This window comes from Esox lucius, chromosome 7, assembly GCF_011004845.1.
Source record: "Esox lucius isolate fEsoLuc1 chromosome 7, fEsoLuc1.pri, whole genome shotgun sequence".
NCBI classification, from domain to species: domain Eukaryota; kingdom Metazoa; phylum Chordata; class Actinopteri; order Esociformes; family Esocidae; genus Esox; species Esox lucius.
Genome location: NC_047575.1, coordinates 40,551,714 through 40,756,635, shown reverse-complemented (window position 1 = coordinate 40,756,635; position 204,922 = coordinate 40,551,714). Strand labels below are relative to the sequence as shown.

General features: G+C 42.7%; 4 protein-coding genes and 1 long non-coding RNA gene across 23 annotated transcripts in view; 2 read left to right on the top strand and 3 right to left on the bottom strand.

Annotated features, from left to right (window-relative positions):
- The window catches only part of LOC105011176 (stAR-related lipid transfer protein 13), a 67,375-nt gene extending 59,455 nt beyond the window's left edge, over positions 1-7,920 (top strand). For 2 of the 3 annotated variants that reach the window (XM_029120876.2, XM_029120873.2), the window contains 5 exons: positions 2,875-2,989; positions 3,399-3,650; positions 4,420-4,637; positions 5,329-5,505; positions 5,999-6,116. In XM_029120876.2, coding sequence (XP_028976709.2) covers positions 2,875-2,989; positions 3,399-3,650; positions 4,420-4,637; positions 5,329-5,505; positions 5,999-6,116 — 880 coding nt within the window. Of the gene's footprint in view, positions 1-2,874; positions 2,990-3,398; positions 3,651-4,419; positions 4,638-5,328; positions 5,506-5,998 lie in introns of all 3 variants that reach the window. The other variant, XM_029120874.2, reaches the window with a different exon arrangement.
- A 17,352-nt stretch (positions 7,921-25,272) lies between these two features.
- On the top strand, positions 25,273-151,286 carry nbeaa (neurobeachin a). 15 transcript variants are annotated; one of them, XM_029120733.2, is made up of 63 exons: positions 25,273-25,894; positions 70,826-70,936; positions 71,769-71,889; positions 73,704-73,804; positions 74,428-74,523; positions 74,681-74,802; positions 84,190-84,316; positions 85,004-85,123; positions 86,846-86,992; positions 89,754-89,810; positions 90,930-91,070; positions 91,747-91,880; positions 93,050-93,158; positions 93,564-93,716; positions 96,083-96,251; positions 100,068-100,147; positions 101,904-101,966; positions 102,910-103,007; positions 103,128-103,220; positions 106,268-106,382; positions 106,500-106,581; positions 107,182-107,305; positions 107,554-107,746; positions 109,024-109,743; positions 110,178-110,606; positions 111,449-111,666; positions 113,019-113,172; positions 113,816-113,839; positions 116,146-116,326; positions 116,605-116,738; positions 117,461-117,526; positions 118,434-118,602; positions 118,954-119,327; positions 119,490-119,626; positions 121,932-122,086; positions 123,976-124,102; positions 126,172-126,291; positions 129,217-129,350; positions 129,961-130,022; positions 132,444-132,508; positions 132,620-132,728; positions 133,346-133,512; positions 134,070-134,194; positions 134,407-134,559; positions 134,662-134,694; positions 135,210-135,346; positions 135,783-135,900; positions 136,194-136,296; positions 136,394-136,509; positions 137,369-137,481; positions 137,646-137,786; positions 140,149-140,268; positions 140,630-140,782; positions 140,888-141,055; positions 142,545-142,634; positions 144,993-145,170; positions 146,492-146,563; positions 146,656-146,811; positions 147,764-147,934; positions 148,077-148,178; positions 148,321-148,517; positions 148,645-148,796; positions 149,471-151,286. In XM_029120733.2, exons 1-63 carry the CDS (start codon positions 25,616-25,618, stop codon positions 149,559-149,561), a joined length of 9,069 nt encoding a protein of 3,022 aa, XP_028976566.2. In that variant the 5' UTR covers positions 25,273-25,615; the 3' UTR covers positions 149,562-151,286. The 15 variants fall into 15 exon arrangements, with proteins under 15 accessions (XP_028976566.2, XP_028976563.2, XP_028976565.2 ...); XM_029120730.2 differs by having other exon boundaries at positions 25,274-25,894; positions 106,274-106,382; positions 144,978-145,170; XM_029120732.2 differs by having other exon boundaries at positions 25,274-25,894; positions 113,816-113,824; positions 144,978-145,170.
- Positions 127,224-127,489, bottom strand: LOC117594763. Its single transcript, XR_004576000.1, has 3 exons — positions 127,468-127,489; positions 127,284-127,344; positions 127,224-127,242 (listed from the first exon to the last, which is right to left on the bottom strand). It is a non-coding gene; the product is annotated as an uncharacterized LOC117594763 (long non-coding RNA).
- A 3,843-nt stretch (positions 151,287-155,129) lies between the features above and the next one.
- On the bottom strand, positions 155,130-172,121 carry LOC105011178 (serine-rich and transmembrane domain-containing protein 1). 2 transcript variants are annotated; one of them, XM_010871021.4, is made up of 2 exons: positions 171,564-172,121; positions 155,130-156,642 (listed from the first exon to the last, which is right to left on the bottom strand). In XM_010871021.4, the coding sequence occupies exon 2, from the start codon at positions 156,617-156,619 to the stop codon at positions 156,272-156,274; it is 348 nt and encodes a 115-aa protein (XP_010869323.1). In that variant the 5' UTR covers positions 156,620-156,642; positions 171,564-172,121; the 3' UTR covers positions 155,130-156,271. The 2 variants fall into 2 exon arrangements, with proteins under 2 accessions (XP_010869323.1, XP_034148940.1); XM_034293049.1 differs by lacking the exon at positions 171,564-172,121 and adding an exon at positions 161,758-161,790.
- Positions 172,122-172,923: 802 nt separating this feature from the next.
- Positions 172,924-195,394, bottom strand: LOC105011179 (sterile alpha motif domain-containing protein 9-like). 2 transcript variants are annotated; one of them, XM_034293493.1, is made up of 11 exons: positions 195,325-195,394; positions 183,999-187,257; positions 183,852-183,889; positions 183,122-183,186; positions 182,775-182,989; positions 182,365-182,615; positions 179,011-179,136; positions 178,531-178,660; positions 178,411-178,440; positions 178,011-178,293; positions 172,924-173,335 (listed from the first exon to the last, which is right to left on the bottom strand). In XM_034293493.1, the coding sequence occupies exons 2-11, from the start codon at positions 186,880-186,882 to the stop codon at positions 173,323-173,325; spliced, it is 4,035 nt and encodes a 1,344-aa protein (XP_034149384.1). In that variant the 5' UTR covers positions 186,883-187,257; positions 195,325-195,394; the 3' UTR covers positions 172,924-173,322. The 2 variants fall into 2 exon arrangements, with proteins under 2 accessions (XP_034149384.1, XP_034149385.1); XM_034293494.1 differs by having other exon boundaries at positions 172,924-173,332.
- Between the last annotated feature and the right edge of the window lie 9,528 nt (positions 195,395-204,922).

The following is a 204,922-nucleotide window of genomic DNA, read 5'->3' as shown; positions in this document are numbered from 1 at the left end:
ATACACTCACAAACCTGTCCCCTCGGTATGTACACACACAAACCTGTCCCCTAAGTACATACACTCACAAACCTGTCCCCTCGGTACGTACACACACAAACCTGTCCCCTCGGTACGTACACACACAAACCTGTCCCCTAGTTACAGACACACACAAACCTGTCCCCTAAGTACATACACACACAAACCTGTCCCCTAAGTACATACACACACAAACCTGTCCCCTAGGTACACACACACACAAACCTGTCCCCTCGGTACATACACACACAAACCTGTCCCCTCGGTACGTACACACACAAACCTGTCCCCTCGGTACGTACACACACAAACCTGTCCCCTCGGTATGTACACACACAAACCTGTCCCCTCGGTACATACACACACAAACCTGTCCCCTTGGTATGTACACACACAAACCTGTCCCCTCGGTATGTACACACACAAACCTGTCCCCTAAGTAATAATGATAATAATAATATGTTTTATTTGTATTGCACTTTACACATGAAGGACACATCTCAAAGTGCTACATGTGCACAGATAAAACACTAAAACATAAGAACAGTCGAAAACAGTATAAAAACAAAATTATATTAAGAAAATGCAATAGAAAGTAAGTAAGTAAGTCTTCAGTTTATTTTTAAAAACCTCTAAAGACTGTGGCGACCTCAGGTGGTTGGGGATGGAATTCCACAGTCGAGGCGCAGCCGCCTGGAAGGCCCCATCTCCCATAGTGTGGAGTTTGGACTTGGGGGACCTGGAGTGTGTGGCTGTCAGAGGAACGGAGATGTCGGGTTGAATTATGCCTTTTGATAAGTTCTCTGAGGTATAATGGTGCACTGCCGTAGACACACTGATAGGTAAGGAGACATATCTTATACTCAATCCTGAGCCTAACAGGAAGCCAGTGGAGTTTATAGAGGATGGGTGTGATGTGCTCAGTTTTCCACACCCTCATCAGGACCCTGGCAGCGCAATTCCGGATGTACTGCAGTCTCTGAAGGCTCCTGCCAGGGATCCCGATGAGGAGTGCGTTGCAGTAGTCAAGTCTGGAGGAGACAAACCTGTCTCCTAGTTACATACACACATAAACCTGTCCCCTATGTACATTCACACAAACCTATCCCCTAGTTACATACACACACAAACCTGTCCCCTAGGTACATACACACACAAACCAGTCCCCTAGGTACATACACACACAAACCAGTCCCCTAGGTACATACACACACAAACCTGTCCCCTAGGTACATACACACACAAACCAGTCCCCTAGGTACATACACACACAAACCTGTCCCCTAGGTACATACACACACAAACCTGTCCCCTAAGTACGTGTTACACACAAACCAGTCTCCTAGGTACATACACACACAAACCTTTCCCCTAGGTACATACACACACAAACCTGTCCCCTAAGTACGTGTTACACACAAACCAGTCCCCTAGGTACATACACACACACATTTGTCCCCTAGGTACATACAGTGGGGAGAAAAAGTACTTGATACACTGCCGATTTTTCAGGTTTTCCTACTTACAAAGCATATAGAGGTCTGATTTTTATCATAGGTACACTTCAACTGTCAGAGATGGAATCTAAAACAAAAATCCTGAAAATCACATTGTATGATTTTTAAATAATTTATTTGCATTTTATTGGATGATATTAGTATTTGATACATCAGAAAAGCAGAACTTAATATTTGGTACAGAAACCTTTGTTTGCTATTACAGAGATCATACGTTTCCTGTAGTTCTTGACCAGGTTTGCACACACTGCAGCAGGGATTTTGGCCCACTCCTCCATACAGACCATCTCCATATCCTTCAGGTTTTGGGGCTGTCGCTGGGCAATATGGACTTTCAGCTCCCTCCAAAGATTTTCTGTTGGGTTCAGGTCTGGACACTGGCTAGGCAACTCCAGGACCTTGAGATGCTTCTTACGGAGCCACTCCTTAGTTGCCCTGGCTGTGTGTTTCGGGTCGTTGTCATGCTGGAAGACCCAACCACGGAAACGTTACTCAGTTTAACACAATGCTTAATGGTTTCTAGTGACATATTCCTGGCTAATAAGCTTTTAAAACGGCAATAGTCATACAGTTAAGAGATGCTATTTGTGGTGTCGAAAAATTTAATCAGAAACGTTACTCAGTTTAACACAATGGTTAATGGTGTCTAATGAAATATTCAAAAGTGACGTTAATGCGTAACAACATTTTATAATGTCAAGAGGCTATACTGACACCCTGTCAATGTATTGCTCTGTGGTGTAGTGGTTGCAGATATTGACTTACACGTGGGTGACCTGGGTTCAAAGCCTGGGAGTGAAACAACAATCCATGCTTTTTATTGCTGGCCGGCTGAACTTGCCTGGTTTCTTGTTTCTAAACTACCACCAACCCAATGCATAACCCAAAACACCTAAACCAACAGAGACACAGTCATTGGTTTGGAGTTTTTTTGTTTGATGTTTGGGTCATTGTTTGGGACTGTAAGTGAATAGTGTTTTGTTGTTTCTCATGTTTGCTGATTTCTCTGAACGCCAGACAAAGTAAGTGTTGAAGCAGCAGCTACGTTTTCTGCCATTCAGAGAAATCACCAAATGCATAACAACAAACTTAACACCTAACCCTGTACCCAATTGTTACTTTATCCTGAACCTGACAAACGGAATCTATCATCATTGGGACTGGCTGAATGTCCCCAACGGGTTACATTTTCCTGTTTAACTATCCCCATGGGGAGTGCCCACAAGGATATTAAACCTCCTGGCCTTACAGTTGTAACAGATTTTCCTTTGGGCCCAGGACATCAGGACTGTTCCCATCTGCAACCATCCCACCAACGTCTCCCCTCCTCCTGTAGGTCCATCCAGAAGAAGTACACCACGGGTCGACCCGACCAGAAGGACCTGAGTGAGAACCTCGCTGCCACCCAGGGGCTGTCTCACATGATCACTGAGTGTCAACAGCTGTTTGAGGTGAGGAACATCGGGGGGCCAAGCCTCTGAGAACCGCCTCCTTCAGGAGCTTCTAATTAAAGCCGAGTGTCTAACGGTGCTGGGCTGACATTTAAAGGTTACTCCTCTGACGTTTGCCAAGGTCGCTGTTTGGGTAAACACCAAGGATGTGGGCTCACGCATATATTACCTTCAGAAGTCAAAGGCGGTGCACTGTCCGTTTGGGACGCTAATTAACAAATCCAATCAGAAGATTGTGTATGCAGTACATCTGCGTATGCAGAAACAGACTCATTCAGATTTATTATAAGCTCATTGCTGTTTTGACTTATCAGATTAGCTCTTTTCTGAATAATTAAGTCAAAGTTCAAAATTGTACCTTCAACTGTACCAGCAATTCACTTCATAGCTGACGTTCGCTCCTGTTCAGATCCCAGAGGAGATGGTGAACCAGTCCCGCAACACGTACATGGAGGCCGAGCTGCTGGCGCCCCCTCTGGATGGACTGTGTAAATCACACGACGACGCCATGGAGGAGGAAGACGAAGAGGAGGAAGAGGAAGGCTCCTACCACTCTCACGTGGAGGGGCTGGTGCAGAGTCTGCTGAAAGAGGCCAGAGAGCGGACCAAAACCTGGGTGTCCCGGGCCACCTTGGACCACACTGAACTGGCCTGTAAGAAGGTGTGTAATCTAGTTTAGTATGGCCTGTAAGAAGGAGTGTTATTTACTATAATCTGGCCTGTAAAAGGATTGTAATTCAGTATAATCTGGCCTGTAAGAAGGTGTGTAATCTAGTTTAGTATGGCCTGTAAGAAGGAGTGTTATTTACTGTAATCTGGCCTGTAAAAAGGTGTGTAATCTAGTTTAGTATGGCCTGTAAGAAGGAGTGTTATTTACTGTAATCTGGCCTGTAAAAAGGTTTGTAATTCAGTATAATCTGGCCTGTGTGTAAACTAATATATTTTGTTTCCCGCTCACTGAGAATCACCATGGTGTTAAACTGTAAGGGAGCATCAAAAACTCACAAAACCATGGACATAGGAATTTATTTTTATTATTTTGTTGCCAAGGAAAGGTGAACCAGTTTTCGTGCTTCACCCTGGTCCGCCTCTGGTGTTTACACCGCCCAGAGTCATCTCATAATATATTACACATATATTTGAACACATTCCAACACCTGTGCATGTGGGTATGTCAATCCATCTCTCTCCTTCTCCTCCCTCTTTCTCCTTCCTCCTCACTCTCCCACCTCCTCTCCCTCTCTCTCTCCTTCCATCCTCCCCTCATCTCTTTCTCTCCTTCCTCCTCTCTTCTCTCTCTCTCTCCTTCCTCCACTCCTCCCTCTCTCTCTCCTCTCCTTTCTTTTTCTCCTTCCTCATCTCCCTCCTTCCTCCTCTTGTGTCCCTCCTTCGTCCTCTCCCCTGTCCCTCTTTCTCTCTCCCTGTCTCAGGTGGGGGACGGTAACCCCTTGCGACGGTGGCGGGTCAGTCTGGAGGTGTGTGCCTTGCCCGGCGAGGTGTTGGAGAGGCTGCTAAGGCAGCGCCCCCTGTGGCAAACAAATGTACTGCAGGAGAAGGTTCTGGAAACCCTGGACAGACAGACGGACATCTACCAGTACAGTCTGAGGAGCATGGCCCCGCACCCCAACACGGACTATGTCGTTCTGAGGTAAGTAAGCCCACACACACACACACACACACACAAACACATAGAGATGAAATCACTAATGACAATTTTGCTCTAACAAGTTTCTTCGGTGTGGCAGTCAGCACTCCCTGTGTCACTATCTTTTCTTCTCACTGTCTTAGTATTCTATTTTTACCTCACTTCAGCTTCCATTTCCCTCTCTCTCTTCACATCTCTCTTCTCATCCTCTCTTCAACCATCCCTGTGTCAAGCGTAGCTGCATTTATAAAGGTGGACTTCTTTTTTACGTAGTGTATCAAGGGTTTTATGTAATCTGCATAACCTCACCCACTTAGTTACTTCAGATTATGCCAGAGAGGTACCTCTGGCTCGCTGGGTGTTTGTCTAACGTTCATTATATGGAGTCATTCAGTTCGATTTGGGAGCCTTAAAGCTGTAATGTTTTGGTGGGTTTCAGTTTTCTGATCCTCTCTCCCCCTTTGTCTCCCTCCCCCCTCTCCCCTAATTTCTCCCCCACCGACTCTCACCCCCTATCTCCTCCATCTGTCTCCCCTCTGTGTCCCCACTCTCCCCCTCTCACTCTCTCCTCCTCTGTCTCTCTCTCCCCCTCTCTCATCCTCTGTTTCTCTCCCCCACTGTTTACCCCCCCACCCCCCCGCCTCTCTCCTCCTCTGTCTCACTCCCCCTCTGTCTCACCCCCCCCCCCCCCCAGGTCATGGCGTAGTGATGTGTCCAAGGGCAGCAGTGTGTTGGTGTGTGTGTCTGTGGACCATGAGGACAGCACCTCCACGGCTGCCGTCAGGGGGGTGGTTTTGGAGTCCCAGTACCTCCTAGAGCCCTCCGGCACGGGCAGGACCAGACTCACACACATCTGCAGGGTGGACCTCAAGTACGCCCTGGTTTCTGTGTGTCCTCTCTGTGTGTGTGTGTGTGTGTCTGTCTGTGTGTGTGTGTGTCTGTGTTTGTGTGTGTGTGTCTTTGTATGTGTCTGTTGTTATGTGTCTATGTGTCTGTGTTTGTGTGTCCGTCTGTCTGTCTCTCTGTCTGTTATCTGTCTGTCTGTCTGTCTCTCTGTCTGTCTGTCTATCAGTATGTCTCTCTGTCTGTCCGTTTGTCTGTCTGTCTATCAGTCTGTCTCTCTGTCGGTTTGTCTCTCTGTCTGTCTCTCTGTCTGTCCATCTGTCTGTCTGTTGGTGTGTCTGCAGGTGCAAACATGAAGGTGTTTAACATACTCTTTCATAAGAGGTGTCTTCAGATATTTCTGTTTACCTTGGCAACCCACATGGTGTTGCTATGCTCTACCGTTTGACCATAGCACAACACACCCTGGTACCTGGTATCTACACTAACCCATGACGTGTGTGTGTCATTGCTGTGTCCAGGGGCAGGTCTCCTGACTGGTACAACAAAGCATTCGGTCAGCTGTGTGTCGCTGAAGCCCAGAGGATCCGCTCATCCTTCCATCCTCCAGATTCCCCAGGCCCTGAGACCAAGATCTGAACCCGGGGTCCATGGCCTGAGGCTGGCCTACAATGCCTGGAGGCATGGCCTCATGGACCAGAGGAACCGAAAGAAGCTACTGAACACAGATAAACAGGACAGATAGAACCAGGGCATCTTCAAATCATGGCTCTATATTCGTGGACCAGGAACCTGGAATATAACAGCTGGAGTCATAAACATATAACCTGTAACATAAGGGCTAGACATATTGACCTGCAATCCTGGAACATAAGGGCCATGAATTTAGAAACTGAGAACTGTGAAAACAAGGAAGTAATTGACATATATAGTGGATTTTGGAACCGAAGCTCTAAAATTTGCGATTGGCAGAGCCATAATCTGGAACCAGCCACTTAGAACCAGGGATCAAGCACAGGCAATCTAGAATTGGGAAACAGGAAAATCAAACAATCTAGAACTTGGAACCGGGGATGTGGAAAAATCTAGAACTTGGAACCAGGGATATAGATGCAGTAAAAAGGTCATTGGACCACAGACCACTTGACTGATCTTAACAATATGTATATTCATCCAATCCATCATGATTTATTTATTATTACAGACCCAATATAAGGTTACTCACGGTCGATTTGGATCTATTTGACTGTTTTTTCATTGCATAACATTTAGTTCTTCTAAGGAAATTGTTCCTTTAAGATTTAGAAGTGACTTCTAAATGTTATCTCAGAAATGAGTGGCCGTAGTAGACCAGGTTGTTTCTAGCTGTAATGCCATTGTTTCGAGACAATGACATGAACACAAATTGAGATCATCACTCACACATGTGCACCCTACTCCGATTTGTACTACAACATAATGTGAAATATACAAAATGCTCCTAATGGTATGATGAGGGGATTCACAAGTTCATTTACCAGGGCATTGCCAAAGTTCATCAAAGTTCCATTTACCTTTTTTACTGCAGTTTGGGACTACCTGGAACTTGAAACCAGGGATATGAAACATTCTAGAACCTGGAACCAGGGAAGGGGGACAATCTAGAACTTGGAACTAGGGATTTGGGACAATCTAGACCATGGAACCGGGGATTTGGAACAATCTAGGACTTGGAACCGGGGATTAGGGACAATCTAGGACTTGGAACCGGGGATTAGGGACAATCTAGGACTTGGAACCGGGGATTAGGGACAATCTAGGACTTGGAACCGGGGATTAGGGACAATCTAGGACTTGGAACCGGGGATTTGGGACAATCTAGAGCATGGAACCGGGGATTAGGGTCAATCCTGATGAACCTGGTTCCTTTACATGTTTGTTGCTGCTCTTATCATTAGCATCACTGTCCTCTGAAACTACTATAATTATATTATTGATATTATTCATATCATCAGTTTTTTGTGTTAATTATATTATAAGTTGTATTATTAATGTTATTTTATTATCATGGCATCATTGTTGTTATATAATCATTATTTTGTAATCCTATACAATGTCTAGGACATTTATCCATTTCACTGCTTCTGGGAAGCATGTCTGTCTTACTGTGTGTGTGTGTGTGTGTGTGTGTGTGTGTGTGTGTGTGTCTGTGTATCTGTGTGAGTGGGCCTGTGCTTGTGCAATTGTTTGTTTATGTGTGTGTTTTTTGATTGTGTTTGTACACACAGTGTAAATCTGTGTTGCTTCCAATACATACAGCTGATTGGTCATCAGGACTTCCCTATCATAGGGATATGAGGTGCTCTGATTGGTCATCAGGACCTCCCCATAACAGTAAGATGAGATGCTCTGATTTTGTCATCAGGACTTCCCCTATCATAGTGATATGAGATGCTCTGATTGGTCATCAGGACCTCCCCATAACAGAAAGATGAGATGCTCTGGTTGGTCATCAGGACCTCCCTATCATAGTGATATGAGATGCTCTGGTTGGTCATCAGGACCTCCCTATCATAGTGATATGAGATGCTCTTCTTGGCCATCAGGACCTCCCTATCATAGTGATATGAGATGCTCTTCTTGGCCATCAGGACCTCCCTATCATAGTGATATGAGATGCTCTTCTTGGCCATCAGGACCTCCCTATCATAGTGATATGAGATGCTCTGGTTGGCCATCAGGACCTCCCTATCATAGTGATATGAGATGCTGTGATTGGCCATCAGGACTTCCCTATCATAGTGTTATGAGATGCTGTGATTGGCCATCAGGACCATGCTATCATAGTGAGATGATAAATGAGATCACATATAAACACCGGCAGTTGGGCTCAATTCCTAGTAAATTCCAGTCATTTCAGGAAGTCAACAAAAAAAATCTAATTTGGAACCGGAATGTAAATACAGTTCTCTTTCTAAATTGACCAGGATTAAATGGATTTGGCCCAGACCCTGGTGATTGTGCCATGGGTCACCAAACTGTTTGCTGTACCGTACCATGGGAAGGCAATCGGTTAGAAGGCTGTGGGGTTGCTGTGGCGCCACTAAGCTGTAACAGTGCTAAAGTGTTGCCATGGTGTCGACAAACTCCATGAGTGCTGTCAGTGGGGGCAGTGTACTGTGGGGAAAAAAATTCTGGGTCCAGACAGAGCTGAAGTGATCCAAGGAGAGAGGACCATAGAGTGGCTGACAACTTAGCCTGGGTCCCACATTGTTGTATTGTGTTCACAATTACTTCCTGTGGTGATACAGTGGTGCACTTCCTTGTTTGAGCTTGGGGGAATGGTGCAACCTGATCTGGGACCAGGCTAAGTTAGGCACATGACAACAGGGTGAAATATACAACCAGGCTATTTGTTTCCTCAGCAGAGAATAAAACCTTTGAAAATACCTCTGTATTCCTGAGTTTTCTTTGTCTCTCTGTGTGTCTCTCACCTGCAATCTGACAAACTCTGCATTCCCTCCATGGCCTTTAGGTGGTGCTGTTTACCTAAAGTAGTGGGTCTGTCTTGGTTTTATTTATTTGAAAGTTATGATTTGAAATAATAATAGTGGAGTATATTCCATTGTTTGTTCCCCTAAAAATCTAAATCACATCTTTATTTAATATATTGCTTTCCATTATGAACTGTGTTTAAAAAGCGATTGGCGTGGACAGCTTGAGATGACATGACGTCAACACGAAAATACTGGTCTCCAAGTTCACAGTTCACTAAAAAGGTCATCATTTTACATTTACTGGCATTTAAGTAGACGGTGAGTTGTCTGAGAAAGATATATTCCTTGTTTTCATCTAAAGCGTGCCATATTTATATGTAATTGCTTCATGACATTTAAAAGTAATTCCATGAGCTGACATCAGCCCTGTTAACTGCTAATGCAGTAACTTGGCTAACTTTATTCCTACACATCCCTGATGAGACCCTGCTCTGCGTTGTAACCTTTATAGCCAATAAAATTCATTTTAATTACAAAAATAATAATTTACTTTTACATTTTATGAGGGTGAGAGAACTTTATGTCTCGCCACAATTAAAATGATGTGGGAAGGAAAACATTTATATCAGTCTTCATGGGTTAGCACCATGTTCTTCGATGGAACGAAAAACGAAAAATTATGAAGGCAATTTTCCTGATACTGTGTATAATGATAAATGCCTCTTTGCTGTTAAAAACTGGTTACCAGCACAATTAGAGCAGAAAAGGGGATGTAATACCATACGTGTTGTGAAATGGTCTCATGTAGCACAGCTACCAGCTAATCAGCATTCAGGATTCAAAGCACCCATCCTATATTGTTAAATAATATATATATATATATATATGTATATTTCCTTTGGGCAGTATAGTTTCCATACCTATTGTTTTATAACAAAGTCACTAGAATAAGAGTTCTTTTGAGAGGAAGCCCTTGTTGAAGCATCTCAGGAAAATCACTGTTGTGTGTGTGTGTGTGTGTGTGTGTGTGTGTTTGTGTTTTAGTAAACCTCACTGGGATTGTTAAATCCAGGCTGTCCACTAAATTAGTGCATTAATAATCACACTGATTAAGGACGATTACCTTGTGTGCATTTGTGAGGGTGTATTTATATCTGTGTGCATGTACATACTAAAATCTTTTGTGTGTGTGTGTGGGGGGGGGTGGGGGGTGGGGGGGGGGGGGGGGGATTTTATGGGTAAATGCGCGCGTGTGTGTGGGGGTGTATTTATATCTGTGTGCATGTACATACTAAAATCTTTTGTGTGTGTGTGTGTGTGTGTGTGGGGGGGATTTTATGGGTAAATGCGCACATGTGTGTGGGGGTGTATTTATATCTGTGTGCATGTACATACTAAAATCTTTTGTGTGGGGGTGTGTGTGTGTGCGTGTGTGTTCTAGACTACATTCATCACCATGGGATACTATTAGATAATACCCTGCCGCACAACGTTATCAATGATTAGTTACTCACACACACACACACATTTTACCACACACACACTTGTTTTACTACCAACACACACACACAGACTTGTTTTACCACACACACTCACGCACACACACACACTTGTTTTACCATAAACACACTGACACACACACACACACGTTTTACAGTTTTTTACAATCAATTTGTTTAGATTTAACTTTATTGTCATTGAACAAGAACCAGTACAGTACAACAACATGCAGTTAGCATCTAACCAGTAGTACAAATAGAAGAGGGCAGAAAATGTACAAGTATTACAGTTTTTCCCGATTGCTAACAAGCATCTGTACTGAAACCACAATTGTAAAATTCTTCACACCGTCTGAATTTCTAACACGCATCTTCGCCAAACAGTTAATATCACCTCCAACACTCACTAAAACCACCAAAACACTTCATACATAACACTATGTCAAAATAAGCTTGTTCAACCAAAACACTGGCAACAATTCTCCCTCAGAAACATACATTGTCACTCATAACACACTGACCTAAAAAACACTAACAACAGGGATCATTATATAAATGACGATCTTTAACTTGTAAGTTTTTTTTAAATGATTTTTCACATAAATTAGTATTTGATTATAGAATAAGAAAAAACACTTCACTTTTTTGACTCTGCTAAAGTATATGGAACAAGAATGAATCACAAATGCGGCAATTAGAAGAAATATCCTTTATTCTTTCTAAATCTTTGCACATAGTAAATTCTAATATTATTTTTATCCAGAGCTGCAATAATAACAAACAAACATCAACAAGTATAATCATTAGCCTCTCTGTATTGTAGGGGCCAATGAGTGCTTAATGTAACAGCAAACCATCATTGGACAGTGCTGCACACATTGTCATGTTAGCTCCTCTCTGGCCTGGGACATCCACGGCGGCTCTCTGACCAATCACATTTCATCCTCTGCTGCGGTTTTTTTGGAAGCCAGCCGTTTGACTGGCTTCCATCTCCAATACTCTCTGAAAAAACAGTAAATTCATAGTTTTACAGTATAGTAGTTTTACAGTACTTTACCTTATGTGTAGATGTGTATATATCCTGTTTGGTTATTGAACAGACATCTTACCTGGATGCATTGATACTGGAGTTCTTTCACACGTTCACCGTTTCTCTCAAGGTGTACAATGTACAACACTTGGGTAGGTGTTCAGCTGAAATCGCAAACAGCCGTGTTTGGAATGATTAAATATCCTGCCAAAATCTTTTTTATATTTCAATCTGGTTTCTGCAGAAATGTACAACAGTTGCCATCATTCTGTTTTGAATGTGTTTTTAACAGTTCTAGGAACAGTGTGTAACCATTTGAAAAAAACATGTGCTGCGAATATATTGTTTTGCAGGTGGTGGAGTTTGAATGAGAAAAGAGTTCTTGGATTTTGCATAATGTGTTTATTGAATGCAATTTCTTTGAAGGCAATGAAAAATGATTCACAGTTTGGTCCACATCTGTTTTGCTGACTGTGTTAAGAGTTTTGATAACATGACTTCAGTGCTGAACGATGCTTGTTAGCAATAGGCAAAAACTGTAATGTTCCTCTGGTATTTCATGATAAATTACTTATTTAAACCAATGATTATGGAAGTGCAAGGTTTGTTTAAAGATGAGATGTTTTGAAAATTGGATAGCCTGTGTTACAATTGATGACCGTTTTCAGTTTTGTGAGTTGTGTATTTAATTAGTGCCAAAGTGATTGTATAAAAAAATTGCCATACACACACTCACACACAAGGACAAATGATGAGACAAATTATGAGTTCGACGAGAGTTGAGAAGTAAGAATTACAAGTAGCTTTCTCATGCATTATGTGTGTCACCTGCTCTTCCCATTCTGGCATTCAAGCTCAATGCCTTGACACCCATCTTATATAGCAAGTCCCAGTCATGTGACATGGTTTGTAGGTCACGTGACACTGTCCGTTTTGGTGGTGAGATTGAACCAGCCACCACATGCAGGTTCAACAAGAGTCTAGTTCTTTCTCAGAACAATGATAGGCGATAGGCCTAGGCCTACCCTTTTCAGACATTAATTGTTTAGAGGATTAGGCGACTATTTGTTAGATTCTTGTAACATGGCGCTGCCTTCAAGATGAAACATATGGAATTCATCACGTTATTTGAGGAGAAAAGGGGTGTCCTCAGAAAATCTGAGTTAGGGCTGCTAGCATAATATCCTGGTGCTAGAAGAACGGTAATGAATCCTCGAATGGCCATCACAGCATAACACTACTGCAGATTTAGTGTGTGCGCGAAAAGCTACGGATATCCTGATTTTTATATACAATAATGTCAATACCCTTTTCGAGAAATTACCATTTATTTTTCAACAATGTTTTGAAGCAATAAAAACATGAATAAAACACAAATAACAGAATAGGTTAACACATCCTTAGATTTCGGGTTATGTGCTGATAGAAAGTCAGGTTCTGGAGAATCAAGAATTATTGGATTCATTGGAATGACTGAATATCTGACAGACATTTAGATTGTAATGTAGAGATCTATCATATTAAAGTAGAACGTTTTAGGAGCCCTTTCCAAAGGTCCTGTACGTAACCCATGAGGTAAAATGCTAATTTAGTTTTTGGACGGCTATGTAAACTGTAACATTGATTCATCCTGCAAAAAGTGCTCCATTTGTTATAGGCTATTCTTATATATCCTCTAAGGCCTCTTAATATGAAAGTAATCAGATTACGTTACTGAGTTTGAGTCATCAAAAAGATTACAAATGTAGACAGGTAACTTGTAAATGTAGACAGGTAAAAAATAACGTACCCAACCCTGAGTAGGACAGCATTGAACTAAGTATCTTGAGGGGGGCTGATTAGGTCAACCTTGAACAGTTGTGTTTGTGTCTGTGTGTGTGTATGGGTCTGTGTGGGTGGGTGTGTGTGTGTGTGTGTGTGTCTGTCTGTCTTTCTTTGTGTGTGAGTGTGCCTGTGTGCGTATATGTGTGTCTGTGTGTGTGTGTGTGACACACACACGCAACAATGCAGTATGTGACAGGGAAAAGCTCTTAGAGGAGAGAAAGAGATGGAGAGAGCAAGAGAAAGAGATTAAGAAACAGTGTTAGAGAGGGATTGAGAGAAAAAGGGACAGCGGGAGAGAGAGCGAGAGATAATGGGAGAGAGAAAGCCAGAGAAAGAGGAAAGAGAGTGAGACAAAGTGAGAGAAAAAGAGACGATAGAGAGGAGAAATAGGTGAAGGAGTGTGAGATGAAGATAGAAAGGTGATAAAGAGGTGGACCTGACAGAGTGGATAACATGCTTAATATTTCCTCATTGTGGTGTCTACCGTTAGGTCCAGAAATAATTGGACACTGACACAGGTTTTGTTATTTTGACTGTTTACCAAAATATATTCAAGTTACCTTTAAATAATGAATATGGACTTACAGTGCAGGGTTTAATTTGAGGGTATTCACATTCACATTGGAGGAAGGGCTTAGGAATTACAACTCTTTAATATGTGGCCCCCTCTTTTCAAGGGACCAAAAGTAATTGGACAATTGGCTCAAAAGCTGTTTCTTGGACAGGTGTGGGTGATTCCTTCGTTATTTTTCATCAATTAAACAGGTAAAAGGTCTGGAGTTGTGGTGTGGCATTTGCATTTGGAAGCTTTTACTGTGAACCCACAACATGCAGTCGAAGGAGCTCTTAATGCAAGTGAAACAGGCCGTTCTTAGGCTGCAAAAACCAGAAAAAGAACCAGCAAGCCTAGTTCAGCCGGCCCGCAATTGAAAGTTGCTGCCCTTACTGGTTTCAAACCCAGGTCTCCCAAATGAGTGGCTGTGTCTTTAACCAATACACCATGGTGCTATGTGTTTGCCAACTGTTGGTATAGTAACTTGACATTAGATCATTTTGTCACGCATTAACATCACGCCAAGTTTGAATATTTCGCTAGACACCATTAAGCATTGTGTTAAACTGACGAACGCTTCTTATTAAGTTTACCTCCACCACAAATAGCATCTAAGAAATGTATGGCTTTTGCCACTGGCTGTTTTAACCGCTTATTAGCCAGTAATAGGCTTACTAGTATCTAAAATACTATTTGAATTTAACACAGCTAAATCTTTTTCATGGCACAAAAACATTTGGGAGATGATAACTGACTTTTTCGTCAAGTGAAATGACGAGAGAATCGTGGAAACCCCTACTCTTTTACTGGCCAAGGGGTTTTTATCAAGCCTGTATTACCCCAAAAATCATGCACGAATGCTTACTTTGAAAACAGTTATATTTTAGGCTTACTGTAACATAGCTACTGAAGGTTGTAGCCAGCAACGTTTTTGTCTATCCTGACCCAAAAAGCATACATGAATGCGTACTTCGAAAATCCACCAGAAATAATCACAACATAACCATGAAGAGTTTTATTTTAGGCTTGTAGTGTTGTAGTGTTTATCTATCCGGAACAAATCCAAATGCATAATTTGCTTTGACAAGATTTGAATGCAGGATCTATTGGTGTCAGGTCTGCGTCTCTAAGCACTACCCTATTTAACAAGAGTCAGTCAGTCAGTCAGTCACAAAACTTAAGGCAGAAGGACCCATGAACAAACAACAATCTCGACAAAGTATTACAAATGAACACTTTAATATTGTGTTAATTTGTCCAATTACATTTGAGCCCCTGAAAGAAGGGACTGGTTGCAATTCCTAAACCTTTCATACAATATTTTTATTCAACCCCTTGAATTAAATCTGAAAGTCTGCACTTTAATTACATCTTGGTTGTTTTATTTCAAATCCATTGTGGTGGTGTACAGAGGTAAAATTATGAAAATTGTCTTATGTCCTTTTTGCAATCAGAAGCCAGTTTATTTAGTGCACCCATCCTGTATCCAGTTTATCTAGTGCACCCATCCTGTATCCAGTTTATCTAGTGCACCCATCCTGTATCCAGTTTATTTAGTGCACCCATCCTGTATCCAGTTTATTTAGTGCACCCATCCTGTATCCAGTTTATTTAGTGCACCCATCCTGTATCCAGTTTATTTAGTTTACCCATCCTGTATCCAGTTTATTTAGTGCACCCATCCTGTATCCAGTTTATTTAGTGTACCCATCCTGTATCCAGTTGGATCCCCTTTACCTCAGAACAGCCGTGGATTCTACAGTATTTCCCACCTTTTCCACTCGGTATGGGGAAACCTAACGTGCCACATCATCACCTGGCCTGTCTCGTAGACAACTGTCCACGTTGGCATTTAACCAAACCATGGTGTAAGTCAGGCCTGCCAGTGCTACATCCTGTTTTCAGCAGATGCGGGGAGGAGTGGTCATTGGCTTTGTAGCCTGTCCGTGACATCACTGCATGGTAATTGGCCAGTCCACTGGCCCACCGGTTGGCTGGCGCATTTCCTCCCCCGTTCGGCTTCAGTGACTCCACGCACACATCAGTGTTGCTGTCTGCAGGACTGCCAGGCATTACTGTCTAACTATTCTTGCCAGTCCCCAGCATGGCACCGGACAAGCACACTGGGCATTGTGTTCAGTGTTGCTCGTGTGTCACCTGCTCTTCCCATTCTGGCATTCAAGCTCAATGCCTTGACGGCCATCTTATATAGCAAGTCCCAGTCATGTGACATGGTTTGTAGGTCACGTGACACTGTCCGTTTTGGTGGTGAGATTGAACCAGCCACCATGTGCAGGTTCAACAAGAGTCTAGTGAAACGGTTTTGATTGTGTGTGAAAGTGCCATAATGCATGAGAAAGCTATTTTTCATCATATTGATATTTTTACAAATGATGAAATAAATAATGTAAACCTCCCATTTTGCCCTGGATGTGTAATATGTTGTTTATATGCGCATAGTCAATAAGTAGAAGCATTATCATACTTTAGTTAGCCATTAAATTCCAAGGTTGAAAGAGAGTGGTTTTGATGAACTGGGGAATATGAGGTACATTCACCACAAGTTTGGGGTCTGGGGACTTTAGGAAAATAGGAAATATAGTAATTTACGTGGCTAGAAATAATTATTGTTATGGAAATAATAATTATGTCCTTCAAACTTTGCTTTTGTCAAAGTAGCCCCCATTTGCAGCAATTACAGCCTTGCAGACCTTTGGAATTCTAGTAGTCAATTTGTTGAGGTAATTGGAAGAGATTTCACCTGAAGCACCTCCCACAAGTTGTGTTGGCTTGATGGGCACATTTTAAGTACTATACGACCATTATAGATGGAATACCAGCTGACTGCTTCTTCCTAAATAGTTCTTAATTAGTTTGGAGTTGTACTTTGGGACATTGTTCTGTTGTAGGAGGAAACTGTCTCCAAACAAGTGCTGTCCACACAGGCTAATCTATGCTTTTTATTGGCCAGTCTGAAATATGGCTTTATCTTTGCAACTCTGCCTAGAAGGCCAGCATCCCGGAGTCGCCCTATCAATGATGACATTGAGACTGGTGTATTGCGGGTACTATTTAATGAAAATGCCAGTTGAGGACCTGTGAGGTGTCTGTTTCTCCAACTAGACACTCTATCTCAATCCTGTTCCCGGAGAGCTTCCATCCTGTAGGTTTTCACTCCAAGCCAAATTATGCACACCAGATTCTAATAATGAGCTGTATGAAAAGCTAAATCAGGTTAGTCACACACGGGGTTAGAGAGAAAACCTACCAGATGGTAGATCTCCTGGAAAAGGGTCAAACATCCCCGCTCTATTGTATTTGTCCTCTTGCTCAGTTGTGCACTGGGGCCTCCCACTCCTCAATAGTGCTGTTCTGTGAAGGGAGTAGTACACAGCATTGTACGGGGTCTTCGGTTTCTTGGCAATTTCTTGCACTGAATAGCAGTCATTTGTCAGAACATGAATTGACTCATGAGTAGGGAGTATGTCTCAGTATTCATAAATGTATCTAGAAAATCTGTATATATTCATCACAACTCACAAATAAAAATAGGATTTGTAAATGTGAAAAAATATTTTGTAAATAAAAACATTATCTGTAAATATGTGAACATATTTCACAAATATAAATAACATTTGTGAATATGTAGAAATAAATTTAAAATAAAACACAAATTTATAAAACATTTACAACTGTTGCTTAACATTTACAAGTGTCGACTTACATTTACAAATCTTAAATTTATTTACGGATCTGAATTTTATATTTACACATTTTTTAGAACATTTTCCTTTGGTCAACAATGTCTTGTGTGCGTGGTTTCAGTCAGAGGGCTCACTTGGTGGGACTTATGGAATATCCGGACTGGATCTTGGTAGATTGGTGTCTATAGGTAACTAGGACACGTTTTTCCTTAAATGTGAGTATTATGTTTTTTTGTATAATAATATTTGACTGCATCACCAATTGGTAATACAATGCCAAGCGTGCTTTCAACTTCAGGCAACTAACTTAAGCACATTTAGTTATGTCAGCCTACATCTGATAAGCTGCTTTTTTCTGGATGGAATCTCCATGTTAAAACCATTCCATTTGTTAACTTCCACGGACTAACAAGACGAAACCAAACAATTCTCACCCTAATAAAGTTACCTAAATCCAAACAATGAATTTTTTTTCTCCCCACAGTGGCTCTATTTAGGTCAGACTGTGATGGCCACTCCAGAACCTTCACCTTTTTCTGCTGTAACCACTGGAGGGTCAACTTGGCCTTGTGCTTAGGGTCATTTTCGTGTCGTAAAGAGCGTCCCATGCCCAGCTTTCGTGCAGAAGAATGCAAATTATCTGCCAGTATTTTCTGATAACATGATGCATTCATCTTGCCAACTATTTTCACAAGATTCCCTGTGCCTTTAGAGCTCACACACCCTCAAACCACCATGCTTCACAGTGGGGATGGCATTCTGTTCTTTATAGACCTTGTTAACCCCTCTCCAAGAAACATAGTGCTTATGGTTGTGACCATAAAGCTCTATTTAAATCTCGTCACTCCAAATTACAGTGTGCCAGACGTGTCAAGGCATATTGTAACCAGGCTTTTTTGTGGCATTGGCGCAGTAAAGGCTTCTTTCTGGACCATGCAGATCATTTTTGTTCACGTATCATCGCATTGTGCTCCATGAAACAACCACACCGTAGAGAGTGTTGCAGTGTGGGTATTGTAGTCCACATCATTCACAATAGATTTTACGTGTTGGTTGCCAGCTTATTATGACTACGAAATCCTGAGGAATTTTGCAACTCCTGTGGTTGTCTTGTACTTGCATTATTTAACAAATTTGGATAATGTAGTTTTGTTTAAAATATTTGTGTACACAATAAAACACAATCAGATGCTTTTCATATGAAAACATGCAATTATTAAGGCATAAAACATGGTTCAATCTCGTTTTGTAGAACACTATTCTAAACATTACATACTCTAATGTTACATTTGCAATCTAATGTTACATTTGCTTTCATTACCACTAAAGCTTTCAGTCAAATCACCACTGCAAAACATGCTTGAAAACGGAGGCTCTCCAGGCTGCTGTCACATGCAGCATGGTGAGGTATTACTGCGGCTCAGAGCTTCTCCTGACCCTGTCCTTAAACATTCTGTCTGTGCATGTCTGAGTGTGTCTGACGAGCGTGCGCATATGTGTGTGAGAGAGAATCAGCCTCCAGGCCCCTGCTGTCTAGACGTCGGTCCGTGGAGATTCAGAGTGTGTGTTAGTGTGTGTGTGTCTATTCAGATAGAGGGCATCTTGTCCATCCATTCTGTCAGCCGGGCTGCATCGACCTGACTCAAGGTAGCTGTTTCAGACATAGACAAAGACCTTCTCATTCTCTCTCACACAGTAGAGTGTGAGTAAGATCTCTGTGTGGAACAGGAAGTAAACAATTTCCCAGAACCCATCTGTGAGACCCTGAAACGACCCTCCGGCAGGCATTCCAAATAATACCCTATTCTTTATTTATGAATGCACCATGGAACACTACTTAAAGGGGAGGGCATCATTTGGGACCGAACCCCACTGGATCAGATTGTCGGAATGCCTTTCCGGCCACAGGGTGGTGCAGAGGTCCAGGTCACTGCCCCACAGTTCAGCTGCATCGCTGAGGCCCTGGGTTGGAATCTTCCAATCTTCAGTGTCTTGATCTTCGACTCTCCGCAACTCGCTGCGGAGCTGTTGCGACAGGGCAGGGCGGCTATCACGAATTTGACGCCACGACAAACAGGTAGGGGAGAACTGTTGGTAAAATCTGAGGAATTAATAAATAAATAAAAGGATGTTTATCGGTAAACACATTACACGCCTGTTACTGTGTTCTTTTTTTGTCAACCGACCGCACATACACTTCACGGCCGGCTGCCAGCGAACTCCCATTACCTTTCAGACCCAGCACTTTCATACTCCACTTTTCCTTCAGAGCTGATTACCTGGCCGGCGTTCCAAAGGGCAACCTGTTCCCTCTGTAGGGTACTAGTTTTAACCAGGGCCCATAGAACGTAGCAGTGAAGTAGCGCACTGTGTAGGGAATAGGGCGCCGTTTTGGACACATGCTCATTGAAGGTCTTCCCAATACCTCAGGCCAACATCACACCCACTCATACCCAGTCTCAGCATCAGGCTAAACAACCATCTGCCCTCACAAACGGCTATACCCTGACTGGTGTAGGAGCGGGGGGGGGGGTGAGGAAAAAGACAGGAGGGCTGGCGGCCATTGAAAAAAGAGAGAGACGATGAAGCAAAGGTAAACAGGAGGGAGGCAAATAGAGAGGCAGAGAGAGAGAATCAAGGAAGAGATTTTGAGAGACAGACAGCAAGAGAAGAAAAAGAGAAGAGAAAAGAAGAGAAAGAACGAAAGAAAGAGGGGGAAATTATTTGTGAGGAAGAAATAATTATAGAGAGATAAAAAAGAGGAAAGTGAGAAACAGAGTGAGAAAAGAGAAGAGACAGAGAAGAGAGAGAAGAGAGACAAAAGAGAGAAGTTGTGAGAAAGGGAGAAAAGGAGAAGAATGACAGAATTTCAGTCAGTCAGTCTCAGTTAATGGAGCTGTAAGAACTCTGTGTTGTTGCTGTTCAAATCTTTGTGGGATCCTGAAAAAGCTGCAGAAAGATGCCTTTGTGTTTGAACAAAGAATGTTTGTGTGTGGGCACGTGTATGTGTGTGTGTGTGTGTGTTGGGGTTGCATCCAATGCAAGTGTTATTGTGTGGTGTGTTTGTTGCTGGGTGCATTTGGAGGTGACCCCCTCTTTCTACCTCCTATCTCTATCTACCTCCCCTATCTACCACCTCTATCTACTTCCTCTATCGCCTCTCTCTCTCTCTACCTCCCCAATCTACCACCTCTATCTACTTCCTCTATCTACGTCCTTTCTCTATCTACGTCCTCTCTCTATCTACGTCCTCTCTCTATCTACGTCCTCTCTCTAACTACGTCCTCTCTGACTCAACTCTCTATCTACCTCCTCTCTCTACCTCCTCTAATTCCTCCTCTTTGTCCTCTCCTGTCTTTCCTTTCTCTGCATGTGTCTGTTATATATTTTACACACGTATACGTATGTTTTTTGTTGTTGGTTGAAACACTCCAGCCAGTCACCTGCCTTTGATTCATATATTTTGTCCTTGTTTGATGGCAGAGCTCATTAGAGCACTTACAAATGTTTGTTTTGCACCAAATTACCTTAAAAGTGATTCTCAATAAATATGCAGAAATCGTCTGTATTTTATTTTCGATACAGTGGTATTGGTGAGAAAACAATGTCTGCATGTTCTCTTCCTTGGTGTGTTGAATGTGGGTGTGTGTGTGTGTGTTTGTGTGGGTGGGTGGGTGGCTGTGTGTGAGATACATGTTCTGTGATGGACAGCCAGAGCCAATCGAAGCAGAGTGCTATTATAACAGCAACGGGCGGAGAGAGAGATGGGGGAGGGGTACTTAGCTAAAAGGTTCCACACATTCTCCAATACACGGAGGGAACAGAACCAGCAGAGGGCTGCTAGTTGCATCGGGAATGCTATGAAGGGACGGAGGGATGAAAGGAGGAGAGGACTAAAGGAAGACGAGAGAGAGAACAAGAGAAGATGGCAGGATGAGAGAGGAGGATGAGAAGGAGACGTTAGCGATTACAGGATAAGAAAAAAGGAAAAGGAGAGGTTGGGGATGACAGGATGACAGGATGAGAGAGAAGGAGAGGGAAAAGTTTCAAATAAGGGGAAAAAGGAAGAGGATCTTAGGGTGGAGAGGATTAAATAAAGGATAGGGAGGACTGACGGAGGGGGAGAGAAACATAGAATTGTGGTTAGACAGTTTGGGGCTCGTAAATTAATGAACAGTTTTGTTATGTCTGGGACTCAGACACACAAACTCTCACACACACACACACACACACACACTCACACACAACGTATTCTAGACCCCCTGAACTCTATTTCAACCACGTAGGAGCTGCTCCCAAAATACCCCCGTCAGTCTGGGATGTGTCCCAGTTTGTCTGCCTCCTCCTGCCGCTTGTGCCCTTTGCCTTTCCTTGGCTGTCTAATGCTGCATCTCCATCACACTTCTGACACAAAACTCTGATTCAGCCGCTCCGATGATGAACCCCACATCCCCGGCCTGAGCCTCCGTGTCATATTGCCGATTATCGGAGACAGAGCTCACTAGTTAAAAACCTGGCGACTATTGGATCAAACGTGCAAAACATTATTGTGACGCAGTATTAAAGAGACAGGTGGGCTGGTCAAAGCACTGCTGTAATTAGGAGAGATTTCTTTGGGATTCGAATACCCGTTCAGGGTCACGGGCCACACAAACCAGACAAGCTCATTGCCTGGTTGCATTTTTTTTTTTTTTAAGAAACAATGAACTCGCTGAAGGAACTTGGAGACCCGGGTTCAATCCCGTGTTCACCCCTCTCTCCCCCTTTGATTCCTGTTTTGAATAAAAGCCTTAACGCAAATAAAAAAGCAGAGTGTGTCCATTCACCTTTAAAACTGAATAATGGCCAAACCTAAACGTAGTGTTCTGGCACAATCTGAAACGTACATAAATTAAATGGCATACATGTACAGCACCATCCGCAAATACTGGCACCCATTTAAATTGAGCAAAAGGTTTTTGTCTTTCATTCTAAATATTTACAAAAATGTAACCTGTAATTGAAGTAAAATTACTGAAAAAAATAAATGTGAAATAAATGAAATTAATATTTTAAAACCTAACTGAAATATAATCCTATTCATAATTTACGTTTTTATGTTCACTTGAGTGATTAGGAGCACTTAAGTGGTAAGCCATGAATTCATGTTTCACTGGGGTATAAATATGAGTTGACACAAAGGCAAAATTCCCATAGTCACCCATAACAATGCGAAAGACCAGAAAATACAGGAATGATATGCGACTAAAGGTTTTTGAGCTGCAAAAATCAGGAAATGGCTATATAAAAATAGCTCAACAGTTGAAAATGCTTTTTTCACCTATCAGGGCAATAATTAAGCATGCACCTTGCTAACCACAAGTTGTTTGGAAGGGGTTTCTGTAACAAAGCCTTTCCTGTCATCAAACAACAAACTCAAGGTCCTGAGTTTTTCCAAATGTTACTGGAATTTTCAGTGGTACCAGGTTCTATGGTCAGATGAGACCAAAATGGTGTTTTTTGGAAACAGTCAAGGTTTTTCCATAGCAATCTCAATCCCCTAAACCTAAACCCCAGAAAAGACCTTTGGGACAAACTGAAGAAGAGGAACCAGAAGTGTGGACCTCAGAATCTGAAGGATCTGGTGAGATTCTGCATGGAGCATCAATGATCATGAGGAAGGTGAGGGATCAGCCCAGAACGACACGGCAGGACCTGGTCAATGACCTGAAGAGAGCTGGGACCACAGTCTCAAAGAAAACCATTAGTAACACACTACACCGTCATGGATTAAAATCCTGCAGCGCACGCAAGGTCCCCCTGCTCAAGCCAGCGCATGTCCAGGCCCATCTGAAGTTTGCCAATGACCATCTGTATGATCCAGAGGAGGAATGGGAGAAGGTCATGTGGTCTGATGAGACAAAAATGTAGCTTTTTGGTCTAAACTCCACTCGCCGTGTTTGGAGGAAGAAGAAGGATGAGTACAACCCCAAGAACACCATCCCAACCGTGAAGCATGGAGGTGGAAACAACTACTGAGGGCCCTCACACAACCTGATAAGCTGTGGAGCAAAGAAACTTAAGAGGGGACACTATTAGGCCATGTAAGGTTAGGATGTAGAATACACGTATGTGATTGGAAGACAGCCAGATATTGGAGAGGATGTGCTGGGGCATAAATACTGTGTCCACTTTGTAATCATTGGAGAGAGATTGAAATGAGAAATGGAAGTTCAACATCATAGACTCATGCTGAATAAAGATGGCTCTCCCCTGACTTCCAGTTGCATTTATTTTGTTCATGGATCAAACTTGGACAGAATCTAACATTTGGGAATGCTTTTCTGCAAAGGAGACAGGACGACTGCATCGTATTGAGGGGAGGATGGATGGGGCCATGTATCGTGAGATTTTGGCCAACAACCTCCTTCCTTCAGTAAGAGCATTGAAGATGGGTCGTGGATGGGTCTTCCAGCATGAGAACGACCTGAAACACACAGCCAGGGCAACTAAGGAGTGGCTCCTTAAGAAGCATCTCAAGGTCCTGGAGTGGCCTAGCCAGTCTCCAGACCTGAACCCAACAGAAAATCTTTGGAGGGAGCTAAAAGTCCATATTGCCCAGCGACAGCCCCAAAACCTGAAGGATCTGGAGAAGGTCTGTATGGAGGAGTGGGCCAAAATCCCTGCTGCAGTGTGTGCAAACCTGATCAAGGAAACATATGATCTCTGTAATTGCAAAGAAAGGTTTCTTTACCAAATATTAAGTTCTGCTCTTCTGATGTATCAAATACTTATGTCATGCAATAAAATGCTAATTAATTACTTATAAATCATACAATGTGATTTCCTGGATTTATTTTTTGGATTCCGTCACTCACAGTTGAAGAGGAACTATGCTAAAAATTACAGACCTCTACATGCTTTGTAAGTGGCGAAACTTGCTAAATCGGCAGTGTATCAAACACTTGTTCTCCCCACTGTAATTCTGGCACACACATTGAGAAAAATATTTTTTTATGATAAGAATGTATTTTTTCTTTCAATTGTTTTACTTGAATTAAAGGTTGGATTTTTGTTAATATTTTTATTGAAAGATTTAGAACATAATGATTTGTTTTGCTCATATTTACCAAGGGTGACAATATTAGTGGAGGGCTCTCTATTGTGTTCATGGATTATCTTTTTTTAGGCCACACTTTACTTTGAGAGGCCCAAATTCCATCTCTAAATATTCTATAGATAGTACTATCAACAAACTATGTGATGATAAACAACTGCTTGGTTAGGCTAAGGTTATAGTTAGGTTTAGAATAAGGTTCAGGGTTCCGGTTAGTAGACCTTGGTTTTATAACATAGCTCTTTAATAAAATATAGATCCTAGCATTTTACTACTCCTCTTTGACTATGTAGATTTTTTAGACTTGTACGTTATCTTGTATAGCCAACACTTTGAAAGCATTTTAATCTGTCATTTGTGAACGTTTCCTGATCGTATATTGCATAAGGTTTTACAATTTGCTCGTGACATTGTAATGCCTTTATAACGGCTATGGCAACTAAAAGCTTACGGAATATATATGCACAAGTATGTACGTTTGATCGCATGCGCTGCCTCCAGCGCAGCCTTCTGATCACGTCAGGGCGCATGCGTGGCCAGCGTGCAGTACCGCAGACAGGGGGCGTCAACATGGCATCCTGACGACAAACGCACTCACTGCAGCCTGCCAGAGAGAGAGAGAGAGAGAATCAGACAGGGTTAGAGGGAGAGAGAAGGCGACTCAACCAACAGGGTACCATTCTGCCGAGCGTCGAAATAACACGTCTTTTATTCATGCATTATTTCGCACCGTCGGGAGGATAGGGTCGGATTCAAAGAAGAGGGAAGGATCATACGCCGTTTTTTTTTAATATTCCATATAATTCCCCTTTCCCAGACCTCTTCATATTTGATGTTTTTGTGCAGCGGAACGATAGGCGATTGAGGTCCAAGCAGGTGTGTGAGAAGTGAGAAAGGAGAGAGAGAGACCCCTGCGGCCGCTCCTCTCTCCATCCTCTCCCGTCTCCAGAGGGGAAATGTCGAGCGAGAAACCGGCTTCTGCACCTCAACAGTCGGATCCAGACCGAGCCGCTCATCCCCAGGGCCCCGGCCAGCCCCAGGTCGTTACGGGCGCTGGCTCGGCTCCCGTAGGGGACAGGATGGTCTCAGGATCCGGATCCATGGTGCTCCCGGCAGGGGTGATCAACCCCGCGGTGCCGATCAGGAATATCCAAATGAAATTCGCGGTGCTTGTCGGCCTAATTCGGGTTGGAGAGGTTAGCAACCGGGACATCGTCGAAACGGTTCTCAACCTGGTAAGTAGAGACCGCTATATAGCCTAGCCTATAGGCTAGCAACACCGCTAGGCTTTGCATTTAGTCCTGTAGCTTGGCATCTCTAGGCTATCTGGAATCACTGCACTGAGTAATGATGTGCAATAGTTCTATAACTCACTCTAGCCCATAATGGGAGCGGGAGCACAAGCTCCTGTTTTATTTACGACAGCTTCTTTCTCCTGTCCACCCATGTTGTGGTGGCTAAGGCTTTTGGGGATGATGTCATGTGTTTGCTCACTGGATGGACGAGGGTTGCTTTTCTATCATGCAGCTGAGATTTTAAGACAGCAAGAGAGGGAGAGAGAGAGAGAGAGAGATAGATGCGAGAGGGAATTGAATGTGATTTGTAAAGGCTAGAAGCTAAAAAAAAAAGTCATGTGATCTGACCCCTGGTACGGAGCGGAGGGTAGTTGGTCTATACATCCATTAATGATAATATGCCCGATTATCTCTGTGATGCGGCCTATGGTAATTTATCCTGTGGCGACATTTGGAAATATGTGGCCGGAATACCCTTGGTCAAGATCGGTGTGTGTACGCGTGTGACGTGCCTGTGTGTGCGTGCGTGTGTGTGTCTATATCCAATTTCAGCCGAGCCCAAATGAACACGTTACTTGACCCATCCAAGAGCCAATGAAACATAATACAAAATTGATACCTCTGTCATCTGCAGTCACACTCTCGCGCGGAACCATTAAGGCTACATTGTTTCTGCACCCTGGGTCCCACTCGCTGTATTTCTGCAATGATTCCCGTTCCTCGTCACGCAGCGGAGGAAAACAGCTATATATCGTTTATAGGCTTTGAAAACAATTCGGTGCAGGCTGCAGCTTCTGCATCGTCGGCTACGGGATTGAACAAAGGCCGGAGCGTTGTGCTAGGCATTGTTGTCGCCAAACGTAGCCTAAAAGCTAGCCCATGCGTGTCTCAAAAAGAATTTAGCGCGTGCATCGGCTATAGTTTGTTTTGAACAGAGGATATATCTTATTTTAGGCCAAAAAGGGTGTATTTAGGCATGTTTATTAAATGTAGATTTTTGTAATAAACTTCGCTCCATCTGATTGACTATGTACACCTGTTTCTTTGTGGATGTGCTAAGCTATCGGAGATTCCTGTCCAGGCCATCAGCCTACCGTTATGTTTGAACTGAGTAATCAAGCCACGCGCTTTAGCGGATGGGGTATTAAAAACTAAGCAGGGAATTAGATTGGTGACTTCTGTTTCAAAACAGGCCATTTTCATTGTATATCACAGATGATTTGGTGTGGTGTAGCTTAGGTCAGGGAAATCTGGAATGTGCGTGTGTGTCAGGGGGTGTTTTAAGCTAATATGTCATGTGTTTTGTAATGGTCTATTTTCCCGAACAGTGTGGTCTGTTTGCAGTCTGTTTCGAGTTGGCTAAATGCTTCCTGCCTACGATAAAAGCGACAATGCTGAAGGCATGATCACGTAGTCTAAATCAGGAATCGTATTGTTTCTCTTTTCGAATTGTGAGGCCGTTTTGATGAGACACGTTTGGTAGCAAGGCCCAAATCCTGTATTGATTATTTGCATCGCCTAGTGTTTAATCCCCCTCCTCATCCCATCCGCCCTTTTCTCCTTTCCTCCTACCTAAGATTAAGTTTTCATCCTTCATTCTCAATGATACTAGCTAATAGGCTACATCCGTCGGTTGTAAGATTTAGCGTGTAATGTAATGGATGAGGAGAGAAGTCTGTCTGCCAGGACCATGCATTTAAAAGCAGGTGGAGAGGGGGGTGAAGGGGGTGGGGGGAGTTAATGAAAGCTGCTGTGGAAGTCAAGCGGATGCAGCATCATTCAGGCAGCCAGACGTCAGCCATTTAGCCATGTCCCCACCTAGCCATCCCACCCAGCCATGTCCCCACCTAGCCATCCCACCCAGCCATGTCCCCACCTAGCCATCCCACCCAGCCATGTCCCCACCTAGCCATCCCACCCAGCCATGTCCCCACCCAGCCATCCCACCCACCCATGTCCCCACCCAGCCATCCCACCCAGCCATGTCCCCACCTAGCCATCCCACCCATCCATGTCCCCACCTAGCCATCCCACCCAGCCATGTCCCCACCTAGCCATCCCACCCAGCCATGTCCCCACCTAGCCATCCCACCCAGCCATGTCCCCACCTAGCCATCCCACCCAGCCATGTCCCCACCCAGCCATCCCACCCAGCCATGTCCCCACCTAGCCATCCCACCCAGCCATGTCCCCACCTACACTTCTGGGATCAGTATACAAGTTACGCGGATGCTAGTTCCTTTACCACGTAATTCACAAATTGAGCCAGCTACTTTGACACCACATGGGAAACACACAGGCATCTGTTCTTACTCTTCTGAGATAAAGACACATCATTCAGCCTCTTCAGCTTAGTTATGAACAGGGCATTGGACCCATCGGTCAGCCTCTTCAGCCTGGTTATGAACAGGGCATTGGACCCATCGGTCAGCCTCTTCATCCTGGTTGTCCATAAGCAGGTTGTTGACTGTTTCCTCTGCAGCCAACCTGTGCTGAAATTCTATAGCCTTAATTAAAAGAGCTTGTGGTCTGAGAGCCCAGACAGGGACCCTCTGTGGTGGTTTGTTGGCCCAACACGGTCCTCTGAGGCTGGGTAGTTGATCCATTATTCAGCCTGGTCAGTGGAGAACCGCAGCAAGACTCTCAGCACACCACAGATGTATTGATGGAGGGACAGAGGGAAGGAAAGGATAGAAGGAGAGATGGAGGGAGAGATAAAGGGAGAGGGGGAAAGAGAGATGAGAGAGGTATGGAGAAATGGAGGTTGAGTAGGAGTGAGGGTGAAACCTAGGCCTCTACAGTTAGTCTCAGTTCTTAAAGTTGAATACTTCAGGAAACACAGATTATTCCTGGGCCTCGGTAAAGGCCTCCATATGTTAACCTAGCACAATGCATTCGCTTGAATGCTTCAGACAGAATGCAGAGGGGTTGAATGCTTCAGATTGATTACAACTTGATGAATGCTTCAGATAGAATGCAGAGGGGTTGAATGCTTCAGATTGATTACAACGGGATGAATTCTTCAGATAGAATGCAGAGGGGTTGAATGCTTCAGATTGATTACAACGGGATGAATGCTTCAGATAGAATGCAGAGGGGTTGAATGCTTCAGATTGATTACAACAGGAGGAATGCTTCAGATAGAATGCAGAGGGGTTGAATGCTTCAGATTGATTACAACAGGAGGAATGCTTCAGATAGAATGCAGAGGGGTTGAATGCTTCAGATTGATTACAACAGGAGGAATGCTTCAGATAGAATGCAGAGGGGTTGAATGCTTCAGATTGATTACGGCGGGATGAATGCTTCAGATAGTGCATGGGAGTGTTGGTGCTGGTGTCACCATTTCTAACAGTCCTGACTGTATTTCACAGTACAGCTGTCTGTGTGTTTCAGTGTGTGTGTGTGTGTGTGTGTGGGTGTCTGTGTGTGTTTCAGTGTGTGTGTGTTGTGTTGCGTTTGAGTGCAGCATTCCTCTCTCAAGGTCATAGTGTGGTTGAAAATGACCAGTGCTGTAGTTGAGAGTCGCTTCGTATCAGCTGTCCACTTCTTCATGTTCTCCTCTGTCTTCTTCCCTGACTTCTCACTCTCTACTGTCTCCTTTATTCTTTCACTCAACTGTTTCTGTTCTCCCTCTCACTCTTAAGAGACTTTTAGAAGGCAGATGCTAAAATAGCAGTGCAGCATGCACACACAGGTGTTGACACGCACATACATATACACACAAATACACGTGTTAACAAACACACATAAACGTGTTGATACACACACATTGACACACACATACACGTATAAACACAGACATCAACGTGTTGACACACACACATTAACACACACACACACACACACACAGGTTCCCACATTTACACACTCAATAATAGACCTGATGGGTAAAATAACCCTGGAGCTGCTGTCAGCATCCACATTGTCTAGGTTACCACATTGCTATTACATCTGTCTGTCTGCCTATATCTATCTATCTGTCTATATCTGTCTGTCTATCTATCTATCTTATTTAGCTTATCTATCTATCCATCTATCCATCTTATCTATCTATCTATCTATCTATCTATCTATCTATCTATCTATCTATCTATCTATCTATCTATCTATCTATCTATCTATCTATCTATCTATCTATCTATCTTTCTATCTATCTATCCATCTTATCTATCTTATCTATCTATCCATCTATCCATCTTATCTTTTTTATCCATCTTATCTATCTTATCTATCTATTCTATCTATCCATCTATCTTATCTATCTATCTAATCTATCTAATCTCTTAATTCTCTCTCCAACATGGAGTCATTCCAACTCAGACATGACCGTGAGAAATCTAAATGTCATTTATGAATGGATGAACAGAGTGCACGTCTGCATTCATAAGACTGTGCTCCATCTATCATCTATGTTCATTTTCAGTCTCAGGTTACTTATAACACATTATAACGCTGTCATAACGGGAGTGGAAAAGTACATTATTCATGAGGCTTTATGTAATGTATTACCAGGAACGTGGACTGAATTGAAATGGAACGCGGGGAAAACGGGAATGTACATCTATATTTATATTTCCACAGTAATGCTCTTGAAAGAGAGTGAGGGCCGACGGCATTAAAGATGTTGACAAGGAAACCTGTTAGTCAATTCCTATGGATGTGTACTGTCTATTTTCAGCGGAGATATTCGAATTTCATACATGGATATTTGAACTTTCATATTACTGGTACATGAGAGCCCTCGTTGTATATTCAGGTGGTGAAAGGCTAGGCAGTGTAGCGTTTATATTGCCATCTGTCAGAAACACGTTGTTTGAGTTGATCCTTCAGAGACACTGTGTCTGGTTTACAGTGATTCACTAAGAGGAGGAACATCTCCAGTTGTAACTGGGAGCTGGTGATATAAAATCTAATGGCATTGTCTCTCTCCCTCTCTGTCTGACTCTGTCTGTCTCTGTCTCTCTCTCTTCATCTTTCACTCTCTCACTCTCCCTCTCAATTCCAAAACCTATTCAATAGGTGTTTTATTGGCATAAATGGATGGTTTCCACTATTGCCAAAGCAAACATGTTTAGGTAGCAATAGTGATACAGTAAATGAATACATAATGAAAATGTATAAGCACAATCAAAATAAAGAAATGCCTGAACCAAATAAAAAATATATGTAGATAAATAAATGAATAATAATTATCAAATATTTACATTGTGGGAAATATTGTCTCTCTTGTAATGGCAAGCCATTTTTTTATGCCGTGGTTAGGGTCTGTACATTGTTAGTAGATTTCTTTTTTATTTCTTTTTATATTCTTTGGTGTATACAAAGTGGTGTGCTAACTTGATGTGCTTGGTGTGCTAACTTTTTACCAAATTCTCTACTGACCATTTGGTTACACTGAAGTTTTTGATGACATTCTCATTTTGCCAATGGTTAGTGTATGCATTTTGGGTAGAGATTTTAATTTGTTTAGAGTTTTATTACTGAAGGCCTAATGTTTGGATTTGGCTGATGCTTCTGGGCCGACTGCTTTAAGTGTCTCTCTCTCTGAGTTGTTGTGTATGTACATAAATGCCTTTTGATGATAATATTCTGGATCACATTGTTAGGTGAGTGCAAATTCTAGTGACTATTTTCTCAGTCATTTCTGTAAACACCCAGCAAATTGTTTTACAAAATTACAGGTGTAAAATCTCAAATGTTTTTCTCTATATCTCTTCCCATCTGACCAGTCTCTCTCCCTTTCCCTTTCTCTCTCCCTCTCCTGTCTCTCTCCCTTTCTTTTTCTCTCTCCCTGTCTCTCCTGTCTCTCCCTGTCTCTCCTGTCTCTCCTGTCTCTCCTTGTCTCTCCCTATCTATGTCTCTGCCTCTGTCTTCTCTCTCCTTGTTTCTCCCTGTTTACCTGTCTCTCTTGGTCTTTGGTCTCTCTCCCTGTCTTCCTGTCTGTCCATGTCTCCCTGTCTCTCCGTCTCTCCTGTCTTTCCTGTCTCTCTCCCTGTCTCTCCCTGTCTCTCCTGTCTCTCCCTGTCTCTCCTGTCTCTCTCCCTGTCTCTCCTGTCTCTCCCTGTCTTCCTCTCTCTCTCCCTGTCTCTCCTGTCTCTCCCTGTCTCTCCTGTCTCTCCCTGTCTTCCTGTCTCTCCCTGTCTCTCTGTCTCTGTTTGAGTGTGTGTCTGTGTGAGTCATGTGTTGGGATATTAATTGATTGGTTGGTGTTGTCAGCTTGCTGTATTGATGTTTTTTTTAACCTTTGTACTGTTGTCTTAGTTTAAGAGGTAACCCACCTAAACAAACAATCCGGGAAAACACAATTCTGATTCTGTCAGTGGATTACCCCTTTAAGTACTTTGAAACTCATTCTCAGCAAGAAAGGTGATTTATAACTGTGATTGATTTCAACGGGGAACTTTATTCTTGAATGTAATAGTTGATTGGTGGTAGAAATATGGTAAAATGTTGTGTGATACCAAGTTACAGGGTTTCCACAACACACTATAACTACTCCACCACTCCTCTCTCTCTTTCTATCTGTACATAATTGTATCTTTTTTCCTCTTGGTCTGTCTACTGCTTTCTCATTTCCTCTCCCTTCATTCCTCCCTCTGTCTCCCCCTCTGTCTCTCTCCCTGACAGGGCTTGTCTCATTATTTCTGGCCACGTGTTCCAGAATCATCAAGGTCACAATACTGTGGTACCCTTTTACAGTCAGCACAATGGATACAGCCAACACAAACACACACACACACACACGCGCACGAACATACACACACAAACACAGACACATACACTGAGTCAGCACTAATGTGTCTTAAAGGTGGACAGTATCAAGCCCTCTATTGGTTGAAACTCTCTATTGAAAAGCTGCACAGAAAGAGAGCGGGTGAAGAGGGGAAAGAAAGATGGTGCAGTCTGCGATTTGGACAGTGGCAGAACAGGATCCGGTAGTACCAGACCACTAACAGGAACCTGTAGAACCAGACCACTTACAGGAACCTGTGGAACCCGACCACTAACAGGTACCTGTAAAACCAGACCACTAACAGGAACCTGTAGAACACGACCACTAACAGGTACCCGTATAACCAGACCACTAACAGGAACCGGTAGTACCAGACCACTAACAGGAACCTGTAGAACAAGACCACTAACAGGAACCTGTAAAACCAGACCACTAACAGGTACTTGTAAAACCAGACCACTAACAGGAACCAGTAGTACCAGACCACTAACAGGAACCTGTAGAACCCGACCACTAACAGGTACCTGTAAAACCAGACCACTAACAGGAACCTGTAGAACACGACCACTAACAGGTACCTGTAGAACCAGACCACTAACAGGAACCGGTAGTACCAGACCACTAACAGGAACCTGTAGAACAAGACCACTAACAGGAACCTGTAAAACCAGACCACTAACAGGTACTTGTAAAACCAGACCACTAACAGGAACCAGTAGTACCACACCACTAACAGGAACCTGTAGAACCCGACCACTAACAGGTACCTGTAGAACCCAACCACTAACAGGAACCGGTAGAACCAGACTGCTAACAGGAACCTGTAAAACCAGACCACTAACAGGTACTTGTAAAACCAGACCACTAACAGGAACCAGTAGTACCACACCACTAACAGGAACCTGTAGAACCCGACCACTAACAGGTACCTGTAGAACCCGACCACTAACAGGAACCGGTAGAACCAGACTGCTAACAGGAACCTGTAGAACCAGACTGCTAACAGGAACCTGTAGAACAAGACCACTAACAGGAACCTGTAAAACCAGACCACTAACAGGTACTTGTAAAACCAGACCACTAACAGGAACCTGTAGAACTCGACCACAAACAAGTACCTGTAGAACCTGACCACTAACAGGAACCGGTAGTACCAGACCACTAACAGGAACCGGTAGTACCAGACCACTAACAGGAACCGGTAGAACTAGACCACTAACAGGAACCTGACCAATGGGCTGAGCGCTTCTGTTTAGAAGGGTGGATATCTTGTCTCTCTCAGCGTCTGACCCAATTAGTGTATTTTTAGTCGTGTGTCTGGCTTCACTGTATGGAACAAACCCACGGCTCACGCAATATTAGAGCTCACACAGTTCATCTATCAGAGATGGATGGAGGGATGGAGGTAGGAATGAAGGGATAGAGGGATGGAGGTAGAGGTAGAGGTAAGGATGGAGTGATGAAGAGCGGGACGGAGGGATGGAAGGATGGAAGGATGAAGGGCAGGAGGTAGGGATGAAGGGATGGAAGGATGAAGAGCAGGATGAAGGGATGGAGGGATGAAAGGATGAAGAACAGGTGGGAGGGATGAAGGGATGGAGGGATGAAGAGCGGATGGGAGGGAACTCTATTGCCCCCTCAAGGTTCATGCCGGTGTGTTTTGTTGTATGTTGGAGCTCTGTCCAGCTCTGTCAGGTCCCAGTAATTACCCACTGGATCACTGTTCGATAAGTGTGTGTGCGCATGCGTGTGTCTGTGTGTGTGTGTGATAAGTGACCTCCTTATATAAGGCTGCGCTCTCTCTCTCACACACACACACACACACAGCGGGACTGGCTGGAGCTTCAAGGTCAGCACTGACTGCCTTATTTATCACACAGCTGTGTTATGCTGGGTCAGTTCGTGTGTGTGTGTGTGTGTGTGGTGTAAGTGTGCAAGAGACAGAAATGAACTGCTGTGGGCCAGAAGTTTGTTCTGAAAGAGAGAAAGATTGGTGCGAAATACAGAGAAAGAGCGCAGAAAGAGAGAGATGGAAGAGAAACTGAGAGAGAGAGAGAGAGAGAGAGAGAGAATGGTGCACTGCAGACAGAGAGTGACAAATTAAAATGTACATTATCTCTGTGTGTGCGTGTGTCTGCGTGGTTGTGCATGTGTGTGTCTGTGTGTGTAAGTGTGTGTGTGTGATTGTTTACTTTAGTGTGTGTGTGTGTATTCTTCAGTGCGTGTGTGTGTGTGTATACTGTACTTCAGTGCGTGTGTGTGTATACTGTACTTCAGTGCATGTGTGTGTGTATACTGTACTTCAGTGCATGTGTATTCTTCCGTGCGTGTGTGTATTCTTCAGTGCGTGTGTGTGTATTCTTCAGTGCGTGGGTCCTTTACCTGAGTTCAGGGACTAACCACGGGGTCTGACGAGCTCGGGACCTGTGTGGAGAGGCCCGGAGCAGAGCGAGACCTTTTTGGGTCAATATAAAAATAAAAACTAAGGAACAAAAGCAAATAAACTATAAATAATAGCTTACAATATCTATAATCAGCTATTATAGACAACCAGAACACACTGGATTCTCTGATCACATTGAAAGAGCTATGGGATGTCATCCAAACCCTCAAACCCACAAATGTTGTGTTATTGGGATAGTTGACAAGAATATCAAATTCACCTACCTCAAATTAAGACTGGCCATCCCCGAACTCTTCAACGTTATCCTCGGTTCTGGCATCTACCCCAGTATTTGGAAGCAAAGTCTAATCAACTCTTTCCACTGGGAATCTGCATTAAGGGCAACCTTGAGAATCCTTTGCTGTATCATAAACAGCGGTGTCCAGCATTTGCTGAGAGAGAACATATAATACTTGGCTTCTTACAAACATATTATTGCATGACAACATGCACACTGTCATTTACTGGATCCTTATTCACAAAGAAACAAAGCAAAAGCAAGGTCTCTTTGTGGTTTGTGCTGATTTAAAAAAAAAAATTTGATTCACTTTGGCATGAGACCGTGCTGTACGAATGGACTGGGTTAAAACATACAATGTAATAAAGCCCATGTTATAAGTGTGCAGTTTGGCAACAATCTTGATAACAAATTTAGAGTCAATTGTTACCCTTTATGGCTGTGAGGTCTGGGTTCCACTTACCAACCAAGACTTTGTTGAACGGAATGGAGATAAACGCAATGGAGACTCTGCATGCAGAACTTTCCAGAAGTGCTGTCAGAGTTCAACACAAACTAATAATACATGCAGAGCCGATTGATACGATAACCACTAATCCTCAATATCCCCCAAACCCCACAGAGCCCCAGGAGAGCAAAACAACCGGTTAGACCTGATCAAATGACACACTGGAAGGAATTGACCAAAATAAAGCTAAGTTGCCACGGGAAAGGCCAACACAGGGAAAGGCCAACACAGGGAAAGGCCAAAACAGGGAAAGGCCAACACAGGGAAAGGCCAACACAGGGAAAGGCCAACACAGGGAAAGGCCAAAACAGGGAAAGGCCAAAACCGGGAAAGGCCAAAACAGGGAAAGGCCAACACAGGGAAAGGCCAAAACAGGGAAAGGCCAACACAGGGAAAGGCCAACACAGGGAAAGGCCAACACAGGGAAAGGCCAAAACAGGGAAAGGCCAAAACAGGGAAAGGCCAAGACAGGGAAAGGCAAACACAGGGAAAGGCCAAAACAGGGAAAGGCCAAGACAGGGAAAGGCCAACACAGGGAAAGACCAACACAGGGAAAGGCCAACACAACAATCCTGTCCGTGAAGCCCATATCCCTTCATTTATCGGCCTTGTCATTCTGACTCTGAACCATTTCACATCATTGGACATATAACGTTCAGGATGCCTGGATATTTGTCAAACACACGTGTAACATCAACTTAATATTGTATATATGTTCATTTTAATTTTAGCTTTTGTAATGTATAATGGGATTTTTTATTATTATTGTTTTTCCATTTTCTTTGGTAGTGTAAACAAATGTTTCCCTTGCTAACTAAGGCTTTTAAATTGAAGTTGAATTGGTAGAGGGAGAGAGACAAAGAGCGATACACAAAGAGGGAAAGCACTAAAAAACACACTTTCTTCCTCTGATTTCTTTCTTATGGTCTCTGGCAGTTTTTCTTATGGACCTATTGGTGTCCAGATCCAATTGACAGACCCTAGAACTGACCGTGCAGAACCTAGACACTCAGTTCAATGTCTTTTAATCTCTCTCATGGTTCTATACAAGTCTTCAAGTTGTAAAAACAAATGGATATTTTGGGTTCTGACTTGGCACAACAGTTTAGTTAAATGAGGTTTATATTTCAATAATGTATGATTCAGCATAATACATTTATAGTATCAGAAATGTCTGTGGCAACTTTAAATTGTCCCTCTGGGAGAATCTTTACTGATCAGGTTTTGTTGCATGCTATTTTTCTCAGTGACCTTGAGTATATCTGAGCTATAATTAGCTTTGTTACATGCTTTTTTCCCCTCAGTAAACCTTGAATATATCCCAGTTATAATTAGCTTTGTCACTTACTCTTTATTTCAGTGACCTTGAATACTTGTAAGCTATAATTATATTTAAGCTGCTTCAAATTATTACCTTTAAGCTACTTCAGCTCGAATACTGTTCTCAGTTCTATTGCAGACAAGCTAGCTTGTGTTTCCGGACTGTCCAGATCTCTGGCCTCTCTGAATACTGTACTGTGGAGAGTTATTTTCAGGGTGACTATGAGCCCCAAGCATTGAGCAGAAACCAACCCAAAGCCAACGTCTTTTGGAAACCTACAGCCCTTGCTTCCGGGAAAACATCATTGCCCGCCCTGATGGCGTTTGATTGGTTCTGCAGAGCATGGCATTTTGTTTGAGTCTTCAGCATCCACCCTACTCCTAGCAATGAATCAAGGGCTTATGACCCATGCCTCTAGAGTGAAATGTTGAAACTGACTCGCAAGTCTACAGACAAGCGTGCCCTTTACATGAGAATGAGCGTGAAGAATCGATGTAATACCTGGTTCACTCCTTATTCATCTGAATGTCCAGAACAGCCTGAGTGCAAAGGGAATGAATTCTGGAAAAACTGGAAAATCTCCCCGGATGTGCACTCTGTCCTAACAGATTAATTTAACTTTGCCCCAAATACATATTAAAATGCTTTCTTTGATGCTTTTAATCACCAATTCATTTTAGCTGGGAATCTTTTTGAAAACACGGTCAGCCTACTCCTTGAGCGATAAAAGTAACCTTTTGAATAATCACCAAAATAAACAGTGGCTTTTCTTTCGGAAACACTGTTGACGCAGACATCAGCTGGAGCCACCCAAATGCATTCAGGACTGATTGTACTTACAGCTTCTCCACTTAATTGTGTCTCAATAAGTCATATTTTAAATTTAACACAGGTATCAGGGTATCTGTTGAACCTGTTCATGTCATACCACATCATGAACTGTGATAGGCGAGTCACCTCCGCAGTTAAATTACCTCTCTAAATGACCTTGTCTAGCTAAAGTACCACTGGTGAATGTTCCGCTACGCAATCCTTTAGATTTTTTCTGTGGGATGTTGTGTTGAAAGAACTTGAGCATCAACATCGGGTAATGTCACAGAAAAAACCGCCTGGTCTGTCTTTTGATAGTACAGAATACATTGCCAAGGCTACGTTTATGTTCGTGCAAAGCTGAGGTCCGTCCTACCAATCTTAGACCTGCGAGGTCATTCATAGGGTCACCGCTAACAGTCCCCTCAGCTAATTCCATGTAGTTCGTCGTGAAGCCCTCCGCGCTGTCATCAGTGCCTCCTACGACACTCACCACTGCTGTCACGGATTCTGTGGTGTCGTTGATTGCACGTTGTTTCGTTGATTGTATTTATGTGTAACTACGTGTTGTCCTTCAATTTGCTTTGTCTTTGGCCGAATCGTCTTTGTAATTGAGAATTGATTGCCAGTCTGTTTACCGGGTTAAATTAAGGCAGTGATGAATAAATAAACAACAAATCAAAGTATATAATAGTAATCTACGGACAATAAGGTGTGTATAATTTGGACAGATAGGTAGAGACCATTTCACACTCCACTTTTCCAGATTTTTCTTCTCTCCTCCAGCGCAGAGCTCAGATTTCCGGATTTCCAGGCTTTGTCAGGATAAGCCTTGTTGGAGCTGTGATGTGGGGCATGACAGATCTCTGAGAAATGAGAGAAAAAAGGAGAGAGCAGATCTGGTTTTCTCCCAGAGATGTCTTTATTCCCCTCCTCCATGCCCTTCCTTTTTTTATATCGTCTTAGCGGATCACTCTCCCAATCTCTCTCTATCTCTCCCACTTCTCTCTCTCTATCCCTCTAAACCAATCCTCTCTCTCTATCCCTCTCTCCCAAACCTTTCTCTCACTCCCACTCTCCCTCCCTCACCCATGCTCTCCTCTCCTTCTATAACTCTATCCCTCTCTCTTTTATCCTCTATATTCCTCTCTATCTAACCCTCTTTCTCTCTGTCTCTCTCAATTCTTAGTTTTTATGACCAAGCTGAGATGATACCTATTGTGTATGGAGTAATGGAGAGTTATCTGTGCTACTGTGTGTGTTCAGTAATGTCTGTATTTGTGTGTGTTCAGTAATGTCTGTGTATATGTGTGTTCAGTAATGTCTTTCTGTAGGGCTGCAACAACTAACTAATCGATAAAAATATCTCCAGCGTTGATAACAACAATTGTCAACATACAATTCATGAAAATACATATTTTTTTCTATCTAATTAATCGATTAATCAAAGTAGTTATCGACAGATTAATTGAGTACAGTAATGTTGGTGTGTGTGTTCAGTAATGTTTATGTGTTTGTACAGTAATGTCTGTGTATGTGTTCAGTAATGTTTATGTGTTTGTACAGTAATGTCTGTGTGTGTGTGTTCAGTAATGCTTATGTGTTTGTACAGTAATGTCTGTGTGTGTGTTCAGTAATGTTTATGTGTTTGTACAGTAATGTCTGTGTGTGTGTGTTCAGTAATGCTTATGTGTTTGTACAGTAATGTCTGTGTGTGTGTTCAGTAATGTTTATGTGTTTGTACAGTAATGTCGGTGTGTGTGTTCAGTAATGTTTATGTGTTTGTACAGTAATGTCTGTGTGTGTGTGTTCAGTAATGTTTATGTGTTTGTACAGTAATGTCTGTGTGTGTGTTCAGTAATGTTTATGTGTTTGTACAGTAATGTCTGTGTGTGTGTTCAGTAATGCTTATGTGTTTGTACAGTAATGTCTGTGTGTGTGTTCAGTAATGTTTATGTGTTTGTACAGTAATGTCTGTGTGTGTGTTCAGTAATGTTTATGTGTTTGTACAGTAATGTCGGTGTGTGTGTTCAGTAATGTTTATGTGTTTGTACAGTAATGTCTGTGTGTGTGTGTTCAGTAATGTTTATGTGTTTGTACAGTAATGTCTGTGTGTGTGTTCAGTAATGTTTATGTGTTTGTACAGTAATGTCTGTGTGTGTGTGTTCAGTAATGTTTATGTGTTTGTACAGTAATGTCTGTGTGTATGTGTTCAGTAATGTTTATGTGTTTGTACAGTAATGTCTGTGTGTATGTGTTCAGTAATGTCTTTGTGTGTGTTAAGTAATTTGTGTGATGCTTTGTTAATCACTAATGACGTGTCTACTCTTACGTAATGACTGTCTGTCTTCTGACCATTAGGACACAACCATGCTCTCACCCACTGACACTGAACGAGAGGGGGAGGAGAGGGGGTGGTGACAGACGGGAGGGGGGAGGGAGAAGGACCTGAAAAAAGATATTTGTTGCATAATTTAAAGCTCAAGCACATTGTGAGAGACCTAAAAAACCCAAAGTGCGTAGACGTGAGTGTGTGTGTGTGTGTGTGTATGTGAATGTGTGTTTGTAAGACTGTGTCTAAATAAGTGAGTCTGTGTGTGTTATTGGGCTCCAGTACACTGCTCTGATACAGTTAACACACTGGCTGTTGACTTTGATCCCCTCGTCTTTCTCTCATATCTCTTTCTGTCCCCAACTATTTCTTTCTGTCTACTTACTCCACTCATGAATCCAACTCTCTCGTACCTTCTCTCTCTTTCGGTCTCCAACACTGTCAATGTTCTGTTTAATACTGAGGGCTTTATTGGCTTCAGAAACATTAAATTGCTAAAGAAAAATAATCTGTAATTATAAGTGAAAACAAAAAGAATGATGGTACCAATGGATCCAGAGACAGAACACTCCAGACCACCGATCCTCTTTCCACTTTAAATGTGTGTGTACTTCGGACAGATGTGACGTGTCTGCTACTGGCCCTGACAATGTCACAACGTAAAACCGTTGATATTAACAGGTAGTACGACAGTAATGAGAATACAAATGACTAAAATGTATTCGTTAGCAAGCCACAATGTATGGCCTGGGAAACAAAATTGCACATTGGTCTGCTACTTGTAGTTTAGCATTTACACCAACTGTCCCTTGTATTGATGCAGGCATTTTTGTTTTTTCATCCAATAATTTTTCTTCAATTTGTCTGTTTTCATATTATTTACAATGACTGGTCATCATTTAGGATACGCCTCTCTCTGGTGAGAGCATTTCTCTCCGTATCTCTCTCTATCTCTTCACATCTCCAACCCCTTCTCTTTCTTCTTTTTCTCTCTCCCGTTTCTGTCACTCTCTCTTTCTGTTTGTTCCTCCCATCTCTACTTTGCTTCACTTGGGATGGTGTGTCTGCAAGTGTGCATCTGTCGTCTTTATACACATAATCATTCTCTTTTTCTGTCAACGTGTCTTTTTGTTTCTCAGTCAAAGCGTGTGTGCTTGTGTCTGTGTGTGTGTGTGTCTGTGTGTTTGTGTGTGTGTGGCCAGTACAAGAACCATGGTGATGAAAGGGTGTGTTTTCTCATTATCTAACAAGATCTCACAGTGTCAAGTCAGATGTTGACATTTGTCCAGGAAAGCTGCATGTCTATTTGGGAAGAGAAACCAAACATCTGAATGTAAGCTTAAATTGGAACTGACAACATTTGAACTACTTTGCAGATGTGAATCAAACAATAATAATTTATAAAAAATTCTAAATGTAACAAAGCCAGCTTTATATATAGTTAAAAAAATAGGTTCTATTTGGCTCAACATTTCATGGCGTAGATTAAGGCAGTGCCGGCCAAGTACATAGTAGTTTTTTGAATAAGTAATATTTATTTATAGTAAGTATGAGGGAGTGTGAGAGCGATAACACCAAATGTAACACACCTGCTCCCCATTCACACCTGAGACCTTGTAACACTAATGAGTCACATGACACCAGGGAGGGAAAATGGCTAATTGGGCCCAATTTGGACATTTTCACTTAGGGGTGTATTCACTTTTATTGCCAGCGGTTTAGACATTAATGGCTGTGTGTTGAGTTATTTTTGGGGGGACAGCAAATGTACACTGTTATACAAGCTGTACACTCACTACTTTACATTGTAGCGAAGTGTCATTTCTTCAGTGTGGTCACATGAAAAGATATAATATGTGTACTCACTTTTGTGAGATACTGTAGCATGTACACCCACTTCACCAGAAAGGTTAATATTTACTTTTAGCGTTAGATATTAGGGTTAGGGTTAAAGTTAAGCATTAACATTATGGCTAGATATTAATTTAAAATGGTTTAAATAAAGGTCAAGGTCTGGGAAAAGCTTAAAAAGCCCATCCACAAATCCCTGTACATGATACCCTAATGGACTGCCAGTTGTAAAATCACGTTTCACCCACCTGGAGGAACGTCTAATCTAGAAGTACATTTGCTGTGATCCGACTGCATTGTCCGTGTTCCAACTGTGAGAGCACACACACACACACACACACATACAAACACAGACTACCTTCACTCTGCAAGACTGGTGCAATTCATGATATTCATGTTGGCCTTCTTATGGAACACTCTGCCCTGTACCAGAAGAGGGACGCTATTTTTCAATCACAGCTACAGAAAAGCTAATCTCTAACATTTCCGAACAAAGCCCCCATCTACAGAGAGTTGAACCTAGAGAAGAGCATCTTAAGCCATCTGTTCTCTGGGCTCTGTTCACAAACCCAAGCAGACATCAAAGATGCCCAGGAGATGAAAAACAAAAACAACAGTTTGACTCAATATAAAGAACGAAACGAAAAAATAGAGACAATTTGAGAAACTACCTGGCCCTTAACACAATATCTGACCATATGACTGACCCAAAATTGACAAAAGCCTTGATCATTGTGCCCTTTGTGAGTATTGGGACAGTGAATTTTTCTTTTCCTTATGTTTTGTTTGTTTAAATTCCAAAAGTTTGGATTTCAAATGAATGAATTAGTATGAAGTGAACATCCCGAAGACAGGATGTTCAGGCCGTTTTCGTTAGCCTGGTTACATTTTCACCCCGAAGACAGGATGTTCAGGCCGTCTTCGTTAGCCTGGTTACATTTTCACCCCGAAGACAAGTTGTTCAGGCCGTCTTCATTAGCCTGGTTACATTTTCACCCCGAAGACAGGATGTTCAGGCCGTCTTTGTTAGCCTGGTTACATTTTCACCCCGAAGACAGAATGTTCAGGCCGTCTTCATTAGCCTGGTTACATTTTCCCCCTGAAGACAGGATGTTCAGGCCGTCTTCATTAGCCTGGTTACATTTTCACCCCGAAGACAGAATGTTCAGGCCGTCTTCGTTAGCCTGGTTACATTTTCACCCCGAAGACAGGATGTTCAGGCCGTCTTCGTTAGCCTGGTTACATTTTCACCCCGAAGACAGGTTGTTCAGGCAGTCTTTGTAGCCTGGTTACATTTTCACCCCGAAGACAGGATGTTCAGGCCGTCTTCGTTAGCCTGGTTACATTTTCACCCCGAAGACAGGATGTTCAGGCCGTCTTCGTTAGCCTGGTTACATTTTCCCCCTGAAGACAGGTTGTTCAGGTCGTCTTCGTTAGCCTGGTTACATTTTCACCCCGAAGACAGGATGTTCAGGCCGTCTTCGTTACCCTGGTTACATTTTCCCCCTGAAGACAGGTTGTTCAGGCCGTTCTCTTTTGGGGAGAGAATCCCCTCTCTACAGTCACACTGTAAATCGCTTTTGTCCAGTTCGAGTAGACTTCACTGAAGTCTCTTTGGTTGGCTATGCTAACAGTTCATGTTGTGGAAACACTTTTTTTCCCTTTTCTGCACAATTTGGCCAGCAGCCAATCATTTTGCAGACTTTTCTTTATTTTAGTCGGTCAGAAGCCGGCTATATCCGGCTAACAGAAGTCCTAGTATGACTGTGTATGTTCGGGTGTGTGCATCTGTATCATTGTGTGTCTGTCTGTGTGGGTCAGAGGTCAGGGCAAACCAGTCTGCAGAGAGCACTTAGAAGAATGTTATTTTTGCTTTAATAGAGGAGGGGAGGAGGGGCTTCTTGCTTTGTTTGTACTCGATGATGAGCAGCCCGGTCTGCCTGGTCGTGACTCACAGCCTCCCTCTACCTCCAGCCTGGAGCTCTTATTCCAGGAAAGAGCATTGTGCTGAAATAGAACTTAGAAAAACACACACACACACACACATACACACAGACACAAAGCCCTTCTCACACCACACACACTCTGAAACAGTCCAGTGTTATTAATTAATTTACTAAAGATGTATTAAAGAGACACAAATGGAAAACAATGTATGTTCCCAAACCTTAACCGAACCCTTACCTTAACCCCAATAACCTATTATTTATACCTAGACTTAGACCTAATGCCTAACCCTAAACCTAACCTACTGAAAATGTTTCCTTTAAGCCAGAAAGTCTAATTTTCCTAGTGGGAAATTCCCCAGAATGTTTCTTTTATATTCTATATATGCTTTACTTTTAGTGCCCTGAAGGTAAATCATGCCCACACACACAACCCCCCCCCCCCCCAACACCCACACACTTACAGAATGCTTGCATCTGAAGCTTGGCACATGATCTAGATGGTTTCATTAGTCGTGATGATGATGGTGACAGAATCAAACATCAAAACATGATACTGAATGCTCCTCCATGTCCCCAGTATGTCTGGAGGTGGCTTCAGACTGTCACCAGGGACAACAGTAATAAGAATTATCGTCCAGTGACTCACTGCTGGCTATTACATTTTGGATGGGGAATATACAGAAAAACCGAGAGCTGCAGGGTTGTTATGTCTCATATGCATTTACTATGTATTAAACTATGTATTTACACTGATCTTAACCCCACAAACAGGCCCCAAACAGACAACAGAAACACCAGACACAGACAACCAAGACACCACAGACAGAACACAAAGAGAGAACAGACAGATGAAGCACACCACATACAGACCACAAACAGACAACAGACACACCACAGACATACCATAGACAGACAGACAAACAGACACCCGCACAGACCACAGTGTTCCACAGACGCACCACAGACAAACGCACAAACAGCAGAAAGAGAGAAGAATAGGAATCAGGACAAAGAGAGAAGAGAGAGAGAAGGGAGGAGAGAGAAGAGAGGAGGGAGGAGAGGAAGGGATGAGAGAGAAGGGAGGAGAGGAAAGGATGAGAGAGAAGAGAGAAGAGGGAGGAGAGGAAAGGATGAGAGAGAAGAGAGAGGAGGGAGGAGAGGAAAGGATGAAGAGAGAAGAGAGAAGAGAGAGGAGGGAGGAGAGGAAGGGATGAGAGAAGAGAGAGGAGGGAGGAGAGGAAGGGATGAGAGAGAAGAGAAAGGAGGGAGGAGAGGAAAGGATGAGAGAGAAGAGAGAGAAGAGTCAGGAGAGGAAAGGATGAGAGAGAAGAGAGAGGAGGGAGGAGAGGAAAGGATGAGAAAGAAGAGAGAGGAGGGAGGAGAGGAAGGGATGAAGAGAGAATAGAGAGGAGGGAGGAGAGGAAGGGATGAGAGAGAAGAGAGAGGAGAGTCAGGAGTGGAAAGGATGAGAGAGGAGAGAGGAGGGAGGAGAGGAAGGGATGAGAGAGAAGAGAGAGGAGGGAGGAGAGGAGGGAGGAGAGAGCGGAATGAGGGAAGAGAGAGGAAGGACTGCAGAGAGACGTGAAAGAGGAGGGAAGAGGAGAGAGGAAAGAGGGAGGTGATTTGATCCTTTGTTGCCATGGTGGATGTCTGTAGTCAGCACCCTGCTTGGTACTTCTGTCGTCATGGACTGGCTGGGTTGGGGGTAGGGGGTCTCACTCTGTGTGTGTGTGTGTGTGTGTGTGTGTGTGTGTGTGTGTGCATGTGTGTTTGTTTGTGTTTCTGGGTGCCAGGGCTACTTGATATTTGGAAGAAAAAAAAAACTTTGTGCTGTTGCAACCTTTTGAGAGGAAACCATTTTTACAGTGGTTTTCTTGGCTCTCTATGTGTCTGTGTGTATGTGTTTATGTGTGAGTGTGTGTGTACCTGACATCTTATTGCTTCCTGTCAGCTTATGATTCACTTGATATGACATCTGAAATTAGAACCCTTCAGAAATCAAAGCTGGGGTTGCTTCAAAGCCTTCAGGTTTGTGTGTGTGTGTGTGTTTCTGACTGAACAATATCACAGGGCCAACAATGAAAATAGTTGCCTACTGGGTTCATCCCGGGTGATCCCAGAGCAGGACATAGCCTGAGCTATACAATGTAAACCCGATGTTCTGTCATTACTCAAAACTGTCCAGGGAACTGTAGTGTTCGTTTCAAATTTAAAACATTTCAGTAAAAGTCAGTATCACATAAACATTTACAGAATCAAGAAATACATTTTCTCCTAGCCCACCTTTTCGGGGCGAGGGACCATCTAACATCAGGTTGAAAATGAGGAAAATGCTCCTTTGAAGGACACAGGGGTTGTTGAGACCGCTGTGGCAGCCACACCCCTCTACTGGGGTACAGGAAGTGATGGCCAAACAAGGCTTCATTACCCTTCTTCTAAATTGTCTTTTTCAAAATAAAAGCCATGATTGAAATGTATAAGGCAATATAGTTAACAATCTAGTCTGTACATTTTATGTTTAATGTCTGTTCCAATACTGTTGTTGTCTGTTCTTGTTTACAGACCGGATTGTTAACTATATTGCCTCATAAATTTAAATTATGGCTTTTATTTTGACAAAGAAAATCTGAGTGCTGCCAGCATAATATCCTGCTGCTAAAGTAACAGTAATAATTGCCTTGTTTGGCCATCACTAGGTACAGGTGCATACTCCTATAAATCAACTGTTTGCGCCAACTTAAATTAGCCCCAAATGGCCTTGTGGAATCTTGTTAATGGTTTTAGTTACCATGTTTTTTTCTCATTAACTAGGAATGTAGTTTGAAGTGTCTGTTCCCACCTGCTGTAACAGTGATGTCATTATTAACCTGCTCCATACCACTTAAAAATGTATGTTTTTGTGTGCAGGGTGCTCTATTAGCATAACAACTAGCATGAAGACAGACAGGAAGGACGGTTAGCTGTTGCTAGCATTTACTGTTTTAAGAGACTTTTGAGTGTAATTTGGTTACCTGGAGGCCATGACAAGGACATGTAATTAACATCATCTGGACGGGAGCTTTACTCCAGTTATTATTTTTTCTTTTTAAACATTATGTATGTTGCTGTTGCTTGAAATCAGGCTCAACTGCACTGACTTCAGCAGGGAGGGATTATTTCCTTATCCCGCCTGTTGTGAATTTCATTGAATAGGTCAGTTTGCCGTGAGGACCTACAGCATGCAGTCTGCCTCAAAGCCCAGAAGACAAAGGCTGCCCTCACCACTGCCTGACTGAAAAACACAAAGAGACAGTGGGGGGGGGGGGGGGGGGTGCAGAAAAACCAAGAGACATGATAAACAGGTTTTGCAAAGGCAACCACAAAGAGAAATGACCTGTCTTCTGTGAAAACACTCCCTCTCCCTCTCCTCTAATTACTCTGCCCAGGGGTGAGGAGAATCAAAGAGGAAAATCCTCAACTACTTCCCCTTCCTCTCTCTTTCAGGGTTTCTATACCTGCCTTTTTTACATTATGTTTTTCTCACAATTAAAATTCACATTGGCATCGATTAGCATTTCTAGATGGGCATCTTTCCCCTCCTCTTTTCCTCCCTTCTTTCTCCCTCTCTCCATCCCTCCCTATCTCCTCCCATTGACCCCCTTCATCCCTCCGTCCATCTCCGGGGGTAATGCAGTGAGATGTGGACCGTGGCTCTAGTTGTCTCACAGCTATTTATCTCTGGCTGGCTCACTGTGTGTGCTTGTGTGTCAGTGTTAGTGTACGTGTTAGTGCATGTGTGTGTGGTGTTCCTTCAGCTCTGACCAGCTCACTGAGCATCACAGTGGATCCAGGCAAAATGGCTGGCTAGATTGTGTGTTTGGGCGTGTGTGTGTGTTAGTGTGTGTCGTGTGTGTGTTTGTTAGTGTGTGCGGTGTGTGTGTGTGTTCCAGGCTGCAGGGTCATTCACTTTCTAAAGTTTCATCTGCATACTGAAAGCCCTGATGGATATGATTGCAATAATAATGGACTACATTACTGCTTTCCGTCGACGCTCAAAGCCCTGAGCGCTGTGCACAATACCCTGGATGGATGGAACTCACAGAAATAACCCAGGGAAAAAGTTCTGCGGGTCCAGTGTGTGCGTGCCTTAGAACATTGCACAGTGTATGAAGGCGAGGGAACACATTAACATATTGCCTTTTTGTAATTAAGCAGGCACACTTTTCCCCAACAACTCACCGGAGCCATTACATCGGTCGACGACACAATGGTAGATGTGTCCCTTCCTATGAACTGGGAATCTCCTGTTAACGGCCCAACTCGCCGTTCTGCCACACCACGCGTAGAACCAAAGAAACTGTGATCCGAACCGATAAACACAGTTAGGCGTTAGGCTTCTGTCATCAACATTGACTAAGGTAAAGGATTCCAGCTGCTCTACTGAGTTCTGATGATCCAGCCCAGTGAAAACAACAACGTTCTGACTTTGAGATGGTGCTTCAGTCATCCACCGGAAGGAAGGAAAGGAAAAGGGAAGGAAGGAAGGAAGGAAAGAACTCCTGTGATGTTCTTCATAGTTTCGCTACGTCTATAGTGGTGGATCCACGTATTCATGTATAAATGGGTTGTAATGGTGCCAGAAGTTGTTGGGATTTGTTAGAGACAGCCGGGACCAGTGAGTTTGCAAGATCCGCCTTGCCAGAATGTGAGCTGACTAACATCTAAGACGGCATAATTATTGTCCGTCACAATGGCTGGTCCTTTTGCAGGAAATCCAATTGATGTCGGACGTTGAATAGTACGAATATTGAAAGTATTTCTTCCTGGACGTGATCATTTTTATTTAATCATATATCAGACCAATACTCATACTGTGCTCAACCGATTTCCCCAGTGTGGTTTTGCTATGCCTGCAAACAAACACTGTGTTGCTTAGCGATTTGTCCCGCGGCTGGAAGTGATCTGAACGACGTGGCCGATGCTAAGTGCTTTGGAAAGGCGTCGAGTCTGTCTTTAGAGCCTGTCTTGTAATAAAGCCATTTTTTACAGTCTTTACTCCGTTCCATTGTCGCCAAGCTGTCCGCATGCTAAGTAGGACTTGGAAAGAATTTCACGGACAGCAGGCTGCAGTTGATTTATATGATTTATTGCCTGATTCATGCCGCAGATTTCCCAAACGTCATCGGTGGGCTATGTTTGGGACACCACTCAGAGACCCACTGGATCAAATGAAGGAGGCCACGACACTGGAATGTTAAATATTTTCACTGCATAATCCTACATGTGCAGTAGCAACGGGACATTATTTTCTAGCCTACACATCAGCCATTCAACTGAATTATCTTCATCAGTCTGTGGGCGGAGACCACTGGTTGGGTTTTCTCAAGGCCCGGAGTCTGCTCACAATCTGTTTACTGTTAAATATCCCAGACAGATAACATGCTCAGCTGCCTGCAGGATGATCTTATTTTTAAAAGTTTTAATCTCCCATCATTTCCCAGTAATCTTAGAGCATGTCTTTACCTGCGCTGTCATGGAATACGTGCATTAAATACATTATTACTTGTACTCAGTCTTTTGAGTAAGCCTTCCCTATCAATTATTGCTTTAGGTTATGCTACGTTCAGATCATTCAGAATTTGTTAAACCTTCTTTAGGGGGTCTCTAGGGGAGCCTACATTTTTAGTTTGGGTGAATGTGTGTTTGACGATAACAGTTAAAGACTGGGATGATAGCGGAGGAATCACTTTTTTTCAAACCTGGATCACGCACGGCTATTTCTCCACTTTTCTTTAGCTGTTTGTGTGTTTCTTGTTTTACTTTTCCAATCTCTTAGCTTTCTCCCTCTATTTTGTCATGCGCACGTGTACCTATTTGTGTGGCGGGGGGGGGGGGGTGTTTTGCTACTGAATAAAAACCATTGTCATGTGAGGCATTTAGGGGAGAGAGAGCGATGGAGGGAGGGGGAGAGAGTAAGAGGGATGGAGAAAAGAGCGATATTAGCCTTTGTTTATTGCCCAATAGCTTGTGATGTAGCTTAGCGCTAAATCCGTTGCTAAGCCTCTTTGACCAATCAGGTGCTAGACAGTTTTAACTGCCAAAGACATGATGTCATCATCCTGTCTGAGGTCACTCTGTTTCAGTCTGTCTCCATGCGCCCCGTCTTCATGCCCTCTTCACCCAGAACCCACATCGGGTTCTCCGCGGTGGCGGGGGGCCCCTTAAGCTGGGACTTTTCAGGGCCATTCCCGAATAACCAGACTGTCAGGGCCAAAAGCCTGCAGCCCCACCAGTCCTTCAGGACGCCGGGAGCTTTGAGGGATGTGCTGCGTCTGACTAGATTCTCGGGTCTTGTACAGGTCTCCCTCAAGGGTCGAAAAGCATTTGATGAGTCTAATTTCATGTCGAAACAGTGTGTGCATTTAGCATCTAGCTGCTTCAGGCTTGAGGGGGAGATCTCACCTGAGGAAGGAGGAGCCCTGGTGTCAGAAACTCCACCTGATGTGATCTGATCTGTTCCCTCTCTCTCTCCCTGTCTCCCTCTCGCTGTTTGAGCTCAGGAGCTGTCTGTGGTACTGAAATGCAGATCCTCTATCTGGTTCTGCCTGACACCGACACACAATGTCCCTCTCTTCTTCTGTTTCTCTGTTCTTTTTCTCCTCTCTCTCTTTGTCTCTCATTTCCTTCATTCTTGCCACTCTTGCACTTTTTCGTTTGTGTTTCTTATTTTTCTTTCTCTTTTTGTATCTGTTAATTTCTCTCGCTTTCTATTTCTCTGTTTCACATTCACATGCCTGTTCCCTCTACACATTTGTTGTACTTTCTCACTTTTCTTTTGTCTGTACTCCTTTCATCTGTCGCATGTTTCAGACACCTCATCTCTCTCGCTCTCTCTCGCTCTCTCTCGCTCTCTCTCGCTCTCTCTCGCTCTCTCTCGCTCTCGCACTCTCTCGCTCTCGCTCTCTCTCGCTCTCGCTCTCTCTCGCTCTCGCTCTCTCTCGCTCTCTCTCTCTCTTTCTCTTTGTCTTTCCTTGTCTGCCTTCTCTTTCAATTTAAAGGGCTTTATTGGCATGGAAAACATTTGTTTACTTTGCCAAAATCAAGTGGAAAATTACAAAGAAAAAACAATTATAAATAATAAAAGGGGAAGAAAACAACTAGAATTCTTAGTAAACGTTATAGACAAAAGTATAAATGAAAGTTTGCACCATATCGGAACAAATAGTTCAAATGTGAAGGACAAGGAAATAGTGATTTATTTACAACACGTTGTTAGTGTTCTACCTGTTGTCATGACAACGGGTCAAAAATCTGCCAGCTGTGGTTGGCTGCATATTGCTGCGTAGACTGAAATAGTCCACGCGTCATAATCCCTATTAAATCTAGCTGCAAAACGCTATATTGGCTTGTTCTTTTTACATTTTACCCATTTGTGTTTTGTGTAGACCATCTCGCCATTTTGATCATCGTTTAAATCTTGTCAGAACATGGTGATGAATGTCAACATATTTGCTTAAATTACCTCTATAAACGTGTACAGGCTAATTAGCTACATAGCATACCTAATGTAAGACTACAATTCCCTAAAGTAAACTTCTCTATGTCATAACCTTAGTTAACGTTGACCAGCACCATAACAATATACAAGAAAAAAAAAACACTGAACTGATATATTATCAATAAACATCCAGGATGCTACCTTGGAAACCACTATAATTCCTAATGCTGTCATTATTTACATTCTGAATATCATTTTCTGTTTACAAATTTAGCTTGTGTTGTATGACCAGATAATATTAGTGGTTTGGGATATTGTGCTAAATTGCCAAGCTCGTAAATTTGGCCATGCAGCCACACTGGCTATTTTTGAGCTGCACAACATCAAATGTACATGTGTCAAAAGAACTCCCTTAGAAGAAACTTGATATCACCACGCAACATCAGATGTACCTGTCAAAAGAACTCCCTAAGATGAACCTTGACTTTACCACACAACATCAGATGTAAATGTGTCAAAATAACTTCCTTAAATGAACCTTGACTTCACCACAAAGATTCCAGGCACGCAACTCTGATTCTCCTGGGTCTATGTAGGTCTGTTTGGTTGGGTCTGTGTTCTCCTGGGTCTCTGTGGGTCTGTTTGTTTGGGTCTGTGTTCCTCTGGGTCTCTGTGGGTCTGTTGGATTGGGTCTGTGTTGTTCTACAGGGTTTTTGTGGGTCTGTTTGGTTGGGTCTGTGTTGTTCTCCTGGGTCTCTGTGGGTCTGTTTCGTTGGTTCTGTGTTCTTCTCCTGGGTCTTTGCAGGTTTGTTTCATTGGGTCTGTCTTGTTCTCCTGGGTCTCTGAGGGTCTGTTTTGTTGGGTCTGTGTTGTTCTCCTGGGACTCTGTGTGTCTGTTTCGTTGGGTCTGGGTTGTTCTCCTGGGTCTCTGAGGGTCTGTTTTGTTGGGTCTGTATTGTTCTACTGGGTCTCTGTGGGTCTGTTTGGTTGGGTCTGACTATGTTGTGTGAATTAGTTATGCACGTTTCTCAATAGTGAGTTCACTTTCTCAAAACTCATCATACAGTTTTGAGCAAATCAGTTTTCCTTATAACTAATCAAACATTTCACGTATGTCTCAAAATCAACAAATTTTACTATAACACTGGGAAACGTTATTTCCCAAAACTATTACTTTGTCACAAATAACACAATCACCTAAAAAATCACCAACAACAGGTAGCATTACGAGATGTATCATAAATGAACCAAGAGCCCTATAAAAAACAAAAAGGACACCTTACTGTATAGCCTGTACTGTCGTGAATGCTACAGGAATGAATAAGAAATACTCCAACCTGCTGTCTGCATTCTATATGCTTAATAAAATATATAAAAATCACAGTAAAATACACAAAATGAAACTACAGTAATTAATGTACTATAACACAAAAATGTGTACACAAGTGTGTATATATGCATAGGATATCTATTGATCAAAACAGATATATATACAATATGCAATGCTAGTCAACCCTGTGGCCTTATGTCCTTTTGCTATACACCTGGGAAATGATCTCTTTGCGTGCCTGATCAATAGCGGGCATTACTCTGCAGATACTGTATCTCCAGGCATCCAACATTCATGGCACTCAGAAGGGACATTTGATCATGTGGACGTAGTTGATGTTTACATTGAAAAAAAACATTCCAGAAAGGTTCTCTTTTGTTTAGATGGACATTAAACTGATTTAAAATCTAAATCAGTGAGTCTACTCACTAGTCAGGTTGAACTTCCTAGCAAATTATTATTACATATACATTTTAAAGGGAATTCTACTGTCGTTGTCCCATATATGTAACTAGTGAGACTGCATTGGACAGTTCACTATGCAAAAAAAAATATTTTACTATATCAATCTCAGCACGTTTCCATAACACACATTACCTGTTTCATCTGCCTGACTCACAAAGTAAGATATTGAATGCACAAGTAGCGGACGACTGCATAAGCAAAAGAAAAATATTTCTAACTCTCCTCAGTGAAGCCTATTTCCCATGGGTATGCTATGCATCATGTGGCCCTTTACAAAACAAACAAATAACCAAAATTCGTGTGTGTCTGATTGACCATCGAAAAACAGTCCAGTAAACAGTCCAGTTCAGGAACAAGGTCCTATTGCAAAATTTGAGTTTGTCTTTTTTTTTCATTTTATAAAGGTCAGATTCCGATGTTTGTAATGATATATAATACAATACTATTTGATAAAGTAATGGGAAAAGTTGATCATCTGCTGTACCTAGTTCTGAGAAAAAAGGCTTGAAAGATCTTCACACTTGCCAGAGAGCTGGTCTTTGTTTATGCGCATTCAGCGTATCTTCTTAGTCCTTAACCCCACCCAGCTATTTCAGTATTCCAATGGGGACACTCTGGCCTTGTGCTAAACTGGTCTGCTTGGTCTCTAATAAACACACACTATATCCAACCAAATAAAACGAAATGTGTTTTTTCACATGGACTTGATACAGGTAGAAATATTACAGTGAAAGGTAAAGTGGCTTAGCAGCATAAATCCTAATAAATAGTAGCAGTAATGTAAGTGCAGATAGTTTGAGAGTCCTAGTGAACAGCCACTGAGCCGTTCAGCAGTCTTACTGTACTGACGGACTGGGTTGTCCACATCACACATTAGCAAGGGGATCTTCAGGTGCAACTTGTGCTTGCCAGTTCTCATTTGGGTGAGGGGCAATGTGTATTATGGGGTATTCGAGTGGGTGGTTGGAAAGGTTTACCACTGAGGGACAGCTAGGGAAATGAGTGCAGGGGAACGTAACCTTGGTGATAAATCGATATAAGTATAATCTCCATATTGTTAGTAAATAAATGTTATTGTAAATGACCATATGTGGGAAGCAAAAGTTGCTACTCCTTTCGTCACGAGCCTAACATTAAAATGACATGTGTTTCTGGATCCATCCAAACGGGTCAGAAACCCAGAACTCAGGTATGCCAACAATGGCATGTGTCCCTGGGACCACCCAGACTGTTCAGAGACCCAGAACTCAGGGATGTCTGGTCACTTCTACTTACGTATGTGTGTGTGTGAATATCAGTAGCCTTACAAGCTCCAGTGTGAAGATGAACGAGGAGGCCGTAGTAACTTATATTCCAAAGTAATACAATGTATTCCAACCAAGAACTAAAATGACAATACAAAACAGTTACATACCAACACAATTCTACGTCATCCCAACTAGTCTAAAAGTCTAAGTATACCATGAGACACACTATAGGACAAAGGTGTGCTAGGAGTTTCTGTTAATTATAGACCTCTAAATCTGACTAGAACACAATGTGTTGGGAGGACTCTTTAACGATGACAAACTCCTAAATATGACTACAACACAATGGACAAACACAAGGACAAACTCAAATAACTGTTTGGAGTCAGACATATCTAAAACACTCCCCCTAAAACACTCCCCCAAATAGTCATTAGCATTACTTTACCTTGGCAAACACAATGAACACAAAGAACAGGAACTGTCCCACTTAATCAATGCAAAATTAATGAATGGAGGTGGCGTTGCTGCCAGTTGTTGTCTGTGACGCAACAAGGACAATACTTTCTACAATGTTCTTGTGAAGTTTGATCCATAACTCGTGCCGTACAATAAAGCATATCAGCCTATTCAGCCCTTTATAGGGAACAGGGGAAATCCAAACAGTACAGATAAATGTCCACAATATCATGCATTTAGTTACACTCCAGTTTGCTCAGAGTTTCACACCTCTCCAGATGGCCCACACCTGGTGTTCCAGATCTTTGGAGAAGCAAATGTTATGCAGGACCCCTGATTAACATCACCAGGGGTCTGATGGAGACTTGGTGGGGCCAGATCTTTAGAGAAACAAATGTTATGCAGGACCCCTGATTAACATCACCAGGGGTCTGTTGGAGACTTGGTGGGGCCAGATCTTTAGAGAAGCAAATGTTATGCAGGACCCCTGATTAACATCCCCAAGGGTGTTTTTGAGACTTGGTGGGGCCAGATGCACCTCTTCGTTGAATACACTTCCACTCTTCCTCAACAGATATTTCTCATTACACAAGAAATGTACCAATCTCCTTGTAGGACTGGTGGAGAAAAGTCAGATGTTTTCTGCTGATGCAGAAAGAAATTCAAGATAAAAATACCATTCAGGACAAAGATTAGGCGTACCCAGTTAACTGTTAACACGATTAGTGAATGGCTCACTTTTTTTAGACAAATTCTGGTCGCTGCTTCAGGTAAGACCATTAAAATGAGAGCCTTTAAACTGTGATAGGCGACCAATAATAACATTCAAATCGCCTGGTCAGAGAGCCATGGGGAGAGAAGTTTTGTCCTGCACCAGGTCCAGGACTGTTTAGGCTGATACGATCCCCCCACTACCCCTCCTTCCCTCTTTCTCTCTTCCTCCCTCTCGCCCTCCTTCTCTCCCTCACTCTCTCCCACTCTCTCTCTTCCTCCCTCTTTCCTTTTCTGGGTTTAATAGTCATGTGAAAAGGTTAGTACACCCCCTGGAGAGCTGTCTTATTTATACATTTTTGGACACAAGTATTCAAGCTACATTCCATGCTCATTTTTGCCGCGTAAGTGGAGCCGGCCAAGAAGAGCGAATTTCTCTTACTGAGTGAGTGGGTGACTGGCTGGCTGACTGTGTACTGGTTAGAGAAGCGGTCCTGCAAACTATAGGTCCCGCGTTCGTATCTCCTCACAGTCAAAACTTTGTATGCGTTATGAATTATTCCATGTAGACGGAAACTTTGCTGGCTATTACCTTCAGTATTATATTAAGCCTGAAATCATACAGTTTACAGTTATATTGCGACATGTTTCTGGCATGGAAAAGTTCATCTTCAGTCAATTGCTCAATTCTCATGACTATTGCAAGGAAGTTAGTAGATACTAGTAGGCCTATTACTGGCTAATAAGATGTTAAAATGGCCAGTGGCAAAAGCCATACAGTTCATAGATGCTATTTGTGGTGAATGTAAACGTAATAAGAAACGTTAGTCAGTTTAACACCATGCTTAACGCTGCCTAGCGTGTTTTGATGCGTGTGGGGCCGTCCCGTAGTGGTTAGAGACAGTGCCTCTCATGTGGCAGTCCTGAGTTTGAATCTCGTGAGAACAAAGACTTCCGGCCACAATTCCGGCCACGATTAGGGTAAGCCTAAACTTACACGGTTTGCGGTTATACAGTATTGCGACTATTTCTGGTAGATTCCACGATTCCCTCATCTTTTCACTTGATGAAAAAGTTATCGTCACCTTTATTGATAGTTATTTGGTATCAATGTAATTCACGAATGAAAGAAAAAAGTACGTTGTTATGCCATGAAATGAAATAGATTTGGCAGTGTAAAGTTCAGTCCCGCTAGCAATTGCTCAATTCTTATGACTATTCCAGTCAGTAGATACTGGTAAAGCCTATTACTGGCTAATACGCTGTTAAAACGGCCAGTGGCAAACGCCATACAGTTCATAGACGCATGTGGTGGAGATCAAATTTGTAAGAAATTCAATAGGTGGTGTTGCCCCCTTTGGCTGAATTACCCAAAATAGCTGTTTCTTTTAACTGTCTCTCAGTCTCTTACATGGACTGGGGGTCCACTCATCTTTACAGTACTGCTTCAAATGTGTAATGATCTCGGTTTACTTGTATACACAGCCCACTTCAAGTAGCCCAGAATTTCGATTTGAGTTCTGGGCTTTGACTCAGCCATTCAATAACACCTCCATTCATTTTAAAGCTGATCTGTTGTAGCTTAACTTGAGTGTTTTGGATATTTGTCCTGTTCCAATATCCATGTTAAGGTCGGCTTTGGCATGTTGACAAATTGCCTCACATTTCTCTCATTTTTAATGTTTCATTATACGGCATGAATAGTGTTTTAAAAATATGCAAATAAAAATTGTAGCAATCTCTTTCAATTCAAATAAAATGGGCTTTATCGGCATGGGAAAAGGTATTCTTACTGGCAAAGCAAGTCTATCTCTCTCTCTCTCTCTCTTTCTCTCTCTCTTTCTCTCTCCCACACACACACATTGGGTTTAATTCAAATGGGCTTTTTCAGCTTTGAAAACATTTGCTTACATTGCCAAAGCAAGTGTCTCTTTTCTCTCACTTATTAAGTGTTTAATCACAGATGTCATTTCTTGATGGCCCTCTCCTCATACAAAGGACTGAATAGCACTGGTTCAGGAGAATGGCCTCTCAGGCCTTTGATGTCACAGGATGATGATGCAACCCTGAATGGGCTGATTGTCCCTGTGAGACCTCAAGCTGGCTGTGTCGGTGTGCGTGCGCGCGCGTGTGTGTGCACGTGCGTGTGCGTGCCTTTTCCGTGTGTAGCCACCACATCCAACCCTGTGACACCTCTAGTATAATGTCATTCTGGTGCGGTGGCATAGCTTTGTCTCTGTTTAGTTGGTGACTTCAACCAGTCAACAAGCAAAGCATGTGCACGTAATCCCCTGAGGTAATCGAGGTCCAGGAACTAAACACAACCTTTTGGCTGTCTAGGGATTATGTTCATTGTACTGTATCGGGATTGGAAATATGCTTAAGTCCTCAACAGACTATCCATTGTTAAAGCAGTTTTTAAATGCTAAATAATAATAATTTTACCTAAATTAATTATTGTGTATGTGTTCCTAAATTAATTATTGTGTAATGCAGCGATGTTTTCCTTCCCTACTTGGCTTTCTGTATCCATTCTTAGGTTATAGACAGTGCAGCTTTAACAGATAGTGTCCTTGTGCTTGCAGTGATTGCAGTCGTGGGTAAAAACAAAAGTGAATGTAGGCGGGTCAGTGGGAAATTACCTTTAATAACCGTCCAGTCTGCTGCTGCATGGAGTGAGTCACAACCCGGCACCAGGATGGTCTCTGATTGGTCTTTTTGTCGGACCGCGTAAGCAGAGTCAGCCAAGAAGAGCGAATGCCTCTTACTGAGTGAGTGGTTAGAGACGAGGACCTGCAACCAATAGGTCCGTATGGTTCGTATGTCGTGGTTCATATATCGTTGCCGTTAGAGGATTTGTTCTGGATAGACAATAGCTTTGCTGGCTACAACCTTCAGTAGCTGCGTTAAGTAAGCCTGTTACTGGCTAATAAACTGTTAAAACAGCCAGTGGCAAAAGCCATAGATGCTATTTGTGGTAGAGGTAAACTTCATAAGAAACGTTAGTTTAACATAATGCTTCATGGTGTCTAGCGAAATATTAAAACTTGGTATGATGTTAATGCAGGACAAAATAGAGTTTTGAGATGCGATACCAACACTTGGCAAACGTATAGCACCCTGGCGTAGCGGTTAAAGACCCTCATGTGGAAGACCCGACTTCGAATCCAGTAAGGGCAACAACCTATAGGCTTTTAATTTCAGACCGGCTGAGCTAGGCTTGCCTGGTTCCTTTTCTGGTTCAAACAATCACAGAGATCCATCTTCTCCCGAGCAGCTCTGACTGTTCAAAACGCCTGTTAGTGAAACAATTTCACCACACTGGGATACGTGTGAACGATTCCAACAATTTCATTCACATCTCAGCCGATGCCCTGTATGAAATACAGCGCTGGAAGCTTTTTCATACTTTTCACCCTGGCCCTCTGCGGGATTCATTGTTGTGGTCGGACCAGCCGGAACCCAGTCAGAACTGTCCGTTCCCAGTCAGACCTGTCGGGTCCCAGTCAGACCTGTCCATTCCCAGTCAGACCTGTTGGGTCCCAGTCAGGCCTGCCGGGTCCCAGTCAGACCTGTCCGTTCCCAGTCAGACCTGTCCGTTCCCAGTCAGACCTGTCGGGTCCCAGTCAGACCTGTCCATTCCCAGTCAGACCTGTTGGGTCCCAGTCAGGCCTGCCGGGTCCCAGTCAGACCTGTCCGTTCCCAGTCAGACCTGTCCGTTCCCAGTCAGACCTGTCGGGTCCCAGTCAGACCTGTCGGGTCCCAGTCAGACCTGCCGGGTCCCAGTCAGACCTGTCGGGTCCCAGTCAGACCTGTCCGTTCCCAGTCAGACCTGTCGGGTCCCAGTCAGACCTGCCGGGTCCCAGTCAGACCTGCCAGGTCCCAGTCAGACCTGTCGGGTCCTAGTCAGACCTGTCGGGTCCCAGTTGAGATCGCTCTGAAAGAGGCGACAGAAGTGTTACCTCCTTCGATCCAGACTTCACGTGCCGCCAATGTAAGTGAACAGTTGTTTTCGTTCGTTCAGTGCTCCTGCTCGTTCATTACGAGATTCGCCTTTGTTTCAGCTCAGTGTGTTAATAGGTGGGTGACGTAACCTCGTACCCTCACAAGAGCCCCGACATCTCATTTTCAGTCTGCTTTTCATTACATACGCTCGCTCATAACACATTCTGGTTCAGCGTTTTTACCACACACATTTTGGAGGACTAATAACACCATGGTCACAGACCCAAAGTGTCACTCCGGTGACATTAGAACGGAATGTGCTGTGCTTGACTGAGAGAGAAGAGTGGAGTATTTAGTGAAAACCATTTTGCCTGAGGCTGCCCATCGGCCTTGCATTCTAAGTGGGTACTGGATTCCAACCTTGGGATTCATCCAAAATGGGACCCTATCCCCTACTTAATCCACTACTTTGGACCAGGGGCCCTTAGGAGTGTTTTTGTGTGTGTGTGCGGTGTGACACACACACACACACACTCTTGTTCTCGATCATGTCATCCTCTGGCCTGCTAAATCACACAATCGTACCAGACACCAGGTTGTGGCGAATGGGTGATATCATTTCCTTAGCAACAGCTTGACGACCCTAGTTCCCGCCTGCTACAAACTGCTTGAATATCACTTGTTTAAGCACATTATCTCTACGTATTGTGAAGTTGAATCGATGTCTGATAAACACTGTGGGTGCCTGTGTCTGGTCCTGACCTGCGATAGGTGAATGAGACGGGGCTCACTTGACAGCGGTTTTAGGAAAGATTTAAGTTATCAGTAGGGTTTAGGTTATCAGAATGATTTAAGTTATCAGTAGGGTTTAGGTTATCAGAATGATTTAAGTTATTAGTAGGGTTTAGGTTATCAGTAGGGTTTAGGTTATCAGTAGGGTTTAGGTTACTGTATCAGTAATAAATCAGTGTTATAGAAATCAACAAATGCCTGGTAATCATTTTAAGATGGTGAAGGAAGTTTATAAAACCTATTAGATCAACTTTCCAACCAAATGTCACCCCCATTTCCATGTTTAAATTGTGTGCTGTGCCCGCCCACAGGGTGGAAGCCAGCCAGTGACCTGTCTTTTGCTACCAGGGCTTCGATGAATGGGGCTTCAGGAGACTGGGACTACAGCAAAAACACTTGTAGACAACGGCGGAACACTTGGTAGGCAATGGTTGTCAAGCGGTTGCCAAAACAAACATTGTCAAGCTGTTACTAGGGGAAGTGAGGTCACAGGTGCCCTGCGGGGGAGGTTGGCAGGGCCAACCCCTCTGGGTTCCTAACCATGGAGCAGGCGGAATGTGTGTCTGTCTGTGTGTGTGTGTGTGGGGGGGGGGGGGGGGGTATGTGTGTTTAAGCCTCTCTACCCTGGGGCTTTGTGTGTGTGTATGTGTGTGTGACGGGGGAGGCTCGTGTGTGCTCGTCGGTGCAGAAGTGATGGTGTTAACATAGCCTGTTGTCCCTTTTGTCAGTGGTCCTGTGTCTTTGTATTGTGTGTGTGTGTGTGTGTGTGTGTTTTGGTGTAGTGATGAATATTAAGAGGGGGATTTACAAGAGTTAGTGGGCAGTTTACAAGTTTGACTTTGTGTTTTTATGTTTGTGTGTGTGTGCGTGAGTGTGTGTCTGTGTGTGTGTGTCTGTGTGTTTACATTTTTTTGTTTCTTTGATACTATTCACATGCCATACTATGCCATATAACCATATACCATGTGAACACTGGTAATGTCTTCCAACATGGAGCAGGACAGACTGTAAGTCTGAGGAGTAAATGAAAGCCACTGGACAGGGTCAAAACTACAAACTGAACTGCTGTGAACAATCACGACTACATCTTTGTTGATAAAGCAGGCTTCTGCCTGAACAACCGACAGCGCAGTATTACTGGCCAATGAACAACTGTCCATGTGCCTGGACAGCGTGGGGGAAACATATTCCTGTGTGTATCTATATCTGAAGATGGGGTGGAAGGACATCAGCCCCTTCTTGGGTCTTACAATGCTGTGTCTGCACACCTCATTGAGTTCCTCCCTGTTATTGTGTGTGATGATGTTAGGTTCCACCATTCAGAGGTGATTCAGGAATGGTTTTGGGCCAATCCCTGATTCCTGAGCTTAGACCTGCCCCATAATGTCTTTTCATTATGGAGGTGGAAGGTCTATGAGGGTCATCCCCATGAGCCTGTCACCCTCCAACAGCTCATAGATAAGACATGTGATGACATCACTGGTGACCAATGTCACATTTGTAAAAAGGTATATTGGAGACCAATGTCACGTTTGTAAAAGGTATATTGGAGACCAATGTCACGTTTGTAAAAGGTATATTGGAGACCAATGTCACGTTTGTAAAAGGTATATTGGAGACCAATGTCACGTTTGTAAAAGGTATATTGGAGACCAATGTCACGTTTGTAAAAGGTATATTGGAGACCAATGTCACGTTTGTAAAAGGTATATTGGAGACCAATGTCACGTTTGTAAAAGGTATATTGGAGACCAATGTCACGTTTGTAAAAGGTATATTGGAGACCAATGTCACGTTTGTAAAAGGTATATTGGAGACCAATGTCACGTTTGTAAAAGGTATATTGGAGACCAATGTCACGTTTGTAAAAGGTATATTGGAGACCAATGTCACGTTTGTAAAAGGTATATTGGAGACCAATGTCACGTTTGTAAAAGGTATATTGGAGACCAATGTCACGTTTGTAAAAGGTATATTGGAGACCAATGTCACGTTTGTAAAAGGTATATTGGAGACCAATGTCACGTTTGTAAAAGGTATATTGGAGACCAATGTCACGTTTGTAAAAGGTATATTGGAGACCAATGTCACGTTTGTAAAAGGTATATTGGAGACCAATGTCACGTTTGTAAAAGGTATATTGGAGACCAATGTCACGTTTGTAAAAGGTATATTGGAGACCAATGTCACGTTTGTAAAAGGTATATTGGAGACCAATGTCACGTTTGTAAAAGGTATATTGGAGACCAATGTCACGTTTGTAAAAGGTATATTGGAGACCAATGTCACGTTTGTAAAAGGTATATTGGAGACCAATGTCACGTTTGTAAAAGGTATATTGGAGACCAATGTCACGTTTGTAAAAGGTATATTGGAGACCAATGTCACGTTTGTAAAAGGTATATTGGAGACCAATGTCACGTTTGTAAAAGGTATATTGGAGACCAATGTCACGTTTGTAAAAGGTATATTGGAGACCAATGTCACGTTTGTAAAAGGTATATTGGAGACCAATGTCACGTTTGTAAAAGGTATATTGGAGACCAATGTCACGTTTGTAAAAGGTATATTGGAGACCAATGTCACGTTTGTAAAAGGTATATTGGAGACCAATGTCACGTTTGTAAAAGGTATATTGGAGACCAATGTCACGTTTGTAAAAGGTAAATTTGTGACCAATATCACTAATTGTAAAAGATGTCTTCATTGATCACACTTTAGAAAGAAATAATTTTCAGCTTTCTGGCTTCTGTTAAGCATCTATTTCCCCTCCTCGTCCCTTGGTCACTGTCCTTACTCTCCCCTCTTTTCACTCGCTCTTTCTCAGCCTCTCACACTTCCCCTATACATTTCCGGTCCTCTCTCTCTCTTGCTCTCTTTCTTTCTTTTTGCATAGATCTTTGTCTCTTTCTTTCTCCTTCTCCATCTCTCTTTCCCTTTAATGTTACCATTGTTTGCATCATCTTCTGTGTTGCGCTGTCAAATCCGAATTAGTGCACACGCTTGCGTGTGTGTGTGTGCGTGTGTGTGTGTATCTGCATCAAACAGACATAAGCTGATCTAGATGTTTTCTATCGTGTGTTGCCAAGGCAACAGTGTGTTATAAAGATGTATTGGACCATCAATTATTGGGACATGATGTGTATCTGTATCTCAGCGTCCATCTTCAATCACATGACTTCCTGCTATAACGGCACCCTATTGGATGACCACATCAAGTACAGATCTCCAAAACAAAAACCATACGTCATTATTTTTTAGATATTCTGTAGACATGACTGATATCCTTCGTACTCTGTGAACTGTGAGCTCGCTTGGAACATAGACACCATTTTGCTGACCTTCCGAGTCTGAGATATTTTATGATATATCTGCCTCAAGCGTTCTTTAAATTGTATGTTAGCATTAAATTGTATGTTAGCATTGTGTGAAAGATAAGTAAACCTTACCTACAGTACACTTAAACTGGTATGCAAAATGTTGAAGTGCAGTAAGGCTTATAACGAAGGACTTTCATTCTAAAAGCTAAAGTTAACCTTTTACACTTGAAGCATTATGTGAAGTTAACAGAACGGCTCACAAAATTGCTCAGTACGACAGATAAAATATAAAACCACTCACAAAATTACAGGAAGGTTGCAGGTAACCCCGTGGAATTTAAATGGGATTGAATGCTGGAGGAATTCTGAAATAACACGTTCATACATAGTGGGATTTAAATGTTTTATCAACGTCAGTGGAATGTTGAGGAAACCATAAGCCTTCTGAGCACCGGGGTAATTGGTTCATCTCAGAGGACAGAAAGGGAAAACTCAATACCGCTAGAATTAATTCTCTCTTTCTCTCTCTCCCCTCTCATTCCACCCCCCGTTCACGGGCATGGTTTAATCTGTACTAATGGGCTCAGAGAACACTGGATCAATTCACCGAGGGAGAGAGGGGGAGGGAGAGAGGGAGGGTGATGGAGAGGGGGCAGAGGGGGAGGACAGAAGGGGGAGAGGAGGAAAAGAGAAAAAGGGAGGGAACAAGAGACGGAGGGTGAAAGAGGGAGGGTGAGAGAGGGAGGGAGAGAGGGATGAAATGGATTGATCAGAAATAAAAGAAGGATTGTAGCAGATAGTTTTAGATATATACAAACAGATACACAGACAAGAAGGCAGACAGAGAAACACACAGACACCAATAAGCAAATATAATCTAATGTTATGTGTAATGTAATTGTCATCGTGTGAATGATCATGTGCTAACAGTAAAGGACATAAACAGATCGAAAGAAGAGAGACCGGTGATGTCACAATACTACATCACCCGTAAGGGATAAAAAAAATAATAAAAAAAAGTAAATACCTGAAATACGAATAAACATCCTGACACTTGTTTTGCCAAGGACATACTAGCTGTAGACCGGCCCTTTAAATGAGCAGCAGTGGCAGTGTGCCGTGCTGTTATCGATGACTAAGCCTTCCATGAACGTTAGCTCAGGCTAATGGCTGCTACAGCCAATGTAGCGTGAGATAGCACTGGACACCCTTGGTCTCCTGTGAATGTGTGTGTGTGTGTGTTTGTGTGTGTAGTGTGTAAAGGCAAACCACATTTTCCTTGTCTGTATCATGTAGATCCTTGATGTTTTACTGATAGAAGCAGCTCTATACAATGGCTCTGTGGTACATTGTATGAATCCAAATCACAGAGCATCACAGGCTTGTGAAACGCTGTTACCACTGCCAGGTGGTAGGTGGTGCTAATCCTGGAACCCTGGAATCTCTCAACTGTGATTGGCCGTGAGTCTGAGTACATTTCAAAGGAAAAGACATTAGTGTCTTACCTGGGATTGGAAGTTGTCTCAAACTGCCTCCATACATACCAGGCAGTGTTGAACAGTCAATACTCTGGTACTTGGCAGGTGTTTTAGTAACACAGTATCTCATGCTTTTCACTTTTAATTATAGGTTAATCATATACAGGGTGTATGATTCTGAACATTTACTATCTCTAATTTTCAACCCTTTGGCAGGAGGAGAGGCACCCTGAGCCGGGGGTTGACTATGGGAGGACAGAGGGGGACGGGTTGACTGTGGGGGGACGGGGGACGGGAGGTGTTGACTATGGGAGACAGTGGGGTAGGTGTTTAACTATCAAGGGACAGAGGGGGAGGTGTTTAAATTGTGTTGCACACACTGAGCATTTTCAAAACACTGTGTGTTGAAAAAAGTAACTTTCTCATCAAAATGGAAGATTCATGCAAGAAACCAAAAATGACCTTATTTTACATAACGTTTGATCCTGGCCGCACAAAAATGTTAAATGTATTTATATATAGAAGGGGGAATGAAAAAGGGGGAATATGGTGGATGGAAAATCAGGGTCGAGCGCTAACTTTTTTTCTTGGTCTGAAATCAACTGGCCCGGACTTCATTCACTATAATTATTATAATAAAATATAATTGTAAAATATAATATAAATATAATTGTATTTTACAGATATATAGTATGTAAATATCATATCAGAATATGGATTTATACCACAGATTTGCATGTGATATGAGACATGAGAGCTGATGCAAGCAATTGCTGTTTACATAAATATGATGCAACCCACATCATTGCATTTCAATAAATGGTTATCAAAATATGAGCTACTATAAATATCATTATCGTCTTTTCATGAAGGTGATTGCTTAATTGATGGGAATTGAGTTAATTGAGTTAATATATTTATGGTAGCATATATATGGCTCAATAGCCTACAGTATGTGCAGTAGTTGGTTGACTGGCTTGTGTGTCACTGCTAGCAAGTGCTTAGGCAGGTATAGTTAACATGACGCTTACTGTTGAGAAGCCCTGAACCCCTCACTGACTTAACTGACGTCACCTGGTAGGTGATTGAGTGCAAGAGGCTGCAAGGGCTCAAAATACAATAAATAGTAATGGGACAGAACTTTAGACATTATCACGTTACCCTGACAATGCTGAAACATGTTGCACACTATTGTGGGTTTGGGACTTTCTATAAAGCGGGTTTGCCGGGATTTCTCTCTCGCTTCCGGGCTTTCCCTGGTAACCCTTGTGTTTCACATCACAACACTATGACCTGTGGACAATTCCCTCAGGCAAAATCGGAAATGCGGACTTGCAGAAAAGGGTCCATAAAGGGCTCCAAATATTTTCGATTCCTTAATAAACCACCACAGCTTTTGTCAGGAACCCACAACATGAATGACGGTAAATGTGTCCCTTGCCATTATCGTTTTCGACCCATGGAACCAGTTCTTCCCACGAAAACAAAAATTATCACATTTGCTTTGCCTTGTACGATATCATATTTGGGTTCTGCAGACGAGCCATTGAATATTATTGGTAAAAAGACGATACCGGTTCTATACCACACCTAGAGGGGAGATTTTAATTAGATTAGATTCAACTGGTGCATCCACAGGTGCATTTTAATTAGATTAGATTAAACTTTATTGTCATTGAAAAGTGCAAGTACAGTACAACGAAATGCAGTTAGCATCTATCCAGAAGTGCAAATAGAAGAGGGCAGAAAATGTATTAAGTATATGTACAGTTGTGCTCATAGGTTTGCATTTGGACAATTTGGGGATCTCTTGATACCAAGCAACGGTCAGGTAGACCAAGAAAGATTTCAGCCAAAATTGCCAGAAGAATTGTTCAGGATACAAACAAAAACCCACAGGTAACCTCAGGAGAAATACAGGCTGCCCTGGAAAAAAACAGTGTTGTTGTTTCAAGGAGCACAATACGATGATACTTGAACAAAAATTAGCTGCATGGTCGAGTTGCCAGAAAGAAGCCTTTACTGCACCAATGCCACAGAAAAGCCTGGTTACAATATGCCTGACAACACCTTAACACGTCTCACAGCTTCTGGTACACTGTAATTTGGAGTGACGAGACCAAAATAGAGCTTTATGGTCACAACCATAAGTGCTATGTTTGGAGAGGGATCAACAAGGCTTATAGTGAAGAGAATACCATCCCCACTGTGAGGCATGGTGGTGGCTCACTGATGTTTTGGGGGTGTGTGAGCTCTATAGGCACTGGGAATCTTGTGAAAATTGATGGCAATATGAATGCAACATGTTATCAGAAAATACTGGCAGACAGTTTGCATTCTTCTGCACGAAAGCTGCACATGGAACGCTCTTGGACTTTCCAGCATGAGGCAAAGTTGACCCTCCAGTGGTTACACCAGAAAAAGGTGAAGGTTCTGGAGTGGCCATCACAGTCTCCTGACCTTAATATCATGGAGCCACTCTGGGGAGATCTCAAACGTGCAGTTCATGCAAGACAACCATCGACTTTGCATGACCTGGATACATTTTGCCATGATGAATGGGCAAGAATTCAGGGCCTCATAGACAACTATTTCAAAAGACTGCACATGGTCATTGATGCTAAAGGGGGAAATACACAGTATTAGGGTCTAAGGGTATACAGACTTTTGAACAGGGGTCAGTTAATTTTTTTCTTTGTTGCCAAATTTTGTTTTATAATTGTGCCATTCTGTTATGACCTACATTTGAATGTGAATTCCATAAGGAAAATAAGACATGTTTTGCCTGCTCACTCATATTTTCTTTACAAATGTTACATACAGCTCCAGAAAAAATTAAGAGACCACTGCACCTTTTTCTTTCCTTTCCCAAAATATGTAAAAGGAAAGTTTTGAGTGAAGAACCGGAGTGTTCAATTTGCAGTGGTCTCTTAATTTTAAACCTTCTGTTCCTCACTCAAAAACTTCCTTTTCCACTTTTTTGGAAAAGAAAGAAAAAAGGTGCTGTGGTCTCTTAATTTATCCCGGTGCTGTATTACCAATTCTCCAAGGGTATGCAAACATTTGAGCACAACTGTATATTACAAGTGGAATGTATAGATGTGCAATGAATGCAAATGCAGTACAAATGGCAATACTAAATGTGCAATTAAGGCAAATAGAGGAGGGCAGAACATGTACAAGCATTAAGTATAGTGTATGTTACTTGTGGGATAATAGTTGTGTGGGTACCAATTGAGCCAGTGACTGTCTTTGTCTTCTGGCCCGACGTTAGGTCTTACTGGCCCTGGGCCAGCAGGCCCCCGTTAATGTTGAACCCTGGAAAATCATTCGGATCTGGGGTGGTTGGTGAGCCCTTGCTCCATTCTCCCTGTACAATCATGGGTCCTTGTGTTCCCTCTTTTATAGTTGACAGAACGAGGAGAACTGGGTGGACATTTTGGTTAATTGGGTTTGCACCGTTGAAGTATGTTGCAAATGCAGCTCTGCGTTTTGTCTGGTAACTCATGTATTCTCATAAATGGCACAAGTGTTTTCTCAATGACAATCGTGCTCACACAGAGTTGTGCGTAGTGCTTGGCAACATGAGTGAACTGGAATTGCAAATTGAGTTGGAGCGAGTAAAATGTGTGCTTGGTTCCACAGAAATGGTTCGTGAACCACGTGATGGTGAGCCCACCTAAATGGTTTCCAAACCTCTCCTCGGGGAACCATTGTTGTTTCATGGACTTTAACTCTTTCACAGCTAGCACTCCCTTGTCCACTAGTCAACAACTCCCCTAACTAGGTGGAACCCAGATGTGAGGTTTGAGAACTGCAGAGTTTGTGGGCTATTATCAAAAATGACAGGAATGTTATTTCCTAATAAGGGAAGCTTTCTGCTAAAGGAAAGGTAGCATGTCGTGTTCTGTTTCACCATGAGTTTCATATTGTGTGTGTGTGTGTGTGTGTGTGTGCATGTGTGCGTGTGTGTGTGTGTTTGGGATGCTGTTGAGGTGGCCGTGGTGGTTTCTGTTTTTCTTCTCTTCTTCTCAAGTAGAGATGAAGAGGGAGGCGGAGAGTGATGTAAGGAGAGAGGAAGATTTAGAGAGAGACAGGGCGCAATAGAGACAATGATGTAGGGGGAGTCAGAGTGATGTAAGGAGAGAGGAAGATTTAGAGAGAGACAGGGCGCAATAGAGACAATGATGTAGGGGGAGTCAGAGTGATGTAAGGAGAGAGGAAGATTTAGAGAGAGACAGGGCGCAATAGAGACAATGATGTAGGGGGAGTCAGAGTGATGTAAGGAGAGAGGAAGATTTAGAGAGAGACAGGGCGCAATAGAGACAATGATGTAGGGGGAGTCAGAGTGATGTAAGGAGAGAGGAAGATTTAGAGAGAGACAGGGCGCAATAGAGACAATGATGTAGGGGGAGTCAGAGTGATGTAAGGAGAGAGGAAGATTTAGAGAGAGACAGGGCGCAATAGAGACAATGATGTAGGGGGAGTCAGAGTGATGTAAGGAGAGAGGAAGATTTAGAGAGAGACAGGGCGCAATAGAGACAATGATGTAGGGGGAGTCAGAGTGATGTAAGGAGAGACAGAAAGAAATGGAGAGCAGCGTTAGGCTTTACATTGTGGGAGTGAGAGAGTGGAAAACGGAGTGAGAAAGGAGTGAGGCGTTGTGCATCTGTTGTCCTGGTGGGATGCAGCGTTGGCGGGTCCATTCAGACAGTCAACAGCCTGCAGACAAACATGCAACAATGACACCCTGTTCCCTACAGAACACACTACTGCTGACCAGCGGGCCTGGGTCAGGGAACAGTACAGGGCCTGGGTCAGGGAACAGTACAGGGCCTGGGTCAGGGAACAGTACAGGGCCTGGGTCAGGGAACAGTACAGGGCCTGGGTCAGGGAACAGTACAGGGCCTGGGTCAGGGAACAGTACAGGGCCTGGGTCAGGGAACAGTACAGGGCCTGGGTCAGGGAACAGTACAGGGCCTGGGTCAGGGAACAGTACAGGGCCTGGGTCAGGGAACAGTACAGGGCCTGGGTCAGGGAACAGTACAGGGCCTGGGTCAGGGAACAGTACAGGGCCTGGGTCAGGGAACAGTACAGGGCACTTGACAGGGAGGACGGCACCATTTCTGACTCAGGACCTGTACCTCTGTCCTCCCCTCTCCTCCCCTCTCCTCCTCTCTCCTCCTCTCTACTCCCCTCTACTCTACTGAACACTAAATCATTTATTTTCTTTTTTCTTCCCCTCATTTTCCCTCAAATCCTTCTTTACCTCTCTCTCCCTCTCTGTCCCTCTCTGTCCCTCTCTGTCCCTCTCTCTCCCTCTCTGTCCCTCTCTCTCCCTCTCTGTCCCTCTCTGTCCCTCTCTCTCCCTCTCTGTCCCTATCTGTCCCTCTCTCTCCCTCTCTGTCCCTCTCTCTCCCTCTCTGTCCCTCTATGTCCCTCTGTCCCTCCTGCTCTAGCTGGTGGGTGGAGAGTTTGACCTGGAGATGAACTTCATCATCCAGGACAATGAGAGTATTGGCTGTATGGTCGACCTGCTGTCTCACTGCCAAGTCACGTGTCAAGCTGAGGTAAGAAACACCACCATTCAAAATGACCACATACTTCTTTTAATATCCAGTTCACAAAGAGGTTTATACTATTCCTTTCTCGTTTTGGAACTGGGATTTAGGGAAATAATTCAGCAAATTCAATCAATAATTTAAGAGCAGCTGTTCCTGACAAATGACCCTTCTTGGGGCCTCTCAGATGGAAAGCATCTGTCCAGTATCCGGACGTTTTGACATCTGTCATTCTGTCAGTGCTCCCGGGGTGCCCAATCTGGGAGGGGTTGGGCTACAAGGTCAAAGTTACATTTTTATTGGACCCCGTGTCCACTAGGTGGTGTCTATGGTGTCTCATGGAGGACAAACCTCGGTAGAAACCATGGTGCATGACTGCCTGCTTTCCTTTGTCAGGTACGTGCTATGATTGATAGGGCAGCTAAGTGGGGAAAGATAGAGGAGTGAGGTTTTGCTGGGAGAGCAGCAGACCGTGTCCAAACCCTCGCTGCACATGTGACCGGAGGTATTGGACTGTCGGATGACACCATGACACTGAGGTTTAAATAGAGCCAGTCGCTTCCATTTCAGAGCTGCTTTTCTATGTGTTTCTAGTGTATTAGAAAACCCTAAAATAGGCTGACTTCAGATACATACAGTAAAATGCACCTGGATGAGATTCTGTACAATAACCAAACAGATTTTAGAATAGTGGTTGAAAATATTACTAAAACATGCTGAGTTCTGTAGTGGGGGGTGGGGCTCTGAACCCACAGTCATGGCCCAGAAAACCATTCCAGACTAACAGGCTGTGTGTGTGCGTGTGTGTACGTGCGCGCGTGTGTGTGTGTGGCATCTCCAGGTGTGGAGCATGTTCACAGCCATCCTGAGGAAGAGTGTGAGAAACCTCCAGACCAGCACAGAGGTTGGCCTCATCCAGCAGGTCCTGACCCGGATGAGCTCAGTGGATGACATGATCGCAGGTAGGCCACTACAAACTCTTTACTGTGTCGTCCTTGAGTGCCCCCTGCTCCCCTGAACGTGTTACTGGTGTACGTGTGTGTACGTGTGTGTGACCGTGTGTGTACGTGTGTGTGTCTGTGTGTGTCCGTGTGTGTGTCCGTGTGTGTGTCCGTGTGTGTGTCCGTGTGTGTGTACGTGTGTGTGTCCGTGTGTGTGTCCGTGTGATGGAGGTCTCTATTCATTTACAGAGGTAATATGGGAAATGGCTTGTGTAAGCACATTCTCTCTGGCTGTGGTCCTTACACTACACACACACACACACACACACACACACACACACACACACACACACACACACCATTTGATGTATTGACAGGCTGGTTCACTTGGGTTCCATGCAGACAGTGCTGTTAGGATCAAGGTCATCGAACAGGCAGGCAGACAGAGAGACAGACAGAAAGACAGACAAATACACAGACACTTCAACAGACATGTACACAGACAGACATGTACACAGAGAGATAGACAAACAAGCTGAGACACAGACAGACAGAGACAGACAGTCAGAGACAGACAGTCAGAGACAGACAGTCATAGACAGACAGTCATAGACAGACAGTCAGAGACAGAGCTATATAGTGTCGCTGTTAACAGGTAAAGGGGTTTTGATTGGTAATGACCTCAGGGGTGAAAATAGATTGAAATTATTTTCCTGTACATGAGCTCCGAAAAACTGTGATGGGCCTATTTATTGAAGATATATCTTTTCATTTCTGAAATGTACTATCTCTTCACACGGTTTTGCAGAACCAGTGACACATTTTCATTTTATTGTGAAACACATCACTTCAAATGCTCTGTAGGCCACATGCACATATCCAGTCACTTTAAAATAATTCCATCAACTAGCAGTGCACAAGCCATTTGATGAATGGAAAAGGACATCCGCAAGAAAATCACCAAAAAGTAATTTGGGGTTTGTGGGGTTTTAAACCGGAATTAACTTTAGGTGGCTGTTCCACTGCTGCCCTTGAAGTCGATGGCTTTGCAGTGTGCCACTGTGTTGTAATCACAAAGATGAATGCACACTGCCTTTCGGACACCCTCCCTTTAAATCCAGTTACTTTTGATGCAGGCTGATGTTTAATGACAATATAAAGTGTGGAATATGACAGTTTTAAGTCCTTGATCAAATTATTGTGATTAGCTATTCTTTTAATGGACTGTTTGCAAATATTTATTTTCGAGAGATATAATGTTTGCATTTGAAAAGAACATACATCGGGCTTCATGTGGAAACAATCAACACCCACGCCCTTCACTAAAATCCACTAACCGTCATCAAAACATCTACCTGTGCTTATGATAGCTAGAATATTCTGCAGCCTTTTGTTACTGATGCTAACTAGCTACAGCTTTCTGCAGTCTTTTGTTAATGATACTAACTCACCACTGCATTCTGCAGTATTTTGGTATTGATGCTAAGTAGCTACAGCATTCTGCTGCCTTTTGGTAACAATGCTAACTAGCTTCAGCATCCTACACTCTTTTGGTGGTCAAAGTCTTAGCCGCGTACAGCAAACACTGCCATACTGTCGGCCATTCAAAAAAACTTAGCAACAACTATGTCTGCCAAACACTGTGTCATCATCAGCACACTGTCGCTGTCTCACCTCCCTCTCTCTCTTCCCACTATTTTTCATCTCCTGTCTTTTTCCACTGTCTTCTGTCTCCTCTCCCTCTGTCCACTCTTTTCTGTTTCCTCTCTTTTTCTACTCTCTTCTCTCTCCTCTCTCTCCTCCTTCCTCTCCATTCTCTCTCCGTCTGTCTACAGATCTCTTGGTAGATATGCTGGGCGTGATGGCAAGCTACAGTATAACAGTGAAGGAGCTCAAGCTTCTCTTCAGCATGCTGAGAGGAGACAACGGTGTCTGGGTGAGTAAAACACTGGGGTACTGGGTGTGGAGGCTGAATGGGAGAGGCAAAATAAGGAGGCAGGATGGGGGAGGCGCGGTGTCTGGTTTTGTAAACCTGGGGGAGTCTCCCTCTGTCTCCACCTCATCCCTCTACTGCTCCATCTACCATCATCCCCTTTAATCTCCCTCTGTCTCCACCTCATCCCTCTACTGCTCCATCTACATCATCCCCTTTAATCTCCCTCTGTCCACCTCATCCCTCTACTGCTCCTTCAACCATCCCTCCCCTCCCTCTCTCCTCTCTGGGGACAGGTTCGTTAGGGGTTGTGGTGGTATTGATCATGTGTTACCCAGAGCGGTCAGAGGTGATGGTCTTATTGATCCAGTAGAGTTGTGATGTCACACTGTGGTTGCCTCCCACTCTCCCTCAGTGTCTCTGATCATTAAGAATGTCACCACTTTGTGATTAACCAAACACCTCCTCCCCTTCCTCTGCCCATGGCTACATCCCTTTCTCTTTCCCACTGCTTTGTCTCCTCCATCACTCCTCCCCGTCTCTCATATCTCTCCTTTCCCTCTCTCCTCTCTCCTGCCTGTTTCACCCCTCTGTCTTGTCTGTTTCATCCCTCTCTCCTACTCCAGCCAAGACATGCCATCAAGTTGTTGTCGGTGTTGAACCAGATGCCTCAGAGGCACGGTCCGGACACCTTCTTCAACTTCCCCGGTCGCAGTGCAGCGGTAAGATAGGTGCACACACGCACACGCACATACGCACAATCAGATGTTTTTTTTTTCATTGTACCTTGATACATTTGTGTCTATGACGGTGATTTGTTGCCACTGTGTTGTGTCCTTGATGTGATTCGCTGATGTGGTGCTCTGTCCCCTCCCCTAGGCCATCGCGTTGCCTCCCATTGCTAAGTGGCCTTACCAGAACGGTTTCACCTTGAACACCTGGTTCAGACAGGATCCCCTCAACAACATCAACGTAGACAAGGACAAACCCTACCTCTACTGGTGGGTACTACCACCGGACCTCATCCTATCCCCGACCTGACCTCATCTTAACCCTGACCTGACCTCATCCTAACCTCAACCGGACATCATCCTAACCTCAACCGGACATCATCCTATCCCCGACCTGACCTCATACTATCCCCGACGTGACCTCATCTTAACCCTGACCTCATCCTAACCTCAACCGGACATCATCCTAACCTCAACCGGACATCATCCTAACATTAACCTGACCTCAACTTAACAATGACCAGACCTCATCCTAACCCTGACCTGACTTCTTCCTAAACCCAACCTGACTGCCCAAACCTAACCAATACAGAATATATAACTAACCTAATTTTAAACCCATGAACCTCAACCCAATCAATCCTATCGTAGCGTATCTGTGGACAATGCCTTGTCAGAACAGATTTTCAGGTTTTACTGTCTGTGTGTGTTCTCACATGTACACATGATCGTTGATCACACACACAGAAACACCAAGCCAATTGCTCTTCAGCTCCGTACCAATTTAGATCAACCATAAATTCTTCTTCTCTGATTCTGATAAAAGCGGTTTTGACGTTTTATTGGCTTTTGAGATTTGGTCTAGTAGAACCAGTCATATGTTCCCCTAAACACATGTTGTTTAACTGTAATAGAGTAGAAGTTAGATTATTTTGGTGTCAGAATGTTATCATAGTGTTGATATTTAATCACAGTTTTAGTAGTTTTATAGTGTTGGTATTTAATCACTGTTTAGTGGTAGTATGGTGTAAATTGAATTAGTGTTTTAGTAGTAGCAGAGTGGGGATACTTAATGACAGTGTTGAGAGTAGTATGGTGTTGCTATTGAATGACTGTTTTAATAGATGGCTGTTGATATTTTATGACTGTTGAGTAGTAATATAGTGTTGATATTTAATGACAGTGTTAAGAGTTAGTACAGGTGCTGGTCATAAAATTAGAATATTATCAAAAAGTTGATTTATTTCAGTAATTCCATTCAAAAAGTGAAACTTTTATATTATATTTATTCATTACATGACTGATATATTTCAAATGTTTATTTATTTTAATTGTGATGATTATAACTGACAACTAAGGAAAATCCCAAATTCAGTATCTCTGAAAATTTGAATATTACTTAAGACCAATACAAAAAATAGAAATAGAAATGTTGGCCAACTGAAAAGTATGAACATGAAAAGTATGAGCATGTACAGCACTCAATACTTAGTTGGGGCTCCTTTTGCCTGAATTACTGCAGCAATGTGGCGTGGCATGGATTTGATCAGTCTGTGGCACTGCTCAGGTGTTATGAGAGCCCAGGTTGCTTTGATAGTGGCCTTCAGCTCTTCTGCATTGTTGGGGCTGGCGCATCGCATCTTCCTCTTCACAATACCCAATAGATTTTCTATAGGGTTAATGTCAGACGAGTTTGCTGGCCAATTAAGAACAGGGATACCATGGTCCATAAACCAGGTACTGGTAGCTTTGGCACTGTGTGCAGGTGCCAAGTCCTGTTGGAAAATGAAATCTGCATCTCCATAAAGTTGGTCAGCAGCAGGAAGCATGAAGTGCTCTAAAACCTGGTAGATGGCTGCGTTGACCTTGGACCTCAGAAAACACAGTGGACCAACACCAGCAGATGACCTGGCACCCCAAACCATCACTGACTGTGGAAACTTTACACTGGACTTCAAGCAACGTGGATTCTGTGCTTCTCCTCTCTTCCTCCAGACTCTGGGACCTTGATTTCCAAAGGAAATGCAAAATTAACTTTCATCAGAGAACATAACTTTGGACCACTCAGCAGCAGTCCAGTCCTTTTTGTCTTTAGCCCAGGCAAGACTCTTCTGACGCTGTGTCTTGTTCAAGAGTGGCTTGATCAAGGAATGCGACAGCTGAAACCCATGTCTTGCATATGTCTGTGCGTGGTGGTTCTTGAAGCACTGACTCCAGCTGCAGTCCACTCTTTGTGAATCTCCCCCACATTTTTGAATGGTTTTGTTTCACAATCCTCTCCAGGGTGCTGTTATGCCTATTGCTTGTACACTTTTTTCTACCACATCTTTTCCTTCCCTTCGCCTCTGTATTAATGTGCTTGGACACAGAGCTCTGTGAACAGCCAGCCTCTTTAGCAATTACCTTTTGTGTCTTGCCCTCCTTGTGCAAGGTGTCAATGGTCGTCTTTTGGACAGCTGTCAAGTCAGCAGTCTTCCCCATGATTGTATAGCCTACAGAACTTGATTAAGAGACCATTTAAAGGCATTTGCAGGTGTTTTGAGTTAATTAGCTGATTAGAGTGTGGCACCAGGTGTCTTCAATATTGAACCTTTTCACAATATTCTAATTTTCTGAGGTACTGCATTTGGGGTTTTCATTAGTTGTCAATTATAATAATCAAAATTAAAAGAAATAAACATTTGAAATATATCAGTCTGTGTGTAATGAATGAATATAATATATATATATATATATATATATATATATATATATATATATATATATATATATATATATATATATATATATATAATATATATATATATATATATATATATAATATATATATATATATATATATATATATATATATATATATATATATATATATATATATATATTTGTAGACTGGGTTTGTTATGTTTGTAGGCAATAAATGTGTCTCTAATGCAGACATGGGACCAAGTCACAAGTGAGTCTCAAGTTTTAACCTTCCAGTCTCAAGTCAATTCCCAAGTAATAATGGGGAAGTCTCAAGTCATGTTCCAAGTTTCACAGCTCCGATCGAGTCAAGTCACAAGTCCCTCATTCATCAGTGGTTAAGAAAAGTTGTGTTTTATGATGATCATATCTTTTGTTGTTGTTGAGTTTTTGAATTAGCTGATTGGAACCTAATATTATTCAGTAGGTTTCATTTATGTAATTATATGTTGTCAATTGTCTTCATGTGTTTAGATTATATGTATATGTATGTACATATGTTTTATCGGTAAGCCTATTTAAGGATGTTAAAAACAAAACAACAATTCTAGGGAGAGCCATTGCATTCTAATAAACTCGAGGATATGACCAGAAATTCTTAGCTAAAGAAATGAGGAGATCCTAAAGAAATAAGAAAGGAGATTAGAATTTCATCAGTTAATGAGAATTGAGATACATACTGTATAACCCTCCATGAATCAGACAGTTGCTAAACTAATCACCAGGAAATTCCTTGAATAGAATTTGGTTTCCCATCTCCTCATTTCGCCAATGTTATTTTAACAGTATCTTATTCTGACATTAACACGTTAGCTAGCTAGATGGGCACAGCCTGCCGTAATGTAATTTGTACCAGTTTTTGTAGGATTTCAGGACCTGAGTCTCACAAAGTTTGACGTTGTGGCGCATCAGTCATTTTAGTTTTACAGGTTTTGCACACTGCTGTCATTTTCCTCCTCACCTCGACATAGTCCTCAATTCCAAATATAACTATTTCCAGAACCCATCCAGATGCCATAACAGCGCGTTCTCAATCACGTCCGAATTGAAGACCTAACGTTGACAGCTGAACGCTGGGTCTAGTTTGAGTGACTTTGAAAAAAGTTAAACTGGAGTCAAACTTATTTCCCGCCCACCCTCACTCAATGGATGTGTGTTGAAATCATTGAACACTAGGTCTCTTAGTGTTGGCCAGCGTGAGCAGACAGAGATAAGAGAAGATGCGGGGAAGGTGCTGGGAAAAGAAAAGTCCCTCGAGTCATACAGCTCAAGTCCAAGTTAAGCCACAAGTCATAGGCATCAAGTCAAAGTCAAGTTGCAAATGTTTTCTCTTTTTACCAAGTAAAGTCTCAAGTCGCAAAATACAGTTTGGTCCAGAAATAATAGGACACTGACACAAGTTTTGTTATTTTGGCTGTTTACCAAAATATATTCAAGTTACAGTTAAATAATGAATATGGGCTTAAAGTGCATTCTCTCTGCTTTAATTTGAGGGTATTCACAAATTGGAGGAAGCGCATAGGAATTACTGCTTAATTAGACAATTACCTCAAAAGCTGTTGGACAGGTGTGGGCTATTCCTTCATTATTTCTTAATTAATTATGCAGGTAAAAGTTCTGGAGTTGATTCCAGGTGTGGCATTCACATCTGGAAGCTGTTGCTGTGATCCCACAACATGCTGTCGAAGGAGCTCTCAATGCAAGTTAAAAAGGCCATTCTTTGTCTGCAAAAAATTAAATCCATCAGACAGATAGCAGGTACATTAGGAGTGGCCAAATCAACAGTTCGGTACATTCTGAGAAACACACTGGTTAGCTCTGCAACACAAAAAGGCCTGGATGTCCACAAAAGACAGCAATGTTGGATGATTGTAAGACCTTTTTCATGGTAAAGCAAAACCGATTCACAACATCCAGCCAAGTGAAGAACACTCTCCAAGAGGTAGACATATCTTTATCCAAGACTTCACAAGAGCAAATACAGAGGGTTCACCACAAGGTACATAAGCCTCAAGAACAGAAAGGCAACATTTTACTTTGCGAAAAAAACATTTAAGAAAAGCCAGCCCAGTTCTTGAACAGCATTCTTAAACTAAGATCAACAGATTAAACTAAGATCAACCTGTGCCAGAATGATGGGAAGAAAAAAAGTTTAGAGAAGGCTTGGAGCGGCTCATGATCCGAAGCATACCAAATCATCTGTAAAACGGTGGAGGCAGTGTGATGACATGGGCATGCATGTCACTAATGTTTATTTTTATGATGTGACAGAAGACAGAAGCAGCCGGATTAATTCTGAAGGGGTATATTGTCTGCTCAGATTTAGCCAAATTCAGCGAACTTGATTGGGTGGCACTTTACCTACTGTATATCTCAAGAATTACATTTCCTGGAAACTATTGTAAAAACCGTGATTATGTTCTATGCCATCATATCTAGTGCGATTATGTCGGTCAAGAACTTTTTATATCAATCCACATTTTAAATGGCCACACGCAGCGCTCTCCATACAGGTTTTCGTATTGTATTATTCTTTTAAATACAACTGATTTGGCTTGAGTGGGGATTTTGAGTGGGGATGGTCTACATAAATTGCCTTATTTGGATAGGCAAAATCCTACAAAACTATTGGATTATTACCATACACTTTGATTTATTTTTCTAAATATATAACGTTCATGACCAACGTAATGATAACTAGATATTTTGGCATAGAACATAATCGCGGTTTTTACAGTAGTTCCCAGGGAACGTAATTCTTGAGATATATGGTACAGATTTATTTTACAGATGGACAATGACCCTAAACATACTGGGAAAGCAGCCCGGGAGTTTTTAAGGCAAAGAACTGGAATATTCTGCAATGGTCAAGTCAATCACCTGATCTCAACCCCATCGAGCATGCATTTCATTTTCACTTGCTGAAGACAAAACCTAAGGCAGAAAGACCCACAAACAAACAACAACTGAAGATGGCTGCAGTAAAGGCCTGGCAAAGCATCAGAAAGGAGAAATCCCAACGTTTGTTGATGTCCATGCATTCCGGACTTCAAGGAGTCATTGCCTGCAAAGTTTTCTCGACAAAGTATTAAAACTGAACATTTTTATTTATGATTGCGGTAATTTGTCCAATTACATTTGAGCCCCTGAAATAAGGGGACTATATGACAATTTTTGCAATTCCTAAACATTTCATACAATATTTTTGTTCAATCCCTTGAATTAAAGCTGAAAGTCTGCACTTCAATTTAATTTCGGTTGTTTCATTTCAAATCCACTTTGGTGGCGTACAGAGCCAAAATTATGTTGATTTGTGTCTATGTCTAACTGTATGTGACTCAAGTCCACATTTCTGCTCTAAAGTGAATGGATTCAATCATGAAATAAGTGAATGAACTTGGGATTCATAAATAATAAATAATACAGAAGGGAATAATGAGAGAATGAAAACCATCTGGATAGATGGTACAACAACACTAGTTAAATGGATGAACGACTGTATTTGCTGTTAAATGTCAGATAAGTTCATTAATGAATGGGCATTTGTTCTGGCCAGACTTCTGGGGTCCTCATGGTGAGTGAATGTCTTTGGCAGTCGTTAGCCATGGTAATGCTTCATTAGCTATGACCTTTCATTTTGTTACAACTGCTTTGCTTCTTTTCATTTTGTTCCCCTTCCCTCCTCTTCTCTCTTTACATCTACTCCAATCTCTCTCACTTGCTCTCTTTCTTCTTTTTCTCTTTCCTACATATTCTGTCTGCCATTTCTTCCAATGTGTTGTTCTTTGGTTCTTTCCGCCACATGACTCAAAATGTTGGCCTCATGGTTTAGCATTTTTGTTTTGTGTTAATTTCAGAGGTATTTGGCAAAAAAAATTGGACGGTCAGACAGTTCCCCCAACTAAAATGCAAATCTTTCCTGAATATTGTAAGTGTGGACCTGATAAACAGAGAGAAAATAACGTCTTGTGTTGCGTTCAAATATTGCTGATCTGGTGTCTGTTGTTCTGCAGCCCTGGCGGGGATATGTAGAACCTGTCAGTGCAGTTCTCTGATGACAGCATTCTGAAAGACTGGAACACTCACCGAGAGACTAAGATCACCTCTGACCTGCACCCCTGACCTGCACCCCTGACCCACATCAGCCTTAGGCAGCCTGAACACCTGCAATATAATGGACCAACTAGCCTACAGTGCTTTGCCAGAAAGACGCTAAAGGCTACCTTCCCCCTTCGGGAGGAACTAACGTGTTGTCAAAATGGATCTTAAACAAACTGGCCATACCGGGATGTGGAACTGAGATATACAGTGGATATAAAAAGTCTACAAACCCCTTTTAAATGCTAGGTGCCCTTGATGTAAAAGAATGAGACCAAGATAAATCATGTCAGAACTTTTTCCACCTTTAATGTGATCTGTAATGTGAACAATTCAATTGAAAAACAAACTGAAATCTTTGAGGGGAAACATTTTAAAACTCACAATAACCTGGTTGCACAAGTGTGCACACCCTATAACTAATACTTTGTTGAAGCACCTACGGTTTTATTATAACACTCAGTCTTTTTGGGTAGGAGTCTATTAGCATGGCACATCTTGATGTGGCAATACTTGCCCACTCTTCTTTGCAAAAGCGCTCCAAATCTGTCAGATTGCGAGGACATCTCCTGTGCACAGCCCTCTTCAGATCACCCCACGGATGTTCAATTGGATTCAGGTCTGGGTTCTGGCTGGGCCATTCCAAAATGTTAATCTTCTTCTGATGAAGCCATGCTTTTGTGGATTTGGATGTGTTCTTTAGGTCATTTTCATGCTGAAAGGTGAACTTCCTCTTCATCTTCAGCTTTCTAACGGACGCCTGAAGGTTTTGTGCCGAAATTGCCTGGTATTTGGAACTGTTCATAATTCCCTCCACCTTGACTAAGGCCTTGGTTCCAGCTGAAGACAGACAGCCGCAAAGCATGATGATGCCACCACAATGCTCCACTATGGGTATGGTGTTCTTTGGGTGATGTGCAATGTTGTTTTTGCGCCAAACTATGGCCAAAAAGTTCAACCTTGGTTTCATCAGACCATAACAAATTTTCCCACGTGCTTTTGGCAGACTTGATGTTTGTTTTTTTAAACTTCAGCCGGGTTTGGATGTTTTTCTTTGTAAGAAAAGGCTTCCGTCTTGCCCCTCTACCCCATAGCCCATTCATGTGAAGAATACGTGAGATTGTTGTCACATGTAGCATACCGCCACTACTTGCCAGAAATTCCTGCAGTTCCTTTAATGTTGATCTAGGCCTCTTGGAAGCGTCCCTGGCCAGTTTTCTTCTCTGTTGTGCCATATATTCTCCACTTGATGATGACTGTCTTCACTGTGTTCCATGGTATATGTAATGTTTGGAAATTATTTTGTACCCTTCTCCTGTTCACATTATAGGTCACATTAAAAGTGGAAAAAGTTCTGACATGATTAATTCTTTTACATCACAAAAACCTGGCATTTTCACAGGGGTGTGTAGACATTTTATATCCACTGTACAGGCTAACACCGATCCTTAATCCGAGCTGGCCCCTGGATGTGTTCAATATAGAGTAGTGTTTCTAATCACTACTCTATAGATTCAGTGAAGAATTATAAGTGTGTTTAAAGGGGCATGTGCAATATTTTTAATTTCTATTTGAATACATATAAGCAAACATTTCCAGTGCACATCTACACTATAAAATGTACCAGAGTGACTGACATATTCCCCATTTAAACTTTCTCTGGTCAGTTTCCATTGATCAATAATCTCCTCAAACTAATTTAGGACACTTGCAGTACTATTCTTCCAAACCTAATCCAACCCGGACTAGTTTGTACTATACCAGTCAGTACTATTCTTCCCACCCTATAATACCCTGGACTAGTTTGTACTACACATTTTTAAACATGTAAAATCTTAATCTTGGTAAAAGCTTCTATTATACTATTCACGTTGATCCGTGTTCCGTATCCCAGCATTACCTGCTCCAGATGACATCATCACAGGGGATGAGCCCTGGCCGCACTCTATGGTGAGAGAGAGCTTGTAATCCCGTCTCCCTGGTAACCACCCGTTGTCATAGTGACAGCTGAGCTCTCTGGGAGTCGAAAGAGCACTGCTGTGTGGGAACAGAGAGAAGGAAGGAGGGGGGAAAGAGGGAAGGGGGGAGAGAGAGTGTTGGGAGGGAGGGGCGGTATGGGAGGTATGAGAGAGGGAGTAAACGGTGAAGGAGGACAGAGAGAGGAGAGAGGGAAAGTGGAAGGTGAGTGGGAGAAAGATGGAGGAAACAGATAGACAGAGGGAGGCCATGCTGCGTCTTGACTGAAAAACAATGTAGCCTAAACCCAGCCAGCTCTGGTACACCAGCTCCTGGTCTGATGTGGGCCTCCATAACCAGAGTTGGCTGGGTTAAGGCTATATGGTCCTGATTGATAACCCAGGGCCATATAGCATTAACCCAGCCAGCTCTGTTAATCCAGTCCCTGGTCTGGCGTTGGTCTCTATACTACACTGCCCCTGGAAACGGAGATAACATAGCTACGCACTTGGAATGCCACGCTCTACAGAGAAATTAGAACTGTTTGAAGTGTGCTTTAAAGTCCACACGGGGGACTGGGGCTAAAAATGTTGTTGGCCTTTTTAAGACGTGACCTCATGTGTGGTCTGAATGCTTTGGGGGAGGAGAATGTGTTTTATGTTTTCGGTGTAAATTGATTACACAAAGGGACTTGGTTTGAGCTCAGCTGCGTGCTGATATTACATCAAGTGTCATGGGGTTTATCATGAATTTAATGTTTGTGTCTACCCTCCACTCCTCTCTCACTCCTCGCTCTCCCTTCCTCTTTCTCTCCTCCCCTCCTTTCTACACTCCTCCTTTCTCTCTCTCCCCTCTCCCTAGCTTTAGGACCAGTAAAGGTATTGGGTACTCTGCCCACTTTGTGGGGAACTGTCTAATTGTGACGTCACTGAAGTCCAAGGGAAAAGGTTTCCAACACTGTGTGAAGTATGACTTTCAACCACGCAAGGTAACACACACATACACACACACACCTTTTGATATCAAATGGCACACTATTCCCTATATTGTGAACTACATCAGACCACCCTATTCCATATATAGTGAACTACATCAGACCACCCTATTCCCTATATAGTGAACTACATCAGACCACCCTATTCCCTATATAGTGAACTACATCTGACCACCCTATTCCCTATATAGTGAACTACATCAGACCACCCTATTCCCTATATAGTGAACTTCATCAGGCCACCCTATTCCCTATATAGTGAACTACATCAGGCCACCCTATTTCCTATATAGTGAACTACATCAGGCCACCCTATTCCCTATATAGTGAACTACATCAGGCCACCCTATTTCCTATATAGTGAAATACATCAGGCCACCCTATTCCCCTATATAGTGAACTACATCAGACCCTATATAGTGAACTTCACATGGAACCATATCCTTGTTATCTAGACCTCATCCCCTTCACCCAAAACCTTGTCCTTGTTATTTCAACTTCATCCCCTTCACACACATCCTTCTTGTCATCTATCCTCTAAAATTGCTTTTGGTTACAGTGCTCATAATATTTCTCACAACCTCTGTGGTAAACTGTACGTTCTAACGCAAAGACATACCTGCTCACACACACACACACACACACACTCCCTCTCATCCTGTGTTTGCCTGTGTGTTTCAGTGGTACATGATCAGCATCGTACACATCTACAACCGCTGGAGGAACAGTGAGATACGTTGCTATGTCAATGGTCAGCTGGTCTCCTACGGCGACATGGCCTGGCACGTCAACACTAATGACGTAAGAACTCCCGGACCCCTTTTTTCCTATAACCACGACAACAGTGCCTTTCCGGTCATGTGTGAAGACGGGGACAGGATGTGACACGTGTCTCTGGGTTTCACTTCTCTGTCCTTCCTCCAGTGGTACACAAATACCCTTTGCTGGTCCAATCCAATGTTTTTTACATTTCCATTAATAGTAAAGTGTACACTTCAGGAGAAAGGAATGGTTGCTGTCTACTAGGGATCTTCAGCTTGAGTAGGTTTCTCGGTACAGGAGGATATCTAGCCAACTCAGCCATGACAGTGCAGCCATGACAGATTAGAAGGATCAAGGGTTTGTATTGGAACAGCAGCTCCTTCCTGAATTAGCTCTACTCCTTGGTTGGCTGTACGGGCCCAGGGATCGTTTGATGCTCCTGAGCTGGTTGATTAGTGATGCCTGAGAGAAGCTGACAACACCTGACAACAGTGATGTGTGTATTGTGTGTGTGTTTGTGTATGCGAGTGTGTTTGGGTTTGTGTACACCTGTGCCAGTTCTGACAACAGAAAGCAACACGTGTTTTGATGTTATCTGAACAAATGCCCTCCCTCTCTTTAGAAACCGATTTGTCACAGCAAGGATGCAGAGGAGTAAACCAGAGGAGCGTTTGATAGAATATAAGAGAGAAAAAGAGAGGTAGAAGAGGGAGACAGAGAGAGAGAATACATTCCTCCTTCCTGTTGAGGAATGGATGGTCCATCATTGGGCCACAGAGGAACCAGAGACTGAGCTGTCTTCCTCATTACCCTTGATATTAGTAGTAATAGTACTGTTTCTTAATATTAGTAGTAGTAGTACTGTTTCTTTAAATTAGTAGTAATAGTACTGTTTCTTATGGAGGGTTTTGGTGACTGTATTTATTGTTATCATTACCCTTAATATTAGTAGTAGTAGTACTGTTTCTTAATATTAGTAGTATTAGTACTGTTTCTTAATATTTGTAGAGGTAGTACTGTTTCTTAATATTAGTAGTAGTACTGTTTCTTTATATTCCTAATAATGATACTGTTTCTTATGGCGGGTTTTGGTGACTGTATTTATTATTATCATTACCCTTAATATTAGTAGTAATAGTACTGTTTCTTAATATTAGTAGTAGTAGTAGTACTGTTTCTTAATATTAGTAGTAGTAGTAGTACTGTTTCTTAATATTTGTAGTAGTAGTAGTACTGTTTCTTAGTATTAGTAGTAGTAATACTGTTTATTATGGAGATTTTTGGAGACTGTCCTTATTATTATCATTAAACTTAATATTAGTAGTAGTAGTAGTAGTAGTAGTGTTTCTTATGGAGGGTTTTGGTGACTCTTTTTTATTATCATTACCCGTAATATTAGTAGTAGTAGTACTGTTTCTTAATATTAGTAGACGTAGTACTGTTTCTTTGTATTAGTAGTAATAGTACTCTTTTTAGTATTATTAATATTATCAGTCTTGGTGTTATTACTTAAATGTTGTAGATAACTTGTAGATAACAACACTTTTCCACCTATGTTCACTCTTTGTTACCCATGTCAGTAGATTGATTTATACTGGATAAAGAAATGAATAAAGGGAGATAGACAGGGTCAGAAAAGAGGTGAATCAGCTTGTGTTAACAGTTGGTCTATAATAAAGACCGTTGGATGAACAGATCTGATGTTGTCAGCCGGACACGGGGGCCAGGTACTCACGATGCCCCCCTCTGTCGCCCAAACAGAGCTATGACAAGTGTTTCCTGGGTTCGTCTGAGACTGCGGATGCTAACCGCGTGTTCTGTGGTCAGCTGGGAGCGATCTACGTTTTCAGTGAGGCTCTGAACCCCGCTCAGATCTTCGCCATACACCAACTGGGTCCTGGCTACAAGGTAGGCCAAGCCGTGCTACATTACACACACACAGTCACTGACTGACACGCTCATGCATGCACACACACACACGGATGGTGTTCCATGTCACTGATTGCAGATTGATTTTCAAAACTGAATTTTTTGTGTGTGTGTGTGCAAAAGGGGTAGAGGGTAGATGTTTTAGGGAGAGACAGACCTTATCAGTCTGTTTTCATGTTCTCTGTGTTCTACAGACAGACCGTATCAGTCTGTCTTCATGTTCTCTGTGTTCTACAGACAAACCGTATCAGTCTGTCTTCATGTTCTCTGTGTTCTACAGACAGACCGTATCAGTCTGTCTCCATGTCCTCTGTGTTCTACAGACATACCGTATCAATCCGTCTTCATGTTCTCTGTGTTCTACACACAAACCGTATCAGTCCGTCTTCATGTTCTCTCTATTCTACAGACAGACCTTATCAGTCTGTCTTCATGTTCTCTGTGTTCTACAGACATAACGTATCAGTCTGTCACCATGTTCCCCGTGTTCTGGAGACACGACAGTCCTTATTTGTTAGTTGTAAACTCAAAGACTGGGAATCCCTCAGTAGATGTGTGTGTTTTTAATTGCAAGGACGTGTGTGTGTGTGAGATTGATCTGTGTGAGCTTCATCAAAGCGAGGCTCTTTGTCATTGAGGGGCAGAGGGTCGTTTTGCTCTCCTGCGCTGGTGACGCTTTACTCTAGAGTACCACTTGTATAGTTTGGGTGTGTGTGTCCAGACACTTGTGTAGTTTGTGTGTGTGGGTGTCTAGACACTTGTACCATTGTCTTGTCTCGTGAGAGGGGTAAGAGGCCTTTCACAGACCTTATTAAAAGAGAATAATTCAACACAAAACAGCCTACATTGATATGATAATGTCAGATAATCATTCTCTTTGAAGTGATTATTCTCTCCGTCTGACCTTTCCACTACTTTACGTCTTATTACATGCTAATAAGCCATTAAAGTGTACAGTCAAGAGAACTGGAATGTCTTTCATTCATTGAATCTGTTTGCAGTGGTTTGTTTTGCTCTGTTCAAGATGAACACACATTTTGTTGGAGAACACTATGATGGGTTGGGAGAGTCGAGCTGCAGCTCAAAGGTCACGTCAACGTAGAGAGATGAGGCGTATCATTCACCGTTGAAAACTCAATATTTCATTATAGAACTTAAAAAGTAAAAAGTAAAGTGTGAATAAGGCCATTATTTAAACAGTCTGGTACGTCTCTAAACTAGTAATACTACAATTATTAGAAGGCTCATGCTGTCTAGAGACAGCTAGCCCAATTCAAACCCATACTGTATGCACACACACACACACACATACACACACACACACGCACACACACACAAACACACACACGCACACACACATAAACACACACACGCACACACACACACACATAAACACACACACGCACACACACACACACACACACGCACACACACACATAAACAGACAAATTGGTCTTTTGAACTGTCATGTCGCTTCACTTTTGTCATCAGTCAGCAACTACTCGGAAACTAAGGAAAGGACTTAAATATCAGTGACTAAGGAAGTAAAAAACATTGTAACTAAGAAAGTGAATGCCTGTACCTTCAGAAGTAAGAATGATAGTAACTTTGTCAGTAACATTTCATCCATTAATTAAGGTAGGAAGAACATCAGTCAGTTATTGAGGAAGTAAGAATTTTCAGTCAGTTACTGAGGAAGTAAGCACATCATTCAGTTACTGAGGAAGTAAGAACATCAGTCTGTTGCTGAGGTAGTAAAAACATCAGATAGGTATTGAGGAAGTAAGAATATCAGTCAGTTACTGAGGATGTAAGAACATCAGTCAGTTACTGAGGAAGTAAGAATTTGCAGTCAGTTACTGAGGAAGTAAGAACATCAGATAGTTATTGAGGAAGTAAGAACATCAGTCAGTTACTGATGAAATAAGAACATCAGATAGTTACTGAGGAAGTAAGAACATCAGTCAGTTACTGAGGAAGTAAGAACATCAGTCAGTTACTGAGGAAGTAAGAACATCAGTCAGTTACTGAGGAAGTAAGAACATCAGTCAGTACCTGAGGAAGCATTAAGAACGCTAGTAAGGTTTGTCTGTGCTTCTTCTGTCTGTTTTTCACTCTGAGGTCTTCAGGGATTTTCACACACAATATGTACACAGTACTCAGCTCATGATCTACCAGATGAAAGGCTTTAGAGTAGTCCTGGGCCTCCAGGGCTGTGACAAGCCTGGGGCATTCCTGAGCAGCACGGCTGACTGAGGCACCTGGGGAGACCGTCACTGGGAGGAGATAGAGCCCGCTGTCCTGGAGAGGCAGCAGGGGGGGTCTTAGCAGCTGTTTTATATTTTGTGTGTTTGTGTGCTTGTGTCTATGTGGTTTCCTCCAAAACTGTTCTCCCTGCTATTGTTAGATGCATTTGTAGTGCTGGCTGTCTTTTGCACACATCCACAAACACATCCACAAACAAACGCGAGCACACAGACACAAACCCTCAGACACATGCAGAAGTGCACACACTCCATTATATTTAATTCCATTATTCATGAATGGTTTTCTTCCTGTCTCTTGGTTTTTTTCTTTAGTCGGGTCATATTGTGTTACGCTGTGTTAGAGGCCTGTCAGGGAGCGTACCATACTGTCATAGAGTTTACAACCTGGAATCAACTCTCTGTCTGTCCCCCCCTTTTCTCTTCTACAACCTCCTCTTCCTACTCCCTCACTCCTCTCCTCTGCTCCCATGTAGAGTACCTTTAAGTTTAAGTCGGAGAGTGACATCCACTTGGCAGAGCACCATAAACAGGTAGGATGCTGTTGTTTTTACCTGGCTAGCCACTGTAACACTAACACAATTACGTTTTTGAGAAAATTACATTTACGCTGGATTACCAAACCCCCGAGGACTTGCACATTTCATGTTACAATATGGAAATAAAATAAATTCAAATGTGATACATTTATATGATGTAAATGTCGGGGAAAAAAACCATTACATTTAAATAACAAGTAAAAAACTTAACATATTAATTGCGTAGGTATTCAGCCCGTTTTCTATGACACACCATAAAGCTGTAGGGCAGCCAATTGCCATGAAATGTGACACAATCAGGTGAACCCACATTTGTGAAATGAGACTGCCGCATGATCTCAGATTAATTCATCTGAATGAGCTGTCGTGGAAGGGGTTCCACGGCCATTATTGTAGAAACTACCCACATTATCTATTACCTTGATGCTCCAAAAGGAGTTATTGGGAGAAAGCCACTTAAAACCGGTCACATCAAATCCTGTTTGGATTATATCCCAAGGCAGGTGGCAGACGAATACGTAACTTTGTGGCCTGAAGTAAAAGTAATATGTGTTTTATGCATTTAACCACATTTTTATTTTGCCTTTATTTGAGTGTGACTGACATGAAAAGGCACCTGGCAGAAATAGCGGCAGTCAATAGTTCCAAACGATAACAATATGAAAACAGAAAGAACCCCATACAATAACAACATGAAAACAGAAAGAACCCCACCCCCACCCCATTACTTGATTGATGTAGCAGTGTCATGCTGTGGGGGTGCTTTTCTACTCAGAGGGCATGATGGATGGAGCCACGAATCCTGAATATCCTGTAGGGAAACCTGCATCTGTCTGCAGGATAATGTGGGCTGGGGATGAGGAAGGCCTTTCCTCGTGGGAATAAGGGAATGATCCAGAACACTCAGCCTAGGCCATAATGCAATGGTGTAAGATCGACAAACAATGGGTCATGGAATGGCTCAGGCAAAGCCACCGGCAACTGATAAGTTAACTTCTGTTATATGGCGGAACCTCGCTGTGGTTCACAGTCAGTCTGGAAAAATGTGTCTGCTAGATGAAATGTCCTATGCGTGTGTGTGTATGTGTGTGTGCGTGCGTGTGTGTGCTGCAGGTCCTATATGACGGGAAGCTAGCCAGCTCCATCTGCTTCACCTACAACGCCAAGGCCACCGACGCCCAACTCTGTCTCGAGTCGTCGCCCAGAGAGAACCCGTCCATTTTCGTACATTCTCCACACGCCCTCATGCTACAGGTCATTGTGTTTGTGTGTGTGTGTATGTGTAGTACAATGTGTGTGTAATATATTGTGTGTGTGTGTGTAGTACAGTGTGTAGTACAATGTGTGTGTAATATATTGTGTGTGTGTGTGTAGTACAGTGTGTGTCTGAAGAGCTTTGTCTGAAACAACTCATACTGTATATTTCTCACCTAACCTCTTTCTCACCCTCTTTATCCCACTCTCTCCCCCCCTTGTCGGTCTCTTTCCCTCGCTCCCCCCTCAGTCTGTCTCTCTTCCTCTATCTGTCTGTCACCTCATCTGTCTTTCTCCACTGTCTGTCTCTCTCAACCCCTCTGTCTGTCTCTCTTCCCCCTCTGTCTGTCTATCCCCCCCGCTGTCTGTCTCTCCTCTCCCTCTGTCTGTCTTTCTCACCCTCTCTATCCCGCTGTCTCTCTCCTCCTCTTCCCCTCTCTGTCTCTCTCCCCCACCCACATCTGTCTGTCACTGTCTGTCTCTGTCTGTCTTGGTACAATCTCCACATGCACCAGCATGGTCTCATAGTCTTCTGCATCCAGTGAAATATGTTGTTTCCTAACATGTGTGTCCTAACATGTGTGTCCTAACATGTGTGTCCTAACATGTGTGTCCTAATGTGTGTCGGTGTATTCTAATATGGTGTGTGTGTGTGTGTGTTGTCTGTCTTGTACAGGATGTGAAGGCCATAGTGACCCACTCCATCCACAGTGCCATCCACTCTATAGGAGGCATCCAGGTCTTGTTCCCGCTCTTCTCCCAGCTGGACTACAGACAACTGACCGACAGCTCTGTGGACACCACTGTCTGGTGAGTCATTTAGACAACTGACCAACAGCTCTGTGGACACCACTGTCTGGTGAGTCAGACCACTGACTGACAACTCTATGAACACCATCGTCAGGTGTGTCGTTTAGACAACTGACCAACAGCTGTTAGAGCTGGCAGCAAGCAACCCTTTTTTTTTCCATTTTTAGGTTAATTTAATCTCTCCACACTGTGTAATCTGGGCATTAACAATTACAATGTGAATGTACGTTTAATTGGAAGTGCATGTGCCTAAGAATGGGAACAACAGAAACATCTCTGTTTAGATTATCTCTCTGTAGGTTGCACTCTGATAACCACAGGAATGTTTACATTGATCATTTGGCATAAGGGGTTACTGTCTTGGAAACCTGATCTTTGCTAGGTAGACACACCCTTCAATGTATATATCAGCTTGTAACCAACATTACAGTGAGATGAGATTGAGTGAGATGAGATAGAGGTTGTGTAAGGAAGACCAGGTCCGTAACCTCATGAATACGACTTTCTAATGCTGCAATAAATAATTGAATTACTCACTCCCTTGACAAACGGGTATGCGATAATTATTACAACCACTATACGAAATGGCTGATTTCTAACAACACTGATGGACAATGTACGCACTGTCTGTCTGTCTTCTACTATTCTCAATGGAGGAGGCTTTGTGGTGTGTGTGTGTGTGTGTGTGTGTGTGTGTGTCTGAGTCTAACCCCTGGTGTGTCATTAGTAAGGCTGTGGAAAGAAGAGGGGCTGTGGGTGCTACATATTTAATGGCTCAGCAATGCAGTGTGCTAGATAGCTGAAGTTGTACTTAAGCATTTAGGCACAAGGGCGTGTGGTATATGACCAATATACCACAGCTAACAACTGTTCTCAGGCACCTGATTTATAATAAACTATACTTTACATTAGTTGAAATTATAATACGCTATTGTAATTAACGGTGCAGTGTACTACACAGCTGAAGTTATACTATATTACAGTACTTTACAATGCAGTAAGCTGCATACAGTAGATTAAGAAATAGTATACTAAAGTACTTAACAGTGCAGTATGCTCCCTGAAGTTATATTATACTAGGATGTGTGCTACATAGCCCCATACATGTATATTTGCAGTACATTTTTCTGTAATAGTGTGTGTGTTTTCTGTGTGTGTGCGCGTTGCAGTGCCACCCTGCTGGCGTTTCTTGTTGAACTGTTGAAGAGCTCGGTGGCCATGCAGGAACAGATGTTAGGAGGGAAAGGATTCCTGGTCATTGGATACCTGCTGGAGAAGGTAGCTATTATATTTCTATACATATCTTTGCTTCATTTTACTTAAATAATTGTGCAACCTTACCTCTTTAAATTCTGCATTTCCATGTTTCTTGATTGTAAGATGTATTTAAATTATTCCAACACTATTATGGCGATGTCATTACACTGATACAACATCATTATAACACTTAACACATATTACATCACTATCACAACAATAGTAAAACACCACCACACAACACCATAAAAAAATATATAATATTTTATTATACTATTACCATTCTGTTATAACACTTTTTTAATACTAGTACAGTGCCATCACAACACCTACGATGCTATTAAAACAATCATTTACGACTAATATGACCCTATTAACACTGTTACAACAACCATGACTATATTAGGACCTTTTGTGTTTCTCCAGTCATCCAGGGTCCACATCACCAGGGCGGTTCTGGAGCAGTTCCTGTCCTTCGCCAAGTACCTGGACGGGTTAACCCACGGAGCACCACTCCTCAAACAGCTGTGTGATCACGTGCTCTTCAACGCAGCCATCTGGATTCACACACCCGCCAAGGTGAGAAAGGGAGAGAGAGTGTGAATGTGTGTGTGTTAGGAGGTGAGATGACATGGTGGTGGTTCTGCGCTGACAGCCCGGTGAAGTCTGGTTCTGCCCTGACGGCCCGGTGAAGTCTGGTTCTGCCCTGACGGCCCAGTGAAGTCTGGTTCTGCCCTAACGGCCCGGTGAAGTCTGGTTCTGCCCTAACGGCCCGGTGAAGTCTGGTTCTGCCCTGACGGCCCAGTTAAGTCTGGTTCTGCCCTAACGGCCCGGTGAAGTCTGGTTCTGCCCTAACGGCCCGGTGAAGTCTGGTTCTGCCCAGACAGTCTTGTGAAGTCTGGTTCTGCCCAGACGGTCTTGTGAAGTCTGGTTCATTTCAAATCCATTGTCATGGCATACAGAGACAAAATTATGAAAATTGTGTCAGTGTCCAATAATATCCGGACCTAACTGTAAATGGGGAATTACGTTAATTGAAATAGATTTTCTGTGGGACAGAAAGAGACACCCTGAGAGAGAGAGGGATTGTCTGATTCTTTTGTCTTCGTAATAATGGTAAACTTTCCATTCCACTGGAGTGTTCCAAACATGTGCCTATCTCCTCTATAGTACACTACATTTGAACCCTAGGAGAAATAGGTAACATGATGTTATTTGGGACAGTTCTATTCCAGAACCTTCCAGCCTGTCTTCTTTGCCAGGGGGAGAATATGATTCCAGGTCACATCCAGACCTTCGACCTCTGACTCTGGCTTCTGATTGGCTGCTCGCAGCAGCAGTGGAGCAGTATTGGTCTCCAGGGTAACCTGCTCTACTTCTGGAAGACTGCTGCTCCACATTGTCTTCCCATGGGGTTTATCAAGCCTGCACTGATGGGCTGCTTTTCTCTGTTTTGCTCTGTTTTACCTGAGTCTTCTGGTTTGGGGTTAGATGATCCATTTGATTAATGGAATCCTGTATGCTGTGGCAGGACAAACCACACCCAGCCCTCTGAGTCACACAACCCACCTCCGAGATTTAAAACACACTGCTGTCCAGCTTTGTAGCCCCTTAGAATCTACATTTATTGTGTCTTAAATATGATTTTTAATCGGTCAACAACAGATTGAGATTAATCTTCTGATAATATGGATTTACTCTGTTAACAGGTTCCTATGCAGTACCAGGTACAGTTTATTAGTGAACACCTCTCAGAGCTGGCAGATTGATACTGTAATTACAATGACAGCATAATGCAGTAACAATGTTGACTGAGCAATGCACCATCTGACAGACAAGCAGTGCGACAGATGGTCACACAGACAGATAGGCAAACAGGCAGGCAGACACACAGGCAGACAGACACTCAGGGAAGCTGCCTAAAATTCTCTGGCAGACAGATCAGAAGTATCTGTCCTCTCTATACTCTTCGCATTTGAAAGGTGATTGTGACACAGGAGAGGAGAGAGGAGAGAGGAAAGAGGAGAGCGATGATGCCTGAAGCTTGGCCCTCTGAAGCACTACACAGTTCTGCTGAGCCCCTAATGATACCCATTCCATTGTGAATTAGCTGCGGCAACAGTGGGTATAGTTCCAGTCAAGTGTATGCCACGTCATTAGGGACACCTCGTTAAGAAATACCTCGTTAAGAAATACCTCGTTAAGGGGAGACATCTCATAGCGGCCAGCCATAATCACCCTTGACATGTTAATGAGCTGGATGTTGAAATAACCTGCTGTCCCCTTGAAGTCTGCTTTCTAGTCTGGGGTGGAAGGAAGGGCGATGTGTGTGTGTGTGTGTGTGTGTTTGGGGAGACTAAAGATAGGGAGGGAAACATGGATGATAGGGAGAAGGAAGGTAAAAAGAAAATGACTGGATGGGAGACAAAGAGGTGGGAAAGAGAGAATGACTCAGAGAAAGACAGAGTGAAAGACAGAGAATGAAAGACATGAGGGTTAGGGATGTCGAGACTCTTTGAATGTCCAGAGATCAGACTATTTGTGCCTGAGGCACTAAGGAACCCACCAGCTGAATAACTGCAACCAATGGAGACAGGAAATGAGAGGAGAAGAGGGCACTGGGAGAGGAGTGGAAGAGAGAGGAAGAGAGAGGAGTGGAAGAGAGAGGAGGAGAGAGGAGTGGAAGAGAGAGGAGGAGAGAGGAGTGGATGGGAGAGAAGCGGAGAGGAGGGGAGGACATTGGATCCTGGCTACAGTTTGTTTTGTTCTTTTAGTCTTCCCAGAGGCTGTCTCGCACCAAAAGAAATCATCTTCTGGCCTCAACAGTGTCTCTAAACATCTTCCTTTAATTGATTGCTGCTGGTAGTCTGTGTCCTTTCTTTTACCTCCTCTCTCTTTCCCCTTCCTTCCCATCGTAATCTGTGTGTGTGTGTGTTGTCGTCTAGGTCCAGCTGTCCCTGTACACCTACTTGTCAGCCGAGTTCATCGGCACGGCGACCATCTACTCCACCATCCGGCGTGTTGGCACGGTGCTCCAGCTGATGCACACGCTGAAGTATTACTACTGGGCCAGCAACCCCCTGGAGGGCAGCGGGATCACCCCCAAAGGCCTGGGTGAACGCACACTTAATACACTTTAATTAGATCCACAAATCAAATGGACCTTTTTAGAACAACAACGTCGGAGTCCTTCACCAGACAGCCAGGCTGCCCACCGTGGACCCGGACAGTCGTGTTCAAGTCTGGCCCCTTCAAGGCTGTTCCACTACATGTTTTCTTTGCAACCCCCCAAACAGGGACTTATTTAGTCCTGGGACACCAGGTGGGTGATATTAATGATGAGAGAGAACAGAAGGCTACCTCCCTGATTCGAGGGTAGCGATGGAAACAGAGTGGAACTGTCTACCAGAGCCCGGTTGGAACACTGTTGATTTACTGCTGGCAAGAGCCTTTATCTTGTTTAATTGTGAGGCCAGGCACTCCAAGCCGGTGTACCCGGCCAATACAGAACAATATTATTGCCGCTATCCTGCATCTGTATCAGAGGATGTCACCTATATCAGAGGATATCACCTGTTTCAGGGAATATCATCTGTATCAGAGAATATCATCTGTATCAGAGAATATCATCTGTATCAGAGGATATCACCTATATCAGGGAATATCACCTATATCAGGGAATATCACCTATATCAGAGGATATCACTTGTATCAGATGATATCACCTATATCAGAGGATATCTCCTATATCAGCAGATACCACTTATATTGGAGGATATCACCGATATCAGAATCAGATGATATCACCTATATCAGAGGATGTCACCAATAACAGAGGAAATTCCCAAATCCAATGTAAGGTTTGCTATTTGGTTAGACCACCTGTCTCACGCCAGCAGCTTCCTGCCTTACAAGGTGGTCATAACTGGCAAGATATAGAACATTGATGGTTTACAGCAGAATAAAGGGCTGAATTCTTTTTATATTTTTGACCCTGTAACCTTGCCTTAGAAGTGAAGTAGAGAATGTTGCTCACCAAAAGCAGCATTCCTATATTGAGTAAAAGGTAGCATTCAGGACACAAAGACCAATCCAGTGTTGGTAATAAGTAGTGTTCAGAACATATAGACTACCATGGTGTTGAACAGCATCCAGAACATAGACTAATACGATGTTGAGTAGTGTTCAGGGCAGATAGACCACTCTAGTGTTGGTAATAAGTAGCGTTCAGGGCAAATAGACCAATCTAGTGTTGGTAATAAGTAGCGTTCAGGACAGAGAGACCACTCTAGTGTTGGTAATAAGTAATATTGAGAATATTGAGATAATCATGGCGTTATGTACAGTTCAGAACATATAGAGCCGGTTTTGCAGACACGGATTAAGCCTAGTCTAGGGCTAAAAAATCTAGTTCGATAGAAAACCCCATTGAGCTTCATTGGCTGAAATCTGGGTCTGTGACTACTATGATGTTGATAGTGAGTAGCGTTCACATCAGGTAATGGTTGTAACCTGTGTTTTAGCATGTGTTGTAATCTACTGTGTTGACTAATAGTCTCTCAAGGACAGAATGGGTGACGTGTGAGTGTGTGTGTGTGTGTTTGCGTGCGTTCGTGTGTGTCACCAGTTGCCGCAAAACAAACACATCATTACAGATGCACAGCCATCTGTGACCTGGATACTGATTCAATGAACAACTAGACACACACACACACACACACACAGACATACACACACACACACACACACAGAGGAAGCATTTGTCATGCTTTAGATTTACCTCTAGTCAGCTAAACAAAGCCCACTCATTAATTATCTCCAAAACGGACAGTAAGAAACAGCAAAAGAAAAGAGAGGGAAGGAGATATACCTAGAGTGGGATATAGACTGAGAGAGAGAGAGAAACAGAGAGAGAGAGAGAGAGAGAAAGAGGGAGGGAGAAAAGAGAGGGAAATCGAGAGAGAGTGGGAGGAAAAGAGAGAGAGAGAGACAGTGAGAGAGAAGAGAGGAAGGGAGAAAGATAGCATGCCAGGAATATATATAGAGAGAGTGAAGCAGCAAGAGGAAATAGAGGAATTAGTAAAAAGCTTTGGGGTTACTTTAACACCAATGATAGAACAGGTGTTATAGTTAGGATTATTGTTAGGTTTAAGGATTGGATTTAGGTTTAAAGTAAAGATTTTTGGATTAGTGTGATGTTAAAGTTAGGTTTTGGTTAGGGTATGGGTTTTGAAAAATTATCGAATAACATTTTGGGTCATCATAAGGATAGTAACATATAGAATATCTGCGTTCATCTGTATGTTTCAATGTTTTACTATAAATGTGATGACACAAATCCCCACAAGCACAGTAAAACAGGGAGGTTCAACCATTTGGGACATTCAGCTGATTCCCTCTAGGAAAATGGCTGTTTTCAGATTAGGAGTTAAGCAGTTCAAATAGGGGTCAGAGTTGAAATAAGGGTTAGGCAAGTGAGGATTTTGAACAGAAATACCTTTTTGAGTCCCCACAATAATAGATTTTCTAAAGGTGTGTGTGTGTTTTCAATGACATTAGTCCTCAAGGACATCTCTGATAAGGAAGAGACAGCACAAATGACTTAATAGAAAACAAACACAGCCTTGAACACATACATGGGTGGGTTATGTATGGTTCTTCTGTGTTAAAATATACATTTTACATTTTAGTAATTTAGCAGACACTCTCATCCAGAGTGACTTACTGTAAGAGCATAGTGTACATTTTAAAAGAGCTCAGTGAAGTGCATTCCAGGAAATGTATTAGATATCGGCAAAGGCCAGTGCTGGAGAGAAGACCATTCAAATAACAGAAAACATAGAAAGTTGACATGCATGGAGGTCGCAGTGGATCTATTTGAAGTACTCCATAGGATGGTGAGTTTTCAGATGCTTTTTGAGGCAAACTTTTCCTCAAAAAGAAGCTGGTTCCACCATTGAGTGCCAGGACAGAGAAGAGTGTAGGCTGCATGGATCAGGAACTGCCCATTGCATCGGGAATTGCCTCGTGGATTGGGAAATGCCCCATGGATCGGGAAATGCCCTGTGGATCGGGAAATGCCCTGTGGATTGGGAACTCCCCCGAAGGGAAAGCCAAGAGCCATGATGGACATGGAGCGGACAGGCTTTCCCACGAAAGATGAGCAACTCATTCTTGTCAAGGTTAACCTTGAGGTGGTGGGCCGACATTCAGTCGGAGATGTTGGCCTGGTGATGTCACCTGGGTGTTGGAAGGGGGTCAACAGAACAACAGATCGGCACAACAGTACAACGGATTGGGAATCTGCCTCTCCTACCTTTCATGAATAACTCTGCATAACAACTGTCATTGTTTCAAAATCAGTCTTAACTCCGCCGGGCAAGATATACCTCTTCAAGCTTCGGAAAATCTTGAGGAAGCCTTAATACTCACAGCAACTGAAAGCAGCCGAGGGTGGGCCAATTCACACCCATACTAGCCAAATCAAACAGTGAATTAACACAGCAAACACTACCAAAAACAAATCAGCTGCTATAGTACAGATTAAGTTCCCTATTGAGAGCAAAGACAAACTGCTTGATTGGTTCTAACCAGGCAGACAAAGACCACAAAGCGTCAAGAAGAAGAAGGCACTTGCTCCAATGAAGCAAACACCTGAATGTGTTGTTCCTGTTCTGATAGTGCTGTGATGACCTTGTATTAATGTTGTTGTATTGAGATTGTTTTATTCTTCTGTTGTGTTGTGTTAACGTTGATATTCATTGTTGTTGGCCAGAGTTTGTTTTAATGCTGCATCGTTTTTTTTTTTGTTTTTTTTTTCAGAGGTTGTATTAATGTTGTATTGTATTGTTGTTAGAGGATGTTTTAATGGTGTAATATTGCTGTTGTCAAGTTGTTGTATTAACGTTGCATTGATTTGTCTGCGTGCAGATGGACCGAGGCCTTCTCAAAAGGAGATAATTTCCCTCAGAGCCTTTATGCTGCTGTTCCTGAAACAACTCATACTGAAGGTACTGTTACTTCATAGTACATTACTGTACACAATATATACTCACTGAATATGTCCACATTGGAGTTATGCGCTGTACTCACATGCATACAATGTTGTAGCATAATATTGTATCTAATAATTTGTTCCTAATTTAAATGCTAATCTATCTATTATATGAATAACTATGCTAGTTATTATACAAATTATTTTACTAGATAACATTACTCTAAAAGTATACACCAAAGACTTTAATTGCTTGCTACATTCATAACATACAGTATACTGTTCGATCACGTGAATGGATGTTGCCCGTGAATGGACTTCATGCACAAAATAGATAATTACGGTCGATCAGAGATACATTATTATTGTTCACTGGCACTGTGAAGACAATATACTGAAGTGTCTGTGGTGGTCCCTCTGTGATTCGGTGTTTGTGTGCGTGTGATGACCCTGACCCAACAGGCTCTTTTGCCCTCAACTATGCACTCCGACTCGCAGCTCAGTGTCGTGTGTTTGAATTCCCTCGCTTTAATGACGTTCAACGTAACAGCACTGTTCCTTAAAAAATTCTCATTTGAAATCGTAACCCTGCTGTCAGAATGTGAGCGGTGTCAATATAGTGGTGACACCACGTGAATATGGCCCCCGGGGGCAGAAAAGAGTAGGCTCTGATGATGAGTTCGCCTGCCTGTCTGAACATGTCGACACTGATGTGAGGAGAATAACAGCACCTTTCCTGTTGACACAAATCGCAGTCGTCTCCTCCCTCACTCCTTTCACTCGCTCTGTTTGTTTGTTTGTTTGTTTGTCTAAGCGCCCTGTGGTCTTCCGGGTTACACAAGGCGCCGTCCGTAGAGGACGCGTAATTGACCGACGTTCCGGAAAGTGTGTGCGCACCCGTGACTCTCTGTGTGTCCCTGTGTGTGTGTGTGTGTGTCTCTACGTATGTGTCTGTGTGTGTGTGTGTGTGTGTGTTTGTGTCTCTGTGTATGTGTCTGGCCCGTTTTGTCTCTGTATGTGTCTCTTTGTGTGTATGTTTGTGTCTCTGTAGGTGTACGTCTCTGTGTGTGTGTGTGTGTGTGTGTGTGTGTGTGAATATCAAGCTCAGGGCATCTGTGTTGTTGACAGAGGTTGATGTGGTTGCCAGGCTGCGATTCTCATCCGTTTAAAACAGTATTCCAGTTATTTAGTCCTTCTCCTTATTGTTTCCAATGAATCATTCTTTCAGTCTCCTCTCTCTGTCTCCATCCCCCGCTGTCTCTTCCTCCATCTATCATTGTCTCCCTCCCCTTCTCTCTACCAACCCCCCCCCCCCCCTTGACAGTAGCTGTTGGCGTTTTACTAAATGAATGTAAACTGTAAACACGTGTGTGTGAAGGCGCTGGAACGACGTTCTAAGTGTAATTGTTTTGTTTTTGGACTCCTGAGGCTCTAATGATACGGACTCACGCTCATGCTTCCTCTCCTCTCAGGTTTTGAAGTGAAAACACGACAACAGAGGTGGTTTTGATGCAGATATAAAGCTAGTCGTTGTCATTTGAGGGGATGCATGCACTCATAGACACAGTCCTTGGATGGGGATTTTGTCATCACAAACCCTAGATAGTTTCTTATCTAATTTGTCTCCTCTGTCTTTCTCACTCTCCTGTCTGTCTGTCTATCTTCCTCTTCTCTCTGTCTGTCTTCCTCTTCTCTGTGTCTATCTTCCTCTTCTCTCTGTCTGTCTTCCTTTTCTATGTGTCTATGTTCCTCTTCTCTTCTCTATTTTCCAGGATCGGGGAGTGAAGGAGGATGAGCTACAAAGCATTCTTAACTACTTGCTGACCATGCATGAGGTAAACACTTTGACACTTTGTTTGAGTGTGTGTGTGTGTGTTTGTGCATGACTACATTTACCCAGTCATCAGTGGTACACAAGGTCCAATCGAAATGTGACCTACCCAGAAGCCCTCAGGGGTTTGGTAAGCTACCACATTTGGTACCCAGGGAGCAATTAGGGTTGTCTGTCTTGCTGAAGGACACAACAACAGATTTGTCATATTTGCCAGCTCACAGATTTGGTCAACTGTTTGGTCGACTGTTTGGTTACTGGTCAGCTGCTGAAACAGCTAGTTTCTCAAGTCGACCTTCATTGTGTGTGTGTGTGTGTAGTAGTGTGTGTGTGTTTAAGTAGAATAGTTGTGTGAGTAGTACTGTGACTGTGTGTGTCTGTGTGTGTAGTACAATGTGTGTGTAGTATATTGTGTGTGTGTGTAGTACAATATGTGTGTAGTATATTGTGTGCGTGTGTAGTACAGTGTGTGTCTGAAGAGCTTTGTCTGAAACTCATACTGTATATCTCTCTCCTAACCTCTTTCTCCCCCATCTGTCTGTCTCTCTCTCACACCTGTCTGTCTCTCCCCCCTCTGTCTGTCTCTTTCCCCCCGTCTGTCTCCCTCCCTCGCTCCCCACTCTGTCTGTCACCCCGTCTGTCTTTCTCCCCCGTCTGTCTCTCTCACCCCCTGTTGTCTTTCTCTCCTCTCCCTCTGTCTGTCTTTCTCACCCTCTCTATCCTGCTGTCTCTGTCCCTCCTCTGTCTGTCTGTCCCCCATCTGTCCCTCTCCCCCCTGTCTGTCTCTCTCCCTCCTCTGTTTGTCTCTGTCCCAACATCTGTCTGTCTGTCTCAACCAACTTCCCTCCCCCCTCTCTCTACCTCTCTTTCCCTACCCCCCCCTCGCCCACACTCCCCCACTCCCCCTCACCCCCACTCTCTCTCCCCCTTTCACTCTCTCTCTCCAGGACGAGAATATCCATGACGTGTTACAGCTGTTAGTGGCTCTGATGTCAGAACATCCTGCCTCCATGATCCCAGCCTTCGACCAGAGGAACGGGATACGGTAGAAGCACAGAACATGAAAATAATACTATCATGTCTTGGAATGAAAGTCATTTTAATCTCACCTTCAAATAAAACTCTTTGGCTCCTCCACCATAACAAGGTTGTGTCTGTGTTTCAGGGTGATCTGTAAACTCCTGTCCTCCAAGAGTGAGAGCATCAGAGTGCAGGCTCTCAAAGTCCTGGGGTACTTCCTCAAACACCTGGGACACAAGTGAGTACCTGTGTGGACAGGTGTGTGTGTGTGTAGGTGGAGTGTAAGCCATTAAGAAATATGTTGGCTCGTTATTTAAATACTCTTGTATTGTGGGTACGGTGAGAACTGTGTGTTGGATGGTTATCAGAATTAGGTCAGTCAGAAATGGGCCTGTCTCCAGCTAGAAATATCTACTCTAGTCAGTCCCAAGATGTCCCACAGCTGGTGGTCTCAGGGCTTCAACAATGACACAGCCAATGAAGGAAGCCAGGGCTTCAAGAACGACACAGTCAATGAAGGAAGCCAGGCGTTCAGCAATGACACAGCCATTTGACACAGCTGGTGGTCTCCCAATGAAGGAAGCCAGGGCTTCTACAACGACACAGCCATTTGACACAGACTGCATTTGTGGGGTTCATTGACCGATGTCAATATAAGGAATAAGGCCCATCAAGGAAAGTAAAAACATAAATACCTTGTTCAGAAATGTATTTTGTGATTGGGAAGTTAGTGAGTTTGGAATTTCTGAAAGCATCTATTTGACTCTGTTTGTATTGATATCACACTCCACAAAGACAGTTTTTGGTTAATCTTTAAGGGGTTCTTCAAATTGAAATTGTGGGGGAACACATAATGTTCTCTGAATGTCCATTGCAAAGGGATTTTCAAAGAACACCCTTTTTATGGTCCTCAAACAACCTTTTCCAGAACGTTTTGGGGTTGATTTTCAGTGGGTAGGTTCCTCAGATGTTTTTTGAGAAACAATTTGAAATGCTTTTTTCAATAAAGAAATCCTAAAGGATCCTGCACGAATATATTGTTTTGGAGAGGTGCATCCTGGGATTTCCAACAATATTCTTCATAGGAAAATTCCTTGCCGTCTAATGACTCTTGGGATGTTTTTCAGCTCGGTGTTTCTGCCAGTGTCAGTTTTTAAAAATTTCATAGATGTCTTAAAATAGTTTAACTCAAACCATTTTGACATGGCCCACGGCCCTTCTAGATCTCCCTCGTGTCCCCGTTAATCCTACCAATGCAAATGGTTGGTAGCAGCAAAGACACAAGAAATGAGCTCTCCCAATGGTTAAACTGAACAGAATTGTGTAGCTCCAACACAGTGTCTAAAAGGGGTTAGATGTCCTATATCAGACCCACGTGGCTCTTGGACTCATTTGGTTGAGTTGGATCAGAGCTGCGTGTGGGTTGTCTCCTGCTAGCAGTGTTAAGGACAGGTGTAGCAGCTCAACATCTATTGGACAAGGGTTTTTTTTGTGTGTGTGTGTGTGTGTGTGTGTGCGCTGATTTAATGTGAGCGGAATAATCGCTGTGACAGAGCATGATTCCTGTGAGGGAAAGCTCTGAACAGAAGCAAAGCATTGTGGGTGGGTTACTCATCACTTTGGATGTCCATGCACCTGTGTGTGTCTGGGAGGGGGAAGGGGAGAGGGGGAAGCCAACAGGAGAGAAAATAGAGAAAGGAGAGAATGAAGGAAAGCAAAAGGAGAAAGAAGGAGCAAGAAGGAGAGAAAGAGGAGAAAGAGAGAGATCGTCCTCTTGATCAGCTAGAGTTTGAATTTCCCAGAAGGCATAATGAGAACCTTGCACCGCACCTGAGCCCTGAGCTCCAACAGATAGGTCACAGATGATGACATCACTCATTGGAGAGACACGTCCGCACTGGTTGGTTTAGCCTGAGACACTAGACACTATCATCAGCAATCACTCCATTCGCCAATCGATCAGTCAATCAAATCTGTCAAACTGTCCGCTAATGAAATGTATGTCAAAAAAAGGATGTTACTGGGCTGTATGCTGGGCCAATTGGTTGCCGTGGCAGTTTATGGGATGTTCAATGCTGTATGCTGGGCCAATTGGTTGCCGTGGCAGTTTATGGGATGTTCAGTGCTGTATGCTGGGCCAATTGGTTGCCGTGGCAGTTTATGGGATGTTCAGTGCTGTATGCTGGGCCAATTGGTTGCCGTGGCAGTTTATGGGATGTTCAATGCTGTATGCTGGGCCAATTGGTTGCCGTGGCAGTTTATGGGATGTTCAGTGCTGTATGCTGGGCCAATTGGTTGCCGTGGCAGTTTATGGGATGTGCAGTTCTGTATGCTGGGCCAATTGGTTGCCGTGGCAGTTTATGGGATGTTCAGTGCTGTAGGCTGGGCCAATTGGTTGCCGTGGCAGTTTATGGGATGTTCAATGCTGTATGCTGGGCCAATTGGTTGCCGTGGCAGTTTATGGGATGTTCAGTGCTGTATGCTGGGCCAATTGGTTGCCGTGGCAGTTTATGGGATGTGCAGTGCTGTGTGCTGGGCCAATTGGTTGCCGTGGCAGTTTATGGGATGTCCAGTGCTGTAGGCTGGGCCAGTTGGTTGCCGTGGCAGTTTGTTCTTGTTGTTTATTGATCCCTCTTCCCCTAGGGGGTCATGGGAACTGACAGCACAGCCAGCTGATTCCTGTCTCAGCGCCGATAAGGCCGCTGACAGGGACAGATGGGGGCTGTGTGTGTGTGTGTGTGTGTGTGTGTGTTTGTGTGTGTGTTGAAAAGCCACTCTGCTGGTGTTTCTAGTGAGGTTGCTGAAGAGCTCGGTGGCCGTGCAAGGAAAGGCAGCTGAGATGGGAATGTTTACTGGTGATTGGGTAGTTCTGTATATGATTGTGCATGTGTGTGCGTGTGTGCGTGTGTGTGTGTGTGCGTGATGAGATTAATCTGATGTCTGAGGCTTTATTTCTCAGAATGATGATTATCTTTACAGAGAAACTATTTATCTTTCTTATTTATACCTTATGGATACAATCATCGCTCACAATGAAAATTGTTTGTGTGTGCGTGTGTGTGCGTGTATGTGTGTGACCTTGGTGTGTTTTGTATTCTGTACTCTTGCTGTGTGTATGTTTGTGTGTGTGTGTTTGTTTGTGTGTGTGTGCGTGCGTGCGTGTGTATGTGCATGTGTGTTTGTGGGTGTGTCTTTGTTTGTGTGTGTGTGTTTGCATGTGTGTGTGCGTGTGTGTGTGTGTGTGTGCGTGCGTGTGTGTGTGTGCGTGTGTGTGCGTGTGTATTGGTGCAGGAGGAAGGTGGAGATCATGCACACCCACAGCTTGTTCACCCTCCTGGGAGAGAGACTGATGACACACACCAACACCGTCAGTATCACCACATACAACACACTCTACGAGGTAGGTCTCTCACATGCACACACACACACGTTATTCTACCATACAGAAACTCTTCTGAACGGGAAGTTGTTTTGCTGGTGTTTGACTGACAGCTGTCACTCTGCTCTCTCCCTGCAGATTCTGACAGAACAGGTGTGTACCCAGGTGGTCCACAAGCCCCACCCAGAACCAGACTCCACCATCAAGATACAGAACCCCAGTGAGTCCCCTTACACAGGACTGAGTCAGTACTGTCAGTCAGTACTATCAGTCAGTACTATCAGTCAGTACTCAGTCAGAACTCAGTCAGTATTATCAGTCAGTACTCAGTACTATCAGTCAGTACTCAGTCAGTACTATCAGACAGTACTCAGTCAATCAATCAATCAAATGTATTTATAAAGCCCTTTTTACAACAGCAGTTGTCACAAAGTGCTTTACAGAGACACCTGGCCTTAAACCCTAAGGAACAAACAACAGTAGTGTTGAATTTCAGGCAGTACTATCAGTCAGAATTCAGTCAGTACTATCAGTCAGTACTCAGTCAGTACAATCAGTCAGTACTCAGTACTATCAGTCAGTACTCAGTCAGTACTATCAGTTAGAACTCAGTCAGTACTTAGTCATTCCTATTAATCAATAATGTCAGTCAATAATATTAGTCAGTACTATCAGTCAGTACTATTATTCAGCGCTATCAGTCAGTACTGTCTGTCAGTACAGTTAGCACTAATATATAATTTATATATGTAAGAAGTAAAGCTATGACTGTCAGTCTTTCGATCCCTCCCTGACTAACTTAGTCACCTCCCTCCCTCAGTGATTCTGAAGGTGGTAGCGACCCTGTTGAAAAACTCCAGCCCCAGTACTGAGTTAATGGAGGTCAGGAGACTCTTCCTGTCGGACATGATCAAACTGTTCAGCAACAGCCGAGAGAACAGACGGTGAACATACACACACACACAGACAGAGACACCCACATCCAGACACACACACACACACACACAGAGACACGCACACACAGACACACACGCGCACACACACATGCAGACACAGTCTACAAACCCATGGAAACAATTCATTATATATGTTATTGTGTATTGTTGATTACATTAACTGCATCTTGTCTATCTAGGATATATTAAACTGGCAACCCTATAGTATGTATAATAGTGTCTACGGTGCGTTTTAGGTGCTTGCTGCAGTGTTCAGTGTGGCAGGATTGGATGTTCAGCCTGGGCTACATCAACCCTAAAAACCCGGAGGAACAGAAGATAACTGAGATGGTGTACAACATCTTCAGGATCCTCCTCTACCACGCCATCAAGTACGAGTGGGGAGGCTGGAGGGTCTGGGTCGATACACTCTCCATCGCACACTCCAAGGTAACACACTACCGAAGTGCTGGTGGTGGGGTGCATGTGTGTGTGTGTGTGTGTGTGTGAGTATATTGATTGTTTGTTTTATATGATTAGTTCGTTTTATGCATCATGCCAATACGGTGAACTACAAGGCCATAAGGAGTACCTGGCTGAGATGTTATTAATGATTGATTATTGGTTATTGATCGTGTTTCTCTATAAGGTGACATATGAGGCTCATAAGGAGTACCTGGCTGAGATGTTATTAATGATTGATTATTGGTTATTGAATATTGGTTATTGATCGTGTTTCTCTATAAATTGACATATGAGGCTCATAAGGAGTACCTGTCTGAGATGTTATTAATGATTGATTATTGGTAATTGAATATTGGTTATTGATTGTGTTTCTCTATAAGGTGACATATGAGGCTCATAAGGAGTACCTGGCAGAGATTTTATTAATGATTGATTATTGGTAATTGAATATTGGTTATTGATCGTGTTTCTCTATAAGGTGACATATGAGGCTCATAAGGAGTACCTGTCTGAGATGTTATTAATGATTGATTATTGGTAATTGAATATTGGTTATTGATCATGTTTCTCTATAAGGTGACATATGAGGCTCATAAGGAGTACCTGTCTGAGATGTTATTAATGATTGATTATTGGTAATTGAATATTGGTTATTGATTGTGTTTCTCTATAAGGTAACATATGAGGCTCATAAGGAGTACCTGTCTGAGATGTTATTAATGATTGATTATTGGTTATTGAATATTGGTTATTGATTGTGTTTCTCTATAAGGTAACATATGAGGCTCATAAGGAGTACCTGGCTGAGATGTTATTAATGATTGATTATTGGTTATTGAATATTGGTTATTGATCGTGTTTCTCTATAAATTGACATATGAGGCTCATAAGGAGTACCTGTCTGAGATGTTATTAATGATTGATTATTGGTAATTGAATATTGGTTATTGATTGTGTTTCTCTATAAGGTGACATATGAGGCTCATAAGGAGTACCTGGCAGAGATTTTATTAATGATTGATTATTGGTAATTGAATATTGGTTATTGATCGTGTTTCTCTATAAGGTGACATATGAGGCTCATAAGGAGTACCTGTCTGAGATGTTATTAATGATTGATTATTGGTAATTGAATATTGGTTATTGATCATGTTTCTCTATAAGGTGACATATGAGGCTCATAAGGAGTACCTGTCTGAGATGTTATTAATGATTGATTATTGGTAATTGAATATTGGTTATTGATTGTGTTTCTCTATAAGGTAACATATGAGGCTCATAAGGAGTACCTAGCCAAGATGTATGAGGAGTACCAGCGTCAGGAGGAAGAGAACATCAAGAAGGGGAAGAAAGGTTCTGTTTCCACCATCTCCGGCCTCTCGGCTACACCCGCTCCCGTTGTCAACGGTAACCTGGAGATCCGCGAGCTGGACGACCACTCCCAGTCCCAGACCCCCGAGAGTGAGGCGGAGTATGGAGACGGGGGAACTGGCGCAGGAGGGGACTCCAGGAATCTGCTCGCTGAAGGAGGGGTCGGAGGAAAGAGGCCCAACGGAGAAGCGTTGACCCCCGGGGACCAAGGTCAGGGTCCAGGGGTGAGGGTCGAGGTTCATGATCTCTTGGTGGACATCAAGGCGGAGAAAGTAGAGGCCACCGAGGTCAAACTGGACGACCTGGACCTGTCCCCAGAAGGCTTGGTGGGAGGCGGGGGAGGCATGGAGGGACTTGGGGTGGGTGGGATAGTAGGTGGGAGGATGGAGAACGGCCCGCTGGTGGAGGTGGACTCCTTATTGGACAGCACCTACTGTGCTGTTGTGCGGAAGCTCAACGGAAACCACGGCAACCTGGCGCCTAAGGACGACACGGTGGTCACCGGGGCAGTCCTGGGTGCCATAGAGGATGATGGGAATATGGGTCCGCTCATCACCCTCGCCGACGAGAAGGACAGTATCCCAAGCAACAACGGATTCCTCTTTGGCAAGGTAGCTGTTTAAATGATGTACTGCATATTTATAGTCACGCAGTACGTCTTTTTATAGAACAGTCTGGTTATTTCCACTGTTAGTAAAAAATAGAGATGTGTCCTGAATAGATTACTGTGTTTTAACGCTGTTCAGGTGGCATCTCACTGCTAGAAGGGAAAATGATGTTATGTTTCTTCTGCTTCCTTATATACAACCTTCAGTTGTGTAGAACCTCCGTCTTTTGGTTTCACATCAACAATATTGCCGGTTCTTAATCGTTTAAAGATGTTTAGGCATATTTGGATCTGTCAAGAATCCCTCAAATGTCAATATGAGTCTAAAAAGAAAAACCATACAGTTTGTTTTGAAGAAAACATGCTGTTTTTATTCAATATGCCGTCACTTTTGTATTTTGGACTACATGCTTTGTATCTGATTGTATCTCCTTTTAGGTGGATGAGAAGCTACTTCCAGCGTTGGCGTCAACTGAGCCCCTCGTCCTCCCCAGCCCTGACCAGCCCGCCCCATCCAGCCACTCCTCCACCTGCGACGATCTGAGCCTCCTGGCTCACATGACGTCTTGCGGGGGCTCGAATCTCGGCCAAGCCCACGGAGGACTCTCCGAGGACGGACCCTTCAAGACCCAGAGCCCCCTGGCTGACATCAGCTCCATAGCTCAGAGGGAGAGCCAGGCAGCTGAGATCCAGGCCCAGGCCCAGGCCCAAGGCTACCCAGACGGGGAGGGCCTTTCTGGGGCAGATGGAGAGGCGTCCGGGGGCAAGACTGGAGGAGATGCTGCCAGCACCACATCCGATACGGAGAGGTCCGACGATGGGAAGGACAAGGAGATGAAGAAGATCCAGACAACTGCTACTACTCAGGTAGTTTTTTCTGCTGTGATGATCTCATGGCATTAGCTTATAGGTAGCTTCAATTATGTTCAGCGCCGCGTGATATATGATATCGGATGCCCCTTCTATGATAAGATGCAGTCCATGTGGTAAGATTCCCCTGGTAATTGCTACTGTAATTGGCAGTGTTAGTACAGCGCTGGTACAACCCATGTGAATTGGATTAGGTCAGTCTTGTAGATGCTCCAGCGTCATGGAGTGGCTCTGTTTTGTTTTAGTCATTATTTTAGATCAGCAGCTAGTTTAGCTTTTGTTGTTAGCTTACCAATGAATGTGTCATGGTCTTGCCTTAGCTTCCGTTACCCGTTGTTGCTAGCTTAGCCCTCACTTGTGTATCTCTGTTGTCAATATTTGTAGTTAAACAACTCTGCTGTTATTGATGTGGAAGATCTTGACATTTCCTGGGGACACTTACCAATTTTGAGAACTATTCCAGCTCTCCCTGGAATAGTTCCTCAATAGAGATAGCTAAATCGCTGCTGATAGTTTAAAAATCATTCACTCAGTTAGCATGGAACTGCCAGTAACGGAGTATGTACATCCCTGCAGCAAAATCTCCTGCTTACGTTTGACCTTTCATGAGCGAGTTTGATCGGTGCTGCAATGCAACCACCGCATTTAACAACCCATCCCGGGGCCAGAGAGTGTCGCATCGCATAACGTTATGGCAACGACATCGGCTACCTCACTGTAGAAAGAACCCTTTGGGAACTCAATGCGTGTCTGTGGTTTTCACTTCGGAAATCCTAATCAGGCCGTCTCATTAGCTGTTGTCTGGACGCCGACCTCCCCCTCTCTCCTTCCCCCTTCAGGCGCTCCACGGGCGAACGGCGGCCCAGTTGGAGCGGGACCTGCGGGTGGACCTGGGCTTCCGAGGCATGCCCATGACAGAGGAGCAGCGGCGCCAGTTCAGCCCGGGTCCTCGCACCACCATGTTCCGCATCCCGGAGTTCAAGTGGTCCCCCATGCACCAGCGCCTCCTCACCGACCTGCTGTTCGCCCTGGAGACCGACGTCCACGTCTGGAGGAGGTGAGCATGCGCGTGCGTTCGCTCTTGAGGTAGGGGTCCATGCAGTGCCCGGCATTTTGGTGGCCCTAATGGTCAGAGGGGGCCCATAAGTGGTCGGAGGCCCCCTAGTAGGCGGGGGGCCCTAAGCAACCGCTTATGTAATATATGCTTAGAACCGGCCCGGGGTCCACGTCAGAAGGTCACAGACTTCCCTAGACACTTTTGTAGTCCACTAAAATCCCAGCTTAGATACCACTATATGTAGTTCACTTTACATCCCACACTGTGTTATGATGGATGACCACTGCTTTTCCCACTTGTTTAACCAGGTCTAAATCAGTCCCTGGGTAGAAGGGAAGGTCCACGTTTGAATTTGAGAGGCCTGTTTGAGACTAGAGACAAATGTGCCTGTTGTCAACTGAGCCGGAATATAGAAGACTGTGTTGCTGAGTTGCGTGTGTAAATGCCGGGCCATGGAAAAACATTCTGTGATAGTTCTGATGTTTGAGACTGTAAGTCACTGTTGAAAGGCTATGACACCGTAAGGCAGAGACAACAAGACAATATTTGCGTAGTGATTGAACACATTCAGGCTCACAATGCCTCAGTATGGAGAATTCAGACAAAAAGTCTGCATCCCTATTAACATTAATCGCTATTTAGGAAAATGCTGATTTTAGCTAGCTAGCCATCAAAGCAGAACATAACGAACACACAAATAGTTCCTGTCAATAACATTTTGTTATGAAGTTTTGAAGCCAAATTCAAACTGGTGTTCCTTGGGGGATGTTTTCTTGCGCAAGGACTGCTAATTGGCTAATTATAAAAATGAAAATGTTGTTTACTAAGGGAAGCTAAATGCTAAGTGGCGTCATGTCAAATGGTACAGAGAGCACAATTTTTTTTGGGGATCAAACATACAGCCTAAACGTCCAGGGACATTTCTGACCACAGACCTTTTGGAATTCCATTTGGCTCCCTCTGGTAATTTCTTCTCCAGTTGATGTTCAGCTATCTCCAAAGTAATTTATTTGAATTTTTTTTATTTGACATGTTTTGGGTTGAAACCTGGCTTCCTTTGGCATCCATGAATACGTAATGGTGGAACTGCAGAAACACAGTATATGATGTTATTAAGGGAACAGGTATTCTGTTAAGGCCAGTAATGAGAGCAAATAGCAGGTTTACTTGACTTGCAGACACAGACAGTGAGACAGAAAATCTCCTGGAGACATGTTTATTAACCCTTCATGTTCACCTCACACTGCTTCTTTTACATCCTCTCTCCTGCTCTCCCTCTCTCCTTTCCTCTCTTCCACCTTCTACTCTACCCCTTTCCTCTTTCTCATTCCCTCTGTCCTCTCTTCCTACAGTCATTCGACCAAGTCAGTTATGGACTTCGTGAACAGCAACGAGAACATAATCTTTGTCCATAACACCATTCACCTCATCTCCCAGATGGTGGACAACATCATCATTGCCTGCGGAGGGATCCTTCCTCTACTCTCTGCTGCCACCTCCCCCTCTGTAAGTGTGGCTCACTGCTGCCCCGGTTTGGTGGGAGGCAGAACTGCAGGACCACACCTGTTAATTGAGCTTGATTGCCTGTGTGCTCCTGTGGTGTCTGGTGCCACTTGAACATTCTAGAAATGTTTTACCATGCTCTGTTAGTGTCAGTTCTATTTTACTTCCTGTCAGTTTAGGAATTACGCTGATATTCAAGTTCCCATCAAGGCTTTTTAATTAGGATAATTTTATATTGGAATGTGGTTTATCTGAGGTGTGACATTTTTCTTTTTTTCTTTCATATTGGGTGTTATTAATAAGGTATATTATTTAGTTGTGAGTTACGTATGACTGGGTATACTGATAAAAAAAATCCTTCTGTTTGTAATATATCCTCAATGTTATGCCTGGCTGCTAGTGTTTCCCTCTGTTTAGTTGCATTTTTAAGGCTTTGGTTTACTTTTAACTACTTTTAACTAACGTTTGCCTATTTTGACTAAAACTTTTTATCCCTAACTTTTTAATCAAGAAAGACATTATAGCTTGATTTTATAAGTTCATCACATTGTTTTAATCACTCCTACATTTTTTTCTTTCTTCTCTGTTTTTTTTGTGCTCTGTCCTTCCTGTCGTCTGTTTTGTTTGTTTGTTTTTGCATGTACAGAGTTCAAAGGTTAGTGCGAACACTGTAAGTTCCATTTCTTTCTCTTTATTAGCTGTAGCATCCATTCACAGTGCTTTGGGGATGTTCAGATGCCATATCATAATTTGAGCTGGCTATAGCGGGATATTCTTTTGTGAAATGTGTACTGTGTTCTGATATGCCAATAGACATTTTGGTAGCAGCTGATAATTAAATTAAATTGCTCAAAATTATAGTTATTTTAAACCTCCTATACACTATAGGTTTCTATTTCCTGTAGTGCAGGAAAAGTAATTCAGTAACTGGTAGATCAAATTAAGATATGGTGTCTGTAAGGCTTCTCTATAATTAGTGCTCCAGACTAATTTGTTCACGTTGTCTCTGTTTGTTTATGCTAAGGTGTCAGGATCTCTGATTTAATCATGATAGGTTATCCTTCAGGCACGTAATATGATGTATGCGTCAAGACTCACCATATATTCGTGTTTGCAATGTCGCCACCTGGTGGAAGAGATTAGTAGTTACTCAGTGCTGCTGGGTGAGTGGGGTAGAGGCATTGACAGAGACAGAGAGAGAGAGACAGAGACAATATGGTTGTAATAACTGTCATGCTAATAAAGTTGAATTGAATTTGAATTTGAGAAAGACAGAGAGAGAGAGAGAGAGAGAGAGACAGAGAGAGAGAGAGACAGAGAGAGAGAGACAGAGACAGAGAGAGAGAGACAGAGAGAGAAACAGAGAGAGACAGAGAGAGAGAGAGACAGAGTGAGAGACAGAGAGACAGAGAGAGAGAGACAGAGAGAGAAACAGAGAGAGACACAGAGAGAGAGAGACACAGAGAGAGAGAAAGAGAGAGAGACAGAGAGAGTGAGAGATTAAGTGGAATTGAATAACAGAGAGCTATATTACTCTCCCCTGTGGCTGCCTCCGCTTTGCCACCTCTGAAGTGGGAAATAAATAAAGAGCTGGATAGAAATAGAGTGATAGTCTTCTTCCCTCTGTGTGGACCCTGAAGAAGGAGAGAGGAGGAAGAGGAGGGTCCGACCCCCAGAAGGGGTTTAAGGGCGAGGAGGTGACCCCTGTCCCAGGGGGTGGAGGGATGGGGGGAGAGGTGCGTTGCATAGCAACCCAAACCCGACACTGTTATGCGAGCACCGACCCCTCACTCAGCACTGAGAATGTTTGCCGGTTCACAACGTGTGTGTCTGTAGGCTTCACCAACCCCCTTAAAGCAGACGAGGCGAGCTGTGGAGCCTGGCATGCAATGTTGGCGCGTGTGCGCGCGTGTGTGCGTGCGTGTGTTCCCTTTCACTCTCCTTCCCATGTGTCACTCCTCCTCCTAAGCTGTCAAACCCATAGTTATAGAACACAGGGTTTGGCAAGACTTGTTTGGCAATTTCAAAATGTTGGCTTGTTATTTTTAAGGAGCTGTGTGCAGTACTGCCTCCTCCTGTGGTGGCTTGTGCTGAAAACCGGTGTGAACAATTAAAACATACTGTCCCCCCTGTTCCACACACGCACAAACACACACACACACACACACACACACGCACTCACACACACACCTGCTGCTGTTTTACTGCCTCGGTTCATCTGTGAACATATCTCTAAGGGGGCAGCTTTTCATTCTGGCGACAGCGGAAAGTCTACATTTTAGAGTGAGCTTTTGAGTCTACATTTTAGAGTGAGCTTTTGAGTGCGTCCCAAATCATTTTGGGATTTGAAATCACTATAAATCCACTACTAGTGACGGTACACCATGAACATTTTCTAATAACACAGTGGAGACATTCGCCACATTGCTCCTTCAAAAACCAAGCCCCACCAAATGACTCTGAATTGAAGAGGGCTGATCTAAAATCAGGTCCAGGTCAGGTCTTTCCATTGTCGTACCTTAACTCTAAGAGGGCCGAACTGGACCTGGATCGGCATGCCACCGGCTCCCAAGAAGCCAGTCCCCGGTGCCACATTCCTTGCTTCCACGGCTCGGCTGTCACAGCCAGCGCAGGGGACATCACTCTCTCCACCAAATTAACTGGACTTCATCAAAAGAGCCTGCCAGCATTATGTCACCTCTGTCTGTTGTCACAACAGTCCCCCACCCCTGGCAACCACTTGTGTGTGTGTGTGTGTTTGTGTGTGAAATTGGCGTTAAAATGGTTGCGCTTCAATACGTACGTGCGTTTGTCAATGAATGTGCTTATGTACGTGTGTGTGTGTGTGTGTGTGTATATGTGTTTGTGTATATGTCTATGAACAGGTGTGTGTGTGTGTCTGTGAATATGTGTTTGTGTATATGTCTATGAACAGGTGTGTGTGTTTGTCTGGTAACCTGTCTGCACTCCCGCCAGACCGAGCTGGAGAACATCGAGGCCACCCAGGGCATGTCCTCGGAGACCGCCGTGTCCTTCCTGTCACGTCTCATGGCCATGGTGGACGTTCTGGTGTTCGCCAGCTCACTCAACTTCTCCGAGATCGAGGCTGAGAAGAACATGTCCTCTGGAGGCCTGATGAGACAGTGTCTACGGCTGGGTGAGTGTCGTTGGACCAGAACCCCGTTTCTGGCGTTTGTCTTCTGCTGTGTGGGTTTGAGTCCGGCCTACACGCCTTTCGGCGAACGCTCTCCTCTGTCTTCAGCCGCATTCCTGTCTAATGCATCAAATGGCGGGACAGAAATATACAGTATCTTAAATTATGTATTGTGCCATCTGCTTATTGTAAGCAAACACAGGAGATGCGTCTGAGGTTGTTTTGTCTCACCCTTGTGTCACCGGTGTCTCCCCTCCACACCCCCCTCTCACCCCCGTCAGTGTGCTGCGTGGCGGTGAGGAACTGTCTGGAGTGTCGACAGAGACAGAGAGACAGGGGCTGTGTGTCCAAGTCCAACCTGCCCACCAGCAGCAAGTCACAGGACAGCCTGCAGAGTAGTGCAGCCGCCAGCAAGGTACACACACACACACAAAAAAATACACACACACACACAAAAAAATACACCCTCACACACACACACAAAAAAAATACACCCACACACACACAAAAATACACCCACACACACACACACACACAAATACACCCACACACACACACAAAATACACCCACACACACATAAAAATACACCCACACACACACACACAAATACACCCACACACACACAAAAATACACCCACACACACATAAAAATACACCCACACACACATACAAAAAAGAATACACGAAAAACACACAAACACCCACATGCACAAATACATAATCACAAGGAGGTATTTTTATTTATCAATCTGATTTTAGTTTTAGGACATTTAGTAATTTATCAGCTATTTTAATCCAAAGCAATTTATAGTTTCAAAGGTTAACCGACTGACTCATGGTGTCCTACAGGCAGTAGCTACTCACCAATTTTGTCTTTTCACTGTGTTCAAGCTCATTTGAAAAGTCAGAGATAGTTTACGGTCGAGGCTCATTTAGACCATATCTTCCACAACATCACTATCAGCAACAATGACTGGAGATATTGACTATCCTATCAGCGTACATTCCTGTCCTCCTGCTGGCTCCTCCTGCTGGCTCCTCCTGCTTGCTCCTCCTGCTGGCTCATCCAGCTGCTTTGTGATTTCTTCACCAGAACAGTTTACACAGTGTAACACTCCCTCCCCTCCATTCCACAGGACCCAGACAGACTTCTACAGGACGTTGACATCAACCGCCTAAGAGCTGTTGTCTTCAGGGACGTAGTGAGTAAAAAAACATGTGTTTGTATGTGTGTGTGAGTGTGTGTCTGTGAGTGTGTGTGAGAGAGACATTACATTTGTTGAATTCCCCAGCCTCAATCCCCTACACACTTTCATCATTCACCTAACACATATGTGGTAAGGCTGGTTTATACTCCATTTGAAGACCATTACAATCCAGCCATCCTACAGGACCCTACAGAGCCACCCTCATCTACAGAGCCACCCTCATCCTTCTGTGTTCCCTTGTTCTTTTCCACTGGTCTACAGAGCCACCCTCATCCCTCTGTGTTCCTGTTTCCACTGGTCTACAGAGCCACCCTCATGCCTCTGTGTTCCTGTTTCCACTGGTCTACAGAACCACTCTCATCCATCTGTGTTCCCTTGTCCTTTTCCTCTGGTCTACAGAACCACCCTCATCCCTCTGTGTTCCTGTTTTCACTGGTCTACAGAGCCACCCTCATCCCTCTGTGTTCCTGTTTCCACTGGTCTACAGAACCACCCTCATCCATCTGTGTTCCCTTGTCCTTTTCCTCTGGTCTACAGAACCACCCTCATCCCTCTGTGTTCCCTTTTCCACTGGTCTACAGAACCACCCTCATCCCTCTGTGTTCCTGTTTCCACTGGTCTACAGAGCCACCCTCATCCCTCTGTGTTCCGGTTTCCACTGGTCTACAGAACCACCCTCATCCATCTGTGTTCCCTTGTCCTTTTCCAATGGTATACAGAACCACCCTCATCCATCTGTGTTCCGTTGTCCTTTTCCAATGGTATAAAGAACCACCCTCATCCCTCTGTGTTTCCTTGTCCTTTTCCACTGGTATACAGAACCACCCTCATCCCTCTGTGTTCCCTTTTCCTCTGGTCTACAGAACCACCCTCATCCCTCTGTGTGTTCCCTTATCCACAGGATGACAGTAAGCAGGCTCAGTTCCTGGCCCTGGCGGTTGTCTACTTCATCTCCGTCCTCATGGTGTCAAAGTACCGGGACATCCTGGAACCTCAGAGAGAGATTGGCAGGTCCAGCAGCCTATCAGGGAGGAGCATCCGCCACGAGATCAACTCCCCAACCAGCACAGGTACCGGACTCAGTGTTTTCTGTCTGTCTGGGTCTGGGTTGCAATAACCCAGAACCCTTCAGTGACTTCCCTTGTTTTACAGATATCCTGGTTGGATAGTTGTGAAGTTTTCCCCAAAAACATTCCCCATTTAGGAAAATCAGGGAACGTTTACGAACCTGAACAGCTTAGATGTGCCTAATTAACACCATCAACAGCCTCTACTGGCCAGTATTTACAATCATTTTCTCTCTCTCTCTCTCTCTCTCTCTTCCTCTCTCTCTCTCTCTCTCTCTCTCTCTCCTTCTCTCTTTCTCTCTCTCTCTCTCTCTCCCTGCCTGTCTGTCTCTGTCCTTCCCTCTCTGTGTCCAGAGCACCCGTCATCCTCCTTCACTGATAGTGGCCGGGGGGAGAAGCAGACCTCCACACCCATGGAGGACTCTCCGCTAGCCTCTCTGCCCCACACCGACTCAGGGATTGGGGAGGAGGGCCACGGGCCAGGGGGTCTGAACGGGTCGGAGCTGGGCCTGGGCCTGGGCATGGGCCTGGGCATGGGTCTGGCCGGCAGGGAGACAGACAGAGACGGGGGAGGGGATTTACTCTGCACACTGTCGTCAGAGGTCAGGAGGTCAAGGGAGAGCCTGCTAGATTCTCCCCACAACCCCAACTCCGCCTCTAGTCACGGCCAAGCCCCGCCCTCGTCCATCTCCAGCATCAGTCAGACCAACAAGGGCATCAATGTGAAGGTTGGACTCTTTCTCTCTGTCCATCTCCATCCATCGTCTGTTTCTGCTGCTATTGAAAGTGATCTATGGATCGATGGATTTTATTGACAATGCTAATTGCTAATATCGTTGTCACCTCTGGTCCCTCCTACTGTCTGGGTTGTCTTCCTCTACGTCATGCAGGAGATTTTGAAGAGCCTTGTGGCCGCGCCCCTGGATGGAGGGGAGGCAGGGCAGGAAGTTGGTCCCACCCCCTACCACCCTGATCCCGCCCTCAAAACACACCCAATGCTACCCATGCAGTTTCACTCATTTGACAGGTTGGTGTGTGTCTGTGTGTGTGTGTGTACAGTACGCGTGTGTGCATGTGTGTGTGTATGTCAGCTTTTTGTTCCGTCCTTAAATTGGTGGGCCTGTCTCTTCTAATGTCTTTCCCGGGATACGCCTCCTGTTAAAATATAAATAGAGAGCTGTCACGATGATGAGGTCGTTATTATACAGTTTACACAGTTATATCAAAGATTTCTTGTATGGAATATTAAACGTCCAGATAATATGAATGTGTCAAAATTCTGTGCACTTGTGTCTAAAATTTCATAGCCGTATATTGAGGGCCGTGATCACGTGTTTTGTGTCCAAATTTGGAATTACATTTTCCAAGTTTGTACATTTAGGTACATTCTTGCAGGCTATGTTTGATAAGCTTGTGCAAGGATGTTTGAACAGTTGCAATTTTATTGTTTATATTCAACTCGACTTGCAAGCAAAATTTTAAATTCAGGTTGAAATGCACTCGCAGATCTTTTTTTTGCACCCTATGAATTTTGAAAAATGTTTTGAGGTTTGTAAGTGAAAATGTGTTCCACAAGCGAGAGAGGAGTGGGCCTTCTACTTCTGACCAATCAGTTACAAGGACGTTGTTACAACCAATGCCATTGGTCAGAAAGGTCCATCAGTTTAATGTAACTCTGTAAAATGTGTTCAAATGTCATTGTACAAGCTTGTCAAATATAGCTTGCAAGTGCAAACAAAATATACAAACTTGCAAACATAAGCTTGCAAGCATGTACGTAAATGTACAAGCTTCCAATATTGAATTACAGATTTGAACATCAGACTTTCGACAATGGCCCCCCAATTTAAGACCACAACATTTTGTTCACAGAAATTTGCCGTGTTTAATATTCCGTAGTCATTAAGCTTCTTGTTCTATGAATACTGTAACAGCAGATGCCGTAACATTATTTGATTATAACTTTCTACGGCAGGAAATAAGTAATCTTGCCACGATATAAAATGTGAATTGTTATGTGGATTCTAGTTTATTGACAAGTGCTGTAGGGGTAAATAGCCTGACATTGTAATGTTGAAATAAACACTGCGAGGTATAATTCCTACAACAACAGGATAATCAAATGAAGATACTGCATCAGTAATGCTCAGAATGCACATCAACATGCTCCTTTTGCGGCTTCGGGGGAAAACAACTTTCTTTCCATATTTCATTTATGAGTCCCCAGCAGCTAAATTATTGATCAGAAACAGGGGGTGCATATTAGATCAAAAACTACTCAGACCATCATCCTGTCTTCCTGCCTGTGTGACTGTCAGTCTTTCGGTTTCTCTTTATGTATGCGTGTGTTTGTGTGTTGTTTGTATGTATATGTGCGTGCATGTGTTTGCGTGTGTGTTGTTTGTATGTATGTGTGTGTGCGTGCATGTGTGTGCGTGCATGTGTTTGCGTGTGTGTGTGTTTGCGTGTGCGTGTTTGTGTTTGTGTGTGTGTGTGTGTGTGTGTGGTGTGTGTAGAGATTTGAAGGACAGAAGTGCAGACAGCTACACTCAGGGATGCTGTCTGAAAGAAGTCACAAATAAAGCTTTAATGTTCTCTACAGTTCTACGCCTATTTCCAGTCCAGGCCAGATACTCTAGATAGTTCAGGCCTGTTTCCAGGACGTCAGAGCTTGGACTTGGACTGAAAGAGGTCCCGCTACTCGTATAGCTCGTATCTCGTATTCTTCATATTTGGTTACAGCATCTCTGCAAAACCTTTGAGCAAAAATTATTTAAAGAGACAAGGGATGAATATTTGATTTGTCCCTTTTAGCCAAGGCCTGGGATTGTAATGATTCAGTTTAGGGCTGGATTTATATTGCTTTAGTTAAGTACTGGGTTTATAATGATTTAGTCAAGGACTGGATTTGTGCTGATGTAAGTACTGGGTTTAATATTTAGTCAAGGACTGGGATTGTACTGATTTATTCAGGGAGTGGGTTTATACTGATTTAGCTAGGGACTAGGTTTAATTTGATTTAGTTAGGGACTAGGTTTAATTTGATTTAGTTAGGGACTAGGTTTATTTTGATGTAGTTAAGGACTAGGTTAATATTGATTTAGTTAAGGACTAGGCTTATATTGATTTAGTTATGGACTAGATTTATATTGATTTATCTAAGGACTAGGTTTGTACTGATTTGTTGAAAATGGCTTCAAATTTAAAAAGGATTTAACAGGTATAATCAACATGGCACGAATTACACTTTAGTCTCACCAGAGCTCAAGATGGAGCCATTGCCATTTAGTCATTGGTGTAGTGACTGACAGCTGTTTTCTGGTTTGTGATAGGTCAGTGATGGTGCCCGTTAAGAAGCCCCCTCCTGGCAGTCTGTCAGTCAACACAGTTGGCACGCCAACCACCAGCGGAGCAGCCACTCCTGGAAGTACACCTAACATCTTCGCTGCTGCCACAGCAACGCCCAAGAGCATGATCAACACCACAGGTGAGACATATACACGCCTGGTACACACACACACACACACACACGCACGCACGCACGCACGCACGCACGCACGCACACGCACGCACACACGCCTGGTACACTCCCAACTGGTACACTCATACCTGGTACACTTGGGAGATTTTGATATAATGTGTCTAATGTTATTTTTTACATTCATAAAACATAATTTGGTAGTACATACATTTATTGTTATTGCTTATGCAAAAGCAGTTATTTGACTGCAATTTTCTACAGTTCGCTATGAAATGGAGTGTATCTGAAAAGGTTTTCTTAATTGTTTTTTCTTACACGTATAAAAATATTTGTGTTTATATTTGTTCAGATACATAATACATACACAGTATATTTATATTTGGTTTGCTAAACGTACTGTGAGAGCTGTAGTGAATGCAAAATAAATTTAGTTTTGGGTGTGCCTTTAGAAGTAAAGGCACTTAAGAGATTAAAATAGAGTTGACAGAGTTACATACAGCAGAGTGTACAGTGTTTCCCCTGGGATTATTTTCAGCAGTGGTGATGTCAGCGTTGGGTAAGGGGGCTAGTGGTCATAACAAACACTGCTGTTTGCCTTCATTTAAGTTGCAGAGTCCCTAAATTTTTTAGCCGTTGTACACATTTACGCAAGGAGTGATTAGGAAGAATTTTAAAGCAAGTTTCCTACAATTCTATAGCCAGACCAAGATTGTCCCAATTTTCAAGAATGCCTTTGCATTTAAAAGGTAAACAAATGTTAATTTACATGTATTTCTGCTACCAAAAGCAAACTGTCTGGTAGAACAACAGACATATACTATTTTCATGCTATTTTTGAGCTAATACAATAGGTTCATAAATGAAAAATGTATCATTGAGATGGTTGTGAGTTTGCAGTCAAATACAATGATAATTGTAATGCTTCTGGTTCTTTGTCCTGTGTTTGGCCTGCTGCTGAACTCTGCTCTTGAAGGCTTGAGACGGTTTGAGCTGTCAACCAATCCTTTGACCATTACTGATTTAAACTCGTATAATTTCTTGCCATTGCAAAATCCAGTTGGTAGAAATGCTTTTGTATCTGAAAAGGAAAGTTTTGAGTAAGGAACAGAAGCATTAAATTCACAGTGGTCTCTTAAATTTTACCCTTCGGTTCCTCACTCAAAACCTTCCTTTTTGACTTTTTTGGAAAGGAAAGAAAAAGGTGCAGTGGTGTCTTAATTTTTTCCAGAGCTGTATCTGTCACAGGTTTGATTTCTGACTGTAATTACTTAAATTGGTCACTAGATGGCACCATGTGCCCCTTAGACCTTGTTTTAATGTCAAATCTCATACCGCATACTACATACTGCATACTAATTACTGCATACTACGTACTACATAATGCATACTACATACTACTTACTGCATACTACATACTATATACTGCATGCTGCATACTGCATATTACTTAATATTTACTTCATACTACATACTACTTACTGCATACTGCATGATACATACTACTTACTGCATACTACATATTGCATACTACATACTCCATACTGCATACTGCATAATAGATAATACTTACTGCATACTACATACTCCGTACTGCATATTACATACTACCTACTGCATGCTGTATACTACAGTACATACTACATAATACTTGCTGCATACTGCATACTCCATACTGCATACTCCATACTCCATACTACATACTGCATACTACATACTGCATACTCCATACTGCATGCTACATACTACATACTGCAAGTACGTACTTCACAGGTGATGTGAGTATGTACTTTGCAGGTGAAGCATAGTATGTTTTTTTGCAGGTGATGCATAGTAAGCGATTTGTGGTTCAGGCCCAGTCTTCATCTTGATAACACATTAACATACGCCTCTACCAGGTGCCACAGACTCTGCCTCCTCTTCCTCCTCCTCTTCGTCGTCCTTCGTGAATGGGGCGACCAGTAAGAACCTTCCGGCTGTTCAGACAGTGGCTCCTATGCCTGAGGACAGCGTTGAGAACATGAGGTCAGATCCTCCTCATTTGGTTATCCTTTTCTTTTTTTATACCTGTCTCTCGCAAAAAAATGTTGGTTTCTCACACTCATCCTTTAGCTTCCTTTTCAATCTCTTCTTGTACTTTGGCTCCTTTCTTCTTTCCCTGTCTCTTTTCATCTCTTTTCCTTTCTTCTCTCCCTGTCTCTTCTCATATCTCTTCTTTTCTTCTCTCCCTGTCTCTTCTCATCTTTTTTCTTCTCTCCCTGTCTCTTCTCATCTCTCTTTTCTTCTCGCTGTCTCTTCTCTTCTCTCGTTTTCTTCTCTCCTGTCTCTTCTCATCTCTCTTCTCTTCTTCTCTCCCTGTCTCATCTCTCTTCTTTTCTTCTCTCCCTGTCTCATCTCTTTCCTTTTCTTCTCTCCCTGTCTCTTCTCATCTTGCTTCTCATCTCTTCTTTTCTTCTCCATGTCTTTTCTCATCTCTCTTCTTTTCTTCTCTACCTGTCTCTTCTCATCTTGCTTCTCATCTCTTATCTCTCTTCTTTTCTTCTCTACCTGTCTCTTCTCATCTCTCTTCTTTTCTTTTCTCCTTGTCTCTTCTCACCTCTCTTCTTTTCTTCTCTACCTGTCTCTTCTCATCTCTCTTCTTTTCTTCTCTACCTGTCTCTTCTCATCTTGCTTCTCATCTCTTATCTCTCTTCTTTTCTTCTCTACCTGTCTCTTCTCATCTCTCTTCTTTTCTTCTCTACCTGTCTCTTCTCATCTCTCTTCTTTTCTTTTCTCCCTGTCTCTTCTCATCTCTCATCTCTCTTCTTTTCTTCTCTCCCTGTCTCTTCTCATCTCTCTTTTTTGCTTGTCTACCTGTCTCTTCTCCTCTCTTTTCTTTTATTCTCTCCCTGTCTCTTCTCATCTTGCTTCTCATCTCTCGTCTCTCTTCTTTTCTTCTCCATGTCTTTTCTCATTTCTCTTTTCTTCTCCCTGTCTCTTCTCTTCTCATCTGTGTTCTTCCCCATGTCTCTTTCCCATCTCTTCCATTTATTTCCCTGTCTTCTACTCTGTTTTCTCTATGCATTCCACTCTCCTCTTCCCCTGAACCCTCTGTCTGCATTTGTCTTGTTGTTAACCACCATAGAAATAGATTGGGGTACCCATTCTAGTCATCTACGTTGCTAACACAATGTCATGTCCACTGCTTTGTTCCATTGCCTGCATGAAGTCGCTCGTGTTGAAGAACAAACCATCTACTGAACAAACCCACACCCACACACACCCACACACACTTGAGCAAAGCTAGTTAACTCCAGCAAGTATCAATGTCATATAAAATATATTCTACATCTCCAATATAGTAGTTCTATGTACAGTGCAATTCCTTATACTGTGTGCACCCATTCTACCTCCTGACTCTCTATAGTATACTCACCCATTATACCTCCTAACTCTACTATATACAACCCAGTTTACCTCTTAACTCTCTATACGATATACAGTCATTCTACTTCCTAACTCTCTTGACTATATACACCCATTCTACCTCCTAACTCTCTGTACTATATACACCCATTCTACCTCCTAAATCTTTATACTCTATATACCAATTCTACCTCCTAATGCTCTATACTATCTAAATCTATTCTACCTCCTAAATTGATTTGTTGTATTTTTTTTTCATTTCACACATTTGCAAAGTGTATCATACCTGTGTGAATTGGAAATGTGTCTCCTGCCAATATCTCACCATACCTGAGACACCATTAGAGAGTCATGGCCGTATGTTTGACGATCCACCTCAAACAGATTTTACCTGCTCCATGTTTCCTTCACATTTACTACACATTTCTACTGTAAATAAATGCTATTCCACGCATCCCCAGCCTGTAACCGGTGGCCTCACTTTGGAAATGGATATGATCAGGATCTAGTGATATTTCAAATAAACCAGTTGTGGCAGTGCACATTAAAGAATGCCGTTATGGAACTCAAGCTAATCTCTCTGTCTATCATCAGGCTATGTCAGGGAGTGTAATGTTTGTGTGTAGACGTGTTAGCGAGCGTGTGTGTTACTTTAATCTGTGTGTGTGTATGTGGTTTGTGTATTGCAGTGCCTATTGCGAAGTGGAGCAGTGCACACTGAGGAGCGGTTTGACGCCCCCTGAGCTCAAGCCCTTTAGCTCTCTGGCAGGCTTCCAGACTGCCCCCCGCGATGCAGGACAGTGTCTTAGGCAAGGACCCATGACCCTTGACCCACGACCCCTGACCCTATCCACAACCCACAGAGCTATGGACTAACCTACTGACCCAATCGACAGACCTGCATACCTACTAATCATGTTCAGTTCACGACTGATTCGTTTTTCATGAACAACTCTGTGTGATTCAAGAGTCCCAACTTTTTTGTTTTGTAACTTCAGTTGTGTCGTTCATTCGAACGGTTGGCGGCAGAGTTCCACAAGTCTCCATAGTCCCTACAGTCATATGTAAGAGGGAGACGATAGGTTATACTGCAGATTGGTCACTTCACACCCGATCAAACTGACATGGAGTGGTATCAAACTGTGTGATGGCTGATCTTGTTTTTGACGCGAGATCCAAAAAATACTTCTTAATTGTCCTTAACTGGGTGCATCAAATTGTGTGAAAAATTTGTCTATTTCATACTTTTTTTTTACTACTGTAGCCTAGTATTCGTAATCTACTAATGTCAATAGGAATATTTTGATAATAATGAAGTAAAAAGTATTTAATACAGTATATATCTTTATATATTATTGTGAGTAATATGATTAATTCTTTGAGGCAAACTAAAACCAGTTAAAATAATGATCTGAGCTTGAATTCTGCCATAAGTCATCAGCAAAAATACCTTGTTAGCAACTTCCCATCACTACTACCCCCCATCCACCCACCTACATACTGTACCTTCCTACATAATGATCAACTAATCTACCTACATACTGTACCTTCCTACCTAATGATCAACTTATCTACCTACATACTGTACCTTCCTCCCTAATGATCAACTTATCTACCTACATACTGTACCTTCCTCCCTAATGATCAACTTATCTACCTACATACTGTACCTTCCTCCCTAATGATCAACTAATCTACCTACATACTGTACCTTCCTCCCTAATGATCAACTTATCTACCTACATACTGTACCTTCCTCCCTAATGATCAATTTATCTACCTACAATCTGTACCTTCCTACCTAATGATCAACTAATCTACCTACATACTGTACCTTCCTACCTAATGATCAATTTATCTACCTACATACTGTACCTTCCTACATAATGATCAACTAATCTACCTACATACTGTACCTTCCTACCTAATGATCAAATAATCTACCTACATACTGTACCTTCCTACCTAATGATCAATTTATCTACCTACAATCTGTACCTTCCTCCCTAATGATCAACTAATCTACCTACATACTGTACCTTCCTCCCTAATGATCAAATAATCTATCTACATACTGTACCTTCCTCCCTAATGATCAAATAATCTACCTACATACTGTACCTTCCTCCCTAATGATCAAATAATCTACCTACATACTGTACCTTCCTACCTAATGATCAACTAATCTACCTACATACTGTACCTTCCTCCCTAATGATCAAATAATCTACCTACATACTGTACCTTCCTACCTAATGATCAACTATTCTGCCTAAATACTGTACCTTCCTCCCTAATGATCAAATAATCTACCTACATACTGTACCTTCCTATCTAATTATCAACTATTCTGCCTAAATACTGTACCTTCCTCCCTAATGATCAAATAATCTACCTACATACTGTACCTTCCTATCTAATTATCAACTATTCTGCCTAAATACTGTACCTTCCTCCCTACTGATCAAATAATCTATCTACATACTGTACCTTCCTATCTAATTATCAACTAATCTGCTTAAATACTGTACCTTCCTCCCTAATGATCAACTAATCTACATACATACACACATGCTCATATCAGGGCTTCTGTTAGCCGGCTACAGCTGGTTAAAAAATTCTAAAATAAATCGCATTTCGCAAAGTCCTAATAAGGGACTTCAGTGAAGTTTACCGTAACTGGTGAAACGGACAGAAATTGCAACAAATTCACGGGAAACGTGGACAACCCTGTGCAGTTGAAAGGAGGTGCGTGCCGTGAACAAGAAGAAGTTGTTATGAAAATGTCTCAAAATAAACGCCTGCCAGTCACGTTGTCCTGCGACAGATGTTCTTAACAGAAGCCCTGGTAGATACCATCTACACACCATCTGTGCTAGAAATGACAACACGGGATGTTAGGATCCTTCACAGGATTTAAACCTCTGACCTTATGTTTGTTTTCTTAAAGTTTTTTTTAGCATTTATTTAACCATGCAAGTCACTGAGAACCAATCATTCTTATTTTCAATGGCATAAGCCCTTCACTGAGTTAATAGGACCTTAACCATTGATCCAATAGCACTGGTAAAACTGTATCATTTCTATCATTGGTAGATTGATACACCAAACCTTTCACTATATATTGTTTGTCTGTCTCTCTCTTTCAGTCTCCTCTCTGTCTCGCTCCCTCTCTCTTTTTCTCTCCTCTCTCTTTCTCTATTTGGTTCCATGTACTTTTAGATGCGTGCATAACTTGCTGCTTTTTACTGCTGTTGCATAGCAACATAGCTTCCATTACAACCATTATGCACATAGTCTCTCTCTCACACACACACACACACACACACATGCCTATGCTCATCTAGGTGAAACCCCAAGGCCACCATCCTCAAACAAGCTATAGTGTATGCTTCCATTTCATCTGTTTGCAATACGTCATAAGTTGTATTAACCATGCTACAGCTCTGTTATTCCATATGCATAATGCTTCATAATGCTTCATAACATTAACAAAGGTCCAGGATGAATGGGTAGATATGGGATGATTTCTCTTTTCAAAATCCACTGATACAACTCAACTAACGTTACCTTTCTCTGCCTCCTCCACCTCCTCCTCTCTCCTCTAAACCTCTATTTAATTATCGCTCTTCTCCCTATATTCCTCTCTCCCAACCCTCTTTTTCTCCTATCTTCTCTGTCACCCCTCTATGACCTCCTTCTACCCCCCCCCCCAACTCTCTCTCGATCCACAGTATAACCACTAAGTTGGAGCGAGCGCTGGAAAAGGTGGCCCCTCTCCTGAGGGAGATCTTTGTGGACTTTGCTCCATTCCTCTCCAGGACCCTGTTGGGTAGCCATGGCCAGGAGCTGCTCATTGAAGGTACAGGTGCTGTACACGCCTTTAACTTCTACCTGGCGTCTCCATGTGGGCCGAGTCCATCCCTCATCCACTGTCGAGTCCTCACCGTAACACGTCACTGTTCTGCTCGCAACATGCTCTTATGGATGGGCGAGAGAGAGAGAGAGAGAGTGTGTGTGTGTGTGTGTGTGTGTCTCAGTCTGTCTGTCTGGCTGGCAATCTCAAATCTCTATTGAACAGGTATGGGCCACCTTAAAACTTTGCATGCTGGGAAAACATACAGGTGTTTTATATAATGCTTAAATAATGGATCTAGTGAAATAGTAAAGGGATCATATAGTGGGAAAGGATATCAATACTAGTTGTATCCACTCTGCTTCTGTACTGTCTGTCTCAAGGTTGTCTCACTGTCATAAAAACTCAAAAAAACTCTTTCTGTATATCTTTATCTCTGTTGTCTCTCACTCTCTGTTCTGTCCATCTCCCGGGATCATTTGTCCTTTCTGTGGAATGCCTCTAAATATCTGACATTATGTGATCTAATGCTGTTAACTGAGTGGGAAAACCTAAGTGCTAAGTCCTGTCTCTCTTTCTCTGTTTTGTTTTCTTTCTCTCGCTCTCTCTTTTGTCTCTATAGGTCTTGTGTGTATGAAGTCCAGTACTTCAGTGGTGGAGCTGGTCATGTTGCTCTGCTCTCAGGTACATCCTTTACTCTGTCTCTGTCCCTCTCCATCTGTCCCTCTCTCTTTTTCCTCCGTCTCCTCTTCAACTTTCTCATCCTCTCTTTCTATTCTAATCCCTCTCTCTGGCTCTTTCCCTATCCTTTGCATCGCACTCTGCCAGTGTAGTTAGCACAATGATGTGACATTTCTTTTGGATACCTCCAAACCGAATCAAAACAACACTGCGAACTGGGGCACTGCTTTCTGCCATGAACATAGCTCCTTTATGTGGTATCCAAAAGCCCAATCGGTTGTTGTCCCAGTCCTGACCCCCAACATGCAAACACTGCTCAACAACAACAACAACGACATGGCTGGTAGGGGTGTATATAACCACCTAGCATTTTGTGTTTCAAAACCCACTAGTCTAATGATTTTGCTGTATATATCAGAGGAGGACAACTAGATTCTGACTCTGTGTGCATGGTCTTAAATTTAACCGTGCAACAACTCTGTGTGCATGGTCTTAAATTCAACCGTGCAACAACTCTGTGTGCATGGTCTTAAATTCAACCGTGCGACAACTCTGAGTGCATGGTCTGAGAGTTTTACCGGTAACGCATTTCTAATAAATGCAAATGATCTGGAAATAAATTGTAAACCAGAAATAAGATCTTAATGACCCTGTTCTTTGATTGTGAACCCACTGCATTTTTCACATTTATATTATTATTTACAATTGTTTCTACATGGCAGAATGCTGCAACAGACACCCGGACTGTGGTAGTATTTAAAATGAACTGTCATTTAATAACTTGTAATACACTTAGATTCAGTCACATAATGTTACATATGTCAGTCAGACAGGCAGCACTAAGGATGCACCACTAGGTAGCCAATGGGAAGGCGATGGCCTGATAGAAGTGCTGTCACGTGGGTATCAGGTTACAGACTCGCCCTTCATGACAGCTTCAATGGTTGAGTCAAGGCGAGGTGAAACAGAGATTCCAAATATGGATTCTCCTCCATTTCTGCTCTGTATCCTGGAACACCATAATTTAAGCACTGTGCTTTATTTACTTAGGAAACATGCTTTGTTTTGTCAGTGCTCTCAGTCCATCCATCAGTCAATTAATAAAACAGGTTCTGAACAGGGTTTTGTAATATAGGCGGTTACCACAACATGCACTGCAGATAATCCAAAACAACATCAAGAAATACTCAGGCAGCGTAACAGTGTCTGGGAAACACTTCCTGAGCGGTTCCAGGCTCGCAGGGGTGGCCAATCCCCTTGTTGACCAGCGGGGTCAGACTAACAGCAATATAACAGAAATAATAAAACACACCAAGCTAGCACGTCTGCCCACTCAGGTTGTGGAGAAGCGCGACAGGTAGCCAGAACGGTACTCACCTCGGGCTGGTTCCACGTCCACAGGGCCTTCGGAATGTTCCTGCTGCAAGTCCCGGAGTTGAGATGTTCATGTCTTTAGTGGGCTCCAAATTCCTTCATCCTCCTCACAACTCCTCTGCCTCTTCTCCTGTTTCTCCTCCTCTCCACTTCTCTCTTCTGCTGTCCATCCCTTCATCCATACATCCTGTCCTTTTCATCTCTTTCCCCTTGTTGTGTCCGTCCAGTTTGACTCCAAGTCCTCCTCTCCTCGTGGAAATGCCCATCTCCTCTCGCAGACCACCTCACTCTTCTCCCGTGTTTATCTCTCCATCTTCTCCTGTATTTGATCCTTCCTGTCCTTTCATTCCCCTCTCCTCTCCTCCTCTTCCTGTCAGCATATCTAGTATTACTCATGGCTCTGGCCTTGTCTTCCATTAGGGGCCCAGGGGACAGAACCCTAGCCCAGATATTGATCACTGGGATGGGGATGGAAACCTGAGACGCTCCCCTGTGTCCTCCAGACCTATCCCAGCCATGGTGATAATGGAGCTTTCTTTTTCAGTCTCTCTCTCTGTTTATTTCTCTCCCTCTCTTCATCGCTCTCTCTCCCACGCGTCGCCCTCTTGTTCTGAGAGAATAGCTTTCAACTTAGCTCTTAGTCATTATAGCTAACAATGCAGACTTGATCTTGTAAACTATGTTTCGGGAATAGGCTGTAATATCGATCTGTTCACTTAGTGGGTTTCTAAGGTGATACAAGACATCAAGTCTGGTTTGTGGTCCCTTATTTTTGTATTTTCCTGAAATGAATCGCCAAGAAAATATATGACATGTAACAATGTAAATGTAACAATATGTTACATTATGTGTGTTGATTCAAGCCTTTACATCGCCCTCATGAAAATACATCTGTGGTGGTTTGTGACTTTAACTGAACAGACAGTAAGAGAGCTAGACTAATGTGCAGTGGGCCTGATTGGATCTTCAAAGCCAGGCAACCGCAGCATCCTTGTTAAATGGGTCACTAGTTGGCAGATTCTGACGGTGTGTCTGTGTCTACCTTTCCAGGAATGGCAGAACTCCATCCAGAAAAACGCCGGTCTGGCCTTCATCGAGCTCATCAACGAGGGAAGGTAGCCAGACCCCCATCACACTCATCCATCCACCTGAGCCTGCTTGTCTGTGTGACAGGTGTCATACCTGCCGCTCATCTAATCCACGCGCTGCTTCTCTCTGCCCCTCAGACTGCTATGTCATGCTATGAAGGACCACATAGTGCGTGTGGCCAACGAGGCGGAGTTCATCCTGAACAGGCAGAGGGCCGAAGATGTACACAAACATGCAGAGTTTGAGGTGAAAGGAACTGTAGCATTTACCCTGTAGCACTGATGGAATGAATAGGACAGCCCTGGACCCTGGGTGTAGAACACACTCAAACCCTGGGTGTAAAACAGCCTTAAAACCCTGGGTGTAGAACACACATTGGAACCCTGGGTGTAAAACAGCCTTAAAACCCTGGGTGTAGAACACACATTGGAACCCTGGGTGTAGAACACACATTGGAACCCTGGGTGTAGAACAGCCTCTGGGTGTAGAACAGCCTCTGGGTGTAGAACAGCCTCTGGGTGTAGAACAGCCTCTGGGTGTAGAACAGCCTCTGGGTGTAGAACAGCCTCTGGGTGTAGAACAGCTTCTGGGTATAGAACAACCTCTGACCCTGGGTGTACTTGGGGGGGGGGGGGGGGGGGGGGTACTTGGTTAGTGACCTCGGTTAGGAACCTCCACCACTAGTCCAACTACCATCAAATGAAATCAACATGATTCTAGTCACCACAGAATGAATCTAAACACAACAGTATGAATCTAATCACCACAGAATTAATCTAAACACAATATTATGTATCTTAACTTGTTTTTATGTATCCCCTTCTTTCTCTGTCTCTCTGTCCTTCTCCCTTTCTCTTCTCAAGTCCAACTGTGCCCAGTACGCTGCTGACCGGAGGGAAGAGGAGAAGATGTGTGATCACCTGATCAGCGCCGCCAAGCACAGAGACCATGTGACCGCCAACCAGTTGAAACAGAAGATCCTCAATATCCTGACCAATAAGCATGGGGCGTGGGGAACGATGTCCCAGAGGTGAGGGGTCGTATGGAGCTCTGAAATTGTGTGGTGTTTGCTTCTTTGCCCGATTTCTTTAATTTAATTTCTAATGTGATGTTTGGTTACTGTTTGGCTAATTCATAATTTAACTGTAAAATGTGCAACAGGTTTGATCTTTGAAGTGGAATACTACCATGGATATATGTTTTTGTATTTTTTTATTCAGTGTACTGTGTTTTTAAATAGCAAAGGACAGTGAAGGCATCTGTCGGTGCTGTGCGGACTGCTGGGTTCTGTTAGCTATCTGTAAATGAGTCTGTCAAAACAGGAAGCATCTGTGACGCTGCTCAGACCCACGCACACACTCATTCTGATTGATTGACAGATTGATGTCCGCCTGTCAACGACTCATGATGGCGTGTCATCTGTTAGTGTTCTTACTAAAAGATTAAGATGCTACATGCTTTAACTGTTTAATTTGTCAGCCCATGGCTATAACCCTGAGACACCACAAAGGATATCGCTAATTTTATATATTTATTTACTGTACATTCACTGAGCTTTGTGTCCCTCCCCCCTTTTTCTCTTCCCAGCCAATTGCATGACTTCTGGCGTCTGGATTACTGGGAGGATGACCTGAGGAGGAGGCGGAGATTTGTACGAAATCCCTTTGGCTCCACCCACCCAGACGTGACACTCAAAGCCCTGGAGGATTATGGTGAGTCACCTGTCCCATCATGCATCAGCCCACAGTTTGTTTGTCAGCTGTCCCATCATGCATCAGTCCACAGTTTGTTAGTCAGCTGTCCCATCATGCATCAGCCCACAGTTTGTTTGTCACCTGTCAGCTGCTTAGTTTGTTAGTTATCCAGCTGGCAAGTTATTTGAGGTTGGTTTATTGGTATTTGTTAATCTATTTGTGTCGTGCAGGTACGGAGGAGGAGGGAGAGGAGGGGCTAAAGTCTAAAAAGATGTTCCGCAGCCAATCAGTAGTCAGTCAGAACCCAGAAGCGGAGCTGATGCTTGAGGGAGACGATGATGCTGTTAGTCTGCTGCAGGAGAAGGAGATTGACAACCTTGCAGGTCAGACACGTACACACACATACACGTACACACACATATGAACGCATACACTTACACGTACATCCTCCCTGTGTTGAAACCTCTCTGTATTCTTCTTCCCAGTTCGTTTTCGACAGCGGGTTTTTACCTCCAGAGGCAAGTCGGAGAAACAATCTGGTTTTGGATTCGCTAACCAATTTAACATTCACTCTAACTGTTTTAAATCTAATCAACAGAAACACGATTTGAAATTATTCCAATAAAGATATTCTCTTCCCATCAAATGGATAAAATGTATTCCATTCATGATTAAATTCAAACACGTGCTTAGTGTTTTGTGCCAGGCCAATCCCTAACTACGCTGTCGTCTTTATAGGACATAGTCCCAATCTAATTACTTTTCTGCTAAACATCAATATACAGCCAATCAATGAGTTCTGTGTGACCGATCCAGATCAGGACGTGCACGGCCGACATGATCAATAAGCCAAATGAATGTAACACCAAAAAAGTCCACAAGCAACTGGCTGTAATCCGATTCCGATACTGATCTTAGATAATCCCGAAGGTGCAGCACGTTACCGGTTGGGGGACTGGTGCTGGGTAGCGGGGATATATTTGGGGAGTGGCCCTGCCCGGGTGGCGCTGACAGACCTCTCTCTGTCCTCCAGGCCCAGTGGTGCTCAGTACACCGGCCCAGCTGGTGGCACCGGTGGTGGTGGCTCGCGGAACTCTGTCCATCACCACCACAGAGATCTACTTCGAGGTGGACGAGGAAGACCCCATCTTCAAGAAGACTGACCCCAAGGTAAGACGGATCCCCGGGGATGGGAATAATGTGCCACTAATTCCCCTGGTTTGGGAAAAATGTGTCTCTAATTTCCCCGGCTTTAGAAAAATGTGTCTCTAATTCCCCGGCTTTAGGAAAAATGTGTCTCTAATTCCCCGGCTTTAGGAATAATGTGCCTCTAATTCCCCGGCTTTAGGAAAAATGTGTCTCTAATTCCCCGGCTTTAGGAAAAATGTGTCTCTAATTCCCCGGCTTTAGGAATAATGTGCCTCTAATTCCCTGGGTTTGGGAATAATGTGCCTCTAATTCCCCGGGTTGGGGAATAATGTGTCTCTAATTCCCCGGGTTTAGGAATAATGTGTCTCTAATTCCCCGGGTTTGGGTATTATGTGTCTCTACCTGATTCTGGTCCTGGTCCATTTGCTAAACTGTGTGTGTGTGTGTGTTTGCACAGGTCCTGGCCTACTCTGAAGGTCTCCACGGGAAATGGATGTTCAGTGAGATCAGAGCTGTGTTCTCCCGGCGATACTTGCTCCAAAACACGGGTCTGGAAGTCTTCATGGCCAATCGCAGTAAGACACCTGACCTAAATATACTATTTCTAAACACATCTCCTTCCTATACACCCCCTCTTGACTACCAATACACCTCCCCTTTAAACACCTGACTACCAATACACCTCCCCTTTAAACACCTGACTACCAATACACCTCCCCTTTAAACACCTGACTACCAATACACCTCCCCTTTAATCACCTGACTACCAATGCACCTCCCCTTTAAACACCTGACTACCAATACACCTCCCCTTTAAACACCTGACTTCTTGTGATCATTGTTTTGTGGTGTCTCTTCCTGTCCCCAGCCTCTGTGATGTTCAACTTCCCCGACCAAGGTACAGTGAAGAGGGTGGTGTACTGTCTACCAAGGGTAGGGGTCGGAACCAGCTACGGATTGCCTCAGGCCAGGTAGAGACACACGCACACACATATACCCCAAAACACCCACACAAGCGTGGCATGCACACACCTATACCTGCGTTGTGTGTGTGTGTCCCTCATCCAGGCGTATCTCTTTGGCAACCCCTCGTCAGCTGTTTAAGTCGTCCAACATGACCCAGCGATGGCAGAGGAGGGAGATCTCCAACTTTGAGTACCTCATGTTCCTCAACACCATAGCAGGTTTAGAATGTCTTACTTTTTACCCCGCCCCTTCTTCAACATAAACACAGTTATAATGTCTTACTCTTTACTCCGCCCCTTCCTCAACACCATCACATTTAGAATGTCTTACTCTTTACTCCGCCCCTTCCTCAACACCATCACATTTAGAATGTCTTACTCTTTACCCCGCCCCTTCTTCAACATAATCACAGTTAGAATCTCTTACTATTTACTCCGCCCCTTCCTCAACATAATCACAGTTAGAATGTCTTACTCTTTACTCCGCCCCTACCTCAACACAATCACATTTAGAATGTCTTACTCTTTACCCCAACCCTTTTTCAACACCATCACAGTTAGAATGTCCTACTCTTTACTCCGCCCCTTCCTCAACACCATCACATTTAGAATGTCTTACTCTTTACCCCGCCCCTTCTTCAACATAATCACAGTTAGAATCTCTTACTATTTACTCCGCCCCTTCCTCAACATAATCACAGTTAGAATGTCTTACTCTTTACTCCGCCCCTACCTCAACACAATCACATTTTGAATGTCTTACTCTTTACCCCACCCCTTTTTCAACACCATCACAGTTAGAATGTCCTACTCTTTACCCCGCCCTTTCCTTAACACCATAGCAGGTTAGAATGTCCTACTCTTTACACTGCCCCTTCCTCAACACCATAGCAGGTTACAATGTCCTACTCTTTACCCTGCCCCTTCCTCAACACCATCACAAGCGAGTCCCTTTCATTACTCCTCACTCAACAACACCAGGGTCACGTCTTACTGTCCGGATCAGAACATTCCCTTCCCAATCCCAAACGTCTTTTCACCATCACACAGGTCATTGACTTTGTCTCCCCCATTACAGGGAGGACCTACAATGACCTGAACCAATACCCCGTGTTCCCCTGGGTTCTGACAAACTACGAGTCAGAGGAGCTGGACCTCACCCTGCCGGGAAACTTCCGAGACCTTTCCAAGGTGCGTACCACCAGGTGTTTCAATGAAATTGATGGTATTTCCCCATTATCACTGCATGTCAATGAAATGTCAGCATGTTAACAATGTAAGTGTCATGTGAACAGATACTTCCGTATTAGGTTACCTATCGGTTTCAACTCTTTATCCGTCGTGATCCCCCTCAGCCAATCGGAGCGCTGAACCCGAAGCGAGCTGTGTTCTATGCGGAGCGCTATGAGACCTGGGAGGATGACGGAACGCCGCCACACCACTACAGCTCTCTGTACTCCACGGCTCATACCACGCTGACCTGGATGCTGCGGATAGTGAGGACACACACACACCCTGACCCAATACCAGTATAACACTCACCCTGACCCAATACCAGTATAACACTCACCCTGACCCAATACCAGTATAACACTCACCCTGACCCAATACCAGTATAACACTCACCCTGACCCAATACCAATATAACACTCACCCTGACCCAATACCAGTATAACACACACCCTGACCCAATACCAGTATAACACTCACCCTGACCCAATACCAGTATAACACTCACCCTGACCCAATACCAGTATAACACTCACCCTGACCCAATACCAGTATAACACTCACCCTGACCCAATACCAATATAACACTCACCCTGACCCAATACCAGTATAACACTCACCCTGACCCAATACCAATATAACACTCACTCTTATGCAATACCAATATAACACTCACCCTGACCCAATACCAATATAACACTCACCCTGACCCAATACCAATATAACACTCACCCTGACACTATACCAATATAACACTCACTCTTATGCAATACCAATATAACACTCACCCTGACCCAATACCAATATAACACTCACCCTGACCCAATACCAATATAACACTCACCCTGACCCAATACCAATATAACACTCACTCTTACGCAATACCAATATAACACTCACCCTGACCCAATACCAGTATAACACTCACTCTTACCCAATACCAGTATAACACTCACCCTGACCCAATACCAATATAACACTCACTCTTACCCAATACCGATATAACACTCACCCTGACCCAATACCAATATAACACTCACCCTGACCCAATACCAATATAACACTCACTCTTACCCAATACCAATATAACACTCACACTGACCCAATACCAATATAACACTCACCCTGACCCAATACCAATATAACACTCACCCTGACCCAATACCAATATAACACTCACTCTGACCCAATACCAATATAACACTCACCCTGACCCAATACCAATATAACACTCACTCTTACGCAATACCAATATAACACTCACCCTGACCCAATACCAATATAACACTCACCCTGACCCAATACCAATATAACACTCACTCTTACGCAATACCAATATAACACTCACCCTGACCCAATACCAGTATAACACTCACTCTTACCCAATACCAGTATAACACTCACCCTGACCCAATACCAATATAACACTCACTCTTACCCAATACCGATATAACACTCACCCTGACCCAATACCAATATAACACTCACCCTGACCCAATACCAATATAACACTCACTCTTACCCAATACCAATATAACACTCACACTGACCCAATACCAATATAACACTCACCCTGACCCAATACCAATATAACACTCACCCTGACCCAATACCAATATAACACTCACCCTGACCCAATACCAATATAACACTCACCCTGACCCAATACCAATATAACACTCACTCTTACGCAATACCAATATAACACTCACCCTGACCCAATACCAATATAACACTCACCCTGACCCAATACCAATATAACACTCACTCTTACGCAATACCAATATAACACTCACCCTGACCCAATACCAGTATAACACTCACTCTTACCCAATACCAGTATAACACTCACCCTGACCCAATACCAATATAACACTCACTCTTACCCAATACCGATATAACACTCACCCTGACCCAATACCAATATAACACTCACCCTGACCCAATACCAATATAACACTCACCCTGACCCAATACCAATATAACACTCACTCTTACCCAATACCAATATAACACTCACACTGACCCAATACCAATATAACACTCACCCTGACCCAATACCAATATAACACTCACCCTGACCCAATACCAATATAACACTCACCCTGACCCAATACCAATACCCAAATCCTAACACTTATAAAACTCACCCCGACTGTAACTGTGCTAAAACTAACCACTATACCATTATGGTTGAATGTCCACACAAAGTCACCTGGATGATACCTTACTCCTTCAGTTTGCCTTTATTGCATGTCTAGAATACCATTTAGAATTGCCATCTGAACCCACACAACTATTATCTTACTTGATAACTTACACTATAATTAATACTTGTACATTTTCTTCCCTCCTCTATTTGCCTTAAATTACACATTTAGTATTGCCATTTGTACTGCATTTGCCTTCATTGCACATCTATACATTCCACTTGTAATACACTTATACTTAATACTAGTGAATTTTATACCCTCTTCTATTTGCACTTCTGGTTAGATGCTAACTGCATTTCATCATACTGTACTTGTAGTTGTTCAGTGACAATAAAGTTGAATCTAATCTAACATTTCCATTATTTTATATTATTTATAACCGTGATCCTTTGTGTTCTGTTCCCCGCAATATTAGGAGCCCTTCACAACGTTCTTCCTGAATGCCAACGACAGCCAGTTTGACCACCCAGACAGAGCCTTCTCTGGCATCGCCCGGTCATGGAGAAACTGCCAACGAGACACTGCTGATGTCAAGGTACGTGTGTGTGTATGTGTGTGTGTCTGTGTGTGTGTCTGTGTGTGTGTCTGTGTGCATGAAACAGAGATATTGTTAATGAACGGTTAAGAGTGATTGGGGTGAGTGACTCACAGGTTGGTTATGGTCGGCATTAAAACAGGAAGTATTGTTTCTGTGTGTATGATGTGTTGTCCAACTGGAGTTGATCCCAGAGTTCTACTTCCTCCCGGAGATGTTTGTGAACAACAGAGGTGTTGTTAAGCTGTGTATCTAATGGGCTGTCCAACAGGAGTTGATCCCAGAGTTCTACTACTTGCCAGAGATGTTTGTGAACAGCAGCGGTGTTGTTAAGCTGTGTATCTAAATGGCTGTCCAACAGGAGTTGATCCCAGAGTTCTACTACTTGCCAGAGATGTTTGTGAACAGCAGCGGTTATGAGCTGGGTCAGAGAGAGGATGGGACTCCAGTATGTGACATAGAGCTGCCAGCCTGGGCCAAAAAGCCTGAAGACTTTGTACGCATCAACCGCATGGTGAGAGACACATACCCACAAATACCCACATACCATTGGAAATATATACATCTGATAGGCAAACCCACAGTTAGAAGTGTATAATATATCCCTCCCTTCCTCTAGGCATTAGAGAGTGAGTTTGTGTCCTGCCAGCTGCACCAGTGGATAGATCTGATATTTGGTTATAAGCAGCGAGGGCCTGAGGCGGTCCGAGCACTCAACGTCTTCCACTTCCTGTCCTACGAGGGCTCTGTTACCTTGGATACCATCACTGACTCGGCACAGCGGGAGGTAGGTCACAGTGTGCTACTATATCTGTTAACGAAACACTCTGTTACTATGTCAGTTAGTGAAACACTGCATTACTATGTCAGTTAGTGAAACACTGCATTACTATGTCAGTTAGTTAAGTACTGCATCACTGTCAGTTAGTGAAACACTGCATTACTATGTCAGTTAGTGAAACACTGCATTACTATGTCAGTTATTAAACACTGCGTAACAATGTCAGTTAGTAAAACACTGTGTCACTGTCAGTTAGTGAAACACTGTCTACCTTTGTCAGTTAGTGAAACACTGCATTACTATGTCAGTTAGTTAAGTACTGCATCACTGTCAGTTAGTGAAACACTGCATTACTATGTCAGTTAGTGAAACACTGCATTACTATGTCAGTTATTAAACACTGCGTAACAATGTCAGTTAGTAAAACACTGTGTCACTGTCAGTTAGTGAAACACTGTCTACCTTTGTCAGTTAGTGAAACACTGCATTATTATGTCAGTTAATGAAACACTGCATCCCTGCCAGTTAGTGAAACACTGTATTACTATGTCAGTTAGTGAAACACTACATTACTGTGTCAGTTAGTGAAACACTGTATTACTATGTCAGTTAGTTAAACACTGTGTTACTATGTCAGTTAGTGAAACACTGCATTACTATGTCAGTTAGTGAAACACTGCATTACTGTCAGTTAGTGAAACACTGCATCACTCAGTTAGTGAAACACTGTTTTACAATGTCAGTTAATGAAACACTGCATCACTGTCAGTTAGTGAAACACTGTGTTACTATGTCATTTCGTTAAACACTGTGTTACTATGTCAGTTAGTGAAACACTGCATCATTGTCAGTTAGTGAAACATTGCGTCACTATGTCAGTTAGTGAAACACTGTGTTACTATGTCAGTTAGTTAAACACTTACTATATCAGTTAGTGAACCACTTCATCACTATGTCAGTTAGTGAAACACTGCATCATTGTCAGTTAGTGAAACACTGCGTCACAATGTGAGTTAGTGAAACACCGCATCACTATGTCAGTTAGTGAAACACTGCATCACTATGTCAGTTAGTGAAACACTGCATCATTGTCAGTTAGTGAAACACTGCATCATTATGTCAGTAGTTGAGGTAGTAGGAGGTTTGAAAACACAACACTATTCTTACAGAATTTACAGTCTTCAACTTTAATGTTTTGTCATAATAATATGACATTAAAATAATATATCATAATATAAACATTTATGTTACATTATGATATAATAATAATATGTAATTAATATGTGTAAACCATATTAAAGCTATACAAATGGTATAGTAACTCACAACTTTTATTATATACTTTTATAGAAAAATATTGCATAATAAGGACATTACGGGCATCGATAGAATATTACAATTCTATCATTACAGCAGCCTCAGATGAAGACTCCTTTTTTATTCTCCGCTCTGTCTTGTCTCTCTATCCAACCCCCCACCCTCCCATCCTGCTCAGGCAATGGAGGCTCAGATCCAGGCATGCGGTCAGACTCCATCCCAGTTGTTGATCGAGCCCCACCCCCCTCGATCCTCCGCCATGCACCTGGTGAGAACACACACACACACAACGCACAACCACACTTGCAAAACTCATTAACAACACACACACACAACAAACAGTACCAACACACAGCACACACATGCAACACACACTCACAACACACAACACACACACAACACACACATGCAACACACACTCACAAGACACAAAACACACACGACAAGGTCACGGTTAGTGCAATGTCAGCAGGCTTGGATTTATTAATCTCCATGAACACAACCCAACACAATGAAACAGAAAGGAAAACTGTGATTTTACAATGAGTACTGCTTGTTTTATTTTCTCTTTGTATACTATATACAGTGGATATAAAAAGTCTACACACCCCTGTTAAAATGCCAGGTTTTTGTGATGTCAAAGAATGAGACAAAGATAAATCATGTCAGAATCGTTTCCACCTTTAATATGACCTATAATGTGAACAATTCAATTGAAAAACAAACTGAAATCTTCAAGGGGGAAAATGAAAGATGAAAACCTTACCTTGCATAAGTGTGCACGCCCTGTTATAACTGTGGATGTGGCTGTGTTCAGAATTAACCAATCGCATTCAAACTCATGTTAAATAGAAGTCATTACACACCTGCCATCATTTAAAGGGACATTTTCTTAGTTGCATATCATGGTCTGCAGAGAGCTTCCAAAGCATCAGAGGGATCTCATTGTTGAAAGATATCGGTCAAGAAGGGTACAAAATAATTTCCAAAGCATTAGATATACCATGGAACACAGTGAAGACTGTCATCATCAAGTGGAGAAAATATGGCTCAACAGAGACATTACCAAGAACTGGACGTCCCTCCAAAATTTATGAAAAGGCGAGGAGAAAACTGGTCAGGGAGGATTACAAGAGGCCTACAGCAACATTAAAGGAACGGCAGGAATGTCTGGCAAGTCATGGCTGTGTGCTACATGTGACAACAATCTCCTGTATTCGTCATATGAATGGGCTATGGGGTAGGGTGTCAAAATAGAAGCCTTTTCTTACAAAGAAAAACATCCAAGCCCAGCTGAAGTTTGCAATAACGAACATCAAGTCCTCCAAAAGCATGTGGGAAGAAGTTTTGTGGTCTAATGAAACCAAGGTTAAACTTTTTGGCCATAATTCCAAAAGGTATTTTTGACACAAAAACAACACTGCACATCACCCAAAAAACACCACACCCACAGTGAAGCATGGTGGTGGCAGCATCATGCTTTGGGGCGTTTTTCTTCCAGCTAGAACCGGGTCCTTAGTCAGGGTGGAGGGAATTATGAACAGTTCCAAATGCCAGGCAATTTTGGCATAAAACCTTCAGGCGTCCGTTAGAAAGATGAAGAGGAAGTTCACCTTTCAGCTCGACAACGACCCAAAGCACACATCCAAATCAACAAAAGCATGGTGTGTTCACCAGAAGAAGATTAAAGTTTTGGAATGGCCCAGCCAGACCCCAGACCTGAATCCAATTGAACATTTGGGGGCTCGCAATCTGACAGATTTAGAGCCCTTTTGCAAAAAAGAGTGGGCTCCACGCCAAGATGTGCCATGCTAATTGACTCCTACCCAAAAAGACTGAGTTCTGTAATAACATCAAAAGGTGCTTCAACAAAGGGGGTATGCACACTTATGCAACCAGGTTATTGTGAGTTTTTATTTTTCCTCCTCAACGATTTGAGTTTTTTTTTTCAATTGAATTGTTCACGTTACAGGTCATATTCAAGGTGGAAAAAGTTCTGACATGATTGATCTTTGTCTCATTCTTTTACATCACAAGAACCTGGCATTTTAGCAGGGGTGTGTAGACACTTTATATCCACTGTATACCTCATATACTTGTGTCCTATTAGCTACCAGGTCTCAGGGAACAAGTGAACCAACCAACACCTCAGTTCCTAAAACCTCTCCTATCAAACACACCAGTCAACCAATACCAACCCTTAAAGCAGCAAAATTCGAGTGATGAATTTCAGCGTTTTTAGAAATCCTGGTAAAAATATTATTGGGAGGAACAGGAAAAATCCAGGAGTACTCTAAAAACAGGATTTCTTTGGAAAACAAAGAAATGTTGGGAACATTACTGGAATTTTGCAACCCCACCTCCTTCTTGGTCAGAATCCTCCCAGGCCCTCAGTTTACCTGCCTACCCTGTTCTCCCTCACTAATATACCTCTCCTCATCCCTCCCCCATCCTCCCCCATTCTTCTCCATCCCTCTCTCCTTTTTTCATCTTCTCCTTGGTGTCTTTTCCTTTCCAAATCTCCCTCCTCTCCTCCCCTCTCCTCCCCTCTTCTCCCCTCTCCCCTTTCTTTCTCTCTCTCTCTCTCTCTCTCTCTTTTCTGTCTCATCAGTGTTTCCTTCCCCAGAGTCCTCTGATGTTTAAGGACCAGATGCAGCAGGATGTGATCATGGTTCTGAAGTTCCCGTCCAACTCCCCCGTGACCCACGTGGCGGCCAACACCCTGCCCCACCTCTCTGTCCCGGCTGCTGTCACTGTCACCTGCAGCAGGCTGTTCGCCGTCAACCGCTGGCACAACACCGTCGGTGAGTCGGAGAGAGTGTGTGTGTTGATAGATTCACGTTTGTTTTAAATACAGCTGAAACCTGCACAGGAACACATGGTGTTTAACAACTAATCATTTGGTGGTGAGGTGGTACAACTAATCAGCAGAATGTTTGAGCGCAATTGATGGATTTTGTTTCATACATTTTTTTAAAGTAGGTTGAACTTAATTGAACAGCTATAATTATTATTATTATTCCCTGGAAAGGTTCCTTCACTCCAAAGCATCGGAAGTTAGGTCTACTAAATTTTAACTGTGTTGTTTTGTTGTCTTTAGAGTTGTAAGTATCCAGCAGTCAGTTTGCCACTTTCACATTGTCTGCAAAATCACATCACAGCAATGTGTTGAAGAGAGAAGTTCAAATTTCACTCCTTTGGACATGAAGGGGAGAGGTTGGGATCTGCCAGCTTGCTTTTCATGATAGGGCCAGCACTGATATAGCCAGCACTGATAGCGCCAGTACTGATATAACCACAAATGATATAGCCAGCTTACCAATAGGTTAATGCTCTGTCCAAAAAATTCAGTGGCCCTGTCTAATGGTGCCCGCTGCATCAACAGTAATTTTTGGACAGAGGCAAACTGAGTTATCCAGGTCATCAACAGAACAAGCAGAGACTAGGACATGTGGCATTAACAGCGTATCTGTCCCCAGGTCTTTGTTGCGTTAACAGTGTATGTGTCCCCAGGACTCTGTGGTGTTAACAGTGTATGTGTCCCCAGGTCTCTGTGGTGTTAACAGTGTATGTGTCCCCAGGTCTCTGTGGTGTTAACAGTGTATGTGTCCCCAGGTATCCGTGGTGTTAACAGTGTATGTGTCCCCAGGTCTTTGTTGCGTTAACAGTGTATGTGTCCCCAGGACTCTGTGGTGTTAACAGTGTATGTGTCCCCAGGACTCTGTGGTGTTAACAGTGTATGTGTCCCCAGGACTCCGTGGTGTTAACAGTGTATGTGTCCCCAGGTATCCGTGGTGTTAACAGTGTATGTGTCCCCAGGTCTCTGTGGTGTTAACAGTGTATGTGTCCCCAGGTATCCGTGGTGTTAACAGTGTATGTGTCCCCAGGACTCTGTGGTGTTAACAGTGTATGTGTCCCCAGGTCTCTGGGGTGTTAACAGTGTATGTGTCCCCAGGTCTCCGTGGTGTTAACAGTGTATGTGTCCCCAGGTCTCTGTGGTGTTAACAGTGTATGTGTCCCCAGGTCTCCGTGGTGTTAACAGTGTATGTGTCCCCAGGTATCCGTGGTGTTAACAGTGTATGTGTCCCCAGGTCTCTGTGGTGTTAACAGTGTATGTGTCCCCAGGTCTCCGTGGTGCGCCAGGTTACTCCTTAGAACAGGCTCATCACCTGCCCATCGAGATGGACCCTCTCATAGGTTAGTGTCCACCCACAGACACAATCTCTTACACTCTCTTTAGCTAGCTGATATTGTACTTCATGCCTCGTGCGTGTGTGTGTTTTTGTTAGCCAACAACTCTGGTGTGAGCAAGCGTCAGATCACAGACCTGGTGGACCAGAGCATCCAGATAAACACACACTGCTTTGTGGTAACTGCCGATAACCGCTACATCCTGGTCTGTGGCTTCTGGGACAAGAGCTTCAGAGTCTACTCCACTGAGACAGGTACAACACTATACTAATATAATACTACTACTAATGTACTAATACTACTGCTAATGTACTAATATACTAATACATTACATTACTGGGACTACAGCTTCAGAATGTTACGCTGCATACCTTACTCATACTACTAATATAATACTGCAGTACTACTAACATACTAATACTACTACTATAATGCTAATACTTTAGTGTACTGGCAGTACAGCATCAGAGTGTTGCACCTTTCCCACCCAGAAACTATACACTATACTACTACACTAATACCTTACTAATGCTATTACTAAAACACTACAACATAGTATTATAAATACTACTTACATAGCAAGACTAGACTACTGCTGTTAAACGACTATAATATGATTACTGTACTATGCTGAGACTATACTATAAGACCTTCAGTGTCTACTCCACTGAGACAGGTGCATTACTGTAATATTATATCTAATATTAACAAACCCATGTTTATATACTGGGACAGTGTGTATATTACTACCTTATATGCTATCTCCAATCTGTGAGTAAACTAGCCTGTATTACAGTACATTTACAATACTGTATATCTATATCCCACAGGTTAGTAAACTAACTTGTACTACTGTACTTTTACATTACTGCGTATCTATGTCCCACCTGTTAGTAAACTAACCTGTACTACAGTACATTTACATTACTGCATATCTATATCCCACAGGTTAGTAAACTAGCCTGTACTACAGTGCTTTTACATTACTGCATATTTATATCCCACCAGTTAGTCAACTAGCCTGTACAACAGTACCTTTACATAACGTGTTTCTATGTCCCACCGGTTATTAAAATAGCCTCTACTGCAGTGTTTTTATATTGCTGTGTATCTATGTCCCATCTGTTAGTAGTAACTAGTGACTAGCCTTCCTTATCCGTCACACACCTCTCTTCTCGTCCTCCCCACTCCTCTGTCCATCTGCAGGTAAGCTGACCCAGATAGTGTTTGGCCACTGGGATGTGGTGACGTGTCTGGCCCGTTCAGAGAGCTACATCGGAGGGGACTGCTACATCGTGTCTGGGTCCCGGGACGCGACGCTGCTTCTGTGGTACTGGAGCGGACGACATCACATCATAGGAGACAACCCCAACAACAGTAAGTCTGAATCTGTTTGTCGAGGGGGGGTTGAAGGGGAAACAGCACCCTCTGGTGGACTGAGGTATAAATCTTCTAACAATGTTACCGTGGCAATGCTATATCACCATTTCACCTTCACTTGTGTGTGTTCGTTTCCTAGGTGACTATCCTGCTCCAAGAGCTGTTTTGACAGGTCATGACCACGAGGTGGTATGTGTGTCTGTCTGCGCTGAGCTGGGACTGGTCATCAGTGGTGCTAAAGGTCTGTGTGTGTGTGTGTGTGCGCGTGTGCGTGCGTGCATGCTTTTGTGTGTGCGTAAGTATGTTTCTGAATATCTGTTGTCTTCTGTCTTTCTGGTCCTTTTCTCTCGTCTCTTTATTCCTCTGTCTCTCCCTCCCATCAGAGGGTCCGTGCCTGGTCCATACTATAACAGGGGACCTGCTGCGGGCCCTGGAGGGCCCTGAGATGTGTCTTCGGCCCCGTCTTATCTCCGTGTCCAGCGAGGGCCATTGCATCATCGGCTACGAGAGGGGCCACTTCTGCAACTTCAGCATCAACGGAAAACTACTGGCTCAGATGGAGGTCAACGACTCGACGCGGGTATGTATAACACACACACAGACACACACACCGAGATAGAATCACACCGTAAGGGTTTATTAAAACACACAGGCGCTTGAGAACACACACAGTAATTACTGAATCTACCGACTGGCGTCTCTCCCAGGCAATCCTTCTGAGCAGTGACGGTCAGAACCTGGTGACCGGCGGAGACAACGGTGTGGTGGAGGTCTGGCAGGCCTGTGACTTCAAACAGCTCTACATCTACCCAGGCTGTGACGCTGGCATCCGCGCCATGGACCTGTCACATGACCAGAGGTGGGTTGGAGAGGGGGCGGGGCCGGGGGAGGCAGCCCGAGGAGAGGGGAGATGGGGGGGTGCACATGTGTTTATCTGAAGCTGAGCAGCCCTGTTTGTCAGTACTTTGTGCATCTCACAGGTTCTGGTTGGGGTTCAAGTCAGGGTTCAGGATAGCGTTCTGGTCTGGGCTGGGTTCTGGTCAGGTTCAGATCAGGGTTCTGGGCAGGGTTCTGGTCAGGGTCTGGGCAGGGTTCTGGTCAGGGTCTGGGCAGGGTTCTGGTTAGGTTGAGGTCAGCGTTCTGGGCAGGTTCAGGTCACGGTTCTGGTCAGGGTTCTGGGCAGGGTTCTGGTTAGGATCAGGTCAGGGTTCTGGGCAGGGTTCTGGTTAGGTTCAGGTCACGGTTCTGGATCTGGGCAAGGTTCTGGGCAGGGTTCTGGTTAGGTTCAGGTCACGGTTCTGATCAGGGGTCTTGGCAGGGTTCTGGTTAGGTTCAGGTTACGGTTATGGATCTGGTCAGGGTTCTGGGCAGGGTTCTGGTCAGATTCAGATCAGGGTTCTGGGCAGGGTTCTGGTCAGATTCAGATCAGGGTTCTGGGCAGGGTTCTGGTCAGATTCAGATCAGGGTTCTGGGCAGGGTTCTGGTCAGGGGTCTGGCATCTTCGCTGATCTGACCTAGGCTCTTTCTTTGCAGGACTCTGATCACGGGCATGGCTTCTGGCAGCATCGTAGCTTTCAACATCGACTTCAACCGCTGGCATTACGAACACCAGAACAGGTACTGAGAAGAGGAGGAAGAGAGAAGGATGAAGGGGCGGAAGAGGGGTAGAGAGGATGAAAAGAGAGAAAGGTGGAGTAGAAGAGGAATTCAAAGGTCACGCTGTACAACCAGGAAACGAGGACAACAGAAAGGGAGAGAGGTTGGACACCCACTCCTCTTTGTCCTATGGTGACGTCACCTGAGAAGGAAGAGAACAGAGCACATCCCGGTTACTGCGGGGTCTCGACCTGTCGACCTGTTGCGCCCACCCACACAGCCACGTGTGCTGTCATTTCAACACACAACACCCTGAACGAATCCCAGTAATAATGGACTAAGATCAAATAAGAAGAACTAATGTACTAGACGTTGACTGGGTTCAGACAGGCCCGTATAGGACATTTAGTGTATAACAGCAGTCAATGTCAATGGACTTATCGCTTTTACAGGATAAAGTAACACTGCTTCATTTGTTTACGTTGGTAATTTTTTTATAAGGATGGGAGATGGGATCCAGACTAACACAGAAAGATGAAAGAGGTCTTAATTGGTTTGAACTTTAACAATTAATTCAACTGGTCTATACTGCATAAAACTGGTTTAAAACGATTGATGTCTGAGGTAGTACTATCCGTTGAGTTTGCTAAACCCAAATCAAGTTTATTCTATAATTTATGTATTTATTTATTTCATTTTGTTAGTTTTCTTTTGAATTAATTTCTTTAATTTGATTTGTACATTTTTGTAATGTTTATATTTTTTACCCCCAAGAGGGTCAATTTGATTTGTGTAAATACTGTTCCGTTTCCTACTCTCTCTGTCTCTGATTGACCAGCAGGGGGAGCTCACAGTCCACAAGCCTATCACCTTTTATTTATTAATGACTTGCTGTATTGTATGTACAATGTGTAATAATAACGATGATGATGGTAATGATGACAAAGAGGAGTCGGATGGCAGTGATGATGGCAGAGGTCTGGGTGATGACTAAGAAGTGTTTTGCAAATGCCTCTAGACGACATGGAACAGATATCCACAAGACAAGCCTGATTTCCCTTGTACATTTGGTAATTGTTTTGTCAAATATGTACATAGTCTTGGTTTCAGGCTAGGACGGGACGGGAGTTTAATCAACTGATAATGGATGAATAATGTTAAAAAGGAAACCTTCACTCACATTTGTTGATTATTTAATGAAAAGATAAAAATAATCGAATCCGTGTCAAACATTTAGTTTTTTTGTATTCCCACTTTGCACCAATCACATATCATTATTTATTAGCGTAAAAAATTATTTCCTGTCACCTAACCGTTTAATTTTTTCTGCCCATTTTTTATCCTGCGGGATTAATTGTGCATTGATGTTTGTGTTTAAAGAGGATGAAATCACATGTGATAAATGAAGTTGTACAATCTCACAGCTGTAAGCAATATCATGAGTCTTTATCCCAGGGTGAGACAGAGCAGAGAGTGAGGGATGGAAGGAAGAACAGTGAGATGTGCTGTTAGTGTGTGCGTTAAGCGATCTCGATCAAATACACACTCACACACACAAACACATACACATACATACTTCCAACAACAGGTTCAACTTATGTATCCCCCACAAAAAATATACAATATTTTTGGATCTATGAAATCCTAAAAACAACTATTGTATTCATGTTTTATTGCAAAGATGTAAAATACCATGTGTGAGTTGAAAGTTGAAAATAAAAATCAAGAAAATAAAAATAAAATATGCAAAGAATTTGATGATCTGCCGTTTTGTTGTTAAGAAAAGACCAAAAAACTCTCAATGCTCATTATATACAAGGAAAAAAACATAGTAGTTGGCCAATTATTTTATACAGTATGGCTTGGGATTAAGTCCAAACCGCCTTAGCAATGTTTAAGCAATGCTTTCCCACACTTTGAAAAGTGAAGGTTCAAGCTGGAACTAAATAAAGGTATTGAAAGTGATGTAATAGGGGAAATATTTTACGTTCTTTGACGAACAATGAATGGGTTGGTTGGAAGAATATCTCTCTTAATACATGGATGAAGACAGCTTGTCTGTTGAAACAGTGGTACGGTACATGAGTAAATGATTGCATTGAAGCTTATAGAATGTACAATGTTTGATTTTCTTTCAAATTGGTGAATTGTAGAACCATATAACAATTCTTAATATGGAAAAATACGACCATTGAGGACTGGAATTAATTGTTCAGTTTAAGCATCCATAGCATAATTCCCATAATGCACCTTGAGTAAATTGTGTAGTTTTCTGTACCACCCATGACAATGTTTGCTGTGACAGAGATATATATTTTGTTATGTTAACTTGTTTAATGGATTTTTTTCCCTTATTTATCCCCATGCAAACCACCCCGAATGACCAAGCATAAATGGGTTTTAGAAACATCTGCAGTATTCAGATCATTAGCTGATACATCCTGTTTCCATTGGTCATCCATGAGAGGTTTCTACTACTTGCAGTCCATATGTGGTACATCAGAAGGAATTCTCTGTAGAGCTCCAAAATAGGACTGGGTCGTGGCGCAGATCTGGGTAAGGACACTAAAACATTCCTGCTGCATTGAAGTTCCCCAATTTCACAGTGCCCTCCATCTCTCTGAAATAGAAGAAGATATTGGAATAATCTGGACAACCATCTCTGCGGCCCTCCATCAATTAGGCCTTTATGGTTGCCAGACGGAAGCCACTACTCAAAGGCACATGACAGCCTGTTTGGAGTTTGCCAAAAGGCACCTAAAAGTCTCTCAGACCATGAGAATCAATGAGAATCAAGATTCTCTGGTCTAATGAAACCAAGATTCCAAAATCTAGGGTGGTTAATGCAAGGGTCTGCTAAGTGAATGTTGAGAATCTAATGTGGGAGGCTTGAAAAACGTCCAGACATGGCATTTTGAGGCAATTTTTGGATGAGAAATTAAACAAATGATAGTAACAATGTTTTTGTCTATGGTATAAACATTTACTGTTTTATTCTAATGTTTTTTTATAACTATTAGTGATAATTAATTCACAGTTTATGATCTGGCTAGACAGTTAGTGAATTCCAAAACAATGTGATAAGGCATATGGGCAAGAAAATGTACAATGACAAAATACTGCTAAGATCAAAGAAAATTCAAAACATGCAGTACAAACAACAGTGTTTTTGAATAGATTTGTATTTTAATATATTTTTCGTGCATTTGAGAAGGCACTGAGCCAAATTAATCACATGTTAATAGTTTTTCCTTTAACTGTTTACATTTGTCCATACAGAAAATAAATACATTACAAATATATGTTTTAAAAATTTTTTGGGATACATTTAAAAAATAAATGTGGCCAATTAATGTATTTAAGGAAATGTAATTAATATGTTTAGAATACATTTAAGAATATATTACCAAACGCATATAAAATGTATAAAAAAAATGTGTAGATACATTTGAAAACGTATTAGAAAATACATACTAAATATATTCACTACATTTGGAAAATGTATTTTTGAATACATTTTTAAAATGTACAGTGTCATCTGGCAGGCCGTGTCTCAAACCCACAAGGTTTAGCTTCCAAGTCAAGCAAGCGAACCACTGCTCCAAACAGGGATATTTCTTTCATGGAGGCGAGTTGTGGCCTTACCAAGGTTGCTACAGTATGTCAGAGTTTATAGGTGACTGCAAGATGAAATGCATTTTGTAAATCTACATCTACACATATGAATTTCAACACCTAAAAGTGATGTCATCAATACATCACAAATGAAAGTGTTGTTGGTATATTCACTGTGGTCCAGTTATTGGCTGTAATGTAATTTTGACTTTAGCAAAATTACATTTAAGGGACCCCACAGTCCTTGCCAGGCCCAATATACACTAAAACCTGATGCCTCTAAAGGAATCACACCTGTGTTTAGCTGTAAAAGAGATCTTGGTCTTTGTTTGTGTTCCTTGTTGAAGTAAAGGTATAATCATTTTCAGGTCTGCTGTGATGTGATAAAATATAACAAGTTTAACATGAATGTCATTTTGGACGGTGAACATTAATTGTTTTGAAATACAGTTGTGCATTATGTTTGGAGAGGGGTCAACAAGGCCTATAGTAAACAGAATACCATCCCCACTGTGAAGCATGGTGGTGGCTCACTGATATTTTGGGGGTGTGTGAGCTCTAAAGGGATGGGGAATCTGATGAATACTGATGGAAAGATTAATGCAGCATGTTATCAGAAAATACTGGCAGACAAATTGCATTCTTCTGCACCAAAGCTGCGAATGAGACGCAATTGGACTTTCCAACAAGACAATGACCCTAAGCACAAGTCCAGGTTGACCCTCCAGTGGTTACAGCAGAAAAAGGTGAAGGTTCTGGAGTGGCCATCACAGTCTCCTGACCTTAATATCATAGAGCCATTCTGGGGAGATCTCAGACGTGCGGTTCATGCAAGAAGACCAAAGACTTTGCATGACCTGGAGGCATTTTGCCAAGACAAATGGGCAGCTATACCACCTGCAAGAATTTGGAGCCTCATAGACAACTATTACAAAAGACATTGATGCTAAAGAGCGAAATACACAGAATTAAAAACTAAGTGGTCAGTTAATTTTTTGGAACAGGGGTCAGTTAATTTTTTTCTTTGTTGCCATGTTTTGTTTTAAGATTGTGCCATTTTGTTATGACCTACAGTTGGATGTTAATCCCATATGCTCACTTATGTTTTCTTTACAAATAGTACATATATTACCAATTCTCCAAGGGTATGCAAACCTTTGAGCACAATTGTACATTTCGACACCATTAAATTTTTTTATAAGTTCAATGTATTCAACACATACTCATTATACATTCTACATGCATTTTGCTTTGCAAAAATATATTTATTTTCCATATGGATGAGTATACATTGTATCTTCTCAGTGGTACAAATGAATACAATAAAAGTTGTTGTTCATTGAGGACTGACTGCAAATGTGGAAACATTTATTGTTTCACCTCTTAAATATCACTCTTCTATTGTTCAATACTGATAGAATAACCACAAAAAGAAACAATGAAAATGCTTGAATGAATGAAATAATCCAGTACACAACGTATTTTGCACTCAAACCACTTCAGTTGGTAAGAAAATCTTATAACATAAAGAAACTGAGAAGGTGGTCAAATCTGAAATGGCACACTATTCCATTCAAACAACAATTCACACTAATCTGGTGGCAGCCAATAAAACTCGAACCAGGATTTTATAAAACCCCAGAGAAAGAAAACATAGATGTAAGATGTTAAATGTTCAAACGAGATACTAAGTAATTTGAACAAGATACTATATATATACACACCGATTAGCCATAACATTACGATCACCTGCCTAATATTGTGTAGGTCCCCCTTTTGCCATCAAAACAGCCCTGACCCATCGTGGCATAGACATCATTAGATCTCTGAAGGTGTGTTATGGTATCTGGCCCCAAGATGTTAACAGCAGATCCTTTAAGTCCTGTAAGTTGCTAGGTGGGGCCTCCATGGATCGGACTTTGTCTAGCATATCCCACAGATGCTCAATTGGATTGAGATCTGGAGAATTTGGGTTGTCAAGAACACAATTTGGTCCTTGTCAAAGAAGCTCAGATCCTTACGTTTACCCATTTTTCCTGCTTCTAACACATCAACTTTGAAGACAGAATGTTCCCCTAGTATATCCCACCCAACTGACAGCTGCCATGATAACAAGATCAGTGTAATTCACTTCACTTGTCAGTGGTCATAATGTTACTGCTGATCGGTGTGTATATACAGTATCTCACAAAAGTTAGGACACCCTTCACATTTTTGTAAATATTTGATTATACCTTTTCATGTGTCAACACTGACGAAATGACAGCTTATATAACAGTGTAAATATGCTGTCCCCTCAAAATAACTCAACACACAGCCATGTCTAAACCGCTGGCAAAAAAAGTGAGGATATGGAAAGGCAGCACTGAAGGTACCACATTATTTTGTTTTGAATTTGTGTAATTTCAGATAAAAAAGATAAATAATCATTTAAATTATATGACACATGCACTTATTGGTTTTTTGAAAAATGTGAAAAGAAATGCCTCCTTTTTTAACACTTTATTCTACGGGTAAATCTGAATGGGAACACATTGTCACTTACAGCTATGTCCAGTTAGCACAGGGACAAAAATAGAGGTTTTTCACCTTGATGCTTTGGGGATTCACTCTAGCAACCTTTTGGTTACCAGTCAGATGATCTAACCACTACAACTCAAACTAAGGTTCATTGATTTTAAAATCAACAGAAGAGATTTGTTCATTAGAATTGAATAACTGTGTTACAGTTTAAAAGTGGAATATGAATTGCATCATCAAGTGTGTGTCCCGAAGTGAATGTATTTATTGACTCCTCGACCCTTTCTGGAGGCATGAGTTTCAACACATTAATACACAGGGGCCGTCCTAACGGTAGGGCTGAAGGGCTGGTTTGGCATTCACATTTTTACACAGTGAACGTTTCCCATGTGCTAAAATGGAGGTCAGTGTTGAGTTCACAGTAACCAGGGCCAAATCCCATTAAGTCAAAGGTCCTCGGCCCCGTCGTCCTTGTTCACGTTCGGTTGTGTACTTTAACGCTGCTTGTGTTTGTGCGTTCTCCAGTATCCCGGGCGTACGTTCTCCAGTATCCGCAGGCGTGCGTTCTCCAGTATCCGCAGGCGTGCGTTCTCCAGCATGTTCTCAGGTGGAGACTGAGGACACGGTGGACCTCTGTGAGGACACACTGCAGATCTCCATGTTGGTGAACGAGCTCCCGCCCTCACTGCTGCAGTCAGGCACGGAGGATGAGGACGTGACGATGTTCTTCAGCCTGTGGAGGGCGATGACGAGCAGGGTCAACAGGAACACCAGCAGGGACAGGAAGATCCATACGTACACGTAAACGTTCTCCTGATGACCTGGCGACGAACCCGGCCCCACTGCTGCTGTGGAAACGGATGTGGGGGAGAATCTCAGGAAGGTGCCGTTGCCTGGGGAGAATATAGTTCGGTTGAGAGTGTCCTCCGATACGAGCTCCATCCCGGACATCCTGGCGGTAGGATTGGACGGATCTAAAAGAGAAGACAAACAGATTATATCCAGTCCGGTGACTGTTAAAAGTAGTTGAGTAGTCGCCTCCTTGTTGTATCAAACACAAACAAATAATGTGTTATCATTTCAAATGCTTCAAATTGAACTTTCGTCACCAACGTTTGCTGAGAGAGCGCATTCACTAACCTGAAGAAAGCAGCCCGGTTTTAACTGGAATAACCTGTTCCCTTCTCCAAATCCCTTCACTTTTAGGTGAGTTGATAGCCTGTTAACCAGGTCAGTAAATCACATCCCCTCCTTGTAAAGTGTATTGGTAGCCTGGCAATCAGCTCAAGTAATTAAATACAGTCATTTTAAGGTGAATTTATATACAGTCCCATGAACACATCAATGAGTTTCCATTAGGAGATGAGCGAGGCTGCATTACAGATTTAAGGGAGGTCTTGAAACAGACAATATGAATGCATAAAAAATATTTGGATTAGATGATGTTGTGATCAGGCATTTCCAGATCTGATCTGAATCATTACTGTTTATTACTACATCTACAGCTATCTGACACTGTGAACAGAGATGGAGGAGGAAACCAAGACTCATACCTCCACAACACTGCTATTATATCGGCACAGCAACACAATTACCGACCTGAGACAACCAACTCATGTTCTGTGAGCCAAAATGCCCATTCCCAAGTAGTCCAGGAGAAGGTAATGTTGTCTTCATGACAAAATTAGGGCATTTCCTGAAAAGGATATAATTTCTGTGCTGCAACAGTTCAAGTACATGTTGTCGAGGGAAGCAGGAGTTCAGAGGACAGTGTGAAAATAAAGGGTAGTCAGGAAGAAGGCTGGAAACTAGACACCATTGTGGTTGTTCACAGTCAATAACATGGTCAGAGCATAGTTTGTCCAGCACATTCCAGAGGCTGGATTGAGATATGGGGAATTTGGAGGCCAAGTCAACACCTTGAACTCATTCTTGTGTTCCTCAAACCATTCCTGAACCATTTTTGCTTTGTGGCAGGGCGCATCCTGCTGAAAGAGGCCAATGTCATCCGGCAATACCGTTGCCATGTTAGGTGGTACATGTCAAAGTAACATCTACATGAATGGCAGGACCCAAGGGTTCCCAGCAGAACATTAGCCAATGCATCAGCCTGCCTCCGCCGGCTTGCCTTCTTCCCATAGTGCATCCTGGTCCCATGTGTTCTCCAGGTAAACGACGCCCACCATCCACGTGATGCTAAAGAAATCGTGATTCATCAGACCAGGCCACCTTCTTCCATTGCTCCGTGATCCAGTTCTGATGCTCACATGCCCATTGTAGGTGCTTTCAGTAGTACAGGGGTCAGCATGGGCACCCTGACTGGTCTGCAGCTATGCAGCCCCATATACAACAAACTGTGTGTTCTGACATCTTTCTATCAGTACCAGCATTAACTTTTTCAGCAATCTGAGCTACAGTAGCTCGTCTGTTGGATCAGACCACACGGGCCAGCCTTCGCTCCCCATGTGCATCAATGAGCCTTGGCCGTCCGTTGCCAGTTCACCGCTTTTCCTTTTTAGACTTTTTTTTTGTGATAAACTTTTTTATTGAACAATTTGAATATTACATTACGAACATAATGTCATTGTTTTGCCATTAAAGAATTTTCCAGACCCACAAGTGGGAACTCGTCGTGTTACATGACAGAGAGTCTTGCAGTCACACAGCACAATTCACAGTAACACCTTATATGCGAGCAAGCAATGTCATGTCTGAAAGAGAACTTATAAGAGCGTCCCATGCTTGCACAGTAGATGCTTGCGCTTTATGTATGACAGCCAATGACCTTTCTAAAAGAGCAGTGTCTCTAAAATGATTTAGCCATTCTTTTGCAGACGGGATGTCCGGGGAAAACCACAAGTGTATTATGGTCTTCTTAGCAGCAGTCAATCCTTCAAATATAACTTTCCTCTGTGCCAATCTGGTATTGCCACTAAGAACAGAGTCATCATTGAATGGAAGTGTGTGTGTGTGGGGGGGGGGGTGCATAGGAATGGGGAATCCTAAGATATTTTCAAGGCACCTATGCACCTTGGACCAGAGGCCAGACACCGAAGGATATTCCCAAAAAACATGAAGGGTTGTGCCAACAATGTCCTGATCACATTTTGTACAGTTGGGATCATCCGTCAGTTTCATTGTAAAGCGTCTGTATGGTGTGGCATAAAATGTATGCACAAACTTACAATGAACACATTGATGTGCTGGATTCATTGATGAGATGGGTATGTTGGTCCAAATATTGTCCCAGTCCAGATCATAACCCTGACCCTCAAGTTCATAGCTCCAAGAACTGATCACTCCCAAAGGTTTAACATTTTTAGAGAGCAGGTCATTGTAGATAATGGACACTAATCCAGTAGAGGGTGTTCCAGAGGACATCCAAGTGTAAAGCGGATGAGAGGGTAAAGGTGAATCCCATGGAACTCCAAGGGCACGGATTGCAGATCTCAACTGGAGATACAAGAACCAGGGAAACCCAGGGAGAGAATAACGTTCTTTAAGCTCTTGGAGTGAAACCAAACCATTTCTGTCATATAGATCTTGGAGAACGTGAATTCCTCCAGAAGCCCAACTGTTATTAATATAGGGACCAGAATGCTTTAATAAATTGTAGTTATACCAAACAGGAGAGCGGTCACAAAGCTTTATGTTACATTCCATATGTAACAAACCAAATTTTCAAGGAGTTGCCTATGATTGGCCCAAACTTTCTACACACAGATCTAGGTTTCAACCCACTAAATAGTATGTCTGTCAACCTATGTGGTTTTACCATCTCTTTCTCTATCTGACGCCAGGGTGTCACAACATTCTCATTGCACCAAATTGTCAACTGCTTTATTTGGAATAGTAGTATTTAGTATAGTAGTACTAATTATACCAGTAGTATAATTTAAAGTCAGGTACTTCTAAGCCTCCAGAGTGTTTAGGTCGCTGTAACGTGCGTAGGCGAATATGAGCTCTTTTATCATTCCATATGAATTTAGTGGTCAGGGACTGTAGTTCATTCAAGTACTTAAGGATCATAGAAAACAGGAAATTCAGTCGCCGAGTACATTCATTTTCAGTATCGCAATTCTGCCTTGCAGTGACATCTTGAGATCAGACCACCTCTGAATGTCCAATACAATCTCCGTTTTAAGTTTATTGTAATTTGCATGTAATATATCTGAGAAATTGGTTACAATAATGCCTAGATATGTTATGCATTGAATATGTTAAATGACTGGTAAAGTGATGTGCTTAGCAGGGGCATTTAAAGAAATGAGGAGGGATTTATCCCAATACATTTTATAACCAGAAAATAGACTGAACTGCGTGAAGACTTTGAGTATTTGAGGCACGTAAAGCGACATTTTATGTTGTGTACCTTGTACATTGATGGGTGAGATGTGCGAGTCTAATATAATTGTCTGAGCTAGCGGATCGAGTGACAGAGTGAAAAAGAGCGGGGACAGTGGGCAGCCTTGCCGAGTTCCACGCTGCAGAGGGAATGTTTTAGACACAATATAATTTTATTTGTACGACTGCACAGGGGTTGGTGTACAGTGTTTTGATCACTATGAATTCATTTACCTCCAGTCTTCTGACAAACACTTTGGCAAACAGCTTTAGTTCTGTTGTGATAAGTGATATCGCTCTGTAACTGCCACGTCTCAAAGGTGGTTTATCTTTCTTAAGCAGGACTGATATGAGAAATGTATTTTGGTCACGATGGAAGGAACCAGTGTCTAAAGCATAGTTAAGAGAATTTAAGAGCAATGGCCCAACGATATCCCACAGTGCCAAAAACAGCTCTGGAGGCAGCCCGTCAAGCCCAGGCAATTTCCCTTTTTGCATCGAGCTCAAAGTCTCTTTAAGTTCTAAAAGAGTAAATGGTGTATCAAGGGACTCTGCATCACTGCTGGTCAGTGATGGTAAGTTAAGTTCTGACAGACACAATTTAAGGGCAGCCAAGTCAGGAAAAGGGTCCCCTGTATAGAGACGAGAATACAATTCTGCAAAAGTATTATTTATTTCATCCAGACAATGTTTGGATTGCACTAATAGCGGAAAATGATTCATTTCATTTTAATCTGGCAGCTAAAAGCTTGCTTGATCTTTCACTCTGATCATAATATGTACGATGTCTTGTACGATGAATTATTAACTCAGCTTTAGCCTTGAGCAGATTATTCAGTTCAAATTTCAGGGCCAAAAGGTTCAGAAAACTGCAGTTTTAGGTCAGATTCCAAAGTTTGTATCTCATCTTCTAATTGCGTAACTCTGTGCCTCCTTGTTGCCTTCAAATAGGAGGAAAATGAAAAAGCCCTCTCCCCTTATAAAGCACTTAGTTGGTTCCCAAAGTATTTGGGATGAGGCTGCTGTCTTAGAGTAAAAATATTTAAGATTATTTCTCAGTTTTTTAAAAAATTCAGCACTTTGGAGTAATATTGTATTGAAACGCCAGTATGTCTTGTGTCTGGCCGAGAAAAAAAATCTTATCTAAAGGGTTCCTTAAATGCCATGGATCAATAATATTAGGCTCAGAAATAAAGGTGTTGATCCCACAAGGGGAGTCCTGGCTTGAACTTGTATTCATAGATTTGTCAAAATTTCTGTCACACACTTGATTAAAGTCACCCCCGACTATAAGCTGATGACCTGGAAAGTCTAGGAGAGTATTAGAAATTGTACTTAAGAAATTTGGATCATGAATGTTTGGACCATATATCGATGCAAGACAAATTTTTATATTGTCAATTGTAACACAGACATAAGTCAGTCTACCAATGTCATCACAGCCCGATTTTCCTACCTTCACCCATAACGTTCTCCCTTTGTCCTATTTGTCGAAGAAGAATGAGCAACACACGTATAAAATCTATTCTGAAACCTATGAATATCAGTGGTTTTCAGATGTGTTTCTTGGATCAGGATAACATATGTAGGTCTACACAAAATGTTGCTCCTCAAATATAAAGCATGCAAATCTGAAAAAAAGATATAACAGTCTCTAAATAAATGGCAAGGCTTTTGCAACAAACACAGAACAATTACAAAAAAATATTCCATCCGTAAGAGATGATAAATGGTCTCCTACAAACCCATCCATTCATATTCTTCCGCTTATCTGGGGCCGGGTCGCGGGGGCAGAGATGCCCAGACTTCCCTCTCCCTAGACACTTCCTCCAGCTTTTCCGGGGTGACACCGAGGCGTTCCCAGGCCAGCCGGGAGACATAGTCCCTCCAGTGTGTCCTAGGTCTTCCCCGGGGTCTCCTCCCGGTGGGACGGGCGTTCATGGGCCTTCATGGGAAGGCGTTCAGGAGGCATCCGGAACAGATGCCCAAGCCACCTCAGCTGACCCCTCTCGATGTGGAGGAGCAGCGGCTATACTCTGAGCTCCTCCCGGGTTTACCAAGCTTTTCACCCTATCTCTAAGGGATCGCCCAGCCACCCTGCAAAGAAAGCTCATTTTGGCCACCTGTATCCGGGATCTTGTCCTTTCGGTCATGACCCAAAGCTCATGACCATAGGTGAGAGTAGGAACGTAGATTGACCGGTAAATTGAGACCTTCGCCTTGCGGCTCAGCTTTTTCTTCACCACGACAGGCCGATACATCGACTGCATTACTGCAGAAGCTGCACCGATCTGTCTGTCAATCTCCCGTTCCATCCTTCCCTCACTTGTGAACAAGACCCCTAGATACTTAAACTCCTCCACTTGAGGCAGGCACTCTCCACCAACCTGAAGTGGGCAAGCCACCCTTTTCTGACTGAGGACCATGGCCTCGGATTTGAAAGTACTGATTTTCATCCCCACCGCTTCACACTCGGCTGCAAACCATCCCAGTGCATGCTGAAGGTCCTGGTTTGAAGGGGCCAACACGACAACATCATCCACAAAGAGCAGAGACGAAATCGTATGTTCCACAAACCTGACACCCTCCGGCCCCTGGCTGCGCCTAGAAATTCTGTCCATAAAAATTACGAACAGAACCTGTGACAAAGGGCAGCCCTGCCGGAGTCCAACATGCACTAGGAACAAGTCTGACTTACTTGCCGGCAATGCGGACCAAGCTCCTCCTTCGGTCGTACCTGACCCCATATTCCCGAAGCACTCTCCACAGGATGCCGCGAGGGACACAGTCGAATGCCTTCTTCAAATCCACAAAACACATGTGGATTGGTTGGGCAAACTCCCATGAACCCTCCAGCACCCTGTAGAGGGTATAGAGCTGGTCCAGTGTTCCACGGCCCGGACAAAAACCACACTGTTCCTCCTGAATCCAAGGTTCTACTATCGGCCGTATTCTCCTCTCCAGTACCCTGGCATAGACTTTCCCGGGGAGGCTGAGAAGTGTGATCCCCCTGTAGTTGGAACACACCCTCCGGTCCCCCTTCTTAAAAAGAGGGACCACCCCCCGGTCTGCCATTCCAGAGGCACTGTCCCCGACTGCCACACGATGTTGCACAGGCGTGTCAACCAAGACAGCCCCACAACAATCCAGAGACTTGAGGTACTCAGGGTGGATCTCATCCACCCCCGGTGCCTTGCCACCGAGGAGTTTTTTGACTACCTCTGTGACTTCAGCCCGGGTGATGGACGAGTCCACCTCTGAGCCCTCATCCTCTGCTTCCTCAATGGAAGACGTGACTGCGGGATTGAGGAGATCCTAGAAGTACTCTTTCCACCGCCCGACGACATCCCCAGTTGAGGTCAACAGCTGCCCACCTCTACTGTAAACAGCGTTGGTAGGGCACTGTTTCCCTCTCCTGAGGCGCCGGACGGTTTGCCAGAATCTCTTCGACTGTGCATAATATCATCCTAAGATTCAGAGAATCTGGAACAATCTCTGTGCATAAGGGTCAAGGCCGGAAAACAATACCGGATGCCCGTGATCTTCGGGCCCTCAGACGGCACTGCATCACATACAGGAATGATACTGTAATGGAAATCACAACATGGGCTCAGGAATTCTTCCAGAAAACATTGTCGGTGAACACAATCCACCGTGCCATTCGCCGTTGCCGGCTAAAACTCTATAGGTCAAAAAAGAATCCGTATCTAAACAGGATCCAGAAGCGCAGGCATTTTCTCTGGGCCAAGGATCATTTAAAATGGACTGTGGCAAAGTGGAAAAGTGTTCTGTGGTCAGACAAATCAAAATTTGTAGTTAATTTTGGAAAACTGGGACGCCATGTCATCCGGACTAAAGAGGACAAGGACAACCCAAGTTGTTATCAGTGCTCAGTTCAGAAGCCTGCATCTCTGATGGTATGGGGTTGCATGAGTGCGTCTGGCATTGGCAGCCTACACATCTGGAAAGGCACCATCAATGCTGACAGTTATATCCAAGTTCTAGAACAACATATGCTCCCACCCAGATGTCGTCTCTTTCAGGGAAGACCTTGCATTTTCCAACATGACAATGCCAGACCACATACTGCATCAATTACAATGTCATGGCTGCATAGAAGAAGGATCCGGGTACTGAAATGGCCAGCCTGCAGTCCAGATCTTTCACCCATAGAAAACATTTGGCGCATCATAAAGAGGAAGGTGCGACAAAGAAGACCTAAGGCAGTTGAGCAACTTGAAGCCTGTATTAGACAAGAATGGGACAACATTCCTATTCATAAACTTGAGCAACTTGTCTCCTCAGTCCCCAGACGTTTGCAGTCTGTTATAAAAAGAAGAGGGGATGCCACACAGTGGTAAACATGGCCTTGTCCCAACTTTTTTGAGATGTGTTGATGCCATGAAATTTAAAATCAACTTATTTTTCCCTTAAAGTGATACATTCTCTCAGTTTAAACATTTGATATGTCATCTATGTTGTATTCTGAATAAAATATTGAGACGGCGCTCAGAACTATGTGCGCATCACACTTGGGCAGCCACCGGACTCTAGACCCACTTTTTATAGGTACTGACCACTGCAGACCGGGAACACCCCACAAGGGCTGCAGTTTTGGAGATTATCTGACCCAGTCATCAATCCATCACAATTTGGCCCCAAAGTCGCTCAGATCTTATGCTTGCCCATTTTTCCTGCTTCTAACACATCAACTTTAAGGACAGAATGTTCACTTGCTGCCTAATATATCCCACCCACTGACAGGTGCTGTGTTAACGAGATTATCAATGTTATTCACTTCACCTGTCAGTGGTCATAAGGTTATGGCTGATCGGTGTATAATTGCTGTACGCATTTTTGGACTTTTAAATTAAGGCCAATAACACATTGATCCATGAAGAATACAAGACATGCCTGGCGATCTAACTGTCTACGAACATGAGAGCAGTTTGTCCAGGGTCATCCCATAATTCTATTACCAGTGAACTGCAGATTATTATACAACCTTAGCAGCAGATTGTCCCTTTAAGGACCTTCTTTGTGAGAGGTGGTAAAGGTGTGAATGGAACTAAAAGTGGAAGATATGAGTTAAAGAATCTGGGCCAGACTCCCCTCTAGTTTTGAGAGAATAGAGGGAAGACTTCAAAGGAAGAGTGGATTTACCATGGAGAGGATGGAGGAGAGAGGAACCTCTCACTGCCGAATCTATCCCTCCCATTCTTCTATCCTCTCCCTCCTATCGCTCCTCCACCTGACTCTCCTTTCTCCTCTTCCTCGTCTCACCTCATTGCCATGAATGTCCTTGCTGCCTGTTTCTATCCCCAGGTGTCTATCTTCAAGCCTGTCTGTCTGCCTTCCTGTCTGGCTGTATCTGCGCTCTTTTCTCCCCATTCTCTCAGTTTAAGTATGTATATATCATTGGTTAGCAGTTAAGGGACAGCAGTGCATTGTGAAGATCAGGGGTTTGTTTCTATAACATTTTATTGAATTATTGTGAAATTCTAAAAAGTATATCTATCTCTCTCTTTTTGTCTCCTTCCCTCTCTCATTGTGAAAGTGAGAGTTCTCTTCCTACTAGCCACTGGCCTACAGGGAGAGAGAAGGGAAGTTGGAATGACTTGATACCCTATTCCCTCAGCAGAGTTCCACTGGCTCTGGTGAAAAGAAGTAGCAGCAGGATGAGCACCAGGCAGCTGGGAGAGCGGCTCTAAGAAGTAGTGTACTCTGTCTGCCTGTCACTTTCATTCACAGCCTCCCACCCTCTTCGTGCTGGGCCTCTCTCGCCTTCTCCCTCTTCATCTGCCTTTTTCCTTATCTCCTCCCTCTCGTTTTCGCCTGCCTCCACTCTCTCCCAACCCCTCTGTCTCACGCCCGTTCTACCTTCCTGTCTCTTCTTTGAGGATCAACTCCCCCCATCTACAACACCCGCCTCTCTTGCTCCTGTTTTCCCCGTCTTCCACCATTCTCGCTCCCTCTCTGCCTCCCCCCCTTCTCTCACTCCCCGTCTATCGTTTACCCATCTCTCCTTCCCTCTCTCAATATCCCTCCCATCTACTTATCTATTTTCTTGTTTCTCTGTCCATTCCCCACTCTTTTCTGTCTATCTCCTTTCTCCCTTCCTTCTTCTCTCCCATCTCCCCTCCCTCGCATTAATCTCTCTCACCCCCCTCCCCTGCCACCCCTCCCTCTCTCCCTCCCACTCGGTCCTGTTCCCCTGCATCTTGATCTATTGGTTTGTTGTTGTTGTCTGTTTGTGAACCAGCTGATGAATGGCATTTGCTGTAAGGTCAAGTGGTGGCTGATAATTGCTCTTAATTATGCTTTTTGTATCCAGGCAACAGGCTCATTTTTATACTTTCCATGCCTATTCTACTTTCAGGGGCCAGGACAGTCCAGCAAGGCTAAAGACACACACACGCACACAGGCACTGTCTGAGGCTAAAATGTCATGACATTTTCGACACCCAGATGGAATCTTATCCATTATTCAAGGACTGCTAATGGCACAACAAAGTAAACATCAGAATGTTTGTCTCGCTCACACTGTCACGTGTGTGTACGTCATTGTATGTGTGTGTGTGTATTTAATGATTCCAGAATACACACAAAACAAGCTATACTGAAAACAAACCAATCTGGGTAATTTGGTAGCCCAGCCCTAGTGAGAGACATCTGACATTTTAAACCAGCCCGTTGCGTCTCGAGCTTGGATTACCAAGCATGGGTTCCGTAATCCATCTTGTTTCATACACGGTGCATCTGGAAAATATCCAGATCCCTTTACTTTTCCGCACTTTATGATACAGCGGTTTTTTGAATTGATTAAATAAATTGTTTCCTTATCCATCTACTAATCTATCCCATAATAACGAAGTATAAAAAAAAAAAACTTGCAATTACAGCCTCATGATGTTTTGGCTACAAGCTCGGCACACCTGTATTTGGGGAGTTCCTTCCATTCTTATCTGCAGATCCTCCCCAGCTTTGTCAGGTTGGAAGGGGAAAGTCGCTGCACAGGCATTTTCATGGCTCTCAAGAGATGTTTGATTCAAGTCCAGGCTCTGGCTAGGCTGCCCACGGAATGTCCTGAAGCCACTCCTTCATTGTCTTGGCTGTGGGCTTTGGACCATTGGTCCCTGTCAGAACAGTACTCTGGAGCAGGTTTTCCTCAAGCATCTGTATGAGCTTTGCTCCGTTCATCTTTCTCTCAACCCTGACTAGTCTCCCAGTCCCTGCAGCTGAAAATCATCCCCACAGCATTATGCTGCCACCACCATGCTTCACCGTAGAGATGGTGTGGGCCAGTCGATGAGCAGCGTTTGGCTTCCTCCGGGTTTGATGCATGGAATTCAATCTTGGTTTCATTAGACCAGAGAATCATATTTCTCATAATCTGGGAGTCCTTGGTATCCTCCAAGCAGGCTGATGTCTGCCTTTAACTGAGTAGTGGCTTTGGTCCAGCCACTCCACCATCAAGGCCTGATTGGCGGAGTGCTGCAGAGATCAAAGCCAAAGTATTTTATTTATCAAATGTACCGAATAACATAGCCTAATTCTAAACAATGAAATTCTTATGATATGGCATACGACATCTACACAGTAGGTATTAAGAAATATAATGTCTTCCAGAAGGAGATGGTTCTCACGGTAACTTTGGAGCACTGTCAGAATGGCCATTGGGTTCTACGTCACCTCCCTGACCAAAGCCCCTATCTGCCAATGGCTCAGTTTGTCTGGTTGGCCAACTCCTCGAAGGGTGGTGGTGGTTCTAAACCTCGTGGGGACTTTCTTTGCAGCACAAATGTTTTGGCGTCTTTCCTCAGATCTGTGCCACGACACAATCCCGTCTTGGGACTCTACAGACAATTCCTTCTGATGTACCACATATGGACTCCAAGTTGTAGAGACTTCTCATGGATGATCAATGGAAACAGGATGTGTTACAGCAGAGGGACTGAATACTGACATAAATTGTTTCTGTTTTTGCAAAATATTTGTGTGTAGAAATGGAAAAAGTGAAGGGGTTTGGATATTTTCCAAATTAATTATATATTTTACCATATAATTCATGACTTTGTCTTGTAATAGCCTTTGCAGCGCTCACCAAATTGTGCCAAAAAAAATTCTTCAAATCCTTGAACACTATGCCCAGTAGTATCTCCTGGTCAGGAATAAATATTTACATGCAGGATTTGTGTATGAAGAAATGTTCCTTCCTGCCATCCTTCAACATTTAATGGCATAGTGGATGTCTGTGAGCGTTTCTAATGTAAGGTATGCTTGAATGTTTTGTGATGATTTTTTCCCTAAAATCCCTAATCTTAGCTAATGCAAAAGTCGGTATTTGAAAAAAAACTTGACATGGAAGGAAACACCAGCACCAAGGCCAAATCAGTTTGAAAAAAACAAACAAATTCCTAATACCATTGATCACATCGTAATGTGGGCCCCTTCATCTTCAAAAGAGATGGGCAGAAACAGAGATTAAAATGGCCTAAATATATATCATTTTGCAAGTAATGTATTTAATTAAGTTAAGTTCTGCATTTAAATATGTTTTGCATAAAAAATATGCTAAATATATTTGCAAGAATCCCCTTTAACCTCCACTAAATACTCTTGATAATGGTTAAAAAATATTTTTCTTGCTATAACTGCTAATGTGTTTTTTTATTTATCTCTGTTCACATCTCAAGCATGAGCAAACATTTGCACAGAGTGTTGTGTACAAGAACTGCAATGATCTTCAACCTTTAACAACACATCTTAACAAAAAACCATTGAAAGCTATTATGCTAAACACCTGGTCGTGTTGATCTAGATTCTGACAGCTTCCACAGCCCACCTTTTCACACTGCAGTCTCAGTCTCTTAACACTTGCCCATGAAAAGCCAACTGACATTTACATTTTCTCCAGAGAATGACATAGTGAACGCTCTGCTCTCTCACAAAAAAACCACACTGACACATTTTTGCCACACAAACACTTTTTGACTTTGTGACTCAGTTACTACAAGCCAAAGGTGTTTTAGTAAAGCTACCTCACCATTTGAGAGAAGTTCCTAATAAAGACATAATTGAACAAATGAAGGGAGTTCAGAACTAACCAGTAGACCAATTAAATAAAAAGGCATTGTTTGAAAAATGATCAATAAAGGTCACTGGTTAATTTACCTGATCATTTGGGTCCTAATTAGACCTGAACTGGCGAATCCAGCCGAGTACTTATAATTTTTTTTTTTACAGCTCTGCCAGAAAGGCACAATGTGAATATACCACTTCCACAAATGATACAGACAGAAGCTATGCCTGTCACTCTTCAAACCTATATCTTTTCTCAAACTACCTTCATTAATTTTGTGCCAATGTCATTATGATACATTATTTATATTGTTGTTGATATTTTTAGAGGGAAAGCAGGAAGTAAACATTTATTTCAGTTGGTCTTAAGTAGCCCACATACAAGACAAACAAAACTAGCTATAGTGATTATTTTAGAAAGCATCTATAGATTTAAAAAAAGTATCACCTATAGAACAGTTTAGAAAGGGTATATAGATTATTTTAGAAAGCGTCTATAGTGACAACCTTAACCAAACTCCAAACCTCACCTTAACCACAGTTAATAACCTATCCCGAAACTTTATTCTGTAACTTTAATTACACAAACTAAACTGAACATTCATAGATAAGTTACCTAACCCTTACCTTAACAAACAACCTAAATACCAACCCTTAAAACATCACTGTAATACCTAACTATTAACCTTTGAGTCCCCCCTGGACAAATAGTGACTAATGACTTGAGATCACCTTAACTCAGCTCTTTCTCCATGAATCCATTTCACATCCCCTTACTCTCCATGTTCCTTCGCACAATCCCTGCCTTTCTCTCTCCCGCCACCCTGTCATTTCTTCCTCCCTCCATCTCGCTGTGCCCCCACCCCCATCTCCCCGTGGTCCTCTCACTCTTCTCAGAGATTTCTGCCCATTCGTTAAACGTGTTAAACGCAACTGCACCTTAATCACTTTGTTTGGGGTTAAAGGAGAGTTTTGAACACTGAACGCTGCATGGATTGTTTCACGTTAGAATGCCATCAATGGAACAGTGCAGGAGCGGAGTCCCACGCATTGTCTGTCAATCTCCCTCCACTTCTGCTAATCTCTCTCTCTCTCTCTCTCTCTCTCTCTGACTCTCCCACCCCTTTCTCTATGCCTCTCTGTTTGGATCTCTCTCTTTGTCTTTCCGCCATTGTATCTCCAGCTGAGTCTCTCAATTCAATTTAACCGCTTGACTGGCAACAGAAAGAGAAATATATTTAAATTGCCAAAGGAATTATCTTGCTGCCTCGCTTGATTTCTTGGCCTCTATTTCTTTTTTCTTCTTTTCCGCTGCTCTTTCTTTTCTTTTCTCTTCACAACAAAGAAAAAACAAGAGAGTATATGGGAGAAGAATTTCTCAGCGAAACTGAGATGTGAATTGATTTGGCAGAGACGCGTGACCGGGGTATGTCATTTGGTCATCAGACACCCACACCCAGACCCACACACACAGACACACACACACACACACACACACACACAAAGAGCTCTCACACTAAAATCAAATAAGAGCATAATGAAACGAGGACAGGAAGCGAGAGCAGTAGGAAAGTAAGAATTAAGAATATGTGAATAAAGAAGAGAAGCAGAGGGAGGAATGAGGCAGAGGGAGGAATGAGGCAGAGGGAGGAATGAGGCAGAAGGAGGAATGGAAGCCAGAGTGAGACAGAGAAGCAGGTCCGAGAATCATTGAAATTCCACTCAGAATCCTGTATGTCAGTAACAGTGTGAGAGCTAGTGACAGTAGGGTTAGAGTGAGGGCGAGAGGGTAAAGGTTGAGTAAATGGAGCAGAAGAAATGCAGGGAAGGATCATTTTGATGCTACCCAGAGGACAGGAATGAAAGACTCACCTGCATATTACTTTTTATCTCTGTCTCTTTCTTCTCTACACTACACACACAGACACACACACACACACAGACACACACACACACTCAGATAGTAGTTGTCTACTGTGTGTGTGTGTGTGTGTGTGTGTATCGAGGTTCAGAGTTAGTTTATTCTGGCTTACTGTATTCAAGGTTAATGTGTTGGTGTTTAGTGTATTCAGAGTTAGTGTGTTCAGAGTGCGCAAAGTTTTTGGTTCAGGGTTGATGTGTTCTAGGTTAGTGTGCTCAGAGTTAGTGCATTCACAGGTAATATGTTCAGGGTTAGTATGTTCAAGGTTAGTGTTCACAGTTCGTGTGTTTAGAGTTAATGCATTTTGGCGTTAGTGTTCTCAGGGTTTGTATGTTCAGGGTTAGAGTGTTCAGGGTTACTGTGTTCAGCATCAGCATCACTGACGTTTTCCCAGACTGCGTTCAGGATAAACATTACATCCAAATTTGTAATCGGACATGACCTTTAAATGTATATTTGTAAATGACCTTTATATGTAATTGGAATTGACTGAATAGGTCTATCAGAGTGTCAGAGTATCCCTTTAATGATACAGATAGAGTTCCTTACCTGTTATTCGTTGAAGGTGTCTGTTCCGTCTCTCAATGCATTCTGGTCAGTTCAAGTATTCTGCCAGACAACCCAGGAGTCTCCCTGTGTCTCACACACACTCCGAGACAGCTGAGTGCGGCGGGTGTGTGTGTTTCTCAGACAGAACAACAGTTGGCCAAAAACACACTTCTGAAGAGAAAATTGCGTGTGTTATTCTTCCAAACACAAACGCAAGGTAAGTCAATAAAATCCAATCGTCTAAAGGACTGGTAGAGAGAAGCGTGTTAAGAAGGAGAAACGAGAGCGGAGTAGAGAGGAACAAAGAGGAGAGGGACAGAGGGAGCAGCATCCATTCATTACCGGGAGCTGAGTTCTGCCTCACTGACCACTGCTCTCCTCCCTCCCTCTCTCTCCCTCCCTCTCCCTCATTCTTTTACACTTCCCTGCCTCCCTCACAATCTGTCGCTCGTCACTCTCAAACAATTAACACACTGTCACTGGGTGAGTGTGCATGCAGGAGATTGCCAGTAGAGATCAGTCAGTTTGAAGCAGTAGGGGGTGGAGGTAATGGTCAGAGAACAGACCCCGACTGGCCAGTCTCCTCTCAGTCCTTTCATCTCTCCCCTCTCCCCTCCTCCTCCTCTCAACGCTCCCATCTCCCTTCTCTCCCCTGCCATATCACTCCTCGCTCTCCCCTCCCTCCTGTCCTATTCACTTTACCCTTGTCTTTTTCCTCTCCTTTGTTCGTCTTTCATTTTCCTGCGCCCTTGATTCAACAAATCAAGGTCACTTTGATAACAAGAACAGCCTAATGATGTGTGTGCTATACTAAGATGGAATGAAGGCTTGCACATTTGTAACTCTTTAAGACACTGGTGCACACAGCTGGTGTAAAAGACGTGTCCGCTAGTAACTATGAAGGTCGTCCTAAAATTAAGAGTCTTAGACTCTCTCGCCCCACGAACATTGTCGCCAACGCCCCCTTGGCAGCCAGCTAGGATACAGCCATTTTGTAATGAAACCTCTCATCTGTGCAACCCGAATGTTCATGATGATGGCGATAGCTGGACTACATTAGTAGATGCAGCTGGAGTAGAAGGCCTGGAGTAGATGGCCTGGAGTAGACGTAAATGGGAACCACCTGGTTAGCTGAGCTATGATTACACATTAGCAACAACAATTCATGACTGATCCATTTTTAAACATGAATATGTTTAAGTCATTGTTATCCAAGTCATGGTTAGACAATACAGTCACCAACAAATTTAGAAGATTTTGACAAGATAGAGACACGCTGTTTTATCAACATCTGGTCTGTCTTTGGTAACGGAAAATATAATTCAATGGCTAACATTCGTAGTAGCAATGTACAGTTATATATCTTCCATCGATTTATTCAATATATATACATACACTACCAGTCAAAAGATTTACAACAACCTCATTTTTCCAGTTTCCAAGGATTTTGGCAAACTGGATATCTTCATAAAAAAAAAATATATGTGCATAAAATAATATAAAAGAAGTCCAGGATTTGCTCTGTAAAAAAACATCTTCATCCTAATAAAAGGTCCTTTTGAAATAATAGTTCATTGAAGATGTATGACAACACATCTGTTGAAGGTCTGTTGCTGTATCACCAACGTCCGCCCTGTCCGATGATTCAGGAATCGGGTGTAACGTCAAACTCTCAAACTCTCATATCCTCTGAAGATAAAGGATGGCCTTTCTTCCAAGCGTGTTTCTTTGACTGGCCAACTTCACTCTCTTTTTGATTTCAACTGGAGCTGCTTGCAAGACAATCAAGGATAGAAATGAAGACAAAAGAACATATCAATGAGTCACAGTGACCTTGAGCAAAACACTTCACACTGATTGCTCCTGTAAGTAACTCTGGACAAGAGCACTAAGTTGTACTAGTAAGGGTAAATATTACTGTATTAAGTGTGGCCACATTTATTCATTTATTTCAGAAATTACCACATTTATTCCAGAAATTACCTAATTAGACAGAAAGGAACAAACCACTTCTCTCCTCGTATAAACCATAAAGGCATCAGAAACCATTTGAGTGATGCAGCATGATTGAGATTCAAAATACATGCTTGTGTGCACAGGTGACTGGATTTTTGTTACATCCACGCAGGACCAGGAAATAAGTATGTGAAACGAAATGGTGAACTTTTTATTAAGAAAAGGCCCAAACAATTGCCCACCTTTTGGAGAATTCTAAATAATGAGGTTAGAGGCATGTAATCCCCACTCAACACGGTATGAGAAAGGAAAACAGAGCACGTATACTCCCTGACAAGATGTTGAAGAGCTGTCCAAAGGCCTGTGTAAGGATTTCAAACATTCCCAAACTTTGAAGTCTGGAATTCCTGTTAGCACAGTATTATTAAGATTTTAATATCTTGTGGAACTGTGGTCAACTGCCCAGCATGTGGCTGCAGGAACTTACTAAGCCTTTAGGAGCTATATGGGAAGGTAGGGTTTGGGTGGGGAAAGCATATCAGTGTTATATTTGTGGACAACCAAATGAAGCATTCAAAGAAAAGAATACCCCATCTACAAATCAATAAAAATCGATAATGCCATGGGGTTGTTTTTCTGCACTGTAAACCTTAATGTATATCTTACTCAAATGTTTCTACTAAGATGAACTCAAAGTCAGATAAATGTTCTCAATAACTTAAAATGTTTGTTTTACTGACTTTTACTACATTTTTAAGTTTAAAATGAAAATGTTCCCAGCATGCTCAGCTTCAAATTTATATTTTGGAAATGTTTTATTATCCTTTTTTTTGCATGTACGTTGACTGATTAATTCATCTTAGCTACACAAACATCAAACATATACATTTGTCTAAAGTAATCCAATCATTTAGTCAAACATATATTTTGCACCCACTACTGAAATGATTGTAACAATGATATTAAAAATATTTCTGTCGAAACATGTGCTGCATTACACTAGAAATTGTGCATCCCTTTGTAAACCAGTGCCTTGGGTAGTGTTGCAAAATTCTGGTTAGGTTCCCAGGTATTCTATAAATATCAGCTGAAGCAGTTTTGGAAACCTGGGGATTTCCTGAAAGTTTCTTTGACCTGGGCTTTCTGGCCAGTGTTGCCAACTCCTCAGTAAGGAAAGTTGCTATTGGCTGTCCTAAATGTTGCTAAATGACATCATTGCCTAATTTGCATAATTTCCCATCAGCATCATGAATGGATATATATTTATTTTTTTAACATACAAAACACTTGTTGGGGAAAAGAATATACATGCGTATTTACAAATGTTGTCCATGTACAAGAAATAATCACCTGAGCAAAAAAACTAAGAACAAATCAAAAAAGGGGGCGCTGTTTAATTCAAAATAAAAAGGTGAGAATTTTTTTTAGAGCGACACAAGGGGAGATATCATCATGGTCTTGGATTAAGAGAACTACACCAACTGCACGTGATGGACGCTGCCTGTATGAGAGGAATAACGTCATAGGAGAGACAAAAAGTGAGTAAAAACACCCTAAATATGTTTAGAACTACAAATTAACTTTCTTCTGTCGATTCTTTAAAAAAATTTAAACCAACCCTCCTCCTTTATCCGGACTTGGGTTACCCAAAAAAGACATTCTGGCGGAGTGCATGCGCAATTCATTTTCAGTCTGGACGCGGAGGAGTTAACATCTCCTGCTCTGACTGCAGCTCGGGGGAACTGCTGTGCGAGGACTGGGCCGCCTGTGAGTGCTTTCAGATGGGGGAGGGGCCCAAAGCGGCACCCGCTGCTCGTTGAGAAGAGTAAGAAAAAGTCTCCAATAACACCACAAAAAGTCACAAAGGGGGTCTGAAAAGTCGCTAAATCTAGCGACAAAGTCGCTAAGTTGGCAACACTGTTTCTGTCAACTTGTCAAAATACAGTACAGTGTATTTTGAGGACATTTGAAATTAATAGTCCATGAGCTAGGTAGGTTGCAAGTCTTCAAAATAAGGATTTATGGGATATGTTAGGTAATTACAATTGACCATTTTATAACAGTCAATAAAGTGAACTAATAAAAGTGAGCGGAGTAGAGATTTCTCTGTCATTAACAAATACAGTCATGGGTGGTAACTCTAGAGTTCACTTGAAAGGGCAATGCATATTGGGAAATTATATTGTGGGTGCAACTTAGTATATTACTCAATTAAAGTATGTTTTCATAGGTTTTGACTTAAATGTACAAAAAGAATCAAGGTAATTTGTTTCCAGAAACATTTTGAGTAATGTCATAGGTATATTTGAGTTAAAGCGAAGTAAATATTTTGAGTTGATACAACTCAGTACCAGTGTTGCCGTTCTCAGTAAAATTAAGTACAGTGAAAGCATGGCAATTAAGTATGGTACGATCAAATAAATTACCATACCATACCATACCATCTTCTTCCGCTTATCCGGGGCCGGGTCGCGGGGGCAGCAGTCTAAGCAGGGATGCCCAGACTTCCCTCTCCCCAGACACTTCCTCTAGCTCTTCCGGGGGGACACCGAGGCGTTCCCAGGCCAGCCGGGAGACATAGTCCCTCCAGCGAGTCCTAGGTCTTCCCCGGGGTCTCCTCCCGGTGGGACGGGACCGGAACACCTTCCCAGGAAGGCGTTCCGGAGGCATCCGAAAAAGATGCCCAAGCCACCTCAGCTGACCCCTCTCGATGTGGAGGAGCAGGGGCTCTACTCTGAGCTCCTCCCGGGTGACCGAGCTTCTCACCCTATCTCTAAGGGATCGCCCGGCCACCCTGCGGAGAAAGCTCATTTCGGCCGCCTGTATCCGGGATCTTGTCCTTTCGGTCATGACCCAAAGCTCATGACCATAGGTGAGAGTAGGAACGTAGATTGACTGGTAAATCGAGAGCTTCGCCTTGCGGCTCAGCTCTTTCTTCACCACGACAGACCGATACATCGACTGCATTACTGCAGAAGCTGCACCAATCCGTCTGTCAATCTCCCGTTCCATCCTTCCCTCACTCGTGAACAAGACCCCTAGATACTTAAACTCCTCCACTTGAGGCAGGCACTCTCCACCAACCTGAAGCGGGCAAGCCACCCTTTTCCGACTGAGGACCATGGCCTCGGATTTGGAGGTACTGATTTTCATCCCCACCGCTTCACACTCGGCTGCAAACCGTCCCAGCGCATGCTGAAGGTCCTGGTTAGAAGGGGCCAACACGACAACATCATCTGCAAAAAGCAGAGACGAAATTGTGTGGTCCCCAAACCTGACACCCTCCGGCCCCTGGCTGCGCCTAGAAATTCTGTCCATAAAAATTACGAACAGAACCGGTGACAAAGGGCAGCCCTGCCGGAGTCCAACATGCACTGGGAACAAGTCTGACTTACTGCCGGCAATGCGGACCAAGCTCCTGCTTCGGTTGTACAGGGACCTGACAGCCCTTAGCAAAGGACCCAGGACCCCATATTCCCCAAGCACCCTCCACAAGATGCCGCGAGGGACACAGTCGAATGCCTTCTCCAAATCCACAAAACACATGTGGATTGGTTGGGCAAACTCCCATGAACCCTCCAACACCCCGTAGAGGGTATAGAGCTGGTCCAGTGTTCCACGGCCCGGACGAAAACCACACTGTTCCTCCTGAATCCGAGGTTCTACTATCGGCCGTATTCTCCTCTCCAGTACCCTGGCATAGACTTTCCCGGGGAGGCTGAGAAGTGTGATCCCCCTATAGTTGGAACACACCCTCCGGTCCCCCTTCTTAAAAAGAGGGACCACCACCCCGGTCTGCCATCCCAGAGGCACTGTCCCCGACCGCCACGCGATGTTGCACAGGCGTGTCAACCAAGACAGCCCCACAACATCCAGAGACTTGAGGTACTCAGGGCGGATCTCATCCACCCCCGGTGCCTTGCCACCAAATAAATTACATTACATAAATAATATCTTTAAGTAAAGTAGAGTTTAAAAACATAGTTTGAATAAAACTATTAGATTAAGTAGAAGTAAGTCAAAATAATTTGGTGTCCTTTACTTTTGAGTTAGTTTACTTATTATTTTCGAGGTAATATTTAGTTCACCAAACTTATCGGGTTTTATGGTGTGCCTCTGGTATTGGGGAACTTGGATGTATAAAAAGGCATCTTGGCAGCAGCTGATTATCAAGAGGTTTTGGAGCACAGTGTTTTACACAGTCTCCACTTTAGTTCCCAGAAACTGGGTCTTGGTCCACGTAAGTGCACGGAGACGCAGTTTCTGGGAACCTAAGTGTCCAGAGAAGTGAGGAAAGCTGACTGATTTCTAACAAGTGTTTAATGGCAGTCCAACTGTGCCAAAGGATGTGCAACCAAATACGATCTAGGGGGCAAATAATTTTGTCCATGCCATTTACGTTTTTGGAATTCCAATAATAAACGAGAGATAAAGACAGAAAAAGAGTTGATGAAGCGTGAACTGAATGTGGTTGTGTCTGGCAAACTTTACCTCCCGTTAATCATGTCTTCAACCAGACTTGCATTGTACTTGTAGAGGGCATTGAGAAATGCAATTTCCACCTTCAGCCCTTTAAGAATCACTGCATCCAGAAGTTCTCTCATTTGATTCTCACTGGTGTTCGCAGCCTTCACCTTTGAATATGCCTCTTGAATTATGATGCCCTGAGAGAGCAGGTCATCTGCTATAGAAAGAGCATTGGAAACCCTCTGAATAAGATCGGGCCGGTGTTTCTCAACAAAACCTCCAGGCAGCACCACTGGAGGGGCTGGAGCTGATTAAGGGAAAGTGATGATTGTAAATAATTTGAGCACGGTGACACAAATAATTAGCAGATCAGGAATATTTAAATCTAAATCTTGTCATTTGTTTGTAACTCCTAATGTATTACCTTTTGAAAAGACTGTGTCTTTGATTTCAGCTGAAAATTAGAAGAAATAGAATGAATATTATCTCACAAAGGTACTTTGATTTTGGTAAGTACATGGGGATGCAAAGCTTTTTCTCTGACCTTCACGTATGGCTGCTTTCCATACGGTGTTATTTCCGCAAATCAATTCCATCCCAAAGTCAATGTTCGGATTCTCTACAAACACCCGAAAAAAGCTTGGTGTGGTGTTATTGTACCGAAGTTGTATTTTCTGTGAGAGAATGTGTAAGAATAACAAAGTGATAGGGAACGAGATAGAGCAGAGAGATAGAGAAAAAAGATTGGTAAAAAGGGAGGAAAAGATGGAGAGAAAACAACATAGAGGAATAGAGAGAGAGTCAGAGAAAGTATTACAATTATACACAACAGTATATAACCAAAAGTTACTAGTGTAGCCAATTTCAAATGTGATATTATATCAGTAGAACAATGCTTATAGTTGATCCACCTCCTCCCATTTAATTTTTAAATATATATTGTATTGTTGGAGAGAATATTATCCACACGGTGAACTTGTGCTTAAACAAAATAAATAGGAAAATCATATTTAACTAAGCATACCTCTGGATCAATGGAGGCCAGACAAGTTGTCTTTAGTCTGAACCAACTCTTTATCTTGAGGGATCTCTCTGGTCTTGGCACAAGGTGTCTTTTGAATCCAAATTGCCTCTCCTGCTTCTCCACTGCCTGTAGAATGAGCCACAAGGATCATGCATTTAGCACATTTCTACTTATACAAAATTCACCTTTTAGCAATGTCTTTGTTCCATCTTTATTCAATTACATGTTATTTCATCCAACCGATTTGACACAAATCCTCAAATCCACATTCCACGCACTGAAAAATGCAACAAATAAAAAAAGATACAAACAAAAATGAAGTTGTTTGAATATCCAGGTCAAATGCTTTTCTTCTTAACATTTTGACCACAATTCAGAACAAGTACCAAAAGAAAACCTTAGCCATGTTCAAGAGTCCAAACCATTGTATTTATGTAATTGTAACAGGACCTGATTTAGAAAACAGCCAGCAAGATTATGGAAGTGAAACCAAAAGGCCAGCGTATTCCTCAGGCCTTTTCCGTTCAGATGTTGTAATACTCATTTGTAGTTCTGTTGGAGAATTAGATACTTTTTTTCTGCCATTCTAAATGTTTTTACGTGGACAAAACACTGAAAAATCTAATGCATTTAATGTAATTAAGCCTTATATAGGGAGATTTACAAGAGTCTTATGGACAACAGAAAAACGTAGAGTTGTTCCCCATGGGTGAACCTCAAATTAATCACTCAGCTGGTGTATTGAATAAAAAAATATTTCAGTACCGCTTTATTTGGCAGGATGGAAATAACGAGATAATAACTATGTTATTTCAATGAACAACATAGAAACAAAGAGGAAACATCTGGGTAACAACATGGTAACTACACACCAATAGTATGCATGTTTCTGTGGGAAAAAGTAGGTAACTGTTAGGAAAGTTGTAGGGAAAATGCTTTGTAACTGAGACAGCAACACTAGTTAAGGACACGCTAGTCACCCATTTATCATTTGTTTGTTGATGCTGAAAAACAAGGAAACTGTAAGGAAAGTTCCACAAAACAATACAGAATGAAAACCAATAATACCACAGAATGTATCAATCACCCATCAACAGTGATATGTTGCACTCCTGTATTTCATTTATTTCCTGACATTACTGTTATTACAAAAATTTTAACATTCCCCTGTATTTAAAACACAGTGTAGTTTTACTGCAATGCTGTTGTAATATTAACGTGCAATACAGCATTAGCCTTTTCCCTTTTCAAATGTTGTTAACCTTTTATTTCATGTGTATTTCAAGAGTACCTACTGGTTCCTTGGATATTCATTGTTCCTTCCAAAAACGTACACATTGTAGCCGCTAGTAATGATCTGATTTTACAGTTTTGCCTCTGTATCCCCTTTACTTACCTGCTAGCTCAATATTACCTTGTGTAGCTGCAATTCAAATGGCTGTTCTCGTATTACTATGCAATTTACTAGTATTAGCCTTCTTCTTTCCACTTAGTTTCAACTTCCCTCTTTCAGTGTAGTTGCAGTGTAACGGCCGGACTTTGCCCCTGCAAACTAAAGCAAAGCTCTTCCTTCCTAAAACCTTCCAATTAACCAGTTGTTTCTTTCTAATTTCAACACTGTTTAAATTTTACTTTATGCATAGTTGCACAATGCGAAAATAATTTGGTGGGTTTCATGGAAGAACAATGACCCAATTGATCATGGCTTGACAGCATTCAAAAACCCAGGTAGGTGTGTGGAATTTGACTGCATGTGGGTATTGTACACAGCTAGCATTAGTAAGTTAAAGGGTTCAAAGAAGCAGAACCCCAAATCAAATTATGCAGGAGATTGAAGTTAGGAGGGACAGATTAGTTATTTCTGGGGGCATTAATTTTGACCGATTTTGTCTGTTGCGCCGTGGAGAAAGGTCACACTGACTCTGCATTAACTAGGTAGTATTTTGCTTGTTACTGCTTATATTGTTTTTATTTTTGTTCATGCTCATTCATGTTCATACAGTATGATTGACTAGCACTTTTTGGAAATATGTTCATCACTGAATATGGACATTTACACAACCGGAACGCTAGCTGTGATTCCGTTGTCTTGGCGCCGATTTATTTACTAACACACTGACGGAGGAGAAAAAAGAGAGGCAACGTGCCGGTATCCTATGTAGATCTCGGACGAGATAATGCAATCCACCATTACTGAGAATAAAATGGACGAACTACATGCACGGATTAACTTTAGGCGAGACATTGCGAACTGTTGTCAGCTAGCGTTTGTAGAGAACGGGTTGGATCCTATGGTGCCTGATTCGGCCATCACCCCTGCTGGTTTTTCCATCTACTGGCAGGACTCAAGTAAAAGTAAGGGCGGAGGGGTCTGCATTATTTTTAACTCTCACTGGGGAACAGACGTTGCAGTACTCTCAACACACAGTTCACCTGACCTTGAGCTACTAACAGTAAAATGACGGCCCTTCTACCTTCCGTGAGAATTCAGCTCCGCTAAAATCACAGCAGTCTACATACATGGCCCGATGACACACACCGCCCTCTCCCACCTGGAAAAAGGCAACACATACGTGAGGATGCTGTTCGTGGACAACAGCTCTGCATTCAAGAATTATTGTGCCTTCTAAGCTTGTTCCTAAGCTCAGGACCCTGGGATTTAACACCTCCTCTCTTGGACTTCCTTGCGGGCAGACCCCGGAGTGGTGAGAAGGGGCAACCTCACCTCCTCTGCACTGACCCCTGGAGCCCCCCAGGCTGTGTACTCAGTCCCCTCCTGTACTCCCTGTTCACGCATGACTGCATGGCCATAAGGCTCCTCAATAAGCAACACTGATCTATGACCATATTCATCACACATGAACATTCCAAATGCTCTGATGTCTTTCCATGTACATTCAGTGTACATTAGAATATCCTTTTGTATGTACCATTCATAAGCATATCACACTCATTGTTATATTTATAATATCCAATGCTTCTAACCTTAGTGTTCATATTCCCCATTCTACACTCTTTAAGAATCCTGCTAGTTAATAGTGCAATGGATATTATTGCTATATTTGTTCATTATATTTTTGCTTTATATATATCTTAATTCTTACTAGGTAGATGTCGTGTGCCATGTCACAAGAATCACATTGTTCAGAATGATGCTGTGTTATTCAGTACATTTGATGAATAGACTTGAAATAATAAGAACTTGATTTCTGCGGGTAGCGGTTCGGCCTTCGTAACTAGATCTATGTAGGTGGGTGTGTCCTGTGGATTTTCAGGTATTTCTAAGCTCAGAAATAGTTGGGTGTGGCTCTAATAAATTGACCTGTGAAGGACTCTAGCCCAGTGGTCTCTCACCTCAACAAGAGAAGGATCACTTGGAATCAGGTATGTACGTAAACTGAGGTGCTGGTTTTTGGACAAATACACCATCAGATCGCAGTGCACTTTCAGAGGAAACCCGGATCTCAGGAGAACTCCCTTGGGAGAGAAGGTGGGATGAAAAAGTTTGGCATGGAAGCGGGTCACTTCATGCACTTTTTCCACCGACATTCCACTGTCCTCCACATGAAGAATTCTCATTCCTTCCTGAAGAGAAAGGTCGGCCCCTGTTGACACATTTAGGTGAGTAATATAGTAACAGTATTCAGTAGACAAAAGCAATAGAAAACTCTAAAATATGTATGTAAAAGTTTCATATAACACAAACCTTTCCACAGAAACGTATTGCTAAGAACATATGCTTCGAACATTGCTTGTTAACTTACCTAAACAGGCAAAGTGTGGCAGATGAACTTCCTCCAGTTCCCCTAACTCTACAGTGATGTCTAGCAGGGGACCACATTGTGTGTACTGCATGCCACCCAGAAACCCAGTATAGGGTTCCCAGTTCCTGAACTGGTACTTCAGGATGACATCACTCTTACACATCCACCTGAGCCCAGAGAGCTGGCACTCATGGCGTCCTTTGGGAGTTATGTGTCTGAAGGCAAATAGCAGCAAACAGGGAGAATAAAAACCCAGTCAGCCTTTAATTTTTGTAATGAAATTTAAATTATTCTGTGAACGGATTATGTTACTAATTGGCAATTAGTGATGAAAGTTTTAATTTAACCTGTATATTGTAACTCCCTCTGTGTTGGATACCGAAGGTTCAATTGAAAGCCAGTGTGTGGATTTCTGAAGAAAGCAAATGTAGGAATTAATACATACAGTATTAACTGATGAGATGTGACAAACATTGGCAAACTGATAAAAGTATCAGAGCAGCATAAATAAAAAGAATAAATGAAGTAGTTAATGTTGTAAATTAATGTTTTAAGTATTTTTTTTCGACAAAATGTAGAATGTATATATTTTTTGGGGCGAGCACCAGATTCCCAATCTAAACATTTGTTTTGTATAGAAGCTTGCATTGAACTAATAATTGCTAATAATATTCCAGTGTTGTTTGGTAAGGGAAGACGAGGAGTAGACAAGTTGTGTTACTGTTTATATTTAGTCTTGTGAACAGTTGTTGCAGGAACTACACAGTGCCCCTTTAACATTTTTTTTTAATTGCAATACAATTACATAATAATACATGATAACAATTAGTGTTTTTATTAATAATTTGAATTATTCATGATTATGATAATGATTAATATTATTAAACACATACTATTATTATGTTTTTATAAATAGATATAAATGGCTGTTATTTTGGTCAAGATCGTTATGACATTAAATTACATGATTCCGGACTACTAAAGTGTGCGCTAACTCATTAAAGTGTTCATCAATCACATCATGATGCTAACGGCCAATAAAGTGTCTGGCAGATGTTCAAATTTAGTCAGACTTACATTCATTTTGTCACACGTCGTACAGGCCTTGGGAGAACCTGCAGGTAGAGATAGTGATACTCAATAAAAGACCCAACAGTAAAACAACAGCATTTGTGGTCATATTAAAACACAAGAGAGCAGTGTTTACATAAATAGTTATCTTACCCACGATATAGTTTTCAATTGCTCCATTACAGGACTCTTTTGTGTGAAATCCCATGGATCCACTTGTGTGTTTGTCTTGTACGTACTTGATATCAAAAGCCATTGGCCCACTGATATTGAATCCTAGATAAAATAAGATCTTGCCATCCTTCCACACACTGGCCTGTTTCTGGGGATAAATCTCTATCTTTTTGTCTGCCATACAGGCAAATGCCTTATGATCTTCAACAACTCCATTGACACGAAGAAGGTGATCCCGAAACCAATTTTCTTTTATCTTTGCACTACCATATGTTTTTTTGAGTCTCCTTGAGTTTGAGTTTTGCAGCTGCTCACAGATTACATCCATGTTAGATCTGTGAACAAGTCTTCTTAACCCAGAACCTTTACCTAGGTAGAACAGGGGCACAAGTTCCCTAGACTGAAGGTATTTCTTGTATTTGTTTTCAAAGGCCTGTTTCATACACTCAACATACTTGTTCAGATCAATGCTGTTTGGGATGTCTTCCTCTTTAGTTTCCCCGGGCCAGAACAGCAGGAGGACAAGGAGGTAAAACTCTGGGGTCCAAAGTTTTGTGTTTTCTTCCTCCATAACCTTCAGAAGAAGAGCTTTTAGTTGCGGTAGAGTCATTGGTTCGTGATACACCACTGGCCTGCAATTCTGGATGATGTTGGCCAGGATGTAACAGGCTGTGTTAATGTCATCAGGCCGTTCTTTATGGATTACTTTCCACAGCCCTGTAATTAAATTCAGGTCAGACTCACTGGTGTTTTTGTCAAGAGAGGAGATACCAGGAAAGGTAGAGGCCATTTTGTCTTTGAGTATTCTCAGCAGTAGGTCCCCTTTTTGACTGGGAGTTCTTGTGTAGTTGAAAAAACAATCAACAATGTCTCGCTGAAAGTACGATGTCTGGTCCTTCTGATTCCTGGGCTCAGAGTAAGTGAAGTAACTCTCAAAAAATCTATAAAACTTATTTTCAACCTCCAGTCTAAGGCTTGTGATAAAAGTCTTGTACTCCATGAGTTTTTTGTCGTGAAACAGTGATGAGAGATGTTCAGTTGACATCTCATGGGTGAGAATTTTTCTACATTTTGGGTTGAGCTTTGTGAGGGAATAATAAACAATGTTAGCAACCTGTAGATAACCAAAGATTCCTCTGTTGTTGAAGGTATTAGACATTTTTGTTGGATTGTCTTCAGTGTGAGTCATTGATTCAACCTCAGCTAATTCCTCCTCTTGTTTGAAAGCCTTGATTGCTTTCTCTGCCCAAAACAAAATGTCTCTGGCTGTTGTTGGTCTGCCTGATTTTCCACTGAGCTGTTTGTACAAATGGTTCTTGTGAACTTGCCCTAGTGTATCGGCAATGAATGAGTTGGTGGGCACTCTCTCTTTAGCTTTTTCAGCCCAAATCTCAGCTCTTGTGTAATCAGATAACTTGATGTAGTATAAACGTGCAAGAGCTTGCGGGTAGAATGGGTCGTGCTTGAATGTCTCCGATGCAGTTTTTAACACATTTGCACATTTACAAATGCCTTCATGTTTCTCAATGTCTATGGTTAACCTTGAAAACATCTCCTTGCCCTTTGGTGTCATTTCCCTCTTAGTTAACATCTCTTTGAAGAAAAGTAACAAAGAAGACTGAATTTCCTGTCTGCACAAGTACTGCAGAAATTCAAGTGTTGCTGAGCTCCTAGAAACACCAGCAGCTGTTAGCAACTGAACACAATGACGTGCAAGAACTGGATGGGCTACACAAACTCTCTTGTCATCGCTTCCATGTCTTGAGAATGTCACTATGAGATCACTGAAAGGTTCCATGCGTTTCTCAAAGGATGGGTTCTTAGCAAAGGGGTCTTGATGGCTGAGGAAGGCTTCACACTGTGACTGCAACAGATAAGAGCCAGGAACATAGGAGCTTACAAGAGTTAAAAATGCAAAGAGTTTGGTGTTGCAGGATGCTCGGTTCAACTGAACATATTTGGTGATTTCTTTTCCCTCTGCACAAAAAAGTGTTTTTATCACATATTCTTCATGGAAATCATGTTGCATTATCTTAAAGCTGTGAAATCTCCTCAGCTCATCTCTGTGTTGCCTCAGTAATTGTTGTTCCTTACAAACAAGGCTTGTTTTCTCTTTTTCAGAAAGACTTGATTTCAGGATTAAATCTAACTTCCTTCCGATTTTCTCCTCATCTATGGTGTCGACCAAGCGTATGCATTGTAGGAGGATGACAACGGGGAATGTCGCACTTAGTTTCTGCTCTCGTATTTCTCTGACCAGACAGTCCTGTAAGGGATCATTCAGATGCTCGTTGTCCTGCAGAAGAAGCACTGTATTCCGCTTATCCGGATCACCGACGGTGAAAAGTGTGATCACCTGTACGGCAGCAGCCTTGATGTCGAACAGCAGGGGCTGTTTCTGGACCGGTTTGCCTACGTCTTTCTTGTCAGTGAAAGGGTCAACTAAAACAGCACATCGGAGCTCTTTCCTCAGATCCCAGAGGACCTGCATGGCCAGGGTGGTGCCGCCACAGCCAGGATGGTGCATAAGCCTGACGGTGTTGACACTCCAACTGCCTTGTTGTTTCAACCTGATGAGCTCCCTGAGCTTTTCATAACCGTCCCTTTTGAAAACACTGACCGCTTTTTCTCCTGCAGGTGCGGCGGCCCGCTCGTCGGCCAGGTGAAAGTTCATCCATTTGGGCGGGGCGCCCTTGTAAAAATCACACTCGGTCTTTGAAGAGACGTCCGGGTCGATTTGCTCTCCTTCGAACTCGTTTGCACACAAGATGTCGAGAAAGGAGAGTGAGTCCCTCAGCTCGCTGTCCAGGGGAATTAGTTCCCCTTCAGCTGTAGGAAGGGTTGGCGTTATTTCGCCAATCATGACAGCCAGCTACCTTTGTGTTTACTCACAGTGGAGTGAAAACAGATCTGCGGCCTCGGAGGATGCTCGTGAGGTTGAGCCTTCCTGTGGAATGGAGGAAGGCACCTTGTCTATAGGCTATTACGTACAGTGCAGATGAGAAGATGAGTGCAGATGGAGGCTAAGTGGCTGAGGTCAGGGGCAAACAGTGCAGAATATGGTGCAGGCCTTTTTCTCCTTGCTCTCAATTGGGTTAACGAAGACCAAGTTTGACGTATCGAGCACCTCACCAGGCTGATTAGAACGCTTTGAATGGGAGGTAACAAAGCAAATATTCCAGTGCTATTGTGTCCATCTGGCCTGTCTCTTCATTTTTCCTTTTTTTTGCGTTCAAGCCTATAGGAAGAGAGTTTAGGAAACAACATATGATGAATGAAAATTAGTATACGTTGTTTAAAAAATACTTTTAAAAGAAAGTTTTAAACCTTTCCGAAATGTTAACCATTACCTTACCTGTACATCAACATGTAAATACTGATGGGACCAGCGTTTGACTTGAGATAAAATAAGTGCAGGAATGGACAAATTGCACATTGGACTGTTTGAAAGAGGCGCTTTTCAACAAGGATAGAGTCTTTTCTGCAAGAACATTTCCCTGTCATTACAGATTTCTTGCATGACAGGAAGACAAAGCTTTTAGCGAACAGTTATTAGAATAGTGTCCGTGTCTTTTCAATGAAACTTCTCTTTTGGCTGTGTTCGCTTAAAAGATGGCTAATATATTAAACTTTCAGATATTATACTGTAGCATGTCCGATTGGGAAAATGAGCATGGAAATACATGAAACAGATGTGCATGTGGAAATAACACATCTTCGTGAGGCAGAATACAAACTCACAGTATACAAACCCACAGAGCATCTGATAGGTGCTCAACCCACTCAGCCGCACGCAAATACGAGGCTTGGAGGCTGGCTCCAAAATTTCACCTCTGTCTGCTCGAACAAAAGGGCAGAGGCTTGTATTCGAGAAACAATATGAGTTTATTGATGACGTTTGAAGCTACTGACGTCACACAACCATCTAATGGGGATTTTAAAGACATGGTCGCTTTCCAACCAAGCTTTAAAATGTATAGAACTAAATTAGTCTACAGCCTAATTATCAAGAACTAATGAAATTCACAAGCCGATGAATGTCAAAATGTTTCTGCTGCACATCATTCATTATCAGTAACAAACGGTTAGGCCCAATACCATAAACTATTGTTATAATTGTATGTTTGTAGGAACTTCAGCTAGCCGGTAGCTCAACATGTAGAGCTTTGGATGGATATGTAGTTTTTATAGTAAGCCCTGTTCGAGTCCCAATGATTGCTTTCTCCTATGGTTTTGATGATTACACTGGCAACACTGCATTTGTAATTACTAAGTCAGGAATATTTGCTTGTCAGTTTTTAATATCGCATCTTAAATCAGGCATTGCATCCACCATATTTAATGAATGTTTAACTCCATTATTTCTCTCATAGAGATGTATCATTAAGATGTATGATTACCAGGTGATTAATGACGTCCAAAGCTTTGTTTGATCTCTACTGACAGGAACCGAGGCTTTCCTCCATGCCCAGTTATTTACAAGTGATTCCCAGTGGATAGCTAAGTAGCCTATGTAAAACTGGTAATTAGATAATAATATGACATTACTGTGATCTTCTTGCCTTGACGCTCTTGTCTTGCCAGCTATCATTTTTCAACTCTGCATCCATTCCAATGTTTTGTATTATTAAGGCAAGAGCGTCATAAAATACTCAAAATAAAACAAATTATTTCAACAACAATAAACAGTCTCATTTGTACTCAAAGTTAAACATGATCTGGATTAGGGCTGTCAACTATCTGATTAGGGCTGGCAACTATCTGATTAGGGCTGGCAACTATCTGTCATTTTGAAGTATAATTAGTAAAAGTTGTGGTGTTGTCAATGGTGGGCAATGGAAGCTGAGTTTGTTTTGCCTGCCAAGTAGGCGTTCCCATATGCTAAAGCCCCACCTAAAATAGGCCTAGCGACATCCCTGGTAGCTGGTACCAGATACCTATTTTTGTACCTGCTTCGTCGAGGTTCCAAGCGAGCTGAGGCGATACCCAAATGTGCCGTGAAAACACGGAAGACTTCGGATTGGACTCAAAGCGTGCAGCAAAGCAAAACAAGCTTTTCTGTTGTTAGCCGTCCAGTGTCAGAAAATTGTTTTATGAGATGAGAACAGCATGTCTTTGCCAGTCTGTCCCAGGAGTCCTTGCATTGAGATTGATTAATTCAGTGCCAGTGCATAGGACCCGACTCATAATTTAAGTGTTCGTATTTTCACAAAACTCCAATAGTTTGGACCTATTCACTGGCATTGAAATCAACTCGTTAACCCCATGAGAAACACACAGACACTCTGTTTTTGAGCCTACAAAAGGACCTCGTCTTTTTCCTCTGGGATTTTCTAAAGGCTGTCTGGCATACATTGCACTGGTCAAAGTAGCAATGTCAAGCCAAACAGAAGCAGCCTACAAAGCTTTCTAATTATTTTTGCAGTCTGCAATGTATTAAGACCAAAGTTACTGCTCAGACGTGCTTCCTCGCTACTACCAGCATAAACGCTGCCTTGTGTACAGTAGGCTACTGAGTCAGTCAGCAATTATTTATACCTTTTAATCGGGTTTTAGAGGTTGTGTAGGTTATTTTACATGTGTTTGTGTTGAGTTGTTAGGTGTATACACTTAAATCTAACAGAACATTGCAGTTACGTCATCTTTAATTTATATTATACCTTTTCACTGTTTTTCAAACAGGGTCTGTGACCATGTCATCCAGATTTAGTTTACTTTTCATTTGCCACTTTATGTTCAAAGCTTGTCAATTTAAAAGAAAATGTATGTTAATTCAGTGGATTTGTCTGTTCACAGCAGGGTTCATGTTAGTTGGCAAATGCTGGCTTTTGGCTGGTATCAGGTATACGATATCTCCATTGTTGTTCTCGTGTGTGTCGCGTTGGAGGTGGCGTCACAACAGTTTTCCTGTGATGTCATTATGGGCGGGTACAGGGTACAATCTGCAGTGGAGAACCAACCAAGGCGCGGCGTGTAGAGCCGAGTCAAGCTGGTCTTATGTGGTGGAAAAGCTCCCAAAGCGAGTAGAGTTGAGGTGAGGCGAGTTGAGCCGAGTCGAGCTGGCCTTATGTGGTGGAAAAGCTCCCAAAGCGAGTAGAGTCGAGGTGAGGCGAGTTGAGCCGAGTCGAGCTGGCCTTATGTGGTTGAAAAGCTCCCAAAGCGAGTAGAGTCGAGGTGAGGCGAGTTGAGCCGACACCATGCAATGGAAAAGCACCATTAGATGGATATTTATTCCTGACTAACAGGTTACATCACTGTGCAGTGAGTTTCAAAGCCTCAAGAAAAACAAACAATTTTTATTGAAAGCCTCAAACGCTTCAGAAAGCCTAATTTGCCTATCACTACCTAGCCCTAACCTTAATAAATAGCCCTAACCTTAATACATAGCCTTAACCCTAATAGATAGCTCTAACCTTAATACCTAGCCCTAAACTTAACATATAGCCCTAACCCTAATACCGAGCCCTAACTTTAACATTTCTTGGACACTGGACACAGGCACAGAGGTATTGAAACAAACTTACTTTACAGTAAATACTCATGAACATCAAACGTTGCATGGAACAATGACAGACAACAAAAACTAGGGCTGGAGGAACTCAAATAGGGACATAAAGAGGAGGCAAACAAGGATTAGGGGATTACCATAGTGACACTAAACTAAACATAAAATCAGAGGTACTAGAACTGGAAGATATAGAATATAGAAACGAAACGACCGGCACAGCACAAACTTTCGGTCCTGGCTGGGGGCCCCTAGGCATCTCTATGCGTGTGGGGGTCACAGTCAGGGCATTGCTACAGAGGTGCCTCTAGGCACCTCTATGTTCCCTTTACTCCCTTTTAGCGGAAGCTGCCCTGTGTTACCTCTAATTGGGGACTCTATTTAAGTTGCCTTTATTGGGCCTTTAGTTGTGGATCATTGCTTGTCCCAGTCATGTCTGCGTTATGTGCCTCAGTTCACATTGTAGCGCGCCTTATTTTTTTTTCTTTCTGTTCAAGAATAAAAAAGGATGTTTCCCTGTCACTCCTCTGTGCCGTCTGTCCTTCCTGCACTTCAGCGTGATACAGGCCATGACGGACCGTGACACTAACATTAATACCAAGCCCTAACTTTAATACATAGCCCAAACTTTCATACCAAGCCCTAACTTTAGTATATAGCCCTAACTTTAATACATAGCCCTAACCACAATATCTTATATAATTGTAAAGGATTAATGTATTACCATATCCATATTTATCCATTATTCTGAAAATTAAATAGACTGTTTTAGACTAGGCCTGAATTTGCATTAGACTGTTCATGGTTGTCATAGATACAAGAAGACCTAGGTCAGCATGCCCTGTTCTTAGAAGTGATTATGGCCACAACCAAGGCACCAGGCCTCAAACCTATCTTATCTATGACCCAACTAAAGATGGCTCCAAGGTGAAGTTGCCTGTGTCTCCTCTGTATCCTTCCATTTGGGCAGAACAGAGTCTAGGGGTAGCTCAGATAAGGTGCTCTGTTAACTCTGACCTAGAACTATGGTTGCCATGACAGTGTAGGGTCCTATCTTGCTTTCCTTATTAGTATGACGACTTGTTTTTGTATGTATGAGAGAATATTTTTGGAGCTGACAAGGAGGGGTATAAAGAGGTTAAAGAAATAATGTATAATCAGAACAATTGTTATGACACTACAATGTTGGTCTCTGTGTAAAAGCGATTGTTCCCGTGAATAGACATAATTAAACTCAAATAATTAATTGTTATACGAACGACTGTTGAGTCTCTTTTCTCAATTTGGCACCCCAGATGGGACTTCAATATCTTCACGACAATTATGTTTGCTTTTCTATTCTCTCTGGCTGACTGAACTACGTGCACAATAGAAGTAAGCGAAATGTTCGCAGTAGTTCATATGAGTCTGTTTTGGGAATTGTTTGCCCCGGAGCGGGAAGTGACAAAGTCCAATTTATATATACAAAATACCAGTTGATTATGGATGTTACATGTTTTATTATTGTCTTGTATTGTTATATATATATATACAGTCTTTAGAGGTTTTTTAAAATAAACTAAAGACCAACTTATTTTCGATTGCATTTTCTTTATATAATTTTGTTTTTATACTGTTTTTGACTGTTCTTATGTTTTAGTGTTTTTATCTGTGCATCTGTAGCACTTTGAGATGTGTCCTTCACGTGTAAAGTGCAATACAAATAAAACGTATTATTATTATTATATATAAAATTAATATAAAATTAAAAACAGAAAGACGATATCGAAACTAGGAAAAAGTAATCACTGACAGGGATAAACAAGAAACCAGTTCAGCCGGCCCGCAATAAAAAGTGTTGCCCTCTCAAGATTCAAACCCAGGACACCCATGTGAAAGGCTGTGTTGTTAACCACTACACCACAGAGCTGTACATTCAGCAGTTGTCCATATAGCCTCTTGTGTTTATCTTGATCAAATCCTCTTTTGCCACTGGCAATTCGTGAATGACATTGATATAGTCAAACTGACTAACGTTTCTTACTAAGTTTACCTCCACCGTTTTAACAGCATATTAGCCAGTAATAGGCTTTACCGCTGTCTACTAACTTACTGGTGAGAGGAAATGGGCATGAGAAACTTAACACAACGCATATGTGCTGACTAATGCTGAACAGCGGACAATAGATGTGGCCATTACTGATAGGCCCCACACAACCTGTCCACACCTCCTGCTAGGAACTGTCCATAGGAGTGTCATAGATTCTATCGATAGACCCATGGACCATAGGGGAGGTTGGAACATACCAAACAAGCATATTGTGTAGGATAAACCTTTCTTATTGGAGGATAATAGATTGTGTAATGGTTGGCTACAATCACTGACCGCCTACTATGTGTATTGGCATAAAAGACTGTGTTAACTCTGTAATTATTGGAGAGAAAATGAAAGAATGAAAGGTTAACATCGTAGCCTCATACTGAATAAAGATTGCTCTCCCCTGACTTTCGGTTGCAATTATTTTGTTCATGGATCAAAACTGGACAGAATCTAACACTGGAATAATCATAAGAACTGAGCAATTGCTAGCGAGTCTGCCAAAGCTATTTCATTTCATGGCATAAGAACGTATTTTTTTCTTTCATGGCATAACAACGTACTTTTTCTTTCATGCGTGAATGACATTAATACAATAACCATCGATAAAGGTGACGATAACTAACCCACCACCCCTTCAACCTCTGCAGCAACGCTGGCAGCACTCATAAGTCTATTTCCCAAAGACAACCTCTGGATATGATGCTGAGCACGTGCACTCAACTTCTTTGGTCGACCATGGCAAGGCCTGTTCTGAGTGGAACCTGTCCTGTTAAATCACTGTATGGTCTTGGCCACCGTGCTGCAGCTCAGTTTCAGGGTCTTGGCAATCTTATAGCCTGGGCCATCTTTATGTTGAGCAACAATTCGTTTTTTCAGATCCTCAGAGAGTTCTTTGCCATGAGGTGCCATGTTGAACTTCCAGTGACCAGTATGAGGGAGTGTGAGAGCGACAACACCAAACCGCTGTAGCGGTAGTCGACGGACCTCTATGTGCCAAGCAAAGGCTGGTACCAAATTAAAGAGTTATATATTCAAGAGACCCTACGTTGAGTATACCCAAATACCACTAGCATTAAGGTGAAGGGCTAAAAGAACATCTCCACGCTGTTAACAGATGTTTGAATGGCCGGCATTGAATGAGTTTGAATGAGTTAGAGAGAGAGAGAGAGAAGCACAGATCATTCTGTGTGCGCTCAGGAACAGTTTTATGTGTGTGTAAATGTGTGTGCTCACTAAAATGAATGATTGCGTTGTGTGTCTTTTTACAATTGTGCATTTTACCTAAAATGCCCGACCATACTTGTGTTTCTTTGATCTGTGTTCTGATAGCAACAGTCATAAATCCTCTAGTTATAATATAAACAATTGAATATGACCCAATTACTTTGTTCAACGTATTTTCTTGTTGTGACATTTGAACTTAAAAGGTTGCGTCACGGCTCCCTATTCTTCTTTGGCGCTTTTTAGTGTTTGTTTGAGGGTAGTCCAGCATAACCAGTGTTTTAGAACCTGACTAAAACTGTGTTGTACAAATGCTTTATCGATCAATGACATTCCCTATAACCTCCAAGCTCCGGTGCGGGTATTGCCATACATACGCCATTTATGCTGGAGATTTTCACCCAGAACACAGATCCTTTTGTATTGGTTTTTATTGGTTTTTCATATTAGGAAGAAATTCTGGTTGTTGTTTTTGCATGGGTGTTTGGTTAAAAAGACGGATCGTTTATTTTGGGTAACGTTAGGAAAGAAATTATAGCTGTTGGCTTTTTTTGGTGGCTAATTGGCCATTTTTATTATTACTTTTATTTCCATGTTTATATTATTCAATGTGCAGTAATAGCCGATTAAACACACGACAGATCACCCTAAACGGTCCTTGACACTAGCACTCTGGTCCCATTCTACTAAAAACGGCACTAAATTTGGTCCCGACAGGGTTAAAAGCAGCGCAATCTATATACAAAGGGTACACGTAGACAATTCAACCTACAAACTGCCATTCGTGCTGGAATTTATCAAAAATGAAACCATTTGGAAAGATTGGTAGTGTCAGGGTGCAAGCTAGCCATCGATGCATTCTTCAATTACATGTGGAATATATCGATGGCTGTCAAATACCAGATAACTATTTAAACAGTACGGGAAAGTTTCATTTCTGTGCCCGGAAGGGAAGTTAATATGTTGAAACAACGGGTAACGTTTCTTTTGGGTATTGGGACCAAGAAACGCATTTGACTATTATTACCTGAATGTGAAACAAAGTTATAATTGAATATTTAACTCTGAAGGAATTGGAAGTGGTGCTATTAGCGGTATGGGGTTGCTTTCAAGTTCCAATAGGAGAACTCAGTGCACACGAAATTCCTCCCTTAGGACTGGAATGTAACCTAACTTACGATAACACGCTAATGTTACTTTAATGTTACCCGTGAGACCAGGTTAAAAAGAGAGGGTTAGTGTTTTACTCCGTTTTATTTCTATAGCTGTGCAGTACTTCAAATGTATTTAGCATTCCATTTGCAACCAAAACATTAGTTTGTTTTTAAACAATATGTGCTACGGCTACCATTAAAACAAGAACATTGTATTTCCTTTTTGCCAGTGCCAGTGACATTGTCAGCTATACCACAAACAACCTCTCCATAACAATCTTTACTCTAGGTATTACCTCTCTCTGGTGTGTCCTTTTAATTCGTAAATATTATTTTGATACTTACTTTATTAAATCAATTCTGGTGCCGATATTATGTTCTGCTCTGTCTTAAGAGGGATCATGGTTGAAAAAAGCCAGATTACTTTTCGTTTTTTCATAAACCACTCCCATGTATAGAACAATTCCAAGTATTCTGCACTCTATCCTGGGGCTGAATCCCAAATGGCAGCCTACACCTTATAGTGTGCCACTTGATTGGCTCTGTTTAAAAGTAATGCACAATATTATTTAGAAAATAGTTTTTGAGACAAGCCCTCTGTATTCTGTTTTCTTAGGGCAGTTAATCAATAATAGGAAACAGGATCAATCCTTATGAAGCACTGGTTAAGGTTCTGAGTGGATTGGTGTTATGCTGGTGGTTAAGGTTCTGAGTGGATTGGCATTATGCTGGTGGTTAAGGTTCCAAATGAAACCTGAACAGTGTTAGAAAACACATTAGTTAGTATAAAGCCTTTTTCAAATATTTCCCAGAGTGCTTTTCTCTTTGAGTGATTATCCATGACTGTATGAGTTAGTGACAGAGAAGAGGTTGTTGTTTTCATGTGGTTTTGGGGGCTATTTTATTCTAATAATTATTAGGATTAGTATATTTGACACAATACTATATGTATTTCATAAGACCTTGTTTTGATGGTAGAGTTTATCCTTAATACGGGCCTCTGAAACGTATTCAAATCAATCTAATCAAAAATCTTGCTCATCATGGTTACATTTTTCTACATGCTTTATTGCTGGTAGAAAGTACATTTTTCAACCTAATATCTATTTTTCTGTTTTTTACATTTATTGATTTACTAATATTGTGCTTCTCCATTATAAATTACATAGATGTTGACCACAAGTTTTCTATCCCTACTCTGACTGCATAGGAAGTATGCAAGCAAGCATGGTGTGACCTGTTCTTTGAACTGTTTTTTTTAAACAGTATTTTAACAGGTATGGATGACAAAAACATATTGCTAATTTCAGCAACAACATGGGAGTAATTTAAAACCTGATGTAGCAATAAACACATGAAGGTTATTCAAAAAACAAATCTAACAATCCCTTGTCCAACATTGCTGAGGTAATCCCGTTAGTTAGCAACAGCCCAATGCCTGTGAATATACGTGGGGCTCCGCCATAACTGCCTAACAGGCTGGCCACCATTGCTTGAACACAACATCTGGAATAGTCTATTTCTCACTTCAAATTACCTTTTTGACGCAAACCTTTTATGTTGTCTGTTCCAACTGTGCCAGTTTAGCCATTTCTCTCCCTCTCCCCGAGGCAGCCCAGCCACACAACAAGACTGTGCTGTCCTATAAAAAAAAATGCCTGGTAGGATACACATTTTTCATCAACAATTTCTCCACTTAGGATTCTATTGTCCTCATTAGAAACCAATTGCCATTACTGGCACAGCTGTCAAGAACTACAGTCTTATAGAAATTAGATAATACATGTAGAAATTAAAATACTGTGAATGAAAATACACTGTAAAATAAGAGACCACTGCACCTTTTTCTTTCCTTTCCATAAAAGTTGAAAAGGAAAGTTTTGAGTGAGAAACAGAAGCGTTCAATTTGCAGTGGTCTCTTAATTTTAACCCTTCTGTTCCTCACTCAAAAACTTCCTTTTCAAGGTATTAACATTTAAGGTGAAGAGATCAATGAGAAGTATTTTCTATCAAGGTTCTTGTCCCGAAGTCTGCCCTGACTGTGTCCTCCAGGCACATAGAGATGCCTAGAGGCCCCCAGCCTGGACCTGACATTAACCCTCATTGCAACCCTCATTAGGGCCCGCCTGTCTTCCAAGATCCTTGTGAATTTTTACCTCCGCACAATCGAGAAGTTTCTGAATAACTGCGCCAACCACTGTGGTTGCTCCATAGTCGATCGGAAGGCCCTGCAACGGGTGGCGAAAACTGGCCAGCACATCACTGGTGCCCAGATCCGAGCCATCGTAGACCTCCAGCGCAAGTGGTGTCTGCGCAGGGGGCGCCACGTCATCAGAGACCCTTCACATCCAGGCCACAAACTGTTTACCCTCCTACCATCAGGCAGGCGGTACAGGTCTCTTCAGTCCCGCATCAGCAGGATCAGGAACAGTTGCTTTCCATCTACTAACCCTGCTGAACTCTGTGATCCTTCACAAACCCTTTGTACTACTGTACTCAGCCTTACAAAGTCTGATAAGTATGTTTTCAGTTGTCTTCAGGTATGTGTCATTGCAGCTATTCCTGAGTTTCATTTGCACATGCCAACATGCAACTTAATAAACTTGCTTTTATTTCATATTTAGAACTTCCACTGAACTTGCATTTTCAACTGTTACATACACATGTATGTAACAGTCTACCTCGAGACCCTCATTGTTGCTATCTCTACATTTCATTTGCACATGCTACCCTACTCGATTGTAAATTCAGAAAAAGAGTAGAATGGACATAGTGCCAATATTCTGACCCGGGAGGACATTTATTAATAAAAAATGGACATTCATTAATAAGAAACACCCCCAAAAATAAACCACAGGGACTGGGAAGCATCCCCCACTTCCTCCTTCCACTCCTTGTGGCCCAGTGCTGCTTTTCTGGGGCCCATTTTATCTACCACCCAATGAAGCCTGATTGGGGGTAACTGTGCCTCGTCAGGGGGTGGCAGCAGAGCTGTGTTCAAGGCCCCATTTTGCTGCCCTGGGCCAAGTGGATCTCCCTCGGATGCTGGTGCAAGAGTTGTAAATAGTAATATAAGTTAAATGAATGTCATTCTTCCAAAATATTCTGGCCTAGGATAGCCTCAGGCTACTGTCATAGTAGTACATTTTGCATGAGAAAAAAATAGAAAGAGAAGAAGAAAAAAGGAACAGATATGCTGGTGTAATGATTTATGTACATATGCAACGTCCTATGCGAACTACACTTTAAAAGTTGAAGGTCTGTGTTTTTGTTGCTCAGCTCATGAAAAACTCAAGGGAAAGACTCTGTATTGAGGATGTGTCAGAACACTTCTTGACCAATCACACCCAAGCACCCACGTGCTACTGGGTTATTCCCATGATTACTTTAGAGGCTAAGCTGGTCCTGTGGGCCACTGGATGAATGGTGGCAGTACCCATGTTTAGTGTGTGTGTCTGCATATGAATATGCTTGTATTTCTTTGTGTATTTTTACTTGTTTATCAGTGTGTGTGTGTGTGTGTGTGTGTGTGTATGAGAGAACTAAAGGACTGAAGCACGGAGATAAGAGGGTTGGCCTCAGCCGCCTGTTGTCACTAATCCCGGAAGGCAATAGGGAAGTGGTTGACGACTGCTGATTCCATGTGGCTCCTTGATGTGTGTCTGTGTGCGTGTGTGTGTGTGTGTAAAGTACTTGAGCCCTTGAACAAACGTTTTGAAACCTCTGCTCTGGGATACCCAGACATATTTTGTAGTAACCCTGAACTAGAACTCAGGCTACATAATAAGGACTTTGCTGACAAATTGACAAGTTGAATCAGCTGTGCTAGTTCTGGAATAGATATAATGCATGGAACGACTGGGGGTCCAAGAGAAAATATTTTAAATAGTCTACAGTATGACAACTATCATTTCTAAACCGCTATATATTGTAGAGTATATTCTAGAACCTGATGATTATTGGAATGTTTTCATATACTGTACAGTACATTCTAGAACCTGATGATTATTGGAATGTTTTGATATACTGCACAGTACATTCTAGAACCTGATGATTATTGGAATGTTTTGATATACTGTACAGTACATTCTAGAACCTGATGATTATGGGAATGTTTTGATATACTATACGGGACAATCTAGAACCTGATGATTATTGGAATATGTAGATGCCTCTGGACAAAGTATATAGATGTTGGTCCTCTAGATATCTTCTCCAACTCCTCTTTGGTGTCCCCCACGCTGCCTCTCTCTCTTGCTCTCTATGGGCTTGTTTACATTGTGAGAGAGAGAATAAAATGCTAGATTGAAATATGCGTGCACACTGCACAGACACTGGATACAGTTCCCACACAATTGCCTTCACACTTGCAAAAATAGGGATGGGTTGTATCAAAAATGTGGCGCATGCTATCGATTTCTGTTAATTAGAGTACAACTGAAGTTAACACTACTAAATAATGAAGCGTCTCGGGAGTTCTTCGATATGTCTCTGAAAATATATTGTAGTGTAAATACGCCCAAGGAACACCACTCTTCCTCTCTTTCTCCCCCTTCATCTCTGTCTTTCTCTCACTCTGAGCTACTGAGGCGTTCTACCAGGAGACATCTGACCAGAATTACAATGAGATATGAATCACAGATTCTCTCCAGCTTACACACACTGGAATGAACACACACAACCCCCCAACACACATACACACACACATGCCGTCACCTACATACATACACACGCACACACACACACACCCACACAATTAGTTCACAGTAACAATTAGAAAGGGTGGCATCAGACTTTAAAAGTGAATCATTAGAAAACCAAACCTCCACACTACAACACGCCAATATTGTCTCCTCCTCTCCAAACCAGTGATTTCTGATCCCCTGTGAACCCAAACCTTCTGACAGGGCCCCATGACCATCTCATTTGAGGAAAAAAAGGAAGAAAGCAAGATATAAGGAGAAGAAGAAAGAATGGATAAATTGTCCTCCAAAGTCTGCATTAGTTTTGAATAAATGAATAATTTAGAGAGAAGAGGATTCAGGGTACTTCTCATAAATAGCAAAACCCCTAGTCTTGAGAAATGCATTATTCATAGAGCCTTCAGACACTGGGATGTGTGGTTTAGGGCAAAAGGTGGCCAGGGGTAACACACATGTAGGACAGACAGAAATTCATAAAAAGGCACACAGACAAGCAGGCAGGGAGAAAGGCTTTGTAGAAAACAGCTTTTCAGAGGAAGACTGGAAATCTGCCTAAATAAAATTAGAGTGAAATGTGTTAAAAGTGTAACAATTAAAGTTTCAACAAAGGTTTCTATAGCATTACAGTTCGAGACATACTAATGAGAGGGATATCTTAGAGAACTTTACTTCAAGCTGACTGAAGGGGGACACTGTTGTTTTTACTTTCTTAATTTATCCTATTTTCCCTTTTTATGTCTCTTTTTTTCTTTCTCTCTCAGTTCAAAGGGTCTCTTTAGACTTGAACAATGTGTGTTTGCATTGCCAAAGAAGTGAAAAAGAAAACACTAATCAACCAAAAGGCCAGTAAAGTTCAAAAATCCAAATTACCCTCATGATATTTGACAGGATAAAGACATTTCATTAGCATTTCATTAGCTGCATACACAGGACGGTAAATAGTTTTGCTTCAGCTCTTACGGTTCCTCAAAGGACTTTTCCTGGGTAAATAAGCTTTGATTTCAGTGTGCTGTTCTTGGTGTGTCAAATAAAAGTTACTGAACTGTACGGAGGCCTGCGGATGTGTCCCTTGCATAACCCACAGCACATTGGCCAGTCGCCATCATCTGCACTGCTGGCTGCCTCCCCACTGACAGCAGCTAATGTAGGCTCGTCGTCCGTTGTAGGGCTGCCTGGCGACTGTGGTAAATTCAATGGCATCAGCGTGCATCTAATGTCAACAATAGGAAATACTTACCATTTTGCAATGAAAGGTTTTAGAAAATTACATTTGACCGTAAGGACCAATGCATGCGAGACCATTTAACAAGACTATCTACAGCATAGCATTTTGTCACGTAACACTGCGTCAAGCATTTTTACGAGATTTTCATTAGCTGATGCTTAAACCCTCTGCTGGTGTTCCCGGGCATGGCCCCGTTTTATTCCATAGTGTCCACTGTTGGTAAAGACGTGGACCATTAGCTGTGAGCGATGCTCACTTTAGGTAAGTGTAGGAACAGGGCTTGGGACATATGTCAGCCTGTCACGTTGATGTCTTTGCTGCAGGGGTGTGGAAAAGAACTATCCCTCTCTCTTTCACTTTCTCTCTGTCTCTCTCTCCGTCTCTCTGTTTCGTTATTTCTCTCCCAGCCTGTGGTGATAATACATCACTCTAATGGCCCAGTGCTACCCATGTCACACAACATCTGATAAGAAACAGAGCAACAGACTGACAGGCAGGCAGGCAGAGACGGACATGTCCCCTCCTCTCTCACTGGGTGTCCTTACCACTGTCTTTTGTACATTTAAGGACAATAAAAAAAGATGGCTGAAGTTAAATAACTTTCAACATATGGTGAGCAATAATAATGAGCGAGATATCTTAAAGCAAAACTGCATTTCAGGTTGAGTAAAGTTGGTGTCTCCCACGCCTTTTTGTGTAATTTATCTAGTTTTCTCTGTCTTTCTCTGTCTTTCTCGCCCTTGTGGGTGATAATACATCACCCTAATGGCCCAGTGCTACCATGTCACAAGGCCCAGATCTACAGTACCACTGAGGACACTGTCAGGTCCTCTGTATTTCTTTCAATGTTTTACACACGCAATGGAAGTAGGGAACTGATAAAACAAATCTACAGCAAAGATTTTGTGAAATCCAAGATGATCCCTTGCATGCATGACTGCCATCGTAATGATTCTGTGTTGTGAAATGAAGACAGGTAGGTGATCTTAGTTTCATAAAATCTTTCCCTTAGCGAAGACGTTCACACACGTCTTAGGTCAGTGTTGCTCCGGATGATTATGAGTCATAATGTTGGGTAAAATTAGACGGCTGATAAGGTCGCTAAAGAAATCCAAGATTTTTTGTTATTTGACAATAAACTTTTGTGTAACCAGCTAAATGTCATTCATCTGTTGACATCATCTAAAAAACTATGGTAATATTGTTTGTATCATCTGGCTGGCTTGGCTGGCTGGTTTGCTGGGTAGCTGATGTAACTATTGCTTTGAAACCAATAATACAATACTGGCTTAACTGAAAACACATTAGTCAATGTGTTGACGTTTCATTTTCTAATATCAAAGTAATTGAGCATGGCTAATATTTAAGCCACACAAACCAAGCTAGCATTGACATCGGTGCTAATTAGCTAGCGACATGTAACTACATACAGGAAGAAACTAAGAGACCACTGCACCTTTTTTTTTCCTTTCCAAAAATGTTGAAAATCAAAGTTTTGAGTGAGGAACAGATGCATTGCATTTGCAGTGGTCTCTTAATTTTAACCCTTCTGTTCCACATTCAAAACCTTCCCTTTTGACTTTTTGGAAAGAAAAGAAAAAGGTGCAATGGTCTATTCATTTTTCCCGGAGCTGTATGTATTTACATTGAGCCTCAAATGATTGACTTTTGACGGTATGCTGGTAGTTTGATTTTGGGGCGGGGGACACATTTGTTATATTTTGACACTGCCCCTTCCTGATCCTATGCCACTGACTGTATGCCAGTAATTTACATTTTACTGTTTAGTCATTTAGCAGTCTCTCTTATCCAAAATGAGCGAGGTGAAACAACCACACAGATTAGTAGAAAGTGCATTCTAATCAATGAATTAGTTATTGGCAAAGGTCAGTGCTAGAAAAAATACTACACAAATAATAAAAATAAAACACAAAAAGTTAACAAAAGACAACAGACAGAGATGGTGGTAGTGCAAAGCTTGAAAAACAAGCAAGCTGCAGCATTCTGGATGAGTGGCTGGGAATGAGTGTCTTGCGCATGCTTTGAACCCCACCAAGAGTGAGTTGCAGTTAACCAGACATGAGAAGTGCCTGGACAAGTGCCTGTGCTGCTTTCTGTGTGTGGAAGGTCATGATCTGTTGTAGAGCGTGTTGTAGAGCTTGAACTGCACTGTCTTGATGTCATTAGAGAACGTCGTTGAGGGTCATGCCAAGGTTTTCTGTACTCTTGGAGGGGGACACTGTTGTCCTGGAGTGGACAGGCCTTCCTGCAAAAGAAGAGCAGCTCTGTCTCATCAAGGTTAAGCTTGAGGTGTTGGGCCAATATCCATATGGAGATGTCGGCAAAGCACCCTGACATAAGTTACTTTGCTCTTCCTCTTTCCCCTCTCTGTCATTGCCCATCCCTCCTCTCAATCCTCTGCTTTCTGCTTCAAAGCTTCCATTTCTCCCCATGGTTCTTTTTCCTCCTTATTCACCTCCTTCTTCCTCCCATTTGTTTCCTTCCTCCCTCACACCCTGTGTTTCTCTCTCCCCTCTCCCCCGCCTCCATTGTCTACCTCCTTCCATCTTGCTCCTCTTTACTCAGGGTTTTTCCCTGACACATAAGGACAGGCAGAGAACAGACAGCTCTGGGGTTCAGCAAGGCCCTCAGAATACAACAAATGTGTGTGTTTATTTAATAGTATGTGTGTGAAGCCTCATTCCCCCTTTGCCGGCTGTCAGAAAGAGGGTTTACTTTTTCCATTTGGACAGAAACAGATGCCAATAGTACAGTGCCAAGAGCTAAAGTCCTGAGAGAGTCTTTTTTTCTTCTTCATCCCCTAACTCGACTTTTTGTAATTTACAGTTTTATAGTTTGACAGTCAAAATGAATGTAGCTCTTTGTATATCTCTAGGTCTGTATTCGTCTGATATTACTATCTAGCTGAAACAGATGTTCTTCTGTGGCAATCACTATGTTAATAAAGGCAGCCCAATTCTGAGACAGTTTTTTTGTGACTTGGTTTTGTGACCTGTCAAAAAACCTCCTTTGTTTACCAAATTTCTCTTCCTAATGTTGTGGTATCCAATTCGTGATTAAGGCCTACCTAAGTGGCGTTGTGTCCGAAGCACGCCCGATGAGATTCTGAATGATTTTCAAAATGTTCTTCATAGAACCCTCCATGAATGGTTTCACCAGATTTGCTAACCTTTTACCTGGAAATGTTTATTACAAACCCTTATCAACACATTCCAGGAGCAGTTATTTGGCCTGAAATGCAGTACTTAATTAACTAGATGTTACTTTATAAAATCCGTTTTCATTAAATGATGTCAGAGCTGTCTCCTATGCTAAGGTCCCTGCAAATTATGTTATATTTTGATTTAAAATGTTTTGTTGACTCATATACATACTTTTTATCTTGGTGAACGTAAGCAATTGTTTTTGTATGCTGTGATTATAATTTTTGTGGTAATATGCCTTCCCTGAACTTCTGTAAAATGTTCGGGAATAATTGTAATATAATAAAATGTTGAACTATGCTTTGAAACTGAGAAATGTGGGATGGTGGTAAGTGCTAGGGTATTAACCCAACAGTGAAGGTTAGTGCTAGGGTATTAACCCAACTGTGAATGTTAGTGATTGGGAATTGACCCAACTGTGAATGTTAGTGATAGGGTATTAACCCAACTGTGAATGCTAGTGATAGGGTATTGACCCAACTGTGAATGTTAGTGATAGGGTATTAACCCAACTGTGAATGTTAGTGATAGGGAATTGACCCAACTGTGAATGTTAGTGATAGGGAATTAACCCAACTGTAAATGTAAGTGCTAGGGTATTAACCCAACTGTGAATGCTAGTGATAGGGAATTAACCCAACTGTGAATGTTAGTGCTAGGGTATTAACCCAACTGTGAATGTTAGTGATAGGGAATTAACCCAACTGTGAATGTTAGTGCTAGGGTATTAACCCAACTGTGAATGTTAGTGATAGGGAATTAACCCAACATATAATGCCATATTGGTAACA

What these genes read in the sequence shown, in the direction of transcription:
- LOC105011179 (XM_034293493.1), bottom strand. Translation starts at nt 186,882, where the DNA reads ATGATTGGCGAAATAACGCCAACCCTTCCTACAGCTGAAGGGGAACTA. An exon ending in AATTGAAAACTATATCGTGG is followed by an intron (nt 183,890 to 183,998) that starts GTAAGATAACTA and finishes CTCTACCTGCAG; the next exon opens with GTTCTCCCAAGGCCTGTACG. An exon ending in TGGCCTCCATTGATCCAGAG is followed by an intron (nt 178,661 to 179,010) that starts GTATGCTTAGTT and finishes ATTCTCTCACAG; the next exon opens with AAAATACAACTTCGGTACAA.
- nbeaa (XM_029120729.2), top strand. Translation starts at nt 25,616, where the DNA reads ATGTCGAGCGAGAAACCGGCTTCTGCACCTCAACAGTCGGATCCAGAC. An exon ending in CAACTCCCCAACCAGCACAG is followed by an intron (nt 118,603 to 118,953) that starts GTACCGGACTCA and finishes CTCTGTGTCCAG; the next exon opens with AGCACCCGTCATCCTCCTTC. An exon ending in AGTCTACTCCACTGAGACAG is followed by an intron (nt 146,812 to 147,763) that starts GTACAACACTAT and finishes GTCCATCTGCAG; the next exon opens with GTAAGCTGACCCAGATAGTG.